This window comes from Echeneis naucrates, chromosome 12 (assembly GCF_900963305.1).
Source record: "Echeneis naucrates chromosome 12, fEcheNa1.1, whole genome shotgun sequence".
Classification (NCBI taxonomy): Eukaryota; Metazoa; Chordata; class Actinopteri; order Carangiformes; family Echeneidae; genus Echeneis; species Echeneis naucrates.
The window spans coordinates 7,461,778-7,687,744 of NC_042522.1; the positions used below are offsets into that span (position 1 = coordinate 7,461,778).

Here is a 225,967-nt window from a genome sequence, read left to right on the forward strand (position 1 = left end):
AACCATTTTTTTTTTTTTTTTTACTATTTGAAGAATCATTAACCTTTTGAATTGCTCCTGAGGCTGCTACTCTTGACACTACATGGCTAAGATTAATTAGATGGCCACATTTAGTACATCTAATCTAATAACTAGACTTTTGCTTGACGGATTGTTATTGCTATCTCTTTTTGCAACCTAATTCTGGCCATCTGTATTGATTCAATTAGCAACCATCAATGTGCCACCTGACAGTTTTTTCTACATGGCCTTTGTTTTGTGTCACCCGGGGTTGTCATTGAGATTATCATTGGCTCTAAAATGGTATTGATTGGAAAATAAGCAATCTGGTTCAGATCATTCTGGTCAATTCTGGATTTTATGCACTGTATTGCTTCTTAATTTCTTCCACAGATGGCATATTTGCTGTGGGCTTGTGTATGCTATCCTCATCTGCGTGCATGCGCGCACGCACACACACACACACACACACACAAACTCTTATTTACCACTCTCCCCTTCACTTGAGTCTGACAGAATCCTCCATAATTAGTTTGGCCGCTGCTGCTCGGCTGCTTTTAATGGGCTGAAATTATTTCACCGCATCAGCACAGAGGTTTGCGGAAAAGTTCATCCAACCACTCAGTATCTCAAACGCCCAACTTTGTGTCTATGTGTGTGTTCGTCTAGATAACTGTGTGTGACTGATCTTAGTCTTAGTGGGTCTTTGTGTATATATTTGTGCTTTCTCCACTCAGTTTTTGCATGAATGTCTGCACTTCTGTTTTGAGTGTGATAATGACTTATTGATCTGTTGACAAATTAATTTGTCACCATGGAAGCCTGGCTGATTCGACAGTTAGAGCGTGACGCCTTTCTCTCTCCAGTCCGCTTTGTCCGACTCCAACTTTCTGTGGCTCCAGTTTCACTTCTCCTTCCTTATCCAACCCCCCCCCCACCCCCCCCCAAGGACTTTGCCTCTGATGTGGTTGTGCCGAGATATCTGAGGAAAAGCAATCTGTCTTGAATGATTTTGCGGTCAGATGTTAGGGTTTCATACAGTGTTAGCCATTGTAGAAGTCCCCCACATCCTGCGTCGATCCCGCTTCTCTACTCTTTACCATGCAACCGTCCACTATGTCCTGCAGCCTTCCTCTGTCATTACTGCCGCTCGTTTCAGATGAGTCCTCCTGATGGAGGGTGAAGTAAGGAGCCACCAGGATCCAATTAAGCTAAGCACTTTGAAAAATTAAGGTTATTTCCATTTTTCAAAACTTAAATCCCCTCATTTTTGATGTCTCTGTAGTGTGACTGTTTCGCCGTGTATTTTTTTTTTTTTTTTATGTGCATGCTCCTTCATGTGTGATTGTATATCATCACTTTAATAAGGTGGAGTGCTTTCTAACCAAGTTGTTTGTGATGTAAGCACTAAATAAATAAGTGGATTTGACCTTTTCACAGGAAGTAGCCACCTTGAACTCGCACTTCTTGCGTATGAAGTATTTATTACTTCGATTCATGCATATATCTTTGCATGGTGTGTGTGTCTTATAAAAGCCGTGGTGACTCAGTTTCAATTCAGGAGCAATGCGCTAAACTCTGAATACAGAGAAAGGGAAAAATAAATAACCATCCATTTTAATTCCTGCAGGATGAGTAATCTGATATGCGAGTTCAAACCATCTGTTTGGGGTGGCAAGCCAAAGACTACGTGGACAAACGGAAATATTATCATAAACTTTGTTTTCCTCTGATCATGAGAAAGCTCATTTCTGTGAAATTGTAGCTGTGTCTCAAGTCAGGGAACTTTCCCTCAGAAACTTCTCTTAAAGACAGATTGGCACTCTCTCATTGGATTAATCCTAAGATTCACATAACATCTAACTATCGGGGTTCAGTTGAGTTCAGCAGTTAATGATGCAACTCCTAAAAGCAAGGGACTTTCAATAATTCGATAATTTCAAGTTTTCGTAAAGAAATAAAAATCCATAAACTCAACATATGTGTTGTGCAGATCACTAAGCATTGGAAGCCTCGCTTTGCAAGCAATGGTTTGGGCACAGCAGGTGATGCAAAGCAAAAATCCTCCATCGACCAGACTGTCTCCTTTCACTTCACCCTACGTGGTCTACAACAGCTAATCTCCCTTTTCATGATTTTAACTGTATTCATGGTTTTATGCTTCACAAAGGGTTGGCAGAGATTCTCTTGTTCTTCAAAGATCACTTATGATATAATGGCCACTTACTGCCCTGATATCTCTCCTGGTAGGTCCCCGGAAAAGGTCAAAACCACGCTCTGTGACAATTTGGAGTGTTCAGTTAGAGCACCTTATTATCTATAAGAGTCTCAGGCACGTGTCAAATTATTTGATCCCTTGAGCTTTTACGCTAGCAAGCAAACAGGAGATGTTTTGGACTGATTTTCACACATTTTGTTAACACTGTGGCACAAATCAAGCCCACTCCAGGTGGAGAGGAATTTCTTCAACAACTTGTAAAGCATTAACCCTGAAATTCCCACTTTAAAGCAGCTAAAGGAGCATGCCAGTCTAGCAACAGCAAGGCTGTTTGTTTCCAGACACAAGGAAAATATTCTTTTTAGCCATTAGTCAGTTGGCCGTGTCTATCAATACATTATATTACCATGGTGGTATTGCATTGTACATGATCACGTCAAAATAGTTTTTTATTGGCTAATTTGTCTTAACAGTAAAGAAAATAAAGTAAAATCAGAATATTGTTTAAAATTACCGCGCAGCTTCTTGAGTCAAAGTAGATTCTCACACTCACTGGAACATGGGAGTGTTTAGCATTTTTGCTTGACAAATTATTTAAACAACCAATCGATCATGGAAGTTATTGTTGGAGGAAGAGCAGAATGCTGCTCTAAAGTCTCAATTTGCAACTTTCAGAGCGTGAAGTGTTTGGATCTAGAAGCAGGAAAGTCTGGACAGTGGTTTGAGCTTTGTTATTGACACCTCTAACCCAGGTGTATTTCTTCATTGGAAACTCAGCTTCTATCAGACTCCCGCGGTAAAAAACGTGTTGCCTCGCTGGGCGCTGTGTAACAGAGTGGGACCTTTGTGAAACCATCAACCCCCCCCCCTGCCTCTAGGGGTGTGTTGCATAGGAGGAGGGAGAGGTGGGATGGGGGGGCGGCTAGCTGTTGTCTGATTCCTCTAAAGGAGATTAATGAAAGGAGTACAAACAGAGGAGGAGGGGACAGACAGAGGAATGAGAGGGAGAATGAGAGGGAGGAGGAGGAGTGGTAGGAGGGTAATAGTGGTGGGAGGTGTGTGTGTGTGTGTGTGTGTGTTGGATAGTCCTCTGTGAAGTCCATTCATGCCCGGCTGAATCAATGGAATTCTTTCTCTCCCTCTCTGGTTTTGCCTCTTTCTTTCACATTTTCTCATTCCTTCACAGACTCTCTCTCCATCATCTGGTTATTCTCTCTCTATCTCTCTCTCCCCCTCTCACCCTGCATTCCTCCTGTCGTGCATGTCACGGCCCTATGTCTGTGATGTCATTCAGGACAAAGAAGCCAAGCTTGCCTGGAATGTGAGACCGACAAGGAGAGAGCGAGATGGTAGAGGGTGAGAGAGACTGAGAACGGGTGAAGACGAGTAAAAGAGAGAGAGGGAAACTTGAGTGAGAAATGTCAGATGTCATGAAAATGTCATTTTAATGTTCAAAACATGCTAAATGTCCTCAATTTGAATTGCTGGAGTTTCATTAAACTGCACTGAAGAGATTCTCAAAGTGTCGAAGTCTCAAAGGTGCAGATATTTCTAGATTCTGTGTGACTTGACACTTGGACGATCAATATCTATGATGACCATCACGAATAACCATAAATCCAACCGAGACAGACGCGAAAGAGCTGTCATCACATCAGAGTAACACAATGATAGTTGATCCAGTGACAAAATGCAAAAAAAGAGGCACTAATAGTTTGTACAGCATTCTGTGCTTTGGCGGAAGTTTGCATTGCAACAATTTACTAATTATCTTAGCATCATTATCCCCCAAATAGAATAACACAGAAATATTGTTCAGTTTTGAAATGAAATTAATAGATTGATTAGATCTTACGTCAGCTAAACATCATCACACAGAATCTTGATTATGTCTTAGACAGTAAATTGAGTTTGGAATGACCTTTTCCTGTCATTAAAATGAACTTAACAGGACTGGAGGCCAGGAGAAGAAATAACACTACAGGTTAATTAACTACTGATTTTGATTTTTATTTCTGTCTGTCTTTTCGAAGACCAGGTCATGACGTGTTCCTAAGTGCAGCAGATAAAGTGAGTTTAAAATGAGAAAAACCAGTAAAAGGTAAAAGTGTGCTTCCAGAAGATAAACTAGAATAGACAGCGGTAATAGTAAAATAGTCTTTTGTCCTCATCACTTTCTTAATTTACCTGAATAATGTCACCAAACTTGACAGTACGTAACCTACCTCCAATCACTGAATCAAACAGCTGTGAAAAAGCCGCAGAATGAACGACCTAAGACGTAAACGTGACGGAGTAACTCTGTCACCAGTTTGTGATGCGTTCTCTATGTCAGTTCCCTTCAAAAGACATTATCTCACAACAATGATGTAACGTGCATGAGTGCATCATGTTCCCATAACAAAGTTGTCTGTGAATAAGAAAATTCCGTTGGAAGGTTGTTAAAAAAAAAAAAAAAATAGAGGGGTCAATTAGTCCTGAAATTAGGGGTCAGTTTTCCTCCTTCCTTCCTTTTAGTGGCTCCTGTTGCCAAGGAGCACTTCCTTGCTGAACGTTTGGGAACTATTTTGATCCAGCGAGGAAATGAGTGACAGCGGTCTTTCTTCCTACACCGCACTGCACGTTCTCACATACCGATATTGTCATCTGTGTCCACGAGTGAGTGAATGGACATAGAGCGCAGCAAAGTTCCCAAGGCTGTCAAGCTGCTGGATGAATAAAACAACTCACTAGTAAAGTGAAAGGCTGGGGGAAAGAAAAAAAAAAAACTGTATAAAATAAACATAGTCACTGTATTATTTCCCCTCACTACCACTGATGTCAAAGTTAGGAGTAATAAAGAAAAGTACAATTTGCAAAGTCTAGAAGGGGAAGAGGAGAAGCCTGGGAAGACCTGAAATAAGAGAGCAAGGACAAGAGAAGAAGGAACAGAGCAGAGAGAAAGAAAATATAACTTCAGAGGAGACCATTGATATTCTGACTAAAGAGTCAGTGTGTGTGTCCCAATAGAGGAATATTTGTGTGTGTGCAGTGTGACCTCTCTACAGAGACCTGTCCGTCAGCCAGACGTGCTGATGGATGAAGCTGTCAGTGCCTGTGTGTCTCGCTTATCAGGCAGTCAAATAGCCCTCTCTCCGTAGACCACACATGCACAGGCACGAATGGATACAAGTGCACGCTGTCAGAGCGTGGAGGAGGAGAAGATCAGATAGGATGTGAGTGGTGAAGAACCGGGGAAGCTGAAGAAAGAAGGAAATACAAGCTGTGTTGTTTTTTTTTGTTTGTTTGTTTGTTTTTAATTCTTTCATTCTTTCTTTCTGAGCCAACCACCTGCCAGGATTGTCAAACAAACTCAGAGAATCTGTTTCATGCTCATGAGAAGAAAAAAAAAAAAAAAAAAAAAAAAGAGAGAGAGAGAGAGAGAGAGAGAGAGAGTGTGTGTGACAGAGGCTGAGAAGCTTCTGGCCTGGGAGATTGAAATGTGTGCCAATGAAGTCAAAGTCCTACAGAAACAGATTGGAAAAGCGGCAAAATTAATCCTACGCTGTTTACTCACTAACACAGTTAGTGACGGGATTTTCTTTTGTCAGCAACAAGTAGTCTGACGGCTTACGCTGTAAAATGGATAATTTCTTATATTCTCATTTTTGAGATTCTTTCCCACACACCTAAATTCAATTTGTTGTTTTCAGCCTTCACAGCAAAGCAACTCTTTGTGCACATCAGGGGAAGCAGTGGGTAATTTTAAAGGGCCTGAGAAATTGACTAGAGCACAATCAATGTGTCAGCTAAATGACACACCTGCAGACACACAGAGTACAGGGTACTAAATTATATATTGGAGAAAGAAATATGATAAAACAGATCAAATATATCAAACAGGAAAACAGAAAGCTGTAGTGGTGACTGTCGTATTTCATTTCTTATGTTTTCACTGGCAATAGATCCATCAGGAAGCAGCTACGGAATTGACTTGTTTTATATTTACAGTTATAAGCATGATGTCTGATCTCACATGCAACTGGACGATGGACGAAATTGCGGCTCTCACACTTCCCCCGCTTCCCCTCTTGGACGTTATTTGTAATGCTAGTGTTCACAGAGGAAACAGCGAACCAGGATAACTTTTGCAGCCCAACAGGAAGCCTCACCTCCACCACACACTGTGTCCTTGTTTACATCTGCGGTTCTCTGCGTCATGCTAATCACTGACTCAGGGTTATGGTTTGCGCAATGTGATTACACCACCCAAATATTCAAGGACACCTAGAATGAAGCTGAAATGGGCTACAAAAATGAATTTGTATTTTAAAATAGCAGCATATGTGTCAGATTGTGTACACAGTTTGTAAGGTGAAGCATCAGGAGTGATGCCTGGAGAAGACGACAAAGCTCCTTCCAATTTTCCAAGCGAGCGTTTCTGGGGAGAAGGCGAGCGAGACACAGCATGCTCCAATCCTCCTCTTTACTCTTTCAGGTAGCTGGCACGGGTCTGTGTGTGTGTGTGTGTGTGTGTGTGTGCGCGTGTGTGCGTGCGCGTGTGTCTGGGCACACTCTTGTATGCATGCCTGTGTGGCTCACCCACTCAATAGTAAATTCTGTTATCCTCGGGGGTCCGGCTGTGCAAGGATTACACACGCATCCCACTCTGGTTTAAAAACACAAACAAACACAGGTACGCACATGCAAAAAATCCCGCACACAAAAATCTCACATAGACACACATTGTGTAGAATATCTGCACAACACGCATGGCCTTGTTTACACACACATGCACATACACGTGCACGCCACCTTGGCTTTGCTACGGCTTCGCTTTTCAATTTTCAGCTCAATTACATTCCACTGTTACCTATTCTAAACCAAGATCCCACTTTTCCCTCAGGACACACACACACGCACACACACACACACACTCATGCGCATTTATTTAATGGCACTGCATCCCACTTAAGCCCAAGATTGTGTGGCCTCCTCAACTTTCCCTGAAGTGAGAATCATTTGGTACTCTGGAGACTTCTTAGAACTTTATTTTATTTTTTTTTCCCCTTCTTGTTGTTTTTCTATTTCTGTTTACTCTCTGTAGAAAAGAGGACGATGAGATGCAGGAAAGCTGGACCACATGATCATGCGCTTTCACTGTTGCAAATGTTTAGTCGCATGAGAGCAACCTAATGAAATCATAATGCAGCAAATGCGGTGGCTGCAACTGGTCCAAGACCCCTCTAATTTATTTACCGTTGGAGCTGCACGGTGCGCCGAGAGCGCCCCTTCAAGGCCAGAGCAGAACTGGCTGATCCTCCTGGAGAAGGAGCATGGTTCACAGCCCGGGCTCAGTGAACTTATAGGCTCTTTTTATTTCCATGTTTACAAAACGTGGCTATAAAGAAAAACACAAGCTAATCACAGTCAGAATTGATGCTCTGGGTTTCGGGCTTCGCATAAAATGTACGACAGTGACTGTAATAGTGAAAAATATGTTTCAAATCAAAGAACTCCCTTCATTAAAGCAAAGCCAGAAGTGGAGCTCTATAAATATATATATATATATATTTATTATTATTATTTTTTTTTTTTTGTCATTTCAGTATGCTTTTAATCTAATTCTCAGGATGGAGTGACTGCAGCTGCTGCCTCTGCATGGCAACAAGAGCACATACTGTCAGCAAACCTGTCACCTTTTGGCGGCTGTATATTCTTCCTCGGATAAAGAACCTGTTTGAAAGCAGTCAGCTCATCATAAATTAGCTTTTACTTCTACCTAAAAAAGAAAAACTAAAGACTTCTTGGTCCATATGCTCACGTATATATTATTTGGCGTTCACACACGCACGTGCACACACACACACACACACACACACACACACACACATATACACACTCAGTAACCAGTCCTAATAGCAGTGAAGGCGAGTGTACAAAGAGAACAAACAGCCATGTAATGTGGCGGTTCCCTCTCATTGACACAGGGCACTGGAATGCAACATGGGGTGGGAGGCTAGGAGACATAGTGTGTGTTTGTGTGGGTGTGTGTGTGTGTGTGTGTGTGTGTATACCGTCCTGTCAGATTAGCCTAATGATTAGCATTACTGAGAACTGACAGCAAGAGGAAGGAACAATGACTGTCATTTATCCTCTTTTTTCTCCCTCTCTTGCCCACTCACTTTCTCTTTTTTTTTTTGGTGTGTTCTTCTGTTGCTTTTAATCACTAACTCCCCCTACCTCCCCTCCTCTCCTCCTGCTGCCCCCACAACGACCACAACCGCCACCCAAAAACCCTCCACCCCTTGTCTCCCTCACCGTCTGCTTGCTTCCTCCTTAATGGATTTTTTCACACATGATTCAGCAATCCAACACCATTAACACAGCTTGGCTAATAAAATATAATGACAGATTGCCGTCTCTGAGCCCTGTAACATAGTTGCCAGTAAAGTGGTTTGTAATCAAGTAATGATAAGTTGGGAGGTTTGGGGTTGGGATTGAGGTTAGTTAATACCCATGATTTGACCGCTTACCACAAAAAAAAAAAAAAAAAAAAAGCATGATATGAGAGGGATGAAGAGGGGAAAGCAATAAGAGAAGATGATTGGGGGCTTAAAAAAAAGGAATCAGGTATAAAAGGGAACGAGAACGGACACATAAAAAGACTGAAAGTAAGAGACGATACATATTGTACGCTCCCCTGCCTCCAGGCTTAGTGTCTGACTGTGAAAGAGAGCAACTATTGATCTTCACGTAATACACTCGGTGCTTCGGAAAAAGAAACACAAGTCTTCAATGTTGATCTTTAAAATAAGGAACGACATCCAAGAGTGCACTGTGGAAATGATCAGCTCAAGTTGCATTTTACAGTTTCTATGCACATATAAATAGAGAAAGGATTGTTGCCATTTCTAGTTGTAGTCAAAGGCATCCTGTGACCTTTTAGAATGAATCTGACTGGCAACATGATTGTAAGAAGAGGGGCCTTTTTACGGTGATGTATTTACTGCATATGATCGTGGTTGGAGTGTTTTCTACTGACAGGACACTTTCTGGCCTGTTTATGGTTAAAATAAGCAAAAATACAGTTGGACAAAAGGGATCTTCTGTGTCAAAAGGTTAAGGTACATTGAAGCTTTTTGGGAAACTTTATTTCAAAGGATCTCAAGCCAAAAAGGTTAAAAACATCTGTCTTAGGGATTCAGCAGTTACATCTATCACATGCTTCAACAGGGAGAAAAAAAAAATATGTTTCACTTTCAATTTCTTTTTTTTTTTTTTTTTTTTTTTATTGATGTTTTTTGGGTCCCAAACTTTTCCATTTTGTCATATCACAGAATCAACTTCAGGAGGCGGAGCTGGCTGGAACCAGAGAGGAATAAAAGTAGGGAAAGGAAGAGAAAAAAAAAAAAAAACTTGTCAGAGAAGAATGCATCACTTCAAGCCATCACTCAGATTCAGGGTTATACTCCAAACTCGAGGCACCGGCTTGAGTGTTTGTGTGTATTTGATATCGAATCCAAACAAGACTCAAAGGAATGAGGATAGGTGCGATAAGAGCATCCTGTTGTGATTGCGCCGGTGCCAAAATGCTGCAGAGGGAATGAGATCACTGTTTGTTCCTCCATTGAACCATGTAGACCAACTCCTACTTGCTTTATTGCCTCAGTTCAGCTCTCTTGCCCTCTCTTGCCTCCAAAACTGGAAATTAAGCATCATTTTCTCTCACAGAAGGGGGAATTCAGTTTCATGATTACAAATATCTGGTTTGGATTCTTCACAGAGCGGCATTTTACATCACATCAGGCGGGACGCATGCTTTAATCTCCATGCCGACATTTCCTCGCAGTGAGGTTTGCTCTCAGCTGACAAGCAATAAATCACATCTGGGATACACTGACCAGGTCATTCTACTCCAAGCTGAAGTGAATTCAACAGCATCGAGGGGAAAAGGTCACATCAGATTTTGGCATTGCGCTAACACATATGAGACCAGTGTAAATTATAAACCCTGACGACTTGCAGTTCATTAACATTACCTCTCAGACTCTATGACGACTCAGTGGAGGGAAGTCTGTTTCTGAAAAAGAAATAGACTTCCCTTCTTCTTCCCTGCTATACACACGTTTTTGGTTACTTCGGAATTCATACTCCCCATTAGCTGTGCTTTCAATTATCACTGATTACTACTAAAAACCTGTCAAGCATCTCCACCACCATTTAGATGCACCCTTACTGGATCACTCCAGTTTCACATTGATGGCATAAGTACAACAATGCATCAGCTTACCACAGAAAAAAAAAATAATATCTGCAATCATTTCATGTGTAATTCCATTGTAGCTTACTCAGGAAATATCAAAACTTTAAAATAGTAGAGGACAATGATCAACTTGTAATCATACGCTAGCACAAAGAGTCAAACAGTTTTGCCTGTGTGGTTCTAGTCAAGGCATGGTTCTCAAATCAGGCAAAAACCTTCTATGTCAGAAGCCTAAAATTAATCTGAATAGCTATCCAGCTCTAATTTCATTTGATTCATTCGGCGTGTATGGCTTTTTCCTCTTTACACATCGATGTCCTCACGTGACACCTGTAGCATCATTAGCAGACTGGCATGCGCCTGATGTAAACAGCAACGGTAATGGCCAGTTCTTGTGAATACTACTGAGACGGCAGATCCATTCTCGGCCGGTGTAGCCAAGTGCTGAGATGTTCCAGCTTGGCTGGAACCGGGGCGAGATCGGCGAGTGCACAGCTGGTGTGTGGAGGACCTGATTGAAACCATGAGGCTTAAAGTCCCTGTGCAAACATTCCATTAGAATAGCATTACAGTATTAGCGAGAATCACTGTTATAGTCGCCCCAAGGTGTGGAGCAACCGCATAGAATGCTGTTTCTCGTTTTGTTACTTGTGTGCTTCGAGTGTGCTCTCGCCCACTCCTTTGCTTTCAGGCTGTCACAGTGTGTGCACCGCTGCTTGTTTGCCCTTTCCCTATCAGTCTGTGTATCTAAAGGGTTCAGACTGTGCAAAACGAGCCTTTGTGTCTCCACAGTAACGTGACACCTTTCATAACTCCATTAAGAGAACGCGGTGTATGTAGAAAGACAGCACAGAGTGCTCCTGCACAAAGCAGCTGGCTGAATTCACAATGATCGCTTCAAGGTTCAGGCCAGACAATTCTGATTTCTCCCTATCTGTCTGTCTGTCTTCCTGTCTATCTGTCCATCGTGCCCGTCCTATCTAGCTTTGCATCTGACAGCCAAATTTTAGGGAGTCAGATGTTTGATTCAACAGTGGAGGATCCGGGTGGTACCTGCTTGTCTCATCTCTCCGTCTCCCTCTGTCGCACTCTGAGTGATGGCAGTTAGCAGTTCGTCTGTTTGGCAGACTGACACCTCTGATTGGTCAATCCCAGCCTGTCACTCGTGTCAGCATCACTGACATTGCAGCTGAGAAGCAATTGTCACAGCTGTAACAGAGCCTCAGGCTTATTATTGCCATGGTGACATGGAGCTTTACCTGTTAGTGAGACCAGAGACATCTCAACTGAACAGATTTAACACACTCAAATTTCAATTCTTCCCAGTAAAATTCTACCTACCCCTTTGCCACGTTGACAGGGTTTTCAGTGGTGGAATGGCAATTTCTACTTTCATTATGGCATGGGCATTACATCAACCTCAATAGCTTTCCCTCTCATTTCTTCTCTTCACCTTTCTTTAAGTGTCTTTTCCAACATCAGCAAATGCTAATCCAGAAGCACATCGCACTGTGTTTCAGTAAAAAGCAGAAGTGTGCCTGAAGTTGTTATGCAGGTGGTGTGAGTGGCAGAAAGGACACTCGGGGTGTTAAGACGAAGGGCTATTTTGGAAGTGTTTAAGATTTGACAGTACTTGACACAAGAAGTGATTGGCAAGTTGGTCAGATGCGTGGCAAGACAGGAGCAGAAGGAAATAATGATACTGTCATCCACCTCACTCTGGGGAAGATAGGATGACTATTAATACCTTAGTTTTGGTGTCTTACCCTGTATTACTTATGGTGTGACACGGTGCAAGACTCAATCCCCCGTTAGCCACGGCGTTTGACCTGCCCCTGGAAGAAGTCAATTGATCTTTAACTGGCCCTTGCTCTGAGGGAGGCGGCTGGATTCCAAACATGAAAAGGTGCCTTTCTCCTTGAGAAACAGTTAAGTAAAAGTACAAAGTGAGAACTTTCCAGATGATTTTTATTTGGCTTCTTTTCTTCCTCCTTTGACTTACACCAAATCTTTGTTATGGCGCTAAAACAGATGCATGTGAGGCTACAGCTTGAAAAGTGAAATTCCCAGCTTCACAAAGAAGATTACTTTTAAATGAACAAATCACTCATGAGTGGCATCGTGCTGTTCTCCAACTTTCTTGGCAATCTTCACTTCCCTGTCAAGAAACGTACGTCTGAAGTAACATGAAAGGAATGCCTGACCGCTCATCAGCTTCAGGATTCATTGCTACCAATTTTTGCGCTGTTCTGAGGTACATTGACCATCTCAGCTCACATCCAAATGTGCATAAAGAGTAGGAATTTTACAGTTAGGTTGATATTTTGTTTGAAAGGCCACCTCTGAGGGAGTTTTGGCTTTTGGCTGTGTGTTTTTGGTCATTCAATACTGCAACCCTCTCATCCTGCACAAGGATGCCACACAGCCATCACTGTGTATATTGGCTCGAAAAAGCAGAAACATTGAAAAGAGAGGAAAAGCAAAAAGAAATGAGTAAAAATGAAATATGGAGGTGCAAAAGAATTTGCTCTCATGCTAAGAAGCAACAATTGTCTCTTTAACGAAAGAAGCTAATTCCCCTCAATTAGGGCTCTGCTGAAATGTTAAATACGGATAAGGAACAAAGCATGATTATTTCACTGAGCTTTTTTTTTTTTTTGTTTGTTTGTTTTGGGTTTTTTTTTTTGAGGTGACTGGGATGAGGTTTTCCGCTGTGCCATTGCTCACATTTATCCACACCAATTCCAGAATATTGACTGAGTTAGTGGATGAATTTACACACTGTGCCTCATAACGTCAGCAGCCTTTAAAATCAAAGGTTTTAGTCGCTGAATAGTCCAAACAATTCAGCACGAAGTGCTCAAGGTGAGATTGTGTTCGTATGTGTGAAACTGCTTGAGACTCTTGTTTTATTTTCTGTGAAACATAAGCTGCTATTCTCGAGCTTTGAGACAAGATTTGTGATTCCAGGTGTGTACGTGTGTGTGTGTGTGTGTGTGTGTGTGTGTGTGAGAGAGATAGAGGTGGGCCAGGTGGGGAGAGCGACCAGGTATTAGTCGTCTTCCTACGTCTTAACTGTGGAGCCGTGGAGGTCCATTAAAACCTCACATCATCTCCCATCTTCACCTTATTACAGCTTGAATCGTATTTCCTCAGCTTTAGCTCTGGGAACTTGGCAACGTTATTTTTATTAATTTTTCTTTTCTATTTGTCTCTTCATCTTCGGCTCTCTGCCTCTCTTGGATTCTCTCCTCCCTCACTTATCAACTCCTGATGCTCTCATAAGGTATGCATGCTCCTTTCATTCATTCATCTTTCACACACGCCTGTTTCCAATTGGCCCAGAAGCATTCCTGGAATGCCAGGATATCATTGTTTTGTGCAGAATGCGTGTGCGTGTGTGTGTGGGGGGGTGGGGGGACGGCTCTGGACCAGCTCAAGAGAAAGAGAGGGCAAGAGAGGGTGAATGGGAGGATGGGAGGAACGACAGATAATACAGAAATAATTAAAAGTCAAGATGAAGCAGAGGAAAGAAATAAGTGTTTGGTGTGCATATGCATGCATCTCAATTCTCATGCATGGAGTCAGTAAGTCAATCGCAGTAACTGTATAAACTAGACAGGAGGTTCTGTATAATCAAATAGAAGTGCAGGAAAAGGCACACCCCCTCTCAAACACGCAAACACACACAAAACAACTGCTTGCGTGCTCTGTTTTGTTTAGTTTTTTTTTTTTGATGTTTTTGCTGAACTTTATTTGAAATTTAGGTAGCCAGGCATTTTCAAAGACATCAAATATGCTCTGCTTAATTTAAGCAAATACATATGAACAACAAAGCTGCCTAGAAGGAAAGGAAAACCACTGATGGGTCGAAAGGCAAAACATACACAACGTAGCTCACGTCGCTTGAAAGACGCTTTCAAGAACGCATAATTTACGGGCAAATGTGTGCACTTGCAGTTCAGCTGCAGAATATGAAGTTGCATATTCACTTTGCAGTTGGCATACAACCACATACACACTAACATGTGCATACATCGGGATAGCTTCAGAGCGCCGGATAAAAATATTACACCACAATTACATTACTGTTGGCCACGACAGCTGGTCTGGACAAAAAGGCACCACAGCGTCTCCGTCTCTGTCTCTCTATGACTTTGTCCTACAGTTTTATTTACATTCCTCCTCCTCCCCATGACACATGACTAAGCTAATCTAAAATACAGCAAGCCCAGCACTTGCAGGCTGAATCAAACAGAGACCAAAACCATCTGCCCAAACGAGTTACGCCATTCAGAGCAGCACAGGCCCAAGACTCTCAGCAGAGGATGTCTTTCTTCCCCCACTTGGATTTCAAATACGGAAAGCGTGATTTTTAAACTTAATGAGATGTGAATAATATATTTGAACAGAAAAATCAATGGATAATACACAGATATATGGATGAATGGATAGGACTGTTGGCTGTTGTAAGACCCTTGGGTTGTTGTTCTAACGCTTAGCAATGCTCAGCAAAGACTGTGGTTTTTTTCCAAATTGAATCCATGAAAAGTGCAAGGACAACTTGAAATGGGAGCCAGGAAGGCTTCTGTGTTTTCAACCATGATCAGACGACTTTTGCTCCGTGACACTGTTCATTATCAAACTGGAACTAGCTAGATGATGGTAATTGTGGCCAAAGGGGAATGCACGTGATCGGCAATGATACTTAGATAGACTGCAGCAAGAAAAAAATATTCTACACCACCACCAGCCTGGACTCAAGGGATGTTGAGTGCATGGGTTTGTGCAGTTGATGCCAAACTCGGAAGCTACAATATGGGACCCTCAAGAGAAATCCAGATTCATCATGATAAAAAAAATACAAGTGAGATCAGATAAAGATGATCAGAAAAATTGATAAATATAAGTCACCCCAATAAATCAGTTGAGTCACTGAATATACAAATACAGTTCAACAAGTCCTAAATGGTCCAAAATCATTTATCCTGTCAGTCAAAACATTAATCCAACAGCCAAGACACACAATCAGCAATACATAATATAAGAGGACAGTAAAGTTATCAGTCTTGAAAGCGAAACCTGGAACCTGTCGTGGTCCTCCTCAAAGTTCAACACGTTGGGCCTTCTGACATGATCACTGGAGGAAACGCTAGACATTAGAGGAATGTCATACCTAATTCAAAGGGACCGAATGAGATTGTATATTTCTCCCCAGTGTGTTAGCCAAAGTTCCTCACTGCGGCCATATGATTGACTGATGGGTCTTTTTAAGAAGTAACGTGCCTACTTCTTTTGAAGTAAGCAAAGGTATATTAGCACCAGGTGTAACGGCACCCAGAGGTACGATTAAACAAAAGAAATAAATGGCAACGTTATACTAAGGGAAAACATCTTTGTTGTCATTGCAAGACATCTAAAAACACAAAACATCGTCACTGTCATGCTCACTGTTATGTTCCTAAAAGCCATACTTTCTTCTTCTCTTTCACTATTCTAAACCTGTCACACAAAAATTCTGGGTCTTATAAGCAAACACACACACACACACAAATGTGATGAGGGACAATGACATCCAGTGGCCTGGTTGCTAGGCTGCAGACGCTGTAGTAATTGCTATTTGGTTGTGCTAGTAGCTCTCCTGTCACTGTGTGTGTGCCGCCTTTGAGTGTGTGCGTGGTAGTGCGCACCCTCCTGTGACAAAGATCCTCTTTTACAAGAACCAGAATTTTTGTGTGACAGGTTTAGAATAGCAGGCGAGAAGAAGTAAGCGTGCGGCTTAGGAGAGGGAGAGAGCTGTGATGAGCTGTTGGCTGCGCCTACCAGTTTATTTAGTACAAAGTGATCCAAGAGTAACTGCATCATGACTTTGACCATGTAATCTAACGGATTTGTGTGGATCCATGTTCTTGTTTGGCAACAGTACATTATCTCACTCTCAGTGTAATATGCCACATTGGTAAACTGTCTGCTCACACTGTGGGATAGTGAGGTGGGTCCGCCACACATCACTCTGACTCTCCAGAGACTTGGTGCTCACAAAGCCACATCCCCCGTTTGAGTAATCAAATTCTTATAGCACTTCATCAGAAGTGTCTTGAAATCACTCTCCACCCTTGTATTCTCTTTCCCTCACAGATATATCCCTAAACAGCTATTTAACTGACAACTGGCATGTAAAGTTTCAGAAAATCAGCAGCAGAACCACAAGCCAAGGCCTTAATAAATTTCAAGTTAGAAATTGGTAGCATCTCTGATAATGTACATATCTACAGAAGAGACTCAAAAGAAAAATCCAAATATGTATATTTCCTTGTATAGATCTTTTTTTTTTTTTTTTTTTGGTTCTCATGACAATTTATAAGCTGCTATACAGTAAGTTGAGTCTCTGACATATTATTATTTAAAAGTAACCTTACTGGCCACACGTGCATGTGTGCGTGCAGGTGGGTGTTCCGTGAGGCCAACAAAGGGCATCATCAAAGTCCCGTTCAGCATTTAGCAATTCAAACCAGACGATGAAAGAGTCCCGATTCAAATAACATTTATTCATGAGTGGTGTCCTGTCTGCCACTGACTCAGGTGATATCTCATGGGGTGGTTCACAAGAAAAGAGCTCGTACAATGTCATTTTAATTTCATTTACAGTTGTACTTGCTTTAGTATTCATACTGTCTTTGTTCTGCCTTAAAAAAAAGGGGGGTGCATTTTCTCTTGTCCTTTCTTCTTATTCTGTTACATGCACACAGAGCTTTTGATGTTTTATTATGAGCAGCGGCTTTATGTTCATGTGTACGTGTTGTGTGTCTAAATTATTTTGAAGGGACTTATGCAAAATCTAATTCACAATCATGTCTAATTTCATCCATTTCTTCCATGCGCATCCATTTACTACATCTACTACTTTCCCCTTCCTGTAAGCATCCTTCCTTCCTATTTCTTGTCCTTGCATTGTTTCTGTCTTTGTAATTTTGTTAGATTTTGTTCGACTTTAGATTTTGCTAATAGTTTCTCTGTGAAATCCAAGGTTTAAACTGACCAAATCGGCTGAGCAACTTAGATATAAAATAAACTAAAATAAATAATTAACAGCAGCATTAAACTGGTCGATGTGTGAGTAGCGTAAATCAGAGTACGTCGAGTTGTGTTTCTTTCTGTAAGGCTTTAAAAAGATGTTGGAAGCTGCAGGTCTTCAGGTGACAGCTGTCTGTTTGCTGTTTGGTCACTCAATATAGTTGGAGTAGTAGGTGGGGTCCACAGTTGAAACCACTCCTGCCCCCCCCCAATAAGCCACACCTCACACCCAGCCACCCCCAGGGGCAGCATTATAGTATGAGCTGCCCTTTTGGTGTCATGGTGGTGGTTTTGACTGGCATGCCTCACGCCTAGATAAATGAGCAGGAGTAAACACTTCAGAGTTTAAATAAGCCACTTCAAACATGACTGGCCTGAGCGCGCACACACACACACACACACACACACACACACACACACACACACACACACAGACACTCATCCTCTTCACGCCTGTAGTCTTTGTCTTTGAAATCTTCCAAGTTCTTAACAAACTGGTTTGATTGATTGGGGCTAATTTCACCAAGCCTGCAGGAATAGTTGCTGCTTCTATTTTGTGCGTGTTAGTGTGTGTGTGTGTCCTGAAAACTTGAATATCTTTGCATTCGACATTGCGTGTTTGTGACTTTAACTGGAGCTCTCAGATGAGGACCACATTGATTGAGATGGCCCCAATTAGTCTGTGATTAATTGGCTGTGATTGGATGTCGTCCCCAGCACCTCATTGTTGACTGTATTGACAGGATCATTAGTTGCTGTGGTGACCGCTTGAAGGCCAGCTGTGTGTGACAATGAAATGACCCCCCGGCAGCCAATCAAACTGACCTCATGCATGTGGCTTTGTGTGCACGTGTGTGTGTGTGTGTTTGCAGTGTGCTCATCATTAGAGGGAGCTGCTCACAAATTATATTGCAAAGGTGTTGTGATATGACAATAACGTCCAATCACAGTCAGACACAATGCTGCCGCCGACTGAATTCCCCTTCAGAGCCTTAATAAATTCAAAAGACAGGGAATTCAAATTAATGTCAAGGCTATTGATCCAGGAGGGGAGTTTCAGCACCCAAGGGTGAGCCTGACAGAGACAGCGAGGGAAAAGAAAGACTCACACCGCAGTACTGAAACTACAAAAAGTGACAGAATAATGGCTCGGAAATTCTGCCTGCATGCAGTTATCATTTCAATAATCACCAGTGATGAATATAAAGCTCAAGACACAGATAAATCTTAAATAAATCTTTTTCTTTTTTAGCTACACAACTTAAATGTAATGTTGCGTTGAATAGCTTATTTGCATTTTGTCATTTCACTGATTCCCCCCCCCCCCCAACGCACACACATACTAAAATGGCAAATTTTTTAAGGCCTTATTTAGCTAATTATACATTTTAGCAAAAGTATTTTCTTTCGCAAAAATTGTTCTTCATTTCTGCTGCTTTGTGCAACAAAGGTTAACTCAGCTTGCTAATATTTTAGACCAACTCAAGATGAAAAACACCCTCAAGTATGTCATTTTAATTTTTATATTACTATGAATAATCCACAGGCCTCAGAAGGTGATAATGAAGTCCAATTGTTCTCAAAATACCAAACAAAATAAATACAGTTCTTTTACTTTATCTCAACAGTTATTTGGCCATTTCTTGGGATTGGCTTCCTGTGCACAATGTAATTATCAGTTTGTGACCAAATTTTTTCAAGCTAAAATACACCAGCTCAGGATAAATCATTCCATCTCCATCCAGATTAAATTACAGGCCATCAAACATTCAGAGCAAAAACTGAACAATGTCCCTAACTGGGAAATTTCCACTGACGTCGCCTATTCAACAATAAACTTTATCAAACCGCTGAAAAATCCTACAAAGGTTATTTGAGACCCCTCTTTTTAACGTTGTCCCATGTAATTATTACCTTTTTTATGGACACACCCTTGAAACTGTGCACTGTAAAAACACCCAGAGCTATCATTTTCCCCACATGGGAGACAAACCCTGTCCTACAGAGCAGTTCATGCTGATTTTCCCATGTCTACCACAATGAAAAGGTTAGTGGCTCTTAAAGATGGATTGACCCATCCCACCCAGTTAATTCTGGTGTACATTACTGACTGGAAATGAAGAGTAAAATTGTCTGCATATAGCTGTCATCGGTAGACTTCAGGAGGATATGCTGTGTTACTGATTGGCTGACACCAACTATTTAATGATGAAAATCCACTGACAGCTCTATATATTCTTATTAAAGCAGTATACCACAGTGGTCCTCGCCACTGAACCATGTGTGAGATGAAAAAGATGTAATTTAAGTCTGAAGGGAAAGACATGAGGAAGAAAAGAGTGCATATGAGGGAAACACAGAAGGAATGTCATTATGTGATGGCACAAGTGTACACTTGCTGTATAATACATGTAGAGATAGTAAGGATGGAGGGTAAAAGGCTATGCGGAGCAAGAGAGGGAGTGGTAAACGTCTTTCATTCTTATTTTGCTCCACCACTCCAACATCCTTCCATTCCTTTTCAAATTTCTCCATATAAATTCTCTGCTCTCTCTCTTTTCATATGCTCAATAACTTAAACATACTGTTAAAGCGGCTGCAGGTCCTTGTTCCTGAACTCCTGACCATTTGAAAAATGTTCCCTCAACCACTGCATATTATGAGGGAGGGGGAAAAACGCTACTGCAGACATTAATTAAAAAAAAAAAAAAAAAGTCTGAGTTAGCACACAGAGGGACTGAGTGAGGAGGTCTGGCAACACTGAACTCAATGGTGATGTTTGACCTGGCCTGACATTTTGGGTGTCCCCCAACTCAATCTGACTCAAGATATCAGGTTTGCCAGCACTTTGAGGTCCACTTGACTTTTATATTAAATGTAAGTGAAAATCTGAATGGATTTATTCCAGTTAACACATAAATAAGCTATTTTAATTACTCCTCCTCTCTGAACCTAATTTCATTTGCTCCATAAAAAAGATTGAGTAGCAGTGACGTTTTTAAAGGCATATTTGGTCAGGAATGATTCATTTAATAAGAAAGAATGATTAAAGTAATCTTAATATTACTCTCTTGCTCTCTGTTATGCCTGATTTTCCACCATGTTTTTGTCTCAGACTTGGCAGACTTTTAATTGGTTCCCTTTTTTTTTTTTTGTTTCTTTGTTTGTTTGTTTTCTGTCTCTTCCTGTAGTTCCTCCTCGGGAGCCGACAGTCACCTGTCGATCCAACACCTACCCAAAAGGCTTCTACTGCAGCTGGCACCAGCTGCACGCGACGTACGTCCCCACTACCTTTGAGGTGGACGTGCAGTAAGTACAATTATTTTCTGTAGAAATGTGTATGTCTGCAGTTTGTGGATTTGCATCTTTTAATCCATTCTGGATATTGGTCTGACAAGCACACGTTTACATTAAAGAATTTTCTTCTGAGTTTATTAGAGCTTACTTTGGTGGCTGCAATCTTACCGTATTATATGTTGAGATGTGAGTGCTTTGGCAAAGTCTGACATGACAAGATTAAAGGAACTACAGCAAAAGCTCAGAGTTTTGAGGAGGGAGTTGAGAGATTTACGGGATTTAGCATGGGATTGCCCGCTTAGCATCAAAAGTAGTAGGTACATCTTCTCATTTGAATGCAGGCATGAATCAGATGTTTTTATTCTATGTGACTTAGACTTAGTAATATAAACTGCAGAAGAAATAATGGGTAAAAAACAGTTAATGGAAATTGGCAAGAGAAATAAAGTTTCACACTTTTCACTAATGGGATTTAAAGGCGTCATGGCCCTGATCCCAGCACTCTTCTCAACAAAGGCTAGGAGTGGAATAAAACATCTATAGGAAATGGCATTTGAAAAGTTTAACATTACTCATCTGATGATTTTGTTAAATAAAACATGCCTCAACCTATTGTGTTTTTTTTTTTGTTTTTTTTTTTTTTTTAAAGGGCTTCAGTTGTTTTCATTTGAATAGCATTAAAAATGTTTTTGTGATAAATGTTCGTGCGAAAAAAATAAATAAATAAGTGAAGAAGATGAGATTAAAGTGATTATATGAAAAACAGGGGGCTCAAACTGCTGTTTAACTCCTCTTCATCTAACCCTCCCTGGGTGTCCAGGCCTGTTTCAACAGGATCGTGGGTTAACCTTAAATACTCAAAATGTTTGGCTGGAGACCTGATGAGTCAGTGAGGTGGGAATATCAAAGAGAACATGATGGAGACAGAGTCCCGGAGCTCACGCCCCAGCAGGTGGACTCATTAATGTTGCAAAACCAGTATTATTCTGTTTGAATAATAATGAAGAGTGGGACGGGGAGAGAGGTGCAGATGAAGATGCCTATAAAAGGGAATAACAGTGAGAGTGGCAGTATGTCTAGTCTGAGTAGGTTGCAGTTTGTTTTTTTTTGTTTTGGTTTTTTTTTTATGCAGAGAACAGACGAGCATCCAACAGGTGGATTGATACTGGATTGATAGTTTATGCTACCAGCTCCCCAGTCTTCTGAAAAGTTGGTCCAGCCTCTTTTCTATCCACAGCACCAAAAGAGAGTACCTCATGCTAACAGGATTTAGAGTTACAGCATGACTTTTTTAAATATCTTTTTAGCCAACAAAATAGTGTAAAAAGCAAGCTGTAAAAGTATATTTATGCTGAAAACTGCCAAGTAAATATATATAAAAAAAAAATAATAAAAAAAAAAAAAAAAAAGATAAAACCTGAGCCAGACACAAGCTGTTAGGCAGAAAGTGGAGTCGACAGTTTTTAAATGGTGGAATAAAAAATGATGTCCCATCTTTGATGTTTGAAACTCAGACAGTTAACCCTCCTTGCTTGTTATTTTCCTTCTTCTCTCCAGACACAATCAGCGCTCACTGGAGGTGCAGAAAGACTCGGTCCACAAGAATCGCTGTCATGTACGATTTCCCGAAGTCTTTTCCAGTTTCCCCTACAAAGTTAACGTGACAGCGGTCAATGCCCTGGGGAAAGCCTCCACCACGATCTCATTTGAGGAGTCCACTATCGGTAGGAGAAATGATGTTGTTTGTTCCACTGCATGTGCAGGCAATTGCAAGGTGACACGTGTTGTATCGCACATCTGTTACAGGAATTTCCCCCATTGCCAAAGTTGGCACAAAATTAATTACAAGCCTAACACTGTTGAAGCTGGGTGCTGAAAGAAAGGGCTTAATTTAAGCTCAAAGGGGCTCAAAGGAAACACAGTGACATTTTAAAATATTTTAGAAATTCTGCCACTTTTCATCAAAGTTTTCCAAGTTAAGTTCAGGGGCACATCTGAGATCCATTTTCATACACAGACTGGCAATTATTTGGCAAAGCAAGAAAAGAAAGAGGAAAAAATAATACGGAGTGTCATCTCGTGTCTTTGAGGGTGCCAACCCTTGAGTGGTTTTTGAAATATGTTTGACCACAGATGACCGACTTCATTCACTTCTGCGTCCCAACGGAGGTTTGTTGCGCACACAGAAACACTCCGCACCAGAAAGACAAAGAAAGTTGAAATTTCAGTGGCCAAATAAATGTCACCCAGCTGAAAGGAGAGTGCACAGCAGTCCCCCCCCCCCCCTTTGACCGAGATCATAGTCCATTAGTGAGAAACCTACTGACTGTGCACTAATGCCATTACCAAAGGCACTGATAATAAACAGGCTACTTCTGAAGGTTTTTTGCAGCAGACATTATTTAATTGAGGCTTGGACTGGCTGTGACATAAATCAATGGTCTGGTATTACCTCTGAAATGTGCCAAATACCAGCTGCCATTTCTGCAATTATTGAAATATAAAAGCATTCCTTTAATGTGAGTGTCTTCATTGGGCTATTTTTTTTTTTTTGGAAATTATGACCTTTATGGTTGTGTGATAAGCACTTTGAGAAAGAAATGCAGTTTGGATTGCGAAGTTTTTGTTCACTTAGGTGGCAGAAGGCGACATAATAGCAGCAGGACTCTTAGAATTCATAAGCGGCTCAGACTGGAAAGCAGTGGAGGGGAGAAATTCATTTTAAAGAAGGAATGAGGAGTACTTTGATAGATAAGGGAAGTGCTGCCAACAGTCGTCTGCTCTGCTGTATTGCTTAGAGTGCGATATGGGTGTGCATGAAACATAAACACACACAGACACCAATGGGGCTGTGAGTGATTGTTTGGAGGGAGTCGGGTGAGAGGCTGTATTGAAAAAAAGAGTGTGTGTGTCTGTGTGTGTGTGTGTACATAAGCAACCAAATGAGGCAGTGACATGCTCTGCCAAGCCCTGGACACAGGACTCATGAAAATGCTAATGCTAGCCGGATTAGCGCCTTGGCCGAGGAAATATCCCTCAACTATGAGTGATAGAAAAATACCCCACTGCTCCTTTCTTCCCCCTCACTTTCTCTTTCATTCCTGCATGCCCTTCTTGTGACTTTGTGTTTCTTTTTTCATCCCTCCCCTCAAACTTCTCTCCCCCCACCCCAAGTCCATTCCTTTGCTGCATCATTTGCCAAATCTTCCAGGATAAATTTGAAAATGTCAAATGTGTGAAAAATATCTTTCAGCCACACTATTTTCAATCTGATTCATCTCAATGCTTAAAAAAAAAAAAAAAAAAAAAAAACTCGATTGCTATTAGTGTTTTAGTGATACTGACAATAAAATCCTACACTTTGGTACAATTGCAAGTGGAGTTATTACCATCCATCCTTAATTTTTTTTGTTCTATGATAATACAGTACTGCTGTTGTAGATGAAGAGTTTGTCTTGATTGTCTTAAATGGGGTATTGTCTGGCTCTTTTTCACATTGCTCCGCTGTTACCCCCCTCCCCTTTCCTCCCCTCTCATCTGCTCTTCATTCCTGCATTGTTAAAAGTCGCTCTCATGCCACTCATAGTTGTAAGTCACATTCATTTTCAGGGACAACGAGGCAGATCGTAAATAAATAAAACAATTTCATGCTTCCTGGTGCACTTCTGAATTCTGAGTGGGAGTAAGACAATTCTCAACTGTCCTTGTTCATCCGACCAAAGCTGGGATAAAATTAGATGAGATGAGGTTATGCGTGTGCTTATGAGTGTGTGCGCAGATGCTGTGGGTACAGTTACAAAGAGATCCCTTGAGGAAGCTCCAGACTCAAACGATGGAAAAAAGCAAACAAAAAACCTTTCTGGAGTCAGTTTGATCAAATGAAAACCAAAGTGTAAAGGCTCCTCCGGTTAAAGAATCTTTATCTAAAAGGAACTTGTTTTTTTTTTTTTCCCCTAACATTAGCCCACCTGGGCACCTGCTATCTTTCAGCGCAATTTTAGTAATTCATAACGGTCACAATGAATATAAGGTGATTCAGAGGATGAACAAAGCAACATTAGCTTTTCAGCCGCACCTTTAAATCCTCCCTCACTTTCTTGTCATCCTTTCAACTAAGATTTAAGAAGTGAACTTATCATGTCCAGCTTTAATTCACTGTGACTTTGTGGATGTTTTTCTAGGGGGGGCTGTAGCCGGTAGTTGTTGATTTTTTGGATTTCAAAAGAAGGAGGTTAATGACAGCAAGATTAAAAGACTTATCACAGTGCTTGTTAATGTCTCTCCTTTATTTTCCCTCCATTTGAGCAAACATGTGGTCCTGGCTGCATTGACAAGCTGATTTGTTATTCAGAACTATTTATTCTGCAGGAAGAAAAGCAGAACTGCTTGGTGCGATATTTTGCTGATTTCAACAGGCTGCGCTCTCACCACAAGGGAGGTCGGAGATTGGCATCGGCCACTGAAAAAAAGCCCTTTGAGAGCCAGCAGAGGCTTAGTCATATTTACTAAGAGATGCACTAATTGCTGTCATTCATAAAACCTAGCAAGTGCTAATGTCACTTGAATAGCGTCAGCTTTCACATGACCAGTCGCACAATTGCAATTTCAGCATAAAGTCTCTGACTCACGCAGTCCTGGATCCTGTGGTGCTGCTTTATAGTGAAGAGTAGTATCTCCATCATAGTTTAACAGGTCAATTTTGTCATGAGCCTCTGGTCTGACTCCCAAGGGTCAGAGTTTCAACATGTGATATACTGTGACTTTGTAATGTGTCATCTCTTTAAAGAGAAAAAAAAAAAAAAAAAAAAACGAAAAACGATGCATTTCTCAGGTGCTTTTAAAATTCACATCTCCTTCCCTCCTGCCTCAATAAGAGCAGCAATGTGAATTTAGGACATACTAATTAATTGAATTGTGTATGTCTTTACAGAAAACTGGATGTGGACTGTGTTGTTTCACTCACTGTAACGTTGGCCCATGTTTTAATTAATTTGATGCAGTAATTATTATATTGCACACACAGAAAATGCTTGTGCAAATGACATATGCAAGCACCTTCTTGACAATATTAATTAAAGGAGATATTTATATTTTTACGATGTGTACATAGCAAATATTACCCTCAGCTGTTTGGCCTAGAATAATCAACGACCTTGATTTCCATTGAAATTAGCATGCTAACCAGCTAGCTCCACCCTGGTGGGTGATTCGAATCCCATTACAGATACTTGGTATTGTAAATATTTCTGTCACCAACGGGAATACTGTACCCTAGATTCGGGGGGGGGGGGGTTCTATGTACACAGATTTTGATACTTTGATACTTATGTATCATTTTTGTTTTGCTATTCCCTTAACCCCAAATCACGGGACGCTTGTTGAATAGGCTCTTGGTTAGATGCCTGGATAACAGTTTTTCCTCCATTTTCATTTTATTAAAGTTATTTTTGTAAATTATCACTGCAGATCGAGATACTCTTTCTATTTCTGCCAAGCAATATGTGAACATTCGCACACTCGGGTATTTATACATTTCTTATCTTTTTGAAAAGGCTATTTGTTTTAAAGGAAACTCATAAGAGATGGAAGAAAGGAGCTACAGAGTGTTAATTACCTTTTCTATTTCATCTTGGTATCACACCTGGGTGCATTAAGTTAAAAAAAAAAAAAAAAAAAAGAGTAGGTTATGTGATATTGTTGTTTAGAAACAACAATCAGATTTTGCAAGAAAAAGCCTGGGCGAGCTCAGACACACATTGGTACGCTGACTTCTAGATGTAGATTTAGGCATTTGTGTATTTCCAACAATGTATTGCCACACAGTCGCATGGAACAGGACAACCTTTCAGCAATGTTTTAGTAGGAAAGATTAGCCACGCTCCCACTCTGTCTGTGCATTTTCAGCAGACGGTGCATGAAATGGCCTTGCGAGTACAGTAGCAGTTTTGAAAGATTACACTTTATACCTATTCAATGGCACCAGCGGCAAAGAGAGAGAAGTGGACCGCAGCGACTGTTGTAACATGACGCTGGAACAAAGGAAGAGCAACAGTGATGTGGACGCAAATTTGAATGAACAGAGCCGAGGGAGGCGTGACAGACGTTTTCAGGACAGTCGCAACAAAAGGAATTTTTAAAACTCAGACCCTGGTGATCCCACGTCACTTTCATTTCGCTTATTTTTTTTTCTATCTTCAACCATTCTGGTGCTACAACATCTTTAAACTTTTACACCAATATTTTAGGGTCATTGCTAAGTAGTTGACAAAGCTAGCTGAAGTTCATCTACCAGCAACAACACAGTAAGTTTTAGTGTGAAACTCAGAATTACTTTGCTCACCACTGGGATATGTCAGCATTTTTTTTGATTATATCCCTGCGGACAAAACGATCACTGCTATAAGCGGTGGTAAGTCATTTTGCTGGTACCCTCCCAGAGATCATCAAAACATGCAAAGTGTTCATTGCCCATTTGACACAAAGCTTATGCTCTGTGTTTCAAGTCAGATGAATGTTTTGAAAGACCTTTGGGACAGCCCATCCATACAGATTTCCCTCTGTTTTGTTCGGTTCCTGTGTGAGCTGCTGGACAAAGCTGGTGTGGACAAAAGAGATTCTGCTCTCTGGTCTCTGATTACTTCACTTTGGTTACTCTCTGCCAGCACACGCGTTTCTTTCTCTTGCTCTCTTTCTCTCTTGTCCCACCCCCCCCATTTCATCTTTTCGCACTTTTACTTGAAGAAGGTCATAAAGAGATTCACATCTCTTTCTCAAGGGAGAAAGCTGCCTGACTTGCTTTATCTGCCTCTTATCATCTCCACCCATCTTTCATTTTTTTAAATAATTTATTCTGTGAAGGTCATATTATCAAAAGTGATGCCCGTCTGTCTGTGTGCCTGCCTGTTCCTTTTTGCATCTATCCTCTACGTGTGTGTTGCTCTGCTTTTTATATGAATTGCTTTCATCTTTTACATAATCTGTGTGTATGTCATTAGACATTCAGGCTCTAACTGCCTCTACTGCCTATTGTAATGATGTGTTTATATGGTTGTAGGAAAAAAAAAAAAAAAAAAAAAAAGGTGTCATTGAACTAAAGTGGCAGTGGGTGTGATCTAACAAAGACCAGGTTGTTCAATATCGCCTGAAACACACTGAATTGAATTCTTTCAATCACTCTCGCTCTCCTGGTGGACATTTTATTCAGAAACACATTTATGCTGTCATTCCATCAATAACGAAGCGCCTGTCTTTCTCTCCTTTGCCTTCCTGTTCTTTCGGCTGTTTCAAACACCATGCCTTCTGTTTTTAGCACTGGTTTTCTGTCAAATATCTGAGCCCTGAGCACAACGGCTCCTTCAAATTACTGTCGGAAAGAGAGCTTTGGTGCCCTCCTGCTCCATTATTGTGTAGGCAGGGTGTTGTGATGGTGTGAGGCAAAAGTTTCAATTTATTAAACTTTGTGGGTGCATTCAATTTCTGCTTGCCTCATATCAACCCTGAATCAAGGTTAAGGGTAGCACTGTAGTACCAAGAGTTTACACCCAAAGTGTGGAAAAAAAGGTAATTATTATTGTCTTACATTTTGGAAATCTCCTTCCAGTTTAAAAAAAAAAAAAAATGTTCTTATCCAACCCACAGTCAAACCAGACCCTCCAGAGCGTGTGACAGCGACACCGATCCGCCTCAACCCGCGAAGGCTGGAGGTGTCCTGGCAGAGCCCTTCAACCTGGCCCGACATTGACAATTTCCCCCTGAAGTACTTCCTTCGGTACCGGCCACTCATCCGAGACCAGTGGCAGCATGTGAGTAGTTGTGGTTGCGTTTGTATTTTTGTGTGTGTGTGTGTGTGTGTGTGTGTGTGTGTGTGTGTGTGTGAGAGAGAGAAAGAGAGAGGTAGATGGGGATATATCCACATATCATTATGCCATATTATATTTATGAGTAACCAATACGGCATAAAAATCCATTTTGGAAAAAGTTTTATCCGATGAAGCCAACAAAACCATATGTCTGAGCTCCACTAGCTCATGCAGAGAAGCCATAAGCCAAGAACAAAGGAGGTTGTAAATTGTCGAGAGTGTTTGTTCAGATATATCTCCATTACCAAAAGCTTTGAATCAACACTAGAAAACACCTAAGAGAGTATGTTGCTGTATTTGGTATACGCCTCTAGTTATTATGACTTGAGTGGGAAGTGCTTTTCTAAATAAAAAGACTGACCTTCCAACAGTGCAGGCTGAGTTTCTCCTCATTCCAAAGATATTTCTCTAAAGGAAATAGCAATTTTAGCCTGTCATAGCTTAAGCATGTACAGAAATGGGCCTTAGCTATATTTTCCTATATGGTCAGCGCTATTAAATTAAAATCTATTACCCAGAGAGATGCCTCTGGTCCAACCTGTAGCTATTTGATCCGTGGTCAGACAGACATAATCGCTAGGTTGCTTATGTTACTGTATCTGACCATTTCTGGTGGGTTCAGTTCCCTGAGGGCTTCATATAGTAAAAGCACATGTGTTCACTGAATTCCTGGGATGAAAGCTCTGTCTGCTGAGCTCTAATGTTGCAGTGCTGTTATCACACAAGTTAATGGTTTGTAAAGGTGTTGTTCTTAGAACTTGGGCTATGGACCTTCATATGAAAACACATAAATTATAGACTAATACACACTTTGTTTCTCTCTCTCTCTCTCTCCATGTATCCTCTGATGAGTCTTTGTCCCTGTTACTACCCAGCTACATCAACAACCCCTCTTTTTCCCACTGCTCTCTCTCCCTCTGTCTCTAATGATCACAGCAGTTCACTTTTTTTCCATTTCAACAATTATGGAACTCACAGCTTGAAAATTAGAAATTATATAAATAGTAGCATACACTAAAATATCCATGTCGCTAACCCTTAACCTGGTTCAAACGAACTGATGAAAAATAACAGACAAAAAAGAAAGACACACCATTGATATTAATCATCCGCCATCATTAGAACACTTTAAGGCTCTTCAAAGCCGTGATCTGGCAGTCTAGTTTTTGTGATTGATCAGCAGCAATGAAAAAAATCACTGATAGCATGACAGGTTTTGAGTTATTTATAAGTACAAAGATTAGCTGGATTCTGCTTATTAACGCTTCAATCATATTGTTATACGTGTGAAAACATATCCTTGCATTCAATCCCTCCCTTCATCTCTTACTATGTCTCTCTGACAGGCACGCACACACAGAAGTTAGACTGAAGAAAGTTCTTACACCGTCTCAGATCTTTGTGGTTTCTAACACTGATTAAACCTGACACACACTCTCGGTTTTCCGTCTCCCACTCACCACTAATCAATCAATATGTGAACCAAAGCATAACGTGAAGGGCGGGAAACGTTAAGTCAATATTTGGATTGGACAAGAACACATAATTTGGGAATTACATAAATAAAGCCGATGACAGCTGAAAACTGCAGAGTTTTCCGTTTTTGTAGTGGTCTTTGATGAATGTCTCCTTGGTCGTGGTTTCAACTTTTGCGGCATTAAGTGTGGTTTTTCGGAGCGGGAAATTCCAGACCCATCACCCCTGAACCTTCTAATTTGATATTTGGAAACACTGCCATCACTCATGCAGAGGGAACACGGTCTGGTCAGTAGATAAATAACTGACCTCTGGTGTTTATTTAATATGTTTGTGCATAATTAGCCCATGAGTGGTCACACCGCATTACGTCCAGTACAACAGGTCATTTTGCAACAAAGATGAAATGAATTGTTACAACAGTGGATAATTTTTGGAGATAAGATTTCGATAGGCTGGCTCCAGACCTGTGAACCATCCCCAGTTTTGTTCAAAATCGACCGAACTATATCAACAGAGTGCTGTAGAAAACATTTGGATTTAACGCTATCCAGCCTTGACATAAATCATTCAGTGGAGTCGATGAGGTTGCCAAAATAAGATTTAACTGGTTACTGGCCCCGTATATACTTCATTAATTACAGCGTCAGAGGTTGAATACTAGTTGAAGTGCTTCATATTGCTGAGGATCTTGCCTTTTAATGTGGTCAGACAGCAGAGTTGAGTGGGAAAGGCTTTCACACGTAACATTTTGAGCTGTGTTTTGAGTCAAGGAACGAAAGCTCTGGTGTGATCAGACTGATCTTTAGAGGAAACCATCCATCCTCCGGAGGAATGAGGGGATGACTGCTTCAGACACTTACAGTGATGGAGATTCAGATGGAAAAGGGTAAAATGAGGGAGAGTTTTGAAGTGGAGATGAACAGAGCGCATCACAGATGGAGAAAAGCGTTAATGGGTAACAGGCTATGGATACAGAAGAGAGAGACAGAAGCAGTTTGAGTCTGGGAGACATTCTCCGTTACATAAGGGAAATTTTGATTTAAGTTATAGGGTGATGAACGGTATTGAAATGGACACTCACAAAGGAAATAAAGTACTTTTTGAGTTTGAAAAATATGCAATGTTAAAGAAATATGAGACAACTGAGAGGGGAACCGGGGATGGAGGAGTGCGTGATTAAAGGTATGAAGAAACGTCAGCCTCAAACAGATAAATGGATGAGAGCGTGAGAGACGAGCAGAAAAAGGAAGCGCTGGAGGCTACTTTGAAAGTCAGTTTTATAAGCTATCACTTACAAGGTGTTTCAGGTTAAAAGAAGATAGATGAATGGTTCAAAAGAAGAAAAGAGCAATGTGGGGGGGGCGCAGCTGGCATATATTTAGCTATAAAATTTTGGAGGGAAAGAGCAAACAGAGAGGAAGTCCTTTGAATAAGGTAACCAACTAATGTTCAAACAGGGGAGACTGCAAGAAAGACAAAGAGTGTGAATGACAGAAGCATGAAGGCAGGAAACAGCAAGTGCAGACATGTGCAGAAAAGTGCAGAAAAATTAAATTGATTTGCTTTTTGAGCAAATTCTCTACATTGAACATCTGACTATTATAATGTGCATAAAGAGCTTATTTTTACCTTGCTAATAATAACAATCACGACAGGTGATCGCGACAGGTTGTCTGTCCAACAAACTGCAATGTCAATAGTTAAGACACTCACTAATACACACACACAGAACTGCCGTGACTGCAGGTGGCTGCGGCTATCTCCCAGTGCATCAAACAATCATATCTACTGAGAGAAGACTGCACACACTGTTCTGAGCTCTCTGTTTGTGTTTGTTATCATCTCTGCTTATGAGAGGTGAGGCCATGGGAGAGTGAGTTCTCTCTGTTCAGCACGACCCGGCCGTACATCCTGGAGCAGGGGCAGGTGTTATGCAGAGTTTCTACTCCGTTTTTTTTTTTTTTTATTTATTTTTTTTTTTTTCCCTAAAATGTTCATTACAATGGATATCTGTGTTATACGTCTTTGATGCACCTGCGGACACTCCCTTGTCTATATGACTAAAATTTGATGAAAACAAATCCACAATTCAATCAATAAACAAATATTAGAGATACACAGGACGCATGGCATATCCATCGGTGTTTCCGTTGCTACCGGCTGCGTTGACGCTGGTACAAGATATATTGGTTTACATAGGGTTTGCTGAATGCTCAATTTGTCTTCATTTTAAATTTGTTTTGATCAATGTCTCTGTCTCCACATGGAGCCACTCAGAAAAAAAAAAAAAAATATATATATATATATATTTATTTATTTTTTTTTTTTTTTCTCCCCCATGTCTCTCACATATATCAGATTACGTCTCGACATAGAAATTGTAGCGGAGAGTGTCAGTTTTGTGTCATGTTGCTGGTAGCATGTCAGAATGACTGCTCATGTTTTCTGTGGTTTCTTTGCTGTTTGTCACGTGTGTGTGTGTCCGACACAGGCAGTGCGTCTGCTCTAATCCATAAATATGGGCACCGAAATAAAAACCAAGATGTTCCACAGTTGCCATGCACACATGATACAGTACGTCCAGCACAAGACAAAAACTAAATCTAACCCAAAATAAAGATGCTTGTAAAGAATGATATTGTTATCCAATTGTCTTGTACATGATCCCACAATATCCAGATTTTTCCATTACGTGCAATCTTTCTCTTAAAGAAAAAAAAAAATATATATATCTATATATATATAGATAGATACACAGACACACAGCCATAAAACCCAGCCCTAGTTGAGAGATAAGATTTTATGATGTTCTGTAGTTGGGTTTAAAAAAAAGGAACTAAATAAGATATGTATTTGTAATAAGTACAGAAGCACAGATAGATTGCTTTACGATGCGCGTTTATGTAATGGGATACTGTTGAATTAGCTCTCTTTTGTTGTGGTGCCTGGCATGATATCTCAAGTCTGTTACACAAACAGCAACTGAGTTGCAAAAAGTTCAGTTTCAAGGCCTTTCCAGGAAAGGGCAACACACACAGGGAGCTGTGTGGTTCTTGTACCATGGCTGGCTGACATCCTGTACATCAACACTAAATAATACACCAGTCTAATTTCCAATATGCCTCAGTGCTCCAGAAAGGCGCCGATTTCACTACATTCGCTCTATGGATGGGCACTTCCTGGCTTCTGGATCTTGATGACTACATCTGTCTGTAGTCCAGCATTGTGTACAGGCTGTTAATTAATCAAACAATGCAACACTCTGCACCACAGGTCCTGTACTCTGCGATGTGATCTAAAAAGGTTAAATTGATGGATGACTTCCCTTATTGTTCACTCCATAAGGATCACAATCTTTTTTCTTCAGGCTGAAGGGTGTGAAATTCCCCAAAATACCCCTGGAATTGAGGGGAATCTTCTCTACGGCACTTTGCATTTCCCACGATGTCTGAATCCTGACCTGTAACTGAGAGTAAATCATGAAAGATGCAAAGGAACTGACACATGAAAAATACACCTCCATGTCTGCAAACATTCGGCTGGTCGTTCTGTTTCCCATGGCCTTGTGCTTCCATCCCCACCTCTCACTCCCTTCACTGAGATATGAACTCAAACTCTCACTGCAATTAGAGCAATGGTCCAGTAAGTGTGATAAGAACAGTTCGAGATTTCTCAATATTCTCTTTGTGCTATGAAACTGCATCTGCTGTACTGTAATTGCCCTTTGGGGATGATGCTGAACTCCAGTCAGCTGAAAACACATACGTTTCCACGAAGACACTTTGACGCACAAAAACATGTGTACACACACACACACACACACACACACACTTAAATGCTGGTATGCACATTAATAAATTTATGCGAGCAAACATATTGTCCTCAATACAAAGATCAATATACAAAGAAATGCATTTCCCCAGTGCTCTTACACTCCTTTACATAAGTGTACATATGAAAACAATCAACACACACAATCACAGCTCATCAGTGTTGCAGTAACACATTCAACTAATGGGCTTGCACCACGCTACATGTTAAAATGCAGTGAGCTCAGGGAGTTCATATCCAACTGTGTTTCGATTTTGTTTCAAGAATTCTTTATTTTCTAAATTGTACTGTAATCAACATTATTCTTTATTCATTTGAACATAACAACACAAACGTCTAGAGGATGATTTAATTGAAACATGTTGATATGGCCAGAGATGTACTGAAATAGTTCCAGCCCAGTGGAAGATTTGCTGTACGCTTGCTGATCACATCATTAGAGGAGCACCATGCTAATGCTGGAGTTGGGCTGCTGTTTCTATGGAGATTCAGCACCGTGATTGCATCACATCATTTTTGCAGATTCCTCAGCTGTCAGTCACCCATTCGACCACTTCACATTACATTTACTCCTTTGACATTTACCCAAAGCGACTTGCAAGTGAAGGACAACATTAAAGCTTCAGATCCCAAAGGGGACTCTACTGGATTGAAGATCTGGAAACGGGGGAGGTCTCAGCAGTTCACTGAACTTCAGATTTTTGTTTAGTGACATTGTGGATTAATATCACGTTGAATATAAAAAGGACAGAAATACTCAAAAATAGTTTGTGGGACACAGCGAATGACTGTGTGGCAAGAACACAATTCTCACAATATTACACCATTAATAGCCAAATCCTGACTTTATCATGAGCTGCCTCAGGAGAGGTCCAAATTCACCAGACCAGGCTTCATTATTCCAGATTTCAACTGTCAATTTTCGGCACCTGTGGTTATTTCAGCCTCAGGTTTTGATTTTGGCTGAGAGGAGACAGTATCTCATCCACCAGGCTGGAGCTACGGTGCATCGATGAGATACTTTTCTGCTCACTGCAGTTGCAAGGAGCAATTCTAAGTTCCTGCAGCCTTTTTGTCCAGAGCTGTTGTTCACTTGATGTTCTTGCATTCATACCAATCTGTGGGATGCCAGGTCTGTGAGGCCCCAACAACGACGCCACCGAGTCTCATTCTGTCATTTGATGCGGACATTAACTGCAGTTCCTGATCTGTGTCCACATGATTTTATGAGCTTAACAGCTGCCACATGATTGGCTGATCAGAAAAGTGCATAAAGGGGCAGGTGTTCCTAATAAAGTACTCAGTGAGGATATATTTGCATGTAATTGCTAAGCTACAGGCTGTCACACCCCCATACTCATACACACACACACACACACACACACACACACACACAAGCAAACACACAGACCATACAACAAAGAGCGCAGAGAAGTGTTGCGTAAGACACACAGTCAGAGAAACTGACAGACTCAATGAATGAAGCAGCCAGAACAGAGAACAGAGGTTGATTTCTTCTTTCTTTAATCTGCGTCTGCTTGACCAACAACAACAACTCGTTTATCTGTTCCACATTTTTTCCTGCTTTGTGCTTCCTTCTGATATGCTGCGTCCTCCCTATTCCATTCATCCCCCACTCATCGTCCCTCTCTCTATCATTTTCTCTCCTCTTTCTTTTTGCACCCCTCTCCACCACCACTCTGTCCTGCTCTCTGTTCCTCCCATCCAACATTATTCCAGTTTGCCCTCGGTCCGCTCTTCGACCACCAGCACACCGTCTTTCTGCATCTACTCACTCGTGTAATAATGGCCTCTGTGTGTTTGCCAAAAGTCACTCTCATCCTGCAAGCACTTAGATGAATCAATAGTGAGCCAAGAGCTGTGTAAATGTGTGTGTCCGTGATGGTAAGCCTATTGACACAGATATACTCTACAGAATATATGTGATTGTCCATGTGTGTCTTTGTGTTTATCATTCTGTGCCTGCTCCTTCGTGCTGTGTGTGTTTATGTGATGTGCATTTCTACTGGCAACATTATCATCATGACCTTGGAAAAGCAGAGATTGACACTTAATAAAAGGAGACTGAACTCAATCTTACTAGAAACACAATCAAATCCAAACGCCGGCTACCTCCCTCCCTCATTTTCACCTTTTTTCTCCTCCTTTGTCACCCACTTTCTTTCCCTCCTCGTTTCGTATTCACCTGCCTGCTGCTTCTTCCTCCCCGTCTCTCTCTAATCCACGGGTCTCACCATCACCCACTCATCCTTCCATTCAAGCATTAGGCCAGCTATGTACCCATCCATCCCTCAAGTCATCCATTTGTATCAATGGGCGCACATGATAAATGTTTAGACCTTGTTTGGGGAAAACATCCCATCTAAAGGACACTGCCAAAGACAAACCATTTATCAAACCCCATCTTTCTAACACTAACACACACTAACACACACACACACACACAGCAGATTCTGTGCTGTCACATATGAAAATCATCATCATTTAGCTCTGCTGTCGAAATACATTAAAGCGGAATTGTATCCTTAAACATGCGCGCACACGTGCTCCTGAGCTTAGACACACTTCCCATCAGTTGGCTCTTTGCTCAGTTTCAAGAGATTCTTAAAAAAAAAAAAAAAAAAAAGAAATAAGGTCTTTTACATTTATCAATTTTCTGCTTGTGCTCTATTCATAAGAAAGGAAGCAAGACAAAAACCTCACAGAAGAGGGCAAAGGAAAATATAAAAAGGAAAGCCTTGCTCGCCATTAAAAATCTTCACATGAATAGGTTTCATTTAGATCGCCCATTAAAAAAAAGAGCCCTTTTACCTTGTGTGGGTTTTTTCAGGTAGCAGTTGGGACGTTTTGGTGTTTTCTGTTTGCTATGTTTTGGTGGATTTGCTTTTTAAGGGTGATTGAAGATGAATGGGGCCACTGCCCTTGTCCCTCTATTGATTTCTATATCACCATGTCAATCCTTGGGCTGTCAAAAACACACTCATTTCTCTAAAATGCCAGGACAAATGCACACACAACATTGACCTCATCTTGGGAAATTGTGTCTCATGGCCAATAAAGTTCTGATAGAATGAACCCACCCAGGCCTGTTAGGATTTGACAGACAAGCCCCCCCCCATATGTGACCAAAGCAAGGATGAAATACACAAAATGAGAACATTTCAAAGCAAAATATGAATGATAAAATCAATGTATAGGTATTCTGGTAATGGCCTAGCATTGAAATTGGTTAGAAAAAAAATGTTTGTTTGGCAATCTGCACTGCCATTTGAAAACAGAAAACACAGGCATCTTTGGAGAGCTGTGGGTTGAGTCGCTGTACAGCAGATTCCATCCTCATCCAGTTCTGTGAGCTTCAGCTTTCATAGTTTCACTGCGCAGAAACACAAGGGGGGCATTTAAAAGTCCCTCCGGTCACTTGAGTGAAAGACTCAATGATTCAATTTGAGGCTTTCTGACAAATGATTGTCATTAGGGGGTAGCCCTGGAGAGGTTTGAACAGGAAAGACCAGTGTGAGTTTGCTCAGTTCAGTACAAAGCTGCTTTTATTTAATTTTGGTCAGTTCCACTAAATTTTACTCCAGCTCTCTTTCTGTCAGAACTGGCACCCCAAAGGGTATAATAGTTCATGTCATTTGTTTGAGTTTTCTGACTAAATAGTTTTGAATTTAACAGCCACTTCAAAGCCCTAAATTTCAGACTTTAAATCCAGCACTTGAATGCAGCATGATATTCAGCGCTTTAGAGAAATAGTCTGGCAAAAATCCCCAAACTAAATAATCCCCCTGTCCAAATCCAGCGAGCCATTGATCCAAAGAAATCTGTATATCAAAGTTGAGACAAAAGGGTTTTATCATTTCAAATAAGCAGCCAAGGACACACCTCATTTCCTTTCAACTCACAGCCGGAGCATATTTATCCATAACTGATGAACTGATACAGTTATGTTGGAGCCATAAAGCAATGAGTCCAATAGTTAAAAAGTTGAGGAATGAAATACCAGATGCATGTTTCCTGAATGTTGATGGGTCCTTTAGCAATGCAACATACCTCCAGTCAGCTCCTACCTACTCTTGCTTCCACCCCATAAGCCAAAAACAGAAAAAACTGGTTAAATGGTGAGTCTGTATTGCTCATAGTTATATAGCTCATAGTTCTTTTTTTTTTTTTGTTTTTTTTTTTAAACCAGAGGGAACTGTACGCAGAGGAGAAGATGTATCTGAATCAAGTGAGAAGGCAAAGTAATTTTTACAACCAGTAGGGTCGCCCCCTGATGGCCCTTAGAGAGAATGCAGGTTTAAAGCTCCTTTGCATTGGGTTCTCTTTAAAGCCTTCGGGTGCACTTTGTCTTCGCCCAGTGTAAGGTGTGATTGGATTCAGCCGCTTTTGACCCTAAAGGGATAAGTGGTTCAGCTAATGAAGAAATGAATCCTTCTATATATCCATTATCAATAAACACAATACCTCAGGACCCACAAGGGGCATTCTAGACCTCAGTCAGACTACCCATTTGTGAATGTTTGCAACATTGAGAGCAGCAGCAAAATGCTGCAAGGTTCAGTTTTTGGTTTGTCTTTTTCAAGTGGAGAAAAACACTTTAGTGGTGTGATATAATTAGAGTGTTAGGAGGGAGGAAGGGATGAATTCAAATTGGAAGTTTATGTCTCATGATGTCTTCCTGTTTGACACGTTTGATACGGCAGCATGACAGAATAAACCTGAGTTAATGTAGAGACATGTCCAACATCCTGTTCAGGCGATGGCAGGCCTTTTTAAGGGCGTAAGGTCTAGTCTAGGATTTTCAATTGAGGATGGGGGGGGGGGGGGTAACTTCCTTTTACAGTAATTGCTGCTATGGTGCTTCAAAGAGAGAAATACAGTTTGAGAAATTACTCCTGGACCGGTGTGTGTGTGTGTGTGTGCATGTGTTCCCAAATGGGAGGAGAGTGCAGTGGAAAAATGGGAGCTGTCAGTCAACCTAATGAGACCAACCTTCTTAGCACACACACATGCACACACGTACACACACGTGCACGCACACAAGTGCCATCGGGCCAGTGGAAGTGCCATATAATTGGGTTTCCTTTCCAGGACAACAGACATGCTCACTGGATTAGATCTGACCACCGACGCCAATTCTCTCCACGTCTCCGTCTCTCTGCCTTTCCTTTCTGTTTCTCGCTCCCTCTCTTTTTTTTTTCGCATTTCTGTTTCTTTCTTCTCTCAGCCTTTTCTTTTTTTTTAATTTTATGCTCTTTTTTTTCTCTTTTCCTCCTCTATTCCCTTAGTCTGCATACACGTCATTGTCCTTTCCGCCTCTGACCTATCATTTAACATGTGACCGAAAATGATGGAAGTGATTAAATACATCGTACGATAGCAAGTATAATCCCACTGATGGAAATGTTTTGACATTATTTTGGACATAGAGGGGCCCTTTTAAGACCTACTATGTTCATTAGTATTTTTGCTTTATTAGACGAGAAACAAAATGTATTGATCCTACCTGAAAAGTTATTAGGAGAGGGAATGGAGAAGGAACAGGAGGGGGGAGGTGGGAAGAAGTGAGGAAAAGAGAGGTGGGACAGTATAGAAGGGAATAGGATGTGTGAAAAGTAAAGGGTCACTTCATTTTCCTTATGCAATCCCTCAGGAATGTTAACATCTTTCTTTCACTCTGCTCTTCTCATTGTCTGGATTTCTGTGGAAGCTCTTGGAAAGTGTGTGTGTGTGTGTGTGTGTGTGTGCGCGTGCATATTGTGGCATTACGTTTTACGTGTGTGTCAGTGCATGTGAGAGATGGAGAAATTCTAAACTCAACCCTGCATTAGAATATTTTGAAATAACACTCTGTGCCACGTTCCACTGTCTGTCTGTGTTTTTCTCACTGCATCTATCTCATAAATAAAATATTGTTTAGTAACTTCAACAGTGAGTGGTCTTTCAGCGAAGCAGCAAAACTGTGCATACAATAGGTGGATTTGTTTTATACATTATCCAGAGTATATAAGATTTTGTTTTCATATGAACTCTTGCTCACATGGTGATTGACCTTTGCTTAAATATATGTTGTTGGAATACATTATGTAATCCTTCCTAATGAGGCAGCTTTAACAAGCGTGCTCACAGGTTTCATAAATCTTTGCTAACTCCTTCCAAGTATGAAACTTCTGTGGTTCCCACTAGAGATTGTCAGGAGTTTCCATGTTCAAAAATGGTAGACCAGGTGCATCTCATGCATACTCTTTTTTTTTTTTTTTTTAAAAAAAGGACCAGGCCACCCTCACTGTGTCCTCCGCCTCATTGGCCAACATTCTACAGTGAACAGTCATATGGTGCTTATGCATGAAATGAGCCAATTTCCTCAAAGTGAAGAGGTTTAGAGATCATTCCTCTCAAAGCAGATCATTTTGTGGTCAAGCCAATTGCATAGAATCGTATTTCATCATTATCATTATCATATTATATCTGTGGTTTACAAAATGCAGAATATTTTCACTGAGTCAATGGGACATGATTGTGGTAAGGTAAATATTTGGGCGCTGGGGATGGAAATGTACTTGTGTGCGCATAATTACAGAGACACTTTACATTAGCAACATTCAGGTCAATTTCCCTTATGGCTCTGAACGGCTTAGTTTACCATATATCAGGCCCTTCAGATACACAGGAAACATACACAGAGCTACAAGTTAATATACATCGCTGCAGCCCTGCTGCCGCAACACACGAGCCTGGTCTTGCAGTGTGAATGATCTGACAGTGTTCTTTGGCAGTGATAGCAGCAGCCTCTCCAAAATCCATCTTGTCCTTCCATCTACCCGCCTGAGCCCCACCCACCTAATCACCGCCTCCTCCACCCCCCCTCTCTTCTACGTGATATTAAGTGATACTCTCGCTGCTCCCCCTTTTAGCCACTTGGCAACGCTGCAACACATCCATCTCTCTGGAAATGTTTATCTGTGAGCTGTTTACTCGAGAGTGACACACTCACGCGCGCACACACACACACACACAAACTATAGTGCTATAGTTCCAGTTCAGCCTTATGAACACAAAGAGCAATGCAACAGGCATTCATGAATCTAAACGTGTATGTAAGAAAAAAAAAAAAGAGAAACATGCACACAAAAATATAAAGGCACATGCACAGATTTACACGAGAACAAAGGATTGAGCAGATGTACAGTACCTGTGGGACTGAATTTATACAAGCTTTCACAAAATAGACATGACTATGAAAACACACGCACACATGGACACGTGAGCACATTAGAAGGAATGCTGATAGAAACTATGGCTGGATATGCTGGTTGCACTACACATAAACAGTAGAAGAGCTGTGAGGCTGCACACATGTGTAATGTTAACACACACAAACACACGCACACACACTCAAGTACATCCACACATACTCACAGCACTCAGGACCAAGTAACACATGCACCCACAGATGACGTTGTTATTGCATTCCACTAATGAAATTAAGCCTATAAATGTAGCGCTTGGTTAGCCAGATAAAGCCTGAACTTCCTTCCGAACAAAGAGGGGGGTTAGGGTTAGACAAAAGACAAAGAATAAGGGCAGATAGAGAGAGGCTGTAAAGATAAAGGAAATGTCGAAAAGTGGACAACTTTACAAAGAGGGTGAGCGATGAGAGAGATTACAGGAAGAAAGCGAAAGCACAGATGCCAGGCATGCACGGTGGCAGTGGCGGTGGCAGCAGGGGGAGTGTTTGTCAGATCAACTGCAGATTTGCACATCCTGAAGAACTATGAGCCAAAATTCAAGTCGGAACGCTCAGTTACTGCTGGCGCTTGGCATAAATGATGTGCTGGAGATGTGAGGGTTTTTCTGCTTTTCTGGAGAAGGTGTCAGGAATAATTCTAGACTATTTCAACTATGGTCTTACTTGTACTGTTATGGCCATCATGTCTAACAGTAAGAGATTATATGATTATAAACTTCCTGGTTTAGAGCACTGCAAAACATCATGTTTTTAGATTATGAGCAGAGGAAGTTAATAAGTTTGTTTCAGGGATGATAGTGGTGTAGTGGACAGAGTATTTGCAGATTGTGCCTGATTCCTCTGACAAGAGCACACATGGCTCTTTGTTATTGCCTTTTGACAACAGAGCATCCACTTTGCGTGTTGCTGTGTGATCTCAGTGAGTGATCATTGCAAGCTGCGTTTTTGGTAGATGAGACTCACAGTGCATTTGAATCTGTGTTTCACTCTAATAAATTGTTACACTCGTACCTCTGGCCGTTAAAAATTGCACAATGGAGGATTTCCGGCAGTTCGTGTCTAGTAACATAGGCATGTCACAAAATCATTTTACTTGTCTTCATAAGTAAAAAAAAGCAGCAGCATTTTCTTTTTCTTATTTTTCATTTGGTGTGACACAGGCCAAAGGCAAACATACACACAAAAACATAAATTACAGAGAAGCAGCAAAATCATTCTCTACTGCTCTCCCAAGTGACTCAAACATTCAGTTCATTCACTGTTGCGCTTCGCAAATTAAAATGTGCACAAAAGGCTTTCAAATGTTGGCATGTATTATATTGTGTTCTAAAATTATGTGGCATTGATGCCAAAGCTTTCTGGTATAATCATCAATTACACCACTGGTCTTTTGCATGTGTGTCTGAGTGTTGGTATTTGCAGAGGCTGCAGGGGCATTGGGAGTTCAATCAATTCAAACAGTGAAATGTAAAAACACAGGAAGAATAAAACAACAGACTTGACCCATGCACAGAATAAAAATGAAAGATGCGATACTGTAAATAAATGAGCACTGAACTTAAAAATGAAAATGTGTACTGTATGGTGGGACTGAATAAACACACACAAAACATTAAAGGCCATGACTCAGATTGCTATACTGGGCACATAATTTATGGTTAGGGCTATGGATGGAAGGTTAGGACATTCAGACCCAAAGTCCATGTTGGGGAAACTTTTCATATCCCGAAGACAACAGAGTGAATTCAGAAATCAGGATGGCTTTAAATATGCTTCAGTTTTGCTCCTAAATATTATAATTTCCCGTTTCACACTGACCACCTGCTCTGTCCTGCCGGCTGTTTAGGTGGAGCTATCCGACAGCACCTCCCACACCATCACTGACGCCTACGCTGGAAAGGAATACATCATCCAGGTAACATGTTCAAGGGGAAAATGGTACTGAATTACAGGAAATACATCAACCTTCAAAACACCGCCTGTGTTTATCAGAGGGGGTGGAGTCAAATGATCTAACACTATACATGTGTATCTATCAATTTAAAAGATATCAGAAGTAGTTGTTCTGCAGGTTTGTGTACTTTTTTTTTTTTTAAATTGCCTCTTATTCACTCCATCCTTCTTTACTGTCCTTGTCTTTCTCAGGTGGCCGCCAAGGACACAGAGATCGGAACGTGGAGTGACTGGAGCGTTGCAGTCCATGCCACACCCTGGATTGAAGATCCTCTGCCCATCACATCCACAACTGAGGGGGACTTTTCTACTGGTAGGTCATAGCCCCAGCTGTGTAACCTGGACCCTTTTATTCTCAGTGAAAGCCTGAATTCAGGGTCGGTCTCTCAAGCCAGATACCTCGCTTCAAAATTTGAGCAGTTGCATTTCGCAGTTTGCGACATCACCAATTTCCTTCCCTACCAATATGCTATTCCCTGCATATAAAACACAACAAGTAGCAAAGTGTCAACATGTTACATAGGTTTGCTGTCTTGTATACGTCTGAGCAGATTTTCCAAGCAATAAATGCAAGTGAAACAGCTAATATTTCAAAAGCGAAGCATTTATTTCATTCTATCCATTTGAAATGAATGAGATTGGATCGAACATCATCACTGGTTTGTTCCCTGTGAAAGTGGATCATTTTAAAATTGATGTGCTGTTGTAGTTATTTATTATTCTTCTATCGTCACACAGTCTTGACAGTTTCAAGACTCTGGACTTGGAAAACAACACAAAGAAATATTTATGTGCTGCTATAATGATACTCATAGTATAGCATGTTTAATAACCATTTTTATTTGATTAGCTAGATAATTTATGGACATTAATATGGTTTTAAGAATGTAGGTAACAGATGCTTGAGCATCAGCACACAGATGTGAAGCACTTCGCCAGTCAGACATTGTGATGAATGTCTCCGATAGTGCCTGTCCTTGCCAAAGGACTGGGAGAGAAGTCCGTCTCACCTCTCTGTCTCTTTAGACCGCCACCGCACAACCTCATCATACTCTGTGTCGAGACCGAATTTGCAGATGCATTACATGGTTCGAAGTGTCACCACAGTACCTCAAAGTCCTCCCACACACATCACACGCAGTGTTGCCACAGTCCTGACATCTGAAAAAGTTCCACACAAGTCCTCACTTTAGTCGAGCCATCATATATGTCGTCAGTGTTCGGCAGTTTATGGAGGTGTTCGTCACACATGAATCCAACAGGCAGAAAGAGATGCACTTCTGAGTTTTATTTAGACTTGGACCTGGTGACAGGTAAGTTAAGAAATAAGAAAATGCACATTCACCCCAACTGAGTTGAAAGTTATAATCGATGCAACAGAATTGAACAGAAAGATTCGCGAGCAGCCGCTACTAATGAATAAAAGCTCAGTTTGCTTTAAAGCAGAAGCCTCCTAAACTCAAACCATCCTATATGAAAAAAAAAAAAAAATGTTCAATGAAACAACACTAAGGTTTATGTAAGGCTGATAATAAACAGAAAATATGAAAGCAGGTGGAACTTGTATTATGTCTAATGACTCCAATGGGTGTAAAAAGAAGTCAGATTATATAGTCTTTGGAAAAAATGTATTTTTCTTCATGAGTTTATGGTCTGTAGTGTCGAGTCTTCAACTCAACACGATGCTTGTTTTTTGAGTTATGATCTCATCTAGAAGAAAATGGAGTAGGTAGTTTTCTTTTTTTTGTTTGTTTTTTTTTAAAGCAGGGTATGTTTTATGGGAGGGCTACCACATGATTGACACACACCAAATGACACACTCGCGGATGTCACAGTGGGTGGCCACTTGGTAACAAACTAGAGATTTTTCTTTTTCCCCTCCTCTCTTTACCTGCTGTTTGTTGTTGCAGAAAAGTCTGAAAGTTCTTACTTTCTACTCTGGGAATCATGACGGCGTTTGCAAAACATTCATGGCAAATTCTTGTTGTAGTTGTTGACGCATTGTAATAAGAAAAAGGTTAAATGTTAATAAGACTCCTCCATTAGCCCATCAGAAGTGGTACAGAGAGATATACTGACTGAGAGCTTACATTGAGTGTGACTGTGTGGAGAAAAATTCAAAGTATTTCCTGAATGCAATTTGGTTTTATTATTCTTGTCGTCCATGAGCTGAAGGAAAAAAAAAAAAAAATCTTTCTGAAGATAATACAGGCTCTCATAATGATTTTTTTGAGGGGGTTGTTTTTCTTTTTCTTTTTTTTTTTCATACATTGTTCTTTGTGCCCACGGCTATCACACAGTAAATTTCCTGGACCAGTTAGGTATGAAATTAAGTTTTGTTAATAACTTTCTTTATCATTAAATTGAGTACATCATAAGCGTTTGATAGCCTTGAACTTTTATCGCAGCTTAAGCTATAAGATCCAGCAGCCTCCAGACAAAATGACACATCAGACTCAGAGCGTGCACATCGCCTCAGGGAAAAGAAACGGGGGCCACCTCTTTAAAAAATGCTCACGTCTCGACTTCAAGTTTAAATTGGCCCGCTTACAGTACAACATCATTACTCTTTCTTGGTTTTTCATGCAAAAGAAATAATTGTTGAACATGAAAAAAAGTTGCAATTACTATACTACACAGAATATCCATGTCTCTCTCTCTCTCCCTATAGATAGACAGTACCTCTCCCTCAAATACACACACAAGGACAATACTGTCTCCTGAAATAATCTAGTTGGCTTCCTTTCAGAATGTGGCAGAGATCAAGGGTAGCTCACTTGTCAAAGCAAAATCTCTCACAACACTGATGATCCCCCGAACAACAAAATGTACATTCAGAGTCTGAACGGTCCTTTCCACAAGTCCATGTGACCTCGCTGGAACAGCAATGCAAAAAAATAAAAAATGGTAGGATGCATTTGGAATTAATAAACACTGGGGAAAAAAAAGTTTGGCTCATGTGGGTAATTTATAATGTCTAACTAGCATTTCTGCTGGTGTTTATCTGCACCATCACCAGCTGCATAATCACCAGGCCGCTGAATATGATATCATGATTTTAAAAACAACGTTGCAAGACGCTGTATTTCAAAGCTTTACTTCAATGCACTGTGCATATGTGTTTACTGTGGGGTTTTGTTTTTGTTTTTTTGTTTCCTTCTCTGGGAGCATCAGCTTCCCAGAGTCCCTACTGGGTCTCTGACAGTCTCACTCCAGGTAATCACTGTATCCAGCCAAGAAATCTCTCATATGTAACTCGCTCATGAGACCTCTTCTAGGCTTTTACCTCTCAGATGTTGTTTGGCTTAATGATGATGGTGCTGGCAGGTAGCTCCTTGCTACCTTCAGACAGAGCCATTTCTAGTCTTTATGCTAAACCAAACTAGCAGGCTGGTATTGATGGTTTCGTATTGATCATGTCCAACTGTAGGAAGTAAAGAGAACTATTTATTTAGTCCTCACACAAGAGACGCTCATACTCCAGGACGTTTTTCATTACAGACACATGGGTGTGGTTTTTTTTTTTTTTTGGTTTTTTTTTGGGGGGGGATAGGGTTGTGTTCTTTTGGGTTTATTGGCCTCATTGGGCTGACGGCAGTATTCAGCCAGAGAGTAAAGAAGTGGGGGGAAAAAAAAAAAAAAACTTAAACTACTTGCCAATCAGCATGCTGATAAAGTCATGAAGTTAAACTGTTTACTCATCAGCAGTGCAACATGAAATATGCACCCTCAGGGCAACAGAGTGGATCTGTCCTCACTGACTGCCCGAATGAACTTGAACTCTGTGGTCTGTCTACCTGTCTTTCTTCCTGTCTCCCTGCCTGTCTATTGAAAATTCTCATTTCTCCAGTTTTTAACAGTACGACAGTGACTCCTGTTGGCCTTGAGTGGCGCTGCACACCGTTCTCCCCTCAGTCAACACTGAGCATGGCTGAAAACGCAGAAACATATGATAAATAGTGCACACAGAACATGGAGTCTGCTCCAACTCAGCATACAAATATGTAGAAACAGAAGCTCACACATACACAGTACTAAACTCTGATAACATGCAGTGCACACACACACACACACACACACTAAAGGACACATTGTATTATCCTTGTTCTCATGGACAGAACAGGAGGTTATTGGGATTCTCCTCATGTCTCTTTTGGATCCAGCTGCCGCCTCACTGCTTCCCTTCCCTCTCTGCTTTTTCTCTTCACTCCCTCTCCTCTGTTTTGACTCTAGCTCTCGCTCTCTTTCCTTCTGTCACATTCTTTTTCCTCTCCCTCTGACTTCTCTCTCTATTGATTACTCACGTTCTCTACTTTCTCTTAAGTCTCACATCATCTCCTTTTCTGGCCCTCTGCCTCTTCCTTTACAGATGTTATATCCTAAATGACTGATCACATCTGTGTAGTGACTGCATGCAGCTACAACTGCATCGTTGACATAAATAAAATTACAGCAGGGTTGGTTGTTGTTACCACTGATGCAAAACCATTTCTGCATGGATTTTACTCCACTCTAGTGTTTAAATGAAGACAGTAAAGAACTAAAAAAAGAGAGGGGATTTTTTTTTTATGCACATTTTAAATTTGGGCATTGGAAAAATGGAGGGGTATGGGTTTAGTTGTTTTTTTTTTTTTCTTTTTTCTCAGAGTTGTGGAAAACTTGGCATGCAGAGGAAGAACAGATGTAAAAGAGCTGACAGAACAGATTTCTTCAAGTCGATGTCAGGGTCCTGCTACATGCACAAAGTTCAAGTCATTGCTGTACACCTGCTCTTCACCGAGAAGTAAATAAATCAGAATAAATAGAGCAGAGGAGTGGAGGGTTTATGTAAGAACACCTAACTTGTTGCCGTTTCGATCCGGTCTTTATCATCATAGTGGATGACTGAAACAGCACATTGACAAATGTGTTCAGGAAAAAAGTTGAAAAAAACTTTTTAAAAAACTTTCATTATTTTAATGAGGCATCAGGGTAACTGGTAAATGTTTTTGTTTTTTTTTTTGTATAAAGGCTTAAAAATAGTTTTAATTGTGTGTTTCTATTCGTGAAGGAACAGCCATTGGAAGGAAATCAACTTTGCACTTAGTATTTTGTAACTTTTGTACATAAAACATCAGCAGGGGTATTTTCTGTCTACCAGTCAATAATCAGAGCCAAAAATAGCAAAAACATCCGCTAAAGACAGCCATTTTTATATTTTTTATTTGTCTGTTTGTTTTAAGCTGACGAGCTTGTTAACATCTATTCACGAGCCAATATTTCGTAGGTGCTGAGCCAAAAATGAAATGCCTTCCTGTGCTTTATTGATTGTTTGAAGTATAAACTCACAGCCACACTTTTCTCCATTGTTTCTGTCTTACAGTCATGTTACCGCATGCTGCATTTCCTCCACCTCATCTTTCATTTGTTATTTATGTTTCTCTCTCTCCATGAAAACAGCGGAGAGGTAAACAGGTGGAGCTGGTGAATTACTGGTTAGCTTCTCAGGGCCAGGGTCACACTGACTGTTGCGGAGGCTAATTATGTGTTACACAAAAATAGACTACCTTGTCTCTTCAAGCAGCCGGCTAATCCTACTCGTGAAAATATAAAATGTTTTTTAATTTTTTCTATCTGTTGTTCCTGTTCTTCTTCTTCTGCAGCCTCAGACCTGAGTGAGCCCATTGATGATGATCAGGAGAAAGGGCTAGAAGGAGCAAGCAGGGATAACACAGCTACAGGTGTGAACACTGGCACTGCACAAAGATAGGAGTGCAAAGGATAGGAGGGACTTTCCTGGGGCCAAAGTTGTAATATGGCAAGAATATATTACAGGACAAATGTTATGATGTCAACATGTGGGAATCTCAGACAAGTCAAAGCTGAGGGGATGCCAATTAAATCGACGTAGCAGGTTAAAGGTGCTATATGTAAGTTTTTGCTGTTGCTATATGGGTTGCATTAACTTCTGTTTACATAAGGCAGTAGTTCAGCTCGAGTAATCCCTATCAAATTCCTTTTACTCACCAAAATCTGTCGCTTGTGTGGGTTCTTCCACTTCTTTTCCTTCTATTAAAGTTGGCATGCTAACCCTAGCTTGTCCTGTCTCGCAATATTTCTTTGCAATACTGTGTCAGTGTAGACTCCAGCCTGCCCCGAGCCGAGTATGAGAGGATGACGGAGTAAATCAGTTGATCAGAAGGCGTGCTCAAACCTTTTGTCTTGCAAATGCAACAACGGCCGGTCTCTTGGCAAGCGACTGTAATTACCCCCATCGCCACCACCCATAACCCATTGGAAACCGTGTTTGGCAACAGAGAAACCATTTAACATCTTTAAATCAGCTTTTTATTTATTTATATATATATATATATTTTTTTTTTTTTTACTTCGTACAAGTCTTAATGGAACCTCTGACCACAGGCAACTGTGGAGGAGGACCTAAATAAATCTAAGCTTCAACATCATCATCATCATGAACAATTTGATACTCACATGCTTCATCTGTGATTATTTATCCTGTCAAGATTATTGCCATTATAAGGAAGGAAGGATGGTCAGGGTTCAAACCATTTAGCCTCCTTTAATTCTCAATCAGCCTCTTTTGCTCCCTTCCTTCCTCTTCCCTGCTGCTGTTTAATTTCTACCTCTCTCCCCCTCTGTACCTGTCCTCAAGTAGCTTGATACATCAACATACATCCCATAACTGTCTCTACTCGTCACCGTCACATTATTTCTGCCCCCCCCCCCCCCACCACCACTCCAAAGCGGTGTTTTGCTGAAGGCAGGAAGTATTGCACCGAGCTGCTCAACATGTTAAATTGTCCTAGTTCTCTCTTTCGCTCGCTATTTCACACCTGGCTGCTTCCTGCTAATGTCGCCCAACGTCATACTACACAACTGTCATTAATTGGAAGGAGGGGGAAATCTTATTCTCTCTCCGGTAAAAAAAAAAAAAAGCTTTCTGTGCATGAGTTAGTATCTGTTGTGCTGCCTGCAGCTATAGCAGCACCCAGTTTTATGAAACATTAAACTGTGATATTTTTATTTGTCATGCAATTTAAAACCAAACTGAGACTAAAATTGCCTTAAGCACACACTTATTTTCAGCTTATTTACTTTTGGCACCAGCTTCTTAATTTTATAATTGTGCTGGCTGAAATTTAACAGAGTGTACAGTTTTTATTATTATTATTATTTCTTTAATTTCTCAATTGTCCTGGGATTTTATCAGGTTTATCATGTCTTTCAATTCTTAGTCATATGAGCTGTGCAGTCAATTAAGTTCAGTCTCATACAAAAGCAAGCACAATCCTCATTTTGGTGTCTCCAGTGCAGTACAGTTATGGATGTGTAAACATGTATTGGACCATTTCCTGGAGCAACATATTAACTTGTCCAATTTGTGATCCCAATATTTCTTTTTTTTTTTTATAAATGATCCACCTCCTGCTCTGTTCACCGTCTCCCCCACTGCAGGTTTTTATCCCATTCTCTGTTTGCCTTTCTCTTCTTTCTGTCTTCATACATTATGCAGTTTGCTCTCTCTGTCCCTCTCAATCCACATTTCCCTGCAGCCTCAGTATGAGTGAGAACTTTTTAGTCCAGTTCATTTCATAACTGCCTTTCACAAGTCCTATATTGATCGTGTTTGCAGATTAGAATTGATTTCATGCTGTGCTGTATTTTCCTTTCTGTTTGGCTCTTCCTGTTGTGATGAACTTTTCATTGTCTGTTTATCAAAACGACATTTTGGACATTTAGCATGGGGGAGTTATAAAGACATGAAGGACAAAGCAGTGCAAGGATTTAGAAGAGTAAATAAAAAATATGCTCAGAAAGGACAATTGTGTTTTCTCTTTGTTTTCCAGAGACTAAGACCTCCCCAATACCGTCTTCCAACGCACCACAAAAGGCTGAACCTCCAGTGGGCAGAGCTGCCAAGCTCCTCACATTCTTCTCCCCTTTGCTCTTAGGAATGCTGCTGCTGTTCATGTGGTAAGAGAAACACACACACCCAGCAAAATGAGTCCACCACCCCAACCTCATCTTTGAATTGGTCAGTCATATTTCAGCAGGTCGATGTGTATTGATGTCACGAGTATGTTTAATAGAACATGACAAACAACGATTGGGTGAGTTTGTTTTATGACCAACAGGGGTTGGGAGGTGGTTGTTTTCATATTTTTCTGCAGAGGGGTTGACATAGAATCCAATCAAACCCTTTCCTGTTTCAGAAAATGTGCAGCTCTTATGAGATAAATCATGTTGTGTCCTGTCATGTCATCAACGTCATGGACTGCAGCCACTATGAAAGCACGTGAACAGTGTTTTTTTTGCAGAAACGCTGCTAATTGTAATGACCAGAGGAGATTAAACCTGACTGCAGCCCTAAAAGAACAACTTTTTCCATCTAACCGCTTCAGGGCGAACTGAATTAGGTCTTGTTGGATCATTAATAGTTAAGGCTTATTTATCCCAGTGATCCTATACTGCCCCTCCAAATCTGTAAATCTGGCATTTAAGCCCCTACCACTGAAATGGGGCTCCTGTCGACAATGGAAAAGTCAACAGTCAGACTTCGGTAAAATGGCTCTATGCCAACTATCATTTTGTTTTTCTTGCTATAACGTTTTCCAGACCAGACACCCGAAGAGACCCCTTAAAGTCCAACAGGGTGCTGTTGCAACAGAAAAGGTTCAGCAACAGAGTTATGAAATTTAAAAAACACATAATGTCCCCATGAAGTGTTCACACAGAGGCATTTTTGCAGGAGCACTTGGCCAGGCATGAGTCATATCACAGCAGCTAGCATCTTAATCTACTCCTTGCCATGGATACTGTATTTTCGGTTGCAGGCTCTGGAAGTCAATGGACACAGAGACTCACCCGAACAGAGAGAAAGTGGAAAAAGGGCCAATTGGTTTTTATTTGTAGGTTTAAAAAGTCTCTACTCGTTCATTTTGATGGAAAAGGGATATTACTACAGCAATCTCTCCAGAAAGAGAATGACAGATTAGGCTCTGACTTATTTTTGTCATACAAGCCTACAGCAAGACAAATACAAAGTGTTGCACTTGTGATGTTAATTTGTCGTTAGCAGCTCCACTAAAGAGACATTCTCAAAGTTCTTGGATGGTACCATTCACATATCCGGCATTATTTCACCAAAACAAGGATCCCAGTGTTTGTTCCATAACTGAGGCTGAAAAAGATACTTAATTTTTACTTCTCTCCTTCCTCAGATTTAAACACCTCATTCCTGAAGGGAGACGAGAAAGAAGAGGAAGTGAAGGTGAAGGAGGAGGAGGAAGGGGAGGAGGAGGCTGGTCTTTTTTCTATTTTGCACATGTTTCAAGGATACAGTGCATTGATCATTTCTGTCCATCACACAGTTACTCACCAAGGTTACTTAGACATGAAATCAGACGATGTTAATGCAATTCAGCATTTTTTGATGAAATGGTGACAACGAAAAATCGTCAGAGGAAAGCAGCATCCTCATCACCACCACCAAGTGCAGTGGAAGCAACAGCAGCAGCAACAGCAGTGATATCAGCACCTACAGTCTTGTATTACCCCCTGGTGGCTTTGATGGGCCACAACAAACTCATTTGTTTTGAAGGACAAAAATCAATGATGAGAGAGAAAAAAAAAAAAAAAAAAATCTTACCACCACCATCTTTTGTCTTTTTCTTTTTAAAAAAAAAAAAAAGAAATAAAAACGATCAATTAATAGTCCTAATTTTAACTTATCTTCTAAACTCGCAGCCCTGCACAGACAAACACACACAGAGCATGTGTGTTTGTGTGTCTAGTTGCCATAGCAGTCCCCATACAGCTAAATCATCATGCCAAAGACTCAACTTCACCCCCGACAAAATGGTTCCCGAACAATTTATTGAGCTTCCCGAAACCTGTGCCTGCCTTCGTCATGGGTTGAAAACCCCAGAAAGTTGTGTAATCGTGTGTGTATGTGAGATTGTCTGTTAGTGAGTGTGTGTGTGTGTGTGTGTGTGTGTGTGCACAAAACCTTATTGATATTGAATTAAGCGGTGTAGGAATCAAACTTGGGATGAACCTGCGGATCCCTGCAGCTCCTGTTCATGTAAACGTACCATTTAACAAAGAAGTCACAAAAATATTCAATCAGAGTCTGAATCTGTTCACTTCCAACGACTGCATCAGACTGACGGAGTGAGTCGTTTTTCAATATGAGGACTAACACTTTGAAGAATTCAGTAACGGTAGTCTGGCTTATTTAGACAATTAGCTTTACATTTTGCTTTCAGCAACTGGCAATGACCTGGATTGTAAAAAAATAAATAAATACAAAAAATACCAAAAAAAAAAGAGCAAAAAAGAAAAAAAAAAAAATCAAAAAGGGGATTTGAGACTGAACAATTCTTTTACCCATCCATGTTTGGTTTCTGATTTGACTTTGTAATGATGGCAACAAAGTTGGTTACTGAAACATCCACACTAGCTATGTTGGTTTTCCATTCTGCTCTGTGCTGTAAATTACAATAACACAAAACAGTTTGCTTTACAAATTCTGACGCCTTTACAAACCTAAAAAAAAAAAATAAAAAAAAAAGTCTTTTTGCAGTTTACATTTCAGTAGCCAATATCACCAGTTAAAATTATGTTATTCAAAGGAATATTGATGTTTTATTGTATTTTTTGATTTTATGGACATAAAAACACACATATAGGACTTTAGTTTTTTTATGTTTGTTTTTTTCCAGACATTCATAATGGCTTAATTCTCCTTGATCCTATTTTGTAAACTATGATATGTAACTTTAACATTGAACAAAAAGTTTATTATTTAATAATAATAATAATGTATGTATTAGCAGTAGAATGTCGTAACCTGTACCTGGGGTCTTTTTTATAGATGTATATACAATGACAGGTTTCAACCATTAAATGTGACCATTTCACAATGAATGATGACATGCTGGTTTTCATACTTATTTTCACTTTCAAACACCAACAACAGAAAATAGCTCTACTGCCAGTTTTCTCCTGATAGCTAGAAGATGAAGGTGGGGTGTCTGTGCTGAACCACACAGATATCAATTTTTAAAACAAGATGAAAACACAGCTCTGATAACTTTTCAGTATAATAACATTGATGGCACATTCCTCATCTCCTACACTCGGCCATAAACAAACACTACTTCATTAAAAGTTGTCCAAATCAATACTTTCAACCAAGCAAAAAAATAATAACTATGTCAATTTGGCAGGGACAGCACGGAAGCATAGTGGTAAGCCCTGTTGCCCCACAATAAAAGGATTGCGGGTTTGGTTCCCGTGCCTGGGACCTTTCTGGGTGCTCCAGTTTCCTCCCACCATCCAGAGACATCATGTTTGGGTTAACTGGTCACTCTAAACTGGCCGTAGGTCTGCGTGAGTGTGAGTGGTTGTTTGTCTCTGTCTCTGTGTGTTGGCCATGTGATGGACTGGTGACCTGTCCAGGGTGTGCCCCACCTCGCTGGGACTGGCTCCAGCACCCCCCGTGACCCGAAAACAAATAAGCAGTAGAAGATGAATGACTGAATAAATGGTAGGGACAGAGGGGTGCATCTAAGTCTCGGGTGAGCTATCTGGGTTGTGCTTGGGTTATTTCATTCGCATGGGTTTGTCCGGTCACGGTTACTTAGGAGATTCCTCACATGATGGAGGCCATTTTTGTACAAAACCTTGTCAGTCAACAAACAAAACAAAAGTAGACTCAACTCCTGGGACTGTTCCAGCCACTTACCCAACAGTTAGACCATTTGGGTAATACTTTCACCTCTACATTTTAATTTCTCTACCAAATAGGTTTGGTTCATGTTGGGGTTCAGCTCAAATGTTTATGGTTCTGCCAAAACAGCAGCGGAATATGAGAAATGAAACTTCACTATACATTAACCAGATAACTGAACATACAGTAAATTATATTCAACTAAACAAATGAAATAAGACCCGTAAATGATCAAAATTTCAGTTTTGACCTTTCCCTTCTCCCTCTCTCTTGCTTTAATCACTGCCTTCTTTCCCCTCGCTCACCCTCGCTTTCTGTCATTCTGACAAGTTTTGGCAGGTTGATCTGAAAACCTAAGACGAATCAATACACCATCTAACTGCTGTCAGCTGGAGTCCTCCACGTGTGTGGATGTGCGTGTGCAGAGTGTATCTGCTTGTGTGAATATTGCATTCATTACTCTCTCAATCCTGCTTGCCTTGCTTAAGCTGGCTGGCCTCTACCCCCCCCCCCCCCTCCTTAATGGAGGAGTCAATGAGAACCCAATTAATATTTACAAAGACAAATTACAGAGCGAACAAGGAGGGCAAAAAGACTACAGCTACAATGAAGACTACTCTTTTGTTGTCCTTGCTGTTCTTGTAAACAACCAGAGAAAAATTATAGTATTTTGCACTTGAGTTGGGTTATGGAACTTTCCAGCTGGTATTTCGAGTGAACTTTAATTAAATGCCAACTGAAATGTTTAGCCATGTTCCCTCTCCATGCAACCCCAATGTGATCCACATTAACCTCAAGTCTATAGGAGTGTGCGCATGTGTGCAGACCTGCCTCCCAGAACCTGTCAGTTCCAGCAGACTTGCTCTATTCTAATGGCTAGCTTGACCTTTCACTGATAACTAGAGGAATGAGACAATCTCTTCTTCACTCTCATCGACGCCCTGGCTTCTTTAAACACTCATCTTATTGCCTCTCTCTTTCCCCTCCATTTCCCCAACTCCCATTTCACAATTTTCGTCTTTTTCTGCTTTCTGGAATGAACTCCCTCTTTGTGCTACCTATTCACAGTATCTCACATTTGAACAGTTTCAAATTTAAACTTAATAATAACACTTGTTTATTTTCCACACACATTTTGAAGCAACGTGTACATTTATATACACTTGTGGTAGCAATATTTTGTTTTTGGTGCACTAACAAGGGAGCATGACTCCAACGCTGCCTCTCTTTAAAAGGAACAATAGAGATGAATGTTCAAACCCACTTTTCTTCATTCTTACAATTTTGCCCTGCTGGTAAGCTACATACTTAGTTAATAACTTAAGGCCAGTGAATAAATCTAAAACCTTATTTCATTTTAACGGAAGAAAAAAACATTGAAGATCTTTTTTGGTTGGCCACTGGAGGGCACCAGAGACAGGCGTCTGCAAAGTGCTCTGTCTGTGGTGCTGAAACAGTCAACCAGTCATTTTCACAGTGAATCGCTCAGCACCCTGGAGAGAGACAAACTCACAACAAATCCCACATCTCCTTCTTCTTCACTCTGAGCTGCAGCAAAAGCTTTTACCAAATAATCATCATCATCATCCTCTCACTTAAATGTACAAGTATTTGAATATACAAAACTAAAAATGTTTTGTTCTTCTTTATGAACGCCCTAATATAAGACTGCATGTGATGGCAAATATTTAGTGTAACAGAAAAGGAAAAACGGAGGAAAATAGGATACGATGTCTGGGGTTTTGCAACGAGATCTATAATGCGGCTCAGCCAGGTAGTTCAAATTCTGCTGATGTTTGCGTCTCATCAACCGGATCAGCTGTTTCTCCAATTGCTTGGCAGTCTTAAAGACAACACCACACACTCGTAGGCACTGACATCGACGAAGAACTGGAATTGTTGCTATTCAACACAATCAACGTTGGTTCCCATGATTTCTGTAAAGTGCAAGAACATTACTCACTCGCTGCAGACTCCGATCTTGTTCTTCAAATTATAGAGATTGTGTTGATTATTTCACTCGTTTCAAGAAGTGAATCTTATCTTTGAACATATTAATACAGAGTACACCACAAAAACAAAATGTGCCAGCTTTCTCCTCCCTCAAAAATTGACCCATCTTATCAAGAGGCTTAACACCATGTACCAGAATATTCCATGGTAGGAACATTTTTTGAGCCTCAGGCCTCCCTAGGGAGTGGACTTGTCATACTAATTACAAAGCTATACTAAATGCTGCTCAATGCCAATAAATGATACATCATGGAGTGCCGTGAGAAAACAAGGTTAAAGCTCACACAAGACCACTAAATAGATACCAAGAGGGCCAACAGAGCAGAGACCGAGAAACAGCAAACTCAAGATTGAATTTGAAATTCATAACGATGACCTGCTGAGACAGTAAAGGGAACAGGGCTCATTAAAGACATCCCATTACAAGGAATTAAACCTGTGTGTCCAGATATCATCTCGGACGTATAATGGAGACATCACTAAAATGGGATTTTAGGCGAGTAGTGAAATTTTTATTTATTGCATGACAAGATTCAGCATTTGAACTGACACGCTTATTTTAAAACCCCTTTAAAGCAGCTTCGACTAATTTGAAAGAAGGGAGTCAACATCATTTGCCAATCATAGTTAAGCATTGATATTCTACATGTAAACTAACGCTGATCTAATTCATGAAACCAGAAACCACATTTATTTGTAGTCTGTTTTAACATTGAATTGTGAATCACCCAAGAGTGTTTGCCCCTCCCCTTGATTTCATGCGATACCATGGGGTCACATGGCACCAAGTGTGTGTGTGTGTGTGTGTGTGTGTGTGAGAGAGAGAAAATCACTCGGGTGATTCACACCTGGGCTCATGTGACCTTAACGACTCATGAGCCTAGGTGGGCATCTTCAATCTTGTCCTCATTTTTGGTGATTGCCCCCACCCACTCTGGGTTTCCCACGCTATCCCTCAGAATTGAATGAAGAAGTCTTTTGGAGGAGAAGGTGAAACATCTTCAAACAAAATAAGAAATCCAGTTTCTTCCCACTAAATACTCCAAGACTAAGATAACCTGGATGACTGAGAAGCTTCACAAACACAATCCAAAGAGAGAATAGCAGAGCTTGAAATTTTTAAAATTGCTTTTCTGGTACAAAATAAATTTTGTAATGGCATTTTTGCATTAGATCCACAATAGCAGCACTTTTTCTTAGCAGCACTGGAGAGTGGAAGAAGCAACTGAATGACTACTAGGCATCACAACTATCTACACACTGTGTTATGCAACATGGATTAAATATTAAGAAGTGACCCTCATTGTCTGGATCTGTTTTTAATGTAAAGATAAGAAGTCCAGCTGCTTCCCACAAGTCTCTTTGGATTAGTGCAACACTGGACTTCACCTTAACGTTAATCATTACCAGTAACCTGCTCATCTATTAATATGCAGGCCGGATATAGACAGAACAGTTTGTTCCTTTTTTTTTTTTTAAGGAAATGTTTTATCCTGGTTTATACTCACGATGTTCAGTCCAAAAAAAAAACAAAAAACAACACTCAACACTATTAATAGCCACATATGCCAAAAGAGGACAAAGGAATAAAGACTGTATTGTCTGAAATATTTACGCTACGTATCCCATATACTGATCAAAAATGGGAAAGAGCACAGAGCCTGGTGCGCACTTCCATCTAGTCCAAGCTTTGACTTCTGAAATGTACGTTCAATGCATCATTACATGTAAAAACAGTGGTTGTCCCCACCAACACCGGTAGGCGGCAGCAAAGCGCCGCCGGCCACTAAACCACACGGACAAACACCACAGAAGAAGAGCAGGTTTATCCCAATGCGGGGCAATGGGGTGAGTATCGTTCCACTTCTCCAACGGTTGCTCAAAAATGCCACGCAAAGCGGGCAGTTTTAAGCTGTAAATAAATGTCCCGCTAACAATAAGCGTCGTATTGTCAGGCTTCAGGTTGTTGGCTAAGCTAACCGCTAACAGCTGCTGCTCTCCGCCTACACAAAGCAGCATCCTTCACTGTCGCTGTTAGCCACCGAGCTCCGAGCTAGCTGTCACCGTCAGTGATGCTGCTGCGCTCAGGTTATATCAGGATAATAGGCATTACTAAGAAAAAAAAAACTGCTAGATAGGATAAACGAAAACAAGTGTTGCCACTCTGTTAGCCACAGTTAGCCTCCTAAGGGGGATGGAAGATGTTGGGACTATAGACTGTCTTTTATTATTTATTTATTTTTTTTTGAGTGTGTCCTACATTTCAGGCAGTTGCGTGAGACACGGAGACCCGTTTTAGTATCCCCTTCCGGGTGTAAGACTCCGCCAAGCCGCCGCGTTTGGATGGGAAGTGAGTAACGAGTTGTACACTTACACAAACGCTGTCCCAAGCTTTGTGTGTTCGTCCTAGACGAGTCCAAGCAGAATGAGGATGCAGGATACACGCAGACAGTGGACACGGTCCCTGATGATGGTTATTGGGTATATATTAATCCTCTGCAGAAGGTGAACAAATAATTAAAACAACATGTTTCGCGTGCAACTTGTACCTTTTTTTTTTTTTAAGAAGGAGAGGTGCAATTCCAAATGCACCTCAGTGTTGATGCTGGAGAGGGTTTGATAAAACCATGTTTATGATCGTTACATGTGAGGATGAGAAAAAGAGCATTTCCGCCTCCTCCGGTGGGACTAAACCATTTACCCTGCTTTTGTTTTACACCATTTCCCAATTACATACTCTGACAGGCGCACATTATCAAAATCTCTGTTGGCATAACGGCTGATTTAATTCAACAGTGCTCAGCAGTGTTCAAGTTTTACTAGAAGGTAGTGTACTGAGGTATATAGTAAGAAAAATATAGTATATAGTAGTTAGCTTTTTGTGCAAAAGAAAAATCGACAAATAAAGTCTGTAGTTTATCTCGCTGTCTTCAATTGAAACCTAGTTGTTAAAACCAAAATATGGTGCTCTGAATATAACATAAGTGCACATCTTCACAACACTGCAGATTATCTATTTTTAATATTTTCACAGAATATGGATTGCTAGCACACCTGCTTTGATGCAAATGAGTCATATTGGAGTTAAAGTAGCAAATTTAGTTCCCCCCTCTCACTTGCCTTTTCATGCCACCCACACGAACACTTCATGCATCATTTCATTTCAGCTTTCGTCTGTTTTTCCCTCTTATGTTTCCTCATTTATCCCTCCCCTCTCCTTATCCAGTCTACCTGAATTCTGCTGACCTTCAGCAGCCATTGGCCCTCACAGCCATCTGTCGACATGCAAGGATTCTACTCCAAACTTGACTCATCCCCGGCCTTGTCCCCATTATTGGGGGTGGGCCTCGGGGGTGACAGTGCTGCTGTCCCTCTGAGCCTGGCTGTGGAGACGGAGAAAACCCAGGCTCTCTTACAGACATTCAGCTCCGCCTCCCTGCTGGCGTCTGCAGGACTAGGTATGTTCTGTGTGGTGGCGGACCACGCCCTCCAGCTGCCAGGCATCCAAAACTACCTGTGGCTGCGCGCTGCCTTTGACAATGCCACACATGGATTAGTGGGGCTGTGGTCATGGGCAGTTGTTATTGGACTGAGGAAAAAGAGCGATCTGTATGAGGTGCTGTTGGCCGGCCTTCTGGCATCAATCATAGACCTGGACCACTTCTACATGGCTGGATCTCTGTCACTCAAGGTAAGAACTGTGCACACACTGAGGCACTGTTAAATATGCACTTTCTCCAAAGTTCAAAAAAGCACCATCACTAATTCATACCAATTTTGGATACTGTCCATGTTGCAGCATCGTTAGACTCTGTTTGCACGATAATGTGTTTGCCTGACTCCAGTCATCAAATCACAAGATTTTTGCCATTGGCAAAGATGCACAGGCGCACACAAAGCTTCAGAAAGCGCTTAGATTTTTGTAGCTTTTATATCAAATGTTGACTAGGTTATGATAGTGAAATTTTATTTTTAGAACTTCGTTTAAGGGGAAAAAAAGAAACCTCATTTAGAAAAGTGCCTGTGATCAGGTCCATCCTCTTTGTCTTAATTATCCTATTATGTGTCAAAATCAATTGATGGGGCAGAGCTTAGAAAGATGTCACTTGGTAGAGCACATACCATGTTCTTGCCACAGCAGTGATGATTTGTGATTTGAATGCAGCTCTGGCACAGTGCTATAGTCGCCCGCCTGTCATGTCCATCTCAAATTTCACTAAGAATAACATTGAGCCGTATTTATCCGTATATCCGTAGGTATCACAAACTCAGCAATACTCCATCAATCAGTGTTTTATGATAGAGTGGCTAGAGGGCATTTCAGCAGTTTGAACAGTTGTTTGAACTTATGATCCTGGAATCTGCAGTTGTTTAGAAATGGCTCCAAAAGACCTTTCCAACTTGTGCTAATTTACAATTCTCCTTCTTAGAGCCTAACTAAGTTCAGTGGGCTTTCCTATGATGTTCCTTGTCAAGTAAAGACACACACACGAAAAAGAATGGTTCAAATAAATAATAAAAAGCCCAATATTAATATGCCATTCATGCAGATGGTTAAGTGTAGTGAAATAAGGTGGTGACGACGGGAGCCCTATAGTTTGTGTTAGTCTCACAAAGTAGCAATAATTTATTAAACTACGTTCTCCACTGAACAAATACTTTTAAAAATGTGATGGTAATTAAGCAAAGTGATGATCAGTATTGAGCAAAACTCAAAACTCAAAAAAAAAAAAAAAACTGGCAGTACTATTTTAGCAGACTGCAGACTGATTGTGCTCCTGTTCTTCCCTTCCCACAGGCTGCTGTCTCTCTCCCCCAGCGTCCTCCTCTACACTGTTCCTCTCTCATCCCCCTGCTCTGCCTCTCCCTTCGCTTCCTCATGTGGATTGGACGCCTCAAAGATGCCTGGTGCTCCTTGCCGTGGATGCTTTTCATTTCCATGGCGACACACCACGTCCGGGATGCCGTGCGCCACGGATTGTGGGTGTGTCCATTCGGCAACACGGCACCAATTCCCTACTGGCTGTACGTCAGCACTACAGCAACCCTTCCTCACCTGTGTTCAGTGCTCATGTATCTCACAGGGACCAGAGATGTTATCTCCACCAAACACGGGGTGGCCATTGATGTTTAGAGGCCAATGACTTTACCATCATCATCATCTATTGCTGATCTTGTATGGATTGCCTCTGGGGAAAGTGTTAAAAGCTCTTTTAAACAACTTTTAAATAATGGCAATTACATTTGTAACTCAAATCTTGTTAGTGGAAAGATCAAATTGAGGTTGTTTTCCAATTTATGTGTGGAATTTGGTACCTTCTAGGAAGCATCTTTAAAATAAGAAATTAGCTTTTCAGTTAGAGAATATCCAGGATGAGTGCCAACCCCCTTTTTTTCCTCTGTCCAGTAACATGGAACTATAAAATATACTGTTCATGTATTTATAGAGTGATGCTGACCTCTTAATGCTGTCTTCAGTCTTTGGAGAGTGACCCTTAAAGGCTTTCACATCTCAAAGAAAGGGACCCACAACACTTGACTTGTATTCAAATTTCTTAGTCCCCTGAACTGGCCCCTAACCCACATCACCTTAACCACCACTGTCTGTCTTTATCCTAAAAACACTCAAGGGAAAGTCAAAGTTCAACTACAGGCCGTATGACACTGGCATATTATTAGCAGTGTCACTTTCTCCCTCAGCGCGTCCAACAGTGTGTCACCACTGTTATTTCACTGTGCATTTGAAAATTTTCTTCGGACCATAAACAATAAAAAAGACAATAATTGAGGCATCAGTCAATGCAATACCCGTCATCTCTTTAACTATTCAGATGAGCCCTTAGCAAACAAACAAACAAATACATTTTCTAGTGCCAAACATGTCAGACACAGAAGGATGAATTTTGGGCCACCCAATATTATGATATTCTTTGTTTATGGTTTATGAGTTTCCAGTATCTTGAAGTGCCATTTTTGGAATTGAGTTAGGGATTTATTTATTTTAATCCAAAGCACATTGTGTCCCTGTATCAGCGCGGGTACAGAGGCATCTGTGCTGAAGATGTTGTGCAGTCCAGATCATTAGCTAGTTTTCTGGATTACTTAATTGTTACTTAAACATAATTTCCTCTACACCTTTAAATAGCAAACTCAATCCAATGTGCTTTCACAGATTTGACTCACTCATTACAGGAAAAGCAAAATATTAAGAGTAAACAGATTCGACAGTATTTGCAAAGGTGTGTGGTTTCTCAAGTGACCTTTGTTTTGTGCCAGCTACTGAGAAGAAAAGGGAAATGAAGAAACAGAACAAGAAAGATGCTTAGTATTTAAACACTCAAGGGAATAACTTGTACAATAGTGTATTCAATACAAGTAATCTCTTCATATTAACACACAATAACTGTATTTTGTCAAAGTGCAGTTTTTTATGCTACTGTACTTAAATAATTGATACTGCACGGTGCAGTTTACATGCTGGAATCCTCATTTGGCTTTTCAGTGGTAAAACTGGGAATGAAAGGGATATGGGCTTGGTATGCAACAGTATATAAATATTATAATGCACTAAGTCACAGAGCATTTAGAGGAAACGTCACACAGTTTCAGATGTAGACTAATCACAAACACATTCCTTGACAGTATTGTTAATACTGTGTTTTAAACAATGCTGTAATAATTATATGTGATAATGGAGTGGACTGAATGGGTTTTAAAGACTTATCCTATTCGAATGTAATGACATGATTCTTGCATAAAGGCTGGAATGGGTATAAAAGGTTAGTTATGGTCGACACCTTGCTCTTATCTACTAAAAGTTAACATTACAGCTTTGTCAAACCTGAGCCACAGCAAATGTTTTCATTTCTTGGTTGTTTTTTTGTTTGGTTTTGTTTTTTCAATTTTTCCTTGTGATGGTGTTGCTTGGTGATTAACATTGCAGTGATGCTTGGTGTCCGCTAGGTGGCTAAAATGAGCTATATTTATTTAATCATTAGTCTCACTTGCATTAATTATGTGTATTTTTCTCTGTGTCTCTGTAATTTGAGATGGAGAGCATAGAAATTACAGCGATACAGTCTTTCATTTGAAATGGGATAGGAGAAAAGACAGAGTGAAGGTGGCACTCATCAGGTTCTAAAGTTTGCACAAAGTGTTTACAGTGAAAGGGCCTGGTACACCCAAATTTTAAGTTGGGCTGTATTTTTTTTCCCCTGCATTTGCACTATCATCTGTATGTACATTACTTCTTTGTTATAATTGGAAAATAATCATGTGGAAGGGAACAGAAACTACAAGTGTTCACCTAAGCCACCCAAACAGTCATTAACACTGTACGTTCAACTGCTTCTTAGCTGGAAGCAACTCTCAGAAGGAAAAGGGTGACACCCACACTGCTGTTTGTTAACAATGTGATCTTCATTGATGGAATATTATGTTGAATTTTGCACATTTTGTTTTTCATATGTCATGTATTTCTGTTTTGTATTTTGAAATGTTTTCAATAGTAAAAAAAAAAAAAAAAGAAGAAGAAGTATAGCTAGTAACAAAAAGTTCTAATGTAGTGCTCTTATATCTCAATAAAATATATCCTGTATGTGTGCGTATGGTTTTGCATCAATACATATTGGTCCATTTGTGTGTACAATATGTGTAGGAGTGTGTTTGATTGATGTCAGCTGTATAGACCCAGTCTCTCAGTTCTGTCTTGTCCAGCTATTATGCAACTGGAGAGACTGGTGAATGTCAGTACAAGAGTGCACTGTTAAAATGGGCTGCCATTCAAACTTATTCAGACATCGTCCACCAGACAGACACTCTTGGATATGAACCTTAACCCCCTTGTTACTGTTTCCGGTAACAGTTAAAACTGCGGGGAAAATGCCATTTCATATTGGGGGGGGGGGGGGGGACAATTATGAATTTAAACAGAAGTTGGCCGAACTATCAAGTACTGGGGTATGTTCTGTGTAGATAATATGCTGCTCGCTCAGTCTACAGAAATAATCCACTTCGCACAACCACGCCAGATGACATACAGGTAACGATGCGCTTTGAGAAACATCAGTCACGCTTTTCATGAAAGCAAATCAAACTCCCTTTTTGTTGTACTATTAAATGTGAAAGAAGAGGGAACAATATTTCTCTTTAAAATGAAAGTTGAACTCAGAACCAACAAACCACTCCTTTCTTTCCATAACTTTGTGACTCTGCTGCTTGTACTAATGAAATTTAAAGCTTTGATTGGTGCCAGTGACCATTGTTGAACACAAGTTACACTTCAGCTGCAGAGTGAGTGCTGAGTGGATCATGCTTTAAGCCATTGCGTGGAGCTGTTGCCACTAATTGGCAATATCCTGAATACAGCAGGGGGGAAGCTGGTCTGACTCACAGTTACCAGAATGAAGTTACATAAAAATAAAACAATAAACCAGTCACTGCTTTCTACTTTTCCTCTCTTAAACTATTTACACCCTCCACACTGTTTCTATTATTTTGAATATGTTCCGCTCAACAACACCAGCATTGTTGGACATGATCAGACTGGGTAAGAAAAAAAAAAAAAGAGAAGATTTCTCAGCAAACATCCCACATCTACAGAGAGAGGGAAGAAGCCCACCTGTCATCAATGACGGCCAACAGAACAATACAGAATACACTCCTGTGATTTCCAAACTTGATCCAAAATATGCAAAAAGCCTGCATGACCACATGCTTGCCATATGGTCAGCATAGCCAGAGCACCAAGGCAATTTCAGTCCAGTAAAACATCTTAAATCCCCTTTAACAGACAACAAAAGGCAGCTTGAGCATTTGGGATTCATGAGAAACTCACAATCAGATCATGGAAACTCTGAAAAGAGGGCGGTACAGGAAGCAACATGTTGTGGGAAACTTGGTCAAGAGTTTGAGGCCTCAAGCTCAAACTAGACAAACGGCACAATAAAGAGTCAAGATCGTCTCCATCAATGGCTCTTTCTTCACAGCAATCACATTCTTTGCAAAGTTTCAGACACCAGACAGCTGACATTTTGCGCCAACATTACAACCAAGCCAAAACTTAACTGTGCAGAGTCCTCGGCCTTCAACCAACTAGGCCGCCTTCAGAGCACATGCGATGTTGACACGCCTGAGAGCAAGACCAGCTCAATCCACCTTTAGTTCCCAATCACAGACCAAAGAGTCCCACATAATCACAGAAACAGTTCGGATTATCTGCACCATTCACCAGCAAAGTGGAGAAAAAGCTCCTCACCTGTGCAGGGATCCTGATGTGTGATCCTGACTGCTTCATAATCCTTCAGTCCAGAAAGGTCCCCCCCATCAAAGGCATCCAAAGTGGTTTTGACAGAAGACATCCAAATGATCCAAGTTAGCTGAGGCCCAGTGCAGAAAGTCCTCCACCTGTACCTGCACTGCTGCGTTTAATGGCTTGTTTGGCGGAGACAGGAAGCCCCTGCAGAGGGAAGGGTAAACCCCGTGGCCCTCAGCCATCCGTGGACATGGCTGAATCAGGATCAGCCGCTCAACCCCGCTGAGCATTTATTCCCACAGGCCATAATAATAAACAGAGACAGGACCTTTATAGTTGAACACACAGTCAGTTATAAGCCTTTGTATTGTGTATATATATTTTTTTGTTTTAATTTGCGGTTTTGTCAAAGTTTTCGGAAGTCCACCGAAGTCAGCACTGCGTGCGAAGTCGCGTCGAGTCTCGAGAACGAGGATGGTTGCGAGGTCGCCTACTTATGTTTTATTGCATGACTGTGAAATGTAAGTAAACAATGCAAATTCATAAAAACAAAGCTGATTTACTTAAATTTAGGTTGCGTTTTTTTTTTTTTTTTATGCGCGATATCAACAGTGACATCAGCTTCAGCATCTGTAACCATGACAACTGTGCAGTCTGGATCTTAAAATAGTTTTGCAGGTTTTGAGGTTTTGGGGTTACTCTGTTTAAAGTCACCAAGTTTTTACTGCCCTGGAGCCAAAACAAAAAGAGATTATTTCAGTTATATCTAGATGTGATACAGCTGGCATATCTGGACTGTTCCACAGTTTGAACTAAATTAGACACACACCAGTTTCCACTCACATTATGGACAGGATCTATTTTTGGTAACAAGAAAACAAACAAAACAGAAGAAAATTCATTGTTTGCACCAACGGCCTTTTAGGACACATTTAACATTAATACAGAAAATGACACAAACAGTAAAACTAGATTAAAAAAATAATAATAATTACTGGATCTTGTGCAGATTCAAAAGTGAAATATACATTAAAGTAAAACAAAAATTAAACTAAAATACCTGAAAAATAAAATGGAGCACACTGAACCATTTTTGCATCGATGGGTTGAAGAGGGAATCGTGGATTTTGTTAACGATACAAAGAGAACGAACAATAAATAAAAGACACATGAAAACACAAGAGAAAAACATGCTGTGAAGCTGAACACTGTACGGAGTGACAAAGTGTTGCTGCAGGGAAACACTGTTGTTGTCTCTTTGGCTGTGACAGTGAGACTGTGAGGTGTGACCCGCTGACCTCTGTACAGGCCTATGTTCCTCTTGGAGAACGCTGTGTGAGGACAGAACCGCTGCTGTTCTGCTCCCTGTGACATCACAGTGAAGAGCTGCTTACCTACAGATGGACTCACTTTGGGCCTCATTCCCACACAGGCCTTAGAAGAGGTAAGACTGCCATTGTTTTAACAGTTTAATAGTGTAATATACTGCTGAGTTTCAGGAGAACTACATTTTTGTTTGTGTTCTTCAGTTGAGTTAATTGCTTCCATTGTATTAGCTAAATGTAACTTACAAGTTGCAGGCAGAAAGGGCAACAGGTGTGGACAGCACCTATCCAGCCTCCTCAGGTCCAGTGCAGATGAGCTGTGTGGGACACACACAACCATAACCTAAAACATGGAGAGTGCCAGAGCTGTGGAGAGCATCCTGCCCGGTCCCTGTGCCCAAAACTCTGCACTTTACAGTGCCAGTGGTGCTAACATCCCACCTGACGAAGACCCTGGAGCAACTGGTCCTGGTCCTTCAGTCCATGAACCTGCTGCCACAAGTCACCCACGTGTCACCTGCAAATGCTTTCTGATGCCTCAGCCTTGTCACAGACTGGCCCAGGACTTTTTAACTGGTGCCAGCGGAACCATGTCCAGATCATCGCAGGGAAAACCAAACTTTTCCCTTTCACCTTTACTCCTATCCCCCCTTAGAAGATATGAGACTTTTTTCTTTTTTCACTCTGAAATTAAAACAATTACAATTTCCTCACTGTCAATTTGAATCTGTCTGGTTTTGGAAACAGTGCAGTCTGGGTAAAACATGGACTACACAGACTCTGGTGCTGTGCGCTCAGCCCTGAAGATGCAAGGACAATGAATCCATCCAAATCAGCTTCATTCTCCAAGTGGCCGTGGAAGCATCTAAGTGCAATCAAAGCATTTGTGCAGAGTTATCAGCCCAGCTGAACCTCTTCAAACATCAACATCCCCTTTGAAGGCGTGCCATATCCATTTGTCCACCCCTGAATGCTTCTCCATGGAGTTGGGTAACTGCTGACCTTTCTTATCCCATTGTGAAGCACATTTTGAGTTTCAAACTTCCTCATTCCCCTCTGACAGAGCCAACACTTCCTACATAATTTCCTACCTGGCAGGCAACAATAAGTCAGAGTCATGGCCAAGTGGGGCCGGAGATCTGCCACGTGCCACTCCCTACCGTATTTTTCTCCGTCCTTATCCCAGTGTGAACACGGAAGCCTTCATTCTCGTGACTGTCTTTCATTTTTCTTTTCTCTCAGTTTTCCTGTCTTTGCTCTGTGATTTTGATACCCCTGCTGACTGTTTGACCTTCTGTATATTGGGCCGTCCTCTCACGCCACAGAAACTCTAGACCTCCCTTCACCAAAGTAACTCTGAAGGCACATCTACATCCTCCCCATGCCAGAGATGAGTCAATGCAGATTGGTCCAGTGCACCTCACCAAAGAGGAGCGCCAACTGCATGTGAATTAAGGTGCATTGATTGTCCACAGCTCAGACATTTTTCTTGGGTTAGGTTAAAAGAAGAGGGAGCTGTCCTTCCCACCTCACCTCTGATGAGTCCTTAACCCAGAAAGCTTTTGCCTTTCACCAAGGCAAATGTTTTTCATACCATTTCCTGATTGTTTGACCTCCTGGGTGCCAAACTACTGAACTGAATGAGAGCATGTTGCAGTCTTTGCCTGTGTCATGTCTTCTTTATAAGTCCAATCTATCTGTGAGCCTGACACTGGTGGTTCGACTGTCACTCTGAGGATCCCACTCATATTGCCTGTGAATACTTTACCCTCATTCATTATACAAAGTATTACTGACTTCATGGATGAAATCTTTACATATCTCACTCCTGTTTGTGACAGAGTCCATCAGTATAATCAATTTATTTACAAAAATTGGAGGATTATTAACTGAATTATTGCTCATTATATTTTAGTCTTGGTGGATCTTAAATCTCTTGGGTCTGGTTTTCTGTCCTGGTGTGTCTCCTGAATGAGTCTCCAGACCTGCACACATATGTACTTGAGGGTTTAGCTTTGAACACGGTGACACTGCCACAAGATGGCGTTGATTCTCTTTGGATGCTAGCTAGAAAGTATTGAAGTGGAAATAATGTAAGAGCAAAACAGGAAGTGGAACCGACTCACCTGTTGTTTCTCATTTTGAGTTGCTGCATTATAGCGAGGCCGGCCAGTTGATTCAGTTATCATCCAGATTGCTGCTCCACTCTCTGTTCAGATCACTCAGCTCCAACAGCCAGATCTTTCCAATCGGTGGTTCTTGGTCCCACTTGCTATAAATCAAAATGTTGTGGATGAATTCACCCATAGTCCTAGTCCTAACCTTAATCCTTTACTCTGGTCAGATAAAATTGCTTGATGCTTTTTGGACACTAACCTTTTCATTTCAGAAGCAATCCTGGTTGTAAAGGAAGCTAATATGAAGATAACGAGAGAATAACTACAATAATAAAATATGAAATAAGCTATATAATTGAAGATGATGATGTATTCAAGGCCCTGACATTTCCCTGTTGATTTATGCCAATGCATTGTCCAAATAATTTACACACAAGGAGCAGGACAGCAGGTTGTTTCTGTCAACGCAGCAAAGAAAAATAAAAGATGCAGAAGAAAATATTTAGAAAATAAAAGAGAAACCTCAGAAACCACAAGTGTGATAAAATAGTATTTATTTCACAGGGGACATACAAGGACAGGGAGAGGGGAAAAAACAGCTTATGATGATATCTATCGTACACATAAAGCAAAAAAAAAAAAAAAATATGTACATCTGAGAGTGGATGCCTGAGTGTATTTTGAGTTGTAGGAACTAAAACCAACAGGCTCCATCTGCTATCACATACTGCAGAGGAACATAGACTGATAAGGAGACCGCATGTGCACAAGAGAGGTGAACAGAGAAAACAACACCTAGTGAAAGAGAAAGGTGGTAACCAATAGTTACTCATTGTGCAGAAAGAAAACACATCAGTATGAACCTTAACAGGGCGGGAAACAGTCACATACACTGACCATAGTCTGCAAAATCTGGCTGAAATCTGCTTCCAGCCACTCAGAGCTGGGATAGCTATTGACAGTTTTCAATCAATCAAATTTGTTCAAAGGGAACAGATGAAAACGTTTCATTTTGAAATCACGCTTTGATATTTAGGTTTAAATTCACTCTAAAAATTCTGAAAATGCATCTTTTCGAAGCACACACCCATCTGACATCTATCTGAAAACCACAAGCACATTTTTCTCCAAAGGAGAAGATCAGCTTTCTGTCAAAAGTAATTTAGAAAAAGAAACAATTTGGCTTACTATGTGAGTGTTACCACAGGAATTATGGGAGAGCTGCAGGAGGAAAAAAAAAAGTATAATAAAAATAATTTGTGGTTCATCTGACTGTGAAGACATGGAGATGAATTCAGTAAACACGTTGTCCTTACAGTAACCATACAGTAACACAGCTTCATATAACTGGGAAATAAAGACACAAACACACAATGCTGGGAAGCTTCTGCAGACATGGATTATCCTCAGTTTAGTGCTTTCTTTCAGTGGGAATACCCCTTCCGTCAGGGTAATGCATTGCAACATTATCTGGAATCCTTGACACAACAAAATTGCCCAAATTTTTATTGCCATTTGCGCCGATCAAATTGTCTTTAAGAGTTGTATTATATTCTATGTGTCAACCAGATTCAATATTGGCTCACAACATTCAATTTGGAGCATCATGGTTAGCGCTGTTGCCTCACAATAAGAAGCTCGCGGGTTCGTGTTCTCCCCGTGCCTGTACTCCTGTTTCCTCCCACTGTCCAAAGACATCATGCTGGGCTTAACTGGTGACTCTAAATTGTGTGAAGGTCTGAGTGTGAGTGTGAGTGATTGTGGTGGCCACAAACTCCAAATCTGTAGGGAGTTATCTATATATACTATAATAAACTATAAAAATATATTAGCTGGTAACACAAAATAATGCAGGACTGAGTTAAACCATGTCTCTGAAACTAACCCAAAGAACATTTCTTTCTTTTTCTACATATAAACATCACTTACACATGTTTTTTTTTTTTCTTTTTTGTTTTAAATGGGATATACAATAATATACAAAAAAGCTTCAACTGGATTCATGCATAATACGTTGAGCTAGCTTGAGTGAACATACAGTCGTCAAACTGGAAAAAGTTTGACTTTGATGCACCTTGTGTTTCTGATACAAACTACACAGTCAGTCAACCAGACGATCGACGGACTGGTTGACAGCAACACAGCTTTGGACGAACAGAGCGGAACAACCAGACCAACAGAAACAAAGGAAGAAAGAAATGTAGTGAGCAGTACAGCCCCATCACTGCCACGTCTGTGGAGCACAGTTAGCCAAAGTGCTGTTGAAAGCTGAACTAAACCATATCTACTGCACTGTCCTAGAGGTATTTGCTGCTTTTCATATACTTTGGCACATTTTCCACGAGTTGGCAGGTTGTGAGACACATACTGCCACTCAGTTTGAAAAATCTGCTACTCTATCTTTTACAGCACTTGGTCAAAGCTTGACCTGAGAAACAAGAGAAAGAGATGTGCTGGCCACGTTTAATAATACCAGTCCAATCGCTAGTTCAAGCAGCTATCCATGCTCCCTGTTCCTGCTACTGATTTGTGTCAATGCCCCACTGTTTATATCGTCCAGCACTTCACCATGACCCTCACAGTATCACCAAACCTCCTCATCAACATTCATTCTACTCCCCTGTAGTAATCCTACTGGCTGGTCTTTTATACCTGAACCTAAGCTACTAAGTGTCTCCATAGTAACCAACATCCGAAAACCATTTTCTGGTGGAGCAGTGATGGAAGCAGTGGTCATGAGAGCCCACTCACCACATGGAAACAATACTATGTCACATGAAATACGCCAAAAATACTTTTTTTTTTTCTTCTTGTTGACATTATGTGATGCATTTCTGCATCTGTTTGTCTTTTTTCATGACAACAATTTCCCAAAGGACCTTTGGGTAAGACGAATATCTCTCTATAATGAAAAACTTAGAGCAAGTTAACCTTTTGCCCTTTACATTTTTATAGAAATAAGCTTGTTAGAATGCGTTCCTAAATTTGAAACTAGAATCTTTTTTAGTTTGTGCAACACATTTTGTGCAGCTAAAATATAAAGTTTTAATGCATACAGTCTAAAACTAATTATTAACATAGACAAACTTCTCTGTTTATGAAATGTTATGACTTTGTGCCCTTACATTATCTTTAGGCTGATTAGTCTTTTAAATCCTGTAACAGTGGCCAAGTGCTGAAACAATTATTCCACATTTCATTCCAGTCCATGACAATTTCAGTTGTTTCATTTTATCATCAAGAAAGTGCCAGACGTTTTACGTATGCTTGTTTTATGTTTTTAGTGGTGAGGAATTTTATTTTCCTCTGCTTTGTCATCGTTTTAAATTTAATATCCTTTAAGATGACAAACAAGCAATGGAGTCTGGAAAATTATGATTTCTTTTGACATTTTGTAGACTAAATGTTGAGAAAATGTTCCACAAATTGGGATTTGAGTTTACCTAACTATGTGTGACAGTTATCCCTGAGTGGATGGACATTGTTGAATGTCTAAAAGAAACTATGACATTGTGTATAAGCAGTTTCAAACCTGATTTGAGGGAAGATATCAGAGGTTCTTTAGAGTCTATAAGTGAAATTCTATGTTTTAATATACTTTTGCAAACTATTTATCTATGTAATGTCATAATGCTGGTGGTTTTGTGATAGGCCTGTCTCCCTTTTCTTATCTCTTCCACTTCATGTGTGTCTTTTTTCACACACTTTCGGGAACAGTGAATGGATGGACAGAAAAAGTTATAACAAAAGAAACAAAATAACACCCACAGTAAAGACATCAGACGACAAAATAAGCATATCATGCAACACAAAATCACTTTTCATAGATGAAATAAAGTCTAAATACCCCAGCCTCCCCTCCCTGGACCTTTATCTCCATTTCCATCCCTCAGTTCAGGAGCCAATAAAAAAGTTTGTTTCCTGTCCCTCAGCTGAGACCATAATGCCGCAAGTTGCTGCTTTGGCATCAGACGCACACACAGAGAGACTGGCAGAAGTTATGCTTCCTTCACAGCATTGAGTCGGTCGTTCAGTTGATGTAATAATGGACACATATTAATCTGTCTCGCAATGAAATCTCAAAACAATAAAGAAAGAAAGTGAGGAGTGAGGAGGCAAAAAATCGTCTCCTTCCCGCAAAAACAACCATATGTTCTCCTGTTCGGCAGCTGCACTTCCTGTCATTACTTGTTGCTTAAAAAAATGAGAAAGGATGCCACCCCTCTCCAAAGAAGTGGAGGAGTCAGTCCATCTGAAGCAGCATTGGTAGTGAGGAAACTCAACTGTCCTGGTGCAGTGTCACTGAGGAGAGAACGGCAGTGAAGCTCCTGAAGTTAAGAAAGAGTGCAGGCTGTCTTCTGTGTCCCTGCGCACTGTAGATGGAGTCTGCTGATGCATTCTGAGCACTACAGCTAGATAAAACCGATGAATTTGTCCAGGAAAATCCTGTACATGTGGTTTGTGCAAAGCCTACCCTTCAGTCAGCTTTAATATGTGGGGTAGTTATACCCTGCTCTGTAGTTTCCTATACAGGTTTGTCCCAGTTGTCCTGGACCCTGGATGGACTCTGACTGATGCATTCTTGTTAATGTAGTTGATTGTGGATGGTCAGCATGCTGCACTGGAAGAGGCAGAGGCTGACTCTTGGGAGGAGCCCTAGAACGGACTGATGAGGATATATTTAAAATCAACCTGAGAGGAGAAGAGAGGAAAGTGGACCAAAATGGAAAAAAAAAGCAACTTTAAAATATATGTATAAATCATAATGTAATTAAACATTGCCTTGAGAGCACAGATTTAAATAACAGAGCTGGACGAGCTTTATGCAGGCAGACTTACAGGGTTATAATCTGTGTCTGTGTGTTAAGCTTATAATCAAAAGTTGGCCGTATATCCAAAGGCTTGTCTGAATAGCATCACTTTGAAGCATTTCAGTTCTTATTGAGGCAGAGCTCTCAGAGTTTCTCTGTGGCTCAGATCATACTCACTGACATACTGTAAATCTGAGGGGTGCAACATTTAAACATGTTTTTAATTAGCTTCCCCACACCATACAGAGATCGAAAGCTGTCTGCCCAACAAGCAAAATCCAGAGGCGTGTGAGACCAACAATGAGAACTCAGCATACTCACAACGCTTGTGCAATCTGAGAAATGTAAATTTAAATAAAAAGAAAGCAAACAAACATGATTTAATGCCCGTGTGTGTTTGAGTGTGTCTCTCACATTAGATGGGCATGGACTTCATCTTGACCATGGAGGTGAGTTCCTGCTTGGTCCCGTGATCACGCCGCCTTTGCCTAACCCTGTAAATATGCAGCAATAAGTGAAGACCAACAAAATATTTCAAGAGAAAAGACTCAGCTCGAGAGAAAGAGGGACAGACCACACAAATTGTGGCTTGTGGATGTGGGACATAAGTGTGGGAGCGTCTTACCACAAGACATAGATGAGGGAAGGGACGGTGATGAGGATGACCACGGAGAACAAAACCAGAAGAATCACCAAAACCAAATTACCTACATCCACAAGTGCAGGATCTGGGTGGGGAGAGGAAGGAAGAAAACAGGGTCAACAAAACGAGAAGTTTGCGATAAAAGAAAAGAGCAAGAATGACTGAAAGGGGGGGGCGAGAGCTCGTCGAGAAGGAAATGGAGGGGGGAAGAGGGAGGAAGAACATGAACAGTCCAAAAATCTTGTCAAAATTTGAAAACATGCCTTTATTTTTTTCACACACTTTCACGTTTTCTCTGAGACCAAAACAGAAAGAGAAAGATAGCGCCTGTGTGTTTTTGGATTATTTTTTGCTCTGGAGAGAAATTTAAACTGCCACTATACTTTTCACCCAAACATGCATTTGTCACACTGAAGGCGGTAACTGCTTTCATACACCCACACAAACAAGGCGGCATTTTTCAGAACTGTGTCGGAAAAAAACAAAACAATAACAATAAAGTGCTCAGAGGACTGAAAATTATTTATAAGGACATCTGCAAATGACAGCGGACAAACATCGACAGAGGAAGACATCTGGCTAACAGCAGACCAGCTAAAAGAACTGACAGTGATCATCAGTCCTTAATGCCAAAAGCATGTGTATTTCTCTCTCTCTGTCTCTCTTGCATGTATGTGAGTGTCTCTGAGTGTGTGTGTGTGCATGTTTACAAGTGCTTGTGTGTATCTTGCATGAATATATTTCCGAAGGGCATGTTTGCAACTGCAGGCTCCTCTTTTCCTGTTCTTCCTGTGTACGTAACATTTTATCCACTAAAAAACCAAAAACCATGCAGGTATAATTTACTGCAATTTGATGTAATTTGGTGATGACGCCAGGCACAAGGTGTTTGCACTGTTCTATTCCAAGAATAATAGCAGCAAATAATCCATTCCTAGAGGTTATTACTGCATTAATGACTGATGAAGCTCCTTGTTGCTGTAAAAAAACAAGGTAAAACTTGAATTACTGCCCCAGTGGTTGTTGTGGCTCCGCCAACCAGCCATGGTGCAGGAAATATAGTCACAATTTCCCTGTGCCTGAGCTACAGCAGTGACTGATAGCCAGGGTTGTTTTCATTTCACCCCTGAGCTCAGGTCAAAGTTTGATCCAGATGAAATTAAATTCCCTCTGGGCTTTCCTGATATGTAACTTTCATAAGAATATGAGATCCCAGCTATAAATTTGACCTTTGATCAACAAACTCTTATCAGTTCACTTCTGATTCAAAGTGGCTTGTGCCAAATTTAATTCCATTCCCTTAAAGCAGTCGTGACATATCACATCCATGACTTTTGACCTTTGTCCACCAAAACTTAACCAGTTCATCGTTCATCATGAAAAAATCCAAAGGTTTTGTGAGTTTACTGCAACCTGGACCCTTTGACTTTTCTGTTCATATTAAAGTTCAAATCAAAGTTACTGAGAGGTTTTCTTCATGGGAATGGGAAAGACGCACGGTGGCCAACCTGAAATCATTAAACCTCTGGGCCTGGCTTATAACAAGACTCATCCTGTAGCGTGATTGATTCACACCAGTCACCTTATCAGACACAGATCTACTGTCAGTACACGAAGATTAATGATATATTAATGGAAAATACAATATTGCAGTATTGTAGTAAAGTAGTAGCAATGTAGTAGCATTTAAAAGTATTAGTGGAGTGGTGAGATCCCACACCCTCCGTGTGTGTTATTTATCCCTTCTTTATTTTGCTAACCGGTCTGGTTGTTGGTGCTTGTCCCTGCATGCCAGGCCTTCCTGTTTTAGCTAAAAATCCTTCCCACGGAGCCATGGAATCAATCAGCACAAATCCCATTTGCTCAAACTGTCAAAACATTCAGATGTTCCCTGTGAAGCTTGGGCCACACAGAAAGCAATAAAGAAAATGAAGGTTTTCTTTTTGTTCTCCATTTTGGAAAGGGTAAGTCTTTGCTTTCTGCAACACAGGATCACCTGCTGATTCATGGCCTCAAATGCTCTGATGAGAAATTTGGGACTGCAGTGGCACAGAGGAGAAAAATCAAGTTTGATAGGCTGCAGGTCGGTCAAGTACCTGTGTCTAGACTCACACAGAACAGTCCCCATCACATGTTGTTACATTGATGACTGTCACTCATTAGCTCTCTATTTTTAGCATTCTCTACTATCGCTCTCACACGCACACGCACGCACACACACACACACACACACACACACACACACACACACACACACACACACACACGCGCTCACTCTCCCATGGTGTTTTACATGTTTCTAGAAATTATGACAGCATGCAGCTCAGTGTTCACAGTCTTCAGCCCTGGATCTGACTCCTGAACACAATAATCAGATCAGTTAGCATTCAGTTAACATTTGAAGCAACAAAGAGTCTTACTGTGTGATTTTTCAGTCGAGGTTTCAGGCTTTTCGTTGAAAGGAAAATCATAGTCCTGAAATGGTTCCTCTGTTGGAGGGTCAGTTGTGGTGTAGACTGCTGGACAAACACACACACATTTCAGTATTTTTTTTTTAGGAGGGTGATGTTTTTTCACAAAGCACAAAATTTGCTGTTGAAGGCTGAAAGTCTGTTAATTGACTTTGATGACTTCTATAATTTTGCTCAATCCATCTAATTGTACATCTCTGATCATTGAGAAAAAGGAATGCCCTGTCTGACCTGTCCAGGGCTGGATGAGGAGCATGGGACTCCATTCACTCCACTGGCTCTCAGTGTTCACTTCATCATGGGCTCTGATCTGGACCTGGTGGAGGTGGCCGGCTAAGGCGTCAAATACCACAGCTGGACTGTGCTCGGAGAATATCTGAATGTGGGAGGAAGAGAGAACTTTAGAGTGAACAGGAAGAGAGGCTGAGCTTGTGATAATGGTGCCAGCGGAATTAACTCTGTGGAATTGGATGATCAGCATTTTTACTGTCGTTAACTTTAGTGTGTGTTCTGACAGACCAGGCGAAACATGCTGGAAGAAGAATCAAACTAGATGACCGGCCACCACTGGGTTCAAAAGTCAAATAAATCTCTTTTTTTCATGCTCTTTCTGTCTTTTTAATTCATTGGGCATTAACCCTTTAAAAGGTAGCAAAATGATTGCATAATCCAAAAATTATGTGTGTGGCTTTTTTGCCGATTGCTTCATTTGATGAGAAATTAACTCAACATGTAGGATTTACAGGCCCTAAATTTAACAATATAAAAAAAATGTGAAAAAAAAAACAACAACAAAAAAAAAACAAAAAACGGCAAAATCCTTCATGATGGATATTTGACAGAGTTGTCAGAGTTTGCAAGGGGTGCTGGAGCCAATCCTAACTCACACTGGGCACAATAGTGTGAGGTTGTCAGTCCATCGCAGTGCCAACACACAGAGACAAACAACCACTCACACCTACAAACAGTTTAGAGTCACCAGTTAACTTAAACAAGATGCCTTTGGACGGTGGGAGGAAACCCACGCAGGCACGGGGAGAATATGCAAACTCCACACAGAAAGGCAGAGAACTGAACTTCTTATTGTGAGGCAAAATCACAAACCAATATGCTGCCCTCTTTCAGTATTTCTATTTGTAAGAGAAATATCTTATACCACAATTTGTATTCTTCTGCTGATGTCTTAAATAGAATTTAGTTTTCTTTGCTTGGGATATATATATATATTAAAAAAAAGTTAGGGTTAGGGTTAGTTTTATTAGTTTCAATTGCAGATGTGATGTGGGAAAACTGATTTGTCAGATTATATCTATATATATAGATAGATATAATTGAAATTAATAAAAAAAAACTATTATTAATCCTGACTAATTGCAGGTTTTAGTGCATTTTTATTTTTTATTATTTTGCATTTCACAACAGTATTTAGTCCTTATTTACAATGTAAATCAATCAGTGCTGATCAATGCATCTTGATTGGGAATCAAATTAAAGGTTAAGAAAATTATTCCATGAACTTGCCTTGAATTGGAATGGGACTTAGGTAACGCAACATCCTCTTCAAAAATATTGCTGTTTTTAAACACAAAAGTCTTGAGGTTCAACGCAACTTCAAAATTCACAGTGATTTTTTTTTTTTTTATTACCTTGTTCCACATCTAGAAGTTTATCAATGTGAATACACAAAATATACACCACATTATAAAGTGCATAAAAGAAAGGACAAAGCACCCCATTGTGTTTTTAACAGTTCTTTTGTTGTTGTTGTTGTTGTTTTTCAGTAAAATTAACCATACACATCAGAATAAGAAGGGTGTGATTTGCCAGTAGGGATGGCGAGGATTCCCTCCCCAGTTTACACGTCCGACCCTCTGCTGAATTATTTTCATCCTTGGTGGGGACAAAATTTATCCCTCCCACTCAAAGTATTTTCACCATTACATTGTAATTATTAACAGCCAAAATACAAAGAGTCAGTGTGCATTCTGGTTGCATTAATTTGATCCAGCCTTTGACTGGATCCGACGAGCAGGGTGTGATTTGCCTGTGGGGATGGTGGGGAGTTTATTTTGTAAATCATACCCTGGGTACAACTGTCACAGTGTTAAGAAGCAGGATTAATGGGACAAAAAAAAAAAGAAAAGAAAAGAAAAAACAAAAAGCATTCTGAATTAATCACGGCTTTTTAATCGATTACAGTTTACAAGTTAACACTGACAGCCCAAATCCTCCTCCCCCGTAATTTTTTTTCAAATAAGTCATACACATTTTGTTTGTCTGATGTAATGCTCCGGTGTGACCCAAGCTGCGCTGGCATCAACGCTGCAAATATCCCTGCAGCCTTGCTCACTCACCTCTGACCAGTATACAGAGCCCACCGGCCTGTATCTGATTTGAAACAATAGTGGAAAACTATCGTGCAGCGGCCAGGAGGGGGGAGACTTCCACAAGACCATTAGCCTCCTCGGATAACCCTCTATTTCTTTGACAAGCACAGACTCAGGAGGGTCTGGTTTCACTGAAACAAAAATAGACAAAAAGAAAGAGAACTTCATTTAGCCTAAAAAAGACAAGACAACACAATTTTGAATGAAAAACCACGCTTGTTGTCCACTATGCCAAGAAGCATAATGCAGAGGCACACCAGCCACTGAGGCGACTGTCTCAAGGTGCTGTGGTTCCAGTTGAGAGCTATAAGAACATGTTGTGCAGACAGGAAACAGCAAAACAAGACAATTGAGGTCATTATTAGAAGACCATAACGGTAGTCACAACAACAGTGTGGAGAAATTCGCATATGTGAGTTTGAGTGTTGTGGTCGTGTGCATGTTTTAAGCTAAAAGTTCAATACATTTCGGTAATTACCATACTTAACTTTTACTTTGCTTCCTGTGTAATTGTGTTTCATGCAAATGCACCACACTTTGCAAGCAAATAGTTTGCTTTTCCATCACAAGATTAAGCTAAGAAATACATTATTATTTTAATAACATATCAGAGGCTTTTATTTGTACAGTTTTTCTACACAGGTCAAATCTGCGGTGCCCCTCTGACTCATCTGCTGGAGCACATTTAGTATGTAGGCTCAGTTCCAACTCCAGCAGAATGTGTTCGAATCCTGTTTGGGTCCTTAGCTGAATGTCATCCCCTCTCCCCAATGTTTCTTGTGTATCTGTCAGTGCTTCTAAGTACATGCACAGATAAATATGTGTATGCATCACTGTTGATTTTAGAAGCAGAGATGATATTTCTGCTTCATTGATTTATAAGGTGCATGAAGAAGGAAAAAGGTTTAAAAGGGTAAAAACCCCAGCAACATTTGTAGTGTGAACTGTTTACTATCAGGAAATAGAGGGATGAGTTATGGAGAAATTACCCTCAAGGTTACTGAGGTGTCAAAATTTGTAAAAGTCAAAATCAGAACAGGAAAGAAAAAATGTGCAGAGTGGCTTTTATGTGTTGGTCGGTTGTTCCACCCCTCATAAAGTTGACAGAGACAACAACCTTGTCAACTAGTCCTAATTTTTTAGCTATGCAAGAACCTGTTTCAGTAGAGATGGACGTGGAGCTGTGGAAAGAAGAATAAAATTTAAATAAATAAAACATAACCTAGCAATCACAAACTTTGCAGCAGTATAACAAAAAACAAGTACGTGCATTTCTAACACAGCATTGTTGTGTGTGTGAGTGAGAGAGTGTGCTTTGCATGGTCTTACATAGCTCATGTAACTTCAACCGGGCATCGGTTGTTTCAGACCCCAGGGCATTGGTCACAGTGACTCTAAGGGTGTGGATGGTTTGCCAGAAGGGGGGATCGTACACATCACAATGCTTACGGGACACATCCACCACACATGGCTTCCAGTCCTGCCCTATGCCCCTTGAAAACAAGACAAAACATGTTCAGATATAACTTTTCCCTGCTGGGTAAAAGTGCGTGTTGCAAACTCCAAAAATCATTCAAGCCCTGTGGCCACTAGTCCCCCACGTCTCCAAAAGGGAACAAGATAGAAGGAGTGTGAGATCGGCTGCTTTGTGTGAAGGTTAGAAGTTTCCACTATGTACCTTAAGTCATAATAGAGGCAAAGTTAAGAGAGGAAGTAAAGAAGGCCCACACTGTACACTACCATCAAATTGTAACTCTGTGGCACATGAACTATATTTAGTGTCTTCATATCCCTTTCTGAATGTGACCTTGTGCAGTGCTTTTTCAGTTGCAGTATCTCACTCTTACCCGAGGGAGGCATTGTACTGGACTGGCAGGAAGGTCTTTATGGATTCCACCCAGGAGCAGCGAACATGCGCATGGCTGGGCACTTGACAGGAAATGCTGAGCAGCCCTGGGGGATCTGGAAAACGGATGTTACCCAGGGTTAGCTTTGAGGACAGAGAGGTAGTTAGTTTGTTTAAAGGGGCCGTTAAATTGTGAAATTGAGAACGTCTCCCTGTATTGTCCTTGTGTCTAAAATGAACCACCGCTGTGCCCTGTTGTTCTTATCATAACCAAAACATTTCAAGAGAAACTTTGCCAGTACTATGGAAAACTCCCTGTCCCCAAAAAGGAAGTCTGCTTCCCGTTTGAGACATTTACAGGAAGTGGGGGGCTTTGTCCATGTGACAGCTGATAAGATCAGTTTATTCTGAGGACCCGTAACCTGTTGTGATTATCATTGTTGTAACAAGACATATTCTTATAGTCACAGGAGCCCCATACTTGGTGAGACAACCATCTAGAGAGTGAGAAATATTTGGAGCCAAAATGAAAAAAGAGATGAGAGTGCGACTGGGAGAGGGAGACACCTAATGCATGTTTTTATGCTGAATTATCCAAGCAGTTAGCTGAAAGGGACAACGGCTGTCTCTGAACTCTGGGCCAAAAACACTGGGGAAACAAGGCTCTACAACAACACTTACAGCCCATCCTGAGTTTGGTGGAGTGGAGGAGCAGTCCTCGGTTATCATAGCAGCTGTAGATGCCCTGTGCCGAGTGGTCGACGCGCAGCAGGACTAAGGCTCCGTCTGATGCTACTTTGTGCCATGGCAACACTGAACTTCGGTTGAGATGCCACACCACAGGTATCCTGGTTGTAAACATGTGAAACTTCAGCTATTATGTCTGAACTTAACTCTTTAAGGACACCATCACCATCACATCCTGCAGTGTGTTGGCAATACAGCCTAAAGATAATTCATTAAGTGTGTGAATTTGTGGAAGGAACCCATTGATGCTTTGGTCAATGTTGGTCTGTGAGAAGACAATGCCTTTAAGTAGGAGAATTTTACAGCAACTTTTATAATGGATATGTCCCTGAATGAATCTTGAATGAAATAATTATAGTGCATTTTTAGTGCACTTTTTTTAACTTTTAATTTTCATTAGAATAATATAAAAAAAAAGGCCCATTGGGGCACACAAGCAATAGTTTCTTTGACTTACCTTTGTGACTTCCCACATGCCAGTGTCACATTCTTCCCAAGGTGCCCATAATGCACGCCTGACACTGCCGACAGAGATATCGCATAAAATATTAGAGACTGCTAGTGTCTGGATCGCAGTATCTGCACTCTGTACAATCTGGCAAACTGTATCTGCATTGTCGGATTTAATATGATCAAAGCGTCATAATTTACTTTAGGGTCGACAGAATCACAATAACAAGACCATACAAGGTTAAGGATCCAGCAGAGACCCCATCTGAAGCGACTTTGGCACACAGTTTAAAGCTACTGCAGCGCTTCATTCTTCTGAGTGTTTATTTTTCATAGACACTACGTTAAAATGAGTCTATCAGTAAATCCTCTGAGAGCTTTGGTTATAGACAAAAAGACTTCAGCAGCAGCAAAGATACAAATAGACTCTCACAATCCATTTAGAAACATTTTTTATGTGAAAAATGAAAGAAATAGCCCTTGTAAGGCAAAAGGGCATTACTGGCAGTGAACCCAACATCCAAAATTCTCAGCTTGCAAAACTTTGAGCTGATTTCTGCTCATTGTTTTTATTTGCCTGTTCATAAAATAGAGGACTTAATGCCATCTTGTGCCGCGAGGAGAATTTTCACAATGACACAAACATTGAAGGCTTAAGGGAGTATCTAGTCGTCAGCGTCAAAGGAGCTGTATTAATGCAGCAACACCACACCCTTCATATCCATATTTAGTGCCGAATTTGAAAAGGGAACTTGTAAAACTCTTCTACTTTCATCTGCTGTTTTGAAATTTCTGTCCTTACCCACATCAAGGAAAATGATCTTCATATTGTTACTAAATGACATTCAAAAAAATGTTTTAAAGTGAACTGTGTCTGTTTTAATAACTCAACATTACACCAAGATGCTTGTAGTCCTATTTTTAGCTGGAAATAGACTTCACACAGCACAAATAAAACAAAATGTTGTTGCAGGATTTTTTTATTTTTTATTTTTTTTCCTTTTTGACAAATGAATTACACTCAAATATGAGTGTAAGAGGTGGAGGGAGACTGATTGTGACCATACCTGGAGATGAACAATTACATTTAATTCACAGGCAAAATAAGACAGGATGAGCTAAGACAAAAAAATAAAATAAAATAGAATAATTAACAATAACATGAAAAGTAAAATATGACGACAACATCTGCCATCACAATATCTTCGTCTGTGCGCTATTAACACATTGCCAATTACTGGTACCTCCTGACACTGTTTTTCTGAACAAAAATACTTCAAACCAGAGTTATTTATTTAGTGATATATCTCGTTTCACTATTGGCCAGTTAGTTTTAGGGTTGTGGATCCATCAATCACTCTGGCTAAAAATAAAAAAAAATAAGGTGAGATTGGTGTTTTTAGTGGGCCAAGTTGAATTTTTTATATCAGTAGTATAAGAGATAAAACTGAAGCAGTAAAACGATCACTTGGCATCTCACACAATTTGAAGGCAGTGTAGATGCCAAGGAATACTAAGCGTAGTGTATGCCTGAACAAATATTTGCAGTCTATGCAGTAATTTGCACAGTTGACACACTATCTGCTATGTGAGTGTATGTGCGTTCATGTTTAGCTTGGCTACATATAATGAAAGCTGGGCATTTGGAGTACATCTGGAGTGGAAAAACATCACTTTGGCGGCCAGTTTGCCACAAACACAGCTTCATTAATTCTCAGTTTCATTCACTCTGGCATGCATACTCCCCACTAGCCTCTCCTCCCTTGGTAATAATCAAGCTGTCCTAAGGTTGTGTTATAGTCACCTGCTTCATTTTTTTTGTTTTTTTTTTTTGAAGCAGAACTCTCTCCTACCTCATAGACTCTCTTTCACTAATTATAGCAAAATCATGGACAATGACAACCTGAAACACTTAATCTCAAGAGGCCCAGGCAGGTGGAGAAGGAGCGTTCTCAGGATGTTTTTATTTAATTTGCTGTATTGGTTTATTTATATTAGTTTTTCCCGGTGCAATAACCCCATTTGCCCTCCAGGGATCAACTACATAAATCCTAAATTAAATTTTACACAGACTGAAGTTGAATGGTTTACTGAAGGTCTTTTCAATGCTGGATTTTCACAAACACCCAAGGTTCACTTTTCTGGCCTTTCTGGCATCACTGCTGTTGTTTTAGTGGCTACACAAAATGAAACAGCTGGAGGAGGAGAGTGTGCCGAAGTGCTCCTCTGTGATGTTTGTGGTTACATTTACATTTTTGAGTGCAGATGTCAAATACACAGAGTAAGGAAGACAATGAAGTCTGGATAAGGGATTTTTTTATTTTAATTTTTTTGAATGAAATAAATTATGAAAGCGACTTCATTCTGTTCTTGTGTGTATGGAAGGCGATGTGTCATTTACAACACAATGACTTGGCTGGTTGGTAGCTGACTGACGTGAGCTTCGCTACAGAGACACTGGTCTTTTTTCTTTTTTTTATGACCAGGAACAAGACAGAGGCCTCTAACATTCACCAGGAAATAGGAAGATTGTTGTTTCCTCCTTAATATGCTGTTGTCATTTTGCCACCCGAATTAATGTCAATTAGCTACAACTAAATAAATTTAGCAGATATAATTTACTTTGTTAGTACCGGTTGTTTGTTAAGAGAGTGTAAATAACATAATAATCAGTTTAAATGTATTTGAGTCAATCACTCAGCCCCATGGTAGAGAAAAAGAACCATGCAGTCAGATTACAGCAATCTGACTAATCCCTAAAAATTGACGTGTCGATATATGTTATTAATTATTCATTCTTGCAAAAAAAAAAAAAAAAAAAATTCTTCTTAAAATCTGTCTCTGACTATTATTATTTTTCCCCAATTAAATCTTTCTTTCTCTTGTAATCTTTTTATTTAATGCCTTTTGTCAGTTTTAACCAGATTTTATTTTCCCCCTTTAACCAACAAGAAACTCTCACACACAAACACACCCACGCACACGCCCTCTCTCTGTTACCTAGGGCCTTGGTGGAGTGCAAAGGCCTGGCTGGTCTGAATGTGTATATTCATGTTTTATTGGCAGTGAAGTACATTATTCCTCAAACCCGCAGCGTTCCACTCATATCTGATTCTGCCTCTGGCAAGTGGGCCCAGACACAAGCACACACATACACACACACACACACACACACACACACACACACGTGCATAAGTGCAAATGCCCACATTCACAGCACACAGTGCACCCCCTGCCCCCACCACACACACACACACACACACACACTACTGAACACAGAAAGACTGCAAGTTTCTCTTCACATTGAAATCAGATGGCAAGATGGACACAGAAATTGCAAGCTGGATGAAACTCAGTACTTTCCAAACAATAAAACAAAAAAAAAAAAAAAGCTTGGAGCTGCTGTCAAGTTAAATTATTGGGCAGGGAGGGAAAGTTCTCACAGTTTCACCTGAAGGGCTGAGGGTGGGTAAGGTTATTTTTGGAGGGATTACAATGTCTAATTTTAGGAAGGCATACAGTAGAGAATAACAGAGAGATAAGAAAGAGACAAGGAAGGAGGAAGGAAAGGCAAAAAGAAAGAAAGAATGAAAGCATGGTTTTTGTTAATACCACAGAGATCCCTGAAGTGCTATAAGGTTCAACAATAGAATTATTGTTCACGAATCAAAATGAAAAAAACATCCATTGACACTATGACAGTTGGACAAAACCACCAAAAAATGAACAATATGTTTCAGCAGTAAAAGTCTCTCAGGTCTGATGAAAGTTTTGGACAAAAGTGTCAGTGTTTCTGTATCCAGTTTTATTCTGGACTCTGTCTGCACAGGCTTCGGATGCCGTGGATACTTTGAGTCGAGATAGATTTACAACAAACACTTCACATAAAAACCCATGCCTTGTCCATGCCTTTTATATACTGTGTGTGTGTGTGTGTGCTTTACCTTCATCAGTTGAAATCTGAGCACAACTATGATGCAGCGACCACGACAAAAACCAGATGACTGTCAGACACACAGGACTGGACAAAAAGCCTAGCATCTGGAAAGAAAGGAAGGACACAATTGCAGTTATTTTAAAGGCTGAATTGTATGGCAGTATGAATTATATGCAACATCAATAAAAGCATCATCATCATCATTTTGAGTCCATTTTGCTCAAGGAGATTGGTATGAAAGATGTTTCAGGGGAAAAAAGTCAAATATTCCAATTTCTTCAGTCAATTTCCTTGCTTTAGCAACTACACACCAATGCAATTACCAAAAAAAAAAAAAGGTTCCCTCTATCTCTCACTTATAGAACTGTTTAGTCATTTTCAAAATCAAATGCACATTTCCCTTTTTTCGTGTTCCCAGAAAGCAGTAAAGCAGTCTTAGTTACAGTCACGCTGGAGAACAAATCCTTCCAGCTTTGTCTCCATTCAGCCCATTATCTTTTTAACCAACAAAATGACAATGTAAAGACCAGAGGCTAATAGCGTAAATGTAATTAGTAGTTATGTTTGTGTGGACTAAACGGAGCATTTTATTGGGATGATCCCTTCGCAAGAGGGTCTATAGAGCGGTAGCATGATCTCCGACCACTTTTTGTCATTGCAGTAAATATACCGCTTTACATCCAAATAGCTGTATAGCTGCAGCGAAGCCAGAAGCTTTGTGATGCTGCGTTCAGGCAGAGCAGTGTGATAATGTGCTATTTCGCATGGTATCCACTTAACACGCTAACTGTCAGTGAAATCATAGAGTAGAATGTCTCTACTCTGACATGACCATCTCACCCACTGTCTGTGATTTGCAAACAGAAACCTTTATTGCGCCACATTAGCTTCAGCAGCTGACTTTTTCCTCCACGCAATATTTGTTTTACAAGGTTGTCCAGCATGTGGCAAGGACATGTGCCCCTGTTAGCAGACAAGAAGGAGACATTAGCTCGTCTAGGTTTTGTCAGTCACTCTGTGGTTTTTTCAGTGCTGGCTCATTACCCTGTGGCTGCTGGCTGATACTATTGGATGTCATGTTGCAGCTCGATTCAACTGGCTAAAATACCTTCTATTCAGAGAAAGAATGGTATGACAACTGTTACAGGGAACAGATTTATGTACTACAACATTAAAAAAAAAAAAAAAAATAGATAGATATATAGATATTTTTAAAGATATTTTATTTGGAGTTGTCATCTAAGGTACTTGTATTACAGGATGCTATGCTCTCTATTGCGATACATGCCATGGAGTCATGTGGGGCTGCTGATATTTCCATCCTCTTTGAACATTTACATCAGCCAGCTGTTAGAAAACTAATAACTGACACCATGAAGCACATTGTGTAGCACTGGTGGGCACATGCCACCTATTTGCTTTGTCACTGAGATAGAACGAGGGACAGAGAGCGAGAGAGAGAATGCAAATGTGATAAAGAGCATGTATGTTAAGCCAAGAGTCACACACCTGATGCAAAACACACTTGCAGCTTATTTCTGGGGCCTCGTGTCTTTATAGAGCTGAAGTTGAGACAGTGTTCTAAATTAAATCAAATCAAATCAGATTTATTTGAATAGCACCAAATCATAACAAAGTTACATCAAGGCACTTTGCATATAGAGCAGGTCTAGACCAAATTCTTCATAAAGTTATTTAAAGAGACCCAACAGATCCCCCGTTCTGATAGTTCTGATACATTAAACATATCAAGGGCTTCAATTGCAGGTTAATGGTGAGAGAGAGAGTGATAAATTTGTTATGATTAGACTCATTTGCAATGCACTGCTGCTGAGGCTGGCATCATGACTGTGAAAACATTAAGCAATATCAAAGGTCACTGATAATAAGGTGCTGATCAAACACACGAAGCACAAAAATATCGATATTTGAGCAAGTTAATATTTTGTGCAAGTGAAAGCAACTTGTTAGCAACTTGTTTACATCATTAGGCTTAGGAATTTTAAGAGTAACATTTGAGAAGCTCAAGTTCTATCATCACCAGCTCCACATATGTTGCATAGAGAAATATAGTCATTTCAACTTCATCCATAAAATGCAGACACATTCAAAATAAATTAAGAAAAATCATTTCTGCTTTAACATGAGGACTTTAAATCGTGGAAAGGCATAATAAATGATAATCAGAAAGTCAAAGAGAAATTAAAAATTGAGCATCAACTGGGGAGTTGGTAGAAATATAAAAGCATAAAAAAGCATGGATTTTTGTTACAATGTGACTCAGATTGACTATCTTAAATAAAGTATGACGCTAAAGCTACAAGCAGGTCTGATAAGTTGAAGCTGGAGCACGGTCATGAGCTTTTCAGCCAAACAACAATCATGTCAAAGAAAAACAGAGGATTATTGCTTTTCAACTATAGTTCAGGCTATTTATCAACATGCTCCACATTTTGAACTGTTCAATGGCGCATTCATACAGAAACAGAGTGAGATATTCTCAGCACTGATAGATTCATGGCTTGATAAATCAGCACAAAGTACCAAGAGGTCACTGCTTTCTCTTATTTTATTTGCTAACTTTCAAAACTTCATTTCTTTCAATGTCATTCACGGTTTCGCTTCACTAAGAGCAATGTAGGGGATGAGAGATGTGGTGGAGGCTCAGAACAGCAGCTGTGGGCTGGAAACAATATATATCAGGTACACAGAAAGGAGAGTAGGCACACATTAACTGAATTCATATTATTCAAGGTTTTCATGCTTTATTAAAAGTAGCATGCTAAAACACATTTATATCTGGCAGCCCACACAAAGCAAATAAAGTTGCTCTCGGTGGCTTAGTTTTGTTTAGATAGACTATGATCATTTGGCTCTTGTTATCATGGGGCTTTTGTGCTATTGCATATGAAGAAAATGCATGGTTGGACTTGGTTGGTTATTTAATTACACTTGAGTTTTTAATACTCCCAGCGTTCTCAATGACTTCAAATGCTCAGTCTTTGAATTAAAAAGGATATACACATCCATTTTCATGAACGTATTTTCAAATAGCAAATGCTAAGTGAGCCATGCGCTTCTGCTACTATAGTTCTATCACTCAGTGGAGGACATGAAATGCTATGCTGCTCACGGCTTCCTGGCACAACCGTGCAAATATGTTACACTGGTTAAACAAGACGGTGTCTATTTAGACTGAGAGAGCTGAGGGACAAAGTTTAATGTCTTTTATAGGCATTGGATTGAAAGAATCTGTTACTTCTTAACTAACTTGATAGGCAAGGTATGACTGTGACAATAGTTTTTTGTTATCTTGTTAGACACATATATATATATATATATATATATACAAAATAACCTTGTAAAAGAAAAAAAAAAAAAAACTTCACTTGAATGGTGCAATCATCTATTTGCTAGGGTCTGTCTGCTCGGTTTTAGTGGGCCAGTCTGGGTTAAAGACCAGAATTGATTTTTATTCCAACTCAGTCCTTGAAAACAGACATTAAGATCAATATCCGGAGCAGAAACTGGACCGCACAGGCAGTATACATCTAATAAACTATGGCGGTGAAGACATTTAGCTTGCAGCCCTGGTGGGATGTGATGGATGGGAATTTACTTTGATTTATTACTGTAACTCAGATTTTTTTTTTTTTTTGCTTACATGCACATGTTTTTGGGGGAGTATTTCCTTCTCCTTCAGAGGCAGTGCAGGGTTTTCTTAGCCCAGAGCAAAAAACACAAAAGATTAGCTTTTTACAAATGAAGAGAGAGTTGTAAATAGCCCATTCATGTACTGACAGGAACTGACAGCTTGACTTTCATTAACTTGTCATGCTACTTCATCAGTGCTACATGGAGCAGCAGAGGAAAACCAGGGCAGTTTTCTTCAAGGACTGACAGGCAGTTATGCATCTCTTACAGAGCAAAAACGAAAAGTTGCCTGCGAGTGGCATTTGTGGACACAGCAGCTGGTCCGAATACAGTATGTCATAAATAGATAAATAACGGACAGGTACAAATACAGGAAGAAACAAGATGTCTAGTACCACAATGTGCTGATAGAAATGTGAAATAGTTTGGCTGCTTCTGCCAAAATAAAAGTCGCAAAGACAACACTTGAGTTTCTCAGTCTGTTTACTTCCTGAATTCATTAGGAGAGCCAATAAAGGGTTTGAAGATGTAAATAACAGATATGTTTCCTTCACAGTTGTGTGTGAGACTGGAAAACAAAAATAAACAGGGCTTTACAGATTTGCTGTTAGTGAGATATAAACTCTGGTGCTTGGCATCTCTGTAAGCACAAGGTTCTCCTGCCAAACAGATCGAGGTTGTTTAAACCGTAACATAAACATAATCAACATTTCATCAGGAGAACAAGGCGTTATGTTTGGCTCATACAAGGGCTATGAGGTTGCCAATGCCTAAACAACGGTGATAATATGAGTTACAGGCACTGAGCGAGGGAGCTGTCGGTCACTTTTGTCTCCTGCGTCACTGTGCTGATGTGAGTAAGATAATAGGGATGAAAATTTGACAGTTGTATAAGTCACAGGGAAGATGACTTTTGACTTTGGCATGCAGAAAAACTGCATGGCAGAAATCAGAACTCAGTCAGAGACTTGGCAAAGTGTGTCCAGTAGAGGGCAAGAATCAAAATGGCAGTTGGATTTTGTGTAACCCGACAGGACATGCCTTTGTCCCATTAACTACATTTTACTTTAGTTACTAACTGTGGTAACTAACTGAAACATCTCTGCTACTCCATGCAGAAAAATATTCTAAAATATGAAGAGGCACAACTGGAAGACCTAGATGTCCTGAAACACAGGAAACCTAGATGAGCAAATCTGATAACAGAAACCTAGAAGAGCATTAATCTCTTGATTTTGTTAGTTTTTTTTTTGTCCTTGAGTTTAGTTTTTCTTTTTCTTTTTTTTTCATGCCTCACATTTTTTGGGATTCATTTTTCCATCATTTCTCACACTGACTTATGATTAAATGTTATAACTTCATCATGTTCAATTCATCATCACCCCACTGGTCAAAATTACTTTGGTCTGGTTTTCAAAACATATTTTAGCAATTTAGGAGCACAATACACATGTAGCACATTACTGGGTAAAGAGCCTTCATTTGAAGTTAAGTGCTCAATGTGCATCTGCCAATGAAAACAGATGAGGAAGGCGGTGCAGTTGAGACAAAGCCACACACTGCAGCTCTAAAAGTCAAATCGAACCACTTTACTCAGTAAAGTTCTTCAAATCTTTGAGTGCGAGGTGGGCAAAGACAAACTCCGTCCTCTGGTATCTCATGATCTCACAGGGCAGTGATACATTCGCCACTAACTTCACACGACACTTTGAGCAAATTCAGATCTCACTGCCTCCTTTCTCCCTCATTTGCTTACATTCCCTTGCTCACTTGCTTCCACCATCCATCCCTTCATGCTTTCTGAAGCCTCTTTACATTCAGTACATTCTGTGCATACAGCCCAGCTGGTATTCAAACATTATTACAAGCATTATGACACAGTCATGAGGAATCATGAAGATCACACATATTAGAGGATTTAGTAAAAGCAGTCTTCAGTTTTATAGGTAGAGGTCAGTTCATGGCTCATCCAAATAGGCAGAATGGCACCAAATGATATCAAAGGACAACTCAAGGTAAAAATCAAGAGGCATTACCCTCCTCTCTAAATACAGCTCAACAATAAAGTAAAACAAAAGCAACTAGTACTTTCTAGTCGAGCAGTCAAGCAAGCTAGGAACAGTTTTGAGCTGCCTGATGAGCTTAACAAGTTGTGATTATTGGAAACCCAACAGAATGATGACAGACTCTAGGGGCCAACGTGGCCCTCTTACTTATGCATTGTGAGGATGTTTATATTTATGGCTCTTTTGTGCAATTTATCATAAGATGTCATTACTTTGGCACCAGAAACTCCTCAAGTGAAAAGTCACTAGATATTTATTGGCTGTCTTAAATAGGTTGAGAGAACATTGATTCAAATGCTTGTCAACAAATTCTAGCATGGTGGTACACCTTTAACTTTGCCTTTCCCTCCTTGTCCAGCACTTTCAATCCATGTCCCAGATTTTTTTTAGACCTTGTTTCCACTCTACTCTTCACTCAGTCCCTGGCTGTGTTTTCCATCCCTCTGATGCCAGGACATTCAAGGTTCAGTAAACATATTTGTGTCATACTTAGTAATGGCTTACCCTCTCACTTCTCCTGCTTCCCACCAGAGAAACTAGAGATCAGAAAATGCAGACTGCATCTTCTCATGCCCTCCCACACCTTTCCTTCACTTCAGTGTCATTTTTCCATTCTGTCAATTCCTATTTGCGTTCCCTTATCACAACTTGGACATCACCGCCGTTACAGCGTTCTTCTCAGCCTTCCTGCTTGTGTTTTCCTGCACAGGAACGCTTTGTTATTTTTCTAATGCCATACGGTTCAAGGTCCAATAATCATATTTAGACAAAGTTTTCTTACGATCCTTTCATAACACTTTGAAAACAATGCCGTTCCCTGAGAGCAAAGTGCTAAGCTCTCTCTGTGGCCTTGAACAACATGTTCCTGCTCGTATTTGAGTGTCAGTCGAACTGTTGCATTACTCTCTGCTGTGCTTGTGCGATGGATTTATTTCTGTGTGTGCATGTCTGTCAGGGGGGGGCTACGTGTGTGTGTGTGTGTGTGTGTGCAGCCACATGTCTAGATTTACTATCTCAGTTTCCATCCAAAAATTTGTAGCTATTACTGGAGATGGCCATATTAAAAAACTATAATAAGTAGCATATTTTATCTCAAACCTTGTTCCCCTCAGTCAAAGAAAACACCAAATGAATGACTGGGCTAGATACAGTAAGCGTGATAAAACCTGAAGTAGACTTCAGTGTGGGTGTTTTACCTTTGGGGACAATTTGCCATGTTTTCCTGACTGCAAGAATCGAAGTTGGTGCAGCAGGTTGTTGGAGTGCCGCTCCTTTGGTCTGATCTATCAGACGGAAACAGCTGGACGTTTTAAGTCAGAAAATGAAACAGGAATGAAAGAAAGCTCTCCTTTCATCTATGTGATTCCTGAACTAACTCCACCTAAGCTTTTAATGCTCTATTGTGCATGATTTCTGTAATATATCTGATTAACAACAAAAGAGAAGATTGGGAAATTATACTATGCATCATACCCTCCAAATTCAACTAATTTTACCACATGAAATATGAGCACTGAGCATTTTCTGAGGGGAAGGCATTAAGGTTCAAGTTTCACAAAATTTTCATCTCATACAAAACTCAACGCAAATCATTGATAGTTCAGTAAAGCCAGTGAAGCTGAGTCAATTACAGTGAAACTGAAACTCCCTCTGGAAGCAATGGGGCTGCTTGAATCTCAACAAGCCTGATAATACCACAAACCGCTTTCCTTCAGCTGTTGGAGGAGGTCTGTCTGAAGCTAAATATGAAAAACCACAGTGTAAACTTGGCCTTGGTGGGCTCCAACACCCCTACAGTACCAAGGTACCTACACTGTGGTAAAGAAGGCTGTTCTTATGCTCTCTTCCCACCACTTACTGAACAATAATTACACACATTATAACTCCCAGCAGCGTGACCAAAAATGTTGAGGGCCACGATGAGCTTATCCAACTTTCAATACTCTATCTTTCCATAGGTTGTGCGAGTTTGGGAGTCTCCTCACATGCTTCTGCTGTGACTCAGCCCCCGCGACTCACCTTCCTTCTGTTAGTCTTAGAGCAACAACTATAATATACAGAGGAATGTAGCCATGGATACTGTCACTGGGATGCGCCCATGATGAAAGTATGTCCAAATGTACACAAAAAAGTCCAAAATCCCCATTGTCTTTTTGTAAACTTTTTATGCCCTCTTGTGCATTTTTGTCTATTTCTGTAGAATGGAGACTTATTTTTTTTTAAATATAACTATTTTTTATAATATTCTGTCAATTCCTACTTTATGTAACAAAGCCAGATTGATTAAACGTAACCGAAGAAACACAGCATGCTGAAATTCCTGGGTGAAAAAAATTCTTTCCAGGCCAGGCAAGCAGTAATAATGAGGTTAAGGGTGAAAGCTAAGGCATCCTGGCAATAGTCAAAAACAAAAGCTTTGCCTAGAAAACCCCGGGAGGAGGAAAATCAAAAACAGGAAAGGCAGACAGCAAACATTCTAGTGTTTTTTTTTTTTTTCAAGAGCAAATCCAGAGATGATGATAAAAAAGCATTTCATAGTAAAATGAGGTGTGCGTACACTGAGGATGAGTAATCCAATGCAGAAGGGTTTTCTTTTAGCCTGTCCTGTGGCAGCACAATCCCACGTGATGAGTCACTCACACTCTAGCATGCCACTGCACATTCAACCAGCTTTACAAGAGAAAGGCAAGACACTGTGAGGGAGAAAAAGAAGGAGAAAATAAGAAAAAGGAGAAGATGGGAGGAGTAAGAGCTGAAGACAGGACACTTAAATACAGGGTAAACTGAGCAGTTGAGCAGAAATGTAGACGTTACGAGTTAAAATGCATCAAAACAAGTTAATTAGACAAAATAAAATGACACACAAACATCTCTGCAGTCAGATTTAAGTTTAACTGTTTAGATTAGCCTTTTTAACATAATTTTCTGTACACACTTTCACACACACTCACTTTTGCTGTCTGGTGACATAACAAATTCCAACAAGATGTCCTGTTCATGAGGACAGATCATTAGAGTTTCTGTCATGAATTAAAGATTAACAAAGACTGATGTGTATTTAAGCCTGTTGTTTTACAGCGTGCTCACTTAGCTCATCACAGTTACCTGCACTCAGGACTGGTCAAGGGATGAGCCAACTAAATAATACAACTGCATGTGTGCAAACACAGTATGGCTGTGTGTATGTGACAGCACGCACCCTGTGTGTTTGCATTTGTACATGCACTAAACCAACAACTTGAAGAGGTCAAGCCAAGATGGTGGGCACGGGCCACAATGGCTTTGGTGTTTACTCACGTCGCTATGGCAACCCCAGCACACGCAGTCTATCTGACCTTTCCAGGCGATAACAATGCCACTGACTGGTGTGTGTGTGTGTGTGTGTGTGTGTGTGTGTGTGTGTGTGTGTGTGTATGCGCTTTTGTGTCGTGTTTTCATATGAGAAGCTCCTCAGTTCAAACCTGTCTTAACGTGTGCGAGTGCGCGAACGTTTGCGTCTGTCCATATGTGCACGTCTCCCTGCCTGTCAATGTGAGTGCGTTAAAATGTGTGCACATGATTTGCTGTCTTTGTGTGTGTGTGTGGGTCAGAGTCAATGGAAAAAGAGGGGACAGCTGTCTCTGGAAAATAGCTTCTGTCTCCTCCTCCACAGTATAGAGACTGTATAGGACAGCCCTCCACAGCCGCTGCTTTTGGTTGTTTTATTTTAACCCCTTTTGAGTACCGGCCTGAACATGATATAACCAAAATGACATAGTTACTGATCCTCAGTCAGTGTTCGATCGAAGTCACCTTTGAAAGACCGCCCTGAAGGGATACTGATTCAGTACATTTTCAGGGTTTTTTCTCTCACCTGCTTTTTGGCTCTCTCCCACATTACTTTAGCTGTCACAGTGATGTATGGCTGTTCATGTGCCTGACACAGTCTTTTTAAATGTCAGCTCTTTCTCCCAGGTTTGACTAATTGAAGTATTTGTTGTTATGTTATATTTGTAATTGAATTTGTGTGTAAAAAACAATGAAAAGCCAAAAGTTTGTATTTGACTACAGCATAGAGCAAAAACAGACTGCAGCACTTTCTGCCTCTCTCTATCTTTGTATCTCTTTCACAGGCTGCTTCCTCCATGATACTGAACACCAATATCCGTTAAGCTGTGGCCAATTACATTCAGATTTTTCAGATGCTATTTTCATTCTGCCTGCCCTTTGTTTCTTGTCCTCTTTTTGCCTCACTGAGATATTTCACTTTGCGATATTAAAACCAGTATGCTTCTTTACCATCTTATTAGAAAGGTGTTAACACATGATGAGACAATAAATCACACAATATCTGATTTTGTCTGAGCCCTGATACATGGAATTGAAATATTTTAAATAACCAAATTTTAATATTTTTGAAAATGAAGGTAACTTCTTTTTCTCCATTCTGTTTTCTCTTCTTCACTTATCACTTATCTTCCCACTGGGAGAATTAAACAAATGAGGAAAATCTTGTTAGGGCCCAGGGATATACAAATCATCAGGTGGGCCAGTATGTCCGGAGCTTTATCTGCAGGATAATCTGATCAACTGTCAAGATGAGGGGAAACACCAGGCGTATAATGATTGGTCTGACTCCAGTATGTGATGCTCTGACTTTTTTTTTTTTTTTTTTTAAACATATTCTTATAGTTGGTCAGTTCATGTGGGCTCCCTGTTATACGAGATGAAAACAGAATGACTCCTAACAACAAACAACTAAGAATTACAACCAAAGGGAAAAAAAAAAACACAGAAGAACGAGACATGAAAAGAGAAAAATGTGCTCTATCTGGGAAAACAAAGGTAAGACACTTCAAAACCATCTATTGCGGACAGACCTCAAATGCACATGAGATAAGGAAAATAGCTGAAAGTGAAAAATGAGTTTGCGTTTCAGACAGGGAGAAGAAATGCTGATAATTAATGGAAACCTAGGAAAGCCAAAGCAGTACTGGAATTCTCTGGTGAGCTTGGCCAGAGATACGAAGAATCAAGATTCAGAAAAAAATAAGGGACAGATACACCTGCTCTACTTTGATTTATAAAGCCTTCAACTCATAGTTTGGCCTGCAGGTGCTAAATTAGATTCAAACTAATTCACTAGCCTCTTAACAAATGCTTTATTGTACTTTTCAAATTAAAATACAAAAAAATTCAAAGGCTGCACTTAAAAACCGACTAAATTAGCAATGAATGTTTTGTCTGTTGGCTCCTAGAGTCACAGTGCGAAGCCAGTGCTTGATGAAGACCAGCGATGCAGGAACAGCTAATACAGAATAAATACAAAAGTTGGACTTCTGCAGAGGCTCTGACTGTACACAGCATGATAAATGGCCTACGTAAATACCTACAGCCACAGTTCACACTGAAAACAGACACTACAGAAACTAAACCTTGCCAGCCCTATCTAGCAGTTGAGCTCCTAGGCTTAACTCCAACTTTTGCCCAAGCCTAAACACACAAGGAGTAATGACTGCCATGTGTCTACAGAGATAGCACACCCAGCCAATCCACAGACCGAGTCTTGAATGTGTGTTGATGTGCGTGTGAGAGAGCAAGAGAAAGAGAGGCAGAGAGAGAGAGAGACATAGAGAGAGTGAGAATATTATTAAAGTAATTATATGTTGTGCAACGAGAAAATGCAAAACAGCTTTTGACTGGTTACTGAAAGCAGAATTTTCCATCGTGTTTGTCGTCTCAAAAGTAAAAATATGACTTTGTGTCCAACTTTGGCACTAGTATCACAAACCTGTACTGTGCTGTGTGTGTATGCAGCGGCAGTATATTGGCCTCAGCTCTACAACGCTGGAATTTCCTCCAACTCTGCCGCCAGAGCAAGATGGCTACCATATGCCAGCTATTCACACACACACACACACACACACAGTTGAATGAAGACCACAATCCCAGCAAGCATACAAGTTTGTAATACTGAAGTCAACCTCATATATAAACAAACACTCATTGAAATGTATAATGGGGTGAAAGCTGAACTAAAAAACACACACACTCACATCCGCGCACACATTTGCACACACATCGCTCTCGGCTTGCAAGTTATGCATATGTAGGGCCCATATCTGTTTCTGGTTACACATTTACATGAACATGATGGTTTGGAGACAAGATTCAGAGATAGTGGAGAATCAGACAATAGCCAGAGCAGTAAATGCAACGCACAATTGCAAGCGTGCACACAGACACGTACATACACACCAGAAGAACCTCAACCTCTTGATGGTTTATCAAATGGATTTCCAACGGTGTCAGAGAAAGAAACCGGTATGATGACAAACGCTCCAAAGGCGGGCAATCTCTGAAACCATTGTCTTTATACTAACGAACAGCAATCCAATAAAGAGTTTAAATGAATTGCTTCTCAAGTTAAAGCTTTGAATGAGTTACTTTGGCTTTTTCAGTTTGACTGATTCATTTGTTTAGGAGTACAGACCAAAGTTTGTTTAAAGACAAAGGGGCACATTTAATTGGAAAAACTTGCCAGTACCCCAAAATATTATTTTATTATTATCTGTTTTAATATAATATGGATAATATTATATAAATATTATTGATGTGTCACACATTTAACAATGAATTATTACAGCTATACTGATGTCAGATATTCAGCCTGTGTACATGTTGAGAGCAGTTGCCTTTTTTTACTCCAATGCACTGATCTGATGACAAACCAAAGGGAGCAGAGCTGAAACAACTGGTTGGTCAGTCACTTAGCATGGTGGTTAGTGCTGGAGCCTTACAACAGGAAGACTGCGGGTTTTATTCCCTGAAGGATAAATAGTTGAAAATTCAACAAATTCATCATTTCATTCAAGCACTGCTTAAATGTGAGGATTTGCTGTTATCTAAAGACATTATCTAAAGAGGAAAAGTTGCTTTGGGCTCTAAGAAATCAAGGGAGAAATGTTTCATTACTCTTTCAGGTTTCATAGACCAGAGGGTAGATTATCGCAGTCCAATGACAAAAACTGAAGCTGCAGAGAACTTTGTTACGAAATTCATCTGGCTAGCCATCGTTTTGTTAAGAAAGCAAAAGTGTGGGAATCTGAACAGCCTTTAATACCCAATGACCAAGAACAGTGTGATAGATGTCTGTTGCGCTGCGCACTAGTTGTCACCTCACTGGAAGATGTGTTATGATGGAGTAAGGGAAGGAAGTGTGAATTACACTAGATGACAACTGCATAACCCGGACCACAAAGAAACAACCTTCTTATGTATTTATGTTACACTGCTAAGGAGGGATGTTGGAGGAAAAACCATCACTCTATGCTGGCAGACAGTGCCACAGTAAACACCACCATGTGCTACAAACCACAGCTGGAATCTGAATCTCCCGTGTCCTGTATACAGAGTCACAGTGGAAGTGAAATAAAGGAAGATCTAGCACTGGCAAAGTCCCACAACTAACCACAGAGGATCTGTAGCTAAATCTCCTGAGCAAATAGCAAACTGTTTGCTGGAATAACAAACGCACTGACAATGAATTCCCCTCTGTGCCATTATTACTCTGAAACAAAGGCACAAAAAGAAAACCTGTGACTGAAAGAGTTTGATCTTCATGGAGCACAATTTACATTTATCGATTCATAAGCTTTTTGAAGGCATCTTAAAAATATACCTGCCATTCATATAAATGATCAAGGAAGTACAAGCTCTAGTTTCCTTTTAATTTGTGTAAATGATACACTGTAGTTGTAAACTAGTCCATGAGGTGTTCATATGCTCCATTTCTACTATACATATATATCTAGGAAAATAAGAAGACTAAGAAGGGTGTGGGTTCGGTTCCCAGCCTGGTGTCTTTCTGTGCATGTTCTCCCCATGCCTATGTGGGTTTCCTCCCACCGTCCAAAGACATGCATGTTTGAGTTAATTTACTAAATTGTCTGTAGGTCTGAGTGTGAGTGGTTGTCAGTCTCTGTCTGTTTGCCTTGTGATGGACTGGTGACCTGTCCAGGGTGTACCCCGCCCTCGCCCAGTGTGAGCTGGGATTGGCTCCAGCACCAATCCCAGCGACCTGGAAATGGATAAGCAATAGAGGATGAATGAAAGAAAATAAGCAGAGTAAAATTCAGAAAGGCACGGTAAGCCAAGCTCATCTGATGAACTAGAATTACAAATCATATTTAGCCTCATGATGTAGTACAAGTCAGAGAACTTTACAAAAAAAAAAAAATGTTGTGGTATCCAGGACTGGTGTAATTTCTGTAACCTAAAAAGTATGTATGCATTTTTTCCAGTAAGTTATCCAACTTCTCTTGTGCTCAGTAACCAGCTTCATAAACTGTAGATTGAAAATCACTTATATAAGGCACATCATCTTGTTCCAACTTAGTGGCTCTCAGCACTCCCGCAGGAGAGCCAAAGCATCGTGAAGGATCGTGAACAGAGTGGCCAAGCAGATGTTGCTCACTGGAACCTCTTTGGTTGCCAGTCATGGCAAACCTTCTTTTCTGGGCGTAACGGTACGCAATAGTCATGGTTCAATTTTAGGATCCAGCCTTGGGAATGAGACATTCCTCGATGAATGATGAATGGCTTACACCTCAACCTCTCACACCAGGCATACAAATGTAACGTTGTGTAGAAACAGGCCATTATTCTGAAAGTGGAAAGTGGGTTTTGCAACTCTGAATTACTGTGGTTTTGTTCAGCTGGAAAGTCACGTTAAGTTAGAAAATAATTATTGCAATTTTTGTCTTTATATTCCCATGCTTTTCATAAATTCTCAATCTCATGGCGCAAATTGTGCAAGCGGAGCACGCTGCAGTTTTACATGACGACGCTGTCACATGTTGGCATGCAGCTATGGAGCGCCTGTATATTCCATCAGAGGCGCGTGATTGAACTGTTGCAGAAAGTCTGCAGCAAGTTAAAAAGTAGCTTGGGTATGGACTTTTCATTACAACCCCTTTTTGTTAGACAATTATCTGAGGCACCATTTGCACAATATGCCCTTTGTATAATATATATAAATAAATATATGATACCTCACTTTCCAGTGTTTCTACAGAAAGAAAAAACATTTACTGACAGAAGATGTAAATATCGGCGGCTCTTCCAGCTCTGGAGGCCATATAGAAAATGCTTGCTTTCATCATGGGGCTGATTGCACAGGCATGGTGTGGCTGACAGTAAACAATGGCACCTCGTCCTCTTTCAAAGAGACTGAGGTGCAGTTAATTACAAGTAGGAACATTTAACCAGCTGCAGAAAAACAAGCTCTGTTTTTCTTGTTAAAGCTGAGTCGACCTACATGAACCAAGAATGTAAAAGGTGACAAGGGAAACTTTTCTATGAACAAAATTAACTGTAGATGTGATCTCACTTCTCAACATGTTTGGCAGCGTTTAACTATGCTTAACTGTCTGGACTACATTCAAGTGGAGTCAGCTGGCAGAACCAGAATATTACCGTAAACCACAGCGCTTTATAACTGTGGTCTGGAAAATTCCATAGAGATAGTGTCCTGGTTCAGACTCAGTCGTCTCTATACTGACCTAAACATCTGTCAATGCTCTGAAAGATCACACAGTCGTGCTGTGAGTGATCCATTTAAGTGCTTTTGTTTTTTGTAGCCTTGTGACTCTAATGGTTCAGCACCTGAAATGTAGCAGCACGGTTTGAGTCAGGACCGTTAGTAGCCAGAGGAAGACAAGAGTCCAACAAACGTCTGCTCTGTCGGAGCCAATGACAAGCACTTTAAACATACACCCACTTATCCACCCACATCTGCTCCCTGTTATCCAACAAGTCCTTTCACACAGACAGACACAGCCAAGGGCGCATACGCTGGTACACACACACACAAATCTTTGCTGCGTGATCAATTATGAGCTGTGCACAACCATCCCATCATCGAAAAAAAACAAAAAAAAAAAAACAAGAGACCAAACAAATGCAGAGGAAGGATGTGGAAAAGATCATTATTATTATTATTTTATCATTATTTTTTTCTGTGATTCAAAGGCAAAATTATTGTCATTTGACAATAAAATGCAGAGCAGTGACCATAAAGTGGTGGAGTTTGCTTTTTGTGCTAATCAAACAAATAGCTCAGTCTTAACCACAATAGATAAATCAACTGTGTGTCATCATGGCTTTATGGAAAAATGTTATCAAATGCATGAAACACACTCCGACACACACACACACACACACACACACACGAAATAAGACTCGCATGCAATTGCTGATGATAGCTGTACTACACTTTGTCCAAGACAATAAGCCAGTAGGTTGGGTTGCCAAAAAATTCTGCCCAGTTCTGCTTTTCCACAATCTACCGAGAATCTGCTGTGTGAGTGTGTGCATGTGTGTGTGTGTGTGTGTGTGTGTGGTGTAAATGCTTGGCCATGTATGTTTTACTGGCGCCACACTACTGCTGGGAGCAATTATAGACATGAAGTAGATAGCTGAAGACGTTTTATGCAACACTGAGAAACACATGCATGCATGGACCAAAATATGATGAACTGAACTGTCTCTACTTCAGGGATATTGTCATTTGTCCACATAGACATTGAGTCATTAGAACAAGACAAATCTACATACAAAACACCTGTCAGACTCCAACTGTCCAGTGGAAGAAACGTGCTAAAATGGCATCACTCCTCCACAGTGAAACATACACACAAAAATGCAGACATCGGAACTTTATTTGCTGCCTCATTATGGCTATATATATTTTTATTCAGCATCACACTTAGACTTCTTTTTCGGTCCCCACAGAGTGATGATAATTTATCTGTGAAATGAAATTGCGGTGGCAAAACCTGCCCTTGTCCTCCCCTATCTGTTATATTTAAAGATAAATGTGGTTTACTGTAGTTTATTTTCATAAGAACAGCACTCATGAGAAAGTGGAAATCAAGCTAAATAAGGTCCGTCCCCGGTTTCTAGAGTTAGACAGATAAGGTTGTCAAAGGAGATACATCAAGTAAACAGTAGTAAAGGGATTAATAATAAAGTCAAAAGCCAAGTTAAAGCTTTCTACCTACAGCACTGTACATGTGTTTACATGTGTTTAGGTTCATGTGTGTTGGACTTTCACCAATTGATGATTAAGATGGCAAAAAGTTTTTTTCCCATGCGTTCAGCAGGAAGGAAGAACATGGGAAACATATACACCCGCATCACACAAACATGTTAGGGCACGCGCACAGACACACACACGCACACACCCACTAACCCACCCACACTTGAACTGCCCCACCACCTCCTCCACACGTACACATGACCCCTGTTCGCTCAAGCGATGAGTCACTTTGCTGGGAACTCCATGCTTTCCCCATTACAAGAGAATGACTGACTGACTGTCTCTGCATGCTGAAGGAGTTTAGTAGCATCTAGAAGGTAACAGCGTGGAGAAGGGACGTTTAAGGGAAGTTTAAATAAAAGCGAAAAAAGCACACACAAGAAACAAAAAGGAGTGAGGCAAAGGACAGATGAAACCAAGTGTATGTAAGGGGAGAAAAAACAGAAGGAGCAGACACAGATGTCAACTGCTGTACCTCTACGGTCATTCAACTATGCACGAGGGGACAGTGAAACAGTAAGGTTAACCTCCAGTCTCAGCGAGCTCCAAACCAGAGGAAAAAACAATCCTAAGAGAGCAGAGAGATGAGAAAGCCATGCTTTCTTGATTACTACTGTCTGACAGTCTGTTCAAAAATGTTGCTAGTAACGAGACTAGCAAAGAAGAGAAGAGGAAAAAAAAATGGGGAGACAGAATAATCTTAGAGTAACGTAGATTTTCACACACGGATGTTTGTTCCGTCGGTCACATATTTATATAAACATAGCACAGTTTGAATGGATATACAGTTCATGAAGTGATTTACATCAGGATGTGTTAAACTAAACATAAAGACTGGCCTCCCCTTTCTTTCATAAAATTAAAAGTGGAAGGGTTTTGAAGTATTTAAATATTTTTGTTGAAAAAGTTTTTCACTAAGCAAAATCTAGAAGGGATTCATAAGAAACACTCCACTATTGCCAACTGGTATGCGTTAGAAAAAACACCAGGACAATAAGTTTTCACACCAACAGCAATAAGCACTGGGCATTAAAAGAACAAATCAAAACCAAATGGAAAAATGAAAATAAAATAACAACAGAAGGATTGCCCCGTTCAGTACATATTGTGCTGTTGTGTCTACAGTCACATGTTTTCATTTTTCAACTGTGTAAAAGCAAAAATAAATTTTAAGCATGATGACCGCAGGTTATAATTTCGTCCAAGTGATTAGCTTTTTCTAAACTATGTTCTCCTGGAATAGATTTGTGTTTTATTTTTTAATTCACTGCAGGCAGGACAATTCAACTGAAAGCAAGTGAGAAGGACAAGGAAGGAGGTGAACGAGGGAACGGGATGAAAAAATGATAGAAGGAGAGGAGAGTAAGCAAAACATTAGACGGAGAGGAAACAAAGAAAAGATGTTCATCCAAAGTGCAGACAGACAACCTTAGATGGAAGGACACCGCATATTCAAAACACATTGATTAGTTTTGCTTTTAAGTTGAGCAGCAAGGTGATGGCTGGATTAATTCACCATTTTTGTGGCACAAAATCACCAAATGATTCCATTGGGAAAAATGTTCAATACAAGTCGATGGGCTGAAGCGTCTCTTTGGACAGTCGCTCCCCTCCCTAAAGTCATATCAGAAATGCCACTGCTGACGTTTTGCTAACATGATATTATTTACCAAAAAGAAAATTCTTCTTTACCAGGCCTCAACTAACCTGCACAGGAAGTTGCACTTTGCAGCCAATAGAGACTTCTGTTTTAGAGCAGCAGAAAAGAATTGACTTCTAGTAAATAATGTAAAAAAAAAACAAACAAACATGGTTTTGGAACATCTATATGAACCACAGTTAAAATTGCACAAACAGGACCAAAAATAAGTTTTGGCTGAACAGTCTTTATATCTTGTCTCTCAGACTGAATCAGGCAGAAGGGTCACATAGCAAAGCAAACAGCCCCTAGGTACTGTCCGCCAGGCTGGGGCAAATCACATACACGTAGTGTAGTGTACATTGAAAGATCTACAGTGGGACTATTCAAGTCAAAGCAGACAGTGAGGCAAACATCTCATACATGTCAGGCTAAAGCAAAGTAGCCTTCTCATGAAGCTCATATGGTAACTCGACAGTGTGACTATTCAGATTAAACCGGACAGCAGAGGAAACACATGAGCTAATAAAGCAGGCAAAGAGTGTTGGAGTTTAATCAGTAGAATCATCAACGGCCTCTTTGCTATCTGAATTGATGTGCTGGAAGCTGGATTTCAGAATAAAGAGAAAGCTGTCATCAGACTGTTTGGCTCTGTCGCACAGACCTGGGTCACAAACAGCCAGCTACCCTGCTAGTTTACTTTGAGATGGCACGGCAGATAGCAGGTTGATTTACAATGCACCGGCATGACTTGTTTTCAAAGTTTGTTGGCTTTAAGAGGCTCTGTGGCAATGTGTACATGTCTTGTGTGTTTCTGTGTGTGTGTGTGTGTGTGTGCATATCTGTCTCTACAGTGCCCCAAGACACAGATTCAAAAGCCTGTTTAAGATCAAAGACAGGAGGAGAGGGAGGAATGTTTTCAGAGCTAAAATCTTAAGTCCATGTTTAGCTGCTTTAACAGAACACAGCATAGGATGTTACAAGTTTGGGAGGTTAATGTGTACCTTTGGGTCTTTTGTAAGGTTGATATTAAGTACACAGTCACAAAATGGCTTTTTCTTCTTGTGATCACAAGACTGAACAACAGACAGAAACATAGGCAGGATTACCTTGCATTGTACAAACAAAAAAAAAAAAACAGCCAGGCACAAATGTGTTCTGTTCCGTAAGCAAGTGAACAAGTGACAGAGAGAGATTTGCAGTGTTTGACACAGCCACCATGAAGCTCGAAATATCAAACAACAGGCCTGAAAACAACTGAAAGCAAAATAAAAGATACATTATACTTTTGTATTCTATTGAATAAAGCAGTTTGCGTTAAGCAAACTACAAATTTGATCGTTTAGCCAAATAAACTCAAAATAATGAAGACACAAGGCGTGGAGGATTACTACTGACAACAGATGCAACATGATCAAGAGAAGATGCTTTCTCCCCACACTGTTGCATTCACTCACTATAACGTGATGCAACGTATTAGCCAAATGTTGACTCACAAAAACACAACCCTCCTTTGAGTGATCATTTAGCTAAACAGGGTCCATATGGTCATTAAGCATGATTATCTAATACTTGTTACAAAGGCGCATTTCTCCTCACCCATATTTTAGAACGTGACATGAGACCCAACACGTTGCCTCACGCACAGTGCCGCAGTTTTATTGCCGTAGTTTTTTGGTGGCCACCACCGTTCAGAACTTGCGCATGGATAATTCATTGGTCATTTTTAATTTAGAGTTAACAGCATCTGGATCTCTGCATGAACAGCACGCTGACCTAAAACTGACATTTGTTTCCAGCCCTGAAAGGTTTGGCTCAGCGGCTAAAAGATGCCAGGCACTAGGTTATCTAAGGAAGAGCTGGTTTACTTCTCCTATGTATGCTGCATGCTTTCATGCAGCTTTATCTCCTGGCTGGCATCTACAAACATTTTCAATCTGATGTGTTTCACACCGCACATTTGGGAAAATACACCCGAGGCCAAGGATCATTTCGCATATCAATCTATGTATTCATCATTGAAAGGGAAGATTTCATTGCCAAACTTGCAGTGTTGTGAATCATTCAGATCAGCACTACCTGCTTGACTCACTCCTTCAGCTATAAAACGTTCTTCCAAAAAAACTTTGGAAACTTTGGCACACAAAAACTCCAACAAAACAACAGACAAGGCCATATTTAGATGCTTGTTTAATACATGTTAATATGATGGAGTGGCCTCAGAGCTTATTCAGCCCATCAGCTAATATTTTAGTAGTAGTAATAGTTCATCAGTCCATCATTACGTAATTCACTATTCCAATTAATATTTTGTTAATTTATTTGTTTATCAGAAAAGACACAGAAATAGAACTCCATGTGTTATCTAAAGTTCAAGAACAAGCAACAATGGATTTAAAATGCACAAAAATGGAAAGGCCTCTTCCATTACCGCAAGCAGAATTTTGTGGCATTCATTTGTCAATGAATATAAATAAGTCCATGCATCTGCAGGATGAACACAAGTTAGGCAGATTGCAGAACCTGGAGCATATGTAGCTGTCATGGACACAAAGTGTTGCACAGCAGTGTGTTCATATGCATTCAGACTACAGAGGCTGAAAGGCCCAAGGACAGGGTGTGTTCTCACTCATCCCACACAACACTACTTCATCTGAAGTGAATGTCATCCTCATCAAATTATATAATCCAAAACCAGGTAAGGAAAGGTCAACAGATTCTTTGTGTCTTCATGCCACATTAATGGTGAATGCTGGTTAGGTTTATCTACTCAGAAAAAAAAATAGACCTCATCACTTGCAAACCAGAAACAAAGAGAATTTGAACACTTCCAGTTGCACTGTGAATATGCACTCATCTGAGAAACATTGTGGAGTCTCATTTGCTTCTGTCACCTGCCTGCCAAATCAGATATGATCAACATGCTCGATAACACACATTTAGCCTCCTTTAAGACTGCTAACGCTCCATGAAGACAACAAACACAGAAGCAAAGGGGAGCAGATAAAGCGAGGGAAGAGTAGGGAGACAGTAAGGCAGTAGGGAGCGTTTGAGAGCAAGGAAGAAACAAAACAGAAAGGAAAGAAGAAAACTGAGAAATGAAAGAAGACGACAATGTGGGTTAAAGGCTGAAGCAGGTTCGTACTTCTCTGCTATAGACGTTTCGACACACACACACACTTAATTGCGTCATAACAGACTGTCACATAATTGAAACTGACAAGTCAATAAATGATGTATCAGTCCAGTAAACCTAGCAGCCATGTTGCAACACATCAACACAACATGGTCAGCTCCTACTGCCTCACTGCCTTGCACACTTAGCACACTTTGTTTCTGACACTTTTAGGCACTAATATAACATTACAAGCCAAAGTTGTGAGTCGTAACATTTTCAAACAAAGGGTGGCCTCTAAAACTAAGACCACCCACACTTCACATTTTGGCCATTTTGCTGCACCTATGGCCCAGAATTTTATAAACTGTTTTTGGGATTGGTGGACATCTAACCTCTGCTCTTAGATCCTTTATTTCAGTGTCTGTACTCTGTGTCATAGTCAGACTGGGTCATATAAATCTGGGCTTGTTTTCATCTTTACACAGCTGTTCTTTCGCAGCATTAGAAACAAGCTCACTAGATTAGAAAATGTCCCAAACTGTTAAATACGTTACAATAATCAGGAGGAATCCATTTGAAAACCAGACAAAGAAAATGACCCGTACAAGCTGCAAATTTCCAGACTGTGCCATCTCAATTTTTTTACTGTGTGATGACAACTAATGCTTTGAATGTGTTTAAAACCATTATTTAAAATGCCACACAAAGAAATGTAGCAATACAGTAATATCTGACATTAAGAGTCTCATTAAAGAGCCATCTGGACATTCAAAACTACTCTGCAATGATAATAATTTGTTGTCTCTTGTTTGGTTTCCCATAACAAAGCCATATTCATGAGTTGAATGATGCAAGATGTCCCCGATTTGCTTTCAAGTATCCAAGTTGAACACAGTGGGTTGTGTTGGTCCACAAAATAATCAGGTTGTCACCAAAGCATGTGCTTGAATCCAGATGTTACACTGAATATAAAGGAAAGAACAGGTTAATGTTCAAACGAACGTGGCAAATCTCAAACACTGCCAAAAAGAAAACAGCAAGACACATTTCACCACTTTCAATTCGCCACAGATTGAAAAGCTATTGAAAGTGAAATTTTAATCAAAATGATTGAGTGAATGAATCAGCTGTTACTTTTTGAGTTTTTTGTTTGGAGAAGGTAATTTTCTCATTTTATTGCCATTTTGTCAAAAATGAAGTGAATTTTTTCAAATTTGCTGTCTGAGGAATTGAAAATTTTAGCTCTTTTCTAATCACAAGCTTTCGCTTACAAAGAATAAGAGGATCAGCACAATTTCCATCCCATGCAAATCTACAAATGTTGGTGTATTCAAATATGAGTCTCCCTCCTCTGCACATTGGTAAAAAAGGCTTTTGAAAGAGTTGTTCATCCAAAGTTTCAACACAACACAAAGTTGCACATAATAATCTTAACACGTAATATCTTAATATTTTAAGTAATTTTGTCATAGATGACGATCTGATGACTGCCGACTGGCTTCAGATCCTGTGACCTCAGGGCAACCAATAAGTCTATCCTCGAATACCCGAGACACTCGGGAAGTGCTGGTTGTACGTGGCAATTGCAGAACTTCTTGGTTTTTATTTAGTTCCCCATGCCAATAGGTTAATATGTGACACATGCGTCCCATAATGGCTGTATTGTATGATCAATGGTTTCGCTATCTGGCTTATTATACACACGGGATGCATCTTGCAGTCATTCTGACATCACACCAACGATATTACACAAAACTGATTGAATCTGAAAAACATGAAAAAAAGTAATATATTTTGTAACCATTTTAGCAGCTGTATGTTCAGATCTCTCATTTACTCCAGTTTCCTCCCACCATCCAAAGACATCATATCTGGGTTAACTGGTGACTCTAAATTGTCCGTAGGTCTGAGTGTGAGTGGTTGTTGGTCTCTGTCTGTCTCTGTGTGTTAGCCCCCCGACCCAGAAACGCATAAGCAGTAGAAGATGAATGAATAATAATCAGGGATTCTCTGTACTCTAAAGGCAGTAACAGCACCAACACAGCACAGTGTGAGCACACTTGGTGGTGGTTTTCTGCAGCTGATAAGCAAAGGCACCCCCAACGCATCGCGTGTCTCTGGTGTAACATGAGACTATTGCCTTAAGCTCCCACAACAGAGGGATCCACACTGTCTAAGGTTAAACTGTGCTGAAGCCTCTCTGGTTTATTGCCTGCACTGCAGGAGTCAAAAACCTGGCAAAAACTGCAATTCAAGCTCCACTTGAAGGATTAATGATCAGTGTTTTTATTGGAGGTACTTATTTTGGCGTAAATCAGCATTGATATGGAACTCGCAGATACATCCAGGAAGAACCCATGAGTCCAAATAAAGGTTTATTTGTTTTTTGTGGACACTGGATGCAGAGTGCCATTGCAATTCAACTCATAAACTTTGCTGGCTTCCTAACGTGTAATGGAGACGAGCACAAAACCACCACATGAAACCACTTACATGAAACAAAGGCAAAAATAAGAGTTCCATCTTTGCTCCTTCCCTTCAGCTCACTGTCTCCCAACTGCTGCTGAAAACAAAACCCCACTGAGAAGTCACAGTGACTCTGCATTAATAAACTTCTTCAAGTAACAAGATGGTGCATCAACGTGCTCGGCTAAAGAACGGCTTTAATTTCTTGTCAGACTTTGGGTTCACAACAAGAACATTTTAGGGAATTGCAATGACGGCAAATATGAACACCTGCAGGGTGGGAGTCAACAGCGAGCAGGCAAAAAGGCTCGTGCAGTTCTGCCCAGCCAGCTTGTAAATCAATCCACGGTATTCTTCATTCTGGTTTGGCAAGTAACCACTTGTGATTTGGAAGTAGAATTTTATACTAAGGCAATCAATAGAGTGTTTTTTCTCCAGCGCAAACTAATACTCTGCAAACTCTAAGAACTCCCCAGTTAGCTGTATTTTCACAGTCAACACAGCACTAGACAGAGTAGTTACAGTATAGCAGCTTTGACTGGCAAAACCACAGCAACGTCAGCAAGTTTGTCTAAACAAATGGCTGTTAATTTAGTGATATCGGCCTGCAGGTCACAGTCAAACATACAAACCACACAACAGCAACTCTAAGACGCAGAAGTGAATTTTGGGTTGTTTCACTGTCCCGTCGATAAAAATGCAGTGAATGCCTGTGGAGGTTCAGGGTGTGATAAAGCACATTTGCATAGGAAGGAAGCACATTTGAAAAAGTTTATCTTTTCAGGAACCTTCAGTATTTTCAGCACAGTCAAGCCTCAAAGTTATTCATCCCAACAAGTGATAAGAGCCTAGTGGAGATGTCAACACAAACCAGTCCTTGACTGTGGACCACCTCACTCTTTCTTTCCATAAACAATCAAGACATTATTTTCTTTTTTCTTTTTTCCAAGAAAGGACATACTTATATCTTTCATTGTATCTTTTTCACATATATATACACTACCAGTAAGTGTATACAAGTGTTTCCAAACTTTTGACTGGTAGTGTACATATTTTTTTTTTACTAGATGGAAACCAGCATTCATCCAGCTACATGGATGAATGGACTAGAACAAAGACCTTACATTTGCTTGACACAATGAAATTGGTCTTATTGCTGTTTCTGCTTTCATTTTCTATTCCACAAATGCAAAGGGCCAGCTTGAAGGAAACGTTATCTCTGTTTCACCACCATTAACTGTATCTAATGTGTACCATCTTGTAAACTCAACTATGAACCATGAACCTACACAGAAATCCCCAGTGCGTCCTAGAAAAAGTGTACTTTAGGTGGACAAAACAAACTTCACACAATGAGCTCATTCGATTTTGAAATGGATCCACAACATGTTGTGGAGTGTTAAGCTTTGGACTCCAGCAGCTACTTCCCTCACTTCTGCTGTGATGGCACGAGAAGGTAAAACAAGGTAACCATAAATACTCATTTGCCCACAATAATGCAGTCTCCACCTCAGCTTATCAGTAGCAAATATGCCAATATGAGCAAATATTACTTTAGCATCGACTTAAAACACAAAGACAATAACAATGCAGTCAGCGAGTTGCAAAATTGCTATTGTATGAGTGATATAATAGAGATTTGCTGCGCCAATAAATTATAATCAGATGTTCATGCTTAGCCATTGTCTTCGAGCTCCGTTACACTTTATTACAGATTTGTTTTAACATTAAACTTGTTCTTGTGTGTGATTTCAAAGTAAAATTTCACACTTAAACATTCTCATGGCAAAGTTTTCATGGGTTTAGTTGTTTTTCTTTTCTTTAATAGTCATGCACTATAATCTCACATTTGATAACAGATTAAACACAAACACCATCTTGATATATTTCCATCGTTAAAAAAAAAAAAATGGAGCTTGCTGGCAAAAATACCTTTTTCTATCTAAAACAGATGCAGCAAACTTCAGATGTTTGGCTTCAAGTCCCATGTATCAAAGAGTGAGTATGGTTTCTTTGCAGGGCGGCTATTATGTATTCAACCATCATTCAGCACTCACACAGGCAGAGCCAGCGGTGACAGTGGCTACAGCTGCACAAGGACCTCACCACACTTTTGATTAAATGGAAAAATCCATCATTGGTATTATACTTTCACTATCATCCCACGGGGTCTGCTGCTCCAGTCCAATGGCTCCAGTCCACTGGGTCAAGCCTCTTGAATGGGGCTTGACCCAGTGGCTTTCGGCTGTGGGAACTGTAGCAAAAGTAGACAATCGTGGCAGAAACAGAAGTGAAAATGAAACCAGGTTTGGATAAGATGACTTGGATCGCAACAACTGGTTGCAAAATAACCCATCAGGTCCAGCAGACACAGCTCTTGGTGGGGATAAAGTGCATGAACAGCAGCACAGAGGAGGAGCAATACCCCACTCTAGGCCCCTCAGAGTTGGTTTAATATCAAGAGCTGGCTCCTTCTGTCTCTCTCTCTCACTCTCTCTGACATACGCACACCCACATCCTAGGAACAGTATGGCCTCAGACCTGGCAAGCACCACTCAAGTTCTTGGAGCAGCTTTCTCTCTAATTTAAAGCTGATTGCCGCAGGCCCCGGTGGTGAAATATGAGTGTGGAGAAAGGACTATGGAGGCCTGGACTCAGTTTGGTTCTGTGTCTGTTTGCACTAAGGTATTGGATCGGCTGGGTTGGTGCTTATGCATGTATATGTGGAGTCTGTGTCAGGGTCTGAGTGGAGCCTCTGCAAAGTTGTGTGGATTTGTGTGTGTATGTGTGTGCACATGTGGCTTTTGGCCTGAGCTAGTGCAGAGAGTGGACTGCCAGTGAGAGCTGTCTGCAGGGAATCGAGCTAAGCAAGAGACGAGCTGAATAACAGCACCTTTCTCAGACCAGAATGAGGTGTTTGGAAGGGACTGTAGGCAAGTTGAGCTATAACACAGAAAACGCACAGAAGTACAAGTAAGCCATGAATTTTGGACTCAGGAATTGAGACATTCATTAAAAAAAAAAAAAAAAAAAAAGGTTAACCAGTTTAACTCCCTGTCTCTGATTGATTATTCCTCACTGAGTGTTTATGTGAGTAACAGGGTGAATACACGAGAGACCCTTTTGAAGGTTTTTCCCACGTGTTACAGTAACTAGAGATGATTCTCCCGATAAATGTGTTCCAGCAGTGAACTTGTTTACTTCCCAGTCGGCTCACTAGCATCTTCTTAAATATAATTCTTCGCACTTTCATACATAGGAACATCCGCCATTATCAACGCTACAGTTACAATAAAGTAATCATTTCATTTCATTCAAAACCACAATTTGCATTTTATGTAAAGGATCAAGCGTAAAGCTTGTGTTGACTATGCTTTGAAGCTATGAATTCTGTTTTTTGACTGTTTCGATGAATATGAGCAGTCTGGATTTCCCTTTCCTTTTTGGGTTTGGATGTCTATAGAGAGTACATTTGTTCAGGGGACATATTTGGAAATAGTTTATTCAGGCTTCTTGGTAACATGTTTGTGAAGCAAAAATACATACCACTTTTCCCTGTATAGAGAGAGACTTCAATTCGTGGGCAGGCTACCTTCCCAGAGGTAAACAGCAAGGTGCCCCGTGTCTCTAGTTTTTCTTTCACAGGGTACTTTTAGTTACACAGTGGTAAAGTGGTCAAAACAAGGAGAGAGCTGATGTTCTGCTGTGACAGCTTTTTTTTTTTTTTTTTTTTTTTTAAAATGTAACTTGAATTTGACAGGCTGGAGGATATAATTGAGAAATATTTTCCTGATCAGGCCACCCAACCTCTGTAGGGAACAACAATCTTCCAATCTTTCCACTTAGACTCATCCAATGAGGTTAAATTACCTTGAATGGAAAAAAATTAAATGCAACGTGTTAACATTGCAAAACTGGTTGATATATTTTTGTCAAATTGGAGTGCAGGAAAACAGGCTCCAACTAACTACAGCCTACGAGTGTGAATTCTTGCTATAAAAATTCCCAAGCAACCAACAATCTCTGAAGTGGTTGACACAGCCATTTGTAATTGGGCCAATCCCAATCAAGCAGCCAAATGGAATAAGGACAACCTTAACCCCAAAAGAAGTTTGCATGAACCAAACTGTGACCACCCAATAACTAATCATGACTTCTCCGTACTGAACAAACATCCTACAATAGCCAGTTACAGCACAAATCCCTGATTCCGTCAGTTGACTAACATGAACAAGCATGTTAAAATTAATTTAAGGAGGATAATTTCACATAATTTAACGGATGGTTATCATCAAGGCTGCAGCGGGATACTTGAAACACACTCAATGTACTTCTTTAAAACGCATAACAATAAATAGCTGCAATAAAGTACCGCCTGCCCCCACACATTATGAGCCCTGATTCACACTCACATTTTCTGCCAGATTAATTTAAAAAGGCTCAAAACAACATATTTTCTGCCCAACATGGAATTTCTGATATTTGTCATTGTAGTGACTACATGTCCCTGTGTCTTCTTGAAAATTGAGGGCAAAACTTGTGTGCAAGTACATTCCAAGCCAACAGAAACTGGACTCATATTTCATGTATGCAAAATCATTCTCAGTCACAAAAGCGGATTAAAAAAAAAAAAAAATCTGCTTTTCAGTACATCACCTCCTTGAAGCATCACAGACCAGCCAGTTTGACAAATATGGTCGCACATTGACGTCACACTACAGGATTTGTGGGTAAGGCTCAAATTCTGTCACTGATATGCAATGTGCAGAGGAACCTCAAGCTGCAAGAGCCCACATTTAAATGGTTCTTCCAAATAACCCAAAACTAGAGTTTCCTAGCGATGTTAAACTGACTGATGTGAAGCATAAACTCTGACCCACATTAAGCCAGAAAAGATAGAGACATCAGGTCGGCTTTGAGCAACACGGCTCGCTGCTTCACCTCTCTGCCCCCATCGACCACCTACCTTTCCCCCTCTGTCTCCTGAGATGCTGCCAGGCTTGGTCTTTCTGTTCGGTCTGTTTGCATTCCTGTTGAGCTCTATTTAAAGGCTCGATCACTCAACTGGCTGGAGGAATGCACATCTGTAACGAGACCCCCGTCCCACTGTCTCTGTCTGGGTATGTGCACAGTATTTGTTTCTACTTGCAGTGCACTAACCTTTGCCCATGCCATGGAACTGAAATCGTGCTTATAAATATACAGGAAAAAGAACAAGGGGGACTAAGACTAATGTTTATCTCATCAACAAGTGCCTTTGGATGACTCATGATTTTAGTGCTTCATTTATTCACTGCCAAGAACGTTTATGTGCCTGAGATTAAAAGCCTTACTAATTGCAATGGATCAATTCAAATTTAATATTCCACTCAACCCAAAAAACAAAACACAGACTCACATATATGGTCACATATGTTGCTTGACTGTAATAATAATAATAATAATAATAATGATGATGACCACAACAACAACAATTCCAAATCTTAATTTCTTCCTATAACTTCCACTCTTTAAAGATCTCAGGAGTCCTCTTTGAGTCCAAACAGCTGCAGCAACATGTTTCTCAGTCAGTGAAAACAACAAGTCGCCCTGTTTATCTCACAGCTATCGCACAATGAATGGCACAGCTCATTCATGAGGCACCGGTGGACACATGGACAGTCAACAGACATGTTCAGGTTGTTACATAAACTCACACAGCATGACAGCCCCCCCACCCCCCCGCTCCTGTGTGGACAGCAGCGGAGTAAACGTCCCCTCGGTGTCGTCCTGTCCCGTGTAGTGAGGCGGATAAAGTTTTCACCCCCCTCCCATCTCACGTACGCACCACAGCTTCCTGGCGGCTGGTTCCCCTCCTCCCCGATTAAAAAAAAAAAAACAAAACACTTTAAATGCGACTCCGACTTACTTTGGAAAATGTCCCCCCCAGAGTCAAACAGGCATTATTATGTTGTCGCCGTCCATGGCTGGAGGTTTTTGCGTCGGGCGGTTCTTCGGCTCCCCGGAGAGGCTGGAGACGAACTAGCGGGGCAGCGGAACGGCGAAGTCGGGCCAGGAGGAGCGGAGAGGGCCGGGGGAGGGGCCAGACGAGTCGGCCGCTCGCCCAGTTGGCGGAGACGGCTGTCAATCCTCGGGCGGAGTGGGCGGGTCCTAACTGTAAAGGGATTATGGAGGCTGTTCCCAAATCGGAGGTCTGAGGAATGTGGCGTGGAAAAAACAAGACTCGGGATTATCACGGCTTTTTATCTCTATGCGTCCCTTTTCATCCACATCTTGCAAACCGCGAGATGGAGCACGATACGCGTGCTCTTTGTCCAGAAATTGAACCGCTGCAGCTTTAAATTGAGAGAAAGTTCATTGATGTGTACAAAAATTAAAACCGTCGCTCGTCAGTCGTCAGTGTATTTGTTGTTTGTTTTGCTTTTGATGAACGTGGAAACAAAACCTTTTCATTTCGATTAAGATCAATTTCAAATAATCCGCTTTTACTACACTTTTTTCCTTTTTTTTGTTTTTGTCAGTTTGATTAGACGAGAGGGGGAAAAAACAGATCCAAGAGGAATTCGATTTAATTGCTTTCATTTAATTTTTAATGTACTCCTGACTGAAAACACTTCTCCTCCCCTGTAGAGTTGGTCACTATTAGGACATGAGTTGGACAACTTTCTTCCAATGACTGTCAACATATGTGAGCAATTAGGACTGAGTATAGCAGCAATGGTCCGCAAATGCTTTTTCCCTCAAGAAGCTCATTATACTGTAATCAAAGAGACCAAGATTGGCTGCCAAATCGCTCATAATGTTCATAACCACAAGTAGCATCACACTAGAAACAGAGTAAAGTAACACAAATTAAGAAACAATCTGGGCATTTCTGACAACTAGAAGCCAGAGTCCCTTCTCACATGGACATGTAAAGCAAATAAACCTTTGTTGATTCAGTGAGCTTCATGAGACACATCCTATTTATCTATTTATCATGCCTATTGTGTAATAACATAAGCACATTAAAACCATTAATGGCCCCTGTGCTCTATCCTCTAGTGGACATTAAACTGGATGGCAGTAACATCTCATAATGGAAAGCCTGTGACCTCTGATCTTCCCTCCTGAAGGTAAACGGAGGTGGAAAAACACATTTGCCATTTTAACGATACAAAATCCAGCTTTCAAAATTACTGCAGGGTAGAATCAACACCTCTTCTTTTTCTGGTTTCAATAGCAACAGGTGTAAGATCCGCAAAAGCTTTATCAGGATGTCATATTAGGTTACATTCAATTGTTAAGGTATTTCTAATAAATTGCTGACTCAGTTTCGACTGTGTTGCTTTTGTGTCACAATCATGGCACGTTTCGTGTTGATGTCATATAAGATTTTACACTTTCATAGGTTTGGTAAACGACACTTGTACTACTTTCCATGTCAGATATTGGATATAGCATGTCATCAAAGCTCAATGTGATGGACAGCACATCTAATACTATTTCTTCAAATGTGCATTAACAGCACCTATTGATCTGGAAGAGTTTTCTGCTAATCCCTAACCTCCAAAACCAGTCACAACCATACACAGGAGGACTGATCACGTTTTCTGTTCCTTAAGCTGTTTATTTGCAGCCCAAAGAACTTTAACTTTTGACCCAAATCTCCTTCCAAACAAAGAACAAGCCAGTCATGTCCCGTCAAACTGAGTTTTATGATTAACAGACTGGACAAGAGAAATTTTGAATTATGTGTATGGATGTTAGTGTCCAGTGCACTCACCAAACAGACAACAAAGTCATCAGTTATTCTGTTGAAAAGGGGATTTCCAGTTTTAACATGTCCAGCCACCCCCTTGCTGACCTTGACCCGTTCGTTGCAGTTTGGCAGAATTACAGCATTAGGTCTCATTAGGAGCAGGAGAACAGTGGACATCTATCAAAGCCTGCTTGTCTTCTTTTATCATGGTTTTTCTCCTGTTTTATTTTTGCCATGTATGTTTTCTTGAAGAACTGCAACTATTTGCCTGCACTGCTTTTGCTATCATGTAGATAACCCCGGATACGACTCTATCCATGGGCTGTTGTTTCATACATTTAGCAAAATTTCAGAGAAATAAAAAATCTTTAAATATGCTGCACCTCCTCCTTGTATAACCAGGAACAGTCAGAGCTGGCTGCCATACTCTGAATTTGAGTTCTGCTTAAAGTGTGTAGAAAATTCATCTTTTCGATCAGTTTGGTTTGCTCCGTAATCTCAGTGAAATCCTTCGAGCTTTGCATATCAACCAGTGCATAGCAAATATACAGTATGTACTTGTATGGTTTGTGTTTATTTAGCTCTGTTGCCCAAGTCGCTCTTGAGGAAGTGTTTTTAATTTCAAAGAGACTTTTGGCTTGGTTAAATGAGAAAGGATTGAATGATAAAAATAGTCTGTGGTGTGACTGAACTGAAAAGCATCTGTGACTGTGCATGTCCATCTGCACCGTACTCTACTTTCAGTCTGTTGTTTGGTCTGCTGTATCTGCCTGTCCATCTGCCTGTCCTTTGTCTCACATGTCTTCATCTTCCCCTCTTCATCAGAGCTGGCGGTGCTTTTCTTGTATATCATCTAGCTATTTGTGTTGCTGTTTCTAACTTCTATGCCAATTATCTCCTCCCACAATCACAGTTTTGAGTTTTTTAAAGTGCACATTGTCATTTTCTCATCAGAAAGAAAATAATCCTCCTCTCCTTTTAATAGTAAATAATGAAAATAATCCCTTTTTGTTTACATTGCATTATTTCCTTATTTTTACATCTGTTTTACATTGCCATACAATTGATTTCATAGATTTGTGAATCACTGTTCAAAACATAAAACTCTAAGGGACACAACAAATGGTTTGAGAAGCATATTCACACTACAGTAATCACCACGTCTCTGTGCTCTCAAGATCGAAGCTAGCTGCTGATAATGTTTCCCAGCCTTCCTTCCATTAAACATGACCTTTGATTTGGCCCTGACTACGAAATTTTTTTTGCCACTTGAGTTTTGTTAACCACCTGTTGCAGTGTATAATATGCTGTTGCTTCCCCCTGCTGGCCTTTTTGTCTTTTTACATACGAGAGTGAGATCTGATGACATGATGAACACCACTCACCTCAAAAATTCATCTACATTGGGTGATTCTGGATTAAGGTTAGCAGCATCATCCACAGCTGGGTAGCGTGCAGGTTCCATCACGTGCAGGTCACTGACAAACACAAAAAAAAAAAACAAAACACACACACACTCATACCTACCACTTTCATTACTGCCTGTACTTTTATTTGATAAGTACATAATGCCATTTTTGGATATAGCAACTGAACACATGCTGTTCTTTCTAATATTTTGATACTTTTCTTTTATAGCAATTCCTTTATCTTTATTGTCAATTTTATGACAATAATATTCTTGTCTATTCTATTTGTATCGCATTACCCCACCAACTGTTTTTATGGTTGCTACACACAAAGATATCATCAGAGTTTTGTAGTCTTCAAAGGATGATGAAAGTAAAGTTCCCTCTCTCTTTCTCTTATGTTCCGCCTTTGAAATTGATTTCTATTAAACTCTCAGAAAAGTCAAAGGATCACAAAAGACTTCACAACAACCACGAGCTCTCACGCCATACGACAAGTCAAATCCATCCAGCAGCTGCGGCGACATTTCCCTTAAAACCACTAACCTGCTGTTGGCACCAGAAGTAGTATTCAGGGGCCACTTTTCAAATAGTGCTTTTACATTTTCACAAGATAAATCCACAGAAAACCATCAACCAGCCTATCCACATCAACATCAGCCACAACCCACAACTGCCCCACATAACATCAAAGGATGAGGGTAGAAACACACATACACAGACTTTACTGGGGATTTGTCCAACTTTGTGTAATAATCACTTTTCCACATCTTTTAAACCACTGAACTTAGGGTTATATTTTAGCTATTTGAGTTTGAGATGTTTTTGAAATGGTTGTGTGGTATTTCTGTCACATGAAGAAAAATTTGTCATCAAACTATCGGAGTAAAAAAGGAGGAAAAAAAAAACACAAAACAAAACTGCAGCTTGTTTACATCAAAGCCATCGGGATCCATCCTCTGGAGAGCATGAATATGTTTGTGTCAATTCATCAAATAGCAGTGGAAATAAATTCCAAACCAAAACTCTAAATTCTTCCTCTGAACACCATGAATATTTGTACATTGTGAATTTGAGAGTGTACGATTGGTAGATGGGTTAGGGTATGCAGTTTAAACAAATCTTTGTTTTACACTGACAGTGAGTCATGGTTTGGTTCAATGGGACAGCTGGTCATGTGTTTGGCTTTGCTGTTTTCATCAGCCCCACACTCAGCAACAGTAGACATAAGTAAAAAGCTCTTATACTTCATCAGCACCAAAACACCCAAAGTACCATCTAACTGGTGGAGGAAGGTGTAACTTCTCGTGGCTTAAATGGCAAATATTGCTCCCAGACTTTGGTGGAGATCCCAACAGGGCTAAAAGGGGACTGACATAAGACAGTGGAAACAAACCTTGAATATAATGCGGTTTTGTTCACAGTTTGCTCTGTGACTCACTGTCTGCCAGCAGATGTTACTTGCTGAGCTTGATTCGGAGCTCTGCAAAAGTGTTTGCTTCTGCAAAAAAACAAAACAACAAAAACAAAAACGGACGTGCACACATCCACGGAGAAATCACATTGGCATGTTACCCACCCACATGATACACATGAGTGCAACCACTGGAAGCACACACACAAAAGCACACACTGACACTCACAATATTGCATGCTCAACAGCCATCCACAGTAAAACTCCCCCCTCCCCGGCCTTTCTCTCTCTGTCTCTCTGTCACACACACTCACACACATTAAAGCCACTGATTGCTGTTGAAGCCCTACACGGCGTCATTGCCAGTCAGTGGGTGGGTGTGGTTTTCACCGGCTTGTTAAACATACCAGAGGTTAATGCTGCTCCCTTCCTCCATCTCTCTTGCTCACTCTCATTGTTGTTCTCAGCCTGGCTCAGTGTTGCACCAGCATTCACTGGCTCAAGTCCTATGCTTTTGACATCAGGAAGGTAAACACTTTATGTTTCTTTCTTTAATATGCGTCCTTTTTTGCATGTCCTGGTTGGTTTTCCTGTATTTTAATTGCCTTTTTGTTTCCACTAACCACCTTCTCTTTTTTCTCAGTGGACTTGGACACCGTCAGTTTGCTGAAAATACTGTGGGACCACAGCTCAAGGAAAGAATCCTGTTTATCTGACGTCTTTTCCTCCATTGGGCTTTCCCTTGTGAAGAGCGCAGCACAGTTTGGTGGCGGTCAGCGAGTAAGGATGTCTCTCCCGTTGTCAGTGCTAATATGTCTGTCAATTGTCCAGCTGTGTGTGGGGGACCAGCCTGTTGAAGAAGTCGTCACAACAAGTAAGTAGTGATATGGACAGTTGGTTGGATGAAATGTTGTTATTAGAAAAAGAAAAGACAAATGTCTTTGATGGATCAGACTTTATGGCTTGATATATAGATAGAATTTTTTTTTTTTTTTTAAGTCTTTATAACAAGAGAAAACAGGAAAGAGACCGAAGACAAAAGCTAATAATGCTGTAAAAATATGCAAACCTGTCTGACACACAATCTTCTGTCTGATGTTACCTCACTATAAAAGACAAAACACTTTAGGAGCATTTGACAGTTTGTATTCGCACACAGTGTTTTTGTGTTCTATAGACAGTCTATTTGGAATTGCCTCTATTACTGCTTTTAGTATAAAGTGAAGTGAACTTGGACAGAAATAAATGACAAAAAAGCTGTCAGAACAGCTGTCAGACAGAACATGTCAGATTGGACTCAAGGAATCATTCAATCAAGACAAATCTACAAACCAGCCAAATGAAACAATGAAATCTCTCCCAATTTGAATATGTGCCTTTGTGAAATCAAATTAACAACATGCTGATTCATTAATGAAATAATTTGACTATAGTTTAATTGAGAGATAAGAAATATAAACATAACAACAGAACAATGTGAAAACACAAGCTCATGGGATAAAGAACAAGGATGTGATCGCTGAGAAAGCGAACACACAGAAGACAAGTAGGAGTAAAATTAGACATGCAATAATGCAGCGATAGAAAAGTCACTCAATATTTAGTTAAAAAGAAACATATAAATTGATTGGTGCTGACTTTTTAATTTCTCTCTGACAGGGTGTGCCGGAATGACACAATGGTGGTGTGTTTATACAGTCAGCCTATAGGCACTGAATGGGCGCTGAAGTGTGGTTGGGAACAGTGAGTCAGAAAGTTTGGCTCAGCCAGCAGTCTGAGAAAGTTTTTATTAGTCAAGTGGAGTTTGGTTTGGAAACATAAGCCATCAATTCCATCCAGTACCCGTTCACCATGCTTGTCCAACATCAGTGACGTCCGTACGCTTGATAAATATTATCATGTTAATGCTCCAAAAGGACAAAGCAGTAGATTAAAACAAAAAGCTGAATGACGGAAATGATGTTTTTGTTATTATGTTTCTGTATCATCCCCGGTGACTCTGCAGCAGCACCATTCAGGAGGCACAACAGCTGAAATCCTTTGCATTGTTGCTCAGTGCACTAAACATTTCTCGACTACTAAAATGCTGACAGGTTAATTAAACAGAAGCTCCTAGAAAGGGTATATTTAAAGCTATTAAACATTCAGCTGAGGGCAGACTTTCTGTCTCTGAATTGGAGGGGTCCTTTGTGTGACCTTGACCCCCCTTTAGACTGGATTCTCAGTCTATGATATCATTAAGGCCGTGATTGCTGTGGCAACTGCCACAGGGGATCGGGATAGTTTGAATTTAACAGTGCTTTCACAGCTATTCTGGAGTCAGACAGGGAGATGTTATTTTCAGGACCTGCAATTCCTAAAGGAATCTTAGAAACTGAAGAACTAAAAAAAGAAAGAGAACCTTCACAGAGTCATTGGCAAGTTTCACTGTTGCATGTCGCAGTATGTCACTCTACTGGGTGTGCAGAATGTAAATAATAGGACATACAGTGCAAATGCTGCTCTGGTCGTCATATCTCTGTCATCACTGTGTCAACCCTTCCTGTCAGACAAATACTTGAGACTGGACTGATAGTGTCATGGTTGATTTTCCATGATTTGTGTGTCTTTAAAGAAGACATCTGCACCTGAGTCCTACAAGGACAGAAGTGTTGAAATGTCTGAGTCTGTTGCCCATCTGACCTCTGATACTCGCCATGATGAGGGCTGTGATCTGCTGCTTTTCCGAGCACACCCAGCTATGACGCAGCGTCGGACTTAAGTGAATCAGTTCCCTGTGCTTGACAGGGAGGAAACAGAAAATGCTAAATAGCAGCACAGACAGGATTTTCAACCTTTGCAGGTTCACTGCTTAAGATGTTCTCCGAAACTGGAATAACACAAAATGAGGCGATGACAGCTATTATGACTAATAAATCAAATACACAGCGACAATGGCCACTTATTGCACGAGAATTTGCTAATTAGTACTAAACATCAAGTACAGCTACAGGTAATGAGGCATTTGAGATAAATAAACTGATCACTTCCGACCTGTATGGACCTGTAATTGAAAGTATTCATCCGGAAGGGAAATAAATGTCTTTCGGGGGCAATTTGTGCAATGCTTGTTGTGATATTTTGCTCAAAAGCATACATGCAAATTGCCAAGGTTGGCATGATTCATTGTAGAGGGCCTGCCGATATTTCTGTTGATCCATCTGAATCCATCTAGAATATTTCACTAAATAAGCAAGATCTGTAGATGAAAAATCTAGCTTCATCCTCAGTCTAAAACTTCCATCCTCATCCTATCGCCATTGAGAAATTTCAGCCTGGTTGGAAGTGACACACGGAGTAGCTGTGTTCCTTGAGCTGCCGTGTTACCCTGGATAAAGACATCAGCTGGAGTGGTTTGGCCACTCAAGTGAGAAGAGCTACAGCTATTAATTCTAAGTTTAGGTTTTACTTTCCTGAGAAATCCAGTTTCATATGTTCAGCCTGATGACCGAGGCTGAGTTTGGCAGAGGTGGTGTTGGTTTGGCATTGTAAAACTGGCTGACTTTGAGGTTTGGTTGTCTTTCAGTTCCCAAAACAAATTTTCAGCATAAAACAGCATGAAAGCCCCCAAAGGACCAAACTAAATCACAACACTGGGCAGGTGACTGCTGGTGTCTGTATGTGAGTTTAGCTGGAATTACTGTATCATTTCATAGGTTCATTAATGCACATCGTTTGGGAATATTAAGATTTTTGTGCGACACTTCAGTGGTCTGTAACTATGCAGAGAACACAGTATATGTAAATTGTCTGTGTGTGTGTGTGTGTGTTCCCCTATAGAAAAAGTGCCTCTCTTGGGTGGCTGGCACGACAGGTCTCCCGAGTCAAAAGAGGTGCAGAAGGCCGCTCACCACGCTGTGGAGACGTTCAACATGCGCTCCAAAAACAAACGGATGTTTAAACTGGTCTCCATCACTGCCGCTCAGAGTCAGGTCAGATCCCTCTTTCAGAAACAAATAAACTCAAATTCAATGGATCGTTTCATCACAACATAATATTTATTTGTATTTTTAATAACTCTATCCTGCTATCTGCCCATAACATCAGGTCACCAACACGATCAACTATAAGATCGACGCAGTCCTGGGAAAAACCAAATGCCTCAAGTCTGAAAACCATGACTTGGATAACTGCAGTCTGGAGAAAAAGGTATATCTGCTTTTGTTTGTTTGCATTTCGTTATACGACATGACACAGTTATTTCTGTTTCCCTTCCGCAGCATCTGAAGTGCCACTTCTGGGTGACTTACGACCCCCGCAACAACATGCACGTGATGAACAGGCATAAGTGCAAGAAACACGACAAGAAGGTTTAACTTCTTCATAGTTTAGCTGCACAGCTTCGACAGAACAACTCATTTGAAGTGCTGGATATTCTGGGTTAACAAGCTATAAAGGGTTTAAATAAAACTAATTTGGAAAAGATGACCAAGAGTTGAGGTGGATGATATTTTTTTTTTCTTTTTACTATATTGTAGGGATTATTTGGTGTTGGTTGTGTATAATTGCATTGTATGTCTAATTATCTTATTCCTTAATCATTTATTTGATGTCACTTTGTGGTTTCGCATATTGCCTTACTACTTGCAATCATTTTCATAAAGAGCTAAAGAACATGCAATTTTATGTCAATATTTAATTTATAGGTGAAATTTTATATAGACGATGGCAGGTGATGCTTTCATAAAGTTTTGAGAAAATGCTATGTACACCCCCTTGTGAAATTTTTTTCTCGAAAATAACTGAAACTAAATATTGAAAAGATGGTCTTAAATTAATTAACTTTCATTTTGATAAATAATATATTAAAGTACAAATGCTGTAGAGTAAACTATGCCTAAAAAAGGTTTTCATTAGCATTTAATTTGAATGATTTCTGTACTTACTGCATTCAGATTACCTACTGACCCTGAGGACATCAATATGAGACATATCGTCCCTCTATCCAAATGGGACGGATGAGTCTGGGATGGGAGTAATTGTTTCCTCTCCATATGAGAAGGCAGTCCTAGGGGGGGAAAAAAGAAAGAAAATGAAAGGGAGGGGATAATTGTTTCCTTTTTTCATCAATAAAATGTTGAAATATTTCATCATCCAAAATACTTCCTGAATACTTTTAAATGTTTTTATTGCTGCCTGCGTGTGTGTGTGTGTGTGTGTGTGAGAACCATTACTGGTGTATTCGTTGTTGTTTGGCAGATTGGCTTCTTGTACCTTTTCTTTTTCATATTACCAATATTACCAATGGAGTGTTTGCAGTGTCTTAAGTGAAAAAGTGAGTAAAAAAAATCTACTCTGCTGCTTCCTTTACAGATATTTTAGTGTGTATCAGCATGTTGTTTCATCTTTATTTTACATGTCACTTTTTCATTTCATTTCAGATAAATTTGGTCATTAGCTAGTAAATACAGAACTGGACAGTTGAACAGAAAGAGTGAAGTACTTCCATCATGAGTTGGTGGAGAGTTAAAGGAGTGTAAGTGTAAATAGGAAATAGGCTGTTTGGTAATACACTAGTTATTGTCCCGTGGTGGGATTTTTTTTCCAGTTGATCCTTACGTACTGGTTCCTGTTGCTCCTTGTGTACTGATGGTGGAAGCTCGGTGCATGGAGGAGTTCAGGCTGAATGATTCAATGATCAAGACAACCAAACACAGATAGAGACACCACCTGCTCACCTCCATCTTTGCCAAGAGTCAACTAACACCTTCAGAGTGGCAAAAGACACAGTGAGGGGGTTTTAAACCGGTCACATCTGCAGCTCCACTCTGTTTGTCAGACTGGCCATACTAAGGAACAAAACTAATGCAGGTTTTCTGGTGGAAAATTTCCATAGCTTTCTCAATCGAGGCCAGTTCACTGACGTCAAATTTACAGGCGTTCAGGCTTCATTCTTAGGATTCATGCTGGTGCGCATCAAACTAAATGGAGACCCTGGAGCACAGTTCAGGTGAGCAAGAGCAAGAAATTCTTTCTCTCACAAAACAAAGTTAATAAGTTAATCAGACCAAACAGCAAAATAACTAACATGATTGTAATGCTCATGAATGAATATTTGCCCTTACAAAATAATCACTGAAGGTATAGGGAACTGCCACCAGTCCATTTTCATTTATAGATCTTGTTTGTCATGTTTCTCAATGTTCCAAACTATCCTTAACAGAAATATTTTGAACAATATCGGTATATAATAGATATATGTGTGTATGTGTATATATCTTTCTATCAGGCACACACATTACATCTGTTTCACAAATTTAATGTCACTGTTTGGCATTTCAGCAAAAATAAAAATGATGCAGGCAACAAATTTTGTCAAAGCCTCACTTTTTCCTTTTCTGAAAAGCATTTAACTCACTAGTTTTGGGCTCTTTGGTCTGAATCACGGAAAACGAGTCTGTCAGTAAAATTGAACCTTTCTTCATCATGTCAGAGGAAAATCAGACCCAGTGCTAGGTAACATGAGGCTGTTTGCTGGGCTGGCAAGGGATTATAAAGTCTTTGCCACTAAACAGCCTGGCAAGCTCACTTTACCCTGCACCATTATCTCACTATTAGGGGGCGACAGGGTTTTCCACTTGCAAACAGTTTCCTGCTTGACACACATGCACACACACAAAGTCAGAGGTTTGAGTTTGTTACTCTAACCCTTTCTCAACTACCTTCCTTTATTTATTTCACTATTATGCATTCCATGAATTACAGCTGGCTCAAACTTTTTCTTTTACACTTGAAATCAAACTTTTTATACTGCTGCTCCATCAGATTGAATTAAATCTTCTAAACGTCTTTTCTGTGATTTAAAGTGTCAATTAAACCTGACAGGTTGTGTATCTTTAAAACTGATGTTAATGAGGAATAAAGGGGCTCTCAGTCAGGTTCAGATTTGACATGTTTGGACAAAGAACTTCAGATCAAATGAGCCTAACTTGACTAAATGTATAATATGTATAAATGGCCATTAATTGTTATTTTTTGTATTTAATTTAATTAAATTTTTTTAATGGTCATTTTGATTTTAGATGGTAATAGTATCCAATAATAATTAGAGGCCTGCTGATTAGTTTTCATGTCATTTCATTTGAGTGATCATTAATATTCTATTTGTATTTGTTTATGGACAAAGATTAATTGTTAACTAATTATTTTAGCAGCACACACCCGGTTCGACAATCAGAAAGCACAACATTATAGTAGTTTTATATTTATTCATGAAGACACAACAATTATTTACCATTATTTACAATGCCATTGAACAGTTTTATTTTGGACTTAGTTTGCTTCCTTAAAAAACGTAATGTAGCAAATAAAAACTATGTATAAGTGGTCCTGCTTTGTTTGTGATGACATCAGTCATCTGTGGTCCAAGTGATATGTTGTGTGTTGTTTTTGAACCTTAAACCTCCACGTCGCTCTCATCTTTAAAGGGAAGCTGTGATGAGTGACAAGCACCAGTAATTATGTGGTCAGACACTGGTCTCAATGTGAGGTGACACCTTACGGTTCAGTATATTGGACAGGAGTTTGTGCTGCTGGTCGTACCTGACAAACACAAACACACACAGTGAGTCGTTGGCTCAGGAATTAAAGATATTGGCTCCATCATGTGGCCTGGAAATGTAGCTACACAGATGATGTCCTTTTCTGAATCGTGTCTGGACAACCACACACAGAAAGAAGTAATGCAAACCACGGCAGTAACTTTTTCCCTTCCACAGGTTTCTATTTCTCCATGACTCTAGAGATCCTGTTTTTATTTTAAATGATGGATTTGAACCAACAGTGTTCTGTGACTGAGAATTTGAGGGGCTATGGAAGATTGGACTTACTTGTTGATGACCCTCTGGATCTCTCTGTTCTCCTCCTCGCTGAGCCTCAGTAGAACCTGCTCCAGGAGCGGTAGCTCCAAGTTCAGATACTGGGCTACCTGACACACAGAGACACAAAATAAAGTGTTATCTGTAACAGGGTGACATGCAGATTGTAGAGCAGAGCCTAATCACAAAAAATTAACTCACAGTATACTAAACTCGTAATTGATATGATTAGAACAATTAGAAGAATACAGCAACAGAAGAACATTTGTTTTTATAAATATAAAGAAATGTGTTCTGATTTTTTTTCAAAACTTTATTTTTTTATTTGTTGCTTAATTCTTCACTTCACAAAAAACAGAAATTATATAACTCAACTTCATTCTCAAGTTCACTGAATACAGTACACTCTAATTCTTCTTATTATTCTTATTATGGCGTGTGAACGTCAAAATCTGATATGGGCTTTAACTAATTCAAACATATTGAAGTATGTACGCAGGACCACTGAGTAAGAAAAATGTGATGGGTGGGTGATTCTGAGGGGATGAACCTGATATCCTAGATCCTCTGTCCTTAAACCTAAATGAAGCTGCTCCATGAGTGTCTGGTTGCAATGTTTTAAATCAAGTTGATATTTTCCAGCAGTGGGTCTAAATATGATTAATCCATCCCCAAGTGTCTGGATTGTTACTCGACGTCCCCCTCAGGAGACAGAGACACAGCTCACTCACATCGTTGCTGACTTCCTGTTCATCCACATCCATCAGAAAGATCTTCATGATGTCATCCGAGGGCCCCTGCAGTATGCGCTCCCAGAGGGGCTGGTCTCTGTTACTGAGCTTCCTCTTTTCTGGAGAAAATACATACACCCAACATCAGGGTGGTATTTTTCTTTCCTATTCTCACTCATTATTTTTTTTCCTGTGAAACCAAACAATACCTCCACTCTGGTGAACACAATACAGAGCAAACTCCTGGGGGTCGTTCTCAATCTGCGGGGGTGGACACATTTAAATGGGTGAATGTTCGTTTCTGAGTGAATGATAAATGTCTGATGTTAATTAATCGCTGCTGCGTGACCTTTAATTTAATCCCCTTTGTTACCTTATCAGAGGATTTTTTGTGAGTACATTTCAATGTTTCATATACACTTTTTGTTTACTCATCTAATACATTACGTGCATGACTAAATAATGTGAATATTGAGTCATGAATTTAATTACTAAATTTAATGTAAACTGGATATAAAACTCTGTGGCCAGCGATTGATGACCTGTATCGCTTTTATAGACACGGTTACAAACTGTAATTCATCACTGCGGGCTAAAAGATGTGTACGAAATTTCACCTTGAACTTGTTTAGTAGCTGCTCAATGACTTGGTCCCTGGTCATCCTGCTGGAGATACGCACTTTAGTTGGAGTACCAAAGGATGGAGTGAAGATGGAAGTCTGGAGGAAACCAAGAGAGAGAGAAAAAAAAAAAAAGGTGAGTAGCCGTACTCACAGCGGGTTAGAATGATAAAAGAGGGCCTACCTTATAGTTATAGAAATGTCCATTGATGGAAAAGCGATGCTGTCTTTCTTTCTCCCTCTGAGCCGCCGTCTTTCCCTTATCCCTCCTCCTCTTGACCAACGAGGCATCACTCATACAACGAAACAAGTTGGACTCGGCCTCCAGCTCTGGGTTCTTCTGCCTCACAGGGCGAAGGGTGGTGGTCTCATAAACAGGGCGGCCTGCAGCACGATGATTACTTATTATCAGGGTTTCATTCATTATTTGCATTAAGAAATCCACAACTCAATTAAATGTAAAAGTGAGCACTTTTCATTTTGCATTGTTGTCAAAATGCAATAACCTGGGGGAAGGTTGTTGACCACTGTTTCCTGCGGTGTCTCTGACATCTCGTCTATCTGATGAAGGTCAACATATTCTCCCCATCGTGTCATACCCCTGCGGAGAGAGAGAGGACATTGTTTTAGGAACATGTACAAATTATTCTTTACATACAAACCTCACTGGTATTACAAGTGCGATTCACTCAACTGTTGGTCTGTAACAAATGCTCTCGATTGCTCAAGTAGAGGTTAGTGAGGCTCTTCACATGTGCTCACTTCATTACACACCATGGTTACTCAACATCTCACTGATCCTTAAGCTAGTACTCCAAAAATAATAGCTGGTAGGGTTGGAAAACAAAACAAAAGCCAATGTTCATTTGCGACCTCTTGTGTAGGTTGGTATTTGCACATATTTGCAAGAAATATAGGAGTTCAGTTGCAAGGTCAAGTCGAGGGTTGTTTTTGGAGTTTTTAAACAAATTGATTGAGTCCAGCAATAAAACTGAAGTGCACATACTTTTTTTCTGTCTTATTTAGTTTGCTATACCTCATGCAACTGTCCTTTCCAAAACTGAGCACTTTGGTTGTCAATTACAAACTTTTCCTTGATGTGATTTGACATTCTAGTATAAATATCGAAACTTGGATATGGACCTCTTGCCTCCCAGTGGGCTGACTGGACTAGTGGGGTCAGGTGGGACCAGAGGGGCGAAGGAATTCATCAGTTTGTCATCTTGTATTTTCAGCCTGATGGGTCTCCGCACCCCCCAGCAGATATTCAGGAAGCCCTCCACCACCACCTCTCCATCGGCCGCCTGTTACAGAGACAGACTCAGTGACATGATTACAGATATACATCCAATCAACTTACTGCTTTTTTCACAGATATTCACCACCAGCTGTAATATCTATATATGTAAAGATGTCAATCTTATAATAAGGTAAATATCTATGAATGGGAAGCGTTGTAGGCTAAAGATTGCTATGACCCACCTGAGAGTAACTGAGGTGAAGCTGAGTTTTGTCCTTTAAGAAGCAGTTGTAGGTTTTCAGCAGTGAGAGGAACTCTGCTCTAAAATGAATAAAACAACAGTGAATGGCAAAGTACTGCATAACAACACACAACTGCTGTGCTCTTCTTCTCATGTCCCCATGAATGTGTGATTTTATTGATTACACACTGAAAATGTTCGGTTTTGCGCTTCTCTTCAAGTGAAACAGTCAGACCATGAATGCTACCAGGGAGCACAATCATTTGCTTGCTTTTGTCTGAGCTTAAAGGAGCGACACGCAAGTTTTGCTTTTGATCCGTAGCCACCATTGACATCGGAAGCTGTTTACTCCCCAGTCTTGATCTTCAGCCACTGTTGCATTGACAATAGAAGAGGTTGTGAAAATAGTAAAATCAAAACAAGAAAGGTGATTTCCGTCGCTGGAGGCAGCTCTGGGCAAGTAAAGGAATTAAGTTTGATGCTGAACTTACTAAGATCAGATGAGTAGCAACAGCAAAACTCACAAATAGCTCATTTCACAACACCTTTCAATTTCACCACAACTCCACGATTGTTCTTTCTTACCGCTCTACATTTATCTGACAGCTTTGGTCCAGTGGTTACCTCCTATATTAAGAAATTACATTAGTGTCTAGCTTTGGTGGCTTGTTAAATTTAAGACGTCTGAATTGTTGGTGGTTACAGTGAAGCGACCTCTTCTAAACTGCTCATGTGGTTTAATTTAAAGGCCCTTATGAGGAAAAAATATCCTACGTCTCAGAAAATTGGGGAAAACTGGACTCGAATGTTAAAGTGATTAGAAGTAGAGTAGCAAATAATACTTTAATTTTTGATCCTTTGAGCAAATTTAGATACTGACGTTTCCACTTTTATTGAAATGTTATTTAACTTCTGGAATCAAGACTTTTTGGAAGTTTGGACAGACCCACCTGGACAGCGTCCTCCCGTCTCCTGCCTGGATCACTGGGAGCAGAGCTGCTTCATCCATCTCTGGTTCTATCAGCTACTGCAGACAGAAAAACAACAACATCCTCTGTAATCACATCATGTGGGTACAAAATATGAATCATCTCAAGGTCGGAACATGATAAACCGTACATTTTGACCACTTGTTGACTTGTACTTCAGCGTGTGTTGCAGCTGTACAAGCCCCTAAATAAAGAAACCTGATCTGCATGAAGCCAACCCAGAGCAGCAACCAACACTGTGTGGCTCACTTAAAAAACAAAACAAAACAAACAACACAAATGGAGTCGTACCTTTTCTAACATGTCAAATCCCAGCTCTCCTGCTGATTCTGTGTCTTTGTCTCTGCCTGGGCTTTAAATATCTGCTTCCAGTCTCTCCCAGTCTCTCTCTCTGAAGTTTTTGTGTTATATTTATCCCTCTCTCTCTCTGTGCCTTTGCTCTTTCACTTTCTTTTTTTTTGTGCTTGCCTCCAAGAGATTTAATAACAGTCCTCCACCCAGTAACCAGTGATGACAGTGTAGACTCAACCATCTGTTTATTCTTCGGTCAGAAATGCTGAAGTCCGTGCCTGCGAACAGATTGCAGGAATTTCCACGTGGCCTCTCTTGCTCTTTATTTTTCTTATCTTTATTTATAGATTTCTCTCTTTTCTTTTTCTCTTTCTTCTGTCTCTCTGAGTAACCGTGAGTGGCACAGCGGGCTGAAAGGAGCCTCTCTGTCCTTTGGCCTTCGTGCTCTCTGTCTCAGCCTGTTTGCTGCTAAGAAATATCTCAGGTATTCAGCAGCTGTCATCCCAGCAGCCCCAGCACTCCCTGTTCTGACAAACAGCTCACTCTCACACGGGGGCCACAAAGCCTTTTACGCCACCAAGAACAACATTTAAAGGTGCAGTCCACAATTTAGCAGAAAGTCTAGGAAAACACTGCAAAAATCCCACATGATCTACCTCAAACTGAAATGACTGTACTAATCTCTCATGTGCTCTCTATGTTTTCACAAAATATATGTAACTAGATGGATAGACAGCTACTTTATAAAATGTGTAATATAGTTGTTATATAATATTGCATGTGACACTTTTCACATTAAATATATAAATCATACATCATCTTTTGTGTTTTTTCATGTTAAAAATGCAAAATGTGCTTTAGTTTAAAACACAAAAATAAATGTAATATAATTTGGCCTTTGCATGAATCCTATATGAAGCTGGACATGATAAACTACACAAGGAACAACAGCATTATATTGTGCAAACTTAAAGTTCTACCTTTGTATGTTCATTTGTGGCGTATCGCCAGCTGTTCACTTGCTCACCCTGATTGTGTACAGTGACTTCCTGGTTTGTCTGTGTGTTTAAAAGGACACAATATTCAGCATTATAGGTGTACACAGATCTACTAAAGTTAAATAAATGTTTACAGTCTCCTCATGCCAAAATAAGTGATTATAAAGCTGTTTTCGGGGCACAATCAAAACTAAGTTCAAAAATCGAAGTCTTTCTCTTTAAACTAACATCACTGTGTTTGTCTCAAGCCTCAACACGTTGGTTGGCCTGAAGCAGAAGCAACACACCCGTAAGTGAGTGTGTGCGTCTGTCTATGGGTGTTTAATAGATAAATCACAGGCTTGTCAAAGGTCGAAGCAAAGGCAAAAATAAACATGGTCAACATGACAAAGCCAATAATGGGTCAGAGTTCATGAATCCACCACAGGAGAGCAGCGGTCTGAACCTAAAGGTAAATTAACTGATTTATAATAAATCCTTGACAGAAAACAGCCCCTTGTTAAGAAACACTTCAGCAATGTCCTACGGCTACAGAGAACTTCCTCTTCACTTCTACTGTGGAACCTTAAAGATTCAAGTTTTTCTTGCAGTGATTCCAGCCGCTGCAGCTGAGAGACGTGGAAACATTAATGAACCAAAAAGCCTGACTGGCGACAGCAAAGCGCAACAAATTTCTTGGAAGGAAAAATAAGAAAGAAGATAATGGTCCTAAATTTAAAAAGCAAAGTATTTAGAAATAACGCACAGGAAGATTCCGCAGAACGAATTATTTCTTTTTGTTTTTTTGCTTATTAGACATTAGACACAAGATTTATTTATTGCAACATTCAGAGAGGAAGTAACAGAAGAATTATTCGTATCCACCCCTCTTTCTCTTTCTTTTTTATGCCACTCCTCCTGCTTTCTCTGATTTTCTGACTGTTCCTGGTGGTGTACACATGCTCCCTGTGTTGAATTTGAACATTAGATATGAATTGAGAAAGTATCATTGCCAAGTAATTTTGTTGGAAACAGAATACTTTAATAATCCCCAGAAGAAATTTAGTTTTCTTATAGGTGTTCCAGAATAGAAATTCAACTAGAATTAAAAACTTGAAAGTTTAGTTGTGAGTCTCTTTTGTTCTCTTTTCAGTTGAAGCTCAGCAACTAAAGACGCACCTGAACATGAAAAGAAGAAAGACTCTCAGTCCTACCTGCAGGCGACCAGTCTTTTCATCTTCTAACAAATAAAGCTGCTTCACTCCATGCTTGAGGTCTTCTATCTTGTGATCTTGTGGGCATGTCTGAGTGTGTACGTGTGTTCATTTACGTGCATGTGTGGTTGGTGTGTGTGTGTTCATACGTCCAGAGTACAGTTTGTGGCAGGAGCTGAATGTGAAGCAGCTGGTTAATTATTGGAGAACACGTTGAGACACTGTTGGGAAGGAGGGGCTGACTGACACCTGATATGACTCACCTGCTTTGTGTGCGTGTGTGAGTACTGAATAAGCAAATGACTGCAAAATTTGAAAACCTTCGCTAAATTTCTGGTGATGGTGATATACCCACAAAATGGAAAGCTACAGCAATGCCAGCTTTAACTGAGAGCCCGAAATTAGCAACATTGGAAAATAGACAGCATGCAGCCAGGCCAGACCTAGAAGATGACGGCTGTATGATCATAAAGTGTAACCGACAGACATATGCTGGTCATGGTGCCGATAGTCAAACAAGACTCAGGTGAAGAGCAAACAGTGCATTATGACATACCAGGAAAAATGTCATGAAACCTTCAGGCATGGCACGATGTGTTGGAAGGGCTCATTGGACCCCCTTGTGCATGAAGAAGAAATGACAGATCTTCATGTTGATGCCCTTGATGTCATAGAAGGGGAACATATTCTTGTCCGGAGCACCAGAACAACCATTCTTTTGTCTTCTATCGTTCTCCTTCTGCCCTGCTTTTCAAATATTTAAGAAGCATTATTAAAAACAGCATATTTCACAACTTCCTTCCATTAAACTAAGACATTAATGATGAATCTGATGTTACAATCATGGATTCGGATTTAGTTAATTTCTTCTCTCTTAAGCTTCCTGGGCCCAGATATATAAGTAATGCATACAAACAAAAACCGCACATTACCTGCTCAGAAATCCTTGTGAATGCCAAGTCCACAGAGAGAGGGTGAAATGAAAATGTAAAATAAAGAGACGCGAAATTTTACATAAAACAAAACAAATTCACTTAACTTGATTCATTATTATCATTTTTACTTAATTGTTTTAACAGCAAAATTCAATGCTTAATATTTCCTCATTTGTTGTTAGACATATATTACTACTTCAATAGGCTATTAATCACAGTTTCAGGGTCTGTCTGGTCTAATGATGACGTCCAGAATCTGGACAAATGAATGTTAGAGCAACAAAGGTCTTTATTGTTGGAGTTTTTGTACTTACGTTTCTGATGATCTGAATTTGCACTCTGACCAACATTCAGTGAAATCACGCATTTGGTGTAGTTTTGTTGTTTTTTTTATTTTGTTTTGTTTTTTGGTAGGTTTTTTTTAGGGGGGGGGGTAGTGTTTTTGAGTGCCTTCATCCATCTATGGCTAACTACAATTCTTCCTATGTCATAAAAAGACAATCCCAATGATTAGTTGAGTGCATTTTGAGTTTCTTTATAGTTTGTACCTACAGAAGGAGTTTGCTATTCACAGATATCAGTCCTTCAAATCATCATCAAAACTCCAACACACACAGGACTGAAAGGTTCACATCAGGGGAATGAGGGATGAGCTAAGAAGGTGAATGTGGAGGAATCAAGTGACAGGAGAGGGGGGAGTGGCTGCAGTGCCCTGGCAGTCCTAACATCAACATCGCCAGATGCATATGTTTGGTCTCTCAAGAGAAAGATAGAGAGTTTTGTTTATAACAAGACAAACAAACAAAAAAAATACAGTGTTGTCCTGCAAGAACAAGATTATGTAACTGTGTGATTCCAATGCTCCACAAGTAAACAACACATGTAGGCACACTGGTCAGGAAGCAGGCTATTTAGCTTTGAGCACCAAAAAACAGGGAGTCCAAGGTGATCTAAGACACAGACGGTATCCACAGTTAGGAAAAACTCTTTTCAGTCCTTCAAATATTTCATGAATGAAATTTCTTACATATTTGAAAACTGAGTTTTTTTTGTACTGAGGTGTAGTAACTGTGTGCAGCAGCAGAGGGAGGCAGAGGATTGGTACAAATGCTCTCTGGAAACTCTGCTAAGTCAGCCAATGGCAGACATGTTGTTTGATGTTTTCAAGGTTTTCTTTTCTTTTCTTTTCTTTTTTTTAATTGTGGTCTTGGTTTCTTGGATCTGCTCGACATATTTCAGCAATGTGTTGCCTTTGAACATAACAACAAGAACAAAGAAGCTTCCTCATGCAGAGGTAATTATCCTGCATGACAGCACCACCTAGTGATAAGAAGCCTCATCTCTGGCAAAAAGATACAAACTTGAGCTGAGCTACTGTAATGTTTGTGTCTCCTAAACTGTGAATGAGAGTTCAGGCATTTTGACATGGAGCTTCAGAAAGATGTGAGTAGTACAAGAATGGAGATAAAGAAAAACTGGGCAAAAGACTTATCATCTGCTTCTGTCACATGACAAGACAAAACTTAATAACATTACTTATTGCAACATCATCACTGCAACTGATGTTGTTGCCTATGAGCACAAAAGTTTAGATATTGTTCAGGCAGTAAAATCTATTTAAGAACATAAAGGATCTAGATGACAGCAGCGATGCGACGAGAAGTACAATAGATGACTGACTTGACTTCATCCAAAGCAGAATGGATGTGGTGCAAATGAAATGAAATGCCATTCCTTTCCAAAAATAAAACAGGGCATACAGGCTAGTAGGCAACAGGTGGACACAAAGGCTGTGTGTGTGTGTGTGTGTGTGTGTGTGTGTGTGCGTGTGTGTGTGTGAAAATATAACAGTAAATACCTGTTAAGTAGTGAGCTGCGATATGACTGTCAGTGGGTACATGTGTAGAAGCGGATGTTTGTCAGATGCTGTAAACATACTGTACTGTTGATTTCTACCTGCATACACAACCGCATGTCAACAATACAAGATGATGCAGACAGTGATAGAGTATAATTTGATCTACTGTATTTGCTTTTCATGAGTATTTTCTACAGCTTTAATGACCGTTCAACGCTTTCTCATCCTATACCGTGTTTTACAGTGGACCGTACCGTAGATTAATAAAAATACTTTAGACAATGGATGTCTGAAAACCAAAACAAACATCTGCTCCTTGCGTTTTTCTTTGTTTCTCCAGAAACTTTGCTGACACAAATGTGACTTATTTCAACTGACATGGCACCACAAAGATCTGACCCTTGAATGTAGCTTGTCCTGAAGTTCAACTTGTAAACAACAGACTGACACTGTTGTTGATTACCGTTAAAGCTGCTCTCTCTCTCTTGCATTGAAGCCTTCAGAGCCTAGAGCACAGCTACAAAACCTGAGTGACTGTACATGGGGACAGCTAGCAGCTGCTACTGTCTATCACTCATACACACACACACACAGCGTGATTGAGCCGGTCCATGTTAAGTGCAGAGCTCATGGCTGTCCACGGACTGAGACGCATGCAGTGAAGAACCAAGTGAACCACCAAGAAGGTCCATTTACCTACAATGGGAATCTAACCAGCAGCTCAGATTGTGTCTGTCAAAAAGCTCTGTCCACATGGCGGGTCATTGGAGAAATGCTATGAAGACCGTGGAACCCATTTCAGTTGCACAGATCCTTTTTCTGCTGGTTCTGGTCACCTCGAGCTACAGCATTCAGAGAGGTAAGTGAGCTTGTCATATACTGGCGCTCAGTGAATTTTTAAAATGTACACTCAGGTGTTGAAAAATGAAAAAGTTGTCTATCTGTTAAAGTCTCATATTCATAGCATATTCATATTAAAGACCTGATCAATCTATGAAATGTATTCTGAGTGGAGGTGGATATGTTGAGCTGAAGTCCAACATATTCAACAATAATTTAGGTGAGAAGTAAAAAAAAAATACTGTGGGGAGCATCCAGTATTTTACCTTCAGTGAGGACTCGTCCTAAAGAGAAGCCGCAGGTTGACTCTCCCCCACATGCGTGGCGCTGAGATCACCTGTTTTCCTGTGCATCCTGCAGGGAAAAGGAGAAGGTGTTTATAGGTCCACACAGTGTAAATGTGACTAAATCTATATCCTTCCTACACTATAGGATATCCTCAGCACAGGCTGTTGTAAAGCTGGTTAGGGGGCCAGCTATTCACCTTTCTGTTACTTTCTTTTCTAATATCTTTACCATGTGTCTGGGACGCCTTCACACTGTAGCTACACTGCACGTAAAACATCCCAGAAGCTGTTGCATAAAACTGAACCAAATAATTTATTATTTGGTTCAATACAAATTTACTTTTGACGGCAGTAAATTCAGGTGTGGCTTCGGGATCAGATCAGGTCATGTGAGACAAGTGCCATATCGAATGCTGTCACAATTTTATAGACACATGTAGAGGCCTGCAGAGCTGACCAAAGACATCCAATACATGTTTTATTAGCATGGAGATTCGGTGCATGGCTCATGCTGGCTTGGAGAAACAGGTGGTGTAGATGCTGTCACATTCTGTACTGTAGATGGTGAACAGGCCTCAGCTTTGCGTAATATCCCAGTGATTACAAGGCTGAAAGAAATGTACGTGGCATCTCTCATGTCATTACAATGTGTGCAACTGGTTCCTGCAGGCCCACTCACACCGAACCAAGGATGGAGTTTAACACCCTCACTTTGTTAGAGCATATCAAGTTAAAATATGAGGACTAGAAAGAGAAAGTCCACCTACTGTTTTGAACCTCCTTGTACACAAGGAGGTATACAAAGAATTGTGATGTGCCTGCTAAAATCAGGCTATTGTGGAAAACTGACCACCAAAGTGATGTTTTGCAGTTCATATATTTCACTATGTTGTTCCTTCCAGTCATCACTTTCATCATGCAAAGTGGCATTGGTCATCAGAGTGACTTCAGACTGTTTTACCCACAGTGGCCTCAGAAACTGCAGCAGATAGGATATGCTCCTTAGTGTTTCAGCTTGAAACTCCCATTTAAATTTGTTGTTGTTTTATTCATGTTGCAAAGTGTTTTCACGCTGAATTTGATAAACTGACAAAAGGCAGGCAAATATGAACTTTTTAAAAAAGCGGTTTATAGGATTTCACTGACAAGTGCTTCAAAAGTGCATTGTTGCTCTTCTTCTATGGCACAAAATGATTCACTTCCACGGGTTGAGCTGGGCTGTGCTGGCTTTTATTAGCCCTGTTTGAATTATTTTAAATGTGGAAAAAGAAAAATATAAAAAGGATGTTGACTGTTATTAATGTGTTCCTTTGAAGGCATTTCTTCAAGTTTTTGGTATAAACAAATTACAGAGGGCATGAGAAAAATACTCCAGGATGAGCTAATACCCCATATACATTCAAAGACAGTGGAAGATTCCATATTGTGCTTAATGTCGCTGAGTGTGTCGATGTGAACTGGATTAGTATAAACAACAGATGACTTCTTTCCAGACACCCGATAGCCTGATGTGCCGCACAAACAATACAAGTTTTGTGTTTGTTCTCCACCACACTGAAAGCCCAACAAATTGTATCTGGTCTGCACAATAGAGTCAAAAGAGAGAGAGAGACAAAACACTGTTTACAATTTGACTCCAGGGATGGAAAAAACCTGGAGGATAAACTGCAAATCAAAGCAAACACCAAAGGGACCAAAGGTTGTTATAAGTTACAGACTCTGAAGAAGGTTGCTTTTATGGGAAAGTCAGAGTTTGGAAAGGTCCACAGAGATCTAAAAGGACACTGGAAGAACAGAGAGGATTCAATTACAATAGACTGGAGAACATTTATTCAGAGAGAGAGGCATCAACAACTACCACATAAGTGGAAAAAGACATTCACATGAGCAAAGCTGTTAAAGCTAATATGTACGTGAATGCGGAGTGACACTATGATAATATATTGTACTTGGCCACAAGCATTTACATGTCAGAGGACTTTGCAAGAACATAAATATCTAAATCTACTCGCAGCAGTAAAGTGCAGGAAACGGGCAAGTTCTCATCTCTGTACATTTGAGAGCAGACACAAACTTGAGGAAAAAATAAAGAAAGGCTGCAACAATAAGATGCAGTTGGTCTGGATCAAGTAGGTTTATGTAATACATAAAGTACAGGTCAAATGAGAACGCCTAAACTGGCCTCTTCTGAAGGCGTGCATGATAAAAAAGACAATGTCTGACAAGGTCAAATCCGGTGAGGCCGTCGTTTTCTCTAAATAATGAGTCATGAGGGTAAACATGGGCCCCAGTGAGAGCTTTGCTCTTCAGATGTTGTCCATCTGTCAAGACACAATATTGGCAATAGACAGAGAGAAAAAAGACTCCTCCTGCAAACTGACTCCATCACTACGCTTCAGCCAACAAACTCTTATCGTGCACAGGCTTTCCTTTGAAAGTTGTTGACATTGCTACAAAACTAATGCTAAATAGCAATAATGTTTACTGTGTTCTCCATCTAAAGACCCTTTTTCACTGGTCAAAACACCTGCTGGGACCCACCAATATCTGGTTTTTCAGATGTGCTCATTGGCATAAGTTTGAAGTCTGTGTCTTTGATGCAGCAGCACTCAATGCAGGCAAACTAGAATTCCCACAATGAGTGTCAACAACTGATTCTTTCTCTCCTGTGTGTGTGTGCATGTTTGTCACTGAATGTGATGATGCTGCCTCCTGCCATTTTGACGGGTCGTCAGTCCACACAGAAAGGCAATGCCTGCTGGCAATGAAAAAGGTGTTCATTGCCTTTTTTGCGAGATTAATTAACTCTTCATTTTCTGGGAAAAGCATGCATTTCAGCGTACTAACATTTGCCATTTAAGCACAAAACTATTTTTGATGCTGCCATGTCAATAAATAAAACTTCAGACTGCATCCATGATAAAGGCGCCAGGTCAGCAAGATATTTTTCCCTTCCTCTGACTTCAGCTAAAACTGTATTCCAGTGTTTAGAACAACATGACAAGGTTTTGTTGATTTATACAAGTTTTTTTTCACCAGTTCATGAGTCAAATGGCACAGTGACCCTGGGTTGAGAGCTAAATTATTGAAATTGTGTCCTTGAAACTCTTTCCATGTCTTGTATATTTACTTTCATCTTTACTCCCTCTATTTGCTCGGGTCGTCTTTATTTTGCCTCTAAGTTTGTACAAACATTAAAGCAACCTTAATGTCTCTGATCTGAATATGGTATAAACAGTTTTTGCCTCATCCCTTTGCTGCTGTCTTCTTCTATCCCCTTTTCCCCTGTCTAAGTGTTTTTTTGTTTTTAGTCCCCCTGTCATTTTCTTTCCTTAATATATTTACTCAGAGTCAAAGTAAATATCACACTACCTTATTTAGTTATTTTCTCCCTTACCTTTGTTTCAGTTGTCAGAAAATTGCCCCTTTCTTCTAATCTCTCCATCTACTCCTTTTCATAATTGAAACTCACGAAAATAAATAAACACTGACAACTTTGCTCTGGATTCACATGGTTTACAGGCTGAAAAGGAACAGGTGGTTGTAATAACTCATATATTTGGTGTACATAAAGTTGGTAATTTGCCCTATTTCTTTGTTAGCAAAGACCATCTGTTGAAATGAGACAGTGAACAGTGTGTCCACTGGGAGTGGAGACTGTCCTTGAACTCTAACATAAAAAGTTGTCTTTGCTTCAACTTCAGCTTTAAAAAAAAATTATAACAAACTGCAGATGGTGTCGTACCTACTACTGTTTCCTTCTCTGTGATTATTTTTTCTCTTTCCCTCTCTCTCCAGGCGTAAAGTTACAAAACTCTGACCAAATGCGTCACATCACATTTCACCAATAAACAGTGTCTATTTTTTCCTCTTCCCCTTAGGGCCATCTTTCTTCTGCTCCTCTTGGGACAAAACTGTGATAAACTCTAAAACCTATGACTTGTCTACAGTCTGAGCTGGACACTGACAGACTGAAACAAATGACTCAGTCTGAAATAGGAATACCAAGAATGTCAAATTATTTATTTGAAAAGATGCAGCTGTTTGCATTTCCTCAGCGACTGTTCTAAAGAAAGGCATGCACAGTTTTTGACCCCCCGTCACATTATCCATAAACAAGTGCACAGGCGATTAGGTTTTTTGCAGAAAATTCCTGCAACTCAGCTTAGTGACTCAACTCAGCTGGCGTGTTTAAAATTCTGTGATCTGCTAATTGACAGTGTTGCTTAAAAGTGGGATTACACACAAAATTTTAAACTTGAATACATTTCTTTTTTGTGATTTGTGTTTTCTTGCATGTTTATTGCCCAGCACCTCGCATCATTACCTTGTTAGAGACAGTTGATGTACTCCTGGATCACAATGCCACATTCATTTGTGAAGTGGAGTCCCGTCCATCTGCTGACATCACCTGGACAAAGAATAACCAACGAATTATGTAAGTTTACACCCAAGACTATTTTTTTTTTTTTTTTACTGTAGTGTAAGTGAAAACCCACAGGTTAATAAATGAATATACATAGGTTAATAATTAAGCCAATTTAAGCCTTTAAAGTTAAAAACCACTAGGAAAAATACAAAATATTGACATTAGCAGCAAATGCTTGGCCAATTACAGTCCTTTAGTAAGAATTCTATTATTTACATATACAAAGTCTATGGAAGAGAGACAACTTTACACCATCTTTTCTGCCCCACCAGGTACTACAACTCCCGATACATTATCAGGGAGCAGGGGCAGATGCTCATCATCCCTCATGTAAAAGAAACTGACAATGGCGAGTACTGCTGCCTTGCCACTAATGGCATTGGAGAGCCAGCCAAGAGCTGCGGAGCACTGCAGCTAAAGATGAGTATGTCTGTCTTCAAGTCCAAGTTTAGACTTGAATCTGTATCCTGTTTTTTAAGCATTTAGAAATTGGTTTGAATAAACAAAGCACGATGGAGACAAAAGGCTGAAACCAGTGAGTCCTGTCTCTTGTCTGTCTCTATATTAGAACCACAGATCAAACGGCACCCTACTAATGTAACCCTACTGGTCGAATCCAAAGCAGTGTTACCCTGCGTGACCCTTGGCAATCCCAAACCAGATGTGACTTGGCTCAAAGATGATGAGCTCATCAAGGTATGCACAACAACAGCAGAAATTGCTGGAAGGTTTCTAGTCCTGTGGTGCTTTTCATTCATTTAGACTGTTAGATACTCAGTGCAGTGTATACACATCTGTGACTAGGATTGTAAATTGCATGACTGCATTGCTGTTTGGTTGCAGAACAAAAGGGTTTTATTCGATATTTTAAATAATGATTGTCACATCTGTCTCAGGTCAGTGACCGCATTACTATTCTGGACTATGGTGCATTGAAGATTCATAACATACAGAGGGAAGATGCGGGGCAGTATCGCTGTGTGGCCAGGAACAGCTTTGGTTTGGCCTTTTCAAAGCCAGTTACCATAGAAGTACAGGGTATATATTGTAATACAGTCTCACTTTCAGTGTTTGTATGTAAATAAGGACATTGTAAATATCTATAACAAACAGTGTCTTATTATTGTTTGTACCTTTGTGTTTATGTCCAGCTCCAGCACGAATCCTGCGGGTACCAAAGGAGAAAAGAGTAGTGTATGGGAGTAAGATCACACTTGAATGTAATGCTACAGGAAATCCAATCCCCACCATCACCTGGCTTGAAAATGGGAATACTGTAAGTTTAGTTGTTTATTTGTAGATATAATGTTGTAAAAAAATTTAATAATACAGTTCAATATTTTATATCTGTAAATTCTTCTCTGAAACAGCAATTTGGGCTCAAGTTCTTATCCGTCCATTCATTCAGACTTGAGATGAATAGCTGGAGGAGTATAAAACAAGAAGAATTGAGCTCCTATTACATCTGCCCTGTCCACTTGGGACTCTCATAAATGCTTCTCATCTTGTCTCCTTTACAGTGGTTGAGTTTGGATCAAATATCAGTCAACACAGCCAACAATCAGAGAAATTTTTATCACGTAGCTGACATTGTGACACATTGTCAGCTGTAGAGCCTTACATAATGGGAGAGTTGTGACAATAGCGGAGTACACAGAGGAAAGCAACCAATGCCTGAGGAAAAACAAAGTTTCAATTGTAAAATTCCTATCTTCATAGATCTAAAATTTAATTACACTGAAGTGTGGCAAAGAACACACTTGTACAAGATAAAATATTTAGGAGATTAACCACTAATGAGCAAAAGCTGAAGCAGCATGCTGTTCTTAATTGGTTTTTGCTGAGACACCTGTTACTGAATGTTACAACAGTTATCTGAATTCATCTTCTTATAGTCCAACACAGCAAGAACACAACTCCGTACATGCAGTTCACTCTAATACACACATAAAATAAAATACATGTCTGTTGGTCCGCCACTCACACACGGTTAAAGATTGACTGTGGGATCAGTGATATAAACAGCAAAGGAATTCCCATTAATTTGACAAGGGATTGAAGAGATTGCTTTCCATTTAGCCAATAATACACAGTGTTATCAGCTTTGATTGCTAGTGAATACTATGATGCTGTTGTCAAACAAAAACATGTATCACTAACGTGAGGTGTTTATTGTATTAGTGATGAGTAGCTCATGGGGAGTGCTGCCTTGTGATTTGAAGACTCAGGCTCGATGTTCAAATAGCACAGCCCACATTAGGTTTGTGGCTCTTTGGCATTCAGACAGGGATGGTACACACTTTACTCAGAAAATGAACAAACAGCACAATGGAACGGGGCTTGTTGTAAGCCCCAGAAAACTCTTAAATATGTGAGAACAGTGATAGTTTGGTTTCTAGACACAATTGGTGTCTTAATCACATGCAATGTTTTTTGGGCCAGCAAGAGAACTAACAGCAATGGTGAGTAGCCCCTTTTTGTGAAAAGTGCATTTTCTGCAACTAACAAATGACCGGGACCTTGAAAAGTCCCACAAGTCCTTAGTTCTTCACTTACTGGAACAGCTATTGAAAAATGTTAGCATCTATGCTCAAAGTAGATTATAATGGCTTAAATTTAAGAAAAATCGAATAAATAAATAAATAATGGATAAGAAATAAATAGTGCTGTGGTCATTGGAGCTTGAGCTGAATCATGGAGATCATACAGGAAGGTTACGAAATTACGAAGGTTAATCAGGACGTTTTATCACCACAGCAGCAGACATTTATTTATGCCCCTGAAAGGAGACATACACAACAACGTCTGGGTATTTAATAGTCTCGGGTGCTTGCAACAATGTGATTACAGGCCCATAATGCTTGTAAATACTATATATGTATGTGCGTGTGTGCATGTGTGCTGATTAAAATGAGTGTTGAAGCTGCTGCTTTTCTGGCAGCTTGTTGAGGTCATTAAATCCAGCAGGAGCTGCATCTAGCTGCTCATAAAAACAGATGGTATCACAGAATTTCAAATATAGACAAGTTGTGCATCAGCACCTGGAAGCACTCACTAAGATACATATTACAGATGCATTACATATATCACTTATAAACTGTATATATATGCGTAAGTGTGAATATAGAAACTATAAACAAACACATGTCATCTGGTTATATCGGTGTAGTGTGAATACCAGGGAATTTTTAAATCATCTACATGATTACTTGTGGTTTGATTGATGCCAGATATAGTGCATGCACTTAATTTTATCAACTCAACACCCAGGAGACTTAAATATAATGAGTATGTAACAGTTTGGACACTGACATTTTAAGACAAAAATTTCCGATTTCACAATGGAAGTCTGGCATGGGAGAGTGTCTTATTTTCATATTCAGCTTGATCAGTGTTACTGCTCTCAGAGATCCCTTTTGCATCTGCAGATGGAGGGAAAATATTAACTGCAAAAAAAAAAAAAAAAAAAAAAAAAAAAAAAAAAAAAGCTTTGATCCCAAACAATAAAAGTCAACAACATGCTGGAGAACAAGGTGGAATATTTAGCAGCCAGGGAAAGCAGGATTTATGCTGCGTATTTCTCCAGGAGTGCTGAAGGTCTGTAAAGCCAGCAGTTTGCTAACATTACCTGTATCAGCTTTACAAACTCTCAATACACCAAACATGGGGAATTTTAAGATCTTCTCTCAGGCTGCCAAAAAGGAAGAAAAAAAAAAAATAATAAAATAAAATCAGCAAAAATAAAAGCTTGAATTAACTTCTGCCTTTTTGGGTGTTTCTCTTTTTCCCAGATCTCAGGCGCATCGGTTGAGGAGACGTTAGTGGGAGAGGTGATTCTGTCTGTTCTTAAAGTGACGGTGAAAAAGTCGGCCTTGTATACCTGTCTGGCCTCCAGCAGGCACAGCGGTGGAGCCAACACCGTCAAAGCAACGGCAAGCGTCACAGTAGCAGGTAGCGTCCTGTTTTCATTCACATTTGTTTCACGCTGAGACGTGAGAAAAATCACAGAGCATTGTTTCTCCTGTGTGGCCGCTGTGTGGCTGTTGTGTGTCTCTGTTGTTGTTGTTGCTCCTACTTTACCTTGTGGTGTTAGCTGCCAGTTATATTAGTGTTGCCTCAGCTGTCTGCCCTAACCATTTGGTTAATACTTTTCAGCTATCCATGCACCCCTTGACCACAGTCACCCAAAAAAAAAAAAAAAAAAAAAGACACACAAACACGTGTTCCTCCCCAGACCACACACACACAAGCTGTCCCCTTCCACCTGTTCATCCCTTAGTCTCCTTAAACCTAACTATGAGTTGGTGAGAGCAGCACCATGGTTGATTTTCTCCTCCATCAGAGATTGAGGTGTATGTGTCTCTCTCTTCTCCTTCTGCCTGTGCTGGTTCAACGGACATCTTCTGGATACTGCCGTTTCCCCATAGAGTGGAGGTAAGAGAAATTAGCTGTGCTTCACAGCTCTAAAGTCTTCTATGCTTCATTTCCTTTCTTTTTGTATGAGCAATATCTCTATCTGACATATACAATGAATCCATTATGAATCAGAAGGATGACACAACGCATTGCCTCTCATTCAATCTTATATAGGCAGCAAAGCCACTTATGTTTACACAGTTCTTGGCGACACTAAGTGCTGTTGCTTCCTTTGAGTCAGCTGAAGACAGTGAGTGTGTCAGCTCCAACAATAAACCTGCTATGCAGAGAGGGATCCGTTCTCTCAGTCACCCATATGGTGTGAGTTGAGTTTGAACTTTGCTGAACCATAGCATAAACCCTTGTTACCACATCTGGACTATGTAACTACAGAGAGAGAAAGACAGAAACAGAAAAATGAGAAAGGCAGGAGAATGAAGGAATAAAGGAAAAGAAAATGTTGACCTTGAGATGCCTGATGAGAAATTCTGAGGTAAAAATGAAGACAGATTACCGACAGACAAAAAAGCTTTACTTACAAGGTTTGCCAACTCATGTCAGCATCTAGACCATTTATTTATGGGATGGGAGAAAGTCAACCTTAGGAAGATAGGATGGGATGATGGGGTTGATAGATTTACCGGTTTGATTTGAACTCTGCAGAAGCACCAAAAACCGATTCCAAGTGGCAACATCTGGAGTTTGTAATCGCTGGTGGAGGCAGAGAAAAGTGGAGCGAATGCTGCTTGTCTGTGGCAGAAGAAAGAGCTAGGATGTGAAACACACAGAAAGAAATGTGGATCATGTCCAAGCAGACAGACAGATGGGCAGGTTTCAGGCCGTTATGTGTGACTGACCTGTTCTTGCAAGATGCAGCAAGGAAGTCCAACAGGGAGGGAGACAGGATGTCATTTCACATGAATCCTCTGTAACAAGCTTCATTATCAACATCTGGAGGATATTAAAAAGATATTTCAGTTGATGGAGCATTTCTTACCATTTTTAAATGCACAAACTTCCAAATAAGTTCAGACAAAACCAGAGGAATAAAACACTAAATGCTGTATTTAGGGCTGTATTCACTCCACTTCCTAAGCAAAGCCAATGTTAAATGACATGATCCTGAAAGGAGTCAAACTAATTACCTCGTGGTAATTAGTTTGGATCTATTCAGTAGTTAGCACTGTCAACTCATAGCTAGAAGATGATGATTCCGCCCCCAAATTTTAGGAAACCGTCTTTAATTCATGCCCCAACCCCTGTCCAAGTGTGCTGAAAAATGGTTCAGTACTTTTTGTGTAAGCTCATTGACATATAAACAGACAGATGTATAAATACAAATAACAGCCTTATTTGGACACTCTTTACATGAACAGTGTGCGTTCTTCCCTAACAGACAATACAAGGGTGTTGCAGGCTACTGCAGCGCCTACCGAGGAGATGCCTGCCGCACCATCCTGAGAGATGATTCACTGGTTTTCTTCAACTCCTCGCGCTCGCACCCCGAGGACATGCAGGAGTACCTGGTACAGGGCTGGTCGGCAGAAATAGAGGGGCTCAGTACGCTGTGCAGACCGGCAATACGCTCACTGCTCTGTCACTCCTCCTTCCCTGACTGCAACCCCTTAGGGTCAGGACCCGCACCTAAACCTGTCTGCAGGTAGCGCATTTCTCTCTGCTGTGTTTGTCTGATTCACTTTGGTTCAGCATATGAATAAATTAATGAATGGATGATGGAACAGTTGAGGGAGCTTTATATCTGTATTCCGCTTTATAAAACAGAGAACACTGTATGGCAGTGAAGGAGCTGTACTGCCACAAGGAGTGGTTGGTGCTAGAGAGCAGCGGCTCATTCCAGCCTGGGCTCCTCAGCTCTGTCACTGGGTACCACACATCCAGCTTACTGCTTCCCAACTGTCAGGCCCTACCAAGTCTTCACACAGACCCTGATGCTTGTACACATGTCCCTTTTGTAGGTAAGTTCCCCTGTTCAATTCAAAAAAAGAGGCAGGTAGTATAATTAATGAAAATGATGTGCTTTCTTTCTTGGGAGGAGAACCATTTTTAGTTTTCATTGATTCATGCACAGAATTCTTGAATGCAGTTTGATAAATTTGAGATGTGATAATTCTGTGCAGCAGAAATAGCCAGAGGACTGCAAACTAAAATAAACACAGTTTGGACAAAGGAAATGGAGAGAATGAAAAGCATGCTGTGGATAGGCGCAGTTACTTATAAGCTGAAGGCAAAGCAGAGCCTGATACACTGCTACGCTACAGGTCACAGATACTGATGAAGTCATTAGGAGGGTCCAACTTGCTGAGCCAAAATTTACAGCTGTGTGTAAGTGTTTATGTGTTTGTTTGTTTGTGTGTGTGTGTGTGTGTGTGTGCACGCAGTGTCTATGTTTGCACAGTAATACAATCTTAAATGTACTGGACTGGCCTTTAGCACTGGATTGATGTCACCATGATATATTTTTATTTTATTCATTCATTTACTAGACTTGTCTTACATAATATTACAAGTTTTTGCACATTTCTACATTTCAGACATCAAGAAAGATCAGATTACAAGTAAGTATTAAAACCATTTACATACAACAAAAATATTCTTGTTTATTATAACTATAACTACTACATAACTATAAAACAAATAACATTAAATCTATACCCATTCTTTTGGTATCAACAGCAAAATGTTACAACAACAAAGGCCGTTTCTACCAAGGCAGTGTGAACGTGACGAGGTCAGGGATACCGTGTCAGCCATGGAGCCAGCAGGTACTACCTGAGAACATATGGACTTAAACACAGTGCAGATACAAGATTACCACATGCAAATAGAGCAGTAGGAAACTTGAAATTTGAAAAAATGCAGGAACTCTCAAGCACAACTGGTTTGATGATTGTCATATCATTCAGTCTAGTCTCCACTAGCTACTGGAGCTAACAAAGTCCATCGTAATCAGATCCTTAAGTAAACATAAAGTCAAAGGAATATGGAGGAACTGCTAGTGAATGACAGAGCTGCTGTCGACGCAATCAACTCCTGTGTTTAGTAAGTGTGACTGATATGTTGTGTGTGGATGTTTAGTTTTATATCAAACATTCCTGACCTCTAACCAGAAAAAGAGAAACACATAAAAGTGCTTACAGGTGCATACACGAGCATACGCAGGCACACACACTCCCTGTGGCCCAAAAGCCCCTTTATTTTTTTATGGATTTGGTCGGTGAGAGGGTCTGTGAGGGTGAACTGTTACTACTCTCCTGTGCAGTGTGTGTGTCTGCCAGGTCAGCAGAGAAGGAGGGGCACATCGTGTCACATCCTGCCTCTGGAAGCAATTACCTTTCACACGCATATGCTGCACAAACACCATCCCCATCAACACACTCGCTATACACTTTCTAACATACACTTATGTACATCTACTGTATGTGAAATAGGGAAAACCTTTGCTCTGTTATTCAATTCGCAAATATTAGCACATTCTTTCTCTCCTTCGCTCATGACATACACTTCCCAGTCACTAGTACCATGGGCGAATCAGACTGCACAATGTAGTATTTGTGATAAACAAAAACGTACACGCGTGCACATAAACAAACTGGCTTAGTTTCCCTACACATCAACAGTTTATCGACTGTCTGGGCCTCCTTCAAAAAACATCATCTTTAATCTGAAAACACTTGACATAATTTACTGTCACCTACCAGTAGACATTGGGAGTGTGTGTTGCAGTACTTAATGAGACCCACTCCACATGTGGCATATTTATATTTGCCTGTCGATATTTGCTTGTCGACATGTTGCAGCAAATTTTACGTATATGTGCAATCAAAAATGCAGATTGAGAAACCATATTTGGCACAAAAGGGTGTTCCAGTATAAGCTGCCAACCGTAGCATGTCAGACTAACTAGCCTAACCAAACATCGGATGAACAAATTTGTGTATCAACTAGGACATTTCCCATTGTGCAATCAATGTGTCAATGAAGTGCCCACTACTGTTTTCTATGAAACATAAGTCATGGTTTCCTATACCTTCACCAACAGTTCTCTGATAGTTCATAACAAAAGACAGATAGGTCTACGTGGCACATCTTGCGCCCAATAAATCTCAGTCAACAATTCTCTGGTTTTATGCCATTTTTCTTCACAAAGCTTAAACAGCAGCAGCAAAAATATACAACAGAGCTTTCAAGCACCTGCTCGCAGGAGAACCAGTTGAAAAGCCCATACAAATCAGCTTTTGTCACACAAAAAGACACAGGCCTCGCACTTTTACCATTACTGACCTGCTAGACTTCATTAACTCAGGCAGACTGTCCACAATTCATCTCTTCGTCTAATACAAACCATGAGCGGAGAAGCTTAAACTTTTCCGATTTACCAACATTATCAAGCAGCAACACAGCGCAGCTCACTACCTTTGGGAGTAGATCATGCGTATTCCTTCAGCCCATGAGTGCTCACAGACCCAAAATGTCGTCTCGGAAGTGATTATTGTCACGTGACGTCCAATTATGACGCAAACAGGTTAAATAACAAACAGGAAGAAGAACTTCTTCTTCTTTAAACACAATTGAACTTCCGGTTTGCTCCGCTTCGCTTCATAACCAATGAGTGAGCCAGCTGATGTTTCCTGCGCCCGGAGACAACGGCAACGATAAATCTGATCGGATGACGGTGTTTTGACGGCTTTAGTCTCATTAAAGCACTTAGCTCCCCCAGTTGGCCAAAGTAAGCGCTACATCGCCTGTCTGCTCCTCCTTGTCCATTTTTGAATTTTTTTTAATTTGCGAGGACCGCTGAACCTGGGGACAGGCGATCCATAGCGATATACCGTAAAATATAATACTATAAAGCGAACAGAAATCCTGTGTTTATATCTGTATGATAGCAGTCCGGCTCATGGCAGCAGCTCTGTCCTACTCACATTGGGTTTATTTTATACCAACGCACTGTTTCTGTTTCAAAGCTTTGTAACCTTACCTTCAAACTGGCAACCTTAAACTCAACAACCAAATGTAAACATACAAAATGAAGTATAACAAATATTAAAATGATACAAGATAAAACAATTCGTTCCTGATCACTCTTTTGCCCTAATATCCTGTACGATATGTAGCCATCCAGTGCATGTTCAAGACATTTTAGCAAGACTCTTGTTTAGAAATGAGTCCACTTAGAACATCAGAAATGAGAAAGTGAAATAAAAAGAGTATGACAGTGATAGTGGTGGGTTAGGGTTAGTTCCATAATGAAAACGCATTTTCTGTATCACAGTTAGGATTGAAGTGACATCAGGAAGTTGGAATGTAATGCGTTGCTTCCAGGAAAAAGCAGGAATTTTGTGATATGATATGCTTGCCAAGCACAAGTCAAAAAAAGTTGGCTTTTAAACAAGGCAGGATTATTTTGATGATGATTCTTAAGTTCCTGGCCAGATCTAAGGCTTCATTTCCTCTTGTAAGTACAGTAATAAACATGATTGGGATAATGTCTTTTGGATCACATTTCCCAGAGGGCAATGCAAAGCTGATTGCACCAATTTGAACTCAAAAGGCCTTTTTCATTGGTTGAGTTACACTCAGATTGTTAAAATTACCTTTCTTCTTTTTCAGGGGGGATTTATGTTTCTCAGATGCTGGATAATAAATGAATGAATACAAATTACATAATGCCAAGCTTCTGATTCAGAAATCTCAAATTCCCACCAGTAAGCTTTGTGTTGAAATAGTTATACTCTAGGTGTTCAGAATATTTTTCTCAGGTAGTGTTTCACTAACAGGGATGCTTCTGTCCACGTGTATTGTCTGTAGGCTTCATCATGGAGCAGATGCTTTAATGTTGACTATAAAACATTCTGTACATACATGTGAGTCGTACAGGAGATGAGCACAACACCGTTTCATACACTATTAGACCATACTGGCAAATCACATTTAGGGTCAGCACACACACACACACAGAGACATATGTGTATATATATTATGCATTATGCATTAAACACTGTCACTCTGACTTGTTGACTGTCAATTGGTTTTACCTATGAAAAAGTACCACAAGTATTTAATGTTTTTAATGATTTTGCTCTCAGCAAGCTTCCCAGTAGAATGACCTTAGTTTAGCAGTTTTTTGTGTACATGGACATGACGTTCAGTGCTGCAAAATGTCTGCAGGGAGGAGATTGTGATGGATGGTTGGGGGAACAAGGTCTTGGACACCCGCAACAGAGTCTTTCATTCTGTCCCCTGCCAATAGTGGATGAGAAGAGAAAAGCTACCTCATTTGTAGTCTAGGTGTGAGAAGTTGTTATTTTTAACATTCCAGGAGACCTAAGAGTTGACTTCTCATGGAATCAACCCTGAGGAGAGTTTGCTCAACAGCACATGTGTTGAACGCAGCCTTTTCTGCTCATAACCTCACATGTCTCGGGATGGGCTAGATCATTGCTCTTTTGATGACTAGAGCCCGTGACACACGGAGACACCAGATGTTTAGTGTTTGAGTTGGCACTCTAAACTGCAGAAACCACCATGCAACCCCAAATGTCCCTGATTATGGACCATTTTACAACCTATGGTTACTAAACTGTAACCTTACTACAGCCCCAAAATGGGGCTTTGTGCCTCAAGACCCTTTTATTTTCATTTTGACGTCAAAAGCAGAGTGTCCATAAAAATTGAGTGGAAACACCTCTTGAACATTGCAAGGGGGAAAAAAGAAAAAAAAAAAACGTGGGCAAGAAATTTATTGATCGGATTTAATTTATCCCTCAAGTCAAGTCTGTTTCGTCTTTACCTCCTGCCAGAACAGAGGGTCAACAACAGAACAGAGCAGATAATGTTTTCCTCAAAAACACTTCTGGACACAGGCTGGCTCCCAGATGTCCGCACCTTACCATGATAGGTTGAACAAAGAAACAACATAACATTTTCCAGAATAGAAACAAAGATTTCCCTTTCCAAAATACAACAGTTGTAAAAAAAAAAAAAAAAAAAAAACACAAAACCGCTGTTTCCCCTTTTTGTCAATTATATGCTGTTTATGCATTCCTGGTGTCATTGTGCTGTTATTCCCTTTAGGTTCCCCATCAGCACCGCCTGTCCGTGGATGTCATTCCAGAATTAAATAACTCAGACAATCACTGTAGGAACCCAGGAGAAATCAGCGACAAGCCCTGGTGTTACACCACAAACCCCAACATCCGCTGGGAGTACTGTGGTGTGCTGCAGTGTGAGGAGGCAAGCACATCCCCAGGTACCATCTTTTGCTTTCATTATGACATAAATCCTCTTTTCTCATTTTGATCGGTCACAATTGCTTCAAACTGAAAAAAATCTTGTACTCAGCAATTTAATTGTTGAGCTGAGGGAGGACATAATATGGCTTAATAGTGTGAAATACATTTTTGCTACCAAACCATGTGCAAAGGGTACTTGCTGCTAGTGAGTTTCTATGGAGGATCAGACCTCAGTTTTACATTTATTCTACATGTACACGTGCATTTCACACAAACTTTCATTATTTAAACATTCAGATCTCCATGGAAATTGATATTAATTGAACACCATAAAATAGACAATGTAACTTGCCGTGTATCAGAACACACAGGAGATGATATTTAGAGGATAAATTGGGATCTTTACTTTGGATTTCTTGTTAATCAATACGTGAAGTACTAACACTGTTCAGTTGAATGGATTTAAACAAAAAGCAAAACTTATCCCAGGGGGTTGTGATTTACTCCTGCAAAACAATCTTTTTAAGACTTGGATGTGGAACTTTGTGCGATGTGTGAAGTTGATTGTCTTCACTGGAAATAGAAACAGACAAGAGAGTATGAAAACCTCAACAAACTGTTGAATATGTTCAGGACTCAACAGTACATTATTTTTTATAAAAACAGGGAGCAAATGTGTACATACACTTAAAATTCCAAATAATAAACAAGAAAATACATATCTTTGTACGTAAGAGGGTTTCACATTTTTCTCATCTCTTGTGTTGTTTACTCTCCTCTCTCCTGAAACAGATGAGGGCAACCAGTTGTCGACTTAAGTAATTGCACAAAAGAAATATCAGTCTAAGCAGAAGTTTCAATCAGAGCACGAAGGGCCTTTCTTCTCCACTCACCTTATCTGGTTATTTATTACTTGGGGTTTCCTTTCCTTCTTCTAAAATGCAACAGAAGACTTGAATAATGTAGATTTAGTGTATACTCATCTTTCATAATGAGATGGTTGTCTTGTTTCATCTCCTCCTCTCTGGAACAAATAGATTCTCTAACAGTTAATAAATCTGAAGACATATTGCAAGTACTAAAGTACAATAGAATAATTTACTTATCTTTTTAACACTAGAACCGCCGAGAGGTCATTTTGACCTCGCTCCACGACAGGCTTTATAATTGCAATTGTGCCATAATGTAAATGCTCTCCCACCTCCCTGCAAGACCTCTCTCACGCTCCAACCCAATTTTGCCAGATTGGGATTTATTTGATTTTAGCAATATAACAACAATTAAGTGAATGAATGTTTATTTATTTTGATCACAGCGTCCAAATTCTACCAATCAAAGCTCAAGGTAACAAAATATAACAATTCAATTTAGTTAAACTATCAAACTATCATCATTGATGTAATATACCATGAAAGAGCTGTCAAACAAATAAAACATAAAAAATGAGCATTACTCACAAACATGAACATTTCAATTTCAATCGTAAGTTCCCTAACACGAAATCCTATTGACAAAGAAAGACAGCCTTGGTCCCTAGCATCCCTAGCAGGTAATGGCCTACTCACTTAAATGATGCCTCACAATTTACTCACAGCCAGCACAAACATTGAAAACCTTGTCAATATACTGACCACACACAGGTCGCCGGCACTTGATGCAGGGTTTGGTTGTTTTGTTTTTCTTGCAGCGCATCTTCACTGTGCACTGCCTTCGCTTCCGCTGCTTTTCCTCTGTTGGAAGGGGCAGTGGCACAGCGTCAGCTGCCTCTTTCATTTGCATGTCGTCGCTGTGAAGTGCCTTACACAACTGCAGAAGGAAGTCACGCCTAGCAATTTCTTCTTTTGTGCAGCTCCGGTAAAGGATGCATGCATTGACACTGGCCAGATCCAACATGCTAATTTTCTTCTTCCTCCTCCACCCTGCCACTTTCTTTCCCCATCTCATTCCCTTTCCCCCTTTGAGACAAACAGTCGATAAGAGAGGAAACAGTTAATACTTTAAGATGTTTGTAATATTTGAGGCATCATTTCAGAAACATCTGTTTGTACAATATTACTTACCAATCTGTTTGTTCTTGGACATTCTTCAAAGTTGATTTTCATCAGAAGACTTGTTGGCTCCCAGGCAGGGGAGTACAGGGAAAATGTACATAAAACAGACATTAGGATGTGCCCGTCTGCACTGTAGTCGCTCACCCTCCACCGGTTTATCAGCTGGGTGCTTGCAGAACGGTACACAGGGGAGATAACTCTAGTAATAGAACTGTCATTAAAGTCTATACGAATGACACAGTTCCTACAGTCAGCCCTCAGTGCTCTTAGACTTGCCCTCCCAGGAAGAAGTGGAGTTAATATTAGTAACCTGCTGGTCCTTCCGTGAGAGGCAAGGGCTTGGCTTTCTCCCTCTATTCTTCCTCTACATGCTCAAAAGGTGTGTCTATTTCATGAGAGCAGAAGGTTCCTGTGTACTGAATAACAGGGAAGTCCTGAGAGCCTGTGGTGAGGTTGTGGTAAAGACTCATGATGGAGTACCTCAGAGAATTAATGTTGGTGCTGCTCGGTTTCTTAGGTTTGTTACCAACAGATGAAGGATTTGTCCTGGGTGAGAGAGGGTATCTAAATGGAAAAAGACAAAAAAGAAAACATTAGTCTCACTAGTCAGGATCATGTGACTGGATTAATTCAAGCCCCAATATTAAAGCACAGGGAGAGCAGGAATCTAACATAATTCATATGTTTAAACCCCCGCATTATTTAATCTATGTGAATTCTCTTTGTCACACCACCTAAAAGCACACAAATAACCAAACATTTACAAAGCAGTTTTTGTTATATACATAACAGAACCTTAATGCAAAAAATGTATATTATAAACTGTATAGACTTGTATAACGATGAAACTCAGGGGAACTGATGAATAATTTTGCTTTTATTCTATTCACAGTCACCACAAACAAGCTTTTAATAATAATCTGTATAATCACGGTGGCCTTACACTTCACACTGGACTTTTTCTGAAAACATGGTGCACGTGTTTCTTAACACATCAAATTTGCTCCAGCTACAGTTCCAACCCTGCTGTCTTATTCCGATAAAACTGAATTTAATGTTATACAAGGCAACGCTCTGTAGAGATGATGACTTTGAACTCAACAATACGTTGCTAGTTTTTTGTTTTCTTTAACACTGATCCACTGTTTTTTTTTTTCAGTTCCACTAAATCTTACTAAAGCGCGTTAACAGCAGAGGGGCGATAAAAACACGTGAGCACATGGACCCTAAATATTTCTGTGGAAGATGATAGATGGATAGATATAACTCCATTGATCCCCAAGGGGAAATTCACCTAGTCAGGAGCTCATTAAAATAAAAAAATAAAAAAATAAAAAACAAAACATTATCCAGTCAGCAGGGTCGAAATCTCCAGATATTAAGACAAGTACCTCAGACTGTTTAGTCTGTATCCTGGCTACAGTTTCGTGGAGAACTTCACATGGAACTTCAGCAGTTGCCTTGGCTGGAATGTACACAAGTATTGTTATAATATGACTGAATTCTCTTGGTACATAGTGTGGTCTCATACCAACTGCCATGAATGAAATATCTGGACAGCACATCTTCTCCTTGACAGTCATAAAGCCAGTCCTCCTCCTTTCCACCAGCTTTAGTGTCTCTGTCCATCAGTATGAGAAGTGAAGTCGGGTAGTTCCACACAGGAATCAGAGTTGTTTTGATTGAACCAGGTTTCAGTAAAACACATGAGGCTGCACTCGGGGTACACTGTCCGAGTCTTCACCAATATCTCCATCTCATCATGTTTGTTGGGCAGAGAGTTGACATTTGCCATGACGGTCGATGGCAGAAAGGGGTTATATCTCCATTTCCTAGCCTTCACCTTTGCACCAGCACAGCAACCATGAAAACACCTCTTTATCTCAGCTGGAATCGGGTGGCATCCTCCAGCTAAAGCATGCTAACCCGGCTGTCGACGCGCCGGGCCCAGTTGGACTACACTGACGTGACGTCAAACGCCGGTCCTCGGCAAGTTCCGATTTCCGACTTCGTCTCCATGACGCCAAATACATTTTCTTAGCATTTAATGAAAAACAGCTCGGTCGCCATCCTCGTCCTATACTTTTAATGTTATCCTCGACGGACCCTCCTAAAAAAAAAAAAAAAGAAGAAGGAAGTTTTCCTTAAATTCTGCTTGATTATTCCCACTTTTCCACGTTAGGGGGATGCACTGTATTGAAGAAACCATAATCTTTTCACCCAATTAAAACTTGAAATGAAATAAACAAATAAATATAAGCAGTATACTATAGAAAACAAGTCCATGTATATATATTTATTCATCGTTTAAACTATTAATAAACTCTTTTATTATGCTCCTTTTGATAGTGATATACAGCATATCAGTGTTTAGGAATATATATATATATATATATATATATATATATATATATGTCTCTCTCGCTCTCTCTCTCACTATATATATTTATATAGTGAGAGAGAGAGAGAGAGGTCGAACCCACTGTACTGGACTCACTAAGATATTTCCTGCGTTATGTAACTTAAATTAATGGTGTTGATGTTGACTTTGTGTCTGTTTGTCAGTAATGCAGCCAGAGTCACCGGGGCCCCATCAGCCTCCTCGCCTCCCTCCCACAACTACTGCATCATCGCCAGCTTACTCCATGTCCGTCATTGTTATCATATTGACGGCACTTGCAGCTGCAGTCTTCCTCACTATCGTCATCCTTGCCTGCTGCAAACGGAGGAAGCAATGGAGGATCAGAAAGAGGTAAAAGGGAAGTCAAGGCATGCAGCTTTTTATCCACCATTTCTATTCCCCCTTTCATCTGCTATCTGTCAACAGAGCGATGGAGACCCCGACCATGACCGCTCTGCCATCTGAACTGCTGCTGGACCGACTCCACCCCAACCCCATGTACCAGAGGGTCCCCTTGCTGCTGAACTCAAAGCTATTGGCCCTCGAATACCCAAGAAACAATATCCAATATGTTAGGGATATTGGAGAGGGAGCTTTTGGACGAGTTTTCCAAGCCAGGTGAGAGGGGAAGGTGAAGCAGATGGAAACGGGAGGGGGTGATAGATTTACAAAAAAAAAAAAAAAAAAAAAAAAAAAAAACAGTGAAAGAAGGTTACTGAGTAAAGTGAGAGAAGAAAAGGGAAAAGAGAAAGCCTACATGACAAACAAGAGAAAGATCTAAATAAGCGACATTGACATGCAATATTACTCAGAGTTATATTTAATATTGCCATATCACCATCATAATCCCTGCCAGGCGCTAACATGATAGAGAGGTGAGGCTCAACAAGGCCACTGGTCATTTCGGGAATTGCTGCGTCATTCACAAAGTCACAAGAGGAGCTGCTACCGGTGTCACTTACACTGCACACTGACATGTGCAGGCTAACATAATCAGGCTAAATACAAAACCTGGATCATGTGGTAGTTCAATTTGGGAAAACACAGTTAATGTTTTGAGTGAAATATGTTTTTTGGGTTGAAAAGCCAGCTGTAAGAAGATTGTAGATTCATTTCATGTAGAACAATAACCAGTCATTCATTCACTCATTTATTTATTCATTTATTTTCTACCACATATCTATTTCTGATTTGCGTGGGGGTGCTGTAGCCAATCCCAGCTCAAACTGGGTGAGGGGGAGATACACCCAGGACTGGTTGCTAGTCCATCACAGGGCCAACATACAGAGACAAACAACAACTCACACTCACAGGCAATTGTCACCAGCTAAACGTGTATGTCTTTGGATGGTGGGAGGAAACGGGAGTACCTGGAGGAAACCCACACAGGCACAGGGAGAACACACAAACTCCACTCAAAAAGGTCTTAGGCTGGGACTGTTGTGGAGCACCAGCGCCGTGCTGCCTGAACAATGACCATGATCTGCTTAATTCATGTTAGTATGTCCAATCAATGCAAAAGGTTTTTATAGCCTATAGCAAGATATTAAGAGAAGGTCATGTGAGTGACTCAGCATCATTAGATTTAATCTTCACTCACACAAGCGTCATGGCCTTTCACCCCTGCAACGTCTGACGAAAAGAGGAAAACAGGTTTTAACACAAAGCAGAAATGTGAGAGGCCTCAAAGATAAAGAGTCCAATCGAACGCAGCAATGTGGATCTTTATATTGTATATAAATATTACCAGAAGAGATCACTGTGATGACAAAGAAGACTTTTGATTTGTAATTAGGCGTTTCATGAGGCACAATGAGAAATCCAGAACTGTATCCTGAACTGTATCAAGTAAGTAATATGATTGAAGACAACTCTCAATAATTGTCCCTCACACCATAAACTATGTCTGTATAGAGTCAACTGCAATAGCTGGAGCGAGACTAATACACGATACGTGTCCAAAACATACAGCATGGTAGCCTGCAACAATAGCTTGCTGCATTTTGACGCCAACGTTGGCAGTGTGTTGCCAGCCAGGACTGTAGGATGTCCTTCTGTCCAGCTGGTAATCCCTCAGTGAAAACTGGAATGTTGTGGTATACAGACACCCCTGGGAACATTACACACACACACACACACACACATATATATTTAAATTACTATATTTTTAAAATCTCTTGCATGAGAGTGTAAAACTCAGTCTTGGCCTCACAAAAGTTGGACAAACAAACACACACGCACACACTCATATCAGCAAATGTGACCAAATAAAAGTTCTTAATAAACAGTGGACATTTCCTTGCATATGTGAACACTCAGGAGGACGGATGAACATGTACATGCACAAGCAGCACATGCTTTTGATTGTGTATGTTCACACAAGTACTGTACACATGCGCGCACAACATTCACAATGCCAAAAATAGACCCAAGGAGTAATTGACTTCTTCCTTGACAGACAGGCTTCTATCTGTAGTTTTCCCCGATTTGTGTGAGAGTGTATGATTGTGTCAGTGGTTGAGTGTTTCCATATGTGTGTATGTGTGTAGTTTTTGCATGTACAAACTATATCTGCACTGAGAAACAACTTGTTGGCTTTTTTTTTTTTTTGCCCCTGTAGGGCGCGACATAGGAAAAAGCTTGTGTGATCTATGTATGTTTATGTATTTCTCTTCTACAGGCTGACATTTATGTCCACTGCAATAATACAGTTGTACTGTTATGCTGGGCTGCTTGTTGGAAGATACATTCAAAACACATGGCCACAGAAATCTGGTTTGATTACCCAAAAACCTCATGATAATAAAATGTAAAATTTACAGCCCTCAAACTTGCCTCTCCCTGTTTTGTTGCAGAGCTCCAGCTTTACTGCCAGCGGAGTCTTTCACAATGGTGGCTGTGAAGATGTTGAAGGAAGAAGCTTCAGCTGACATGCAGAATGACTTCCAGAGAGAGGCGGCACTCATGGCTGAATTTGACCATCCAAACATTGTGCGACTCCTAGGTCAGTGTGCTTGTGTGCGAATATTTGTGAGAAAGTTTCTGGCCAAAACAAAATTTCCCAGTCACATCTGGATTTAAAATCATACAATTTCGAAGTAAGTTTGTTTCCTTGAGGGGGAAGGGGAGAGCAAAAACAGATGTTGAAAAACAGAAATTAAAAAAAAAAAAAATCATAAGAAAGACTTAGCAAAGGCAGTAGAACTGAAGAGGAAGAAGAGATAAACAGAGATAAACTCTGCCACCTTTTATTGAGTTGATACTATTAGTACAGCCAAGGGAGCAGTCAATCACTACAAATAAAAAAAAATTAATACACAAGTCACATTTGGTCTAGTCCTCTGTGTAAGTCCATATTAATCTTCAAGTACTGTCTTTTTCTTTACTCTGAACTTTGGAAAACGTATGACCTGAATGAGGAATAGTTCATGGCAAAAAAAAAAAAAAAAAAAAAAAATGTTTGCATGAAAATGAGCAAATCCTTTGATATTTTCGCCGATTTAAGTCCCAGCTCCCACACAGGTTATAATTCTGGATATAATTCACCTGAATAAAATCATTGTCCTCTGTTTCACTGCAGTACGATAAAAGAGAGATCCAGTCAAGATTATTTGTCATAACGAGATTTTCTTGACAATTAATGTGCCTTTCTTGCCCTGAGTAAAACAAATGCCACCCCTGTTAAAGTTTATCTACGCTACTACAATCAATCTCATCTAATATAAGCAACTGGCAAATATACTTCCAGGAAGACATTTCAAGATGCAATAAACTATTTGTCACTATCAGCGGGTAAATAGAGCCATTGGCTGATTATTGACTTTGCTCAGAAAAAGTTTGTTTACTTTGGTCTGTTTTACAGCTCCGGAAGCTGAAAGTGATTTTACTTTGAACCCCCATTCACCACTGCAGAAATAAAAGACCAGATGTATATCTGGTCATATTTATATATAAGCATGATGCTTTCAATGACTTTTCAGTGACATTCATTTTAGGTGGCCGATCGTGTGGCACACTAACGGCAAAGTCTCGGGTGCACATGAAACTGGAGATGATTCAATTATTTAGTTAACCTCTAATTACTCTCTGGACTAATAATACACTGTTAATCATGCATAAAAATATATGCATCATAAATATCATGCAGAATGTAGAGACAACATATGTCCGCATGTCATGGCTTTGTTGCAGGATGGGGGGCCTCTGTGTTCAGTATATTTAGCAATGGAGTGAAACATTATCATTATTGCTGCTAAATTACAGCTCCCTAACCCAGGGAGCAGTATTCAGGGCCTGTCCTCTGTGACACATGGGACTTGCTTCCATGTTTGCTTATGTTGCTGAAATGGGCCACACAGTTAAAGATAAAGCACCCCAGACTCTGATATTACCAAAAGTGACTGTGTAGCTTCATACTCCACAACAAGGCATGACACATATCATTTATTTATTCCAGCTGTTCATTCAAGCTTAATGATATACAGCCAAATATTCAAACTATTCACTCTCTGCTTTCAGAGATTGCCCAGTTCCATTTGTTGAAAGTATTCATGATATCATTTTATAAACATTTTCCCAAATCCAGCCTGACATATTTGGCGTTTCAGGAGGATTTCCGCTAGGAATTTAAAAACACAGTTGTGTGTGTGTGTGTTTGAGTTGACGCTGAGAGGATGTTGTGGCTGCGCTGCTGGCCGGTCAGTGAGGTTCTAATTCATGCTTCACGCAGAAACAGAAGCAAAAAAAATCTGTCCAAATTATGATTATGGGCAATATGACTCAGTACATTTCATCGCACCGAACACATACAGTACACTAGTCATGCAGTCAGTGGGACAAAACACAGGCATGATCTGTAGTGCCTCAATTTGTTGGCTGTAGAACAAGAAACGGAAACTACTGTCTGACTCTTGTGGGGCATTTCTTTTCTCACTGGCAAACCTGGATTTGCTTTTAATTTTTCCAAAGAGCTGTAAAAAAGTCAAGTTCTGAAGTCTGTGTTGTGCAAAAGCCAGCTTACACGGATGGCACCACTACAATTTATGCAGGGTTATTGGGATTCTGCACAGCCTGAACAGTGTGCGCTCTAATTCCCCTCAACAGTGCACACTGCAAAAAGCGTTCACAGGAATGCATAAACAAACACGCAGACAGCCACTCTTTTATAGAAGTAGAGTAAATAAAGTCAAATGAATTTTAATGAATTTAGAGTTCAAGCTTTTCCAGAAATAAAAAACAGATTAATATATATATATATATATATATATATATATATATATATATACAACATAGGTTCAAAAGAAGAGCAACCACATAATATTAAGGCAACTAATGTCAAACTGCACAGACTGTACATCCTCTATGCATGAGAGTTTATTTATGAACATGTACACATCTTGGCTTCATCTGTGTTTATGTCTGGCTGGAATATATATCTGCCTCTTATGGTGAATGAACTCATTGTATATGTGGGATTTAATGATGTCACCAATGTGTTTATGTGGCTGAGTCTTTGTGGGTGTTAGCTCAAACCTCTGTGGTTAGAGAAGCCGTTCTGTATTTTCTATGTGTCTTAGAACATGAAATAAAATCTCTTTTATCTGCCTTTTACCAGGCGTGTGTGCAGTGGGCAAACCCATGTGTCTGATGTTCGAGTACATGGCCCACGGTGATCTCAATGAGTTCCTGCGTCGAAGGTTGCCAACCCAGTCAGTGCACACACTGAGCCGAGCCAGTCTGTCGGGTCGTAGCTTCTCCTCTGAGGCGGAGGCCGGGCCTCTCTCCTGTGCTGAGCAGTTGTCAATCTCCAAACAGATTGCCGGAGGGATGGCCTACCTTTCGGAGCGCAAGTTTGTCCATCGTGACCTAGCAACTCGTAACTGTTTGGTAGGAGAGGAGATGGTGGTGAAGATTGCAGACTTCGGCCTCTCAAGAAACATATACTCTGCCGATTACTACAAAGCCAATGAAAACGATGCAATCCCCATTCGCTGGATGCCCCCAGAGTCTATTTTCTACAACCGCTACACCACAGAATCAGACGTGTGGGCTTACGGTGTGGTCTTATGGGAGATTTTCTCCCACGGGATGCAGCCATATTACGGCATGGGTCATGAAGAGGTTATTTACTATGTGAGGGATGGTCACATCCTCTCCTGCCCTGAGAATTGCCCTCTGGAACTGTACAATCTGATGAGGCTTTGTTGGAGCACGCACCCATCAGATAGGCCCAGCTTCAGCAGTATACATCGGATACTGGAACGTATGCATCACAACACACTAAACATCAAGACTGAGCCTGACTGCTAGCCTGGGACATTATCACAAAAACACTTCTGTCCTTGCGCAAGAAAATAATGAGTTCCACATTAATATAGTGCCTGAAGCTTCACTTTAAATGAACTCTTAACATTAAGCCTGAGCATATACTGAATACCCCTTCAGCCTTTTGCCTTGCCTTACTTTCTCTCTCCATCCCGTGTTTGCAAGTGACTGAGTAGAGTTTGTGATTCATTCTCACCATTGGCTGGCAGAGGTTTGGCCCTTCCCGTTGGCCATCGCTCCTTCTTAGTTTTCACACTGGTTTCCATTTTCAGATGCCTTTAGCAGCTTCTTTGCAAAAAAGAGAAATCTAGCAACTTTTGGGACAAACCTGAATGACTCACCATATAACAGAGTTGTCAAGATTGGCTTGCGAGAGAGAGGAGAGCTCTCCTCTCTCTCCATCTACATTGTTTTAATGAGTGAGAGTGAGTTCAAGCCAGTAAACAGAGCAAATCACAGCAGGGTCTTTGTCTTCAACTTCTGTGTTTGGTTATAAACTCAGGATTTTAGCAGCAAAGCAGCTTGATTAACATGTACTTGGTGTGTTTCAGTCACTATTGCATAAGAACATTCTTATAAGAAGAGCTTTGTTGGAAGTGTATTATGTGACCACAGAGAAAGGAAAGATAGCTAAGGGCTTCAAGGGACTGAATTCAATTGTGATGAAATGATGGTAAATTAATGTACGACTATTAGTAGCGATTAAAGACATTTAGCTACTTTTCCATGAAACTATTCATCTATGGGGGTTCCACAATAGTTTTCAACTTTATCCTCAATTTCACAAGCTGACCATGAACGATCCTTATACTAGATCTTGCCCTGGTCTTGTTCTTTTCAGGAGAGTCCATAATCCATCATCATACTTCAGTTAGCATATATGTGTTTCCAGCTTCTTTCAGTCAGAATGCTTCGCCAACATATGTCCATCATACAGCTCTGCTTTTGTTCCATAAAACCTTAAATGCATGCATGAACAGACTCTGACGCTGACCTCAGAGCCTCAAACTTTGAAGACTTGAAGCCCTTTACAAAGCAGATATTACCCTTACCACTGTAATTTCACAATTTAGTGCTGTATCCATTGCAAGCAAGATTTTTTTTTCTCTCTTTTACTATGAGCTGTCAAAGTGTTCCAAAATGATCTGATGACTAAGAAAGTTAGACAGTGAACTGAACATGACAGTTAATGCTTCAGCAGTACCTGAGTTTTTTCTTGCTTTGGTCACCGGTAGCAAATTCCGCAATGGCACAAAATCAATTTAAACTAGTGCTATTGATTGGTGTTGCTATTCTATTTTTGGGCATTTTAAATAGCTGTGGTGGCTGGTGAATCTAAAATGAAAAACAGAAAATAAAAAAATATGAGGACAAGAGGGAAATGAAGCCACAGCAATCTGTTATTTTACTGTCTGGTTACTTTCTTACGTATAATTCAAAAATAAGCCATTAAACAATGGCATCATTGCTATAATGAAACAATCATTCATAAACAAAGTTAAATGGAAAATCATTTTCTAGTCAGTAAATCAGCTGACTAGAAAATCTTTTTCAGTAAGACTTCAATTCTTGCTGTGCTTTTTTTTTCTTTTTTTAAAATCAGCTACCACCAAAAGCTCAAGAAACTGTTCCACTCACTCGCACAAGTAGCTGATGCTGCTTGACTACCAAAAAGAATCTAATGGGTACGGACTAATTGTGAATAAAATCTATTTTTTTGGTCAATGGTATTTAAAAGGAGTCTCTGCATGTGGAGATTTTTTGGTGAACATGTATTGAATCTGAAGTTATTGTCAGATTATTGATTGGTCACAGAGCATGTTCTCTGGTCTTGGCCACTAACAGACAAAAATAAAAAAAATATAATACAATGATGTAAGAAACCTCTTTGCCCCATGGACTAGCCACCTCTAATATATAAATGTTTTTCTTCTTCATCGTGTTGTTGTTGATCACTGTCTCTTCTGTTGTTAATGACACCTTTCTGGTCTTTGGCACCCAGATTTTGATATAAAATGACTATGTGTCAGCACACAGACACACACACGCACACATAACATGATGATTTTCATGTTAATGAAAATGCCTTTGATGAATGAAATGTTTTATTTCTTTAAAAACATAGTGTGATTTTTGTTATTTGTTACATTACATATATGATATGATTTTGAATATATTTCTTTGCATTGCAAATAAAGTTAAAAAATAAAATTACCAAACGTTTGTGTTTCAGATCTGGTAAAGGTCGTCATCGAACATGAAGGTGAAGTTACATGAGCAGTGAATGAAGCTGATTTGCATGATGATAACATGAGGACCACAAAAATTTGCCATATTAATTTCCTGCATCGCTATTTTCCCGTGGGTGAATCATAATATTCCAGTCTACTTGAGATACTACATCTTGTGTGATGCTGGTTCTAGAGGGAAGGCTAAGAATAAAATAATGAAACAAATAGTGAAAAAAAAAAAAATCACTTTCATAGTAGCGAACTTGAATTAATTTAAAATGAGCCCATATATTTTATTCATATCTTGTGTATAGAAATGTTTAGCGCTGCACTCGGAAGGTTTTGTGACAATTATAAAGCTCTACATGCCCTTTAAATGTCATAGTACAATCAAGTGAATGGCTGCCCCTCAAAAAATAAGTCAATAAATAAACGGGTGGCTGCGGTCTGACCTAAGCTACTGTGACCAGTGTGGCTTTGTGGTAACAGTGTTGAACAACAGTAACACAAGACCTCATCCACAGGCATATCCACAGCAAATGAAACATACCCCAAAACTCCCATAGTATTATTTGTAGGCCAATTTTAGGCCTGAAGAATGATATGTGAAGAAAGGCTGCACGTGAGACAATGTTTTGTCTCCATACGTGGATTTGAATGTGGAAATTTCAGTTACGGCAGTTGGAAAGACAGGGTGGACAGGACCTTCAACTGAGCCCCTACATGTCACATTTCTCTGACCCTAAAAGTAGTGAAATGACTGCTCCTCTGTGAATTTAATCATGACCCTCCACTAATTCATGTTCCATCCCAGGCCCTCACTCCCACCCACCAAAAATAGTGCCCAAAGTGTTTTAACATGTGAATTCTGCAATCTTCTTCTTCACCACAAGAGGGATTGTGGGGGGGGGGGGTTGCTCACACACAACCCAGTCAATTTCTAACTAAGAACATGGTTGTTTTCTAAGACATGTCCCTGTACCTGAGCTCAATGGAGGACGTGTTTTAGGGATTCTCAAAGTAAACTGTTTAGAGTAGGCGGCACACATTTGTTTTTCACCCTCATCAGTATACAAACAGAAGTCAGTAATGACAAAACATAAAAGAAGATTTTGCAAATGTATTAAAAAAGAAAAACATTGACAGTGAGTATCCAGGCCCTTTCCCCAGGACTTAGTTGAATCACCTTTGGAAGGAACTACTGCCTCAAGTCTGGAGTATGATGCAACAACCTTTGAACATCTGGATTTGGAATCTGCTTTGCTGCAAATCCTCACTAGCTCTGTCAGGCTGGAAGGGGACCATTGGTGGGCGGCCATTTTCAGGTCTCTCCAGACATGTTCAGCAGAGTCCAACTCAGTCCAACTCTGGCTGGGACACAAAAGGAGTTGTCTCTAAGTCACTCAAGCATTGTACTGGCTGTGTGCTTAGGGTCAATGTCCAGTTGGAAAGTGAACCTTTGGCACAGTTTGAGTTCCAAAGTGCTCTCTAGAGCAGATCTTCATTAAGGACGTCTCTGTACTTTGTGCTTTTCAGCTCTCCCTCAATCCTGACCACACAGAATCTCTGGAGCTCAACGAGTGTGAAGCAGAGGAGGGAGGGCAGCTCAAGGAAGAGTCCTTTGTCACTCCAAACCTCTTCAACACAGGAATTATGGAGGCCCCTGTGCTATTGGTTCAGTTTTTTTTTTTTTTTTTCCTTTTCTAAGATGAGTTATTGGAGAAAATCCTGTCTCTGAGCTCTGCAGTGAGTCGCCTGCAACTTTGGCCTGTTGCTCTGATGTGAGTTGTTGTTTGTGGTTCAGACCTTATATAGATGGGAGTGCGTCTTTCCAAATTACGTCCAATCAATGTAACTGACAACAGGTGGGCTACAATCAAGGTGCTGGCACATTTGAAAAACCATTAGGAGAAATTAGATCTTAATCTTAAAGTGCCATAACAAAAGGTCTCCACAACTATTTAATATTTCAGATTTTAATCTGAACACATTTTTAAGGATCTCCAAAATGTCCTATTTGCTTCATCATTGAATTTATCTTGGCAGGGTAAAACTTCAGTTTAAATATTTCTTAATTTTATGAGAAGAATGGAATGAAACCACATTTTTCAATAATAATAATAATAAACACTACTCCTACTACTATTACTATTCATGTTCAGCTGATTTTGCAAACACTTCAACAGTCAGTTCAGTCTCCTCACATTTTCCAACATCTACTCTCTTTGCTCATTTCTCTTTGCTTAGGGCCTTTTTGTTTCCTCCCTTTCTCTCCCTGCTGTTTCTTATCAGTATTTGCAGTCTGTTCCGTCTCGCTGTCTCCATTTGCACTGCTTTTGAAATGTTTTACTCAGATTTATCACACAACCAGCTGCAGATTCTGTGTAAGCAGCACTCATTCACAGTGAATTAGCCAATTGTCCCTACTCCAAACAAAAGGTTCATCTGAATGGACTCTCTAACCTTCCTGCCAACTTGCAAAAGTGGCTCTCAGCGTTTGGTGACCAGAGACTATTAAATCTCTTCCTGTTCTGACATGATTATCTCCTTGGGTTCAGTGCATTTTCACTGCAAAGAACGTTGATAATGCTTCAGAGGAAGTTGAATGTGTTGAATTGTTTTGAATGTTCAACCGAGGTGCATGTTTAGTGCCTTGTTGTCTTTTCTATGTATTATAAAGTTTGCTGTCTAATCCAATCATGGGCTTTAGCCAATCTGCCATTTTGTCACTGACACTGACATTTTTGTCACTCAGCAAACTTTGGTGGGATGAAGATGTGACATCCCACTCACTCACCAACAGCACAGAGGAATTTCCTGTGTGGCTGCGCTGGCTCTGATTGGCCTATTCAGGGAGTTGCAGGAAACAAGGCGACATATATCAGTCAACTTGAGGCTAGCACGTAAAAACTGTGGAACAATAAACACAGAGAAAGAGAGTGAGAATAAGGGAGAGAGCATTCTTTCCTATAAAAACATTTGGCTGTTGTTGCTAGGACTCCTGCTTAATTCATGTCACACATGACACATCATGGCCCCAACTGCTCTTGGTAGCCTTAAACATTCACACATACCACATTTGCACAATGCACTACTTCATGTAGCGTCTGTTTCTTGTCACAGTCCACATCATGCAAAATGATTACTTTCTAACTTGTGTAAGTCAGTGTTTTAACTGGGGCTTGATTATGATTTAATATTTTCTTATTTGTCTGTTCTTTGATTTTTTTTAATTAGAAATACTTTTTCCTTCATGTTGAGTGTTCCACAACTATTCTGGTCGACTCTAAGGGCTCGAAAAGGCAGGCACGTGTTTTACTGACAAATCCATACAGAAACAACTTCATCAGCTCAAAGCCAAAAACATTGGCTCTACACATAGTGGTTAGCACTGTTGCGTCACAATAAGAAGGTTGCTGGCTCAGTTCCTGGCCTGGGGCCTTTTTGTGTGGAGTTTGTATGTTCTCCCCGGGCCTGTGTGGGTTTCCTCCAGATACTCCGGTTTCCTCCCACCATGCAAAGACATCATGTTTGGGTTAATTGGTGACTCTAAAGTGTCTGTAGGTCTGAGTGTGAGTGTGAATGGTTGTTGGCCTCTGTCTGTCTCTGTGTGTTGGCCCTGTGATGGACTGGTGACCCGTCCAGGATGTACCCCGCCCTCGCCCAGTGTGAGCTGGCATTGGCTCCAGCAAGCCCACGACCTGGAAACGGATAAGCAGTAGAAAATTAATGATTTAATGAATCAACTGGCTAGCTGAACAAGGCGAAACATTAAGATGCCTTCATGAGTTGGTAGAGACCAAAAGAGAGCATTGAGTTTATGCTCACCATGTGGCTAGAAGCATAACTCAAAATGAATGCTAATGTTGCCCTCCCAAAAAAACTTGTCATCGTAAGTAAGGTTAAAATAACAACACGGCAGCTCAGTCTTTCAAAATGTAAATTCAGTCAAAATACCTGTATAATGTATAATGTATGAAAGAGGGGAAAAATCATGACCCTAAATACAAAAGCATTTAAAGCCAGGCAGCTCTTCAGTCCACAAGGAGACAAAAACTCCCGGTGTATTGAATGAGTCATATCCAGAAAACACCAGTGGTGCAAAGAAAAAATAAGTGCAAAATAAAGTGTTGTGTAATGAGTGTTCTTCTCACCTCCAAGCAATCAACCATCCTTTGCAGAATATAGAAATTTTATGAATGGCCTCAAGGTCTGTATATTATTATTAGGTCCACCATGAAACACTGCATGTCACAAAGCATACATTATCGGTCTGTGTCTGTCTTTGACCTTGTGTGTTGGCGTGTTTGCCTGTTGACTTTTTTTGGATGGAAAAACACAGTGGGATAACAGAAAGGAGCAAACCACCACAGGGCCAAACATGTTTGATAGCTGCTTTAGTTTCAACAAAGACAAAAACAACACAATAAGTCAGACTTTTTCATATGTTGTTTTTTTTTTATTGTTGTTGGGATATCAACACTATGACTCTGGCTGCACATTCATTGATATTGGCCTCTACAGAATGGATAGTATGCGTCAAAACTTTCTACAAACTACTTGTACATGGTATAGTTAAATCTGAGGCAGACTTTTTTCTTTTTTTTTTTTTTTTTTTTGAAGCAATGTTTCACTCTGGAAGAATAAAATGTGTCAGACCTACGGCTTCCAGCTTGAAGGTCGAGTACAGTGAATATTTCCACTCTGGATGCACTCTTTGGGTTCATCAGCAATGTTTGTTCAACCATTATGACAAAGTGCAACACACCAGCTGTGTCTCATCAAGACACTTCCAGTGGATTATATGTTTTTGCAGATTAAATGCTGGGTGTGCGTTTAGACGTGCATTTGACACGAGTGTGTGTTACTCTTGAGAATGTTTTTTTTTTTTTTTTTGGTCTCCTAATATTATCCTCCCTCTAATTAAAAAAACATATAAAAAAATATATTAAATTACCCATACATCTAGGTCATTTGAAATTGTTCAGTGTTCTTTTTTACTCTTTTGTCATTTGGGGTCATCTGAGGTGATGTCTCGCGTATCTGCATCATGAAAAATACTGGGGAAAAAAAAAAAAATTCTACAAAAGTAAAATATTGCTTCAACAGTGAGATTAATTTTTGTTCAGCTATAAGGCAAATGTAAGACAGCGGTGTTAGCAACACACAATCTTAAGGAGTAGCTGCACACCACGTGAAGATCTGCTTTACTGGCCCTCAGTCTCACCTTGTAGTGACGTAGATGTGGGCTCCAGGACATTATGACATCACTAGTGGGCGTGGCCAGAGGTGAAATATACATTAACCAGAGGGGGGCAGTAAATCACTTTTTACACGGGTGCAAAGTTACTCCTCAAAAAAGGAGAACTGGAAGGCACTGCAAACGTAGATATCTAGTTCTGGGTCACAAACAAGTTAATAACTATAACTGCATCTATGACAAATTCATTCATTAGGGTCATAATAGGAAGAGCTCATGACATTAAACCATAAACAAAATCCTACAGTACATTTGGACAGAGCATAACAGTTAAATTTACAAACACAAAACATTTTCCCTTTGGTGATTAACTTTGAATAATATATTTTATATACATACATACTGTACACATATACTTACAATGGTATACAAAGAGTGACACACTGGTAAACAAAGACATACAAGGACAGAAGGTTTAGTTGGTTTGTTATATAACCTGAATCTGTAAAATCAAATATTGAGGGTTGGATCCAGAGTCATAGATCGACTAAGTTTGGTCAATAAAGCCACGCGTGGCGCTCCCGCTGTCAGCACTGCTGTAAGGCCTCTGGTGAAATTTGCAGTCAAAAATGGACAAACACAAAGAGTGAACAGTGGGAAACCAAACAACCTTGGATCTTACAGTATGTGTGGCCAATGTTGACACTGACTAATGCCAGCTTACTTCATGTTAGCGCTGCAGTTTAAATCGCTGACAAACATGTCGCTTCCTGGAAAACATCCGACTGTATCTTTGGCTGTCTTTCTTACTTTGCTGTCAGCTGTTTGGAGCTTTGTCTGCAGGTTCTGGAAAAAGAGTGTTTTGAATTCAAGTCACGACAAACTGTTCAGCTGGTAATTTTTAACAACGCACGTCACAGAATCGCTGTGCTGACTTTCGGCAATCACAAGTTAATGGCTGAAAAGGAGTTAGGATTTGGGGGGGTGGGGGGCACTTGTGGAAATAATGTGAAACCATTCAACACTGGACTGGCTAAACTCACACAATCAGTTAGAGTAAACAGCCATGCTTCGTTGTTGTCAGTAGACCTAAAGAGTTAAGACTTGACCTGAAATGCTCACTGCTGCAGTTCAAGTCCACAAATTTCATGAAGATGTCAAGTAAACCAGCAACTTTATCATGATGACCAGGACCAACTATATGATGACATATAGAAATCATATATCCTGGATGGTAGTCTGTATTTCTGCACATCAGCACTAACAACAAACATGTGCACACCTTTTTTTTCTGGGTAGCAGTAAAGATATTTTTCAGTCCCTCCATGAAGTGTTGGTTGAAACCATGCACACCAAGGAGACCTAATAGCCATGGAAGATGATAGCAGCTATTGGCGTATTAAAGAATTCAGTTGCAAACTGAATTCACAACTGGCCATTTAGCGTTTTATTTGGCTGTGGCCACATGGCTTAAATTCATATAGTGACAAGAGCGTATCAATGTCTTTAGTTCTGAGACAACTGCTAGTAAATTGAGCAGGTTAGGGTATGCAACTAAAATTGTTTCCATCAGCTGCTGTAGCATTTGTGGCAGAAGGAGTTTGTGAAAAACTGTTTCAGATGGGCGTTCCTTAAAATCCATTCTATCTTCATATCCTCTCCCTTCCGCCTCTCAAAAACATGATGGAGTCTACACCCATTTTCAGTTTCAGAACCACCAGGGGAGGAATTTCACATTCACCTCACCTCACTAAACTGACGTGACCTTCACCTTGTCTCCACACAACACTGTGGTGCACAGCCTGCTCAAAAACTGCAAACATCCTCCTCCTCTTTTTGGTTAGGTCCCTGGAACGGCATGTCTTTAATTCGTCTGAGATAATAAACAACTCTGGATTTCCTGTAGATCTTGGATCCCTCATACATTTAAAAGAAACTGATAGGATGGACTCTCAAAGGCTTTTCACTGGGAGAGGATGAGCAGTAGAATCATTGTCTTTTTTTGTATTAAATTTGCAGTATCACCTAAAAGTGATATATGAATCCAATGTGCAAAAGGACAGTGGCTCTGGTAATTCAAACATTTGCTTGAATCCATAGTGGGTAGAGCATCACTGCAGTATTTTTAGTAACCATGCCAACCATATTGGCATACAAGTCACTGTACAATTAATTTGTGTGCCTTTTAGGGGTTTCTTTCTTGGAAAAGTTTTAAACCTGGAAAGAAGTCCAAACCAGAAATGAATGTTGCAGCTAATAATAATTAGATACGATATGGCCGTAGCCAATGATGACAACAGGATGCAAAGTGAGAGACGACTGGAGAAAGAGGATGAGTTATACTGGCATTACCTTCATTTCACAGATTACTTTTAAATAGTTCATAACAGCATTGCCTGTAACGACACATTTAACACCAAACATCAAATGATAAACAACTCAACAAAAATACTAACAGCCTATCAGAGTCCTCGGAGATCAGCCTTATTCCTGCGTTTTGACCTCCACACAGAGATAAAGTCTTTTCATCTTTCTTCATAGTTGCCACTCTCCTCTTTGTTGTGATCTCATCCAACTCATCATCAAATCCACTCCATCTACCTAATTTTCGCTCCCACATATGTCACGCCACTGTCTTTTTTCGTCCATATCATGCTCCCCAGTCCCTCTTGACCTGCCCATACCTTCGTTTACCCTTTATCAGTCTCTATTTCCAAAAGAGATTAACCCCATCAAGCAGTGCGGATTAATCTCCATGATATCCAGCCCTCGTTTATACCACTGAGTGTTCATTGTGGTGGTGCTGGTGGTGCATGCCGCCGCCGCCGCCGAGCACCGTGTGGTTGATGGACGACGCCGACCGGTCGGATCCTTCCGCCATCGTGCCGTTCACGTTCTCCTGTCGCTGACAGCACAGGATCTGCCTGAAGGTGGCGCTCATCTCCTTGTCACGGTAGGAGTAGATGATGGGGTTCATGGCTGAGTTGAACTCGGCGAGAAGTAGGAAGAACTTCTCGAAGGTGAGGACGTTGCAGCTGGCGCAGAAGACGTCGAGGAGGAGAATGACCAGGCCTGGCGTCCAGCAGATAATGAACGCCCCTGAAGACACATTAGAGAAAAATACAGTTTCAAGTGATTCGGCACACCATCATAGATTACTGCATAAAAATACAGATTCATATACACTGCTATATTACCTTGGCATATATAAGTATTTTTGTGTGATTGATGACCATGAGACCATTGGTGTAGCTCTTTTAGTGACCAAGTCGGGTATTCTGAATGCTTCTGGACAGAAGGCGTTATCACATTTGGGTGTAACCCCTCCAGCATGTGCTCAGAGCAACACATGGGAAAAAAAGAAAAGAACAAGCGATGTTCTTTGCTCACATAGCTTTATTACGAATGAGCAAATATAGCTGATGTTTTCAAATGCTCCACCTCCCAGTTTCCTATGCCCTCCCATGAGTCTAATGATACACTTGGGCTGACTGTACAGTTACAGTATTTCCACAATGATGTGATGTGACGTTGAGTCTCTGGAATTTCACCCCAATCAAGATCATTACACTGCGAGTTTCCGGAGTTAAAATTTTGATGGCTCAGGCTTTAAGAAGCGATGACTCTGTTTTGAATCAGACTTAAATTTTGCTGACTCGTACTTCAGAAACAGCGATTCACATGGGCTCAAATTTGAGTACTTACACTCTTTAAGTGTATCCTTTAAGTTCATTGTTTTTGTGTGTGTCTTCAAACAAACAAAAATCACTCTCCGACCGCTTCATTTAATGGCCAAACCACCAAACTTTTACAGATGTAAAAGTATTCTATTAGTACTTTGAGTACTTCTGTTTTATATTGCAAATGTTTATTATGGAAAGTGCATTAGAGCTCCATTAAGGAAGGTCCAAAATGGAAAACATCCCTAAAAATGCTTGTCGGTCTAAATTACATTTGTATAAGTACAATCACACAAATTGATCTGAAATAAATACAAAACACCACCTTGACAACTTACTGGCAATCTATGTGAAGAGAAAATCAATCCTCCATTTACTTTCACCTCACAATCACATTTCTCATTTCTCCAACTGCCTTTGATGCACGAGATACATATGAAAACAATATAAGGGAAAGGGGAAAATGCAATTGACCTTTGACCTGAGGCAGCTTTTCCCATATTACCTCACTATATGTATTACCTACTGATTTATCAATTATTTTGTTAAATAAATACAGAAAAAGCCAAAGATTTCCAAACCAAATCCTACCCAGTTTCAAAGAGGAAATTGGCTCAAGCATCCTGTCAATCACAAACTCTCCTTCAGCAACATCTCCCATTAACCCTTAACGAGAAACATGGGGAAAAAAGAAAAACGGTCGACCTCTTCCTTCTTTTATCTGCCCTGTCTTGAATACTCCATCATCAAATCTCTAATCTCCTAACCTCATCTGTGTGAGGACAATGTATCATTTTGTCTCTGAGATGAAGTGTGCTGGCATAGTGGAGAGCGTGGAGGGCTGGTGGGTGGGTGTGTGTGTGTGTGTGTGTGGTGGGGGGGGGGTATGTGGTGTCACTGATTCATTACTCATAAATGTCAAGTTCAAGAATGTGTGATTTCAGTCAACAGATGCTATTTGTCCTAACTATAAGACAACTGCGGGACATTACACTCTTGAGACAGTAAGACAGAAAGTCCTGATGAGAAATTAGGCAAGTACAGACGAGAGAGACAATACTGACAGGCGGGCCTGTTATCTGTTAGTGTTCTGCAGGCGGCAGCTGCACTGGAGGCTTGACCTCACTTCCCAGCTATGCAGGCAGACTCTCTTGAGTTAGATAAATTTCTCGAATGGTTCGCAGCTCAGCAGAGAAACTATCCAAACTATTTGTCTCTCAGTGAAAGATCTTACAATGGATGGAACAAGGTAAAAAAAATAAATAAAATAGGAAAAACATTCCAAGGACAAACATTATGATTGTGATTACATGATCACTTTTCTTGCCTCTAGCAAAATCTACCCAAAATGTAATCTATATTCTTTCCCCAGTAAGGGATGAAGCAACATAAATTAAAACAGCACTCAAAACACAAAATACTTGCTGAGTGTTTGCAATCTTACTGCTGTTCAGTTTTCCCACAGAATGAGGAAGAAAAAAGTCTGTGTGTGAAGCTGTGACGTGAGATCTTTCACCCCTGGATTCTTTCATTTCCTCCTCTGAATCCAGGGGTATATAGTTGCCTGCGTTACACCCTTCATCTCAAAATGACCTCCTGACATGAAAAGAAGCCAGTTTACCACGGCCACATCCAGAAGCATTTCTTCTTTGCCAGGTTCACAGAGGTTAAAGCCAGCTATTTTATGAACAACTGCGTCCTCTGGCAGATCGAGATGAATCCCTTTCTGTTGTCACTTGGCGAAGGGGAGGACACAGGAGGAAAGTACACTAAAAGAAGCTCCTTAGGCAGGTCTGGGAAATGAGTATGGAAATGTATAGAAAATTAGGAGCATTCCTTCCAGGTCTTGATGGAATGAGGAATTTCACAGAAGCAAGGTATACGTATGGGTGCTGTTATGTCCTATACACATAGCAACGGTGTGCTCTGTGACACATCGTGCTATTTGCCATATAGCTGTACACTGATATGAGCTGAGCTACTCTGCAATACTGTAATATTTCAACAAATAATAAATTATGTACTAACAAAGGTCTTAATAACTTGTCATGCCCCTTTTTAACTTGTCATTCAATTTCAGTTATGTATCATTTTCATACAGTTTCTTTTAAAAAGAAAAGGATTTTTTTTTTTTGTTGTTTTTTTACTTTTCTCATTACTTTTATGGTTTTTGTTCTTTTTTTCAATTGGTGGAAATAGACTTCCACAAAGGAGGATTCTGGGAAGAAAAATAAGGAAATAATAGAGACCAGACTATGGAAATGAACCTCATACTCCCACAAACACACACATGAAACACTGAGGGTAGACACGAATAAACACTCACATGTGCAGACACAAACACATGCAAACACTCACTTACATAATTGTACATGGCACACAGACCGTTGGAGGAGCACTCCAACACACTTACAACATTTGGGCGGTGTTGAGCAAATACTCTACTACAAAAAATGTCCACTCCATCCCAGCATGCTTAGCCCTGCAGTCAACATTACAATCAATATTACGAGAAAGATTCTGGGTTAAATTTTTCTCTGTGCCTTAGGTTAGGAAACAGCATTTTCTTAAGTAATCTAAAATTGTATCTTTCGGGAAAGGCTTTGCTCTAATGGCTGATGTATCAGGTTTCTTGGATTTGTCATCATTTGGATGTTTATGGGTTTGTTTTTTTTGTTTTTTTTTTTCAGCATCAGTGACGCATTTTCTATTCTCTTTTCCAGAGACAGCAGCTTGTTCTATTACCCTCAGTCACATGTAGCGAAGCAAAGAATTACAGTAAAATGAGGTTAAATGGCTTAAAGGATCATACTGGTCTTTTTGTGTGTCTGGTCCATCTAAGTTGAAATTACTGCTTGACTGTGCTCATTTTAGGCTGCCGTCAACTTCCAGATATCTGGCTCTGGCTTTGAGAGGAAAACAACTTGCAGGGATTTGAATGTCAATCCATCACAGTCAGCATTATACATTCATCCATTCATTCATCTTGTGCCGCTTATCCATTTCCCGGCTGTGGGTGCAGGAGTGCAGGAGCCAATCCCAGCTCATCAGTCCATTACAGACATTATACGTTATACAGTAATTACACTATGAACCACAAACAGATATGGTTTCTTGTCAGCAACAGGTGGAGATCACTGCGGTTTGACTTGAGCCTTGGCATTTGTTTTATTTCCAGTGATTATGATACACCCTCTGAGCAGACTGAAGGCTACAGCAAGTAACTATTACAAAGTTATGTGACAGCCTAGGCTAGCTGGTTAGCATGCTAACTTGGAAGAATACTGAGTAACAGTAGAAAAGAAGAGGTTTATACTGGCAAAATTTAATGGTGTCCTCTACGCTGACACAGCTGTCAGTGTTAAAGTTGGCTATATATTGGAATAGCAAAATGTGCAAATACAGCCTTTAAGGTAAGAGAACTATTCTGAGCTGTGAACACTTCAGTCCTCCTGAAACCAGCAAGTTGCTCCGACAGGCACAGGTCAGGTTGTCGATATTAAGGACTTTTTAGATCATTTCAGCTCAGCAACTGGATCCACTACTGTGCAAAAGTGGATTTGTACAGGACATGTTCAAACACCTCCTTCACCTTTAAGCAGCAGATGCTGTTTTTGAGGACAGTCCTCTGATGTTTCAGCAGTGTGACATTAAGTTAACACCACTATTACACGCATACACACAAACAAAATAATTAAATGTCTTACCTTGTCTGAAAATTAAGTGAAATCTTTTAAAAACACCTTTTATTAAAAACTGTTAAAATATTTATGTGCATCAACTAAATCGTAACACTTGAAGGCTTGCTGGATGGCCCTCTAAAGTCTCATAAAGCTGTGTCTGACACTTCTGAGTGTCTCTGCATTGAACTGATGTTTTCCACATGTAGTAACATACTTAACTCATTACAGAGCTTCACGTTCTGCTATCTTGGATTTACATGTCTTACTATAATTTCCCACATGGCTTAATGCCGGCTTAGGTTTCCAGTAATGTGCAATTCTCTCAGGCCTTTAGAAATGAATGAACACCCAATATTAAATTACAGTTCTCACATCTAATTCCCCTTTTTTTTCCTCATTAATGTCTCAGTCTGCATCTCTTCATCGCTTCTTGCCGTTTCCTCTCCCCCGCTCCCTCTCTACATTCTACTCCATTTTTCCTTTTTTTTTTCCACTTCTTCTCTCCCTTGCTCATCTTCGATATCTTTCTTTCTGTTTATTTCCTTATTATTTTTCTAACACAGCCATTGTCTGCGGTTGTGATCATGTACATCATGTACATTTCTGAAAGGACCCAATGGGTTCCCAGTTGTGTCCTGAAGGATTTCTTTGTCCTCTTTCCTCATTTCCACATTACCACTTCCACAGACACATACACACACACTGAAGATAAAAGTTCGCATTCAGTAGCTGAGTGTTCACTTATTGATAATGAGACTTGTGATGCTCAGAGTGATGGAGTGTGATGGTGATGTCACAGCAATCTAATGGTTAGAGAAATGTGCTTTTGACTGGAAATACAGCAAAGTCTTTGAAATGGCAAAAAATTGCTGTTTTTGTTTTTGTCTTTCTTTTGCTCTGCTGGCATGTGAGGCCTATAATATTGTCTATAAAGATGCTTAACAGCATTAGTGACTCATGCCTACGTTCAGAGATTTCCAGTTTTTAAACCTTACATCTGTTTTTCCTCACTGTTTTGGAGTAAAGGAAACAAAAGTTGATGGTAAAAACAATGTAAATTAGTACTGCTGTATTGTTCTGTTATGGTTTAGATCAAATCCAGATTGCTATCAACATTCATGCCAAAACTGAATCTGATTTAAGGGGTTAATCTTGTCTCTTTTTTATGCGATTCATAGCTAAAATAATAGACTCCTGTTCATTTCCTGTGACTATATTGTTGTCAAAGTATTGCTGCATTTTTTTTTCTCTGCTTCCTCTTTGGTGTCACCAGATTCTGTTACTTCTGGTTTTGATTGAAGAAGTTTTTTTTAACAGACAAATACAAAATACATAAGTTGATTCACTGTTTTCATTTGACCTCTAAAATAGATTTTTTTGTAAAGGGACTATTTATAAATTATGCTATTGGCTCATAGCCAGTATTAACATTAACTGCTCTTTTTTTACAAGCTTAGAAAATACATTCAGCATCAGAACTTAATTCCTTGACTGACAAAGACCGGTTTCCATTGGTGGAAAAGAACAATCATGTCACCTATACTTAACAACTTTTCTTCTGCTGAACCCAGCATGCTAACCAGCTAGGCCTGGCTAGTGACTCACTGCACTAATCTGTGCTGAAAAAGTAATTCTACCAAGAGTGTTACACAAACTCTTACCAACTGTATGTTGGCTGAACTCTTGGCGCTATCGCTGCTCTTGTTTGGAAACTGTAGTGAGTGAGAACACTTTCAATTAGCCCCTTTAAAGATCTCAACCTAAGGCTCTTACTGCGATGGTAACTATGAAGTTGACATATTTGTCCAAAAGATTTAGAGCAAGTAGGATTAATCGTGGGCACATTCAATCCTTCATACATATATTAACAGCAAATACTATAAATATATCCTGAAACAGGCCCAAACATCCATCTGTTACTTATACTGCTTATCTGTCTGGGTTGTGGGGGAGCTGGAGCCAATCCCAGCTGACTTTGGTAAAAGTCAGGGTGCACCCTACGAAGGTCACCGGTCTATAGCAGGGCTGACATAGAGAGACAACCATTCACAGAGAGCTGAAGAACTTGGAGGGAACCCACAAAGGCAAAGGGGGAACATGCATACTCCACACAGGAAGGGCTTAGGCTTGGGGATCTTACCCAGAACCTTGTTTTTTGTTAGGCAACAGTGCTAACCACTGGATTTCTGTATATCAGTCATGGTACAGCTGCATATATATGTGTGCAGGCAGTGTTTATTCAGCGATACAGATTCTGTGCATTTACATAATGTAATTAGCCTTCAGTGTTGAAGTGGTTGCGTCTGCCATAGCCATGCTGGATTCAAATTACCTAGAAAATGAACATTTAGAGGAAACCTGTAATCCACCACCAGTGTAACTTTTACTTGCTTACATAAGTGAAACATCAGTGCGTTTCCTGTGTGGCAAAACAGGATACTTTCTCCTTCTCAGGGAGTAATGGAAGAAATGTAACAACCACAGAGAACTGTTAGATATTAGACTGAGAGTTTCAAGTGACAGGTTGCAAACAGCAAACCCCCCCCCCGTTGTTGGCTGTAAACTACTTGTGCAGTATTGAATCAGATGGTGAGCTAATTCCAGTTCATTCCAAGTGAGAAAAAAAAAAAAAGAACAAAGTTTGTCTGTTATAGTTTTACTTAAGTACACTAAACCTCTGCTGCCACACACTGTCACACGCTGAGTCGATCGGAATAACCCTACACATTCACTGTTATGTGTTAAAGGAGGATTGAACAGTTTGCCAGAAAGCGACAACTGATGCTGGACACATGCTGCCATTATGAGTGATTAGAAAAGCTGGACAGTGAGCGGCAATTTCCTGCATTAAGTGCATTACACATACACACGCAGAGAACAGGTGACATTGTAAGATGCATACCAATCATGTTTCCATGCTGAGAGTGGATTGGAGGGTTTGGTTCGTGGTGGGCTGTGATTGGTTCTGCTACTAGTCAGCCAGAAGACACACATATATTGCAGTGGCAGAGTGATGGCAAAGTGTGTGTTTGTAAAGCTATTATTTGTTGTCCTCATTTTGAAATCTAGGTATGAAAATTAGTGACTGGTTGCGTCTAGCACTGTGATTTCAAAAACAAGTGTAAGTCACTGTTACGCCATCTGTTTGCATGTGTTTGGCCGATGGTATGTCTTGGCACTCCGCTCTGTCTGAGGATGCAACCGCGTGCCACACCAAGAGCTTTAGAATAATCAAATCATTCACAGATGAGCTCTACACAAGCCACCACCTGACACACAGACACACAAGGGTCATGGTCAATTTAACATACATTGACTCATTAAACAGAGTTGAAGAGAATCTCTGTTGGTGTCATTCAAATACTTTTTTCAACAGGGCATGAAGGTTAGAGAGGGTGTCAACAGCCTGATAGATCATTTCACATCAGATTAGATTTGATGTTTCAGCTCACAGTTTTGGTATCTGATTAGAAACGGCACCAACACAGCAATATTGCCTTCCAAGTCAGAAGCACTATTTGACAACAAAATGTCTGCCTCCATTTTGTACGCGGCACATCCTGACATCACCACAGAGCCAGCTCGGGAACACAAAACATGCACGGTAAGCAACAAAACAAGGAGGAAACAACAATAATGGAGGAAAGAGAGCTTCAACCGACCCTTCGAGGAAAAAGTTATGGACTCAGGGGTCCGGTCTCTAGTCTAGTCTCTGTAGGGGGGGCGTCTGGTGTCTCGTCTAGTCTCTGGGTTTTTTTTTTTTTGCCTTGCCCAGTCCATCACTTATCACCAATTAACATAGACATGTTCATGTGCACCGGGAATCGAACCGCATCCTTCATCACTAACCACTACGCCACCAATCACAGAAGCATGGATAAATGTTTAAAACTGAAAAAGGCTCTTTCACGTCTTCAGTTATCATTCTGTCTTGCAAAGCAGACTGCTGTAGATCATGAGGATCCTTTGCACACATATAGATTGAGGCAGAAATCATTATGAATCAAATCATTTTGAATTGAAAATTAATTTTGAATCAAATCATAGTTCCAAAAAATGGAATCGTGAGATAGTAAAAGATTCCCACCTCTAATGTTTATCCTTGTTATTCTGAAATCTGAAAATTACACCAGTTCTACTGTAACCACACAATTTTGTATATGTCAGACTGGTCAGTTAACTGTTGAATAATTTCCACCCAAAACATTAATTGTGAGACCTAGCACAACCCTGCTGAAACATGCACTTGGCCTTGCCTCACTTTTTCCCACTGTTAAACTCCTTAGTCCAAGACCATGAACCTGATTGTGGCAATTGAGCCCACAGAGTTTAAAAAATAAAGGTACGTCCACACATTTGCGCACAACAATTTGCAAAATGCCAATCCAATGCCAATAGAAAAAACTTTCAACAATCATTTGTTCCATTTATTTATATGTGTGATAAAATTCTCATTCCCTATAGCTACTATTTTTGGGAAAACCCCATGGAAGTATTGTGAATTCTCTTTGCAATCACGGTCCATGTGAATGGGGCTAACCTTTTGTCCTGATGTTATTTATCACGCCCGGGGATTTATGAGAATGAGCGACAGTCCATGTGAGTATGTGTACATACGTGTGCAAGTGTGTGTAACCAACGTTTTTTTTTTTTTTTTCCTCCAAACCCCAGCATGTCCTTCTGAGAAGAAATCAACCATAGCTGGGTTTACAGCATCCTGAGAGGGACAAGTGCAGAGGACAGTAGGCAGCAGGGGAGTAGTTATCGTCATCTGGTCAGCAGATGGGAAAAGCTGGGATGGCTATTGCTGTGGGATTTACTTTCTGGTCAAACAGCAAAGGCTGGATTTATCTCAAATCCCAGAAACTACCAATTTTTGTGTTTGTTTTAAATTGACCAAATAGCACATAAAAAAGGCAAAGAGGAAAAACCGTCCAAGAGATTCCTCCAGGTATTCTGGTTTAACACTGTCCAAAGACATCATGTTTTGGTTGAATGGTGACTCTAAATTGTCCGTAGGTCTGAGTGTGAGTGGTGGTCTGCCTCTGTGTTTTGGCCCTGTGATGGACTGGTGACCTGTCCAAGGTGCAGCCCGCCCTCCCCCAGTGTGAGCTGGGATTGGTTCCAGCAACCCCCGCAATCCCAAAACAGACACGTGGCAGAAGATGAATGAATGAATGTCCAAAAAATGTGAGTGAGTGGACTGCTCATCAAAATGAAAGTACTTCCTTCTCCATCACCGTAACAAAGAACTGTGTTCTTTAATATCTTCCTCTGTGGTTAAAAATGACCTCATTCAGTAACAGCAGTGGATTACAGACTGAACCGAAACACATTACACCCTCACTCTAAAGCCTCTTTCCCAGTATGAGCCTGGCATCAATTAAAAGGCATAATCAAATAAAGTTTATATCACATAGTGAGTATGTAACAAGTTTCCCTCATACATCAATTAGTGACTTGAATGGAATTTGTTTTTCATCTCTCCAGGAAGCTAAACCAATTGGTAAAACATTTCCGAATGTCATATTCCCAATGACAAAACCAGGGACTTACAGGCACAATCTGATGATATGAAGCAGTTGAAATAGAGTGTGTTGAATATGGTTTCATTTCCGCGGGGTCCTGCTGTTTTTGTGATTCGAAAGTTATGTTTCTACTTTTCTCTTAGAAACACTGACTGAACAAGGCAGGAACAGCTGCAACAACACCAAAGGACTTTCAAAATGTTCACTCCACCACATACCACTGCAGAAATCCAGTTGAAGTGAGACAGTACATTGATAATGTAGGTCATACAGCTCTAATCTCTCAAGGTCTGCACTTTTCTGAGAACCTGCTGGGCTGTGAGACAGGTTAAATAAGTCCAAACAAACAAAGCATCTCGGAGCTGAGGAAAACGTATGTTCTTCGATTATACACAAACTGTGGGCCGTAGAACACATTCTGCTGAACACCGCTTTGAATTAAGAGTGGAGTAAAGACAACAGAGGCAACAGGATGAGATAACACAGCATGGAGGAGACAAATCACAGGGAATCCTCTGGTATGTTTTGTCTAGGACAAAGACATCCTGCTTCCAAGCACAAAGAAGTGCTTTTCTCACCGTTCACACTTGCTTGACAGACAATGTTAGTCTGCTACTGTGCTTTAGTGAGTCGATTTAAAAAAGGAAAACAAATACTTTGTCACATGCCACTGAAGAGGCCTGGAGGCTTGCAAAGTGCAAAACATATCTCTACTGAATGCTCAGTCGTAAAGCTGAGGACACACAGCTCAGCTTGAAGTAAAAAAAAAAAAAACAAAAACAAAAACATCTTGTTTCATCAGCAGGGACAATGTCTCATAACTGCATTAATGCATTAACAAACCAAAAAAATTGTACATTAAAGGATTAGTTCTACATTAGTCGAACACCATTAGTTATCCAAATATTAACATTGGCAAGAAGAAGCAACATGATGGGACTCAAAATTCATCAGAAATAATATTTATAAAGTACAGCCATGACCAAGCCAATCACTCAAAGGGTTTACTGTCACCTTCCTCACATTTCCTAAATGCTTTTTACCACCAAATTAGGTCAAGACTGAAACTTCAGCTCTATCTCCACTTTCTGTTTCTTGAAGAAATAAAGCTTTTAAACTATATTGTAACTGACTGGGTTCTATCTAAGTGCTGTGACAGGATCTACCTGTCTTTTCCTTTTCTTTAACGCTCATGTGTCTATTTGGCATCACTAAAGTCACACATAACAGCCTAAATATAAATAATAAATTAATAATAATAATAAATATATCAGAACAAATCACAGTGAATTATTCTAGTTTGTAGAAAACAGGATTGGCTGTCTGACTGTATGTGAGGCTTGCATTCGTGCTAGGCAGATGCAGTGCTTGGACTAAGGGACCCATCAACAGATTCATTGTTCTGTTGCTAGTGATGACTTCAGATATTGTACTAGATGCACAGACAGACGGGTCACGACTTAAAACAACAATCCAGGATGCTTTGCAGAAGGTGAGTAGAAAGTATAGCGTCTTTAAAAAAGGGATAGGATAGGGTAGGGTAGGATGAGCTCACCACGCTTGCATTAATGAATATGTTCCATCCACATCCACTACTTTTAAAAATTTGTTCCAAAAAGAATTCTAAATTTTACTAAACAGCCATCTGCCTTTCCAACATATTTCCTATCATAGAAACCAAACTGATCAATTTATAGATGCAGCATGAATGTATCAGGTAGGAAACTAGTTAATAATAAACAGATGGATGTTTAGTGATGGATGGATGGATGGATGGATGGGTAGATGGATAGATAGAAAGATAGATAGATAGATAGGTGAAACCTTCCTTACCCAACACAATCACCACGGTCTTCAGTAGAGACATCATGGTATCTCGGTTGCGTCGCTGTCCAGAGCTGTGCCGTGACATCCTCATGGTCCTCTGCCGCACATACACAAAGATGTGGGCATAAAGAGTCACCATAACAACAAAAGTCACCAAGTTAAACACTGCCCAGAAGACCAGGTAGGAGTTGCTGTAAAGCGGCGCCATGTTGGAACAAGTGCTAATGCTACAGATGCAGTTCCAGCCCACACTGGGGATGGCTCCCATCACTATGGACATGGTCCAGATTATGACAATCACCACCACCACTCGCCGGTTGCTCATACGGGTGTGAAGTTGCATACGGAACACGGTGATATGGCGTTCGATGGCTATTGCAAGCAAATTGGCCACGGACGCTGTCAGGCTGGTATCAATCAGGCCTTGGCGGAGCAGCCATGTCGAAACAGTCAGACGCCTTGTGTTTGGTCCTGTGTTAAACATCAAGTAGAAGTAGGCTAATCCAGCAAAGAAATCAGCAGCTGCCAGGTTGGCCATCAGGTAGTAGATGGGGAAGTGGAACCTCCTGTTGACGTAGATGGCGATCATCACCAGGAGGTTGGCAAGCATGATGAAGATGCACACAGTGATGCCCAGGCCCATCACCAGCCTGCTGACGGTGTTCCAGTCAGTAGCAAGGTACTTGCCGCTGCGATTGTAGAAGAAGGCGATGGTCTCATTGTAGTAGCACTGTTCCTCATCCATGGTGGCTGTGGTGCTTTCTGGAGGGAAAAACAAATATTTGAGAGGTTCATATGAGGGCCGAGTGCAGATGGTTTATTACTCACATGCACTGATCTGAAGCATTGTTCACCATCTCAAACAACAAGCAGAAATGATCGGTGGATCACGTTCTTGTGCAAGCCAAGTTAACGCAGTTAACAAGATAATAAAAACCAGATAAAAACGAACAATGGAAAAAGAACTGACCAAAAGGACAAGAATGAACTCGTGGTGCAGTCAAAGATCTTGACAGGAGGTGGGAATCTTCAACATAGCTTTGTAAGTGAAAGGTAAAACTAAAAGAGATTGTTAGACCATCACAGGTGATCTGTATGCACTCTCTCTGGAGAAAGGCTTGCTTGATGTGTAATCCCAAGTTAAAATGGCATGGACCACAAGGATGTCTTATGTACAATATTTGCATTATTTGTCAAGGTTCAAGGTTGATTTATTGTCATATACATGCTTGCAGATGAAACAAAATTTGTACTTAAGTCATGCAGCGTATAGTAAATGACAAAAAATTCTACAAAACAATCAGTAATAATTAATCCTACATGAAATTGTTATAATTGGTATTATATGGCAAGTAAAGGGAAGTACCATTTAAATAATAATATCATTGTCTGTAATAATCTGTTTATACTACACAGTATGGCCTCTGTGTTCCTTTTCTCTGACCACATGCTGTTTTTTATCCTTTAGTTAAGAAGGAGCTAATCTCTTTTTCAGGATAATGCATGTATTCCTCATTCATAATGTTCAACACAAATCTGAGACTGCAGAAATGTGGACTTAAGCTGGTTTCTGAAACATGGTGAAAAAAAAAATCCCCTTTGGATTTAGAGTCATTTTGGTCATTTGTGTGTTTCTGTGTTTCTGTGTGTGCGCTTGTGGTGCTGAAATGCAGAAAGCAGCTTTATGAAAGCAACACTTGATGGGAACAAATCCTGTATTGTCCGCAGTACAAATCACATTTCACAGCAACCCCAAACAAAGCTGGTGTGTATGTATTTGCATGTCTGCCTGTATCCGTGATACCTGTGACTGTGTGATACAGGATTTCTTTTCATCTGGCCGAATTTTGCAAGAGTCCCTGTCCAATTTAAAAAAGCACACGTCTGAGCAAAATGAGCCAAAAAAAAAACAAAAAACCAAACAAAAACAAAAAGCAACAAAACAGCCAAAGCAGCAATGTGATTCTTACAAGGAACCAAACACAAATAATAACAGGAAAGAGGAAAATTGTGTGTGTGTGTGTGTGTGTGTGTGTGTAATAAGCTTCAATTCCACACAGATGCTGGCTCTTCTCTCTCATACACCCAGACCGGAAACAGGACCCCAGGGCTGGGTGAGTGTGTGTGCATGTGTGTGTTCCAGATACAAAGAGAGTGAAAGGAGAAAGCAACTGAAGAAACAAGAGGGAACAGGGAAGGAAAGAGAGGGTATTAGAGGTTCTGGGTCAAAGGTCACTGTTTCTGTGGAAACCTCCTCTTCTGATGCCTTTTCTAATATGACTGCTTCAATCCTTTAAACCATCTTTTACCTCTGCAGGGACACACTTAAATTCCCCAGTCCGCCAACACTCAACTGCAAACATGACAACACACAGTAATTCATCTCTTCCTCCTGGACTTATTTGCGATTCACCACCTTCACATCTCAAAAAATCTCATTAAAATGAAGGGATACTCCTTGGAAATGGAACATTTGCTAAAAACTACTGTGTGAAGGCTGAAGATTGCCAAAAGTATTTTTCAAATCCTACACTTCAACTGCGAAGGAGCACTGGCTCTGATCTGTAGTGTTCTGTTTTCACAGCCATAATTTACAAGACATGTTACATAATTCAGAGGGTTAGTTTTGCGGATAGCTGAAACCCATAATTTAGTTCCTTACTGGGCTTTTGTTCCACAGCACTGTACACTAAATTCTATATTTAGCCCATTTCTAATTTTAATCCAAGCCAAAAGCAACTATACTACCCATCAACTATACATCAGGGTGCCTCAGGGTTGTTGGCAAGGCGCCTTGTCTTTATATTGCTGAGCCAAAGCAGGTGTGTATTTGCCCAGTGATAGCATTAAGGAAGTCCTAATCAATTAAATATATGGCTCTCTGGGTTATGTTTATATCTCCAGTATCCTGAGGAGGCCTAATATGGACCTCCATGTGCAGCCGTGTTTGCTTGGAGTGGCGGTAAAATGTTATTTCACTCACTGTAATTGCATTGGTACACTGTATTGGCTTTATTAAATTTTGGTATTGCTAAAACCACAGTGCTTCAGATAAAGCCAGACTTATCTGCTTAATTTCCTCACACTTTTATACTTCCTCTGGTCAGTTGAAACAGGGGCATTTTTGTGTGTTTGAGAATCCATAGCTGACTAACTAAAATGACCATTTACCATATATTTTTAATGGATAATGTTTTTGTTGTTTTTTTATACTTTTTATTTTTATTTTGATGAGCTCTTGACTAGGTGAATTTCCGCTTGGGGATCAATAATGTTATATCTATCTATCTATCTATCTATTAAGCCTCATTCCAAAAGGTTCACAGCTGTTGGGAAAAAGCAATCTAAACTCTATTGGAAGTCATAATGAGATGTAAAGACAGAACTCATACCTCACAAACCTGCAACTTTGGAGCAGCTTCAGATTAAACTTGAAATATACTATATACTGTATATCTGCACGAACCTGCAAAGCATATGATGATGCATAGAAGGCCGTGTTTTCCTGTTCACCTTTTCTTTTTTTCTTTCGGAGGCAATTCAAAGCGTTTTAATGACCTGACCATAAATACCTGGGACTTTCAGATCAGAGACAAAACATTTTTCAAGAACCCCACCAGAGTTCAGTTACCTTGACATAGCACTTTGAAAAAACATGACCTGGATGACTGAGGACATCATCCATCAAGCTTGTTAATGTGAGGTTTAAATATCTACTCACATCCAGAAAAAGCAATAACCCATCCATTAGTATCAGTTGAATGGAGCAGCTGAGTGAGGCAGCCTATACACCAGCTACCACAGCAGATGAAAGCTCATCCATTCTGCTTGTCATCTGAGGCTTAAGACTATTAAACGTCTGGAGAGAACATTCAGTCGTCAGTACTAGAAAGTGGAGGAAGTGTCAGTGGCCTCTCAGTACACATTCCCAACACTTCCATCAGACCCTCGGAGCCTGCGTAGGGAGATCCTGTCATTGTGTGTGCGTTTTCTCCCAAACAGCCAGTGGGTGGGTCTCATAAAAGTGGAAGGGCAAGAAAGAGGGGGATTGAAGATTTCTGTTACTGAGACTGGGCGTGCGTATCTGTGCTGTAGCAGAAAGGTTGAATTACTACGCTGTTGAAGCATTTCAACAGTTAGTGTGTGTTTGAACGAGAGAGGAAAGTTTGGGGGAGTGCGTGTGTGGCCGGCGTCTCAAAACCCTGGGTGCTGAAGAACAGAATGCTTGCTGTGCCTCTCTTCATGCTTGTTATTAAAGTGCGACAAAGTCTGGCTGCGCGGAGCGAGAGAGAGAGAGAGAGAGAGAGAGAGAAGAAAGTGTGTTTTCAGTGCATGCGTGTGTGGAAGTGTCTAACAGCTTATGAAAGGACCACCCTGGAATCCACACAAATGAGGTCATAACTCAAGCATCAGTGGCAGGACAGCATCCGCATATTCAGAAAATATAGCTCATTAACACACACACACACACACGCACTCTCACTCACCTATCATTGTAGAGTCACTGTTGTGCTCATACACACTTTGTCAGTTGTTGGCAAATGAGCTCAATAAGCATGAAGCGACACACCCTGACAGCATGAGATAGTTCTGCAGCCCCTCAGCTGTGGAAATCTGCTGAGATTCAATAACACCAGCTGCTAGAAAACGCAGCAATGGTTAGCACTTCACGTCGAATCACTTCTTATCAAATTCAAATATCAAGCAATCATCAAATGATATGGCACAGATGGGGTGAAATGTTTCTCAAAAGCCTGGGAACTTTTCGAGTTTGATGTGTAGATCTTGATGAAATGACAGGGGAACCAACCGATGGACGAAAACAGCGACTCAAGACTGTCCTCCAGGGACAAATGAGAGACAACATACTTTATGATTATGTTAAAGTCATTAAGCCTTTTAAAGGGGGAAACATTACAGTACTGAGAGTCAAGGGGCGGGGATTATGGGTAAAAAAAAAAAAAACGCCAAAGCAAAACAAAAAAAATAATATCTCATTTAAGCATCAGGATTGGGAGAGCTCATTTGACCTGTAGTCATTCCCTAACTGTAATCATATAGTTGTTACTGTCACCATGATGACAAATGACCCATTCCCCAGAGAGATTTATCCCCAACCACAATGTTTCTCTAAGCTTAACAAAGCACTTATTGTAACACAACAATCTTGCCTTCAACCCACAAGTTGCCTTAGCATAAACAAATGCTAACCATAATAACAGCGGTCCACACCGTCATGACACCGCTCATTTTTATTATTAATAAGAATGAACAAATGCACTTTGTGTTCTTTAACTATGGGTGTAACACAAGTGGCTGTCTACTGTCCATTGGTTTACGAACTGCTGCTTTGGAGCCTCGAGTCCTGGCCGTCAGCCATGTTGACTTTTTTTTTTTTTTTTTTTTAACCAGAAGAAAGAAGGTGGAGCTGAGGAGGAGTGAGGGGTCGGACTGGACCTGCTCTCTACTCTACCCTGATTGTGTAGCAGTCTGTCAATTACAGGCTGGCTGCACCCTAATTTATACCTTGCTTTATGGTCTTCCTTGATTTTCCTTGAAATGAGACCATCATTTAAAACAGCATCATTTTATCATGAAGAAGACTTCAAACAAGAGACTGAAACCATAAAGCCATGAGGAAAACATTTACTAGAGGTAATAAATCAAGTGAAAAGCAGCACCATTTTCATATAGACTTCAATACAGTCTGACTTTGTTTTACAACCATTGGAGTTGTCCAATAATGTTCATTAGACACAATGCAGGTTTTGGGCTTTTGGGCATTGGCTTCACTTTAGAGACCAAGAACCTACTTTCTTCTCTATACACACTTTGTGGTCTAACACCTTACAAAGACAAAGTGATTTAGTCCAGACAACAACAAAGCCAAGTCTCCTTCCTCTCCAAACCGTTCATCATCCACCTTTCTGGTTACTATTAATACAGTCATGAGAGGAATACCGTTTTAAGCACAACAACAGTGAATTTCAGCTTTGGCATGTTATTCTTACAGAGAGAGAGAGTTTAGTCTGTAATAGTGAATACTATTAGTGTATCAGACAGACGTCTGGCCAGCCCCTGATCTGGGGTTCTATACCGATATATTCCACAGGCAATCACTCAGAAAGATGGGTAATTAAAAGATGACTGCGTTTTACCACATCCTACAAAATTTTCCAAACATAATGCTTCCTCTCCTTGTGTATCTGGAAATGATAAGAAGCTGTGTCGGCGTCCACATCATCTCGGTCCTGGACAGAAATATTTCAGTTCACATGTTCATTTTATGATGGATGAATAAGCTGGTGTGCAGTTTTCCATGATGATCCAAGGATTTACTCTTTTTATTGAGATTACAATACATTGTACAAAAAGTACCATATGAAGCTGAGCCAAATATTACTGGTCAGACAGCAAAAATAAAATAAAATAAAATAAAAATCATCATGTCTTGTTATCCAAGAGATGGAGTTCATCAGCATGGCATATATTCTTGGCTTTGGCTTTAAAGAATGATCCATTTTCATCAAGAGTCCCAAAGCTGCTAAGAGTGGTCATGGTTATACTTTATCACACAAAACAGAGATTCCGTTGAACACATCTGGAGCATGATCGTTATTTCTAAAGATGTTTTGAATCAAATGACTGACCCAAACAGCAGAGTTGTGTTGAGCAGCACTGTTTGAACCGCACTTTGAATGAATGAGATATGACGGATAGAGGAAACTTGAAAAAGTCCAAGAAAGTCGCCACACTGAAGGGTTCCTGTCCCTGGACATTGTCCTGCCCGTATCTGACATAAGCCAACATTACACCATAAGTATCATATTACATATAAAAGTATATATCCTTTTTCCCCTCACTTTACAGTGGGACGAAATATTTAACGGATTATTTCCATTTAAATTTTGCATTTGTTTTTGAGGGGTCAGGGCTATCGCCTCATATTGGTTTAGAAGGCAATTTTTTCACATCGTTACTATAGCAGGCAGGGTATACAACGATTTCGACTTTGAAAACGACTCTGATCCACACATTTCCATTTGGCACTGATGTAGGACCGAACATATCTTATGTAAGACAAGTGAAACTGAGAACTTTACTTTCTACTCTCCCCTCCCTTCTCCTATTTTTCATCTTTCTATCCAACCAATACCCTTCTCATCTTTTTCTCCAGTCGCTTCTGATTTCATTCTCTTCCTCCACAGTTTCTTTACATCCAAATCTCCTTGCCAGCCTCTACACAAGGGTGATTTCCAAAATCTTTCTCCATTCCTGCTTTTTCTCCCTCTCATCATTTAAACTAATCTCCCAGCCTCCCAGCCTTTCCTCACTTTTCTATCCAATCCAAATCTACCTCACCCTTTTTTTTGGTCCCCTTTTCCTCTCCCAACTCCTATCCACACTGACCCACCCAGCTCCTACCCCTCACCCTAACTTCATTCCACATGTTCTCTCCCTTTTCCTAGTTTTCTGTCATCTCCCTTTTTCTCAGCATGCCTCCTCCTCTTCTATCCTCCCCATCTCAGCCCACCACCTCCCTCGTCTCTTCCTTGCCAACTCTCCACACAATGTGCCCATTGTTTCCATACACTCCCACTCCAGAAAGCAGAGAAACAGCACTTCTACGTCCCAGAATACACACAAACACTTTCTCTCTCTTGCTCGCATAAGCTCCCATTCTCCAACTTTTGCCTCAACATCATGGGCAAGCGCACATGAACCAAACGGACACATACCCTCACACTCGCGCATACTCCCCAGCAGTTGCTGCGGACTGGCAGAGCTCGGGACAAGGCTTGGATTGAGAAGTGGTGTTGAGTCATGTGTGACTGCAGCCATGACGGGATGATTCACGGCTTGTCAGTGGATGATACCCCTACAAACACTTAAGCACTTTGATTACAGCGCATAAAACCCCGAGCTGACACATGTTCAGCCATTAAATCAGACAGAATTAGGGGTAAGAGGAATCTGAATCATTGTGGAAAAACCAAAAAAACACAGTCACCATTGAGTGACCACAGCCTCACAGTGATTATTAAAAAAAAAAAAAAAAAAGCTAATTTCTAATTGAGGGAAAATACCAACAGGAGAATATTTAAGCTCCAGGGATTCATCACGCCACCAACAGAAGCACTTCTGGAGCAATTACTCTTGGACACATTCTTACAAGATAATGTTTTACTTCCCAGGGATAAGGAGTTATCGTCTCTCTGCTAAATTAGACACAGCTTACAGAGACTTTCAGAGTGGCTTCTGGTTACTCTAAAGTCACTGGAAGCAATGCTGCATTTCAAAATATCAGCCACAATCATAAATAACATTTAAAAACCATTTTAATTTGGCAATCAGTTCCTCTAGGGATCACAGCTTGGGAAAGCTAAGTGACAACCTAAATCCTGCTCATGGAGGAGAGCGTAATATACGCTTTCATTTTGTTAACATCCATCTAATAAGCTTCTTTGCTTTAAGGTCTTTTTGCTGTGATCTCTTGCACATGGTTTGGTGCGGCAGGTTTTCAGGCTAAGCGGCAGCAACCAGAGGAAAATATATGCAAAATTAATCCTTGAAAAAAGCCCTCTGAAATGCAACATAAGTTGTATGACACAGGCCAAGGGAAGTACATAACTTGATGTTTTTACACCATTGTATCTGTGCAGACTAGCGGTGGCACGGAGGAATGTTTTAATGAGTTGTCCGAATTTTATTTGCATCTTGTGCTCTATTTTCACTTGGGTCAACTCGTAAACACACAGTCAGTCAAACCGTTATATATGCTTGTCTCCTATAAAAGGCAGAGATCATTGTGAGCGGTTGTCATCACTTGTCTAAATGGAATTTCAGTCTTTCCATGGTATTGTACAGATGCATCAGCTGCTGGTTGTAGAATAAATGTAGTAAGTTAAGCAGTGAAAGAGCATATGCTCAGGGCCAGGCCAAAGTTTTATCAGCAGCACCCCCCCCCCCCCCCCCCCACCCCTTTCAATAATAAAGTTGGGGGTAGTAGTTGGGGTTGTGCTGCTCTAGTCTTAAGTATTATCTAGCCAGCCCGTGATTTTGAAATTGGATTCTTGTATGATTGCCATTGATATGTCACACACACACACACACACACACACACACACACACACACACACACACAAACCTTTTAAGTGCTCCTAAGGGGCCTCTAGTGGGCATGGGGGATTATCCTGCTTAGACAGTGGCATGGATCTGAGTGTGTCTATCATGTTAAAGGAAGTAACTTGCTGAATCTGACATTTTTATTTACGCGTATGAATTGTGGTCATATTTCAACAGAAACACAGCCCAGCCTCAAAGTGAAGTTAAATCCAAGTAATTGAAAACCATAACATGAACATGAATTGTACCTGCTTGAAATGTGGTTGGTTTTTTTTTAAAGGGGTTTTTGACCAAAAGCCTTCCCAACCACAGAGTGACGCAAGACTACAATTAGGGGAATTTTAAGCTCTTCTGACAGAGAAAGCGCAAAGTGTTAACAATACTAGGGCATTTTAAACCATGTAGCAAAGACTGGATATGGTTAAACAGTCTCTGTCATCTGTGTTATGTTTCCTTGCAGTTTATTGTTGGGTGTGTTCATCCCCTAATGAAATCACACTATTGGAGACAGATTCCACACATTACATCACCTTAGTTCAGATGCAATGTGGAGTTGCGTCAGGGAGGTCTGCAGAGATTTCTGGGCTTGACTCAGAATCCTTTTTATCTCTGAATCCTCTGGACTGTAACGTGTCAAAATCAGTAACTCTGGGCTTTGAATGAAAACAGATTCTTGCTTGTGGTATGACAGATACTATACATTCTGAAAGGTTTGTGTAAAATGTAGAAAAACATTTTACTGCATCGCATTCAGGAAATATTGAAGTTGCAGCAAAAGGAACAACAAAAGTACCACTCGGTTGCATGTGCATCATTGAACAAGACTTAATTCCTTAAATGTGCAAAAAGAAAGTTCAAGGACACAGCTAGTTAGTGTTGTGAAAAACAGCATTGTTTGGAAAGTGGCACATTTTTGGCCCTATTTCAGCACATTGCATTTGAAGGCAAGAGGTTAAGGAGTTTAGCTTGAGGGAAATGAGTGACTGGTGTACTGGTGGCTCTTTACGACAGAAAGGCCAACCAAAGATCTTTCATGGCTAGGCCCCGAAATATTTTGACTGACCCGGTCACCTAACTTCAGTGACTTCAGTCCCACCTGGCTTCACTAGCCTGAGTTCAAACTGAAGACAAAAGGCCAGCGAGCTTCATTCACTCATTCATTCTGGCATTGGTGCTGAAGAAGTTTCGCTTTAAAATGTATTAACTTTACTGTTATGGTCATAATAATCCATTGTACCAGAATGTGAAACAATTTCTAAAAATATATCAACCAAGTGCAAGAAAAGTCAGATTTCGTTTAAGCATTCAGAGCTTTTATTCAGTACTTATCTGGAGCATCTTTCAACAGGAAAAATGCACCTTCAAGCATTAAGAAAGTCCTCTATTGGCTTTGTATGTTTGGCCGGTTTCTCCCATTCTTCCTGGCAAGCCCTGTCAAACCCTGATGAGAGTGAATACTCTGTGAACTGCCCTCCTCTTGCCTCTCCACAAATGTTCTCTGGTGGTCAAGTCCAGGCTTTGGTATGGCCATTCAAGGACTAAACCAAAACCATTCAAGCCTTGTCTTGGCCGTATGTTCAAGTTCTTTTGTTGTGATGAAAGGTGAACATTCGTCCAACTCTGAGGTTGTGTGTGTTTTTTCTTTTTTTTTTTTAAGAGTTTCAAGGGTGCCTTTCTGTTTCTATTTCTCTACTGCCTCCTGCTTAAGGGCATACTTTCCCTTATTTTAAGGGCTCTGGGCAAATCCAGTCTAGCAACTAGTAAAATATGTCTGGCCCTCTTTTAAAATAAAAGTGTTTTTTTTTTTTAATTGAGGTACACTAATAAATGTTCAGTACACAACACTTTGCCGTTTTCTTGCTAGAACAATCCACAACTCTCCATAAATTTCTCCTTTTTAACAAACAGCTGACAGCCCTCTTCTGAGTTCCACTCTGACAGTAGAGCACAAGCTCATATCTGCGAAAATAAATATTCAGAGATAAAAGTCAGCATTCTTATTTGCAAATGAAAATCACACGTCCCTGTCCTAGACCTCAGTGCGCATCCAACATAGAGAGGACTCAGCAGGTATAACTGAATTGGCAACATGTATCTGAAGGAGACACAGGTTAAACTGTACATTATTTTTAAGGTTTAACATCTGACAAACAAAGTGGTGTTACATAATACTACAAAACATACGGTGTGATAATTTGTTCAGGACTTCAGCTGGGTAGCAAAAACTAAAAAAAAAAAAAAAAACTTGCATATTTTGGTTCCTGTTTCTGTGTTTCACACACACACATATATGCATATACGAAATAATTAAAGCTTGAGGAAGACAGAATTGGCAGGGACAGAAGGGAATGGGAAGTGCCCGATGTTGCATCAATGTGAGTCGTGTGCTCCTAAGTCTTCAAATGCCACGGTCACTGCATGTGGCTCAGAGATGTTTCGCTCGCAATGTGACTATCTGCTCATATGAACAGACGCATGACTTGGATGGACAAATGTACATTACATATCTTTACCTTTTTCTCAAGGAGCAACGATTTAGAAGTAAAAATATGTTTGTGATGTCACACAGCAAAGACAATTAAGTACTTTTTTTTTTTCACCCAAAAGAATTGAGCTGTTTAAAAAGCAATAAAAGGGTTTACCTACCAACTTTCCGAGTGGCTTTCCAGTGTGCTTGCTGTGGATGTGTCTGCGGTGCCACAGGATTGGACTGCACTCACAACTCCTGTGAAGATGAAAAGTGCAGCCATTTAAAAAACTGATGATTGTGCACAGTGGACAAGAGTCTGCAGATGAAACTGTGCTCACCCACTTTGCTTAGGCCCCAGAAACAGTAGGCACTTTCGCTCATATTATCCTCTCTTTGAGCTTTATGGGATGTTAAACACACCGCAGGAGTTGTTCCTGCAGGTCAACTACTAACTAGCTTGCCAGCTAAGCAGTTACTCCTCTATGTGACTATCAACCCTCTTGCACACTCTTTAAGGCCGACTGAAAGTAGTCAGCCTCGACAGGGAGCTGTCTACCACCAGTTGTGGCCTCTGACTGGGGATGTAAAGACAAAAAGATAGTAACACAACTACCTGAACTGAAATGACACTGAAATTACAAAACTTAAAATGTGTTATATGTATGTTTCTAGAGTTAATTTACAATATGCAAATACAAAATATCAATGCCCGAGATGAGGAAGTCTGCTGAAACCATCCACTCAGAAAAGACCTAATTCTGAACGGTCTGGACACATAAGGGATTTCTTTCTCCTTCTCATTTTACTCTTGCATATATCTTGTTGGGTATTTCTTTTTTTTCGCATCAGGGGATTTTAGATCATTGTTACCAAAAAAAGACTTCCTCCACAAAAATGGAAACAGCAACAGAACAATATTTAATGGCTCCTACTTTTCATTCTGGTATGACAACATCTACTCCACTCAGGTCACTTTAGGCTTTAGTGATCACATAAGAGGCAGTGTCGGCAGGGGAGGTCTCTGGTTTTTCCAAATGGTTCCAGTGGATTTGTTGCACTCCAGGCACTTTATATGTTATTCAGAAAATAAATGGATTTTTTTTTACAACACTTGCCCTTAGTCCCATCTGTTCAATCCAAAGAGTGCAAGTGCAGACCTTCCAAAACAAATTATTAAAAGCAAGAATAAAGTATCACAGCAGTTGATAGTGCAGTAAAAATAAAAGATCAGACGTTAAAGGGCCATTTTCAGACGGGTAGGCTTCTGACTTTGTTAGTGCGAGTTGACTAGGGTGAATGAAGTGGTAGCTTGCAGGCATGCTGGTGACTGACCACTTGATCAGCAACTGTGAAGCACGAGGGATGCTGAATTGTGGTACATCACATCATTTTAAGGATGTCAATGTGATCAAGGAGTTTACCATGATTTACATTTGAGGTAGTGGTCTGCGCTTTGCAGACTCATACTCATGCAGGAAGTGAGGAACAAGCCCTCAAAGGGAAGTACCCCGAGAAAGCAGAAACCATGTGTACATACATAAATAGACAGCATTGGTGATACTATATTTATTTGCAACTTTTCTCTTATTTTTAATACCGTGAGAAAGCAGAAGGGTTGCTTGAATCGTTTGCTTTTCAAATTGTTATTGAATGGAGTAACTTGCAAGAATTGAGTCTGGTACCTGCATGAATGTGGAGGCAATCTGGCTTTTCAGAATAAGAATGGATGGAATGCAGGTCCCCAGACGAGGGGGAGGAGAAATCGCGCTGTCAGTTATTACAACACAGATGTTGAAAGGACTCTCGCTTGACGGATGTCAGAGCTCACGCAGAGAAAGATAAAACAATCAACTTCACAGGAGATGATGAGTCTCTGCTGTGGGAGTTTTGTTTAGTGTTTAGTTTCAGAGCGAGAGATTAAGAAGCATCAAGTCATCCCCTCTAATTTTCGTGTCAACATCTCAGTGGCTGTGGATTAACTTTTGGATGCAATCTGTCCATCAAGACTTCATAGACTGATAGTCACAGTTGTTTCCCTTGTTACCAAGGAAACCAGAGAGCCACTGACAACTATTCCATCTCTATAACTGGAGTGTATCCATGGTGACGCAGTGTGATTATCCCCTGAAGTCACATCTACATCTATATCTCAAGACATATGAGAGCTTTGAAGACTGCATATCAAGTAATATTTTGTTCATTAAACTTAACAGCTGTACATCCTTTGTTCCATTAAACCAATCTCCTGCTTTGTATGTGACAACCATTTCAGAAAACAGCACATTTGTATTCTCTAAATGTGTGCTCTATCCCTCACCCTTCTGTCATAACTATGAAGGCATCATGTGAGATTGTACTTTCTTTCCAGCTTTCAAATGTGTAGCTACTGATAAACGAGGCATTTTGAACAAATTGGTAACAACAACAACAACAAAAATTATATCCCACTAAAAATCGCAAAGGCTCCATAACAGGTCAGGACACCAATTGAGCTGCAGCCTCATTTCTGAGAAGTTTCCAAATCAAGAGTCACAATATTTTTTCATGTCTGGCGGGCAAAGGTTAAACATCATATTTTCAGCCCAAGGACTTATCAGGACCTCTTTCAGGCTATTCAGTCAAAAAGTTCCCAAATGCACCGGGAAAACCAATATTCCAAATATTTAGTCAACAAAACTGTAAGGAAACTTGAAAGCAGCTTGAGAGCAACTGAGCTGGTCTATCTACATAAGTGTAAATGCTCCTCACACTCCCACTATACCATCAAAGACCTCCTGAGGTTTGTGGCTGCGGGTGGCAGGTAAACAGTGTTCTTGCTCTCTCTTGTGAATACACAAATAAACACACATACACACACACATAAAAGCCCTGATTAATTAAGTGACATCAAAAGGGAAAAGTTAGAATGCCAGAAGCATATGGCCTTTTACAGTAGACCTTCTAACGACAGATGAGAAAGAATTGAAGAGCATCCTGGGGATAATGCTAATTTCATGTTGCTCCAGCCATTTGTTTTTGCTTATCTGTTGTTGGTCTGTGTAAAAAGGGAATTAACTCTAAAGGCAGAAACAGAGGAAACACCATGTAAGGACCAAAATGGACAAAAAACATTTTTATTTTCAAGTTTGAATTCTGATTGATAACTAACGAGATTTTATCATTCATTATTCGCTCTGTCATTCCCAATTCTAAGAAGTGAGGGTGCAGAGTGACTGATCGGAACATATATGATCTAAATTTGAATTCTGTGTGAAAACTTTGTTGGAAAGGGAAACAAAATCATCAGCGATCATTCTAACACACCTTGACTGAAATGTCTCCACAGGGATTAAAAATTCTCCTCTGCAAACACAAAGAGTTTGGTAAATAGCTCGTGAGGTTTTCTAATTTGGGCCAAAATGTCAGACAGCTTGGTTGAGCATCACTTGTTGAACAGCAGGGGGAAAAAAAAAGGCTTTCAAAATGCAGTTAATACCCCAAAGGAGCCATCGGCGCTTTTGTGGTTGCTTTCTGAGCTGCAAAGACTTTTTTATTATCCACAATGCGGAGCTTTAATTTCATCCCCACCACACCATGAACTTTTCCGTACAGGCTAAATGCATCATCACTTTATCTTTGCTCATGGCCAGAGTGTCCCTGATAAAAGAATGACAGGAAAATTAACATTAGATGCTGAAATACTGTTAAAGAGTTGGATTATTTTTTTTACTCCATAAACTACAGAGACGCATCGGATCACTTCTCTGTGTTTCTGTCACACAAAGCAAATAATCATGCAATCCCATCCTGTCTGCTCACATCCCCGTCACTTGAGAGTTATTCATTGGCTCCATAAAGAAGAGTTATGGTATCATGATCTATCTGGATCAGAATCACATGGAATCATCTGGTCCTGTGATAGTGGAGCCAAAGCTCCACTCTGCTCAAGCACCTTTTTACTGTATCGTGTAGTTGAGGGAGATAAGCTCATGGAACTGCTGCTGAATTTCACAGCCTGAGTGCACAGCCAGTGTGTGTGTGTGTGTGTGTGTGTTGACTCCTGTCTGGTAGCAGACAGCATCAGGGCATACTGGAGCTCACACTTTGGGAAGGTGCCAGCACCAATAGCAATGTTTGAGGACTGTCAGTGTGCTGCTGGGCTGCTCATCCTGTTTTAATAAGGACTAAAACTGACAGCACACGTGTTTCCTCTTGGAAAACTGATGCTGGGTAACTTTGTGTGTGTGTGTGTGTGTGTGTGTGTGTGTTGGCGGGGGAGGGGGGGGGGGGGGGGGCATATCTGGCAAAATGCTATGAAAAAAAAAAAATCCTAACGAAATTTTCTAACACATTCACTGTGACTGCAGATCAGCGAGGAAAATCAAAACAGATGTCAAAATTTGACTCCCAGACTCAAAATCCTGCTTGTGTTTATTTCTGCTTACTCCCTTCCACAAATATTGTTCCAGTCTCGTGTGCGTGTGTGTGTGTGTGTGTGTGTGCTCAAGCTCTGGCGCAACACGTCCTTCGTGTCCACGTCTCGTCCGTGTCCTGAAGTCTCTGCGAGCGCAAGATCGAGCGCCTCTGGTCCAAATAACGGAGCGCTCGGCGGCTTCAGGCATCTGCTAATGCCATCAAAGCCTTTATCTGAACACTGATGCTTTCCCCGCCGCGTCTACGTGGCAGGTACACTTTGATTATATAAAGATGCCCACATGCTGCTTGCAGGCGTGCGTAAGAGGACGCACGATAAATAAAACTTTTGACTTGGCTCAAATTGCGATTAGTGGGGAATCAGTGAATGCGGGCTGGAAAAGAAATGAAATACTCACAGTCTCCTTTTTCCTGCGGGTACAGCGGGTAGGTGGTTAAGCTTACTCCCTGACTGGTTCCTGGGTGTCCGACTCAAGTTTGATCCGCTGTGCCTGAAATTCCTCCGACGGACAACTCCTACAGACTCTTGCGTCAAAGTCGCAGCGGTGCGAGAGCAGACTCCGAATCCGAAAAAGAGCCAGGTAACCCTTTCATTTTACTGTCCCTGCAGACGTCTCTTCCGATCGTTTCCCACCACCGTGTGTGTGTGTTTTCTGTTTTTTTTTTTTTTTTTTTTGTTTTTGTTTTTTTTAAAGTTCTGTTATTTGCTTCCTTCTGCCCTGATGCTCTTGCTGCGTCTCCGTGCCTCTCTGCGCTGGCGCGGCTGCTCCACCAATCCTCCCTATCTCTCTCTCTCTCTCTCACTCACTCACTCACTCACTCACTAACCGACAGACTGCCACACACACTCCTCAGGACAGGACCTTTGTCTGTCCATGGCGTCACACAGCAACAGTGATACACGACAGTTTTGCTAAAAGCGCATCTTATTTTGTAAATGTTAAATATGAATGAATATCAAGGCAAAGAAAGTTAATTGGGCTTCATTCACACTGTGTGACAAAAGAGACCAAAGACAGAGGACAGGTGAATCCTCTTTTTCGTGTTACCCCAACTAACATTTATTATCCTCCTGTAAAAACAAACAAACTAACTAACTAAACTATATAATTGTAGATGTAAATGTCCGGGTCCCAAAGTTTCTTGTAGAGTTGAGGTTGAGAGTTGTGCTTTTTTCCCCTCAGTGCCTAATTGGAAACACATTTTTTTTTCAGTAACTTGTTAAGAGAGAGACAGGAAGGGAGAGAGGGGTGGAGTGAAGCAGAGAGAAAAAAGAGCACTTGAGACTGACACTAAGGGACTCAAAGCCATATTGTATTCCTTTCCAATTAACCTTCCATATAATTTATTAGAAATATTTCCTCCTGTCTGCCAGTGGTAATGTCCAAGTGAAGTTCAAAACCGCTGCTGAAGAAGTTCTAAGGTCATGAGAGAAGTATTTGGTGGGGACAGAGATGTCTGCCAACTTTGCACCATCTGTGAACACTTAGTGAGGTGTTTTGTAGTAAACCAACCAGCGCGACTGCGGAATGAAATGAGGTGTTAAAGCCCCGATACCTTGAGAACAATGTGGCATTTTCCCATTTTTGCTGGTGAAATGAAACCCATCATTCCCATTTTACTCTATTTAGGACCAGCGAGATGATGTTGCATCACTATGCTCAAGTTATCACCAGTTTTTCAAGGTTCACAAGGAGTTTGTCTTTCAAAACCTGAAAATGGCTCAATCGAGCAGATGGACGACGGGATAAGTGAGCTCAGGTCTCTGAAGCTCTCCACTGACTGTTGCCATGTTGCCAGTGAGTAGCTGCAGCAAACTCCTGGCCAAGCCAGAATAGGTCAAAGAGGGCAGGTGCATGTGGAGCAGAGACTTTTGGCACAAACTGATTTGTGGCAAACGTTCACCCACCTGTCACTCAAAAAAGCAACATCATCACCTGAACCCTACAAACCAGTGAGATGCAATTGAGCCACATGACCAGTGGAGGCAGAATTAGTCCAACTGATTTATAATCCATTTTTGTTTTCTCAGCTGCATTCTCAACATCAACAACTGTCCCACATGGAAAAAAAAAAAAAATCACGATCTTGAGCTAAGTTTATATTATGCCTTCATATTAAAATTAATATCCACCCAGGCGCCTGCGTCTGCCAAGAAATAATCATCATCCTTTCTAATGCTCCTACAAATAAGTATACTGACCATGTGCCAGGAAGCAGATTGCTGACTGCATCTTGCTGGTAAAAAATATGAGTACCAGTTACTGCATATCCAGAGTTTGCATACTGAAATGGCTCCAGCAGAGTTTCCAAAAGTCAGGCGCTCCAAGACTCCTGAGTAGCGTGGAAGGCTGGCGTAATTGTAGAAGTGTTGTGTTTTAAAATGAAAAAGACAGCGGTGTGGACGAAGCCTTACCCTCACCAGTGTTTTGTTGTCTAAAGCCAAACCACAAACAGGAGCAAGGAAGCAAACCCATGTTCTAGTGTCCCCATCCTGCACTTAGTTCACCCTCCATCCACATCAAAAACCTTACTGGTGCAGTGGAAAACTGTCACCAGAATATAACTGCAAATCAAAATATAAAGATAATCTCTCATCAGAGGGGGTTGACCGAAGCCTTGGAAATTTATTGCTCAGTTTGCACGTGTCTCCTGGAGAAGGCACAGCAAGAGTTAAGGCACGATGGTTACCTCGCTTGAACTGGTTGACCATCTTAAAAGACATAAATGTCATGTAGGATTACGAAAATCTAAAAATCTCTCTCATCTCTGTAACTACTCCACCACAAGCTTCAGCGTAACCTCTGTATCGAGTTTCTCTGCCACCCACATTGATTTGCATCAGCTCCCACTCAGCCCTGTGGCTCTTCTTTTACTCTGCAAAGCTGAAAGGATAACAAAATTATTTGGGGAAAAAGATGCTTGGATGGGGGAAAGAAAAGGAAAACACAACATGACCTTTCATGATTTTAATCAGGATGGAGATCCAGAATAGAAAGCGGTGTTGCACTGAATGAGCCTGGCACACTTAGGGATGGGAGAAGTATGAGAGGAACCACACAGAACCCAACGATGGGGAAATCTGTTTGCTTTGAGTGATTTGTCAAAATACTTGCATAACCACTGTGCTACATTTGTGCTCTTGTTGTGATAGACGGTCTTCTATTTCACACAAATCTAACAGACCAAATTTAAACTGTGGTGTCCCACAATGGAAAGCAAACATCTGCCAGTCGGCCAAAGGAGAATCCCACCGACTGTAACAAGGGGGAGACTCAAGCTGATTCAGGCAGATGTAAGCCTGTTTGTATATATTGCTTATTCGTGAGCATCAACTAGACCATTTCTTTTTCAATCAGATGGTCATGGCAATGTATGAGGAATGGCAGCCGACTGGTAGATGAGCAAGAAGATTCTTCTTGTTGATTCCACCGATTCAAATATCTATGCAAGAAAAATAAAAGCTCCAAAAGTTGTGCCGGCTGTGTCCTGAGAAGTTTCTCTCATTTTTGTCTAAGCATGGAGCAAAACTTGGATGGCAAATTTTGTTTTTTTCTTCTCCTTAGCGGTCACCTGAATTATGCTCCCATGAAGTGTTTTGTGTTTTTAGTTCTGCTCTTAAAGTCACTTTAAAAAACATTCTGATCGCTATTTTCGCTGTAAAGCAGCCACAGACTTGTGCTCCATCTGCTAACATTTACTGAAGTGTTTGTAGTAAACGAACCAAGATAATGGTGGGAATGGAAGAGAGGAGAAGAAATTAACTAACTACCTATTTCCTAAATACAGCGAGTCACAGGAAGCCTGGAGATCATCTCAGTCGTCTTTCAGTTAACATATCAAATGAATCTAGATGCCAGGTCCGGGCCAGGAACATAGTGAATGCAAAGTACGTGTTGCAGTCTTGGTTTTGGCGCACATGCATCTGGGGACAGTGGCCTTTCAATTAACATTCCCTGTTAAAAACTAATTCAAAAATCAATGTATAACAGATAAATCTAACATTTAACCAGCCAGGCAACTGTAGGTAGAGAGCTCAAACTGGAAGTAGCAATGAAACAGCAGAGTCAGTGTTAACATACAAATGTTGCCCCGCAGCAGGTCGCACAAGTGTGCCAAGAGGAAGAAAGATTGGAGTGTGTTGTCACTGTAAGTCTTGAAAGGGGAATTCAAGTAGCAATCCCAGCAGTCTGCAGTGTATGGGTTTTGGTAAGTCCTGGATTGACTGCCATGTAAATGTATTGCAGGTAAGATGCCTCAAAGACTGATCCGAAGAATAGCGGTGATTTTCTGACTTTTCCTCCGACGCCATCATCAGGTCGGGTGCTTTTACATGTGCAAAAAAAGAGGTGGCATAGTGGATCGCGCTGTGTGTGGGTTCGGTTCCCGGGCCTGGGTCCTTTCTATGCAGAGTTTGCATGTTCTCCCCGTGCCTGCGTGGGTTTCCTCCCACCATCCAAAGACATAATATTTGGGTTAGCTGGTGACTCTAAATTGTAGGTCTGAGTGTGAGTGGTTCTTGGTCTCTCCCTGTCTCTGTGTGTTGGCCCTGCTATGGACTGGCGACCTGTCCAGGGTGTACCCAGTGTGAGCTAGGATTGGCTCCAGCACCCCTTGTGACCCGGAAACAGATAAGCGATAGAAGATGAATGAATGAATGTGTGATAACACTCTGGTTTATGGTCTGAATTGTACCTTGTAGTCTCTTTCAATATGACATTTAGTTATGGAGATAAGGGAGGCTTGACATTTTGAATATGTTTATTTATGCGGGTCCTGAACAATGAACTGCTCAGCTCAAGCATGAGTGCCCAATACAAACCCTTGAATCTTTTGAACTTTGAGAGAAGAGTAGGACTCATTCCACATTGGTGCTGAGAGAATTGGACATCGAGAGAATTAAATTAGGCAGACTGAAAGAGTACAGAAACTTGGGCAATGAGGGAAGGAGGGGGATGGGTTAAAAGAGAGTTAAATTTCAGTAGTGGAGGCAGAAAGAGAGCGAGAACGAGGGGTTAGGTTGGGTGAAATAGAGGAAATGGAAGAAAAAAGTGGACGGAGGAAAGAGAAAAGGCTACATCAACAGCCCGGGGCCAGGGAGATGAATGACATCAGTAAGTAAACAAAACTCTGGTAGGTAGGAGCATAAGAGGAGGTGATTATGGGCCATCGCTCAGAGAGATGGGATATGATTGGATAAGAAAGCCATCCTTATGAATAAAAGAAGCATCATAATAAAGTGACAGTCATTTAAAGGAAGTAGAAGAAACAACATATCTCCAACTTCATCTTCTCTATTTCAAATTAAGCGTATGTGACGATAAGCAATTGGCTTGGACACATGAGTAGAATAAATAAAGCCCTTTTTGTATCCTTGAATCTTAACAAACCGCAGCTTTTCTTCAAACTTCCGCCTTTTCTTTCATCTCCCCTCCCCCTCATTCGCTCCATTTTATTATCATGATGACTACTAAACAGTCTGAATAACACAGAGCAGAGGCACGCGATGACAGTCTGATGTCTGTAAACAGTGTGTCCACGTCTCCCACTCAGCATCTCTCTCTCTCTCTCTTTGTACAGTACAGAAAAGGGCTATGAGGCGGAGACGACAGATTAGCCATGGCGACTTCCTCTGTCCCAGGTAGTGACACACGGTAATGGCCTCTCCCTGCTGCTGATGAAGTGTTCTTTTTTATAATGGACTGTTATAATGGTCTACAGGCTCCTTAACTGCACACTGCTGTTGTCATAGTAAAGCTGTCGTAAAACAAGAAACAGCATTATTCCTGGTAATTAAGCCAGGTTTTGATTCCACTGTGAATCATAAAGCAACAAATCTCCCGAGACAATCAATAATTACCTCTCATATCTGTCCATTAAATATAAAGCCAGCCAGGAAACTTAGCTTAGGACTGTGACTAAATTTAGGGAGTTTTTAAATGCGGGTAAAGCTGCTGTTAAAAGCCACTTCACCCCTTCACCAATGTCAGAAGAATTTGCCTTTCTGCTCAGACTGAGGTCACACAACGGCGAGGTCTGCTGTGCAAACTGATAAAAGCGCTACTGCCACGGCTCACCTCTGGGTTTGTGCTCCCGTAAAAGCCTCCATGAGACACCTCCATCAGTGACTTCGGTGATTTCAGAAGCTTTGGCTTACTGCTTTGATCAGGAGAAGAGGCAGAAAATAGTAGGCTCATTCTGGAGTTGTGTTTGAGTCATTTGACCCCGGACTGAATGCTAAGCAAAGCCTTTTCCATTGGACACAAAAGCCAAATGTTACAGGGTAATAGCAGGTTTTTGACCTGAGGAAAGGACGCTTCGGTTTGGTTCTGTCCAAAAGCTTCCCAAAAACTAACTAATTGACATGTTTGTTCCATTCAAAGATTTTAAGACACATAACCTCCTGACCCTTGTGTATTTTTACATTTCAGCTCTAGTACAAAATAAAAAACATAAACGACCATGCAACTGGTTGATTGACAGCTTTCGAAACGCTGATAGTTTTCAGCAGTCTTCATGCTCAGCTAAACTCACTACCTCAAGGCGATGGTTTTAGAGTTTATACATTCACTTATGACAGTTATCAACTTCTCAGCTAACTCTCCACCAGCAAGTGAATCAATATTTTTATTTAAATAGCTTTAATAAAGAAACCGCTTTAAAATTGTAAAAAAACATGAATTGATGTGCTGCTGTTCAGTTTAAGGGACACACACACACACACACACACACACTTAAAAGGCAAATAATTGCTGTCATGCAACAAGGTAATCAAGCAGTCACCCCCACAGAGAAAGGGTTAATCAGACAAACAGGCATGGTTAAATCCATACTCTCTCTCTGTGTCTCTCTTTCTCCCAAACACACACAGGGCTGTTATGTGACGGCTGTTTGTTATTGAGTCAGTGAGGTCAGTGAGGTCTGGTGTTTGTAGTGGCTCAGACTCTCACTCGTTACACGTCTCCAGTAATGTTGATTAATTTGAAACCGGATCTCTCCTTGGACCTGCATCAGCACTAAACAGGCGATTTCTAGTCTTTCTAAAACTGATTTTCAAAAGCTGTATTTATTTCATCTCTGAGGGATTTTTCAATATTTACAGAAATTAACTTTGCAAAGAACAAAGGCTGGAAAGAGCTTGTCTGGCTTAGTGCAAAGTTATAAAAAAAAAAAAAAAAAAAAGCATCTCTAAAGTTCAGCAGTGATTGCTACATCTTGTGAAGTTCAATTAGTGCTAAACCCAAGGACTGACAATTAAGTTGTGGTTTTACAGGTGTTACATGCTGAACTATATCTTGGCTTGTAGCTTTGGCATCTGGAATGTCTGCTGATTGTTTGGCAACTAGATTTATGCCAAGCTAAACTACTCATCAGATGTCTGGAACTTCATATTTCACGGACAGACATAGGAATGTGACGTCAATCTTCTTAGCTGAGTCCCAGTAACAAACCTGATGTGTGCAGCTCCTAAAATGTCAAAACATTCTCTTAAATGTTTTCAAAATATGTATGAAAGGGGTTGACGGGTCAAATAATAGTATCTATTCATTCACAGCCAATTTATATTTTAAAGCTGCTATAATCCCTGAGCAGTCAGCCACGCTGGGTTGTATATTTTTGTGCCGTTTGCAGTTTTGTTTTCTCTGATGTCAGGATCCTTATTTTGCCTCCAACAGATCAGATCTCTCTTTTTTGGTAGAAACCCACTTTCAAAGCGGTCCCTGACCTATGATGCTAATCAGGCCATCGGAGTCTTTACGTTTGTATCGGTGCATTTGGTCTAATTCAAAGCAGGGTCGTGATCCAGGCTAGGATGCTAACGTAAGCCCCCACCAGAGCGGTGCAGCATGGAAAAGCCATTACAGCTGACAGAAAGGCCTTTTATTTGGAGAACTAAGCTCAGGTTCACATCAGGAACCAATTACCTTCAACTGCTCTCCTCAGAAAGCAGCTGAAGAACCCCCCACTTCTACCTTCTTCTCTGTCCCCCCTCCATCCCCTACCTTTCTCTTTGGCTTCATCCCTCCCTTTCCTTCCTTTACTTGTCTTTCTCTCCTTCTACCTCACTAGTACCTCACTCTTTAGTTATCCCTCCTTTTCCTTCCTGTCTCCTTCTCTATCTGCTTTCACTCTCTTCTCCTCCACCCTTTCCTGTCAACTCAGCTTATATATTTTCCCCTCATTTTTCTCACTTTCAAAATTTCTCACACATTCCTCTCATAAACTTTCTCTGCCCTCTTGCCCAGCACTTTCTGAACTCCCCTTATGTTTCTCTTTCTAATCCGTCCAAGTGTTACCATCCCTTCACTCCCTGCAGCTCTTACTTCCTTGGTCTCTTATTAATGTTCCCATAAATGAAAAGTACATCACTAGATTAATGTTGAAATTATAATTGCTGTTCATGACTACAAGACCATCTCCACAATGGAAGAAAACTCACATGACAAAAGTCCGTCAGTCTTTACTTGTCACATCCTGACACTTTTCCAGCCCAATAAAACCATTCACAACACTGCAAAATTTGTTATGTTTTCATCGGCTGATTTCCCTCAGGAGGACTTGAAGCTCTGTAATATGAAAGTCTCAGGTTTGCTCTTTTGGTGGAATATCTTTGTGACTGTGAATTTAACAGGTGGCATTCAATCATCAAGTTGAAGAACATTTTATGTAAAGTCAACACAGCTGAGTGAATCCAGCTTGTGTGTGAGGCCTATTTGTTCAAACCCTGTCAGACTGACTTTTGTTTAATATGTGATTGGTTCCTCTCTTGTTTATAAGAGAGGAACCAATCACATATACGTGACAGGTACAGTTGTGAAGCATAACAACGGTCCAGCTTTGTGCCATATAGTGATGTTAGCTTTGTGTTTGCTGAGGTAAAGGATACTATATTTGAACACTAAAAAAAAACAAAACTCAGTGGAAAACAGTCAAGTGATTCAACTTTTGTGTAATCTAATGGGTCTTGGAACAGGCATATGGAGTATTTGGTTTCAGGTTTCACCTGTCTGTAAAACTAAAGTCCACAATTTCATTAGAGCTACGTTTGCAATTTCAATTCACAGTGAAACGTATTGAATATCTCCCTGCAAGCGTGCATGTGGGCAACGCCTCAGTAACAGAGAATACATATGTGTACACACAGACACAGACACAGACACACACAGACAGAGCAGTGCCGTATCTGTGGTAAAAGGCTGGTGGTGTGGCACCGTGTAAACATACCACTCAGTGGCATGGTTGTGGTAACCCTCACAGTCTCTAGTCTCTATGTCTCTTGCTCTCTTCTCTGTCTTTATGCGTTTTCCCCCCCACCACCACCTGTTTTCTCCTGGTGCAGTGGGAGATATCTCTTCAGCTCATGCTGTCATCCTGAATTTCCTGCATCAATGCAGCCAGTTCTTCCATAGAGTTGTTTTTATCTGTGCTTACAGTTGCATTTTGTAGTTGTCTGTCAGTGTGCTGTATTGTATGTGCTGGCAGGCCTGTCCACACCAATGCAATGCATTTATTTTTTATTTGTTTGTTTGTTTATTTAATTAATTTGATGTATTTAATTGAATAATTTTCTGGGATTTGTTATATTTACAATATTAATAGTTCAACTAGCTACTGTATTCATGTCACATGTTCAATGAGTATAATTTGTTGTTATGATCCTTCATTGGACGCATTCATTGAGCGCATGCTTTACTTTTGGGGGGAAAAGTCTAAGATCCCACTGTTATGAATGTCTAATAAAATTTCACAGCAGTCTGAGCAATATTTACTCAGACATTTCAGTCCCTACCAAACATTTCCATCCCTACAGCCACGTTATTCGCTTGGCTGTGAGGATGGAAACGTGGAGAATTATACCTACATTAGCATATTTTTAGGCCCCTTGTGGTCAGCAGAAACAGTTGTTAATGCAACCTAAAACACATTATCAAATTCTATTCTAATAAAATGTGGTAATTTAAAATCCAGTGACATTAGTGTTGAGAGTGTTTGTTTGTACCCAATGACTCCTGAAGTTGCAGTATTTCATATGCATTTAATATTTGTTGTTGAGTGATGATTGCATTTTCACGCTAAGAATTATACGTGTGCATCGTGTGAGTAACAGGTAAACATGCATATACTCTCTCACACACACACACTGTTGTTCCTGTAGGCCCGCTCTCTCTCTCTCACACAAACACACACACACACACACACATTCTTGGATAAAGAGCTATTTGTTTTATGGGCAAAGGGAGGATGTCGATCTAACACCCATTGTGATGCTGTGCTGACTGCTGTGGTTCTCAGGCATTGTGAGAAGAAAATCAGCCCTTAAAACTGGTTCAAGAGGATCAGCTCTAAAAACTGTGCATCTGGAGATCTGTCAAAAAAAAAAAAAAAAACCTCGGGTCACGCTTTTCATATCAATTTGAATACCAGACAGAATATTGGGTAAAATCTCCACAGTCGAGTTGCTTTCATCAGTGCATGGCAGCTGCCTGGATGGAGGGAATCCAAACTGTATATTATTCAAAAATGCAAAAAACGCCAATCAAATAAATTCTTTCAGCACTCTTCTGTTATTGGACTGGTGAGAACAATACACAGTGTGCTGCTATAGAAACACTTACTGTTGTGTTGACCGGGCACAAATGTGTTATTTTGCAGAAAGACAACTAAAGAAGGTAATTTTCTTGACTGCAAAATACAACCTCGTGAAAACATCAATTTGTCATTTATATTATTCCCTCGTTGAATAATAAGAGGCTGGATATTTGCGCCAGTGTTTCCATTCAACCAGGGAATGCCATCTGTATCCACGGCACCATCTCTCACACATAAACCTGCCTTCTTTTGTTGACATGGAAGTCAGCAGCTTTTGCTGTACAGACGTGCTCTTAATGTACTCAGTGCAGGTACTATGAACAAGTATGCTGGTGGTGTTAACTGTGCTTGTGTTTCCAGTTGTTTGTGAAACTTTCCTCTTCTTTCTTCCACGGCCATCAAAAACAAGTTTGAACTAAAATTTTATTTGGAAAAGAGTTGAAAACCAGAAGCTCCGCTGTCACCGCGTGTCCTCAGGCAGGGCAGCGTCACTCGTTTAATGGCCCATATAGTCTTTGGAAAACTACTGTTAATGGTTGTAAGCAACAACATGAATATTTTAGAGCAAATCCAGCTCGCCGCTTTATATGTGGTATGGGCTTTTTCATGTCAGTGAAGGCACTGAGGGCAAAGGTCTTTGGGGCTATCTTGTAAGCGTAAAACACTTTACAACTGAAGACTTTTGACCTCCTGACAATTCAAGACCTACCAGATTGTGATTCTACATCTGAATATGAAGAATTCCACCAATGTAAGAATTTAATATTATCAGATACTGCAGTCTCTGTTCTTTTGTTCCAAACCACAGATTCATCTTTCCATTGACCGATCTACCATCTTCATAATACAAGAATGTTGCATATCTGTCCAGGACTAGCAAAACAAAAAGAAATAGGCAAGTTCAACTCAAAGGAAATTCAAACCAAACAAAAAAAGAACCAAAAACTAAACACAATAATCCTGACATAGTGGTCCAGTGTTTGGTTAAACCACACACAAAAAAAACCTCATTGGGTTCAATGACATAGTTGCATATCTCTGCATAACAGGAGAGAGAATCTTGTTCCAAGCATAAATTCACAAAGGGCTTGGCAGGCTACACCCTGTTTACTCTACGTCGAATTCAATGAAAGACGGGCCTTTTTCTGCTTCTATTCAGTTCTTTTAACTTCATCTTCAAGAAATATCTGTTTCTTTCCACTCCACTTTCTCTATGATTGTCACATTTGCTTTTCCACCCACTTCCTCCTTCCTACCCGACAGTAATTTTACTCTCTTACCTGCTATTCCCTACTCGTTCCTTTTCTCTCTGGTTTCACTCTATCTCTTTTCTCTGTCTCTCTTTTGTGGATGTGTATACATATGTGTGTTTCCATGCAATATGATTAGTGTGATTTATAGGGAAGCTGCAGACTGTGGAGAGACTCTGGTTTCAGCTTTGAAGTCGCAGCAACCACAGGACCTCTGGCTAACACACACGTACACACACAGAGGACCTGTGGATTAAACACACACTCTCAGTTCCTCTGCCAGAATCCAGAAAGCAAGAGTCAGCATGGGAGAGATGTGACAGAGAGAGAAAGAGAGAGAGTGGGAGAAAGATGGCATAGAGAAGGAAGGGAGGAGGGAGAAGAAAGATATAAAGATCTTGAAAAGGAGAAATGGAGAGAGTGAGTGAAAAAGGCGAAGAAGGCGGTTTGACGGGGGTGGTGTTGGGGGGGGGGGGGTAGTTCCTACCCATAGAGGTAAAAGAAGCCCTTGTCTGTTTCAACAAAGTCACATTTCAGCTCTCTTTGCCTCAGTTTCTTCAATTTAGGGCAAGTTTTTGCTTATTCCAGATTTCCAGATATCAGTTCCATATCAGTAAAAATTTCACTGAGCGGAATTTCCTTGAATCTACAATTAGTGTTCCCTTATGTAATAATAACATTTCAATTAATTCATTCATTGTCTATTATCCATTCCATGCTTCCTCATGAGACAATCTGACATCTGAGACAAGCTACGCCCTGGATAGATCAGTCTATCACAGGGCAAACATCTTCAGGCAGTTCACAGTCACCAATAAACCAGTTTGTGTATGCTGCTGTATGTGTAGTTTATGTAGGCGGCAAAACTACACAATGGGAACCCACACAGACATGGCCAGGACATGCGCACTCACAGAAAGGCCCCTACCTTGCAGGCAAGTTCCCTGCCCGAACCTGAACTTGTGAGGTAACTGTGCCAATCACTCCATCACCACAACCCAATGTGTGGAATTGGGAATTGCATTAAAAGTGACATCTAAACGTTGTATAACACTGTAGCTATTGTGCAAGAAACACAAGATACAAGATGAGAAAATAGACTAGATATGAGATGATAGGATGGTTAGATGATAAATTGGATGATAAGAATATGACATGATAAATAGGAAACATTAGATCTGATATGATTTATGTCAGAAGTCTAAATCATGATACAAAAATTGAATGGTTTTGAGAGATAAGGCGCAAGTGGCATGGAAGCCAGCGTGGAAGTGCCAAAACCTGGAATTCAGCCCCTGGAAGCTGGACCCAAAGACAAATCAGTGTCCTGAGACTCCCATTTAAAAAGGCCCAACTTTACAGCAGAGCTACACATCATTTCCAGCATGCAACAAAAATGGTTTTGGTCTCTATAACCAATTTTTCCCTGATGACAACTGATCAGAGATGAATCTTTGTATTGCGCAAGTGTTTGAATTTTATTCCGGCTAAAAGTTTAGCATAATTGAAGGCGCAGGTGAGTGAGTGTATGCTTGCAACAAAGCGCTATGCACAGATGCCTCAGCTTGACACTCACCCACACATTAGCTGGGATGGTGACTCACTTTGAGCCGCAGAGACGTATTAGATGTAATGAGGTGCAAGTTATGCAAATAAAGTTATCAATAATAAATATGCGATGAGAAGAACATGAGGGATGAGATAATACTGGGTTTGTGAGAGAGTTGATATAAAATGACAACATAAGATGATGACAGTAAAAACACAAGTTATGAAGTGACATTTAAGAAATTTAATATGATATGGAAATGGCATTTGGAAGTAAGTTCTATTCGATGGTTCGATGATGAGATATGATTTAAGGTTCGTTTCAGCACGAAAGGTTACAGCTCAGCAGTTTTGATTTTCTGGTTTTAATTTGCATGCTTTCGCGAAACACATTTCTTCCTCGTCTGAAGTTTTGTGCATTTGTGACACCTCTTAACAATGTTCATGTGGCTCTGAGAGCTCATTGCAAGGAAACTTAAGAAAACACATGGAAACACACTAAACATGAACTAATCTACAAAACATCTTCTCCATCTTGGTCCCACATGCTGCAAACCCTCACAGCGCAGTGGAAGTATTTCAAGCAGTAACAAACAAATTAAAAAAAAAAAAAAAAGTGAAAAGGGTTCATCTTTGGAACTCATCAATAAGCAATTATCTATTACTGCATTTCACCCTCTGTCTCTTTTCTTAACTTTCCCCTTTCCTCTTTCTCTTACACTGTCACCACAGGAATAAATGGCCTAACAAAAGAAGAATATAAAATTATTTTAATTTTATATAATTATATTAATGACTCCAGCTGGGACTGACTTACTGTTTAATGCCTTGACCTTCAAAAAACACTTCCTTTGAGTTGTGAGCATTTAAATTTGATGTGCGTTACAGTGCATTGAGCTTATACGGCCAATGTACATTCAATTCACCGTTGCCTGAAACACCGAAACTGCCCAAGTCCATTCCAGGAGAAATTTATGAGTAAAATATTTTGAGGAAACCACAATTAGACTGATGTGATGGTATGCCAGTTGAACTGTCTGCAATGATAGGGATATGACATAGAGTAGGGCAACATAGTCATATCATAGTTAATAATGTTTGTGTGGTTTAGCGATGGAGATTTAATATATGAGTAAATGTTGTAAGGGAGAGCTGTATGTATCTCAGTGGTATGACTTTCTCTGCAGCATGTTAGGAATAAGTCAGAGTGCACGCGCACACACACACACACACAAAAGCCGCTGTACTGTTACATCAAAGGGCTGACACTTCACACACAACTTCAATAAAGGGTCAGCCACAAAAGATCGCCCACCGTCGAAGCAGTGATGAGAATGTCACTCAGTTGTGTGTGAGCGTGTAAAACAGAGAGAGGGTGTGTGTATGTGTGTGTGAGGGGGTGGGGCGTTGCTGAGTGGCAGAAAGAGAATGAAAGAGTGAGAAACAGCGTGAGCATATGTCTCAGTGTTTGTGTGTCACAAGGTCAAATGGGGCTGTTAGCTCCTTCTGTCAATGAGTTTTCCACCACCCTTTGAGGGCAGTCAATGACCTTACCTACTGCCTCATCCCCATTCACACACTGAGACACGAGTGCCAAGGGGAGCTCAGAAAGTTTCAACTTCATATACAATAATTATTTTTGGCATATGGTAGCCACAATAAATAATGCTTGCTTTGACTAAACAAAAGCGAGGCCAGCCCCGTACGACAATTCGTGTCAACTGCGTAAGTTCTGTAAAAAGTTTCAATAAAGTATTTTGTGTGGCAAAAAAAACTACTGTACACAAGGAAATGTATTGTTACGTGGGGACAATCTGAAAGTAACTATCTAATGAGGGTTGAAAATTAAATATCATCTCTATGACGCCTCTCACCATCAGGATTCTCCTGGAACAAGATTTCTAGAACCATTCACTACCTCAGAAAATTTTTAAATAAACTCTGATGCGTAGCTGGCCTTGGAAACACTGTCAAGATCATTTCCAAAAGGGCCAAATTTGGACTGAGGACTGAGACGGGTCACTTGGTAGGATAATTAAACACCAATCAGGGGAGCATTCAACATGCAGCGTTGGACTCATTGTGGCCAACAAATTTACACACACCCTTCCTATTTTTCTTGGTTTCCATTATCTTTAAAAGCCTAGTTTATATGATGAGCCTGAAAAGATACTTTAATATGTGAGTAAAGCATAAGTGACTGAAATGTAACTGATGCCTTATGGATATTGGTGGACGCTATCTCTGATGTTCTGATGCAAAAAACAAAAATACACAACAACTGTGTGTTCTCAGTTCTTCAGCAAAAGTGCAATAGAGAAAGCATTACTGCACTGGAATGTATCAAAGACATTATGCAACACTAACAGAGTCGTTTTGAACAATCACCTTCTATGGTCCTTTGCTCTGATGTCATTTCTTTCTTTCTGTGAGTCCACTTTGCCTTAAAATGAATCTAAAGTGCATGCGCATGTGGCTAAAACAAAGCCTGCTTTTCTAGTCACCGAGGCACAGAAATAACCGCGGTTTGGATTTCTTTGAGTGTTTGTTGAGGTTGTACATGGTTGTCTCTGCTTGTCTGTCAAGTATCTCGTTCTTAAAGAGCAGCCCTGTTTCAAACCAGTGTTCTAAACACTCAGAGGGGAAACTCTGAGATGTTGGTTTATACTTCTATGAAGTTTGGGTACCAGTGACACACTTACACTCACACATGTCGGGGAAAAAGCCCCACAGTATCACTGTGTTACTTCATCTATCAGGAAGGTTTGTTTCATTAGAAGTGAAGGGTTTTTAAGTCAGTGTTTGGGTGACTGTCTGGCCTGGAAGTCGGTTTGAACCAAACAATACTTGCTGGCTACAATAATAGATTTATGAATTTTCAAATGTAATTATTTACAGAGGAATGTCCTTGTTTGCTGGCCTATTTTAATTTCTACATGTGCACTTGTTTATTTGGATTGCGAATGTTTGTGTCTTGCCTCCTGCCTGTCTGTATATGTGTCTGCTGCACAAACATGTTTGGTTATGAGTGTGTATGTATTTATAGTGCTGCCTCTGTAACCTTCAAGCTTTTGTACGATGTAAAACGTTGGTCCTATACTTGCCTGCAGTGTATGCTATAAAAAGTTATATCAAGCTGTTGAAATGTGTCCAGCGTGTTGGTATGGTATTCTTTAAAATCCATAATGTGAGTCAAGGGTGTGAGAGAGGAATAAAAAAAAAAAGAGAGCAAAGGTTGTAAAAATGGTCAAAAAATAAAAAGAAAGCAATGCGACAACGGTTAAGAGGGAAAAACGGGACAGAGATTCACATGTGCATTCACAGACCTCTACACACAGGAAGAAAGCTGAGTTGAGCTGAGAGATCCTATAAAAACATACATTTTGGCCAAGGCAAACACAAAGGAACTGATCAGGGAGGAAGCGAGTGGAAGAAGTGGCAAATTTCCCTCTCTGAAAACATTGACTCACGACAACCACACCATCGCACTTACAGTGATCCTCGCTGCACAACCAGGCCTGGAGATAGATCCTTTTCATCTCTTTTATGTGTCTCTGTTATGTCACACTGTTATGTTTGAACCACAATTTACTGATATTTTGTACGTTTTGCACTCCTAAGGAAAGAAAAGACGAGAATGCTTTCTCCCTCTGTGAGAGCGTAATTGGAGACCGCCCTACAAAAAGAACCTTTCAGACGTGCTGAGAAAAACGAGGACATTATAAACAAGCTTCGCCTGTTCGCTGGAGACAATAGAAAAAGATATGGGAGTGTGTGATGTTTAGATTTTTTTCCAGCTGTTTTATGGCCTGTTTTTCTCCAACAGAACATAAAAAAGCGCGGTTTTTAATGAAAATAAAAAAAAAAAAAAACAACTCAACAAAGAGTTAACTTGACAGACTCTTGTCAGGAGACATCTGATGGTCAGGCTAAATTAAAAATCCTCATTATCAGCAGTAGGCCATTAGTAAAATGTGGATCACACTGGCTAATGTACCGATGAGCTCCCAGCCAGAAGGCCAGTACATGCACGAGTAAACCTGCCTGTTAATGAGACCACATGTAAGCTATTAGCAGCAGCTTGTAACGGCGGACAGGATGACAGTAAAGCCTGACTCAGCAAGAAATATATATTCAACACTGATTCACATCCGGGGACTCTAAACAGTTCAAAGAAATGCTTGTACACTAGATCTCTTTGTAGGCTCTCAGTCATCCAGGTCATGGTAGTCTTATATTGCTGATTCAAAGGTGCTGAAAAATGGTTCACCTCATCCAAAAAGTTTCTTCAATTCTAAATGCTGATAGGGAGTCCCAGATGTTTAACCTCTAGTGGAGGTGTCATCTTGGAGCTGATCCTGATGCTTGCACCGTGTGAGAGGTCAGAGTCACACTTGCTGAGGTGTGAATGGGGGGTTGAACCACCTGGGAAGGGATCTAAGACTGCGCTATAGGTGGCTGTAGCCACCACGTATGTTCAAGGACAGTAACTCCAGTTGGAGGTGGACTCCTTTGCTTCTCTTTCACTCTCTTATAAACACTAAAAGGGTCTGTATCCCCACCCTGCTGGTGCAGTTGGTGAGAGGTCAGAGTAGTTGACCGTAGTGCTGTTGGAGATAGTTGTCTTGATGTGAGGAGCGGTGATGGCTGGCCTTAGGGGGGTGACTTTGGGACGCCAGTGATCACTGTTTAGCCTCCTGGAGGTGTCGTGGGCCTAACTTGACGAAAACACCGGTGGAAGGAGGTTCCCACCTGATAACCCCAAGGAGATGTTAGCTATCACTGCTCACTGCCTTAGTTAGAGATTATCTTTAGGTCACATAGGTCAGGGTGAAAATTTGTTGTTAGGGAGGTAGTCAATGAGTCTGGTCCATTTTTTGTTGCACAAGTTTCTTGCGTTTACTCTAAATTAAAATAGTAGGACCCACCCTGTCACACTCTCCTACCTCTGTCCTAACCCTAACCCTAACCCTGTCCTTACTCTCTTAGGACTGAACTTGACTGTGAGCAGTAGTAGTCAAGAGATCTAAACTTCATTTAACTTATTGAACTCTGAAGTTACCATCCCAAATGAGAGAATGGAAACTGTGTGAAAAAGGTTCCCTTGATCTGGATCCTTCTCACAGTCACATTTTTCTCACAAGTTGTAATAGAATATCAAGGAGCTTTCTAAAGGTCACTGGTTTCCTGGTGAGAACATCACAGTTCTTACATGTATAAAAGAAGTCCTTAAATATTACATTATAAAGTCCCTGTTTTGATGCAGAAGTAAAATCACGGTCATGTGCAGTGTGCTGGTAGTCAGGCCTTCTTCACTTTCACTTCACTGGTTCAGTGTGAGGTCAACACACTGTTCTCTTCTGTCAAAGCCATCTGTGTTATCTGCCCAATAGATCAGGACAGGACAGAAAAAAAGGCTGCAGACAAAAGAGACTCACATCTTCCTTTCCTGACCATTTAAGTTCAGACATGACCGACAGTCCCAACAGCCGCATTCCTGACTTTCACCATTACTGTATCTACAATAAACATGATGTGAAGTTTGTGGATTGATCGTTTAGGGAGGAATAAATCTGTGTTATAAATAAAATCTTGAAAATGTCAGAGAAAGTCGAGTTGAGTTTGTCCTTCAGCTTGGGAAAATATAACTGATACAAACGTTCAACCACATTTTCCTGAATGAGCAAAGCAGAAGTTTAACACAACGATTTTTTTTATGATTCATTCATGATACGAAAAAAGGTGAGCTGCTGTTTGCTCTCTTATTCCTACTGGTGAAACCCACAGCATTGCATTCATGCTATAATATCAGCGTAACAGTTTCCCACAGCAGTCTAGGTGTTCCTTTCACTGGTCAGTCAGACCAGATCAGATCAGATCATCAGTCTGGGCTTTTTTCCGCTCTGCTAAAAAACTGCCACATAGGATACACCTGTGGTTCCTCACTTGGGAGTGTTTTAAGGACTGGAACGTCCTTGATGAGGGCGTATATCTGGATTGATTTCCAGGTCACGCGCTGAAGGATGGAGGAGCAAGGACGAGAGGAAGCATAATTAGCTGAGTGTAAAGTGACTCCTTTCCCTTCTTCCCCTTTGTTTTCCACAGCCACCTGCCCTGTCTCGCTCACAGCCTCTTGGTCTGCAGGGTTGACGCAGTAACCAGATATCACCGCCGTGCTGCACCAACCACCTATTATACCATGCAGTGATTGCAGGTCTGGCTAAGCTCTCCTTTGATTTCACACATCAACTTTGCACACACATCACAGAGATGTGGGATTCGAAAAGTTTGGCTGTGAATGTTTGCACAGTATCTTCTATCGCCACAGAGCGATTGTATGTCTGATTGCATTCGGCGGTGTGCGTATGGGCAGTGAAGTAACTACGCCGCTGGAGAAAACGGAGGTTGGTGTGGGGTTGTGTGTGGAATCAAGCTGCACAAGAGGAGAGCGTGAGGGGTGTGTGCAGCTGTGTTTTTTTGTGTAGATTGTGTGTGACTCCATGCTGCAATGTGCAGTTCTTTATTAATTACTATCACATCAAATCAAATTTATTGATATAGCCCCAAATCATAACAAAGTTACATCAAGGCACTTTACACACAGAGCAGGTCTAGAACAAACTCTTTATGGAGTTGTTAAAGACATCTCTCCAAGAGGAAACACTTGGCGACAGTGGCAAGGTAAAACCTGCTTTAAGAGGCAGGAGCAGGCTCAGGTAAGGCAGCCTTCTAGCTTGACTGGTTGGGTTGAGCGAGGGAAAGATGGGGGTGGGGGGAGCAGAGAGGGAAGCAGAGGCAGTGAGAGAGACACAATGAGAGTGAGCATGAGGAGGGGGGGGGGGTACTTGGTACAGGGATGTAGAGGGAACATGAGTGAGAGGACAGAAGATGCTAACTACTGCAGCAGCAGGTACTGAGCTATTATCAGTTATTCTAAATCCACTTTCCACCCCGTCTCCCCTCTTTGTCCCTGACTTGGCCATTAACCCCAGATAGTAACTGTCTAATAATAAGATCCAGTGTCCATTTGTTTTTTGTTCTGCTTGGATTTCAGCGGGAAGGAATGATCAGCCTAATTATTATGTCATACCTTAAAGGGAAATTCCTGGTCGTTTTTGCAGTCATACTCACTGTTGGCTCCACTTTCCCACATCTCTGTGCTCCCTCGCTGAGCGCTCTGTTATCGTAACTGAGCTGCATGAAGGCAAAACTATGAATATAAAACCCAGTCATTTTCCTTTAAATCATCAACCATACATTTAAAAATCGTATGACCTCATCCTCTCTGCTGCTGGGTATCACAACACCGAGGGACATAATTAAACTGATATAGTTCACTGCTGCTACCATGTAGTATCATGTGTTGGACAGAGATACAGAGAGGCTGAGTGAGAGAAGTGAGTTATGTATGAGGTCCACTACGAAGTGGAAAACCAGAGTTTTGGAAACACAATTTCCTGTGGAAACAGTGATGTAATGACAGTCTGTCTTTCGCAGACTCATATGCATGCACACACACACACACACACACACACATACAAGTATTGTCTGTGTAAATCACTTTTTCGCCTACAGTCACTCTGTTCATGTCATTAACACTGTCTATGTTGACTGGGCTGTGTGCTGCATTATTTGAGTGTTTTTCTCTGACTTCACAACAGCTGATCTGGAACGATGTCGCGCAATTCCTCTGAGATCAGTAAATCACAGCAGCAACATCTTTATTTAATGAATTTAATTGGCCGTGTGATGATGCTGATCCTTCTATGACACCAAAGTGAATTTGTCCCACTATGAACTTGGCTCATCGTGGAGCTGGTAGGCAGTGTACTGTTGAGACTACTTACTGGGCTAATTGGAAAACTACTCTGGCTGCCAATTTTAGTTTTAAGCGGAGGCCCATAACTCATCTACAAAT

At 40.4% G+C, this 225,967-nt stretch overlaps 7 protein-coding genes across 17 annotated transcripts in view; 4 read left to right on the top strand and 3 right to left on the bottom strand.

The window, feature by feature from the left end:
• cntfr (ciliary neurotrophic factor receptor) overlaps positions 1–53,838 on the top strand; it is a 211,322-nt gene extending 157,484 nt beyond the window's left edge. Inside the window, exons 5-12 of one of the 2 annotated variants that reach the window (XM_029515728.1) lie at positions 20,729–20,846; positions 22,392–22,558; positions 28,473–28,636; positions 43,120–43,188; positions 43,419–43,539; positions 48,869–48,946; positions 51,077–51,203; positions 52,451–53,838. In XM_029515728.1, the coding sequence (XP_029371588.1) occupies positions 20,729–20,846; positions 22,392–22,558; positions 28,473–28,636; positions 43,120–43,188; positions 43,419–43,539; positions 48,869–48,946; positions 51,077–51,203; position 52,451 (845 nt within the window). In that variant the 3' untranslated portion in view covers positions 52,452–53,838. The remainder of the gene's footprint in view (positions 1–20,728; positions 20,847–22,391; positions 22,559–28,472; positions 28,637–43,119; positions 43,189–43,418; positions 43,540–48,868; positions 48,947–51,076; positions 51,204–52,450) is intronic. The other variant, XM_029515729.1, reaches the window with a different exon arrangement.
• A 4,960-nt stretch (positions 53,839–58,798) lies between these two features.
• Positions 58,799–64,552, top strand: tmem267 (transmembrane protein 267). Its single transcript, XM_029516054.1, has 3 exons — positions 58,799–58,824; positions 60,203–60,667; positions 61,775–64,552. Exons 2-3 carry the CDS (start codon positions 60,260–60,262, stop codon positions 62,108–62,110), a joined length of 744 nt encoding a protein of 247 aa, XP_029371914.1. The 5' UTR covers positions 58,799–58,824; positions 60,203–60,259; the 3' UTR covers positions 62,111–64,552.
• Positions 64,553–71,596: 7,044 nt separating this feature from the next.
• Positions 71,597–117,024, bottom strand: il11ra (interleukin 11 receptor subunit alpha). 3 transcript variants are annotated; one of them, XM_029515904.1, is made up of 12 exons: positions 116,895–117,024; positions 86,971–87,067; positions 83,034–83,097; positions 82,511–82,677; positions 81,831–81,945; positions 81,313–81,476; positions 79,951–80,114; positions 77,828–77,972; positions 77,546–77,641; positions 75,108–75,210; positions 74,897–74,976; positions 71,597–74,363 (listed from the first exon to the last, which is right to left on the bottom strand). In XM_029515904.1, exons 2-11 carry the CDS (start codon positions 87,065–87,067, stop codon positions 74,898–74,900), a joined length of 1,194 nt encoding a protein of 397 aa, XP_029371764.1. In that variant the 5' UTR covers positions 116,895–117,024; the 3' UTR covers positions 71,597–74,363; position 74,897. The 3 variants fall into 3 exon arrangements, with proteins under 3 accessions (XP_029371764.1, XP_029371762.1, XP_029371761.1); XM_029515902.1 differs by having other exon boundaries at positions 71,597–74,337; positions 77,546–77,644; XM_029515901.1 differs by having other exon boundaries at positions 77,546–77,644.
• Positions 117,025–121,927: 4,903 nt separating this feature from the next.
• Positions 121,928–126,867, top strand: LOC115051756 (cystatin-M). 2 transcript variants are annotated; one of them, XM_029515374.1, is made up of 5 exons: positions 121,928–122,078; positions 122,213–122,424; positions 125,370–125,521; positions 125,637–125,738; positions 125,810–126,867. In XM_029515374.1, the coding sequence occupies exons 1-5, from the start codon at positions 122,059–122,061 to the stop codon at positions 125,903–125,905; spliced, it is 582 nt and encodes a 193-aa protein (XP_029371234.1). In that variant the 5' UTR covers positions 121,928–122,058; the 3' UTR covers positions 125,906–126,867. The 2 variants fall into 2 exon arrangements, with proteins under 2 accessions (XP_029371234.1, XP_029371235.1); XM_029515375.1 differs by having other exon boundaries at positions 121,938–122,078; positions 122,194–122,424; positions 125,810–126,865.
• rassf6 (Ras association domain family member 6) lies at positions 126,731–135,871 on the bottom strand. 6 transcript variants are annotated; one of them, XM_029515371.1, is made up of 12 exons: positions 135,710–135,871; positions 134,499–134,576; positions 133,189–133,262; positions 132,240–132,318; positions 131,901–132,061; positions 131,264–131,358; positions 130,942–131,141; positions 130,755–130,856; positions 130,347–130,398; positions 130,138–130,256; positions 129,419–129,516; positions 126,731–129,131 (listed from the first exon to the last, which is right to left on the bottom strand). In XM_029515371.1, exons 3-12 carry the CDS (start codon positions 133,245–133,247, stop codon positions 129,056–129,058), a joined length of 1,041 nt encoding a protein of 346 aa, XP_029371231.1. In that variant the 5' UTR covers positions 133,248–133,262; positions 134,499–134,576; positions 135,710–135,871; the 3' UTR covers positions 126,731–129,055. The 6 variants fall into 6 exon arrangements, with proteins under 6 accessions (XP_029371231.1, XP_029371228.1, XP_029371230.1 ...); XM_029515368.1 differs by having other exon boundaries at positions 133,189–133,265; XM_029515370.1 differs by lacking the exon at positions 134,499–134,576.
• A 3,308-nt stretch (positions 135,872–139,179) lies between these two features.
• On the top strand, positions 139,180–168,172 carry musk (muscle, skeletal, receptor tyrosine kinase). The gene is made up of 17 exons (XM_029515415.1): positions 139,180–139,361; positions 143,941–144,067; positions 144,331–144,482; positions 144,627–144,754; positions 144,955–145,096; positions 145,210–145,334; positions 147,850–148,009; positions 148,486–148,492; positions 149,871–150,134; positions 150,257–150,450; positions 151,027–151,050; positions 151,169–151,257; positions 155,570–155,744; positions 160,344–160,530; positions 160,606–160,797; positions 163,035–163,183; positions 165,794–168,172. Exons 1-17 carry the CDS (start codon positions 139,256–139,258, stop codon positions 166,486–166,488), a joined length of 2,916 nt encoding a protein of 971 aa, XP_029371275.1. The 5' UTR covers positions 139,180–139,255; the 3' UTR covers positions 166,489–168,172.
• Positions 168,173–173,297: 5,125 nt separating this feature from the next.
• On the bottom strand, positions 173,298–205,436 carry lpar1 (lysophosphatidic acid receptor 1). Of its 2 annotated transcripts, XM_029515416.1 has the most exons (4): positions 205,060–205,436; positions 200,425–200,503; positions 188,659–189,414; positions 173,298–177,033 (listed from the first exon to the last, which is right to left on the bottom strand). In XM_029515416.1, exons 3-4 carry the CDS (start codon positions 189,395–189,397, stop codon positions 176,708–176,710), a joined length of 1,065 nt encoding a protein of 354 aa, XP_029371276.1. In that variant the 5' UTR covers positions 189,398–189,414; positions 200,425–200,503; positions 205,060–205,436; the 3' UTR covers positions 173,298–176,707. The 2 variants fall into 2 exon arrangements, with proteins under 2 accessions (XP_029371276.1, XP_029371277.1); XM_029515417.1 differs by lacking the exons at positions 200,425–200,503; positions 205,060–205,436 and adding an exon at positions 191,808–191,819 and having other exon boundaries at positions 188,659–189,388.
• Between the last annotated feature and the right edge of the window lie 20,531 nt (positions 205,437–225,967).

Bases quoted from the DNA above. Each gene is read 5' to 3' on its own strand.
- il11ra (XM_029515902.1), bottom strand. From the start codon at position 87,067: ATGCTAGGCTTTTTGTCCAGTCCTGTGTGTCTGACAGTCATCTGGTTT. The intron at 81,946-82,510 runs GTAAGTGTTGTT...TCCGTTTTCCAG, and splicing joins CACCAAACTCAGGATGGGCT to ATCCCCCAGGGCTGCTCAGC. The intron at 74,977-75,107 runs GTAAGACGCTCC...GCATATTTACAG, and splicing joins TCCCTCATCTATGTCTTGTG to GGTTAGGCAAAGGCGGCGTG.
- rassf6 (XM_029515366.1), bottom strand. The intron at 132,062-132,239 runs GTGGGTCATAGC...TCTCTGTAACAG, and splicing joins TTCACCTCAGTTACTCTCAG to GCGGCCGATGGAGAGGTGGT. The intron at 130,399-130,754 runs GTGAAATTTCGT...CCACCCCCGCAG, and splicing joins AGCTACTAAACAAGTTCAAG to ATTGAGAACGACCCCCAGGA.
- musk (XM_029515415.1), top strand. From the start codon at position 139,256: ATGGCGGGTCATTGGAGAAATGCTATGAAGACCGTGGAACCCATTTCA. The intron at 145,097-145,209 runs GTATATATTGTA...GTTTATGTCCAG, and splicing joins AGTTACCATAGAAGTACAGG to CTCCAGCACGAATCCTGCGG. The intron at 145,335-147,849 runs GTAAGTTTAGTT...TCTTTTTCCCAG, and splicing joins GGCTTGAAAATGGGAATACT to ATCTCAGGCGCATCGGTTGA.
- tmem267 (XM_029516054.1), top strand. From the start codon at position 60,260: ATGCAAGGATTCTACTCCAAACTTGACTCATCCCCGGCCTTGTCCCCA. The intron at 60,668-61,774 runs GTAAGAACTGTG...CCCTTCCCACAG, and splicing joins CTGGATCTCTGTCACTCAAG to GCTGCTGTCTCTCTCCCCCA.
- LOC115051756 (XM_029515374.1), top strand. From the start codon at position 122,059: ATGCTTTTGACATCAGGAAG. The intron at 125,522-125,636 runs GTCAGATCCCTC...CCATAACATCAG, and splicing joins TCACTGCCGCTCAGAGTCAG to GTCACCAACACGATCAACTA. The intron at 125,739-125,809 runs GTATATCTGCTT...TCCCTTCCGCAG, and splicing joins ACTGCAGTCTGGAGAAAAAG to CATCTGAAGTGCCACTTCTG.
- lpar1 (XM_029515417.1), bottom strand. The intron at 177,034-188,658 runs GTAAGGAAGGTT...ATGTGTCTTCAG, and splicing joins GACCGTGGTGATTGTGTTGG to GGGCGTTCATTATCTGCTGG.